This window comes from Loxodonta africana, chromosome 3 (genome assembly GCF_030014295.1).
Source record: "Loxodonta africana isolate mLoxAfr1 chromosome 3, mLoxAfr1.hap2, whole genome shotgun sequence".
NCBI lineage: Eukaryota > Metazoa > Chordata > Mammalia > Proboscidea > Elephantidae > Loxodonta > Loxodonta africana.
This window is the reverse complement of record NC_087344.1, coordinates 54,367,864-54,656,221: the sequence shown is the minus strand read 5'-3', so window position 1 is coordinate 54,656,221 and position 288,358 is coordinate 54,367,864. Positions and strand designations below refer to the sequence as shown.

The 288,358-nt window shown below is 45.0% G+C and overlaps 4 protein-coding genes across 26 annotated transcripts; 2 read left to right on the top strand and 2 right to left on the bottom strand.

The window, feature by feature from the left end:
* Positions 1 to 91,008: 91,008 nt before the first annotated feature.
* Positions 91,009 to 92,467, top strand: RNF186 (ring finger protein 186). The gene has a single exon (XM_023551912.2). It carries the CDS (start codon positions 91,772 to 91,774, stop codon positions 92,465 to 92,467), a length of 696 nt encoding a protein of 231 aa, XP_023407680.1. The 5' UTR covers positions 91,009 to 91,771.
* Positions 92,468 to 114,512: 22,045 nt separating this feature from the next.
* Positions 114,513 to 245,200, top strand: TMCO4 (transmembrane and coiled-coil domains 4). Of its 23 annotated transcripts, none has more exons than XM_064281392.1 (18): positions 114,516 to 114,536; positions 121,188 to 121,286; positions 123,942 to 124,042; positions 127,683 to 127,872; positions 138,119 to 138,293; positions 139,176 to 139,203; positions 160,677 to 160,809; positions 171,515 to 171,612; positions 172,574 to 172,717; positions 173,552 to 173,671; positions 181,128 to 181,292; positions 182,203 to 182,339; positions 184,844 to 184,891; positions 185,893 to 185,977; positions 207,104 to 207,190; positions 224,634 to 224,751; positions 232,511 to 232,628; positions 242,321 to 245,200. In XM_064281392.1, exons 4-18 carry the CDS (start codon positions 127,691 to 127,693, stop codon positions 242,729 to 242,731), a joined length of 2,049 nt encoding a protein of 682 aa, XP_064137462.1. In that variant the 5' UTR covers positions 114,516 to 114,536; positions 121,188 to 121,286; positions 123,942 to 124,042; positions 127,683 to 127,690; the 3' UTR covers positions 242,732 to 245,200. The 23 variants fall into 23 exon arrangements, 19 of the variants coding, with proteins under 19 accessions (XP_023407757.2, XP_064137462.1, XP_064137461.1 ...); XR_010321313.1 differs by lacking the exons at positions 114,516 to 114,536; positions 123,942 to 124,042 and adding an exon at positions 114,605 to 114,689 and having other exon boundaries at positions 242,321 to 243,434; positions 244,430 to 245,200; XM_064281391.1 differs by lacking the exon at positions 114,516 to 114,536 and adding an exon at positions 114,605 to 114,689.
* Positions 245,201 to 245,513: 313 nt separating this feature from the next.
* On the bottom strand, positions 245,514 to 262,890 carry HTR6 (5-hydroxytryptamine receptor 6). The gene is made up of 3 exons (XM_003413432.4): positions 262,177 to 262,890; positions 246,429 to 246,587; positions 245,514 to 246,226 (listed from the first exon to the last, which is right to left on the bottom strand). Exons 1-3 carry the CDS (start codon positions 262,888 to 262,890, stop codon positions 245,789 to 245,791), a joined length of 1,311 nt encoding a protein of 436 aa, XP_003413480.2. The 3' UTR covers positions 245,514 to 245,788.
* An 8,942-nt stretch (positions 262,891 to 271,832) lies between these two features.
* NBL1 (NBL1, DAN family BMP antagonist) lies at positions 271,833 to 285,627 on the bottom strand. The gene is made up of 4 exons (XM_010593049.3): positions 285,473 to 285,627; positions 275,755 to 275,949; positions 275,545 to 275,656; positions 271,833 to 273,443 (listed from the first exon to the last, which is right to left on the bottom strand). Exons 2-4 carry the CDS (start codon positions 275,919 to 275,921, stop codon positions 273,180 to 273,182), a joined length of 543 nt encoding a protein of 180 aa, XP_010591351.1. The 5' UTR covers positions 275,922 to 275,949; positions 285,473 to 285,627; the 3' UTR covers positions 271,833 to 273,179.
* Positions 285,628 to 288,358: the final 2,731 nt, after the last annotated feature.

Here is a 288,358-nt window from a genome sequence, read left to right as displayed (position 1 = left end):
TCAATCCTAGAACTCTATGCATCACATGAAGGTATAAAGAACTCAACCAAGCACTCAATGGACAAAAAAAGAGAGAACAAGGACAGCTACTGAATGGAGGTCCCCTACCAGCTAACGAAGCACAAGCTTGCCATCTTGGACCTCAGCCACCAAGAATGGCAGACAGGGAGTACAGGAAGGCAACTTCATAGAGCTACCAACAGGAGACAGAGTACCTGGTAACCAGAGATACATGATTTCCCACCACCCCCCCCCCGCCCCACCCTTCTACGCAGCCTCCACCGCTTTCCAACCGTCCATGGTCACTCAACCAGAGAGACACCAGTTCCTTGCTGCCTGGATTTGCCCCATTCCCACCAGATGGCTCCTTCAGTGCCATTTTTTTGTTGTTATTGTTATTTTGGCTTTTTTGTTTGTTTGTTTCTTCTCTATCTCTCACTTTCTTTCTTTCTTTTCTTCTGCCCAGCTTGCACTGTGTGCTGTCTCCAGCCCTTGTTAATAGGCTGTGCCACAACACTCGGCTAGAGAGCCATGGGCACACAGCTTCCCCAGTCCTTGCCACCACACCAGCAGGTTCCCTCAGCACTATTTTTTTTTTCTCAGTTTCTTGTCTGTCTCTCCTATCCTTCCTTTCCTTTCCCCTGTCCGCCTACCTACGTGTGCTGTCTCTGCACCTTCTTGATGGGTTGTGCCACACCACCCTGCTAGAAAGCCACCGGTACCTGGCTTCCCTGGATTCATGCCACCCCACCAGCAGGCTCCCTCAGTGCCATTTTTTTTTTTTTCAGTTTCTTATCTTTCTCACCCTTCCATCCTCTGCTTTCTCTCAGCCACCAAGCCACATATGCCATCTTCACCCCTTCTTGACAGGATGTGCCACATCGCTCAGCTAGAGAGCCACTGACACACAACTTCCCCAGGTTCACGCCACTCCACTGGCAGGCTCCCTCAGGGCCTTTTTTGTTTCTTTGTTGCTTTTCTCACCCTTCCTTCCTCTCCTTTCTCCCACCCACCTAGCCACATGTGCTATCCTTGCCCTTTCTTGTCGGGCTGTGCCACACTGCTCAACTGCATCACACCCGAGTCCATGCCACCCCTACTGGTAGGTTCTTTCAACACATTTTTTTTCCTATCTTTTTGTTTTTCTTTTTTGCTTTTGTTGTTGTTTGTCCTCTCTCTCTCTCTTCCTCCCTTTCCTCCTTTCCTTTCTCCCACCCACCTAGCCCCATATGTCACCTCCCCATTCTCAATGGGCTGTGCTCTATGGCCTGGCTAGAAAACCTCTGGCACACGGCTTCCCCAGGTCTGCACCACCCACAGAGGCTGGCTCCCTCGACACGATATTTTTTACTTTTCTTATCTTTCCCCTTCTCCCTTTTCCTTCTCCCTCCCATCTAGGCCTTGTGCTGCCTCCGGCTCTTCTTGACAAGCCATGCCATACTGCTCGGTGACAGAGGCTTCAGCTCACCATCACCTGGATTCCACCCCACCTCCAACAGCCAGCTCCCCCAGCACCATATTATTTGTTTCTTTTGTTGTTGTTTTTCATTTGTTTGTTTGTTTTGTTTTTTCTCTCTTCCCTCTCTTTCTCTTCTTGTCTTTCCTTTCTCCAGCCTATCTAGCCATGAGCCACTCATGCCCCTTTTCAATAGGCCGAGACACACCACTTTGCTAGAGTGCCAGTGGCACACATCCTTTCCAGGTGTGCATTGCCCCACCCACCTAATCCTAACAAGCCACCATTTTATTCACTTTTTCTTTTTCTTTTTTACTTCTGTTTCTCTCTCTTCTTTCTTTCACCAATTCAGCTCCACACATCACGTCTTCTCCCTTCATTCCTGCCTATCAGCAACACTCACCAAGCACCACACCCCCGAGCAGCACACACACATACCATAGAACCCTGCCTTGCACTGCCACCCTGTCAGCCCAGTACATACTGCGAATACACCATCCCACACAATTAGAAATCATACAAAAACAGCAAATGAGAAATCCAAAAGGTAAACAACAAGATTTCAGAAATAGACAGTGCAATAGAAGGTTTTAGGAGCATTTGAAACAATGGAAGACAAATACTTGGATACCACTTTCTTTGAGGAAAAAATCAGAGAAAAGAATGAAGAAAAATGAAGAATGATGTTGGATAAAATCAAAACCAAAAATTTGCATGTGATTGGAGTTCCAGAACAGGGGGAGAAAATGGAAAACACGGAGAGAATTATTGAAGATTTGCTGACAGAAAACTTCCTTAATATCATGAAAGATGAAAAGCTGACCATTCAAAAACCTCAACAAACTCCAGAAAGGATAGATCTCAAAACAAAATCACCAAGAAATATACTCACATTAGTTAAAAACAAAGACAAAGAAAGAATCCTGAGAGTAACTCACGAAAAATGAAAAGTCACATACAAAGAGGAAACAATAAGACTAAGTTCTGATTGCCTCAACAGAAACCATGTAGGCAAGAAGGCAATGGGATGATATATATAAATATATATGTATATATAAATATATATATATATAAAACCTTGAAAGAAAAAAATTGCCAACCAAGAATAATATATCATTAGAACATTGAAGAGGAAACCACCAAATCAATACCATTTACAGTAGCCCCCAAGAATATAAAATACTTAGGAATAAACCTTACCAGAGAGGTAAAAGACTTACACAATGAAAATTACAATACATTTCTGCAAGAAACAAAAAGAGACTACATAAGTGGAAAAACATACCTTGCTCATGGACAGGAAGACTTAACACTATAAAAATGTCTATTATATCAAAAGTGATCTATACATTTAATGCAATTCCGATCCAAATGCCAATAACATTTTTTAATGAGATGGAGAAACAAATCACCAACTTCATATGGAAGGGAAAGAGACCCCGGATAAATAAAGCATTACTGAAAAGGAAGAACAAAGTCGGAAGTTTCACTCTACCTGATGTTAGAACCCATTACACCACCACAGTAGTCAAAACAACCTAGTACTGGTACAACAACAGATACATAGACCAATGGACTAGAATTGAGAATCCAGACACAAATCCAATCACATATGAGCAGTTGATATTTGGCAAAGGCCCCAAAACAGTTAAATGGGGAAAAGACAGTCTTTCTAACAAATGGTGTTGGCATAACTGGATATCCATCTGCAAAAAAAATGAAACAAGACCCATACCTCACACTATGCACAAAAATGAGCTCAAAATGGATCAAAGACCTAAACATAAAATCTAAAACGATAAAGATCATGGAAGAAAAAATAGGGACAATGTTAGGAGCCCTAATACATGGCATAAACAGTGCAAAACATTAATAACAATGCAGAAGAAAAAGTAGATAACTGGGAGTTCCTAAAAACCAAACACCTATGCTCATCCAAAGACTTCACCAAAAGAGTAAAAAGATTACCCACAGATTGGAAAAAGTTTTTAGCTATGACATTTCCAATTAGTGCCTGATCTCTAATATCTACATGGTACTGCAAAAACTCAACTACAAAAAGACAAATAGCCCAATTAAAAAAAATGCGCAAAAGATGAACAGACACTTCACTAAAGAAGACATTCAGGTAGCTAACAGATATATGAGGAAATGCTCACGGTCATCAGCCATTAGAGAAATGCAAATCAAAACAACAATGAGATTCCTTCTCACCCCAACAAAGCTGGCATTAATCCAAAAAACACAAAATAATAAATGCTGGAGAGGCTGTGGAGAGATTGGAACACTTATACACTGCTGGTGGGGATGTAAAATGGTACAGCTACTTTGGGAATCGATTTGGTGCTTCTTTAAAAAGCTAGAAATAGAACTACCACACAATCTAGCAATCCCACTCCTTGGAATATATCCTAGAGAAATAAGAGACTTTACACAAACAGATATATGCACACCCATGTTCACTGCAGCACTGTTTACAATAGCAAAAAGATGGAAGCAACCGAGGTGTCCATCAATGGATGCATGGATAAATAAATTATGGTATATGCACACAATGGAATACTACGCATTGATAAAGAACAATGATGAATCTGTGAAACATTTTATAACATGGAGGAATCTGGAAGGCATTATGCTGAGTGAAATCAGTCACTTGCAAAAGAACAAATATTGTATAAGACCACTATCATAAGAAGAAATAGTTTAAACAGAGAAGAAAATATTCTTTGATGGTTATGAGAGGGGGGAGAGAAGGAGGATGGGAGAGGGGTATTCACTACTTAGATAGTAGATAAGAACTACTTTAGGTGATGGAAAAGACAACACACAATACAGAGGAGGTCAGCACAACTGGATTAAGCCAAAAGCAAAGAAATTTCCTGAATAAACCAAATGCTTCGAAGGCCAGTGTAGCAGGGGCAGGGGTTTGAGGACCATGGTTTCAGGGGACATCTAAGTCAATTGGCATAATAAAATCTATTAAAAAAACATTCTGCATCCCACTTTGAAGAGAGGTGTCTGGGGTCTTAAAGGTTAGCAAGTAGCCATCAAAGATGCATCAGTTGGTCTCAACTCACCTGGTCAAAGAAGAATGAAGAATATCAAGGACACAAGGTAATTATGAGCCCAAGAGACAGAAAGGGCCACATAAACCAGAGATTACATCATCCTGAGACCAGAAGAACTCCATGGTGCCTGGCTACAACCGATGACTGCCCTGACAGGAAACACAACAAAGAACCCCTGAGGGAGCAGGAGAGCAGTGGGATGCAGACCCCAAATTCTCATAAAAAGACCAGACTTAATGGTCTGATTGAGACTACAAGGACCCCAGTGGTCATGGCCCCCAGACCTACTGTTGGCCCAGGACAGGAACCATTCCCAAAGCCAACTCTTCAGACAGGAATTGGACTGGACAATGGGTTAGAGAGGGATGCTGGTGAGGAGTGAGCTTCTTGAATCAGGTGAACACTTGAGACTATGTTGGCATCTCCTGCCTGGAGGGGAGATGAGAGAGTAGAGGTGGTTAGCAGCTAGCGAAATGGACACAAAAAGAGAAAGCTGAGGGAGGGAGTGGGCTGCCTCATTAGGGGGAGAGCAATTGGGAATATGTAGCAAGGGGTATGTAAGTTTTTGTGTGAGCGACTGACTTGATTTGTGAACTTTTACTTAAAGCACAATAAAAATTAAAAAAAAAGAATAATATATAGTGCAAAACTCTCACTCACATATGATGGTGAAATTAGAACATTTCCAGATAAACAGAAATTAAGGGAATACGTGAAAATCAAACCAAACTTGAAAGAATTATTAAAGGGTGTTCTGCAGTTAGAGAACCAACAGCATCAGACAACAACCCGAATCTAGGACGCAAACAGCATCAGCCAGATACCAACCTAGGTAATGAAATCTCAAGGATAAAACAAAACTAAAAGATTTACAACATGCAACCAGAGAGGTCACTCTGTAAATGACAACAACATCAGAACAATAAAAGAGGGAATAAATTGTGCAGTTACAGAACTTTCAGATAGAGAAGTCAAGGCAATATCAAGTAATAAAAGACTGGTTTAAACTTGGGAGGTTAGGGGTAAATTTCAAGGTAACAACCAAGATAATAGAAAAAAAAATCCACAAACAAAAGGAAGTCGGCACAGAAGAGTAAGAGGAAAAAAGAAAATGTCAACACCACAAGAAAAAGCACTACAAAATGACAGCAATAAACTCATATCTGTCAATAATTACACTGAATGTAAATGGCTTAAAGGCAGCCATAAAGAGAAAGAATGACAGAATGCATTTAAAAAAATCAGTATGCTGTCTACAAGAGACACACCTTAGAAACAAAGACATAAATATATTAAAAATCAAAGGATGGAAAAAATATAACAAGCAAACAGCAACAAAAAAAGAGCAAGAGTGGCAATACTAATCTCAGATAAAACAGACTTTAAAACAAAATCTACCATAAAAGACAAGGAAGGACATTATATAATGATTAAAGGGACGATCCACCATGAGGACTCAACTGTAATAAATACCTATGCACCTAATGACAGGGTTATAAAATACATAAAACGAACTCTAACAGCACTGAAAAGAGAAACTGACAGTTCCACAATAATAGTAGGTGACTTCAACACACCATGTTAGGTGAAAGACAGAACATCTAGAAGGAAGCTCAGCAAAGATTCAGAAGACCTGAAGAGCAAAATCAGCCAACATGACATCATAGACATGTAAAGAATATTCTACCCATCACCTGCAAAGTACACATTCTTTTCCAACGCACATGGAACATTCTCCAGAATAAAGTACATCTTAGGCCACTAAGCAACCCTCAACGAAATCCAAAACATTGAGATAATACAAAGCATCCTTTCTGATCACAATGCCATAAAAGTAGAAATTAATAACAGGAAGAGCATGGGAAAAAATCAAATACATGAAAGTGAATAACACCCTGCTTGAAAACCACTGAGTAGTAGAAGAAATCAAAGATGGAATTAAAAAATTTCTAGAATCAAACAAAAATGAAAACACATCAAACCCATACCTTTAGGACACAAAAAGGCAGTACTCAGAGGTCAATTTATAGCAATAGATGTACACATCAAAAAGAAGAAAGGGACAAAATCAAAACACTAGCTACACAACTCGAACAAATAGAACGAGAACAGTGAAAGAAGCCCACAGCCACCAGAAGAAAGGAAATAATAAAGATAAGAGCAGAAATAAGTGAAATAGAGAGTAGAAAAACAATAGAAAGAATCGACAAAACCAAAATTTCATTCTTTGACAGGATCAACAAAAATAACAAACCACTGGCCAAACTGACAAAAGAAAAACAGGAGAGGAGGCAAATAACCCAAATAAGAAATGAAACGGGGGACATTACAACAGAACCAACTGAGATAAAAAGTGTCATAACAGATTACCATGAAAAACTATACTCCAACAAATTTGAAAACCTAGAGGAAATGGACAAATTTCTGAAATACTCTACCTTCCTACCTAAACTAAAACAAGTCGAAAATCTGAAGTGACTTATAACAAGAGCTTGAAAAGGTAATAAAAAAACAACTTCTAACAAAAAAAATTTCTGACCCAGGTGGCTTCACTGGAGAATTCTACCAAACATTCAGAGAAGAGCTTGCACCAGTACTACTCAAACTAGTTCAAACATAGAAAAGGAAAGGATACTTCCAAATTCCTTCTAAAAAGCTAGCATAACACTGATACCAAAACCAGGCAAAGACACCACAAAAAGAAAATTACAGACCAATATCTTTCATGAATATATATACAAAAATTCTCAACAAAATTCTGGCCAATAGAATTCAGCATCATATCAAAAAAATAATACGCCATGACCAAATGGGATTCATACCAAGTATGCAAGGATGGTTCAACATTAGAGAATCAACCAACATAATCCACCACATAAAACAAAAGAATCACATGATCGTCTCAATTGATGCAGGAAAGGCATTTAACAAAGTCCAACACCCATTCCTGATAAAAACTCTCAACTCTGAATAAAATAGGTATAGAAAGAAAATTCCTCAACATAAGAAAGGGCATCTATACAAAACCAACAGCCAACATTATTCTTAATGGAGAGAGGCTGAAAACATTCCACTTGAGAATAGGAACAAGACAGGATACCCTTTATCACTACTCCTATTTAACATTGTGCTGGAAGTCCTAGCTAGAGCAATAAGGCAAGAAAAAGAAATAAAGAACATCTAAATTGGTAAGAAAGAAGTAAAACTATCCCTATTTGTGGATGATATGATGCTATACATAAAGAACCCAAAAGACTTCACAAGAAAACTACTGGAATTAATAGAAACGTTCAGCAGAATAGCAAGATACAAGATAAATATACAAAAATCAGGATACAGGATAAATATACAAAAATCAGTTGGATTTCTATATACCAATAAAGAGAACTATGAAAAGGAAATCAGGAAAGTAATACCAATTATAATAGCCCCTAAAAAATGAAATACTTAGGAATAAATCCTATCAGGGATGTAAAAGACCTATACAAAGAAAATTACAAAACACTACTGCAGGAAACCAAAAAAGACCTACATAAATGGAAAAACATACCATGCTCATGGATTGGTGAAAATGTCAATTCCACCCAAAACCAAAAAACCAGACCATTGCCACTGAGTCAATTCCGACTCATAGTGACTGTATAGGACAAAGTAGAACTGCCCCATAGTGTTTCTGAGGAGCAGCTGGTGGATTCAAGCAGCTGACCTTTTGGTTAGTAGCCAAGCTCTTAAGCACCACAAGGGCTCCAGCTACCCAAAGCAATCTACAAATACAATGTCATCCTGATCCAAGTACCAACAGCATCTTTTAACAAGAAATACTAATTATTAACTTTACATGGAAAGGGAAGTGACCCAAGATAAGTAAAGGACTACTGAAGAAGAAGAAGAAGAAAGTAGGAGGACCTGTACTACCTGACCTCAGAACCTACTATACAGCTACGGTAGTCAAAACAGCTTGGTACCGGTAGGATGACAGGCACATTGACCAATGGAACAAAGTTGAGAGTCCAAACGTAAATCTATCCACCTAAGGTCACTTGATCTTCGACAAATGCCCAAAGTCCATTGAATGGGGAAAAGACAGTCTTTTTAACAAATGGTGCTGGTAAAACTGGATGTCCATCTGCAAAAAAATGAAACAAAACCCATACCTCACACAATGCACAAAAACTAATTCAAAATGGATCAAAGACCTAAACATGAAACCAAAAACTACAAAGATCATAGAAGAAAAATAAGGTCAACACTAGAGTCCCTAATACACAGCATGAACAGGATATAAATCATAACTAAAAATACACAAACACCAGAAGATAAGCTAGATAACTGGAATCTTCTAAAAATTAAGCATGTATGCTCATTGAAAGACTTCACCAAAAGAGTAAAAAAGAGAACCTGCAGACTGGGAAAAAATTTTTGTCTATGACAAATCCAACAAATGTCTATAAAATCTACAGGAAAATCCAACACCTCTGCAAAAAAAAGACAAACAATTCAATTAAAAAAAAAAAGGCAAAGGATATGAACAGATGCATCGCCAGAGAAGACATTCAGGTGGTTAACAGACACATGAGGAAATGCTCATGATCACTAGCCATTAGAGAAATGCAAATCAAAACCATAATGAGATAACATCTCTCCGTGGTATTACGGGCACACACACACACACACACACACACAAACAGAAAATTACAAATGTTGGAGAGGCTGCAGAGAGATTGGAACTCATGCACTGCCAGTGGGAATGTAAAATGGTACGACCACTATGGAAAATGATATGGCACCCCCTTAAAGAACTGGAAATAGAAATACCATATGATCCAGCAATCCCACTGCTAGGAATATATCCTAGAGAAATAAGAGCCGTCACATGAATAGACAAATGCACACCCATATTCATTGCAGCATTATTCACAATAGCAAAAAGATGGAAACAACCTAAGTGCCTATCAACAGATGAAAGAGTAAACAAACTATGGTACATACACACAATGGAATACTATGCAACAATAGAGAGCAATGATGAATCTGCAAAACATTTCACAACATGGATGAATCTGGAGGGCTTTATGCCAAGTGAAATAAGTTAATCACAAAAGGACAGATATTATATGAGACCATTAATATAAAAACTCATGAAAAAATTTACACACAGGAAGAAACAATCTTTGATGGTTAAGAGGGAGGGGTGGTGAGAGAAAGATACTAAATGGACAATAGATAAGCGATAACTTTGGTGAAGGGTAAGACTGTACACAATACTGGAGAAGACAGCACAACGTGACCAAGACAAAGTCATGGAAGCTTCATAGACACATCTACACTCCCTGACAGACCTAATTACCGGGCTGAGGGCTGGGGACCATGGTCTCGGGGGACATCTAGCTCAGCTGGCATGACATAGATTATAAAGAAAATGTTCTACATCCTACCTTGGTGAGTAGCTTCCAGGGTGTTAAAAGCTTGTGAGCGACCATCTAAAATACTCTGCTGATCTCGCCTTGTCTGTAACAAGGGAGAATGAAAAACACCAAAGACACAAGGGAAAGATTAGTCCAAAGCACACCAGCCCAGGGCGAACGACGTGAAGGCAAGAGGGGACAGGAAAGCTGATAATGGGGAACCCAAGGTAAAGAAGGGGAGAATATTGATACGTCATGGGGTTGGCAACCAATGTCACAAAACAATATGCGTATTGTTTAATGAGAAAGTAGTTCTGTAAACTTTCAACTAAAACGGAATAAAAAAGAAAAGAAATCATATGACCCATTACATTGGGCAAATCTGCTGCAAAAGACCTCTTTTAAGTGTTGAGAAACAAAGACATCGCCTTGAGGATTAAGGTACACCTGACCCAAGCCATGATATTTTCAATCACCTCATACGCATGCTATAGCTGGACACTGAATAAAGAACACCAGGGAGAACTGATGCCTTCAAATTATGGTGTTGGTGAAGCATTGAATATTCCATGGACTACCAGAAGAACAAACAAATGTCTTGGAAGATGTACAGCCAGAATGCTCCCTAGAAGCAAGGATGGTGAGGCTTTGTCTCCTGTACTTTGGACATGTTATCAGGAGGGACCAGTCCCTGGAGAAAGGCATCATGCTTGGTAGAGAGTCAGTGAAAAAGAGGAAGGCCGTCTACGAGATGCAGTGACACAGTGGCTGCAACAATGGGCTCAAGCATAACAATTATGAGGATGGTGCGGGGGACATAAAAATGGGAGAGTTGTAACAAGTAAATGAAAATGTAAAGCCCCTGGCTTGCAGTAATTGCACATTTAATGAATCGTTCTTCTGATTCAAAGTTTGAGGGCTCATTATAGGGCAAACCCCGGCATCCCTAACTTTAGAAACTAGGGAACAAGCTTTGTCACCACAAAACATGTGGAAATACAGAACACAGACAGATTGGCAGGAATACAAACACTTGCCCTTCTTGTGAAAACCTTTTTTTTTTTTTTTTTTGCATAAGCCCTGTACCTTCAGACTCATGCATGCATAGAATTTTAAATGACCTCATTTCTTTTTTCTCACCGGAGGCCTTTGTTAGTCAATGTCTGTGTTTTCGTCATCTAGTGCTGCTATAACAGAAATAGCACAACTGGATGGCTTTAATAAAGAGAGATTTATTTCCTCACAGTAAAGTAGGCTACAAGTTCAAATTCGGCTGCAGGGGAAGGCTTCCTCTCTCTGTTGCCTCTGGAGGAAGGTCTTTGTCTTCAATCTTCCCCTGGCTGAAGAGCTTCTGAGGGGCAGGGACATCATGTCCAAAGGACATGTTCTGCTTTCTCGATGGTATGAGGTCCCCATGTTTCTCTGCTTCCTTCTATCTTTTATATCTCTAGAGATTGCCTCAAGTCACAATCCAATCCCACAGACTGAGATCTACCTCACTAGCACAATTAACATCAGTCTGTCTTCGAGTTCAAATCACCATCACCTATACACTATATCTGAAGGTCAAACAGAAGGAGTACTTGGGAATCAGTCCTCTGCCAGCTTCACCAGAGTAAATGAAAAGAATCATCAAGCCTCATCGGTGCCATTTAGTACAAATTAGTAAAAAATGTGAATTCTAAACTTGTAGTGAAGAAATGCAGCTTTAGGGCTTTCGAGAAATAAGAACTCTCACATCTTGAGAGAGAAACTATTCTAGCCACTCTGAAGGACAATTTGTGTAGGGTCTGGTAACACTTTAAATGCCCGATGGCCTAGAAATGCCTCACCTCATTATCTATTCTAAAGGAAATCTTGTACATGTACACTACGGGTAAGTCCAACAATGTTTAAGACATCAAGGTTTGTTAAAGCAAAGAATTAGAAACAGCTTAGTATTTGTCAATAGGGCAACGACTTCTTAAATTATGGAAGAGCAGTGTATTGAACAGTATACAACAGTTTTGGCCCTGAGTGGTGCATATGGTGAGTGCAATCAGCTGCTAACCATAAAGTTGGAGGTTCAAATCCACCTAAAGGCACCTCTGGAGAAAGGCCTGGTGATCTACTTCTAAAAAATCAGCCACTGAAAATTCTATGGAGCACAGTTCTAGTGTGATATACATGGCGTCACCATGAATAGGAATTGACTCAATGGCATAGGAGAAAAAGGTACAACAGTTTAAAAGAATGAAATAAGAGGGGAATTAGGTAAGTGAGGACGAACTCACATGGATAGTTCTTCTAGACATGTAGGAGCAAATGAAAAAGCATGTGGCAGAATGAGCCATTCAAGGGATGCCTTTATGTAAACAACAACAACATAAAACAAAACAGAAGAACTGTATATGTTTTCGCTGGTCCTTGAAAAAGGACATCATGCTTGGTAAAGTAGAGGGTCAGTATAAAAGAGAAAGACCCTCAGTGAGATGGGTTGACACAGTGGCTACAACAATGAACTCAAACATAGCAACAATTGTGAGAATGGCACAGGACCAGGCAGCGTCTTGTTCTCTTGCACATAGGGTCACTATGACTTGAAACTGACTCTACAATTAAACAGAAAACAGTATGGAAAGATAAATACCAAATTGATAAGAATGAGGAGGGAGGAGAGAGTCAAAGTGAACTTACCTTTATTTTATATGTATTTTTTTTAGATTGCTGTTGTTGTTAGGAGCTGTCAGGTCGGTTCTGACTCATAGTGACCCTATGTATGTACAACAGAACAAAACACTGCACAGTCCTGCAACATCCTTACCATCATTGCTCTGCTTGAGTCCATTGTTGCAGCCACAGTGTCATTCCATCTCATTGAGGGCCTTCCCCTTTCTCACTGACCTATTTTATCAAGCATGATGCCCTTCTCCAGGGAGACTGATCCCACCTGATAACATGTCCAAGGTATGTGAGACAAAGTCTTGCCATCTTTACTTCTAATGAGCTTTCTGGCTGTACTTCGTCCAAAACAGATTCGTTTGTTCTAGTAGTCCATGGTATGTTCAATATTCTTCACCAATGCCATAATTCAAAGGCATCAGTTCTTCTTTGGTCTTCTTTATTCGTTGTCCAGCTTTCACAGGCATATGAGGCGAATGAAAACACCATGGCTTAGTCCTTAAAGTGACATCTTTGCTTTTTAACGCTTTACAGAGATTTTTTTTGCAGCAGATTTTCCCAATGCAATGCGTCTTTTGATTTCTTGACTGCTGCTTCCATGAGTGCTGGTTGTGGATCTGAGTAAAATGAAATCCTTGACAACTTCAACCTTTTCTCCATTTATCATGGTGTTGCTCATTGGTCCATTTGTGAGGATTTTTGTTTTCTTTATGTTGAGGTATAATCCACATTGAAGGTTGTGGTCTTTGATCTTCATCAGTAAGTGCTTCAAGTCCTTTTCACTTTCAGCAAGCAAGATTGTGTCATCTGCACACTGCAGGTTGTTAATGAGTCTACCTCCAATCCTGGTGCTGCATTTTCTTCATACAGTCCAGCTTCTAGGATTATTTGCTCAGCATAGAAATAGAAGAGGTATGGTGAAAGGATACAACCCTTACCCACACCTTTCTTGACTTTAAACCACGCGGCGTCTCCTTGTTCTGTTCAAACTGCTGCCCCTTGGTCCATGTACAAGTTCCATGTGAGCACAATAAAGTGTCCCGGAACTCCCATTCTTTAAAATGTTATCCATAATTTGTTATGATCCACACAGTTTAATGCTTTTGCATCGTCAATAAAAAAACAGCTAAAATCTTTCTGGTATTCTCTGCTTTCAGCCAAGATCCATCTGACATCAGCAGTGATAATCCTCTTTCTGCTTCCTCTCCTGAACCTGGCTTGGATTTCTGGCAGTTCCCTGTCGATGTACTGCTGCAACTGCTTTTGTATGATCTTCAGCAAAATTTTACTTGTGTGCGATATTAATGATATTGTTTGATAATTTCTGCATTCTGGTGGATCACCTTTCTTTGGAATTGGTTCAGATATGGATCTCTTCCAGTCAGTTGGCCAGGTAGCTCTCTTCCAAATTTCTTGACATAGACAGGTGAGCACTTGCAGTGCTCCATCCCTTTCCTTTTTCTTTTCTTTTTCCCATCCATTTCTTGAAACATCTCAATTGGGATTCCATCAATTCCTAGAGCCTTGTTTTTTGCCAATGCCTTCAGTGCACTTGGACCTCTTTCTTCAAAACCATCGGTTCTTGATCATATGCTACTTCCTGAAATGGTTGAATGTCAACCAATTCTTTTTGGTGCAGTAACTTTGTGGATTCCTTCCATCTTCTTTTGAGGCTTCCTGCATCATTTAATATTGTCTCTGTAGAATCCTTCAATATTGCAACTCAAGTCTTGAATTTTTTTTTTCAGTTCTTTCAGCTAAAGAAATGCCAAGCGTGTTCTTCACTTTTGGCTTTCTATCTCCAGGTCTTTGCACATTTTATTATAATACTTTACTTCTCAAGCCACACTTAAAATCTTCTATATAGCTCTTTGACTTCATCATTTCTTCCTTTTGCTTTAGCTACTCTTCTTTCAGTAGGAAGTTTCACAGTCTCTTCTGACATCCATTGTGGTCTTTTCTTTCTTTCCTGTCTTTTTAATGGCCTTTCGCTTTCTTCAAGTATGACATCCTTGATGCCATTGCACAACTAGTCTGGTCTTTGGTCATTAGTATTCAAGGCATCAAATCTATTCTTGAGATGGTCTCTAAATTCAGGTGGGACATGCTCAAGGTTGTACTTTGGCTCTCGTGGACTTGCTCTAATTTTCTTCAACTTCAACTTGAACTTGCATATGAGCGACTGATGGTCTGTTCCTTAGTGGGTCCCTGGCCTTGTTCTGACGGATGATATTGACCTTTTCCAGATGTAGTGGGTTTGATTCCTGTGTATTCCATCTGGCGAGTTCCACGCGTATAGTTGCTGTTTATATTGGTGAACAAAGGTATTTGCAATGAAGTCATTGGCCTTGCAAAATTTTATCATGTGATCTCTGGCATCATTTCCATCACCAACGCCATATTTTTCAACTGCTAGTCCTTCTTCTTTGTTTCCAACTGTCACATTCCAATCACCATATTAATTATCAATGCATCTTGATTGTATCTTTGATCAATTTCAGACTGCAGAAGTTAGTAAAAATCTTCAATTTCTTCATCTTTGGCCTTGGTGGTTAGTGCATAAATTTGAATAATAGTCATATTAACTGGTCTTACCTGCAGGCGTATGGATATTATCCTATCACTAAAAGCGTTGTACTTCAGGATAGATCTTGAAATGTTCTTTTGACGAGGAACATGAGGCCATTCCTCTTCAATTTGTCATTCCCAGCATAGCAGACCATGTGATTGTCTGATTCAAAATGGCCAATACCAGTCCATTTCAGTTCACTAATGTTTACATATTCCATTTCAAATTTGATGACTTCCAATTTTCCTAGATTCATACTTTTTTAGATTAGGGCCATGTATTAGTGTATTATGTGTATAATTAAAATTAATTAAAAATTTTTCCAAGGCTAAACAAAATCTGTTCTCCTCTTCAAATTGAAGCCCTGTAGAGTTCCTTTGGGAACTAAATGTGTAATAAATACATGACTTTTTCCCTAGAAATGAGTATTTATAAAGTCTTTAAGGGCTCTTCACATCTTGCTTTCTTGCCTCTCTGACCATGTCACCCTCTGATCAACCTTGGCTTTATTGTTAATTTGCTTTTCCTTGTGACCTTGTGAGGGCACGGTTTTTGAAAGCAAAACTAAACATCAACTCAGTCATGTTCAAACTGTGCCAGATTATGTATTGCTAGAATTTTAATTACTGATATTTCACTCCATTTCATGGCCATAAATGACATTTGTAGGCATCAGTTAAATGGTTAGGACAAAGAGCATCACCTCACCCCTTCCCCCTGCCCACCCAGATCCACTCATGTGAACTTGACAGAGTGGGTGCTCTGTGCAGGTGGTTGACTGGAAGGATCTGCAAGAAGGACAGGTTCAGAACATGGAGTCTCTGGTTCTCTGGTACCGTGGCCAGGTCTTTAATTTCATCTCCTTTGTACCTAATGTTGCAAAAAGGCAACACGGTCTACCTTCTGTAGCAGTCTCCTATTAGGTCACAAGGAAGCATGTTTTTCAACAAAAGTCTTTTTCTCTCTCTCAGTTACTCTGTGTTTCTGCACCTGTTTTGCTGTTGTTGTTTGGTGTGTGTATGTGCATGTGTGTGGATTTGTGTGTGCACGCACATGCACGTAGCTTTGTAACTTGTTTGTCTCTCTGTTGTGGCTCCTGCTCTTTGTGGTGGTTGGTCTTATTTTGCGTGCCTCGGTCTTTCCCACTTTCCTTCTCTGACTTTGTCCTCTTTCTCTGAACTTTGGCATCCCTTTCGTCTTACCCCTTAGCATATGGTAGACCAAAAAGAAAACTGCTTTGAAGTGATCTGATTGAATTAAGTCCAAATTCCATTTCTGCTGCTTACAAGCTGTGTACCCAGCAGTGTTTTCTGTAATCTTTCTGAGCCCCAATTTCCTCATCTGGAGAATGAGAACAGTCATAGCTTCCTCCTGGATTTGTTCTGAGGTATTGATATAATGACCCTAGCAAATTTGCAAGTGCCTAGGTAGCACAAACAATTTACACTTGACTGTAAACCTAAAGATTGGTGGTTCAAACTCTCCCAGCCATACCACAGAAGATAGGCCTGGTGATTTGTTTCCATAAAGATTATAGCCAGGAAAAGGAACAGTTCTACTCTGTAATACATGGAATCGCCATGAGTCTGAATTGACCCAATGGCAACTAATAACAGCAAAAAAAAAAAAAACCCATTGCCATCAAGTCAGTTCCGACTCACGGCAACCTTGTCGGACAGAGTAGACCTGCCCCATAGGGTTTCCAAGGAGTGGCTGGTGGATTCAAACTGCCAACTTTTTGGTTAGCAGCCTGAGCTCTTAACCACTATACCACCAGGGCTCTACGACAGCAAAGTAGCCAGTATATAGTAGACACACAATGAATGTTGGTTTCCTTTCTCCTTTACTTTCTTTTTTCCTACCTCACCATTGCCCATTCTCTCCACTTTCCCTTAAATGGCTATAAAACTGAAATATATTACATATAATAAATTATTTATATGTGTAAAATGAATAGCTTAATATCCTCCATTGTTACTTTTTCCAGCAACTGAGTAGAGCATTTTATATTGCTCTCGGGGAATAAAAAACATCAAGTGATTTTCCTCCTTTCATTAGTGGCCTTTGATGGAGAAAGGAGCCCTGACAGCACAGCAGTTAAGTGCTCATCTGCTCACCAAAAGGTTGGGGGTTTCAACCCACCAGTTGCTCCCCAGGAGAAAAATGTGGCAGTCTGCTTCCGTAAAGTTTTCAGCTTTGGAAACCCTATAGGGGCAGTTCTACCCTGTTCTATAGGGTCACTGTGAGTCACAATCAACTGTACAGCAACGGGTGGTAGTGGAATAAAGCTATGTGGCACGAATCCGTGCACTAGATGCTCATACTCATTCGATGACCTTGCTAATCTTTGAGCTGCAGGGCTTATCTTTACTACTCCATGGCAATTTCTTTGTTTGGTATCTCTGTGACAAAGATCTTAATTGCCCACAGTGTCAGTTGTTATAGTCATACTATGTAAATTAGTTACCTCTGACTGCACTATCAGCACCTATGCCCAGGCCCCTGCCCTGCAGAACAGATGAACTAATCTGGCAGGTGAAAGAAAGTAGTGGCCTGTTCCATGAAGTACACAAGGAGGCCACAGAAAGACGTATTTTGTGCTTTGGAGATAAACTCCTGTCTACTCAACTTTCTAGCAAGTTCAAAGGAATCAGAGGTTTGTCAAGCAGGAAAGAATGTTGGAAATGATCTTAGTCCAGGTCTGCTATTTTATAGACAGGGAACATGAGGTACAGAGAAGTTAAGTTAGAGACTCAGGTCACACTGGAGTCCCTGAGTGGTGCAAATGGTTAACATGCTTGACGGCTAACCAAAAGGTTGGAGGCTCGAGTGTACCCACAGACACCTCAGGAGAAAGGCCTGGTGATCTACTTCTGAAAAATCAGCCAGTGAAAACCCTCTGGAGCACAGTTCTGCTGATGTACTTGGGGTCACCATGAGTCAATTTGATGGCAACTGGTTATGGATCACAGTAGTTGGTCAGTAGCAGAGCGGCAACTAGAACACAGGTCCCTTATATCCCATATCAGGGATCTTCCCTCTACTACCCAGCAGTCCAGCTTTCATCCCCAAGGTGAGCAAAACAACTTCTTCTCTTTCTTCTCACACTGAGATTTTTCTGATATGAGAAATATAATGTATTCAGGGTTGTTGTTATTGTTAGGTGCCACTGAGTCGGTTCCAACTCATAGAGACCCTCCCTATGTGCACAACAGAAAGAAACACTTCCCAGTCCTGCATCATCCTCACAATCATTGTTATGCTTGAGCCCATTGTTGTAGCCACTGTGTCAATCCATCGCATTGAGGGTTTTCCTCTTTTTCACTACTTTACCACGCATGATGTCCTTCTCCAGGGACTGACCCCTCCTGAGAACGTGTCCAAAGTATGTGAGACGTAGTCTCACCATTTTTGCTTCTAAGGAGGATTCTGGTTGTACTTCTTCCAAGACAGATTTGTTTGTTCTTTTGGCATTTCATGGTATATTCAATATTCTTCACCAACACCACAATTCAAAGGCATCAATTCTTCTTCAGTCTTTCTTATTCATAATACAGCTTTCCCACGCATAGGAGGCAATTGAAAACACCATGTCTTGGGTCAGGTGCACCTTGGTCTTCAAGGTGACATCTTTGCTTTTCAATAATTTAAAGAGGTCTTTTGCAGCAGATTTGCCCAAGGCAATGTGTCTTTTGATTTCTTGACTGCTGCTTCCATGAGTGTTGATTGTGGATCCAAGTAAAATGAAATCCTTGACAACCTCAATCTTTTCTCCGTTTATCATGATGTTGCTTAAACTTCAGTTGTGAGGATTTTTGTTTTATGTTGAAATGAAATCCATACTGAAGGCTATATAGTCTTTAATCTTCATCAGTAAGTGCTTCAAGTCCTCTTCACTTTCAGCAAGCAAAGTTGTGTCCTCTGCCTGTCAGAGGTAGTTAATAAGTCTTCCTCCAATACTGATGCCACATTCTTCTTCATATAGTCCAGCTTCTTGGATTATTTGTTCGGCATACAGATTGAATAAGTATGGTAAAAGGATACAACCCTGACACACACCTTTCCTGACTTTAAACTACACAGTATCCACTTGTTCTGTTCAAACGACTGCCTCTTGGTCTATGTACAAGTTTCTCATGAGCACAAACAAGTGTTCTGGAATTCCCATTCTTCGCAATGTTATCCATGATTTGTTATGGTCCACACATTGAATGCCTTTGCAGAGTCAATAAAACACAGGTAAACATCCTTCTGGGATTCTCTGCTTTCAGCCAGGATCCATCTGACATCAGCAATGATATCCCTAGATCCATGTGCTCTTCTGAATCTGGCTTGAATTTCTGGCAGTTCCCTGTCGATATACTGCTGCAGTCACTAAGAATAAAAAAGAAAACAAAATCACTCATAATCCCACTCTTAGCAACAAAGGTTGTTGCCATTGTGGTGTATTAAGTTAAACCATATAAGATTGCTGATATTCGGCCATTTTTAATCTGCACAAATTACAATTTCATGTGATTTAACCTAATATTTCTTCCCACCTTTTCTGTACAACAAATACAATTTTAGACACAATCCTAAAATGGTACTATATGTATAAGGAGCCCTGCTTGTACAGTGGTTAAAGTACTCACCTGTGAACTAAAAGCTAGCAGTTCAAGCCCATCTAGTGACTCCACAGGAGAAAAGACCTGCCAATCCGCTCTCATAAAGATCACAGCCTAGGAATCCTATTGGGAAGTTCTACTCTGTCATATAGGGTCGCTATGAGTTGGAATTGACTCAATGGCACTGGGTTATGAATTGGAATTGACTCAACAACACACAACAACAACTGTGTGTGTGTGTGTATCATGTCTTCAAAACAATTGCCATTGAGTCACTTCCAACTCATGGTGACCTCATGTGTGTCAGAGTAGAACTGTGCTCCATAGGTTTTCCCCCTCCTCCCCATAAGGTTTTCAAGAGCTGGCTTTTCTTAAGTAGATTACCAGACCTTTCTTCCAAGGCACCTCTGGGTGGATTCGAACAGTCTGGTTAGCAGCCCAGGGACTCCATTTACATATTTAAATTTAAAATCAAATATTAGTAATTACAAATATATAGAGAGAATAATGCGGTGTACACTAGTATGCCTAACATTCTCTCTCTTGAGAAATAAAATGTAGCATATACAAATGAAGCCCCATATATACTTATCCCCAATAGTAACCCCCTCCCTACCACCTTGAGGTAACCACTCTCATAAATTTTGTGTTTATCATACATAGGTTTGATCACTAGACAATATGCAATGCTGTTTAGCATTTTAAGGAGCCCTGGTGGTGCAGTGATTAAGCACTCAGCTGCTAACTGAAAGGTAGGCTGTTCAAACCCACCAGCTGCTCCGTGGGATAAAGATATGGCAGTCTGCTTCTGTAAAGATTTACAGCCTTGAGACCCTATGGGCAGATGTACCCTGTCCTATAGGGTTGCTGTCAAGATCAAGTCGAGAACAGTAGGTGGTGTGGAGTGGTGGATTTAGCATTTTTAACTTTATAAAAATAATATCTAAGCAGATATATCGTTATGACTTTCATTGTTTATTCAACATTATATTTATGAAATGTGTCCAAGTTGATACAGGTAGCTTTTGTTCACTCATTTTTTATTTTTGCTAGTAAATGTTCAGTTTTGATCTCTGCCTCTCTCCACTAGACTGACCTCTGCTGTGGTAGAGGCTCTGTCTTGGTTATCTCTGGTACAAAACAGCCTCAATTATCAGGTGTTGAGCAGGCGGGAAAATGCAGGAGATGAAAGAGTGAGAATCACTGTGCAAGAGACTCCTCAGTTGGTAGGGAGCACTAATGATAAGAAGGCTCTCAAGTCTGGGAGAGGCAGATATCAAAGCTGAGCATTTCAATATGATGTCACCTCTCTAGCACCAAACTTAGGATGCTAAGGCATTCAATCCAGAGCTGTAGGGGAGGATTGAGAGGCATCAGGGAAAGTTTCCCAGAGGGGCCTGAGCCCACTCTTGAAATGTGAGTAGGTCCCTGTCTTAGGCTGGGTTCTCAAGAGAAGCAAAACCAGTAACCAAAAAACCAAAACCCAGTGCCGTCAAAGTCAATTACGACTTATAGCGACCCTATAAAACCAGTAAAGCATGTAAATATATACAGAGAGAGATTTATATCAAGGAAATGGCTCACGTGGTTGTAGAGGCTGGAAAGTCCCAAGTCTGTGGGTCAAGCTGGAGACTTCTCCTGATTCACATAGCTGCAGTGGCTGGCAAACCCAAAATCAGCAGGGCTATGGCTCACATGCTACAAAGACAGGCAAATCCCAAAATTGGCAAGCAAGACAGCAGGTAAGCTGCCAGCTCAAATCCCAAGAGCTTGAGGTCAGATCAACAGGAGCCACCTGCCCTATCCAGAGGAAGCAAAAGCCTGCAAGCCTTGCCAGAAAGTCCACCTGTGTTGGATGCAAGCCACACCCCCAAGGAAACTCCCTTTCAACTGAGTGGCTGCTCACAGCAGATTCCATCATGGAGGTGATTACATCATTGTATGACTGCCTAACTACATCATAACTGCCAAACCACTGAGAGTCATGGCCCAGCCAAGTTGACACACAACTGTAATGATCACCATCCTACTCACAATAACAACCAAAAGCCCACATTTTCAGATAAAAACATTTACATGGTCTCAGGACTCTTTGGTTACGTTTATCTCCAAGTTTTGGAGATGTATATGACAACTGAAATATATGGTTGAGAGGGAGTCATGGCTTGGGGGGCACTGAGCTTCTGTTAAGGATGATGGTAAAATTTGGAAATGGATAGTGGTGATGGCTGCCCAACATGATAAGTGTAATTAATGTCACTGAATTGTACATGTAAAAAATGTTGAAGTGGAGAATTTTTGTTATAAAAATAACCAAAACCCATTGCCATCGAGTCGTTTCTGGCTCTTAGCAACCCTACAGGACAGAGTAGAACTGACCCACAGGGTTTCCAAGGAGCAGCTGATGGATTCAAACTGCTGACATTTTGGTAAGCAGTTGAGCACTTAACCACTGTGCCACTAGGATTATGTATATATATATACATTATGTATATGTATATCTATATGTATATCTATATATGGAAACCCTGGTGGCATAGTGGTTAAGTGCTATGGCTGCTAACCAAGAGGTCAGCAGTTCGAGTCCATCAGGCACTCCTTGGAAACTCTGTGGGGCAGTTCTACTCTGCCCTATAGGGTCGCTATGAGTCGTAACTGACTTGACGGCAGTGGCTTTACACACACATATATATATATATATATATATATATATATATATATATTCACTGCAAGAAAAATAAAATTTTTTTTTTTTTTTAATTTTTATTAAGCTTCAAGTGAACATTTACCATTCCAATCAGTCTGTCACATGTAGGTTTACATACATCTTACTCCCTTCTCCCACTTGCTCTCCCCCTATTGAGTCAGCCCTTACAGTCTCTCGTTTCGTGCCAATTTTACCTTCTTCCCTCTCTCTCTATCTTCCCATCCCCCCTCCAGTCAAGAGTTGCCAACACACTCTCCTGTGTCCACCTGATTTAATTAGCTCACTCTTCATCAGTATCTCTCTCCCCCCCACTGACCAGTCCTTTTCATGCCTGATGATTTGTCTTCGGGGATGGTTCCTGTCCTGTGCCATCAGAAGTTCTGGGGAGCATTGTCTCTGGGATTCCTCTAGTCGCAATCATACCATTAGGTGTGGTCTTTTAATGAGAATTTGGGGTCTGCATCCCATTGGTCTCCTGCTCCCTCAGGAGTTGTCTGTTGTGTTCCCTGACAGGGCAGACATCGATTGTGGCCGGGCACCAACTAGTTCTTCTGGTCTCAGGATATTGTAGGTCTCTGGTTCAAGTGGCCCTTTCTGTTTCTTGGGTTCTTAGTTGTCGTGTGACCTTGGTGTTCTTCCTTTGCCTTTGCTCCCGGTGGGTTGAGACCAATTAATGTATTTTAGATGGCTGCTTGTTGGCATTTAGGACCCCAGGTGCCACAATTCAAAGTGGGATGCAGAGTGTTTTCATAATAGAATTGTTTTGCCCATTGATTTAGAAGTCCTCTCAAACCAAGTTCCCCAGACCCCAGCCCCTACTTAGCTATCCTTTGAAGCTTTCATTTTATCTCGGAAACCTCTTTACTTTTAATCCTGTCCAATTAGGCTGACCTTCCATGTTTTGAGTGTTGTCTTTCCCTTCACCCAAAGCAGTTCCCATCTACAGATTGATCAATAAAAAGCCCTCTCCCTCCCTCCCTCCCTCCCCCCTTTGTAACCACAAAAGTATGTGTTCTTTTCCGTTTTTTCTATTTCTCAAGATCTTATAATAGTGGTCTTATACAATATTTGTCCTTTTGCAACTGACTCATTTCGCTCAGCATAATGCCTTCCAGATTCCTCCATGTTATGAAGTGTTTCAGAGATTCGTCACTGTTCTTTATCGATGCGTAGTATTCCATTGTGTGAATATACCACAATTTATTTACCCATTCGTCCGTTGATGGACATCTTGTTTGCTTCCAGCTTTTTGCTATTGTAAACAGAGCTGCAATAAACATGGGTGTGCATATATCTGTTTGTGTGAAGGGTCTTGTATTTTTAGGGTATATTCTGAGGAGTGGGATTTCTGGGTTGTTCTATTTCTAACTGTTTAAGATAACGCCAGATGGATTTCCAAAGTGGTTGTACCATTTTACAACCCCACCAGCAGTGTATGAGAGTTCCAGTCTCTCCGCAGCCTCTCCAACATTTATTATTTTGTGTTTTTTGAATTAATGCCAGTCTAGTTGGTGTCAGATGGAATCTCATCGTAGTTTTAATTTGCATTTCTCTAATGACTAATGATCGAGAGCATTTTCTCATGTATCTGTTGGCTGCCTGAATATCTTCCTTAGTGAAATGTGTGTTCATATCCTTTGCCCACTTCTTGATTGGGTTGTTTGTCTTTTTGTGGTTGAGTTTTGACAGAATCATGTAGATTTTAGAGATCAGGCACTGGTCGGAGATGTCATAGCTGAAAATTCTTTCCCAATCTGTAGGTGGTCTTTTTACTCTTTTGGTGAAGTCTTTAGATGAGCATAGGTGTTTGATTTTTAGGAGCTCCCAGTTATCTGGTTTCTCTTCATCATTTTTGGCAATGTTTTGTATTCTGTTTATGCCCTGTATTAGGGCTCCTAGGGTAGATCCTATTTTTTCTTCCATGATTTTTATCGTTTTAGTCTTTATGTTTAGGTCTTTGATCCACTTGGAGTTAGTTTTTGTGCATGGTGTGAGGTATGGGTCCTGTTTCATTCTTTTGCAAATGGATATCCAGGTATGCCAGCACCATTTGTTAAAAAGACTATTATTTCCCCAATTGACTGACACTGGTCCTTTGTCAAATATCAGCTGCTCATAAATGGATGGATTTATATCTGGATTCTCAATTCTGTTCCATTGGTCTATGTGCCTGTTGTTGTACCAGTACCAGGCTGTTTTGACTACTGTAGCTATATAATAGGTTCTGAAATCAGGTAGGGTGAGGCCTCCCACTTTCTTCTTCTTTTTCAGTAATGTTTTGCTTATCCGGGGGTTCTTTCCTTTCCATATGAAATTAGTGATTTGTTTCTCTATTCCCTTAAAGTATGACATTGGTATTTGGATTGGAAGTGCGTTGTATGTATAAATGGCTTTTGGTAGAATAGACATTTTTACTATGTTAAGTCTTCCTATCCATGAGCAGGGTATGTTTTTCCATTTAAGTGTGTCCTTTTGAATTTCTTGTAGCAGAATTTTATAGTTTTCTTTGTATAGGTCTTTTACATCCTTGGTAAGATTTATTCCTAAGTATTTTATCTTCTTGGGGGCTACTGTGAATGGTATTGATTTGGTTATTTCCTCTTCGGTGTTCTTTTTGTTGATGTAGAGGAATCCAAGTGATTTTTGTATGTTTATTTTATATCCTGAGACTCTTCCAAACTCTTCTATTAGTTTCAGTAGTTTTCTGGAGGATTTCTTAGGGTTTTCCATGTATACGATCATGTCATCTGCAAATAGTGATAGCTTTACTTCCTCCTTACCAATCTGGATACCCTTTATTTCTTTGTCTAGCCTAATTGCTCTGGCTAGGACTTCAAGTACGATGTTGAATAAGAGTGGTGATAAAGGGCATCCTTGTCTGGTTCCCGTTCTCAAGGGAAATGCTTTCAGGTTCTCTCCATTTAGAGTGATATTGGCCGTCGGCTTTGCATATATGCCCTTTATTATGTTGAGGAATTTTCCTTCAATTCCTATTTTGGTGAGAGTTTTTATCATAAATGGGTGTTGGACTTTGTCAAATGCCTTTTCTGCATCAATTGATAAGATCATGTGGTTTTTGTCTTTTGTTTTATTTATGTGATGGATTACATTAATGGTTTTTCTGATATTAAACCAGCCTTGCATACCTGGTATAAATCCCACTTGATCAGAGTGAATTATTTTTTTGATGTGTTGTTGGATTCTATTGGCTAGAATTTTATTAAGGATTTTTGCATCTATGTTCATGAGGGATATAGGTCTAAAATTTTCTTTTTTTGTAATGTCTTTACCTGGTTTTGGTATCAGGGAGATGGTAGCTTCATAGAATGAGGTGGGTAGTATTCCGTCTTTTTCTATACTTTGAAATACCTTCAATAGTAATGGTGTTAAGTCTTCCCTGAAGGTTTGGTAGAGCCAGGACTTTTTTTTGTTGGGAGTTTTTTGATTACCGTTTCAATCTCTTTTTTTGTTATGGGTCTATTTAGTTGTTCTACTTCTGAATGTGTTAGTTTAGGTAAGTAGTATTGTTCCAAGAATTTATCCATTTCTTCTAGGTTTTCAAATTTGTTAGAGTACAATTTTATGTAGTAATCTGATATGATTCTTTTGATTTCATTTGGTTCTGTTGTGATGTGGTCCTTCTCGTTTCTTATTCGGGTTATTTGTTTCCTTTCCTGTTTTTCTTTAGTCAGTCTAGCCAATGGTTTATCAATTTTGTTAATTTTTTCAAAGAACCAGCTTTTGGCTTTGTTAATTCTTTCAATTGTTTTTCTGTTCTCTAATTCATTTAGTTCAGCTCTAATTTTTATTATTTGTTTTCTTCGGGTGCCTGATGGATTCTTTTGTTGCTCACTTTCTATTTGCTCAAGTTGTCGGGACAGTTCTCTGATTTTGTCTCTTTCTTCTTTTTGTATGTGTGCATTTATCGATATAAATTGGCCTCTGAGCACTGCTTTTGCTGTGTCCCAGAGGTTTTGATAGGAAGTATTTTCATTCTCGTTGCTTTCTAAGAATTTCCTTATTCCCTCCTTGATGTCTTCTATAACCCAGTCTTTTTTCAGGAGGGTATTGTTCATTTTCCAAGTATTTGATTTCTTTTCCCTAGTTTTTCTGTTATTGATTTCTAGCTTCATTGCCTTGTGGTCTGAGAAGATGCTTTGTAATATTTCGATGTTTTGGATTCTGGAAAGATTTGTTTTATGCCCTAATATGTGGTCTATTCTAGAGAATGTTCCATGTGCGCTAGAAAAAAAAGTATATTTTGCAGCAGTTGGGTGGAGAGTTCTGTATAAGTCAATGAGGTCAAGTTGGTTGATTGTTGTAAGTAGGTCTTCCGTGTCTCTATTGAGCTTCTTGCTGGATGTCCTGTCCTTCTCCGAAAGTGGTGTGTTGAAGTCTCCTATTATATATGTGGAGGTGTCTATCTCACTTTTCAATTCTGTTAAAATTTGATTTATGTATCTTGCAGCCCTGTCATTAGGTGCGTAAATATTTAATATGGTTATGTCTTCCTGATCAATTGTCCCTTTTATCATTATATAGTGTCCTTCTTTATCCTTTGTGGCGGATTTAAGTCTAAAGTCTATTTTGTTAGAAATTAATATTGCTACTCCTCTTCTTTTTTGCTTATTGTTTGCTTGATATATTTTTTTCCATCCTTTGAGTTTTAGTTTGTTTGTGTCTCTAAGTCTAAGGTGTGTCTCTTGTAGGCAGCATATAGATGGATCCTGTTTTTTTATCCAGTCCGTGACTCTCTGTCTCTTTATTGGTGCATTTAGTCCATTTACATTCAGCGTAATTATAGATAAGTAAGTTTTTAGTGCTGTCATTTTGATGCCTTTTCATGTGTGTTGTTGGCCATTTCATTTTTCCACATGCTTTTTTGTGCTGAGACGTTTTTCTTAGTAGCTTGTGAGATCCTCATTTTCATAACGTTTAACTTTGTGTTTATGGAGTCGTTACGTTTTTCTTGGCTTTTTTCTTGAGTTATGGGATTGATATTCCTTTTTGTGGTTACCTTTTTATTTACCCCTATTTTTCTAAGTAAAAACCTAACTTGTATCCTTCTATTTCGCCTTGTATCACTCTCTATCTGGCAGTTCAATGCCTCCTATATTTAGTCCCTCTTTTTGATTATTTTGATCGTTTATCTATTGATTTCCATGATTTCCTGTTGTGTGTATTATTTTGTTTATTTATTTATTTTTTAGAATTAGTCTTAATTTGTTTGTTTTTGTGCTTTCCCTGAAGAAAAATAAAATTTATGTTTAGGAGGAAACGGTATTGCCAGAGCTTTAAAACACAAACAAAAATAAGAATTTCATTAGTAGTCAAAAATAAGATCTACCTAACCCTGAGGAATTTAAAGTTTACCACTGTGCTGTATTGTAGAATGGAACCAAACCAGTTGCCAAGGAGTCAATTCTGACTCCTGTTGGCCCTATGTATGTCAGAGTAGAACTGTGCTCCATAGAGTTTTCAATGACTGATTTTTTTTTTAATAGATTGCCAGGGCTTTCTTCAGAGGCATCTCTGCATGGACTCGAACCTTCAACCTTTCAGTTAGCAGCTGAGTGTGTTAAGCATCTGCACCACCCATTGACGTAAAACGCAAGGATAACGATAAGCTGCGGTAGCAATGAAACATGGTGGCAAGACAGAGCCAAGTTAGAATCCTGACTCTTCCACTTCATAAACTTATGACCCTGAGCTAGTTACTCAATCTCAGTCAGCTGCTGTTTCATCATCTGAAAAAAGAAAGATACTAACATTTACTTTGCAAGCTGATGGGTGTAAACTGCCTGGTATGCCATGTGTATCCTATAAATGAGGGCAATTTTTATCAGCAGGCTGGGGTGGCAGGGATTGCCTTTGACTATTGGAGGTGGACATGGTTGAGAGAGAACAAATTCCTTCTCATAGTTATGGGGAAAAAAATACTGCAATCCACTTGCCATGTATCATAGCTGACACTCATTGTTCTCAGTCTCCCCAAGAACGTCTGTCCTGTACAGAAGATACATCAGGATACAGCCCAGAAAGTTGCCTTTGGTTCTGTGTCCATTTCTCTACTTGGAAGAAATGAAAGGAATAAAAGAATTTGTACTTGTAAACTCCCGGAGAAACCCAGACCTAGAGGCAGAATCTCTCAAATAAAGTGGAATATTCTCAAGCCCCATTCTAAAAGTACCCTGTGAAATTTCCAGACACAAAGGCATGAACTTGCAACCACCCCAAAAGAAGGTGAAATTTGGCGGTTTCACCACACCTACCACTTTCCAGGAAAACAATGCTATCTCTTCAGTTAAAAGAAAAAGGAATTAGAGTCACATGACCCCCTTGGAGTAGATCTACTGAAGGAAATGAGCATTTTAATTTTTGTATCCATAACTACTATATCTACATCTGTGTATCGACTGTGTGGATCATAACAAATTATGGATAACATTGGGAAGAATGGGAATTCCAGAATACTTAATTGTGCCCACGGGGAGCCTTTACATAGTTCAAGAGGCAGTTGTTTGGACAGAACAAGGGCATACTGATTGGTTTAAAGTCAGGAAAGGTGTGCGCCAGGGTTGTATTCTTTCACCATACCTATTCAATCTGTATGCTGAATAATAATACAAGAAGTTGGACTGTAGGAAAAAGAACGGGGCATCAGGATTGGAGGAAGACTCATTAACAACCTGCGTTATGCAGATGACACAACCTTGCTTGCTGAAAGTGAAGAGGACTTGAAGCACTAATGAAGATCAAAGACCACAACCTTCAGTATGGATTTCACCTCAACATAAAACAAAAATCCTCACAACTGGACCAATAATCAACATCGTGATAAATGGACAAAAGATTGAAGTTGTCAAGGATTTCATTTTACTTGGATCCACAATCAACAGCCATGGAAGCAACAGTCAAGAAATCAAAAGACACATTGCATTGGGTAAATCTGCTGCAAAGGACCTCTTAAAAGTGTTGAAGAGCAAAGATGTAATCTTGAAGACTAAGGTGCACCTGACCCAAGCCATTGTATTTTCAATCTCATCATATGCATGTGAAAGCTGGACAATGAATGAGGAAGATCGAAGAAGAAATGACGCCTTTGAATTGTGGTGTTGGCGAAGAATATGGAATATACCACGGACTGCCAAAAGAACGAACAAATCTGTCTTAGAAGAAGTACAACCAGAATGCTCCTTAGAAGTAAGGATGGCAAGACTGTGTCTTACACACTTTGGACATGTTGTCAGGAGGCATCAGTCCCTGGAGAAGGACATCAGGGTCACCGGAAAAGTGGAAGACCCTCGATGAGGTGGAGTAACACAGTGGCTGCAACAATTAGCTCAAGCATAACAATGATTGTGAGGATGGCTCAGGACCAGACAGTGTTTCATTCTGTTGTGCATAGGGTCGCTATGAGTTGGAACCAACTCGACAGCACCTAACAACAACAACAACATAACTAATCATAAATTTACACGCACACGTTTATTTAAATTAGCCTTTATTTTAATTGGCACAGCTGGAACCCGTAGGATTTTTCCATTTTGCTGATGAAAGCAAGTTACAGTTTAAAAATGTGCACACCATTTGACCCAGTGCCTAACCTCAAGAAAAATCATTGCAGCCTTGATTATAATAGGAAAAGTGGTAAACAACCTAAATGTCCATCGATAGAGGATCTTTTAAATAAACTAGGTTGCCACCATACCTGTGATGGTTAAAATTGTGTGTCAACTTGGCTGGGCCATGATTCTCAGTGTTTTGGCAGTCGTATAATGTTGCAATCACTTTCCTGTTGAAATTTGATATGTGATCACCCCCATGATGGAATCTTCTGAGTGGTACCAGTAGGGGTGGCGCCTGTGGCGGCTCACTGCCCCCTCAGCCTTCATCTCTCAGCCTTCCACCATCTACTTCCTTTTCCTGCTCACCTTGCAAGGGTTGTTGGCTTGGTCTAGATCCAGCAGCTATCTCTTGTCTGACCTCTGGTTCTTGGTACTTGAGCTAGCAGCTTACCTGTCCATCTTGGGATTCACCGATCTTTACGGCCTGCGTGCGCAAGAGACCTGCTCCCCAACCTGCCTATCTTGGGTTCCCCAGCCCCTGCAGCTGACTCAGGAGAAACCTTGCCATCTCACCTGCCGACCTTGGGGATCTCTTGACCGTCACAACCTGTGAGCGGGATCCCTGCTCTCCAACCTGCTCATCTTGGGTTCACCATCTTCCGCGGCTCCATGAATTGGGAAAGGGCTCTATCTTGAACCAAGAACTTGGGACGTTCCAACCACTACAATCTCGTGAGCTGTTTCCTTGATATAAATCTCCCTGTATATATTTATAGACATTACTGGTTTTGCTTCTCTAGAGAACCCAGCCTAAGACAATACAATAGAAAAATCAGTAACCATTCTCAATAGTCTTGTAGAAGATGATCGATGGGATGAAATGGAATGATGTATACAATGTGTTATTAAGTGAAAACCAGGTCACTCTTTTCAAAGAGGTAAGGGCCCCACTTCTGTAAAAAGAGAGAGAGAAACAATGAATGAAAAAATACACACAAAAATGTGGATTATCTCTGGACTCTTGGAAATGGAGGTGATTTTTATTTTCTTTTGTTGGCATGTTTGTATTTTTCTGAATTTCAGACATTTGAATATTTATTATAATAGTAAGAAGAAAAAGGTTCCTTTTTTGCCCAAAGAAGATGTGAACTGGTTCTTTGCTCTTAGCCTGTTCCCTAAAGCCCTCCTCAGCACTAGAATTCGCAATGCTGGAGTAGGCTCTTACGGGGAAAGGTCAACTAATTCATTCCCCAGCAGTTGATCCTAACTTTGATCCTTACCAAATATGTTACTGGGGATATTTACTAAGCATATTCATTGATTCCAGGAATGGAGTGGCTGCCATATTCATTGGCGTGGCTGGTCCAAAGAGAAAATTAGAGGGTAGGAACTCAGGTTTTAAAGAAAAATATTGAGTACTGCTCCTTGGTGATACTCATGCTCACAGCTATGACATTGGCATTGCTGTGACATCAGGAATCTGAGATGGGCCAATCATCACATGAGTGGCTGGGTCAATTTAATTGTAGGCTTAGGAAAGCTACCAGCCATCTGCTACCGACCTAGAACCTACTCTTGCATCTCTGAGTGAGACAGAAAGGACAAACCTGCCTTGTCCCACTGGGAGTCCATTCTCTATGGTTTATATTGTTTATACTGTTCAGGAACTTTGCAACCATAAAATGGTAGCCAGGCTGGTCTCCTTGCTGAGCAAAGGTAGTTTACAAAGCTGGTGAGAGCAATGCATTTAGTAATAGGTCAAGTGAAGATGTAAAAGGGTACAAGGAAGTAATACAGCATCCCCTTCCCCAACTCAGAATTAAACACTCCCTCTAGCTTGGATATCACCACCTGCTTGGATATCGTCCAAGGTTTCAGAAACTCCCCCAGATTATCCCTCCATTGTATTAATTTAATAGCTAGTACTAGCTTCCATTTTTGCACTTGTAGTTTATCTGTTTTACATTTCTGCCTCCCCTCCCAGAATCTGAGCTCACTTAGACCAGGCACCATCATCTCTCTATCTGCAGATCCAAAAAACCAAGCCCAGTGCCGTCGAGTCGACTCCCACTCATAGCGACCCTATAGGGCAGAGTAGAACCGCCCCATAGAGTTTCCAAGGAGCACCTGGCGGATTCGAACTGCCGACCCTTTGGTTGGCAGCCGTAGCACTTAACCACTACGCCACCAGGGTTTCCATCTGCAGATCAGGGACTGGTATTTGAGAGTCTATGAATGAATGGATGAATGAATGAATAATACAAGAGTGAATGAGTGTGAGAAATAGTAAATGAATACATCAGCTCAAACAGCACTTTGTCAGTGCACCTACTCATTCATTTCACAAAAATTTATTGAGGACCTACTATGTGCCAGGCTCAGTGATGAACACCAAAGTGAGCAAGACAGACAAGGTCCCTGTTTTCAGGGAGCTTGTATTCTAGCCAGGGAGATAGTCAATACACAAAGAAACTAACACATGCAGGATTTCAGATAGCGACATGGCTATGAAAAAAACACAGGGTAATGTGAAAGAGAGTGCTTGGGCCTGCAAGGTGGGTAGAAAATAAAGTGAACAGGGGAAGCCTCTCTGAACAGGTGGCATTTGAGCTCTAACATTGAATGACTGTGAGAGCACTTGTCGTGGGCGTGTCTGTCATCACCTGTTTCTTGAGGGTGGGGTCTACATCTTATTCATCACTGTTAACTAGTAGGAGACAGTGGCAAGCATATGGAGTTTACAACTAGACTGCTTGGGTTCAAATCCTGCTTCTACCACTTACTAGCTTCAGGCTTTGGAGAAGTAACTGAAGCACTGGAATCTCAGCTTCTCCATCCAAAAATGGACATAATAATAATGATGATGCCTTTGTGAAAGAGATGGCTAACTGTCCACCAAAAATCTATGCTTTTTTCCTTCCATAGTGTTAAGTTCTCACTGAAAGGCAGCTGCAGAACTGTAGGCTCATTTTCCAGCCCCTCTTGCATCCGGATGCGGCCATGGGACTAATTCTTGTCCCTGGAATGTGAATACTGTGTGTCACTTCAAGACCTGGGTCCCTGAGTCACTGCAAGGAGGAAAACTCCCACTGATCAGGAACACCCACATTATTTAAATGAAACAAAAACAAACATTTAGTGAAATTTTAGGGCTTATTTGTTATGGCATCTACTATTATTACACTAACAAAAACAAAATGAAAGTATTGTGAAAATTGAATGAGTGTCCCGCGAAGTTCCTGCTCAAAGTGGGCACCAGCAGATTCTAGCTGAACAGAACTGACTACAGGGCTTTGAATTCTTTCAAATTAGCCTCATGGGGTTTTGATTCCCTGCCCCTTTTCAACTTTCCAGAGGGGATGATTTTTACAGTTGTTGATGTTGTTATTAATGCCATCGAGTCCGGTTCTGACTCATAGTGACCCTGTATACAATGGAACGAAACACTGCCCAGTCCTGAGCCATCCTCACAATTCTTGTTAAACTTGAGCCCATTCTTCCAGCCACTGTGTCAATCCATCTCTTTGAGGGTCTTCCTCTTTTTTGCTGACCCTGTACTTTATCAAGCATGATGTCCTTCTCCAGGGACTGGTCCCTCCTGACAATATGTCCAAAGTATGTGAAATATAGTCTTCTTTTTTTACCTTCCTTCTAAGGAGCGGTCTGGTTGTACTTCTTCCAGGACAGGTTTGTTCATTCTTTTGGCAGTCCGTGGTATATTCAATATTCTTTGTCAACACAATTCAAAGGCATCAATTCTTCTTCAGTCTTCCTTAATCATAAGCCAGCTTTCCCATGCATATGAGGCCACTGAAAACACCACGGCTTGGGTCAGGCACACCTTAGTCTTCAAGGTGATATCTTTGCTTTTCAGCATTTGAAAGAGGTCTTTTGCAGCAGATTTGCCCAATGCAGTGTATCTTTTGATTTCTTGACTGCTGCTTCTATGGGTGTTGATGGTGGAGTAAAATGAAATCCTTGACAACTTCAATCTTTTCTCAATTTATCACGATGTTGTTTATTGGTCCAGTTGAGAGGATTTCTGTTTTCTTTATGTTGAGGTGTAATCCATACTGAAGGCTGTAGTCTTTGATCTTCATCAGTAAGTGCTTCTAGTCCTCTTCACTTTCAGAAAGCAAGGTTGTGTCATCTGCATATCGGAGGTAGTTAATGAGTCTTCCTCCAATCCTGATGCCCTGTTCTTCTTTGTGTAGTCCAGCTTCTCGTATTATTTGCCCAGCATACAGATTGAATAGGTATGGTGAAAGGATACAACCCTAACGCACACCTTTCCTGACTTTAAACAAATCAGTATCCCTTTGTTCTGTTCAAATGACTGCCTCTTGGTCTGTGTACAGGTTCCTCATGAGCATAATTAAGTGGTCTAGGATTCCCATTATTCACAATGTTATCCATAATTTGTTAAGATCCACACAGTTGAATGCCTTTGCAGAGTCAATAAAACACAGGTAAACATCTTTCTGGTATTTTCTGCTTTCATCCAAGATCCATCTGACATCCATGTTCTCTCAGGAATCTGGCTTGAATTTCTGGCTGCAGATGCTTTTGAAAGATCTTCAGCAAAATTTTGCTTGCATGTGATATTAATGATATGGTCTGATAATTTCAGCATTCGATTGGATCACCTTTTTTGGAAATAGGCATAAATATGGATCTCTTCTTCCAGTCAGTTGGCCAGGTAGCTGTAGATGTAGGCCTGCTCTTGGTTTAGTTAGTTCACATGATCCCCTCCCATGATTTCCACCAATAATAATACTAATAGAAATAACAATAATAACCCACAGCTACCATTTATTGAGGTCCCTGGATGGCGCAGTTTGTGTTTCTGACTACTAACCTAAAGTATAGCAGTTCAAACGTTTGCAGAGATCTCATAGAAGAAGGCTCTGGTAATCTGCTAAGAAAACCCTATGGAGCAGTTCTACTCTGTAACATATGGGGTCACTATGAGTCAGACTTGACTCAGTGACAGGGGATTTCGTTTTGGTTGGCCATTTAAGGTGCATCTACTACTATATGCCAGGCCTGTTGCCAGGTGTTTTTACACATTGTGATTTAGCTTATTTGTTCCAACTCTCTACTTCTTTCTGTTAGAATTATTCATTCACACACTTTGCCAGCTGACTTTACAGTCCTTCCACTACAAGTGGAGTACATTTCTCTGCCCCTTAACTTTGAATTAGGCCATGTAACTTGCTTTGGCTAATGGGGGTATTAGTTTATGTTTCAGAAGCAGTGGCTTGAAACACACTTGGGTGGTTTGGCTTGCGTTCTTATGGTTCTGCCATCCACCATGAGAAAAACATGCTCTAAATAGCCGCTGATTCCAGAAGAATGAGGAAACACATCGTAGAGATAGAGATCCAACCTGAAGCTGGTAGCCAAGCCAAGACTAAAGTGGAGTCTCCCCAACCAACCTGCACACCCATGAGCAAAAGAGAAAAATGCTCACGGTAAGCCATTGAGTTTGGGGTCTTTTGTTATGCAGCATTATTGTGTGATAGATGTCTGATTCATAAGCTTAATTTAATTTAATTTTCACAAGCATATACAGAATGCATAAGATTGGTATTATTGTTCCTGTTTTGCAGATTAAAAAAAAAAATGAAGGCTCAAAGAATTAAAGTGAGTTTCATTCCTTCAACAAACATTTTTGAAGGTCTTCTACGTGCTAGGTTCCGTCCTGGGCTGCTGGAGATCAACAATGAGCAATACAGACAATTTCCTTGCTCTCAGAGCTCATAGTCTGGTGTGAGAGAGAGCCAGAAAAGGCAATCTCAACACAGTGTGACAAGTTAAAAAATCTTGAGTAAGCCCAGAATGCTCTGAGAATAGAGGAGGGGCCACAAAATTTAGATTTGAGGACAGGAAGAGGGATATGAAGATTTTAATCAACATCAGATATAAACTGAGATGTAACTTGTGGGTAGGATTTAACTAGGATTAGCATTGTGGAAGAGTGTCCCAGGGATAGGAAATCACTGGGACAGTTCCCCCATCATGTGTCCAGGTGTAGATTTCTTTCTATTTATTCTGTCTGAGACTTGTTGGGCTTCCTGTCTCTGTGGAGAGATGTGCCACCAGTTCTGGAAATTTTTCAGGCATTATCTTCAGATATAACTTCTGCTGCATTTTCTTTCTCCTTCTGAGTCTCTAATTAATCTTAAATTAGACTTTCTTATGTCAGTTACCTCTTTTCTGTTTTTCCCACTTTTTGACTCTCTATATTTTATTCTGGAGATTTTTTTTTTCGACTTCTCTTTCAGTTCACTACTGTCAGTTCTCTCTTTAAGTAATCTAATATGCTATTGAAAGCATCCATTGCATTAATTTTGGTACTTATATTTTTCAGTTCTAGAATTTCTATTAGTTATTTACCATCTTCTGCTGGTATTTTGGAGCCCTGGTGGCTCAGTGGTTAAGAGCTTGGCTGCTAATCAAAAGGTCAGCAGTTTGAATCCACCAGCTACTCCTTGGAAAACCTATGAGGGCAGTTATTCCCTGTCCCATAGGGTTGCTATGAGTCAGGATCAACTTGGCAGCAATGGGTTTGAGTTTTTTTGGGGTGGAGGGGTTATGTCACTTTTATCACCTTCTGTTCCCTGCCAAAATTTTCCGTTTTCATTTTTAGCTCCTTGAACGTGATAAGTATGGTTATTTAACAGTTAGTTTCTGAGAATTCTAGTAAAAGCAGTAGGTTCTTTCTTCTACACTACACCGCCAGACTCAGACAATAATGATACAGACAGACAGACGGATAGGTGGCAGACAGAAAGGGAAATGGAGGATAACATTTAGCAAGCCTCTGCTATGTCAGGTACTCTGTTCTAAAAACTTTAGGTTTTTTAGTTTATTTAATCTACAACAACCCTATGAGTTAGGTACCATCATTATCCTCATTTTACAGATGAGAAAACTGAGACACAGAGAGATTTAGCAAACTAGTCAAGGTCGCACAGTGAGCAAAGATTGAGCTGGGATTCAAACCTAAGAGTCCAACTCCAGATCTGTGCTCCTGAGCAAAGTTGTGAACAAAACCTCCATGTTGCCAAGGACCTGGGAATCATTTATCCTACCCCATGGATTCAGGCATAAATATCAGAGCTGTTGGTTCTCCAAGATTGAGCTTCACACTATTCTAGCCTACACTTGCCTGAGTCCAGACATAATGAAGCCTTAACTTCCAGATTTCAGGAAGGGTTTCTTTGGGAAGCAAATCTTTGATTCTGTAAGCTATAATCATCCTTACTGCCTCTGTCAGATGTTATTCTCCAGGGGAGAACAGAAGAGTTTACAGGCTAATTAGTGTTCCTGCCAGCCTCATAAATTGGGAGATGAGAGTGGAGCAAAGGGGGAAATGTTTTATTGTCTGTATTTTGCAAAGGCAGGTTCCAAGCCAAAGCAGGTGAGTCATCCACAGAGATCAGAATCCAATACCCTTTCATTCCCTCCCACTGTGGGGGACTTTACCCTATAAAGAAAGCTATTTCTCTTCTAAGAAATATACAAAGCAGACTATGGACCTCCAGAGATAGGAATATGGGAGGCAGGTACATGCTGGGTCCCTGAGTCTCCCTTAGGATTGCCTGATCCCATATCTTGAATTTTCAGGAGGTTAATAACGATCCAAAATACAATGAATTGCGCGTTCATCACTATGCTAAAGCACTTTAATGCATTATTTTATTTGATCCCTATACAACACTCTGTTGTAGATTCTGTTCTTATCCCCATTTTCAGATTAAGAAACTGAGGCTCAGGGAGCTTAAGACACTTGCCATGGCCACCTAGTTAGGAAGCAGCAGGACTTTTACATTGCCTTTCCTTCCCCACCTACAGATGTGCTTCTAAATATTAAGAGAAAGGGTAGGTGGCAGAGGGCTTCACTGAGGCCCAGGGTCACTTAGGGTCATAACCAAGAAAGCTGAACACCAGAGCAAAGAACACCAGGAAGAGGAGAGGGTTTCTCGAAAAGAGCAGGGTGCAAGCAGACTGACGTGCTTGCTGACATGGCAATCTAGACACACCTGGAAACACCTGTTCCAATACCTAGATGGCCATAGAACAAATGGGACAAGTGGCACAATTATTATCCTCTTTTCTACAGAGCCTTACAAAGGTCAAGTCCAATCCAAGGGGATCCCAAGAGTCCTTATCCCCATATTATTTCAGGGGGAAACTTGAAGAACTTTTTGGCACTGAGAGCTACCCATTAACAAAACCCTCTGCCAGGACAAGTAAAGTTCTACTACATCACATGACATGAGTGGCTTTGAGAGGTACCAGTACCAACCAGAAAATTCTACCACATCACGAACTCACCAAGTACGTGCACCACTAGAAGAAAAGGAGAAAAATGGAAGTGGAGTGGCAGGAGAAGAAATGAAGTGGACTCTGGGGGAAATGGAAAAGGTGGGGGAAGAGGAGAAAAACTGCAAGTTCTTCATCTATGACGTTGATGAATTGTTCTAAATGATTTTTAATGCCCCTTTCTAGTACTCCATGAGAGGAGAGCAGTAAAGGGAAAAGAAAGAGGGCATGTGATGATAAGGCATGATCCATAAGCCTAAAGGAAGTTGTTGACCCTGTGGGGGCTATGATGCTTACCTCATAGCTTGTACCTAGTGTACAGATTGCACAACACAATGAAAGAGCAGGAGGAAGAACAAGCAACAGTAAAGACACTATCTTATCGTCTCAGCCTGGATTTCCCACTATGGCCTCATCTGCTCAGGATCTATGCCAAGCAACCAACATAGTGCCCGGGACATATTGTTGCTGTGTGTCATGAAGTCAGTTCTAACCCATAGTGACCCTATAGAAACACAGTAGAACTACCCCATAGGGTCTCCTAGGCTATAATCTTCATGAGAGCAGATCACCAGGTCTTTTCTCCCACAGAGCCACTGGTGGATTTGAACTGCCAACTTCCGGTTTGCAGCTGAACAGTTTACCATTGAGCTGCTAGGGCTCCTTGGGACATGGTTGGAGCCCACAAATGTTTGTTAGTTCAAAAATACTTATGCTTTCGCTTTAGAAAATGTGGGAAAATATCAGAAAGTATAAAAAAAAAATAATCATCACTTATGATCCTACCACCAAGAGGTGGTAATAGAAAGTGATAACTAACGTTTACTGAGTGATTATCATATGATAAGCACTTTACATGATCTAGTTCACTTAATTATTTATATAACCACTGTCAATATTTTGTATTTCCTTCCAGGTCTTTTTCTGTACATAGTACATAGATTTTTTTTTCAATAGTTGTGCTAAGCCCCTTGCATACGTTCTTTTATTATTCCTTTTCTTGCTATTATTTCATATTATTATCTTCACAAACACACAAAAATTTGTGAGGTAGCTGTTTTTCTCATTTACTTTACAGACAGAAACACTGAGGCTCAGATGGTGTATTGTCTAAGGTCCCAAAGCTAATAAATTGCAGAGTTGGAATTTGAACCAAGATTGAATGGGCGGTAACACTCACGATCTTATCCATTACCTGCTCTCTCCCTGCTTTCCAGGTGTTCCTTAAAATATGCGATGAGTGAGGAGTGATGGGCTAAACATTCCCGAAGGTCGTAAAGGCAAGCCTGTACCACAGTGCAAGTATTAAACACATATAAGGTATGGTTATTACTATAAATGATCAAGGAGACCCTTGATTCATACTGCCCTTCTGCCAAGAAGATATCCTGGTGATATCCAGTAACTCAACTGGAAAGATGTGGGCGGTGACAGGCTTCATCCAGGGCAGCCACAGTGGGAAGCAGGGACTGAGCTACCAAGAACTATAATCTGATGAGTGTCACTTTTATGATCACCTCACCTGTTCAGCAAGGCAAAGGGGAGAACTTACTAACATCACAAGTCTAGGGTTTCCAGATAAAATATAGACGCCCAGTTAAATGTGAATTTTGTCATTTCTTGAACCATCATTGATATTTTAGACATAATTATGTAAAAAAAAAATTTTTTTTTTACATATCTAAGCATGGGGACACGATTATACTAATAATTATTCATTGTTTATCTGAAATTCACAATTAACTGGGTGTCATGTATTTTCATTTGCTAAATATGGCAATTCCAGTGAAAGGCCCCTCTTCTGTTTTATTTTATTATTCTTCACACTTCCTTTCATCCTCTATTTCTATTTCCATTCTTCTCCCTCACCATAAGCATCCAAATTGATTTTATTTAATACAAGTCCGTCTAACTTACCTTCTATGTGTTTATTTTTGTATATATTTCGAGATAATGTACAAATTTGAAAAATACTACTGATTCGTGTGGGGTTTTTTAAATTCACGCAAATGAAATCGTACTATAAATCTCATTCTGTTCCTATTTTTTCTCGACGCTTTCTTCTTAAGATCTCACCAAGTTGCTACATATAAATTTAGATCATTAGTTCTGGATATTATATTTCGTGGAGTGCATAGACCAAGTTTTACCTAACAGTCCCCTGGGTCGTAGACACCTGAGTAGCTTCCACCTCCTGGTCCCACAAACAATTCTGCGTAAAGTTTTCTTAAAGATGCTTGTGCAGATGTATGTGTGTGTGTGTGTGTGTGTGTGTGTGTCTCTGGGGCACATTCTTAGGGGCAGAATAGCTATTGCATAGGGCATGCACATGTGTGATGCTCAAAATATTTAACAACCATAAAGATGTAGGCACTGACCACTCAGAATAGATACTGCCCATAAGCCATACTGGTAAATGGCAGCTGAATATTTGCCTTCGATACGCACAAACGTAATTTCATCAATGTAGACAGAATTAGTCATGAACGGCCCTACCAGCCCACATTCCAGGAAGAGGCTCTTTTTCCACAACCTCGCCAGCCTTTGGAACTATCTAACTTTTCATTTTTGCTAATCTGATGAGTGTAAAGTCCATCTCATTCTTGTATTTATTTGCATTTCTCTGCTTACCAGTGAGGTCGAATATTTCTTCACGTACTCATTAGCCATTTGGATTTCCCCTTCTGTGACTTTCCTGTTTAGACCTCTTGCCCATTTTTCTTACTGGATTTACAGTGTTTTTCTTGCAGATTTATAGGAATGTATTGTATAGTCCAGAACAGCACTGTTCAATAGAAATAAAGTACAAGCCATATATGTTATTAAACATTTTCTAGTAGCCACATTTAAAAGGTAAAAAGAAACTAGTGAAATTAAGTTTAAAATATATTTCATTTAATCTAATATATCTAAAAATTATCGTTTCAGCATATTACATTTCTTTGTGCATGCTAAATCTTTGAAATCTGGTATGTATTTTACACTGAAAGCACATCTCAGTTTGGACTAGCTACATACCAAGTACTGAATAGGCACATGTAGCTAGTGGCAACCCTACTAAACAGTACAGGCCCAGAGTCTAAACTCTAGATATTAATTCCTTGTTACATGATCTATCTCATTTAATCATTTACTTAGCCACTGTCAATATTTTAGATTTCCTTCCAGGTCTTTTTCTACACGTGATACACAGATTTTTTCAGTAGTTATACTAAGCCCTTTGCATATGTTTTCTTGTTATTACTTCTTCTTATCTTCGCAAACACAAAAATTTGTGAGGTAGCTGCTTTTCTCATTTATTTTACAGACAGGAACACTGAGGTTCAGGTGGTAAATTGCCTAAGGCCACACAGCTAATAAATGGTAAACCCATTGCCGATGAGTAGATTCCAACTCATAGCCACCGTATAGGACAGAGTAGAACTGCCCCAATAGGGTTTCCAAGGAGCAGCTGGTGAGTTTGAATTGCTGACCTTTTGGTTAGCAGCCTGAGCTCTTAACCACTGTACCACAAGGGCTCTTAATAAATGGTAGATGTTGAAATATTTTCGATGTTGAAAATATCTTCTTCTAGTCCACCCATCTATTAATTTGGTTTTCATTATGATGTCCTTTGTTGAAAAGGTGTGTTAATTTTCATGTAGCTAAGTTCATCATTTTTTCTTTTAAAATTTGTGTTTAGGACTCTTGTTTATGAAATCCATGCCCATGCCAATGTCTCCAAGATACAATCTTAGATTTTTATTCTATTACCTTTACAGCTTCTATCTTTCTTAGGTAGATCTTTAATCCATTTGAGAATTATTTTTCATGTTGTAGCAAGTAGGGTATAAGTATTATTTATTTGTTGTTTATCTGAAATTGAAATTTAACTGAGTGACCTGTATTTAATTAATGCTACCTTTTACAGATACTAGTGCCATGAAATGAAGAGTATAAAAACTCTAGGCTTGTGTTTTATAAGTTAAACAAGATAAGCTACGTAAATTTCCTGTCACTCAATGAGGTTTAACCCCTGGGCATGAGGAAGTCTGGGGTTTTAGTCCTGGCTGGATGATCTAGTCATGATTCCTCTGGCTCAGCTTCCCTTTCTGTAAGACGAGGGGATTGTTCCAACCATCTCTCAGGATCCTGCAGGTACAGGGTCCCATGGTGATCAGCCAACTCCATCATCTTTGCATATGATAAAAGTGCCTTTTCCCACTAGGAAATGCACATCAGCTCAGTTTTCCCTTTGGCCATTTTCAGAGACCAAGAGTACTTGGTGGTTGCTGGGGATCACGTGGTAAAAAGCTGAGATGTCTCCAGGTACAAGGAAAGCACAGCTGAATTTGTGAAACCATGGTCTGCTGAATTTTAGTCCTGGGAGATGCTCTGCTCAAAAAGGAGAGAGGAGGCTCCATGATCAAATGTTTGGGAAACAGTATATCTCCACCCCATAAGGTCGCTATGAGTGGAAATCGACTCGATGACAACAGGTTTGGTTTTTTGGGGTTTTTTTTTTGTTGTTGTTGTTTCCATATATCCATTGGCAATTCAAATGCACACGTTTGTGTGAGAAAAAATACAGGACTGAATCCTGTTTAACTTTTTTTAATAATCCTATTTTCCAAGATTTTTTGCCAATAGAATTCCTTATTTGCAAAATATTCCATGAAGTAGTTGTTCCATGGCACTCACTTTGGGACGTGAGCTGCCAAGTCTAGTGCAGCTGTCATAATGGTATATCTAATAGTCAACAGCGAGGTCCTACTCCTGAAGTAACTTTAAATCAGGGCAGGTAGCAACATTCAACTTCGGATTCAGGGAAATGAAACACAGCTTTTCTTTTAAATGTATCTTACTTCCTATTTGGAACTGGGTAGGGGAACCAGGGAATTTTCTAAGGCATCCAAGTGTGATTACAAACAGAGGGAGACTTTGACTCAGAGGAGAAAGATGTTAATCCTTGTTCTACCACTTCCTGGCTGGTTTACATTGGCATATTTCTTAACTTTTATGATCTTTAGATTCCATATCTAAAACTAGACACAGTCACACCTCCCACATAGAGATTAAATGAGGCACTGTATATGAGATTGTCTTCACAGTGACTGACACATAGGAGGTGCTCATTACACACCTGTTATGTCTAAAGCAGTTGTTGAAGAAATGAAACTGATGTGTCCCCATGTTGGGAAGATTAGAATTGATGGGTTTAATACAACCAGTTGTGGGGGTGATGGGGGGGCAGACACAATGTGAGGGGGAAGTCACTATATGAATAGGTTAAGGCAGACCAAAGGAAAGAGAAAGTCAAAGTTAGAGAAGCAATATTTTGGCAGATTTTGGAAGACTGAAAAATTGACACATTGAATTATGGTGTTGGCAAAAAATATTGAATATACCACACAATGCCAGAAGAATGAACAAATCTGTCTTGGAAGAAGTACAGTCAGAATGCTCCTTCGAAGCAAAAATGGCAAGATTTCATCTTGCTTACTTTGGACGTGTTATTAGGAGGGACCAATCCCTGGAGAAGGACACCATGTTAGGTAAAGTAGAGGGTCAGTGAAAAAGAGGAAGACCCTCAAGGAGACGGACTGACACAGCGGCTACAACAATGGCCTCAAACATACCTACTACTGCAAGGCTGGCACAGGACCGAATGATGTTTCATTTTATTATAGAGTCGCTATGAGTAGGAACTGACTCGAAGACACCTAATGATAACAACAACAGAAGCTGTAAGACTGGAAGTGCTGGTAGCCAGTCTTAAGGTTGAGTGGGACAGCATGGAGCTCAACCTAGGCCCTCTCAGGACGCAATAAAGATCCATGAAAGACCCATTCATGAAGCAAGACTTCTTTCTGAGCTTCAGCAAATTACCTGGCTTATTTGTCATGAAAATGCCATGTGAAGATAAAATAAGATTTTGTATGTTATATGATGGCTATGAGTCAGAATCGACTCGATGACAACGGGCTTGGGTTTTTTTTTTTTTTTTAGGGCTTTATTGGGATCTTTAAAGTTAAATATAATACACTCATATAAGATAAAATTTGAGAGTAAAAGAAGTATAAAGATTGTTATGTGGATCAAAGTAGAAGTTTATGTAATGGGTGTGAATTGAACTCCCTAACAATCAGATTTAAGAGAGTGCTCATTTCTTTAAATCAGCCCCACCTGCCTAGCCACTGGAAAATTCTATCTTAGTCCTATTTTGTGAGGCATTCCTCTTTCTAGGGTGATGCAAAAGTCCTCAGGAACTTGTGTAGTCCAAACATTCAGGAAGAGACCCTCTGATTATCAGCCCACACCGGTCCATCATCCCAGCCTACCATGAAGGTAGCATTTCTCCTCCTTTGGGGCCAAATTGAGCAAAGGGGACTTTGCCCAGGCCAGGAGTCTCCGTGCCTGGGATCAAAACTCTCTTGACTTAGCCTACAATTATTCCCATCACAGGTCCTGCTGTCTCTGCATTTCTGGTTTCCAACAATACCTGTCCTACTCTTCCTATTCTCTGGGGAAGGTCCCCCAAGTCCCCTATCACCATGACCAAGGGCTGCCTTTTGCTCACTTTCCAACTTTCCCAACCCTTGGAACCCAACCCCTCTCAGATAATCCCATCTGGACACCAGTGGAAACTCAAGTCCTAGGGGAGAGGTCTGGACTCAGGGGCCTAGAAACTTCTGCTTCTGGCTACATTTTGGGGGATGAAAAAAGGGAAATATCTACCACTAGGAGAAAAACAAAAATTAGTATCTCCGCAAATTATCGCATATATATGTACAGATAGTATGTTCTTCACATTCCTTCAACAAAGCATGGTTTAGATTAAGTTCTATTTTATTTTTAATAAGAGATCCATTTGTTTTTCAACCAAATCATGCCTGTGGCAGAAAACCTACTGTGCCAACCTTGTGTTCTGACCTAGGTCCCCACACCAGTAGGATGAAGGTCTCCCTAGTTGCTGGCTCAGATCTTTTAGGGAACAAAACAATTTCTGAAGATGAACAGGTAATGCTGACTTGGTAGGGTGAAGGCACTCCCCACAGAAGGTTAACAAAGAAAGGAAAATATTCTAAACCCAATCCCCCTCCTTTGTGCCCTCATTTTCACATTTTTTTTTTTTTTTTTTACATTTGGAAAATATTCTGTCTCTCTTTCCTCCTCTTTTTGGTCATGGCTGTTTATTTCAGAACATGAGGTCACTGTCAAAGAACAAACGAACAACCCTGATTGTTCCTGATTTTTCCTGTGACGCAGGGACAAGGCTGGGGCCAAGGCTACAAACCAGGACTTTACTCTGAGATGAAAACAAATCTTGAGGCCCCTGTGCGGGGAGAGTGGCTTAATAGCCAGCGAGATGACTTTATGCCTTTTTATGAAAGAGAGAAGGAAAATCAAGGTCGACAGTCCAAGAGTGAAAGAGGGGGAGAGGACGGGTGGAGCTCACACCCAGGGGAAAAACTAGCACTTTGGGATTGTCAAAGCTGGCCACAAACTTGCCATGCGGTGTGGTTCAGCGGACAGCACAAATGCCTAGAAAAAGGGCTGGAAGGAGAACAGTGAATCCAAGAGAGAGGCTCCCCCTATGAGACTGAGCCTGGGAGGTGGAATCAGGCCTTACATTATAGCTAATAATAATAATTCTACATTCATGCAGCATTTGTGTAATTAAAATTGATGTTTAAAATTTTAATTTTGAAAAGGAACTACATGGGATTTGGAGTCACAGTTTTTGGGTTTGGGACTGACTTTTCTACCTGGAGATGTTCAGAATCATTCATTGAACAACTATTATATGCCAAAAAAGGACCCCTGGTGGCACAATGGTTAAGTGCCAAGCTGCTAAGCAAAAAGTCTGTGATTTGAGCCTGCCAGCTGCTCCATGAGAGAAAGATGTGGCAGTCTGCTTCCATAAAGATTTACATCCTCGGAAACCCTACAGGGCAGTTCTACCCTGTCCTATAGGGCAAGAAGAGTCAAAATCGACTTGCTGGCAATAGGGTTGGTTTTTGTTGTTGTTGTTGTTTTATCGTATGCCAAGGTATCTTTTAGGCACCAAGGGTACATTTTAAATAAAAAGAGCTATTGTTCTAAAATTTAAGATCATTACTTAGCTGAGTCTCAATTTACCTGTTTCTACAACTTGTCTCTACAATTTACTTATCTCTACAATGATAATTTCTAATTCATAGGGCTGTCAAGAATATTAATTAAAAGTATAGAAATAAGTTTTTGTGGTGATGATTGTACAGCGTGATTGATGTAACTGGCGTTGCTGAATTGTACATGTGAAAAATGTTGAACTGGCAAACGTGTATTATACATACTTTTACAAAAACAGAAAAGAAATAAGCTTTTGTTAACTATAAAATACTACATGATGTTCTTTATATATTTATCGAAAACCTTGTTCTAAAAAGTGTTTGATACAATAACCAGATATTAACCTCTTTCTCTCTTTTTTTTTTTTTTTTTATTAAGCTTCAAGTGAACATTTACCATTCCAATCAGTCTGTCACATGTAGGTTTACATACATCTTACTCCCTTCTCCCACTTGCTCTCCCCCTATTGAGTCAGCCCTTACAGTCTCTCGTTTCGTGCCAATTTTACCTTCTTCCATCTCTCTCTATCTTCCCATCCCCCCTCCAGTCAAGAGTTGCCAACACACTCTCCCGTGTCCACCTGATTTAATTAGCTCGCTCTTCATCAGTATCTCTCTCCCCCCCACTGACCAGTCCTTTTCATGCCTGATGATTTGTCTTCGGGGTTGGTTCCTGTCCTGTGCCATCAGAAGTTCTGGTCTTTTTTTTAATTTAATATATTTTTTGAGAAAATCACATGCATTAAAAAACGTCGGGAGAATCGAACAAAGAATGGTGTGCTGGTAAATGTTTAACAATTGGCTCTCCAGAGAAGAAGGTTCTGAATTGTAACATTTGCCAATTTTCATGGTGTGAATACTACCGCTCTGACTGATTTCAAGCTACCAACCTGAGGTCACTGAACAAAGAGCTGCGGAGATGCACCCATAATGGGCTCCAGCACACCACTGACACAAAGAACCTTTTTCCCTGAACCATTTGAGAATAAGTCGTCAATCTGATCCATCGTTCCCAAATACTATAGTATGTGTTTCCAACAATCACAGACATTCTCCCACACAACCACAATTAGTGTTGTTGTTAGTTATCATTGAGTTGGCACCAACTCTTGACGACTTTGTGTGTAACAGAGCAAAACATTACCCAGTCCTGTGCCATCTTCATGATCGTTGGTATGCTTGAGTCTATTGTTGTGGCCACTGTGTCAATCCATCTCATTGAGGGTTTCTTTCATTTTTGTTGGTCCTCTACTTTACCAAACATGATGTCCTTTTCTAGCAATTGGTCTTTCCTGATGACATATCCAAAGTAAGCAAGTCAAAATCCTGCCATCCACACTTTTTTAAGGGACATTCTGGTTGTATTTCCTAGGACTGATTTGTTTATTCTTTTGGCAGTCCATGATATATTTAATACTCTTCACCAATGCCACAATTTTAATGCATCAATAAAACTATGAATACCAGAAAGTTTACATTGACAGCATCTAGTCCAGAGTCCCCATACAAGTTTCACCAATTGTGCCACCAACGTCCTTTACAGCAAAAGGATTCAGTTTAGAACCACACGGTATTTAGTTGTCAAGTCTCTTTAGAATCCTTCAACCTGAAACCGTTCCTCAATTTTTCTTTGACTTTCATGATTTGACATTTTTTAAAGGTTACAGACCAGTATAGAATGTCTCTGCAATGGTTAATATTGTGTGTCAACTTGGTTGGGCCATGATTCTAAGTGTTTTTGCAGTCATATAATGTTCTGATCACTTCCCTGTTGAGTTCTGATACGTGATCACCACCATGATGGGACCTCTGAGTGGTACCAGTGGGGCGGGGACTGTGGCGCCTCCTCAGCCTCCATCTCTCCACCCTCCGCCACCTACTCCTTCCTGCTCTCTTTGCCGGGGCTTTTGTTTGTTCCTAATCCTGCAGCTGGCTCCTGTTCACCTGACCTCCAATTCTTGGGACTTGGGCTAGCAGCTTACCAGCAGTCTTGCAACAGCACTGCTCTCCGGCCTGCCAATATCGGTTCGCCAGCCCCTGCAGCTAAACAAATCCAGGAAAGCCTCTTTCCTGCCCCACAGACTTGGGAAGTTACACCCTCTAAAAACCACATGAGCCACTTCGTTGATATAAATCTCTCTCTGTCTATATATATATATATATATATATATATATATATATATATATATATACATACACTCTACTGGTTTTGCTTCTCTAGAGAACCCGGCCTAAGACAGTCCCTAAATTTGGATTTGACTGATGTTTCCTCATGATTCTGTTTAGGTTTTGTATCATTGGCAGGAGTACCACAGAAGAGGTGCTTAGTTCTTCTCATTGCATCCTATCAAGTGGAGCATTATTTAGATCTGTCCTATTATTGTATAGTAATTGAGTAAACTCAATTTTTAAAATGGGCAAAGGATTTGAGTAGACATTTCTCCAAAGAAGATATACAAATGGACAATAAGTACATGAAAGATACTCAATATCATTAATCATTAGAGAAATGCAAATCAAAACCACAATGAAATGCTACTTCATATTCTCTAGGACAACTATGACTAATAAGGCAGACATTAACAAGTGTTGGGGAGCATAATGTTTTATGGTGTTTATTTTCATCACTTGATTAAGGTGGCGTCAGTCAAGCTTCTCCACTATAAAGATATTCCTTTTGTAATTAATAACTATTATGTGGGAAGGTACTCTGAAACCATGTAAATATTCCATTTCTCATGAAACTTATTTTGATAACAAATTGTCCCTGATTGGACAATGGGAGCCCCTTCCAGTTAAATTCTGTGTCTTATTGACATATTCTCATAGTTCTTTGAGCATTTCCTTACTTTCTGGTACAACATGAAGTCTCGGGCTTACCTTATATCTTCTCCATCCTAGCCAGGAATCAATCATTTCTCCAAGGAGTCCTCATTCCTTTGACTTCTTAATAGAGTCTTAGTAAAGAATGGTATTTAGAAATCAAGATTTGGGCGCTATGTGTATTCATTCTTACGGGGCTGCCACTGCTCCGTGGCCCTTTGATTGGACAGAGCTAAGGAATGCACACACACACACACACACATATCTATTCATCTATATGTATTGAAAACCATGAGTTCACACCCAGACCTCTAATTCCAATCCAAAAGCACAGTTTATTATAGATTTCTCCCTTTCCATACTTGTAGCTCCCTTTTCCAACAGTGAGAAATAAGTGCCCATTTTTTAAATTGAGGGTATAATTCACATACCATAAGAGTTACCCTTTAAAGTGTACAACTCATGGTTTTTAATATATTCCCAAGGTTTTACAATCATTTAAAACCCAAACCCTTTGCCATTGAGTTGATTCCAACTTACAGGGATCCTGTAGGATACAGTGGAATTACCCCATTGGGGTTTCCAAGGAGTGGCTGGTGAATTTGAACTGCTGACCTTTTGGTTAACAGCTGAGCTATTAACCACTATGCCACCAGGGCTCCTTACCACTATCTAATCCCAGAACATTTTCATCACCCCCAAAAGAAATCCCATATTGGTAATCACTCCCCATTCGCAATCCCCTCAGCTCCTGGGAATGACTAATCTACTTTCTGCTTTTATGCATTTGCCTATTCTGGATGTTTCATGTAAGTGAACTCATGCACTATGGGGACTTTTGTGTCTGCCTTCATTCACTTTACATGTCTTTAAGATCCATCCATATTATAGTATATATCAGTATTTCATTCATTTTTATGGCTGAGTAATACTCCATTATGTGGATGAGCAATGCAGGAAGCATCAAAAGAAGATGGAAGGAATACACAGAGTCATTATACCAAAAAGAATTAGTCGACATTCAACCATTTCAAGAAGTAGCATAGGATCAGGTCTGAGGGTACTGAAGGAAGAAGTCCAAGCTGCACTGAAGGCATTGGAGAAAAACAAGGCTCCAGGAATTGATGGATTATCAATTGAGATGTTTCGGGAAACAGATGCAGTGCTGGAAGTGCTCACCTGTCTATGCCAAGAAATTTGGGAGACAGCTACATGGCCAACCGACCAGAAGAGATCCATATTTATGCCTATTCCCAAGAAAGGTGATCCAGCCGAATGCAGAAATTATTAGGCAAATCATTAATAACACATGCAAGCAAAATTTTGCTGAAGATCATTCAAAAGCAGCTGTGGCCACATATCAACAGGGAACTGCCAGGAATTCAGGCCAGATTCAGAAAAGGAAGTGGAACCAGGGATATCATTGCTGTTGTCAGATGGATCCTGGCTGAAAGCAGAGAATACAAGAAAAAGTTTACCTGTATTTTAGTGACTATGCAAAAGCATTCGACTGTGTGGGTCATAACAAATTATGGATAACATTGCAAAGAATGGGAACTCCAGAACACTTAATTGTGCTCATGAGGAACCTGTACATAGATCAAGAGGCAGTTTTTTGGACAGAACAAGGGGATACTGATTGGTTTAAAGTCTGGAAAGGTGTGCGTCAGGGTTGTATCCTTTGACTATACCTATTCAATCTGTATGCTGAGCAAATAATCTTAGAAGCTGGACTATATTACAAAGCAGAACAGGGCATCAGGATTGGAGGAAGACTGATTAACAATCTGCATCATGCAGATAATACAACCTTGCTTACTGAAAGTGAAGAGGACTTGAAGCACTCACTGATGAAGATCAAAAACTATACAGCCTTTGGTATGGATTACTCATCAACATAAAGAAAACAAAAATCCTCACAACTGGACCAATAAGAAACATCACGATAAATGGAGACAAGATTGAAGGTGTCAAAGATTTCATTTTACTTGGATGCACAGTCAACACCCATGGAAGCAGCAATCAAGAAATCAAAAGACTCATTGCACTGGGCAAATCTTCTGCAAAGGACCTCTCTAAAGTGTTGAAAAGCAAAGACATCACCTTGAAGACTAAGGTGCGCCTGACCCAAGCCATGGTATTTTCAGTAGCATCGCAGGCATGTGAAAGCTGGACAATAAATAAGGAAGACTGTAGAAAAATTGATGCCTTTGAATTGTGGTGTTGGCAAATATTGAATATACTATGGACTGCCAAATCTGTCTTGGAAAAAGTACAACCAGAATGCTCCTTAGAAGCAAGGATGGAGAGACTGCATCTTACATACTTTGGGCAAGTTGTCAGGAGGAATCAGTTCGTGGAGAAGGTCATCGTGCTTGGTAAGGTACAGAGTCATCGGAAAAGAGGAAGACTCTCAAAGAGATGGATTGACACAGTGGCTGCAACAATGGGCTCAAGCATAACAACAATTATAAGGATGGCACAGGACTGGGCAGTGTTTCGTTCTGTGCTACACAGGGTTGCTATGTGTCAAAACTGACTCGACAGCACCTAACAACAACAACATATGGATAAACCATATTTTGTTTATCCATTCATCGTTTGGTGGACATGTGGGTTCTTTCCACTTTTTAGCTATTATGAACAATGCTACTATGAACATTCATGGGCAAGTTTTTGGGTGGACATGTGTTTTCAATTTCCTCAGGTATGTACCTAGGAGTAAAATTGCTAGGTTATAAGGTAACTATATATTCAACTTTTTCAGGAACTTCCAAAATGTTTTCCAAAGTGACTGCGCCATTTTACAGTCCCACCAGAAATGTATGAGGGATCTAATTTCCCCACATCCTCCCCTACACGTGTTTTTGTCTGTCTTTTTAAGTATAGTTACCCAGATAAGGGGAGACCAGGAGTTCAATTTTCAATATGCTGAGTTTGAGACGTCAATCAGCCCTTCAATGGGAAGTGGAATAGACAGTAAACAATAAACATAATAAACACACAATTATATAGTATGTTAAAAGGTACTATAAAAAAAAAAAAAAGGAACCTAGAGTAGGGTAAGTGGAATGGGGAGAAGGGACAGTTTGTTGTTATATGGGATAGACAGGGTAGAAGATGATGTTTAAACAAAGACCTGAAGAATGTGGGAGTTAGGCAAGTAGGTATCTGAGGGAGCAGCATTCCAGGCAGAGGCAATAGCTAGAGCAAAGGCCCTACCCTTGGATTAGGAGGTCAGTGTGCTAAAGTGCAGTGAGAAGGAAGAGAGTAATAGGAGATAAGGTCAGATAGATAACAGAGGCCAGCTTGTATGGGGTCTTGTATGTCATTGTTAAGACTTCGGCTTTTATTTAGATGGAGCCGGGGAATCGCTGTAAGGTTTTGAGTAGATGAGTGACATAAGATGACTCCATTTTTAAAGGATTACTGTGGCTGGTGTGTTGAGACTATGTAGCAGAATATGGGTGGAAACAGGACACCTATCAGGAGGCCATTGATCCAGGGGAGAGACAATGGTGGCTCAGAGAAGAGTGGAAACAAAAGTGAGAAGTGGTTAGATTTGGGACATATTTCTTAAGAGGAGCCAATTAACTTTCTGACCGGCTGGGTAAGGAATGTAGAAGAGTCAAGAACAACTTCAAGGTTTTTTATTTGAGCAGCTTGAAGGATGGAGTTGCCATCAACTGAAAAGGGAAAGGCTACAGGTAGATCAGGTTTTGTTGGAGGCAGGTAGAGGACAGCAGTTCTGTTTTGGACATGCAGAGTTTGAGATGTCAGTCAGATATTCAAGAAGCGATATAGAGAAAGCTCTTGGATATACAAATTCAGAGTTCAGAAACAAACTTGGAGCTGTATACACAAATTTGGGAATTGTTGGCATACGTTGTTCTTGTGGTTGTTAGGTGCCTTCGAGTTGGTTCTGACTCATAACAACCCTGTGTATAACAGAACTAAACATTACCTGGTCCTGCGCCATCCTCATAATCCTTGTTACATTTACACTGGAGCCCATTGTTAAAGCCACCATGTCAATCCAACTTGTTCAGGGTCCTCCTCTTTTTCACTGACCCTCTACTTTACCAAGCACGATGTCCTCCAGGAACTGGTCCTTTCTGATAACATGTGCAAAGTATATGAGATGAAGTCTCACCGCCCTCACTTCCAAGGAGCACTCTGACTGTATTTCTTCCAAGGAAGACCATAGTACTGTTCTTCTGGCAACACCATAATTCCAAGGCATCAATTCTCCTTCAGCCTTCCTTACTCATCATCCAGCTTTCGCATGCATATGAGGTGACTGAAAATATGGCTTGGGTCAGGTAAACCTTAGTCCTCAAAGTGATATCTTTGCTTTTTAACACTGTAAAGAGGTCTTTTGCAGCAGATTTGCCCAATGCAATGCGTCATTTGATTTCCTGACTGCTGCTTCCATGAGCTTGATTGTGGATCCAAGTAAAATGAAATCCTTGACAACATAATCTTTCCTCCTAATATCATAATGTTGCTTATTGGTCCAGGTGTGAGAATTTTTGTTTTCTTTGTGTTGAGGTGTAATCCATACTGAAGGCTGTGGTCTTCGATCTTCATCAGTAAGTGCTTCAAGTCCTCTTCACTTTCAGGAAGGAAGGTTATGTTATTTGCTTATGGCTGGTTGTTAATGAGTCTTCTTCCAACCCTGGTCCCCCGTCCTTCTTCATATAGTCCAGTTTCTCTGATTATTAGCTCATCATATAGATTGAATAAGTATGGTGAGAGGATACAACCCTGGCGCACACCCTTCCTGACTTTAAAACACTCAGTATCCCCTTGTTCTGTTCAAACAACTGCCTCTTGATCTATGTATAGGTTTCTCATGAGCACAATTAAGTGTTCTGGAATTCCCATTCTTCACGGTGTTATTCATAATTTCTCATGATCCACACAGTCAAATGTCTTTGGATAGTCAATAAAAGATGGGTAAACATGTTTATGGTATTCCTTGCTTTCAGCCAGGATCCGTCCGACATCAGCAATGATATCCTATGTTCCATGTCCTCTTATAAAACCAGCTTGAATTTCTGGCAGTTCCTTGTTGATGTACTACTGTAACCACTTTTAAATGGTCTTCAGCAATATTTTTGTTGTGTGTAATATAATTGATATTGTTTGATAATTTCTGCATTCTGTCGAATCACTTTTCTTTGGAATGGGTAAAAATATAGATCTCTTCCAGTCGGTTGTCCAGGCAACTGTCTCCAAGTTTCTTGACATAGACGAGTGAGCGCTTCCTGCACTGCATCCATTTGTTGAAACATCTCAGTTGTTATTATATCAGTTCCTGGAGCCTTCTTTTTTCACCAGTGCCTTCAGTGCAGCTTGGGCCTCTTCCTTCAATGCCATTGGTTCTTGATTGTATGTTACCTCCTGAAATAGTTGAATGGTAACCAGTTCTTTCTGGTACAGTGACTCTGTGTATTCCTTCTATCTTCTTTTGATGCTTCCTGCGTCATCTAATATTTTCCTGTATAATCTTTCAGTATCGTAACTTGAAGCTTGAATTTTCTCTTCAGTGTTTTCAGATAGAGAAATGCCGAGCATGTTCTTCCTTTTTGGTTTTCTATCTCCAGGTCTTTGTACATTTCATTTTAATACTTTGTCTTCTGCAGCTGCCCTTTGGAATCTTCAGCTCTGCTCTTTTGCTTTATCAGTTCTTCCTTTTTCTATAGCTACTCTACATTCAAGAGCAACTTTAAGAGTCTCTTCTGACATCCGTTTTGGTCTTTTTTTATTTCCTGTCTTTTTAATGACCTTTTGTTTTATTCTTGTCATTCCACAACTCACCTGGTCTTAGGCCATTAGTGTTCAATGTGTCAAATCTATTTTTGAGATGGCCCCTAAATTCAGGCTTTTGCCTGAAGAAAATAAGGGGGGGATCAGGGATTCAACAGTTCTTACTTTGGCAGTTCTTAGTTAACAAGGGCTGAGTTCAGAAATGTGATTGTAGGAGAACTGGTTTACTCAAGATGTTCCAGTAAGAAAGTAGCTGAAAATAGGGTTGCTGATGACATATTCACCTCATGACCATGTGATCATCACACACTTCCCTTCCCCATCGTGCTTTGGAGCACTTGGTAAATTCCTCTCTGCCTTGTGTTTCCTCAATTTGTGAATTGCATTACCCTCAATAAATCTCTTTGATTTTACTTTAGCAGGGTGAGTGCTCTTACTCTTGGACATTTCTTGGTGTCAGATCCATGGGATTCAAAGACACAATATGTTTGGCAGCCCCTGGAACATAGTGGACTTCAGGCTTCTGGCACCAGTATAGTCACTTGGTGTCATGGGTTGAATTGTGTCCCCAAAAATATGTGTCAATTTGGTTAGGCCATGATTCCCAGTATTGTGTGGTTGTCCTCCATAGTGTGATTGTAATTTTATGTTAAGTGGATGGGGGTGGGATTGTAACACCACCCTTACTCAGGTCACCTCCCTGATTCAAGATAAAGGAAGTTTCCCTGGAGTGTGACCTGCACCACCTTTTATCTCTCAAGAGATGAAAAGGAAAGGGAAGCCAGCAGAGAGCTGGGGACCTCATACCACCAAGAAAGCAGCACCGGGAGCAGAGCACATCCTTTGGACCTGGAGTCCCTGTGCCTGAGTATCCCCTCGGCCATGGGAAGATTGAGGACAAGGACCTTCCTCCAGAGCTGACAGAGAGAGAAAACCTTCCCCTGGAGCTGATGCCCTGAATTTGGACTTATAATCTACTGAACAGTGAGAAAATAAATTTCTTTTTGTTAAAGCCATCCGCTTGTGATATTTCTGTTATGGCAGCACTAAGACACTAAGACTAAGACACTTGGGCTTGTCATTCCCCTGGATTTCCGGGAGTCACCCCAGGTAAAAAGCCTCTTACATCAAGCTCCACTTCCTTGTGTTGATGCTCTTAGAGATTTAATTTTGGCCTTCTCTTGTACTTTCATCTTCAGTTCATGCTTTGAACATGTTGCAAAATTTAGTTTGGCATGGCTGTTACCACAATTCTTCCAGATCTAATAAGAGACTTCAGGAGAATCTGAATTTCAGCCCATTAAGTTGGAACTCATTTTATTCTTAGGTGCACATTCAGGCTCAGGGCACATTAAGGTTTTCAGTGCACATTCAGGTTGAATAGCACATGCAGCTCACTGTTCTAGTAAGACGGTGGCCTGTTCATACTAAAGACAGTTTAGAAAATGCTATTCACTGTTCTGTTAAGTTGATGGCAGGCTCTTGTTGTGGGGTTCTTGAGCTGGATAAACTAGTATTCCTGTGAAGTGAATTGGAAAATAAAGTTTCCCAGATTTGACAACCACAATGGAATGGCTATGTTTGATTGGTATTTGGAAGTCTTCAAAAGATAAAGAAAAGTATAACTGCCTCTATGCAGGGCAGCATTTCTAAAATGACCAAACAGCTAAAGGAAATGCAATGTCAGGAACCTTTCCCTATTTCTCCTACCTGCATTCCTCTGCCACTTTGACTTTACATCCTAATCCTGATAGGCCCATTTGTGTTCTCTTTTCTTCCCTTTCTGGGGAATTTTTTGGTGCTCAGAGTTGTCAGAGGGTCTGAAATGTCTCCATCTGAAACTCTGGCAACTTAATAAGTTTTACGTAGACCCTGTTTTCTGTTGAATTGGGTCTTACCAAAGAATTACTATATACATTTTAAGAAATGGAGTTGTTTGTTGTGTGGTATTGTATAAGCCTGGTCTTTGAGCTGGCATCACAGACAGGTGAGTTTATGTGCTTTTATGTCTTGTTTTGCTCTGAGACATTGCCTCTGGCCTGGAGGGTAGTATCTGAGTTTCTGTCTTGTATCAGGTAGAAGTTCACAGCTGGTGTTTTCATAGGGCTATCTAAAATCTCAGTTTTTTTTTTTTCTCTTCCAAGAAAAACTGTCTCTTGCACCTGGACTTTCAGTAGCTTCCCTGAGATACTTTGATACAAATTAGTTCATTGATTGAAAAGTGCACTGGAAAAAAAGCCTTTTTTTTTTTTTTTAATTGATACAACAAGGCCTCAAAAAGATAAAAAATTAGAAGGCTAGAGGTGGGGCCAAGATGGTGGACTAGCCAGGCGCTTCTGGAGATTTCCTCTTACAACAAAGACCTGAAAAAACAAGCAAAACTATTTTATTTATGACAATCTAGGAGCCCTGAACATCAAAGCCAAAGTTAGAATACAGACTGAGAGGCAGAGGTGGAAGAGTTAGTTCAAAAGCAGAGAGGAGTTGCCAGACCTGAGTCACCGGATTCCCTCAGGCACCATTCCCGGGAGTGGCTGTGGTGGGCTGGTACTAGCATTTGGCCGCACTTTCCTCAGAGAGAAGCAGCCAGCTGCACAGCCTACTCACGGCTCTGGAACCAGAGAGAACAGCACTCTCAGCAAAAGGTAAGTACTTGCATATATTTTAGTGCACCCCCTCCAAGCAATCTTCAGTGGCTGTTGATTTCTCTGAGCCTGAGATAGGTCCTGTTGAGCACCTGGAGCAATCCTCCCAGCCTTGCAGAAGGAATAAATTTGCAATTGGGGGAAAAGATAATTTGCCAGCTCCACTAACCGGCAGAGCTCAGGACAGAAGCAGCTCCTGTCCAGGCATAAATGGTCTGTGGACTTTGAGTGCCCTTCCCTTCTGCATGGACCTGTGTGGGCCTATTTCAGGAGAATAGACCCTTGTTGGCAGACTACAACTGTTTCAGCTGTGCGGTGGAGAGGTGGGTGTTTGATGTTTCACACCACTTTGCCTATTAAACAGGGTCCTCAACTACCCACATCAGGGGCCTAAGGACTGGTGGCTCCACTCAGGTCACCCAGCTACCCGCAACAGGGGTCCAAGGATAACTGGTACCTCCCAGTCCTTACAATCAAAAACATTGGGTGACATGGTCCATCTGCTGAGCCCACGCACTTGTACAATCTAGGGACAAGGGACACGCTTTCTTCAGAGACACTTGAGGGGTGGTTCTCAGATCCCTGCCTTGTTCAGAGCATGATCCCCTGCTGCAACCAGATACCAGTACCTACACCAATCACCTCTGTCCCTCCAAGACTGTAGGACAGAGCCTGTACCACACACTTGATGATCAGCTACCTAGACACCCAAGCTGAATTCATACAAGAAGCATGAATGGACTCCTAGACTGATATACCGGATAACAGCTCTAGCCATCTGGGGACAGGATATCAGATCTCCAAAGGAGAAAATAATCAAGCTAGCACATTCGAGCAACCCATTTGGGCATATTAAAACAAAACAAAGCAAGAAGCTATGGTACAGTAAGCACACATAAAATAAACTAATACAATAACTTATAGATGGCTCAGCAACAACAGTCAGTACAGAGTCACACAAAGAAACAGATCATGATCGTCTCAACAAGCTCTCAAAACAGAGTCAATGAATCTTCTGAATGAAGTGCCTTCCTGTAATTACTGGATTCAGAATTCAAAAGATCAATATACAGAACTCTTCAAGATAGCAGGAATGAAATTAGGAAGGAGATCAGGCAATACGCAGAACAAGCCAAGAAACACACAGATAGAGTAGTTGAAGAAATTAAAAAGGTTATTCAAGAACATAATGAAAAACTTAATAACCTGCAAGAGTCCACAGAGAGGTAGCAATCAGAAATTCAGAAGATTAACAATAAAATTACAGAATTAGACAACTCAATAGAAACTCAGAGGGACAGAATTGAGCAACTGGAAGGCAGAATTGGTGAACTTGAAGATAAAGCACTTGGAGCCAATATATTTGAAGAAAAATCAGATAAGAGAATTTAAAAAAATGAAGAAACCTTAAGAATCACGTGGGACTCTATCAAGAGAAATAACCTACGAGTGATTGGAGTACCAGAACAGGGAGGTATAACAGAAAATACAGAGAGAATTGTTGAAGATTTGTTGGCAGAAAACTTCCCTGATGTCATGAAAGATGAAAAGATACCTATCTAAGATGCTCATCGAACTCCACATAAGGTTGATTTCAAAAGAAAGTCATCAGGACATATCAAAATCAAACTTGCAAAAACCAAAGATAAAGAGAGAATTTTAAGAGGAGCTAGGGATAAACAAAAAGTCACCTACAAAGGAGAGTCAATAAGAAAAAGCTCAGGCTACTCGGCAGAAACCATGCAGGCAAGAAGGCAATGGGATAACTTACATAAAGTACTGAAGGAAAAAAATTGCCACCCAAGAATCATATATCCAGCAAAACTGTTTCTCAAATACGAAGGTGAAATTAGGACATTTCCATATAAACAGAAGTCAAAGGAATTTGTAAAAACCAAATCAAAACTGCAAGAAATACTAAAGGGAGTTCTTAGGTGAGAAAATCAGTAATATCAAGCATCAATCCAAGGCTAGAACACTGGACACAGCAATCGGATGTCAACCCAGACAAGGAATCACAAAAATAAATCAAGATTAAAAGAAAGCTCAACAATTAGGAGTATGCAGCAAAGTGTGTATAATTTTTGTATGAGAGACTGACTCGATTTGTAAACTTTCACTTAAAGCACAATAAAAATTCAAAAAACTAAAAACAGGAAAACAACATTAAAACAATAAAGAGGGACTAAGAAATGTACTCACAGATCTTTCTTATTGACAGGAAGACAAGGTGATGCAAAGAAATAAAAGTTAGGTTTAAATTTAGAAAAATAGGGGTAGGTATTAAGGTAACCACAAAGGAGACATCAAAATAAAATAGGGACTCAGCAGAAACAAAATCAACAACAATGAATATGAGGAGAAGACAATATATAAACTACTCAGCACAAAAAATTAAGTGAGAAAAATAAACTGTCAACAACATACAAAAAAAAAAGACATCAAAATGACAGCATTAATTTATACCTATCCATAATTACACTGAATGTAAATGGACTAAATGCACCAATAAAGAGGCAGAGAGTGGCAAAATGGATTTAAAAAAATGACCTGTCTATATGCTGCCTGCAAGAGACATACCTTAGACTTAGAGACACAAAAACTCGAAGGACGAAAAAAAATATATCAAGCAAACAACAATCAAAAAAGAGCAGGAGTGGCAACATTAATTTCTGACAAAATAGACTTTAAAGTTAAATCCACCAGAAAGGATAAGGAAAGACACTATATAATGATTAAAGGAACAACATACCAGAAGGATATAACCATATTAAATATTTATGCACCCAATGACAGGCCTGCAAGATACATAAAACAAACTCTAAAAGCATTGAAAAGGGAGATAGACAGCCCCAAAATTATAGAAGGAGACTTCAACACACCACTTTCAGTGGAGGACAGGACATCCCGAATGAAGCTCAATAAAGACATGGAAGACCTAAATGCCACAATTAACCAACTTGACCTCATAGACATATACAGAACACTCCACCCAACAGCAGTCAAGCATACTTTCTTTTCTAGTGCACATGGAACATTCTCTAGGATACACCATATATTAGGTCAGAAAGCAAGCGTTAGCAGAATCCAAAACATTGAAATATTACAAAGCATGTTCTCTGATCATAAAAATAGAAATCAGTAACAGAAAAAGCAGGGAAAAGAAATCAAACACTTGGAAACTGAACAATACCCTGCTCAAAAAACACTGGGCTATAGAAGATATTAAGGATGGAATAAAGAAATTCATAGAATCCAAAGAGAATGAAAACACTTCCTATCAGAACCTTTGGGACACAGTGAAAGCAGTGCTTGGAGGTCAATTCATATCAATAAATGAAGACATACAAGAAGGAGAAATGGCCAAAATCAAAAAATTATCCCTACTACTTGAACAAATAGAAAGAGAGTAACAAAAGAAACTCTCAGGCACCAGGAGACAGCAAACAATAAAAATTAGAGCAGAATTCAATGAAATAGAGAGCAGAAAAACAATTGAAAGAATTAACAAGACCAAAATCTGGTTCTCTGAAAAAATTAACAAAATTGATAAACCATTGGCCAAACTGACAAAAGAAAAACAGGAAAGGAAGCAAATAACCTGAATAAAAAATGAGACGGGTGATATTACAACAGACCCAACTAAAATTAAAAGAATCATATCAGGTTACTATGAAAAATTGTACTCTAACAAATTTGAAAACCTAGAAGAAATTAATGACTTCCTAGAAACACACTGCCTACCTAAACTAACAGAGGTAGAGCAACTAAATAGACCCATAACCAAAGAAGAGATTGAAAAGGTAATCAAAAAACTCCCAACTAAAAAAAGTCTTGGCCCAGATGGCTTCACTGCAAAGCTCTACCAATCTTTCAGAGAGGATTTAACACCACTACTGCTAAAGGTATTTCAGAGCATAAAAAAAAGAAAAGGATAAAATACTACCAAACTCATTCTACGAAGCCACCATATCCCTGATACCAAAACCAGGTAAGACACCACAAAAAAAGAAAATTACAGACCTATATCCCTCATGAACTTAGATGCAAAAATCCTCAACAAAATTCTACCCAATAGAATTCAACAACATATCAAAAAAATAATCCACCGTGACCAAGTGGGATTCATACCAGGTATCCAGGGATGGTTCAACATTAGAAAAACAATTAATGTAATCCATCATATAAATAAAACAAAAGACAATTGCTGTAGAAAAGACATTAGACAAAGTTCAACAGCCATTCATGATAAAAACTCTCAGCAAAATAGGAAGAGAAGGAAAATTCCTCAACATAATAAAGGGCATTTATACAAAGCCAACAGCCAACATCATCCTAAATGGAGAGTCTGAAAGCATTCACCTTAAGATCCGAAACCAGACAAGCATGCCCTTTATCACCACTCTTATTCAACATTGTGCTGGAGGTCCTAGCCAGAGCAATTAGGCTAGATAAAGAAATAAAGCACATCCAAATTGGTAAGGAAGGAGTAAAAGTATCTCTATTTGCAGATGACATGATCTTATACACAGAAAACCCTAAGGAATCCTCAAGGAAACTACTGAATCTAATAGACAAGCTCGGAAGATTATCAGGACACTAGATAAACACACAAAAATCAGTTGGATTCCTCTATACCAACAAGAAGAACATCAAGGAGGAAATCACCAAATCAATACCATTTACAGTAGCCCCCAAGAAGAGAAAATACTTAGGAATAAATCTTACCAGAGATGTAAAACACTTATAAAAAAAAAAAAACTACAAAACACTGCTGCCAGAAACCAAAAGAGACCTACATAAGTGGAAAAACATACCTTGCTCATGGATAGGAAGACTTAACATTGTAAAAATGTCTATTCTACCAAAAGCAATCTATAGACACAATGCAATTCCAATTCAAATTCCAATGACATTTTTAATGAGATGGAGAAACAAATTGCCAACTTCATACAGAAGGGAAAGAGACCTCAGATAAGTAAAACATTACTGAAAAAAAAGAACAAAGTGGGAGGCCTCACACTACCTGATTTTAGAACCTATTATACCACTACAGTAGTCAAAACAGCCTGGTACTGGTACAGGTACAACAACAGATGCGTAGATGAAAGGAACAATATTGAGAATCCAGACATAAATCCATCCATATACGAACAGCTGATATTTGACAAAGGCCCCAAAGTCAGTTAAATGGCGAAAAGACTGTCCCTTTAACAAATGGTGCTGGCATAAATGGCTATCCATCTGCACAAAAAATGAAACAAGACCCATACCTCACACCAAGCACAAAAACTAACTCAAAGGATCAAAGACCAAAATACAAAACCTAAAAAGATAAAGATCATGGAAGAAAAAATAGGGACAACAGTAGGAGCCATAATACATGGTATAAACAGTATGCAAAACATTACTAACAATGCAGAAGAAAAAGTAGATAACTGGGAGCTCCTAAAAATCAAACACCTATGCTCATCCAGACTTCACCAAAAGAGTAAAAAGACTACCTACAGACTGGGAAAAAGGTTTTAGCTATGACGTTTCTGATCAGACCCTGAGCTCTAAAGCCTACATGATACTGCAAAATCTCAACTACAAAAAGACAAATAACCCAATTAAAAAAATGGGCAAAAGATATGAATAGACACTTCACTGAAGAAGACATTCAGGTAGCTAACAGATACATGAGAAAAAGTTCACGATCATTAGCCATTAGAGAAATGCAAATCAAAACTACATTGAGATTCCATCTCACTCCAACAAGGCTCCATTAATCAAAAAAACACAAAATAATAAATGTTGGAGAGGTTGTGGAGAGACCGGAACACTTGTACACTGCTAGTGGGGATGTAAAATGGTAAACCGCTTTGGAAATCGATTTGGCACTTCCTTAAAAAGCTAGAAATAGAATTACCATACTATCCACCAATCCCACACCTTGAAATATATCCTAGAGAAATAAGAACCTTTACAGGAACATATATATGCACACCATGTTCACTGCAGCATTATTTACAGTAGCAAAAAGATAGAAGCAACCAAGGTGCCCATCGACAGATGAATGGATAAGTAAATTATGGTATATTCACACAATAGAATACTATGCATCAATAGAGAACAGTGATGAATCTGTGAAACGTTTCATAACATGGACGAACCCCAAAGGCATTATGCTGAGTGAAATTAGTCATTTGCAAAAGGACAAATATTGTATAAGACCACTGTTATAAGAATTCAAGAAATAGTTTAAGCAGAGAAGAAAATATTCTTTGATGGTTACAAGAGAAGGAGGGAGAGGGATATTCACTAATTAGATAGTAGATAAGAACTATTTTAGGTGAAGGGAAAGACAACACACGATACAGACAAGGTCAGCACAACTGGACTAAACCAAAAGCAAAGAAGTTTCCTGAATAAACTGAATGCTTCGAAGGCCAGCGCAACAGAGGTGGGGGTTTGGGGACCACGGTTTCAGGTGATATCTAAGTCAATTGGCATAATAAAATCTATTAAGGAAACATTCTGCATCCCACTTTGGAGAGTGGCATCTGGGGTCTTAAACACTAGCAAGTGGTCATCTAAGACACATCAATTGTTCTCAACCCACCCGGAGCGAAGGAGAATGAAGAACACCAAAGATACAAGGAGATTATGAGCCCAAGAGACAGAAGGGGCCACATAAACCAGAGACTATATCGGTCTGAGACCAGAGGAACTAGGTGGTGCCCGGCTACAACTGATGACTGCCCTGACAGGGAACACAACAGAGAACCCCTGAGGGAGCAGGAGAGCAGTGAGATGCAGGTCCCAAATTCTCGTAAAAAACCAAACTTAATGGTCTGACTGAGAGTAGAAGGACCCCAATGGTCATTGTCCCCAGACCTTCTGTTTGTCCAAGACAGGAACCATTCCCTAAGCCAACTCTTCACACAGGGATCGGACTGGACAATGGGATAGAAAATGATACTGGTGTATATAAATTTTAGTATGAGAGACTGACTTGATTTGTAAACTTTCACTTAAAGCACAATGAAAAAATTTTTTAAAAATTTAATAAGACAGGTTCATGTATGTTAAGAGTATCTATGTTGTGTTTGAAGTTTGAAAATGTAGATCCTATTCTTTTTTTTTTTTTTAGATTGAGGAAGTTCTTGATGACACTGTATATATTTGACTGTGTTTCCAGACTTAATGGACACCCTGTAGTTTAGCAAGGTTAAAGGCATGTCTACTGGAAGCCAACACAACCTGTACATGGCCAGGTCATGGAAGCTCCCTGAGGGACCAAATTGCTGGGCTGAGGGCTGTGGGAACCATGGTCTCAGGGAACATCCAGCTCAATTGGCATAACAGAGTTTATAAAGAAAATGTTCTACATTCTACTTTAGTGAGTAGTGCCTGGGGTCTTAAAAGCCTGTGAGTGGCCATCTAAGATACTCCACTGGTCTCACCCCCTCAGGAGCTATGAAGAATGAAGAAACTAAAAACGTAAGGGCAAGATTAGTCAGAAGAACTAATGGACCACATCTATCATGGCCTCTACCAGACTGAGTCCAGTACAACTAGATGGTGCTTGGCTACTGCCACTGACTGCTCTGACAGGGATAGCAGTAGAGGGTTCTGGACAAAGCTGGAGAAAAACGTAGAACAAAATTCTATCTCAGAAAAACCGGACTTCCTGGCCTGACAGAGACTGGAGAAACCCTGAGGGTATGGCCCCCAGACACCCTTTCAGCACAGTAATGAGGCCACTTCTAAGGTCAGCCTTCAGCCAAAGATTGAACAGGCCCATGAAACAATACTAAAGGGGTGCACCAGACCTGGGGCAGGGACTGGAAGGCAGGAGGGAACAGGAAAGCTGGAAATAGGGAACCCGGGGTTGAGAAGGGAGAGTGTTGACATGTCGTGGGGTTGATTACCAATGTCATACAACAATGTGTGTACTGTTTGATGAGAAACTAGTTTATTCTGTAAACCCTCATCTAAAGTTCAATTTAAGAAAAATTAATATAAAAAAAAGATTTTAAAAAACTATTCCAAATTTTTCTTCCCTAAAGGATCCTATAAAGCATGCAAGGATAAGGTTATGAAAATGTAATAATTCCCTACCTCCAGATAGTACTACCAACACCCAGACCAGATAGTACTACTAAATTAGAATTGGTTTAATGATAAACAAGTGCTTATATAGATCTAATGGTCTGAGTATTTCCAGGAATTTATGAGGGAGAATTTGTTCTGACAAAGATTTTTATGTTCTATCATGTGCCTGTCTTGGAAGAAGTACAACCAGAATGCTCTTTAGAAGCAAGGATGGTGAGACTACATTTCACATACTTTGGACATGTTATCAGAAGGGTTCAGTCCGTGGAGAAGGATATCATGCTTGGTAGAGGCCCAGTGGAAAAGAGGAAGACCCTCAGTGAGATGGATTGACACAGTGGGCTCAAACATAACAATTGTGAAGATGGCCCAGGACTCAACAGTGTTTCATTCTGCTTTACAGGCATCAGAACTGACTTGACAACACCTAATAACAATAACATCATATGTCAATCTTAAGAGCAAAACCTTTCTAAGTAACTTAAGCTAGATATTATATGAAATGTGTTTTATTTAAGGAAAAGGGGTGATTTCCAAGAATTGATGGGTTCATCTTTGCTAAAGATCTTTGGCATTTACTGGGTATATAAAAGGTTGTGAGAAACAGAAGGCAAAACTGCTTACCAAGAGAATTGTAAAAGGGAAAGAATTTGGTTATCTTCTGTCTTTCAAAATACCTAGGCCAAATTAAACATATGTAAATGAACTGGGATGTCTAATTCTTGTCTCTGAACACAGCCACAAGATAGGGAGGGGCAGGATCAGGCCTCCTCAGCCTCCAGGCTCTGAGGTCATATAACTCCAAGGATGTTTTTGAAGGACCCCTCCCAACTAGGCGAAGACCTTTTAAGACAAAAGTAAATAAGAAAAATGCTATCTTACTAGAGTTATTAGGAGCCCTGGTGGTGCAGTGTTAAAAAGCTTGGCTGCTAGCTGAAAGGTTGGTGGGTCAAATCCACCAGCCACTGCTGGTGGCAGAAAGATGTGACAGTCTGCTTCCTGAAGATTTCAGCCTTAGAAATCCTGTGGGGCAGTTCTACTCTGTCCTGTAGGGTCACTATGAGTCAGAATCAACTCAACAGCAGTGGGTTTGGTTTTGGTTTGGTGCTATAGTTATAAGAAATTGGATGGCTCCCCATCATAGAAGAACTGTAAACAAGTTCTCTGTTGCAGAGGAGTTCTAAGAAGTCAAAAGATAGAAATCACAATGAGACACGCCTGAAATGGCCTGGGTAAATATTTCCACCCCTAGTCAAAAACTTAAGGTTATATCCATATTAATGAATTGGTCTGTTGAGCACAGACTTTGTGATTTCCCAAACCAGTTGGTGAAATATTAAAGGGTTAAAATTAGGTTGGAGAAAATATGGGAAATGGTAAAAGTTTGAATGAAAACTTAGAATATTTAAACAAACTTTATTTCAACAGTAACTATGTTTTATGGTATTTAGGCTTAAAAAGATTCTAAGCTCTTTAGGTAACTTACTAATATTAAATTGAGTATATACTTTTCCTTTTTATGCCACAGAGAAAGGGTATATACAATGATGAAGATCAAAGACTACAGTCTTCAGCATGGATTACACTCAACATAAAGAAAACCAAAATCCTCCCAGTTGGATCAATAAGCAACATTATGATAAGTGCAGAAGAGATTGAAGTTGTCAAGGTTTCATTTTACTTGGCTCCTCAATCAATGCCCATGGAAGCAGCAGTCAGGAAATCAAATGGCATATTACATTGGGCAAATCTACTGCAAAAGACCTCTTTAAAAGTGTTAAAAAGAAAAAATGCAACTTTGAGAACTAAGGTTCGCCTGACCCAAGCCATGATATTTCCAATTGCCTCATATGCATGCGAAAGCTGGACAGACAATAAGAAATATTGAAGAAGTACTGATGCCTTTGAATTATGGCGTTGGCAAAGAATATCAAGTATACCGTGGACTACCAGAAGAATGAACAAATCTGCCTTGGAAGAAATACAGCCTGAGTGCTCCTTGGAAGCAAGGATGGCGAGACTTCGTCTCACAGATTTTGGACATGTTATCAGGAGAAATCAGTCCCTGGAGAAGGACATCATGCTTGGTAAAGTAGAGGGTCAACAAAAAAGAGGAAGACCCTAGATAAGATTGTTTGACACAGTGACTGCAACGATGGGCTCAAGCATAACAATTGTGAAGATGGCACAGGACTGACAGTATTTCATTCTCTTGTCCATAGGGTCGCTATAAGTCAGAACTGGCTGGATGGCACCTGTCATGGATTGAATTGTGTCCCCCCAAAATATCTGCCAACATGGCTAGGTCATGATTCCCTTATGACTGTATGCTTGTCTAACATTTTATCTTTTTATGTGACTGCCCTGTGTTATAAATCCTTTCACTATGATCTAATAAGATGGATTAGTAGCAGATACACTGATGAGGTCTAAAAGATTAGATAGTGTCTTAATTCAGTCTCCTTTGAGATATAAAAGAGAGAAGTGAGCAGAGAGACATGGGGACCTCATGCCACCAAGAAATCAGCACCGGGAGCAGAGAGTGTCCTACGCACACACATATATATATGTCTGCTAAAGAGTGTGTTAATTTTTGCCGTTTAAGGGGTACACTATAAGAGATATGCAATAAATACAATGTTCAAAAGGTTTATTAAATGGAAATTTATCTGATATGATAAAAACTTTATATCCGTTTGCCTAAAGTTTGAGGGGTTAACATATGAGAATTTTAAGAACTTTTGATGCCAAATAGCATATAAAGCAAAGAGTTGGGTTTTCACTGTTGAAATAACAAAATTAATTACTGGGTTGAAGAGTTAATTTATTCTTTGTGTAATCTGCATCAAAGGGAAAAGTTCACCCTCTCATTAGGATAAAAATTCCTGAGTCAAAGACCAAGCCACGCGGCTCCGAAAAAAGCTAAGGTTTTTACCTGTAAGACATTTTGTTAAACGACTTAAGTATTGTTTCTCAGAGACCTGTGATAAACTCCTGACAATTTTGAACTTTGGGGAAAGCCACAAAAGATTTGTTTCTGCTTTTTAAAAGGAAAAATACTAACAAGTTTATTTAATATGTTATGAGTTACATGAAGCACGTTGATAAATCAAGAAAAGCACCTGCTTTACTTTGGGTTAAAAAAATATATGTGTTAGCATTTCCTTTTGTTTTTACCTGGTATTAGACAACAAGTATATACTATTATGTCATAATTTCATTTTCTTTTATTGCTAACTGGGTCACAACTTCATTTCTTTTGAATCTGGCATCATCAAAAGCCAATGGTTTAACTGGGCAAATCACATCATTTACCCATGGAATTTTTTTATTACTATTCAGAGGTTTAAGACTTGATTATCTTGATGATCCAACTGGATGTGGAAATTATCAAACAATATCATTAATATCACATGCAAGTAAAATTTTGCTGAAGATCATTCAAAAGCGGCTTCAGCAGTATATCGACAGGAAACTGCCAGCGATGCAGGCTGGTTTCAGAAGAGGACGTGGAACCAGGGATATCATTGCTGATGTCAGATGGATCCTGGCTGAAAGCAGAGGATACCAAAAAGTTGTTTACATGCATTTTATTGACTATGCAAAGGCATTTGGCTTTGTGGATCATAACAAATTATGGATAACATTGTGAAGAATGGGAATTCCAGAACACTTAATTGTGCTCATGAGGAACCTGTGCATAGATCAAGAGGCGGTTGTTTGGACAGAACAAGGGGATACTGCATGGTTTAAAGTCAGGAAAGGTGTCCGCCAGGGCTGTATCATTTCACCATAACTATTCAATCTGTACGCTGAGCAAATAATCAGAGAAGCTGGACTATATGAAGAAGAAGGGGGCATCAGAATTGGAGGAAGACTCATTAACAACCTGCATTATGCAGATGACACAACTTTGCTTGCTGAAAGTGAAAAGGACTTGAAGCACTTACTGATGAAGATCAAAGACCATAGCTTTCACTATGGATTGTACCTCAACATAAAGAAAACAAAAATCCTCACAACTGGACCAGTAAGCAACATCATAATGAATGGAGAAAAGATTGAAGTTGTGAAGGATTTCATTTTACTTGGATCCACAATCAACACCCATGGAAGTAGCAGTCAGGAAATGAAAAGATGCATTGCATTGGGTATATCTGCTGCAAAAGACCTCTTTAAAGTGTTGAAAAGCAAAGATGTCACCTTGAAGACTATGGTGTGCCTGACCCAAGCCATGGTATTTTCAATTGCCTCATAGGCATGTGAAAGGTGGGTGATGCATAAGGAAGACCTAAGTTTGAATTGTGGTGTTGGCAAAGAATATTGAATATACCATGGACTGCCAAAAGGATGAACAAATCTGTCTTGGAAGAAGTACAACCAGAATGCTCCTTAGAAGTAAGGATGGCAAGACTGTGTGTTACATACTTTGGACATGTTGTCAGGAAGGATCCATCCCTGGAGAAGGACATCATGCTTGGTAAGGTGGAGGGTCAGCGAAAGAGAGGAAGCCCCTCATTGAGGTGGATTGACACAGTGGCTGCAATAATGGGCTCAAGCATAACAACTATTGTGAGCACGGTGCAGGACCAGGCAGTGTTTCATTCTGTGGTACATATGGTCACTATGAGTCAGAACTGACTCAAGGGCACCTAACAGCAACAACAACCAGGGATGGGAGGGAGGAGAAAGGGGAGTGGCTAACGGTGATGGAAATATCACATTAAGGGTAGGGTTGCATAGCTGATTATTGTAATTCTGTCAATAAATCGTACACCTGTAAAAAGTTGAATTGCAAAAGTTGTGTGATAGGTATATATACAACAAGAACAACAAAAACAAAGAGTAGCTGCTGAGGCTGCTTATGTACCACCAAAAGCCTCATGGGATTTGGTTTCTTGGTTTGGAGGTTTAGTGTCATGGTTTCATGGGACATCCAAGTTAATTGAAGTAATAGCATGTTTAGTGCTTCTGTTCTACCTCCTAGTTCATTGCGTAGTTCCTGAGATTTTAAAAGATTACAGGCAGCCATACAAGGCAGAGCAAGTGGTCTTTCTTTGCCTGGAACAACAGAGGAAGAAGGAGAGTCAGAAATAGGAGGAGAATATGGAATATGTGGCTAATTGCCTCCATGAACAACTGCCTCCTTTGCCATGAGACCAGAAGAACTGGTTGGTGCCCAGCTACCATTACTGAACATTTTGATCAAAGCTCCTATAGAATTCTAATCAAAAAAGAGAAAATGTAGAACAGAATTTCACATTTTCTTGGACTCTAGACATCCTAGAGCTGTGAAGGTTGGATGAACTTCTGAAACTATTGCCCTGTGATGATCTTTAAACCTTAAATCAAAAATATCCCTTGAACTCTTCTTAAAATCAAACAGTAGTTTAGCTTAGCTAGTAAAAAAGTGTTCCTTGAGCATTACGTTCTTTTAAGAACTATCTATACAGGATCAAATTGACAACAGCAACTTAGAGGATTAGATAGTAACCTTAAGGGTCAGTGAATTTATGTTGATGGGGGAGGAACAACTCAGAAAAAGAGGGTGAGAATGGTTGCATAGCTCAAGGAATGTAATTGATGTCACTAAATGGTACATGTAAAAACTGTTAAAAAAGAATTGAAATGGAGAGCCAGGAGCCCAGATTACAGAGAAATGAGGGGGAATGAGTTGGGAGTCGAACTAGACAGTGACAATGAGGGGAAGTAGAATATATAATCTGATGGCATGAAGTTCAAAGATGAGGGGTATTAGGATGAGGGGTGGGAAAAAGGTCTGTAAATGGAAATAAGGAGCAAAAAGAACACCTGCCCCACCTCCTGGCCCAGTGGTACAAGGACTGTGAGAGGAACAAGAGCTGTGGCTGAGGGGCAGCAGGGGAGGCAGTGTTCCAAGGCAGAGTCAGGTTTCTGTTAGAACAAGAGGGTGAAGGAAACTTCCAGTGAAAGGGTAAAGAATGGCTTAGGAACTCTGGAGGGCTTATGAACGCAGGAGTTGGGGAGGAGGAGAAAAGGGAGACAGCATAGGACACGATAGAGCCTTTTGGAAATTAACGTGCTGTGATGACCTGGAAGTCAGGGGGATCTAGTGGTTATTGACAAAAATCTGGTAAAAGCCCTAACGAGAGGGTCCTGGTGGGCTTAAGCAGATTATGGAGGCAGTGAGTGTTGGGGGCAGATGAGTAGGTGCTTAGGGCCGCCTTTTTGCCCCTGAGGGTGCATATTCATTTCCTACCTTGTAGAGGCTTTAGAGGCAAGAGGAATCTAACTTTGAGTCTTGTGCTCATTACTGACCCCTGTTGAGGAAACTGCTTCCAGGAGATCAGGTTACACCAAGCATCGTACCATCTTCACCCTAGATGATAGGGATAGAAGACCTAGGGCAGGGATGTATCAGCCCCTCTTCAGGCTTCCTCATGACCCTGAAAAACACAGAAAATTTCTATTACCGGTAAACTCTTACATGCTATCTTAGTTACCTAGTGCTGCTATAACAAAAATACCACAATTGGGTGGCTTTAAAGAACAGGAATTTATTGTTAGATAGCTTTGGAGGCTAGGAGTCCAAATTCAGGGCTTCGGCAGGGCTATGTGCTGTCCATTCTAGGAGAAGACCATTCCTTGTCTCTTTCAGCTTCTTGAATCCCCAGGCATTTCTTGACACTCCTTGGCTTATAAACAGGTCTGCATGTGGAATCTTCCCCCTGAGTGTGTCTCTCCACGCCTGTTCTTTTCTCTTATCAGACACCACTCAGAAGAGATTAGGTTTACAGCCCACCCTACTCCAGTATGACCTCATTAACAAAACAAAAGAAAAGAAAACCTTATTTCCAAACAGGGTCACAGGTTAGGACTTCAATATATCTTTATGGGGGACACAATTCAATCCATAATGCATGCTAAGCACTATGTTAGATATTTTATGACAATCTTTAAGCCTCACGCAATTCTGTATTCAGCATTATTCCCCTTTTATAGCTGAAGAAACTGAGGTCAGGAAAACAGTGGAATAGTGATGCGGAGCAGCCTCATCACATGGCTGGATTACCATCTCAGGAGCTGGAATCACTGGGGTTACATCTGGCTGCCACTTACTAGCCATGGAATTTGACCTTAACCTCTCTGTAGTTTTGTAGTGAGTGGTAAATGACTAATTCATGAAAACAGTCAATTCTCCTGTGATAGACAGGGGATCAAGGCTCACCTAAAGGTAGACTACCTCTGGGTTTCACAAAGACATGAGTCAAGAATTTCCTTTCTTCATGGATTACACCAGCTTGAGTTCAGTTTTCTGTTTTTTGTGATTAAAATATTCCTGAAGTAGACAAGATTTTAATCCCCGTTAGGCAGATGTTATTGTTGTTAGGTGCTGTCAAGTCAGTCGGTTCTGACTCATAGTGACCCTATGTACAATAGAACCAAACACTGCCCTGTCCTGTGCCATCCTCACAATCATTGCTATGTTCGAGCCCACTGTTGCAGCCACTGTATCAACCCATCTCTTTGAGGGTCTTCCTCTTTCTCTCTGACCCTCTACCAAGCATGATGGGAGTGGTCCCTCCTGATAACATGTCCAAAGTACATGAGATAAAGTCTCACCATCCTTGCTTCTAAGGAATATTCTGGCTGTTCTTCTTCCAAGACATATTTGGTTGTTCTTGTGGCAATATTCTTTGCCAGTGCTATAATTCAAAGGCATCAATTCTTTTTGGGTCTTCCTTATTCATTGTCCAGCTTTCACATGCATATGAGGTGATTGAAAATACCAAGGCTTGGGTCAGAAACACCTTAGTCCTTCAGGTAACATCTTTGCTTTTTAACACTTTAAAGAGGTATTTTGCAGCAGATTTGTCCAATACAATACATCGTCTGATTTCTTGACTGCCTCTTCCATGGACGTTGATTATGGATCCAAGTAGACAGAGAAACCGAAAATCAGAGCGATTAAGCTGGTTGCACAAAGACACAGATTAGGAAGCAATGAAACTAATATTTGAACACAGGTCTGTATGACCTCTCAGCCTTCCCAACACCCATACGACACCCAAATATCCAGAACCCTCCATTATTTCTAACCTAGTATCTTCCTTCCAGAGTCCCCGGGTGGTGCAAATGGTTAAGTATTCGACTACAAGCCGAAAGGTTGGCAGTTTGAACCCACTCAGAGGCACCTCGTAAGACAGGACTGGCAATCTGCTTCTGAAAGATCACAGCCTTGAATACTCTATGAAGCAGTTCTTCTGCTCTGCACACATGGGGTCACTGTGAGTGGGAATTGACTTGACGGCAACTAACAACAACAGTTTTCCTCCCAGGGGGTCTTCTGCAAAGGCCAGGACTAGACAGGTTGAGAGAGGAGAGGGGCTGGTTTGGCAGTCTTCTGACTTTGGACTGATCAACTGCAGAGGAGTTTAATGTATCACAGGCCACACCAGTGGGGGAGTGATTTTTTACATGGTCCAGTGGTCCAGATCCAAGGTCCATGTTCCCTGGAATGTGGCCAGCAGAGGACTGGTAGTAAAGTATTCTCAAATTGGCACGTGTCGTCTCCATGCCTCCTACATCCAGGACGGCATGAGTCAGAGGAGGCAGGAGCCAAAGGGTTTTATTTTGAGAAAACCAGGTTACATGCCTATACTTACCCTTGCCTTCTTTCCTAGATTCATCAATTCTTCCCCTATTTTTCTCTTTTCATTCCTTTTTTTCCTTTCTTGTTTTTTTCTACCTTTCTTCTTTCCACAATGCTTTCGAAATGGTTTACAGAAAATATATACATGTGAAATAACCCACAAAAACCCAGTGCCGTCCAGTATTTACATGTGAAATATAAGTACAAAAAACATCCATCAGATATCAGATAGATAGCAGTTATTGAGCCAACTCCAAATCATAGTGATGAGCTGACTCTAAATCATAGTGACCTCCTGTATTACAGAATGAAATGTAACCTGGTCCTGTGTCATGCTCACTGTCATTAGCCTGTTCAAGCCCATCATGTGGTTATTGTGCCAATTCATCTCACTGAGGGTCTCCCTTGCCCTTGTTGTCCATCTACTTCACCAAACATGTCCTTCTTCAGCAATTGATCCCCAGCAAGCAAGCTGGAGGAAGTTCTAATGTGATCCACAGGTTTTCATTGCTTGATATTCAAAAGTAGATCACCAGGCCTTTCTACATAGTCTACCTTAGTCTGGACAGTCTTCTGAAACCTATCCACCATGGGTGACTACTTGTATTTGAAACATTGGTGGCATAGCTTCCAGCATCATAGCAACACAAAAGCCACCACAGTAGGATAAACTAGAATACAAATTTGTATTAGTTCCTGTTATGAATTGAATTGTGTCCCCCAAAATGTGTGTCAGCTTGGCTAGGCCATGATTCCCAGTATTGTGCAGTTGTCCACCATTTTGTGATTTGATATGATTATCCTACGTGTTATAAATCCTAACCTCTATGATGTTAACGAGGCAAGATTAGAGATAGTTATGTTAATGAGGTAGGACTCAGTATACAGAATTAGGTTGTATCTTGAGTCAATATCTTTTGAGACATAAAAGAGAATGAAGCAGAGAGGAGAGGGACCTCATACCACCAAGAAAGAAGAGGCAAGAGCAGAACATGTCCTTTGGACCCTGGGTCCCTGTGCTGAGAAACTCCTAGACCCAGGGAAAATTGATGACAAGGACCTTCCTCCAGAGCCAACAGAGAAAGAAACCCTTCCCCTGAAGTTGGCATGCTGAATTCAGACTTCTAGCCCCTTAGACTGTGAGAGAATAAATTGCTGTTTGTTAAAGCCATCCACCTGTGGTATTTCTGTTATAGCAGCACTGGATAACTAAGACAATTCCGTAGGGCTACTCTAACAAGTTTTCACAAACTTGGAAGCTTAAAACAACAGAAATTTATTCTCTCACAATTCTGAAGCCCAGAACTCTGAAATCGAGGCATCGGGAGGACCGGGCTTTCTCTGAAGTCTCTAAGAAAGAATTCTTCTTTTCTTCTTCCAGTTTCTGGTGGCTCCAGGCATTCCTTGGCTTGTGGCTGCATTACTCCAATCTCTGCTTCTTTCGCAAGGCCTTCTCCCAGTGGTTTTTGTTTTTATTTGTGTAAATATTTTATTGAGTTTTTGGTGAAAGTTTACACAGCAAATTAGGTTTCAATTTAACAATTTCTATGCATATTGTTTAGTGACATTGGTTACATTTTCTACATTGTGTCAACATTCTCCATATTTCCATTCTGGTTGTTCCACTTCCATTAATCTAGCTTCCCTGCCCCCTCTAACTATCTCATTTATGCTTCAGGGTAAATGTTGACCATTTGGACACATAGATGATTTAGGAAAAAAAAAAAAAAAAGGAAGCAGAGTACTCACGGGTGATATTTTTTATTTTATGAGCCAGTCTGCTATTTGGCTGAAAGGTGACCTATGGGAGTAGATTCAGTTCAAAGTTAAAGTATATCTCAGGGCGATAGACTCAGGGGTTCTTCTAGTTTCCACTGTTCAAGTAAGTCTTTTTTTTTTTTTTTTTAAGAATTAGAGTTTTGTTCTATAATTTTCTTCTATTCTATCTGGGACCATCTATTGTGTCCCTGATTAGAATGGTCAATAGTGGTAGCCAGCCACCATCTAGTTCTCCTGGTCTCTGGATAGATGAGGCCATGGTTCGTGTAGGCAATTAGCCCTGTAGACTATATTCTTCTTTGAGTCTTTGGTTTTCTTCTTTCTCTTTTGCTCCAGATGAGTAAAGACCAATAGTCATATCTTAGATAGCTGATTGCAAGGTTTTAAGACCCCAGATGCTAATTAACATACTAGGGTGTAGAACACAAACTTTATAGACTATGTTGAACCAATTGACGGAGTTGTTCCACGAGACTGTGGTCCTGTTACGGGTTGAATTGTGTCCCCAAAAATGTGTATCAACTTGGCTAGGACATGATTCCTAGTATTGTGTAATTGTCTACCATTTTGTGACCTGATGTGATTGCCCTATGTGTTGTAAATCCTAATTTTTGCCTGTGGTTAATGAGGCAAGATTAGGGTATATTAAAGAGGATTGGGTGGGATGCAACATCCTTATTCAGGTCACAGCCCTGATCCAATGTAAGGGGCATTTGCCTGGGGTATGGCCTATATCACCTTTTATCTTACAAGAGATAAAAGGACAGAGAAGCAAGCAGAGAAAGCTGGACCTCTTATTACCAAGAAAGAAGCACCAGGAGCAGCTCCAATCCTTTGGACCCAGAGTCCCAGCACTGAGAAGCTCTTAGACTGGGGGAAGGTTGATGAAGAGGGCTTTCCCTAAAAACTGACAGAGAGAGAAGGATTTCCCCGGAAGCTAGCACCCTGAATTTGGACTTCTAGCCTCCTAGACTGTAACAGCCAGAAGGAATAGGGTCAAGAAAATACAATCACAAAATGCAGGTTTCTAAGGGCTTAGCTTGATAAGTATCCTTTAAGAAAACGGTTCCACAGTCAAATAAGTTGGAGATAAAATCAGGATTCAACAAAATAAGTAGGTTTTTTTACTGTGGGATTTCTAAGAATTTTTAATACTCTAATGCTTTTTTTTAATGCCCACCTTGACTTCCCAGGCTTGGATGAAGGATGTAGTGTTTCCAAACTTATTAATCTATGAGCCCTCCTTGCCACCCACCCCTAGATTTTTAAAGAGCACCTTTTAGAAGCTCACCGAGAGCTACAGACTCATGGGCCACAGTCTGAGAAAGGCACATCTGGAGGAACAGATGAACAAAAATCCTCGAAATAAAATTTCTCTCAGCCAGGCATTGGAAAGGGTTGGCCATCTGACAATTTGAGGAGACAGTGTCTGAAACAGCCTAGACTTCAAGTGTTTTGCCTGATGAAAGTGAAGAGGATTTGAAGCACTTACTGATGAAGATCAAAGACTGCAGTATGGATTACACCTCAACATAAAGCAAAAAAAAAAATCCTAACAACTGGACCAATAAGCAACATCTTGATGAAAAGAGAACATGTTAAAGTTGTCAAGGATTTCATTTTACTTGGATCCACAAATGATGTCTGTGGAAACAGCAGTCAAGAAATCAAACAGTGTGGAGGCAGAGCCAAGATGGTGGAATAGGCAGAGGTTTCCGGCGAGCCCTCTTTACAACAAAGACCCGAAAAAACAAGTGAATCAAGTATATTTGTGACAAGCTGGGAGCCTTGAGCTTCAAAGGCAAGCTTAGAAAATGAACAGAGGGGCAGGGGGAGGAAGAGACCATTCAGAAGCGGAGAGGAGTTACCGGACCTGAATTGCAGGGAGCCCTCAGACACCATTCTCAGAGCTGCAGTGGCGGGCTGGTACTAGCCTTCTGCCACAGTTTCCTCAGGGAGAAGCACCCCAGCCACACAGCCTGCTCACACCTCTGGAATCTGAGAAGAATGGCGCTCTTGGCAAAAGCTAAGTACTTGCGTATGTTTTACTGCACCCCCCCCCAACCCCAAGCCAGCTTCAGAAGCTGAATTTCCTGGGCCTGAAATAGGCACTATTGAACACCTAGAGCCATCCACCCAGCCTTGGGGAAGGAAAAAATTTGCATTTGGGGGAAAAGATAATTTGCTAGCTCCACTAGCCGGGGGAGCTCAGGACAGAAGCGGCTCTGATACAGGCATAAACCGTCCATGGACTTTGAGCACCTTGCCCTTCTGCAGGGACCTGTGTGGCCCTATTTTAGGAGAATAGGCTCTCGTTAGCAGACTCCAACCATTTCAGCTGTGTGGTGGAGAGGTGGGTGTTTGATATTTGACACTGCTTTGCCTATTAACCAAGGTCCTCACCTACCCACATCAGGGACCTAAGGACTGGTAGCTCCACTCAGGTCACCAAGCCACCCACAACAGGGGTCCAAAGATAACTGGTACCTCCCAGTCCTTACAGCCAAAAACTTTCATTGCCCACGGTCCATCTGCAGAACCCGCCCACCTGCACACTCTGGGAAACAGGGATGCACTTTCCTCAGAGACACTCGGGGGTCAGTTCTCAGCCCCCTGCCTTGTTCAGAGTGTAACCCCCTGCTACAACCAGATACTGGTACCTACACCAATCACCGCTGCCCCTCTAAGACTGTAGGACAGAGCCTGTACCACACACTTGATGATCAGCTACCTGGACACCTGAGCTGAATTCATACAAGAAAACTGAATGGACTCCTAGACTGATATACCTGATAACAGCTCTAGCCATCTGGGGACAGGATGTCAGAGCTCCAAAGGTGAAAATAATCAAGCTAGCTCACTCAAGCAACCCATAGGGGTATACCAAAACAAAACAAAGCAACCAGCTACGACACAGTATGCAAGCATAAACTAATACAATAACTTACAGATGGCTCAGAGACAACAGTCAATATCAAGTCACATAAAGAAACAGACCATGATCACCTCAACAGGCTCCCAAAGCAAAGAATCCAGGGATCTTTTAGATGAAAGTGCATTCCTAGAATTACCAGAGCCAGAATACAAAAGTTTAATATACAGAACCCTTCAAGACATCAGGAAGGAAATGAGGCAATATGCAGAACAAGCCAAGGAACACACAGATAAAGCAACTGAAGAAATTAGAAAGATTATTCAGGAACATAATGAAAATTTTAATAAGCTGGAAAAATCCATAGACAGACAGCAATCAGAAATTCAAGAGATTAACAATAAAATTACAGAATTAGATAACTCAATAGAAAGTCAGAGGAGCAGAACTGAGCAAGTAGAAGCTAGAATTTCTGAACTTGAAGATAAATCACTTGGCACTAATATAATATTTGAAGAAAAACCAGATAAGATAATTTTGAAAAATGAAGAAACCTTAAGAACCATGTGGGACTCTATCAAGAGAAATAACCTGCGAGTGATTGGAATGCCAGAACAGGAAGGGATAACAGAAAATGCAGAGAGAATTGTTGAAAATTTGTTGGCAGAAAACTTCCCTGATATCGTGAAAGATGAGAAGATATCTATCCAAGATACTCATTGAACTCCACATAAAGTAGATCTTAGAAGAAAGTCACCAAGACATATTATAATCAAACTTGCCAAAACCAAAGATAAAGAGAGAATTAGAAGAGCAGCAAGGGATAAACGAAAAGACACCTACAAAGGAGAGACAATAAGAATAAGCTTGGACTACTCGCAGAAACTGTGCAGGCAAGAAGGCAGTGGGATGACATATTTAAAAAATTGAAGGAAAAAAATTACCTACCAAGAATCATATATCCAGCAAAACCGTCTCTTAAATATGAAGGTGAAATTAAGATATTTCCAGATAAACAAAAGTTTAGAGAATTCATAAAAACCAAACCAAACCTACAAGAAATACTAAAGATAGTTCTTTGGTTAGAAAATCAATAATATCAGGTATCAACCCAAGACTGTAGAACACTGGGCACAGCAACCAGAAGTCAACCAAGACAAGAAAACCCAAAAAAACAAAGGAAGAATATTAAAAAAAAAAAGTTCAAAATAGGGTAACAGCCATGTTATTATACAAAAGAAGACAACATTAAAATAATAAAGAGGGACTAAGAAATGTAATCATACACCTTCCATGTGGAGAGGAAGATACAGCGATACAAAGAAATAAAAGTTAGGTCTAAATTTAGAAAAATAGGGGTAAATAATAAGGTAACCACAAAGGAGACAAACTATCCTACTCATCAAAATAAAATACAAGAAAAAAATAAAGAGATTCAGCAGAAACAAAATCAACAAGAACAAAAAGGAGGAAAGGACAATATATAAAGATAATCTACTCAGCACATACAATTAAGTGGGAAAAAGAAACCGTCAACAACACACAAAAAAAGGCATCAAAATGATAGCACTAAATTCATACCTATCCATAATTATGCTGAATGTGAATGGACTAAATGCACCAATAAAGAGACAGAGAGTCGCAGAATGGATTAAAAAACAAGATCCGACTATATGCTGCCTAGAAGAGACAAACCTTAGACTTAGAGATACAAACAAACTAAAACTCCAAGGTTGGAAAAAATACATCAAGCGAACAAAAATAAAAATAAAAAAAAACAGGAGTAGCAATATTAATTTCTGATGAAATAGACTTTAAAGTTAATTCCATCATAAAGGATAGGGAAGGACACTACATAATGATTAGAGGGACAATACACCAAGAAGATATAACCATATTAAATATTTATGCACCCAATGACAGACCCGCAAGATACGTAAAACAAACTCTAACAGCATTGGAAAGTGAGATAGACAGCGCCACAATAATAATAGGAGACTTCAACACACCACTTTCAGTGAAGAACAGGACATCCAGAAAGAAACTCAATAAAGACACGGAAGATCGAAATGCCACAATCAACCAACTTGATCTCGTAGACATATACAGAACACTCCATCCAACAGCAACCAACTGTACTTTCTTTTCTAGTGCACATGAAACATTCTCTAGAATAGACCACATATTAGGTCATAAAGCAAGCCTTAGCAGAACCCAAAACATTATTAAGATTGCAGGAGAAAAACTAGATAACTGGGAGCTCCTAAAAATCAAACACCTATGCTCATCCAAAGACTTCACCAAAAGAGTAAAAAGGCTACCTACAGACCGGGAAAAAAGCTTTTAGCTATGACATTTCCGATCAGCACCTGATCTCTAAAATCTACATGATACTGAAAAACTCAACTACAAAAAGACAACCCAATTAAAAAATGGGAAAAAGATATGAATAGACATCTCACTAAAGAAGACATTCAGGTAGCTAACATATATGAGGAAAAGTCCACAATCATTAGCCATTAGAGAAATGCAGATCAAAACTACAATGAGAATTCAGCTAACTCCAATAAGGCTGGCATTAACCCAAAAAACACAAAATAATAAATGTTGGAGAGGCTGCGGAGAGATTGGAATACTTCTACACTGCTGGTGGGAATGTAAAATGGTACAACCACTTTGGAAATCAATTCGGTGCTTCTTTAAAAAGCTGGAAATAGAACTACCATTCAATCCAGCAATCCCACTCCTCGGAATATATCCTAGAGAAAGAAGAGCCTTTACATGAACAGATATATGCACACCCATGTTCATTGGAGCACTGTTTACAATAGCAAAAAGATGGAAGCAATCAAGGTGCCCATCAATGGATGAATAGATAAATAAGTTATGGTATATTCACACAAAGGAATACCACACATTGATAAAGAACAGTGAGGAATCTGTGAAACATTTCATAACATGGAGGAACCTAGAACGCATTATGCTGAGTGAAATTAGTCAGTTGCAAAAGGACAAATATTGTATAAGACCACTGTTATAAGAACTTGAGAAATAGTTTAAACTGAGAGGAAAACATTCTTTTGTGGTTCGAGAAGGGGGAGGGAGGGGGGTGGGAGAAGGGTATTCACTAATTAGACAGTAGATAAGAACTACTTTAGGTGAAGGGAAAGACAGCACACAATACAGGCGAGGTCAGCACAACTGCACTAAACCAAAAGCAAAGAAGTTTCCTGAATAAACTGAATGCTTCGAAGGCCAGCGTAGCAGGGGCAGGGGTTTGGGGACCATGGTTTCAGGGGACATCTAAGTCAATTGGCATAATAAAATCTATTAAGAAAACATTCTGCATCCCACTTTGAAGAGTGGCGTCTGGGGTCTTAAAGGTCAACCCACCTGGATCAAAGGAGAATGAAGAACACCAAGGACACAAGATAATTACGAGCCCAAGAGACAGAAAGGTCCGCATGAACCAGAGACTACATCAGCCTGAGACCAGAAGAACTAGATGACTGCCTTGACAGGGAACACAATAGAGAACCCCTGAGGCAGCAGAAGAGCAGTGGGATGCAGACCCCAAATTCTCATAAAAAGACCAGACTTAACGGTCTGACTGAGACTAAAAGGACCCTGGTGGTCATGGCCCCCAGACCTTCTGTTGGCCCAGGACAGGAACCATTCCTGAAGCCAACTCTTCAGACATGGATTGGACTGGACAATGGGTTGGAGAGGGACGCTGTTGAGGAGTGAGCTTCTTGGATCTGGTGGACACCTGAGGCTATGTTGGCATCTCCTGCCTAGAGGGGAGAGAGGGGGTTAGAAGCTGGCAAAATGGACACGAAAAGAGAGAGTGGAGGGAGAGAGCAGGCTGTCTTATTAGGGGGAGAGTAATTGGGAGTATGTAGCAAGGTGTATATAAGTTTTTGTGTGAGAGACTAACTTGATTTGTAAACTTTCACTTAAAGCACAATAAAAATTATTAATAAAAGAAATCAAACGGTGTACTTCACTGGGCAAAATCTGCTGCAAAAGATCTCTTTAAGTGTTAAAGACCAAAGATGTTTACTTTAGGACTAAGGTGCGCCTGACCCAAGCCATAGTATTTTCAACCGCCTCAAATGCCTGTGAAAACTGGACAGTGAATAAGGAAGACCGAAGAATTGATGCCTTTGAATTGTGGTGTTTGCGAAGAATATTGAATATATCATGGACTGCTAAAAAACGAACAAATCTGTCTTGGAAGAAGTTCAGCCAGAATGCTCCTTAGAAGCAAGGATGGCAAGATTTTGTCTCAAGTACTTTGGACAAGTTATCAGGAGGGACCAGTCCCTGGAGAAGGACATAACGCTTGGTAAAGCAGAGAGTCAGTGAAAAAGAAGAAGAACTTCAACAAAATGGATTGACACAGTGGCTGAAACAATGGGCTCAAACATAGCAGCCATTATGAGGATGGTGCAGGACCAGGCAGTGTTTGGTTCTGTCATACATGGGGTTGCTATGAGTCGGAACCAGCTCGATGGCACCTAGCAACAACAACAAAAACAATGTATGATAATAGATTATAAAGAAAATGTTCTACATCCTACTTTGGTGAGTAGCGTCTGGGGGCTTAAAAGCCTGTGAGCAGCCATCAAATATACTCCACTGGTCTCACCCTGTCTGGAGCAAGGGAGAATGAAGAAAACCAAAGAATTAAGGGAAAGATTAGTCCAAATGACTAACGGATCACAAGTACTACCTCCTTCACCAGACTGAGTCCAGCACAGCTAGACGGTGCCTGGTGATTCTAACTGACACACACACACACACACAAAAAAACAAATTTACTTGTCTGACAGAGACTGGAGAAACCCCGAGAGTATGACCCCAGACGCACTTTTAGCTCAGTAATGAAGCCGCTTCTGAGGTTCACCCTTCAGTCAAAGATTAGATAGACCCATAAAACAAAATGAGACTAAATGAGCACACCAGCTCAGGCACAAGAACGAGAAGGCAGGAGGGGACAGGAAAGCTGGTAATTGGAAACTCAAGGTCGAGAAGGAGAAGAGTGTTGACATGTCATGGGATTGGCAATCAATGTCACAAAACAACATAGGTACTAATTGTTCAATAAGAAACTAGAAACCCTGGTGTCATAGTGGTTAAGAGCTATGGCTGCTCACCAAAAGGTTGGCATTTTGAATTCACCAGGTGCTCCTTGGAAACAGTATTGGGAGTTCTACTCTGTCCTATAGGGTCACTATGAGTCGGAACTGACTGGATGAAAATGGGTTTTGTTTTTTGTTTTGGTAGTTTGTGCTGTAAACCTTCATCTAAAGTACAATAAAAATTAAATAGGATTGAAAAAAGTATGATAAATTATTAAGTAAAAATACAAATTGTCAAAATAAAGATAAAAATGAGAATTTTGATATGAAAAAAAAAACTTATTTGTTCAAGTATGCAGACAAAGAACTTGAAAAGGAGATACCCAAAATTAAAAGTGTGGTTTGTGAGGTTAATGATTACTGATGTCTTTTCTTTTCATTCATCAGTAATTTTAAAAAAACAATAAACATAGATATTTGTTGTTGTTAGCTGCCCTCACGTCAGCCCCCGACTCATGGCGACCCGGTGTGTTATACAGTAGAATTGCTCCATTGGATTTTCTTGGCTGTAATCTTTACAGACGGTGATCCCTAGGCGTTTTCTTCCATGGAGCCACTAAAAGAAAAACCAGGTGGGTTTAAACCACCAACCTTTTGGTTAGTAGCTTATTGCAAACCACTTATGCTACCCAGGTTTCTTCTGGATATTTAAGTAATTATAGTAGCAAAAAAAGAAAGAAAATAAATTCCAGTTTCCGACTTCCTGCAGTTTGTGCCTGAGGCACTCTCTATCTCTCTTGCATCATCTCTTTCCCGTCCATGCACTGATCTTCATTATTTCATTACCGTCATTTTGGCTCCTAATCCCCTTCCTCTAAGCGCCCCCCACATTCACTTTGTACCACACATGCTGGGTCATGAGGGTGGAGCTGGCCGGGTTCAAAGGAGCACAGAGGCAGGAAATCTGGGGTAAGGGTGTGAACTAAAGGCATAGCCAACACCAGCCAGACCAGGGCAAAGAGTAGTGGAGAACGATGGGGCATTGCTTGAACACAGCGCTCCTCAGCTACTGGAGTGTGGAGTGGAAGGGCTGAGGTGGCCATGATCAGAGGCCAGGGATAGATCAGACAGTTTAACCTCATGGCATTACTTCTCCCTGACTCCTTTATCAATGAACTTGATACAGGGCCAAATGCTCAGATAAGGAGCACTGGTGGCACAATGGTTAAGTGCTGGGCTGCTAACTGAAAGGTTAGTGGTTCAAATTCACCAGACACTCCACGGAAGAAAAGAGCTAGTGATCTGTTCCCATAAAGACCCATGGGGCTGTTCTACTCTGTCCTATAGGATCGCTAGGAGTTGGAATCGATTGGACAGTACACAACAACAATGCCCAGATCAGAATCAGTGTGACTTCTAGTGGAGCTGTTCCTCTCAGCAGAACTAGCCTCTGTCACCCCAGGTCCCTTCCCTACTTGCTGCTCGGTGTGAGGCTGTGCTTCTCACACTCTTGAGTCTCGTGACCCCAGGAGTGTGTAAAGCCATAGGATAAAATAAAATTGCATTTTAAGAGGGAAAAAAAGTTTTTCTGAGAATTAAGTATTCGTATTTGTACAGCAATTAAAACAAATACATTTTATTTGAAGATTTGGAAAGACTCACTTAGGTTTTAGAGTTCCAATATTATAGCAAACACAAATATATCATGGAGTAGAATGCAAAACCTAAATGAACTTCACATTTTAAGGCCCTAAAGACATGTTGTACTTCCCCTGGGATAGATGTGCTTCAGGCTATGCCCCTGGACCCTGCCCACCTCCACCTCTGCTAAGAAGCACTGGCTGAACAGATCACCAAAGTTTCTTATCTCCATGTCCCAGGAAGGTTTCAGTTACTTCTAGGTCAGTTACATACCAGGTGCATAAATTACTGAGCCTTCCCTGAGCATGGTTTGATAGGGGTGGGGGACATAAGCCATCCTCCATAATTTTCTAAGATATTTTTGTCTTCGTTTTACCAAATTAACCAGCTGAAGCTCAATGAAGTTGAAATTACTTGTCCAAACAAACAAGTGGATGGTCAGAATTGCAACTATAAATTAACCAGTGCAGATCATAGTTAAGCCAAGTCACCTTTAAGAAATGAAGTTGTTCCCAATCCAAAATGGTGGGATGGAGGTAAAATGAAGAAACACGCTGTTGTTGTTGTTGTTGTTGTTAGTTGCCTTCAAAACGTTGCCCACTCCTGTGGCATCCTCACAATTGTTGCTATGTTTGAGCCCATTGTTGCAGCCACTGTGTCAATCCATCTCATTGGGGGTCTTCCTCTTTTTCATTGACCCTCTACTTGACCACACATGATGTCCTTCTCCAGGGATTGGCCCCTCCTGATAACATGTCCAAAGCAAGCCAGATGAAACCTTGCCATCATTGCTTCTAAGGAGCATTCTGGTTATCCTGCCTCCAAGTCCGATTTGTTGACTGGCCATTTCCATGGGTGGTATTAGAAGGAACTTTCACATTCTACTTAATATGCACTTCTATAATGCTTGGGTTTTTATAACCAATATGTTTTCTTAACAGTGGTGGCCAACAACGTCAATAGAGTATTCTTTAGACACTAACCCTAAATAACTTCTTTTGCTATGATTTCCTCCACCCAGCTACCTTCTGATAATTTGTCTTCCCACTGAGGTGGCTAGCAAAGAGAGAAACCATTGGCTCAATTATCACTGTGTTGCTCACTGATTGCCTACTTCTCATTATGCATAAATGCAGCTTGACAAATTTTATTCTCCTCCCACCCCTCAACCCATCCTAGGGTCTAGCAAACAGAAAGGGATATTATACAATGCAAGTAAAGTAGACAAAAGACAGAGCCTTAGCCATAAAGAAAATATGAGCCCAAGAGACGGAAACGGCCACATAAACCAGAGACTACATCATCCTGAGACCAGGAGAACTAGATGGTGCCCAGCTGCTACCAATGACAGCCCTGACAGGCAATACAACAGAGAGTCCCTGATGGAGCAGGAGAAAAGTGCGGTGCAGCACTCAAATTCTAGTAAAAAGACCAGACTTAATGGTCTGAATGAGACTAGAGGGACCCCAGAAGACATGGCCCCTGGACCTCTGTTAGTCCAGAACTAAAACCATTCCAAAGCCAGCTTTTCAGACAAAGATTAGACTCGACTGTTGTTGTTGTTAGGTGCCCTCAAGTCGGCTCTGACTCACAGCAACCCTATGCATAACAGAACGAAACACCGCCACGTCCTGCGCCATCCTTACAATCATTGTTATGCTTGAGTTAATTGTGCAGCCACTGTGTTACTCCACCTCATCGAGGGTCTTCCTCTTTTCTGCTGACCCTGTACTCTGCCAAGCATGATGTCCTTCTCCAGGGACTGATCCCTCCTGACAACACGTCCAAAGTATGTAAGACGCAGTCTTGCCATCCTTGCTTCTAAGGAGCATTCTGGTTGTACTTCTTCCAAGACAGATTTGTTCATTCTTTTGGCAGTCCATGGTATAGTCAATATTCTTCGCCAACACCACTATTCAAAGGTGTCAATTCTTCTTCCACTTTCCTTATTCATTATCCAGCTTTCACATGCATATGATGCTATTGAAAATATCATGGCTTGGGTCAGGTGCACCTTAGTCTTCAAGGTGACATCTTTGCTTTTCAACACTTTGAAGAGGTCCTTTACGGCAGATTTACCCAGTACAATGCGTCATTTGATTTCTTGACTGCTGCTTCCATGGCTGTCGATTGTGGATCCAAGTAAAACGAAATCCTTAACAACTTCAATCTTTTCTCTTTTTATCATGATATTGCTCATTGGTTCAGTTGTGAGGATTTTTGTTTTCTTTATGTTGAGGCGCAATCCATACTGAAGGCTGTGGTCTTTGATCTTCATTAGTAAATGCTTCAAGTCCTCTTCACTTTCAGCAAGCAAAGTTGTGTCATCTGCATAACGCAGGTTGTTAATGAGTCTTCATCCAATCCTGATGCCCCGTTCTTCTTCATATAGTCCAGCTTCTCAGATTATTTGCTCAGCATACAGACTGAATAGGTATGGTGAAAGGATACAACCCTGACATACACCCTTCCTGACTTTAAACCAATCAGTATCCCCTTGTTATGTCCAAACAACTGCCTCTTGATCTATGTACAGGTTCCTCATGAGCACAATTAAGTGTTCTGGGCTTCCCATTCTTTGCAATGTTATCCATAATTTGTTATGATCCACACAGTCGAATGCCTTTGCATAGTGGATAAAACACAGGTAAACATCCTTCTGGTATTCTCTGCTTTCAGCCAGGATCCGTCTGACATCAGCAATGATATTCCTGGTTCCACGTCCACTTCTGAAACCAGCCTGAATTTCTGACAGTTCCCTGTCAATATACTGCTGCAGCCATTTTTGAATGATCCTCAGCAAAATTTTGCTTTCATGTGATATTAATGATACTGTTCTATAATTTCCACATTCGGTTAGATCACCTTTCTTGGGAATAGGGATAAATATGGATCTCTTCCAGTCAGTTGGCCAGGAAGCTGTCTTCCATATTTCTTGGCATAGATGAGTGAGCACCTCCAGCACTGCATCCATTTGTTGAAACATCTCAATTGATATTCCATCATTTCCTGGAGCCTTGTTTTTTGCCAATGCCTTCAGAGCAGCTTGGACTTCTTCCTTCAGTACCCTTGGTCCCTGAACATATGCTACCTCTTGAAATGGTTGAACATCAACTAATTCTTTTTGGTATAATGACTCTGTGTATTCCTTCCATCTTCTTTTGATGCTTCCTGAGTCATTTAATATTTTCCCCATAGAATCCTTCACTATTGCAACTCGAAACTTGAATTTTTTCTTCAGCACTTTCAGCTTGAGAAACGCCAAGCGTGTTCTTCCCTTTAGGTTTTCTATCTCCACTATAATACATAAAATGATAGTGGTGAGGAGTGTTATTCCTAGCTCGAGTAGACACATCAGGCTATGTGAGCAGCTCCTGTCAGGAGATGAGATGAGAAGGCAGAGGAGTACAGGAGCTGGTTGAATGGACAAGGGAAATATAGGGTGAAGAGGAGTGTGCTGTCACATTGTAGGGAGAGCAACTAGGGTCACATAACAATGTGTGTATAAGTTTTTGTACGAGAAACTGACTTGAATTGAAAATTTTCACTTAAAGCACACACACACAAAAGGCAGAGTCTAATAACATAGTAACACACAGGAGTTAGGTCACTCTTGGCCATGTAAAAAGTCTGAGTGTCTTGTTGATGATTGATTCTGTGTCAGAAGGGAGGTAAAGTGCTCTTCTCTTCATCCATTGCTGTGTTATTCAGAAGTCTTTTACCTGCAACGGACAGAAATCTAAATCAAACTGGTTTAAGAATAAAAATGGGAGGAGTTGAGTTTTATATATTCATAAAACAGAAAAATCCAAAGACAGTGCTCTTCTGAGGCCAGCTGCAGGCATGGCTGGCTCCAGAGGCTCACCCAATGTCATCAGGTCTTTCTGCAACTCTTTTCTTTGTCTTTCCTGAAAGCTCCAGGTTTCCATCCTCTAGCAGAAAGAGAAACTTCTCAATTGTTCCAACAGAAGCCCCAAAACTGAATCTCATTGTTTCAGCTTAGATCACATGCTGACGCCTAAAGGACTCGCTGTAGACAGAGGGATGGAACACACTGACTGGTCTGGCCTGAATCATATCACCTTCCCCTTGCCCTTCCTCTTCTCTTTCCCCTTCCCCTTCCCCTTACCAGAGAGCTGGGGTGAGAAATCAACCCAACCAGAACCACATAGAATGACACTGGAGAATGGTGGTTGCCCAAAAGGAAAACAGGGCACTGTTACCCAAAGAGTGGGAAACAGATGTTGGGCATGGGAACAAAGCAGATGCTCAGTGCTAGATCTGAAGCTCCCTTCAGCTTGGTTTGGGAGAAAACAGTATGGAAAGAAATAACTGGTTATTGAGCTGAAGGCTCAGGAGAAGAAGAAATGGGATGGGATAGGATGGAATGGGACAGGACGGGACGGGACGGGACCGGATGGGATGGATGGTAGGGGAATTAGATTTCAGAGACAGAGGGTCCCGGGAAAAGGTGAAGCAAGAGTTATTCTACAGGCGAGAGACCTTCTGTCAGGCTAGGCACCCAAAACACAGAGAGTGTGCCTGCAGTGCCTTTCCCCTGGGGTAGTGGGAAGAGCTGAACAAGAACAACAAACTCTGTATGGACCTCAACAGTTGACATCAGCAGCCAAGGACCGTGGAGCACGTCCTTCTGGATTCAGTATCACCTAAGTGCGACTTTTTTGAGGAAGTGGACTGTGCCTTCCCGCCCTTCTGACCTTAAGGGCAAAGTAGTGGGTCACGTTTTCTTAACTGCCATGCAGCTTATATCTATCCATCTTTTATAAGTCCTGTCAGCTTGAGTCAGCTGCCCAGAAGCCACCCGCCTCTGCATGAACTGCTGAGACTGAGTTTCTGGACCCAAGCAAGAGGCTGGGCACCTGACCTTGGACAGGGCTAGATTCCACCAGGTCCTGTTCACATGGGAGGCCCCTTGGCGGTCAGCCAGCAGGCCTGGCACTACCACGCCCTGCCCTCGCATCCAAGCCTGGGCTGTGCCTTCCTTGCAGCGCTGTGCCAGGATTCTGGGAGTTTGAGGATGAAGACCCTGGGCATGGGGATTGGCTCAAGCTGGGCTTCATAAATGGCTGCTATTCTTATTGGATATGAAGCATGCCTTGCATATAACAAATATACCCATTACGGGTACATGAGGTGGGTACCCAGCACATCAAAGATGCTCGAGAAGTGGTAGCTCTTCAAATGATTATTGTGACTTTAAAGGGCCTGAACAAGTAGCAGTTACTGAATACCCGTGGGCTGTTGTGGTTTTTCTGTGTTCGGCTGTGCTTTCTCCTCCCTTGACTCAGAATACTTTCCCCATCACTTCTCCATTCTTCAAGAAGCCACCTGCTTCCAAAACTGCTCAAAGCAAAACCAAATTTTTTTCCACTGGTCTTGACACCCAAAAGGTTTTTGTTCAGGACCAACCTGTAGTGGGGTTTCTCAAGGTGGGGTCCCACAGGCTACCTGCATTAGAATCACCCAGTTGCCAGCTATGCAGATCCTCGGATCCCATCCAGATCTGCTGAATTTCAGTCTCTGGGTCTGGGGCCTAGAAATCTGCATTTTAAAAGGCTCCCTTGGTAGGGGGGAGGGGGCCCGATACATACCAACGTCCACAAGCCACAGTTCTGTGAACACTCACCAACAGGAAAGTCCTGATTCACCCAGGCCCTGCCCCCTTGTCCCGTCTATCAGGCAATTCAAAGTCTCTGGGCCGCAAGTTACTGATTAACCCTAGGTTTCGTGAAAAGAAATAATAATAACTGAAGGGATAATGTAAAACAAGAAACAAGCCGAGCAGTTCTGGAAGAGAGTGGTGGTGGTAGATGGCTGTTGGTGGCTCGAAACTTCCATCCAGACTCCAAACCAGTCACAGCAGCAACAACTGAGACTCCCTGTTGATATCAGCCCAGGCTCTGAGCAGCATCGTCCCTGCGGGCACCTGTGCCCAGAATGGCCTGTACCAAAGTCCCGGAGCAGCCAGCCCCCCAGCAATCCCATCCCATTTCCACAGGATCCTTCACCTCCAAGGCCAAGGACCCTGCTAGGTGTCACCGAGGCTCCGCAGGGGTTGACCTGGAATGCCTGGTATGCCGGGAACCCTACAGCTGCACTCGGCTACCCAAGGTGCTGGGCTGCCAGCATGGCTTCTGTGCCGTCTGCCTGAAGCTCCTGCTGTGTGTGCAGGACAACACCTGGTCCATCACCTGTCCACTGTGCCGCAAGGTCACTGCCATTCCCGGAGGCCTTATATGCAGCCTGCGAGACCAGGAGGCAACGAGGGGGCAGTTGGCACACCCTGTCCCTGAGGTGTCTCTCTGTCCTCAGGGGCTGGCAGATCCTGCCTCTTCGGCAGCAGAGCACCCCAACTTGGTGGGAGAGGATGAGCAGGATGCAATGAGTGCCAACCGCGTGGCAGCCCGGAGCCTGGCCGCGCACCTGCTCCTACTGATTCTGCTCATCGTTTTCATCCTCCCCTTCATCTACCCTGTTGTCATCAGGTGGGTGCTGGTCTTCGTCATTGGACTGGCCCTGTTGTTGTCCACCCTCTGCTGTTGTTACTCCAGTGGCCGGGGCAGCTGCTGGCCCTCCTCCAGGACTCTTTTCTGCAGAGAGAGGAAACAAACCCAGGTCTCTTCGATTGCCTGAGTGCACTCCAGCCGGGCAGCCCTAGCAGCTCCTTCAGCCTCTTAGGCTCCTGTTACTGTCACAATGACCAGGGTAAGGGGCTATGAACTAAGACTGGCTCCCTCGGGAGGCTAAATGCCAACTGGACTTGCAAACCAAAGCCAGAGGGTGGTCTTGGGTCAAGAACTTTGTGCTTGGAAGACAGGTCTTACGCTTGTCTTTGGCATACCATCTCTAAACTGGGGGCAGGGAGGAGGCACAAATGACTCGACCGCTACAAGGGAGCATCCTGTTTTCTTATTCCAGTGCTCATGGTTTTTCTTTATATAACTTGATAAAAGTATTGCAATGTTGATCCTGTTGCAGAACAAACAGAACCAGGACACACTCCTCCTTCTTTTTTTTTTTTTTTTTTTTTTGCAATTCATTTGGCTGGTTTCATTTTCTTGGTTTGGTTTGGTTTGGGGTTATTGTGTTTGGGGCAGTTTGTTCATATTTTTAGCTGTTACCCACTTTTCCTCCCAGGAAATGGGAGCCCATATCCTTCTCCTGTTTTCCCCAATGCTAGCCACTTTGTGCCCATCCCAAGCCCACCAAAGGTCCCAGTTGCTTAGTTCTCCCATGAGTCGACCCAGGGTTTGAAGAAGAAAACTTGTGTAGAGGAATGGAACTCCTGATGTTGTGTGGGACTCACACATTTAGTTTTCAGAGTTGGGGAGAGGTGGACAGGAAGCAGATGAGTGTGGAAATGTTCCCAGCATCCCCACCAGATCTCCCAGCTCTATGCCATGAAGCCTAAACTTAGCAGAGGATCTCAGGGTCACAAAGACTAGCCCCACCATAGCGGGTCCAGCCGTCCATCAGATGTACAGTCTCATGCTACATAGCCAGATCTTTATGGGTGTTGCTTTCCTTTATTATTGCATCCCAATTTCCATTTGCAATTTTGTCATAAAGATAAGAAGCCCCATAAATGCAACGGTTCTTACCAATAGCTGCACATTTCCTGCTACACCCTGATAGCCACCTGAAAGGTTTTGTGTCTTCTTCTCCAAGCCATTTCTGCTCCTTAACATAGGGGAGTCAGTCCCTCTGCTGGTTGCCAAAGCCTCGGCCAGGGGAATGTGTGGGGGTACAGGGGAGCGGAGGATGGCACATGACACATTATCTCCTTCCAAAGACCCCAAAATTGGGAAACAGACTTGAAGCCTTAGAGGAGCTCATCAGGCATAGTCCATTGCTCTTCCCTGCCTCCCTCCCCATCCCATCCTGGTAGGATGATCATCACAAAAGAGACACTTAGTTCACGGTGACTGTGTCTTTGTCAGTGAGGGATGGGTTAACCCTGGCTCAGTTGTTATTATTGTTGAGCAACGCCTTTTACCTCTCTAAGCCTCAATTTCCCCAAATGAGCTAGCTGGACTGGATTATTCCTAAGACCCCCGAAATCCCAGGAGCTGAGGGCACTGCTAGACCCCAAAACAATGGACAATAGTCGCATCCCCTCTGGATTTAATACAAAGAAATATCAAACTATAAATATGTGTACTGTTCACTGCTCTTAAAATCTGAGTGCGTTCTTTTTTCTTATAAGGTGCTTCCAGGGTAACTCTGTGGCACCCATGCCATTGGCCTTATTAACTCACAGGTGCTGAGAGGTGGTGGGTGTGAGTATGCATGTGGGGGTATGTGGGTACTTGCGCTTTCAAGCCAGGCCAAATGGACCTGAAGAACACCTTGTCTCCCCAGGAGGACTAAAGGAAGGGAGTCATTCCATATTTGCTCAGCTGGCCTCAGGCATGTGCAGTAGAATAGAGAAAGAACATTCTCTCCCCGCTCACTCCCTCATCCTCATTCTATCTAGTTCTTTGGACCCTTAACCAAGAAGAAAACCTCCACCAAGGTTTCAGTTGCTAACATCAATATCATTTCTACCATAATAATGGCGAGCATGTATTTATTGACTGCTTACTATGCGCCAGGAGTCCCTGGGTGGTGAAAGCGGTTGATGTATTCAACTGCTAACTGAAAGGCTGGAGGTTCAGGTCCACCTAGAGGTGCCTCAGAAGAGAGCCTGGCAATTTACTTTCGAAAAATCAGCCATGGAAAACCCTATGGAGCACAACAATTCTACTCTGACACACATGAGGTTTCCACGGGTCGGAATTGACTCAACAGCCACTGATTTACGGTGTGCCCGTCACTGAGTTAACAGTTTTGTGTGCATTATGCCATTGAATCTTCCTAACGTGTTTTATATGTGTTATAGCGTTGACTCTTCATAACAACCTATGAAGTAGAGATCGTTACTATCCCTATCTTACAGATGAGGAGACTGAGGCTCAGAGAAGTGAATTCCCCTGCCTAAGATTGCATAGCCAATCAATGCCAGAGCTCCCTGGGGGGTTAAGCAGAGGTTCTTTCTGCCTCATCATGCCGCCTCCTTTGCAGGAAGCTGGTCACCACTTGCAGGCCTGAGAGGGGTTCCATGGTGAGCAGTAAACTTGCTTTGGGAGCCTTCATATTCCAGTGGTCAGGTGCTCATAGAGGCCAGAGAATTCCAGAACCTGTTGTCTATATGCAAGAGAAAGAAAAGAGAGTGATGAAAATGGTATAACTTTCCTGTAGACTTTTCCCCCTTTTAAAAACTTTTATGTTGTTGAAAATATGCACAGCAAAACACACGAATTTGAGAATTTCTACACAATTCAGTGACATGGATTACGTTTTTAACATTGTGTAACCATTCTTACCCTCTTTTTCTGAATTGTTCCTCTACAATTAACATGAGCTCACTTCCCTCGAAGCTCCCTATTGAATCTTTCGAGTTGCTCTTGTCAATTTGATTCCAATTTCCTATACACTTTATCACCTCCAGCTTCCCCTGCAGGGAGCTGTGCTAGCAGGAACATTGGAGTCCCAGATCTGAGGCCCCATTCTACCCATCTTTGCTCTGTACCCTTAAGCAAGTCACTTTATCTCCCTGGACCTTATATCATGAAAATAAAAGCCAGAATAGGGACTCTCCTGTTATAGCCTCTGGCACATGGGAGGCCTCCAAACAATGTGCCCTCCATCCCTCTGGGCAATAGTGTTCTGAAACTGCTGTCACAATCTCCTTTGGACCCCAGCTGGTCCCAACCACTGCTGACCCCTGGCAGTGTGGGACAGAGAGCTCTGGAGGCCAGTCTCTGCCCAGGCTGCCCTGGAGAGGAGCAGAGGAAATAGGCAGTGGTGGGACAGGACATGCGTGAAAGAAACCAGAGAGGGAGATGTGAGGGTCATGAACAATACAGGATGGAGTCTGCTTGCATAGGACTCTGGGAGAAAACCACAGTACCTAACTGGGTGGTGACCTGGGCCAGTAAAAAACACACCAAACACCTGATTTCATGGTAATATCAATCGAAACCCATTAACTAGTACAAAACTACCCATTAATCATTGTTTAGGCTCCCCTATACATAGGCCCCACATCATGTAGGCCCTACATGCCCTATATGTGGTGTATAAACACCCAGTCCTCACTATTGCTCGCGGACCTCTACATGGCTAACTCTCAGAACTTTGCTGTCCATTGCAAGAATCTTGGCACAACCTGTGTCTGTAACTTTCCTAATAAAGCCAGATCTGATCAACCTGGCTTTTACCACCTCCTGTTTTGGAATCCAACCTGGGCCCCTCAGAGCCATTCTTGCCACTCCAGTGGGGTGCAACGGAAGACCGGCTTCAATGCCAAGCCCTGACCCAGTGTGGGACCCAGGCAAGTTACAGAGATTTTCTGAGCCTTAGTTTGAGTTCTCCCACCTGTAAAGTGGTGGAGGGTGCCACATACCTTGTGGGGGCTCTGGGAGGATCCAATGTGCTACCACGTGAGAATACTGTGTCCTCACTTATGAACATTTTGCTTCCCTCTCTGCCTTGATCATCGATAATTGACCTGCTTGGGCGAAGGGTTCGTTGGGCCTGTCCGGTGTGATAGGGAGTAGGGTACCAGCCTTGATGCTGGGGTGGAGATGTCAGTCCAGAGCTGGGAGCTTTTTCTGGGACAGACCAATCTGGTGGAAGACTTTGTGTTTAGGTTAAGCTGGAGATCTGGGAAGGGAGGTCCTAAGGATGAAGAAAACTTTTAGGAGGAGGCCAAATTTCACCCTTATCAGATTCATCTCCCTATGTAGGAGCCCTGGAGTCAGACATACCTGGCTCAAATCCAGCTTCACCACTTAAAAGTCACCTTACCTTTAATGAGTCTCAAGTTTCTTACCCGTGAAATGGAGGCAATAATGCACATCTCATAAGGTTGCTGGAGAAATCAGATAATGCATGATTGAGCTCTTACGATCATGAGAATGTAAAGAAGGGAGGGAAAGACAAGGAGATGGAGATGGGGTTGAGTCCTAGAAAGCCCTAATGGGAATGATGAAAACAGACTTCTTTATTACAACCTGAGCATTAGAATTAGCCTCCTCCACTATCAGCCTCAGCCTCAGCAATATCCTCAACAACAACATAACACTAACAATAATTGCTAATAATATTTGTGCAAAATGTGTTACATATATTATCACATATGCTGATTTTTTTTTATCAATAGGGACTATTATTATCATCAAATTACCAATTATCCTAGGCACCAAAAACCAAAAACCCAAACCCAGTGCCATCGAGTCAATTCCTACTCATAGCGACCCTATAGGACAGAGAACTGCCCCACAGAGTTTCCAAGGAGCACCTGGCAGATTCGAACTGCCAACCCTTTGGGTAGCAGCCATAGCACTTAACCACTACACCACCAGGGTTTCCAATACCTCAGGCACAGAGAGGTTACATAACTTACTCCAGATCACACAGCAAGGTGGAGGTAAGGCCAAGAGTAGACTGCAGACCGCCTAACTCCAGAGTCTGGAATTTCAGGGTTTGCTATAAAAATGGAACATTCCTGGCTCATTGTAGGTGCTCAAGGTATGTGGGCCCTTTTCCCCTAAAGGTGAAGAATTAAGAAGAGATGGCATTCACCCAGGGGCAGTTCATCCAATAAGCAAGGTAAGCACAGACTTACTCGTGCTTATTTACTAATCTGTAGTGAACAATTTCACATAAGCACAAGTAAGCAAGTGTTTACGTTGCTTATTGGATAATCTGCCCTGATTCCTTCATTTGGTTACAGCTTCCTGATTTAGTGAACAATTTCACATAAGCACAAGTAAGCAAGTGCTTACGTTGCTTATTGGATAATCTGCCTGATTCCCTCATTTGGTTACAGCTTCCTGATTTAGTGGGTGCCTGAGGCAGAGAGTTACAGTATCTCACCTGTCCCATCCCCAACAACCACTTCCTCACCTTACCTTACAGCCCCAATTCATCGCTGGGAGTCACCTGTTCATTGCTGGAACCTTTTCAAATGACTGGAGGAAGTTGTTTAGCCTTTTTTAGAACAATTCATTCTTTGTGGCGAAACGGAAGGTTTCTCGAAATAAAGGACTTTCCTGCAACTTTTCAGGCTATGAGAACAACATAGAGCCCATTAAAAGAAATCCAGTCCAAGTTCTTGAATCTAGCTGGAGCTGCTCTGTGAACTTTAGGTTATCGTCTGGGTATTTTGAAACCACTTTTTTTTAATGAGGGGGGATATTTCTGGGGTCAGTAGAGATCTCCTTGAAGAATTCAAAACACCATGGAAAATAGGAATCACCACCCATCTATTTATTCAACGAATATTTATTGAGGATCTGCCTTGTGCCAGGATATTCAATCTCATGTGACCTCGTAGAAGTTTGAGGAGGAAAAACCACTAAAATACACTGAGTACCTACTATGTGCCAGTCCTCAGGCTATACCCTTTAGCTGGGTTACTTCATGTTCACTTAAAGAACTTTCCCGGAGCCTTGCAGCAGATAAGTGGCAAAGTCAGGCTCAAAACCAAGTCTGACTGACTCCTAAGACTAGGTACTATTTTCTTCATCCATTTTGTGGATGGGAAATCAAGGCTCGAAAAAGCCTGTGATTTCCAAAAAAAAAAAAAATTTTTCCCAATGTATTGAAGATAAAGTTGGAACCAGAATCTACAATTTCTGAATTTTCCCCAGTCTTTGTAATAAATCCCATGAGAATTATCGAATTATTATTCCCATTTCCCACCACCCATCTGTCAAGTTGTGGTGCTGTGGTGGCTGGTGTGTTGCTGTGATGCTGGAAGCTATGCCACCAGTATTTCAAATACCTGTAGGGTCACCCATGTTGGACAGGTTTCTGTGAAGCTTTTAGACTAAGACAGAGTAGGAAGAAAGGCTGGTGATCTACTTCCGAAAACCAGCCAACGAAAACCCTATGGGATCCCAACAGAATATTGTCCAATATAGTGCTGGAAGATGAGCCTCTAGGTTGGAAGGCACTATACAATGGCTGCAAAAAATCCACCCAAACATGCCAACGATCCTGAAGATAACACAGGACCAGGCAACATTTCATTACATTGTACCTAGGGTCACCATGAGTCAGAGCTCACTCAACAGCAGCTAACAACAACATCCCCATCTCACCAATTAAAGAGTTAAAACCTGTCTTGGTCATCTAGTGCTGCTATAACAGAAATACCACAAGTGGGTGGCTTCAGCAAAGAGAAGTCTATTCTCTCGCAATCTAGTAGGCTATAAATCCAAACTCAGGGCATCAGTTCCAGGGAAAGGCTTTCTCTTCCGGGCTCTGGAGGAAGGTCCTCGTCATCACTCTTTCCCTGGTCAAAACTGCTTCTCACCGCAGGGACCCTGGGTCCAAAGGACGTGCACTCCTGCTCTTCATTCTTGGTGGTATGAGGTTCCCATGTCTCTTTGCTCGCTTCTCTCTTCTATATCTCAAAAGAAATTGGCTTAAGACACTATATAATCAGTATAACTGCCACTAATCCATCTCATTACAACATAGTGATAGGATTTACAACACGTAGGGAAATCACATTAGATGACAAAATGGTAGACGATCATACAAGACTGAGAATCATGACCTAGCCAAGTTGAGAGATGTTTTGGGGGGACATATTTCAATATATGACAAAACCCAAGGGGTTAAGGCACTTGCCCAACGTCACAAGCTAGTAAGCGAGGATACCAGAATGTAAACCCAGTCTGTTTGACTCCAAAGCTTATGTCTGCACTTTCCACTGTACCGCACTGCCTCTCACAAACTTGTCTGCATCGTGAAGCAGACAAGCTTGCATGTCTCACAAGACACTCAAGGTACTCACCATAAGAGTCTTTTTGCTCAAAGAGGACTATAATGACCATTGACCTTTTTTATTCTCCCCTTCAGCTGTCTACTCAGGTTCCTCTTCCCTCCTATTGGCCTCCCCTCTCTCTTTTTGATGAAACCGCCCTTGTTTCTAATCTCGTCAAAGGAAAAATTCCACCAGCAACCACTACACCAACTGGGGACCTGGTCCTTCCTCTACCCACCATCCTGTTTCACCAGAGGCAGTCACATCATCTAGGTCACAAGATACAAATCATTCCAGTTGCTCTTTTCCAGAATTTTGGATCTGGACTAGTAAGGAGGGGTGAATGTTTGAAAGCGGGAGCAGCAGCAACAGATCACATGGTCCCCCCACGCTGTCCTTTAGGCCTGCTTGATTCAGTGAAACCCCAGTTTCCTTTCCTATGTGAATTTTTTCTTCTTCTTTAGATTGTCAGAATCAGTTTCTGCTGTTTGCAACCAGTATCCTGATTTAATACAAGAACTGCCCAGGATGTAGCCTGCTGAAAAAAATCCCACCCTGAGCTTCAGCCCCTCCAAAGCCCAGGCAAGCTGCAATGTCACAGGCCAGGGAGCCAGGAGCTCCTCTTGCCCTCCACGATGCCAACAGCCAGCCTGACCTCGTGGTGAGGCTGTACTGATGTCAGGCCCAGGAGGGAGGTGCCCAGGTCAGTTCTGTTCAGATGTGGGATCAGACAGGAAGCATAGCATTAGATCTCAGAACAGCCTCCATCAAAGGAGAATGGTCCCCATGCTATGGGCCTTGTGACCCCCAGGGGAAACAAGCTCTGATTCTCCAAAGAAACCCAGCTGCAGCACCTAAATGGAGTCAATTTGCAGAATAAAATAGCAGCAAAGTAGCTGTGGATACAGCAGTTCCAAAACAACTGCAGCTCAAGACATGCCTGTGAACATGAGGGAAAGGGTAGTAGCAATAATAGTGGCTAATGTTTATTGAAGGAGCCCTGGTGGTACAATGGTTAAATGCTCAGCTGCTAACCAAAAGGTCAGCAATTTGAACCCGCCAGCTACTCCACAGGAGAAAGATGTGGCAGTCTGCTTCTGTAAAGATTACAGCCTTGGAAACCCTATAAAGCAGTTCTATTCTGTCCCAAAGGGTCACTATGAGTCAGAATTGACTCAATGCCAAAGAGTAATGTTTATGGAATGTTTACCACATGCAAGGGAGTCCCTGTGTGGTCAATAAGCAACTCAGGAATTTTGCTAGAGCTATCTAGAGGAAATGTTTTCTCCACCAGAGCTGCTAGTTGATAGATCGTTCATCTAGATTTTCTAGTGACCATCTTGCCATCCCATGGGGAGGATTTTCCTATGAGTGGAGCTAACTCAGAGAAAACCAGAGCCCAGTCATAGATTCCTAACCAAATTATTTGGGCACCTAGATCTGACCATGCCTGAAACCTGCTACCCTCTCTACTTTTCAGGAGTAAAATGAGTCAATAAATTCATTTTCATTGCTTAAAGCTTTTTGAGGTGGGTGGTTTCACTTGCAAGGAAAGGAGCCCTTGAATTACGAGGTCATGCAGAGTCGAAGCTAAGGGGGTTAATATGAAGCTACGTGCATATCGAGGCTAAGAAACTGGATTTGAGAGAGAAAGACAGACTAATAAAGCAGATACTCACAGAGAGGTAGACAGGAAGCAGGCCGCATACCTCTGAGAGGCAAAGAAAGAAGCCTCAGGCCCCAACTTTGCAAGACACCAGTCTTGGTGATACTGTTCCTGTTCTGCCCTCCTTGAGAATAATTGAGTTGATTCTCGCTCATAGCTACCCTAAAGGACAGAGTAGAACTGCCCCATAGGGTTTCCAAGGAGCACCTGGTGGATTCAAACTGTCGACCTCTTGGTTAGCAGCCATAGCTCTTAACCACTACACCGCCAGGGTTTCCACTAATTGTTATATCCTCTAATATTCCTCTCTTGGTGCTTCGTTTTTTTGTTTTTTTTTTTTTTGGAAGATAAAATCTTTTAATGGATTTTAACCTAAACCAAAAAGCTGCATTTTATATTTTCCTATCCTCCCCCTGCCCTTTTTTTGTGTATGTAGCAAAACGCTGACATTTCAACAGTCTTCGGAATCGACTCAAAGGCACTGGGTTTGGTTTGGTTTGGGTTCACATATCAGTGATATTAATTATGTTTATCATGTTGTTCAACTATTGCCCTTATCTGTTCCTGAATTATGCTATCACCCTTAACAGAAGCTCAGTGCCCCCTAAGCATTGGGTTTTCCTTCCCCCCTCCCTCCTGCCCACGCTTGGTAACCACCAATAGACCTCAGTCTCTATACACTCGCCTATTCTACATATTTCATTTAGGTGTGATCATGCAATATTTGTCTTTTAGTGGTAGACTTATTTCACTCATCATAATATCAGAACTTCATTTCTCTTTGCTAAAAAAAAAAAAAAAAAAAACAAACCCATTGCCGTCGAGTCAATTCTGACTCATAGTGACCCTATACTCTAATTATGAATCAGGATTTCTCTTTATGGCTGAGTAATATTCCATTGCACATATATACCACATTTTGTTTATCCACTCATCTGTTGATGGACATTTAGGCTGTTTCCACTTTTAGGCTATTGTGACTAATGCTGCAATGAACATTGGCGTACAAGTGTCTATTTACATTCCTGTTTTCAATTCTTTTGGATATACGTCTAGGCATATCAAAAGAATATTTCAAGATGTAGCCCAAAGTACACTTTCAGTGATTGGATGATATCTACACTTACAAGTAAAACTAGTTTATACGACTATTATTCAAATTTACGCACCAACCACTAAGGCCAAAGACAAAGAAATTGAAGATTTTTACCAACTTCTGCAGTCTGAAATTGATCAAACATGCAATCAAGATGCATTGATAATTACTGGTGATGGGAATGTGAAAGTTGAAAACAAAGAAGAAGGATCAGTAGTTGGAAAATATTGCCTTGGTGATAGAAATGACACCAGAGATTGCATGATAGAATTTTGCAGGACCAATGACTTCTTTATTGCAAATACCTTTTATCAACAACATAAATGGCAACTATACACATGGGCCTTGTCAGATAGACTACACAAGAATCATATCTACTACGTCTGTGGAAAGAGACAATAGAGAAGCTCAATATCATCAGTTAGAACAAGGCCAGGGGCCAACTGCGGAACAGACCATCCATTGCTCATATGCAAGTTCAAGTTGAAGCTGAAGAAAATTAGAACAAGTCCATGAGAGCCAAAATACAGCCTTGAGTACATCCCATCTGAATTTAGAGATCCTCTCAAGAATACGAGAAGGATGTTTACCTGTGTTTTATTGACTATGCAGAGGCATTCAACTGTGTGGATCATAACAAACTATGGATAACACTGCAAAGAATGGGAATTCCGGAACACTTAATTTTGCTCATGAGGAACGTTTACATAGATCAAGAGGCAGTTGTTCGGACAGAACAAGGGGATACTGATGGGTTTAAAGTTAGGAAAGGTGTGTGTCAGGGTTGTATTCTTTCACCAAACCTATTTAATCTGTATGCTGAACAAATAATCCGAGAAGCTGGACTATATGAAGAAGAACGGGGCACGAGGATTGGAGGAAGACTCAATAACAATCCGCCTTATGCAGATGACACAACCTTGCTTGCTGAAAGTGAAGAGGACTTGAAGCACTTACTAATGAAGATCAAAGACCACAGCCTTCAGTATGGATTACACCTCAACATAAAGAAAACAAAAATCCTCCCAACTGGACCGATGAGCAACATCATGATAAATGGAGAAAAGATTGAAGTTGTCAAGGATTTCATTTTACTTGGATCCACAATCAACCGCCATGAAAGGAGCAGTCAAGAAATCAAAAGACGCATTGCTTTGGGTAAATCCGCTGCAAAGGACCTCTTCAAAGTGTTGAAGAGCAAAGATGTCACCCTGAAGACTAAGGTGCGCCTGACCCAAGCCATGGCATTTTCAATCACATCATATGAATGCAAAAGCTGGACAATGAATAACGAAGATCGAAGAAGAGTTGATGCCTTTGAATTGTGGTGTTGCTGAAGAATATTGAATATACCATGGACTGCCAAAAGAACGAACAAATCTGTCTTGGAAGAAGTGCGGCCAGAATGCTCCTTAGAGGCAAGGATAGTGAGACTGCATCTTACATACTTTGGACGTGTTGTCAGGAGGGATCAGTCCCTGGAGAAGGACATCATGCTTGGCAGAGTACAGGGCCAGCGGAAAAGAGGAAGACCCTCAACGAGGTGGATTGACACAGTGGCTGCAACAATGAGCTCAAGCATAACAACGATTGTAAGGATGGTGCAGGACCGGGAAGCATTTTGTTCTGTTATGCATAGGGTCACCGTGAGTCAGAACCGACTCGACGGCACCTAACAACAACAACGGCTCAAGAATAGATTTGATGCATTGAGCACTATTGATCAAAGACCAGACAAGCTGTGGAACGACATTAAGGATACTATCCATGAAGAAAGCGAAAGGTCATTAAAAAGACAAGAAAGAAAGAAAAGACCAAAATGGATGTCAGAAGAGACTCTGAAACTTGTTCTTGAACTTAGAGTACCTAAAGCAGAAGGAAGAAATGATGAAGTAAAAGAGCTGAACAAAAGATTTCAAACGGCGGCTCGAGAAGATAAAGTATTACAATGAAATTGGGCAAAGATCTTCAGTTAGAATACCAAAAGGGGAGAATATGCTTGGCATTTCTTAAGCTAAACGAACTGAAGAAAAAAATTCAAGCATAGAATTGCATTGCTGAAGGATTCTGTGTGAAAAATATTGAATTATGCAAGCAGCATCAAAAGAAGATGGAAGGAATACACAGAATTACTGTACCAAAAAGAACTGGTCGGTGTTTAACCATTTCAGGAGGTAGCATATGATCAAGAACCAATGGTACTGAAGGAAGAAGTCCAAGCTACACTGAAGGTGTTGGTGAAAAACAGGACTCCAGGAATTGACTGAATTCCAATTGAGATATTTCAACAAATGGATGTGGCGCTGGAGATGCTCACTCCTCTATGTCAAGAAATTTGGAAGACAGGTACCTGGCCAATCAACTGGAAGAGATTTATATTTGTGCCCATTCAAAAGAAAGGCAATTCGACAGAATGTGAAAATTTTCAAACATTATCATTAATATCACACACAAGTAAAATTTTGCTGAAGATTCATTGACAAGCGGCTACAGCCATGATATCATTGCTGACGTCAGATCAATCTTGGCTGAAAGCAGAGAATACCAGAAAGATGTTTACATATTTTATCGACTATGGAAAGGCATTTGACTGTGTGGATCATAACAAATTATGGATAACATTGTGAGGAATGGGAATTCCAGAACACTTAATCGTGTTCATGAGGAATGTGTACATAGATCAGGCGGCAGTCATTCAAACAGAGCAAAGGGATACTGTGTGGTTTAAAGTCAGGACAGGTGTGTGTCCGGGTTGTATCCTTTCACCATACCTATTCAATCTGACCACTGAGCAAATAATCCGAGAAGCTGGACTATATGAAGAACAGGGCATCAGGACTGGAGAAAGACTAACAACCTGTGTTATGCAGATGACATAACCTTGCTTGCTGAAAGTGAAGAGGACTTGAAGCACTTACTGATGAAAATCAAAGACCACAGCCTTCAGTGTGGATTACACCTCAACAGAAAGAAAACAGAAATCTTCACCAATAAGCAGCATCATGATAAACAAGGAAAAGATTGAAGTTGTCAAGCATTTCATTTTACTCGGATGCACAATCAACACCCATGGAAACAGCAGTCAAGAAATCAAACAAAACATTGCATTGGGCAAATCTGCTGTAAAAGACCTCTTTAACGTGTTAAAAAGCAAAGATGTCACCTTGAAAACTAAGCTGCACCTGACACAAACCATAGTATTTTCAATTGCCTCACATTCATGCAAAAGCTGGACAATGAAAGGGAAGACTGAAGAAGAATTGGTGCCTATGAATTTTGATGTTAGTAAAGAATATCGAATATACCATGGACTGCCAGAAGAACAAACAAATCTGTCTTGGAGGAAGTAAAGCCACAGCGATCCCTAGAAGAAAGGATGGCAAGGCTTCGTCTCACGTACTTAGGACATGTTATCAGGAGGAGCCAGTCCCTGGAGAAGGACATCACGCTTGGTAAAGTAGAGGGCCAGTGAAAAAGAGGAAGACCCTCAAGGAGAGGGATTGACACAGTGACTGCAACAATGGGCTCAAACATAACAATGACCGTGAGGATGGAGCAGGGCTGGGCAGTGTTTCATTCTGTCGCATGTAGGGTAGCTATGAGTTGGAACCAACTCAATGGCACCTAACAACTACAACCTAGGAGTGGAATTGCTGAATCATACGGCAATTCTATGCTTAACTTTTTGAGGAACCCCAAAACTTTCCCACAGTGATCGTATCAGTTTACAATCCCACCAGCAATGGGCGAAGATTCCAATTTCTCCACGATATCCCTCTCTTTAAAGAACTACCTAGCTGAAGAATTCCAATAGACACCTCCCCATCCCTTCCCCAGCACAGAACCTGGTGCACAGTGGGGACCACGAACCTCTGTTGAATGTTAAATGGAAGATTTGCAAGGCAGGACCTGGCTCATCTAAGTTCCTTGGGAAGACATGAAGAAGGTGGTTTGGGTAGCAGGGCAGGTCTCGTGAAGGATATGGAAACTGCGTGGGCCTGGAAGGATGAATAGCCAGGCAGAATGGAGTGAAGGAGGGCACTGCACGCAGCATAAATAGTGTGAGAAAAGCATGGAGACTGAAAAGTAGATGACTTTTTTGCAGCAGAGAGTTGACCTGTCTGACTAAGGATTTGTCGGGGGAGCAAGGGAAGCAGGCTGGGGCTGATCCAGGAGGGTCCTGTGTGTTAGGCTGCGGAAGTCCATGATCACATGTGGGAAGGCTTGATGTGCATGTGCTCAGAGTTCCCAGGAGCCCTAATACTCTGAAATTGCAACAGCAGACCAGTGTTGGCATACCCTTGTGGGTCTGAGCGGGAAGTCTGTGGCTATGTACATGAAAAAAGATGCATCTCAGGGGTGAGCATGAGGGGGAGTGGAGAAACAGGGAGAAACTATCAGAGTTGCTATTTGCTCTGCCATGGATCTCAAACAAACGCACCTCTGTATTTCCCTCCCAGGCTCTGGCCTCCAATCCCTGTGTGATGGGGACATCAGACAATTTCAGACTGTATTAATAATGATATTCATTCATTCATTCACTAATTCATTCAAGAAATATTTATTGAGTGCTTACCACATACTGGGGATTGGGTTAGGTCCTAGGGAGACAAGGTCAGGAAGACATGCGATTCTTAGATGCATAGAGCTTATACTGGGGCAGATGCTGGGGACTACCTGCTCAACAGTTATTCCATCTTCTGCCTTAAGAGAAACCTGATTTTGTCTGTGCAGCAATGTGCCTAACTAATACTGACAAGAGGAGTCTCATCTCTTGGCTATATCCTTCAGGGGGCCCCAGTCTGACCCTTCTCCAGCTGCACCATCCCAATGGAAAAGGGGGTCTGCAAGACCAAGAGGATGTGCCCACCTAAGTCCAGAACTCTTGACACTTCCTCCCTGTTCTTCCACTCCCTGCCCAAACAGCCCCAAGCCCACTTCCAGCCAGCAGGAGCGAGCTCCCGCTCTGATGCGTTCTCCTGAGATTGCAGCCAATATGCACATTCCTGGGTTCGATGAGTGACCAAGAGGCAGGTGTTTGTGGGGCAGTGGATAGAGCTTGGATATGCAGGGCTGGAGGTCCACGTGCCTGTGTGTGAGGCCCTACATGGTATGAGATGGAGCTAGGGATACGCAGTGGGCCAGGGGCTACATTCTGAAGTGAAACTCTGAGGAGTCCAAGGATTCTAAATTCACACGTAGTTTTCCAGATTGTTTTGAAGACAGATATGTCAGGGTAGAAGGTTAGGATGCGTTTTATTTAGAATTTTGTACTCTTTCCCTGAACTCCACAAATGTGACGATAGGCATGTTCCCACCCATGGGGATCTGAGCTAGTCACCATTGCCAGATACTCACTTTCCCAGACTCCCTTCAGCCAGAGGAGGCCATGTGATCTACACATGTGATCCCAACTGAGGCTTCTGGGAAATATTTTCCACCCTGACCACGGGAGAGAAACTTGTGAAGTGAGCCCCCTTTTCTCTCTTCTTCCCTGCTTTTGAACACAACTGCTGAAAGATATGTTAGGGTCGACAGGCCATCTTTGGACCATAGGATGACACAGTGAAGGACTACAACCAACACGCTGAGGGTAGTGAAAGATGGAAAGAGCATACATCCTTGCTGACATTACTGAGGTACTGGAACCACCTATCTCTGGATTTTATATTCCATAAATCATAAGCATCCTTATAATTTAGGCCACTACATGGGTCAGCATTTGATGCTTGCAGCGGCAGCCATCCAAATGGAAGCATACATTCTAGTGACTAGTGAGAGAAACCAGTCTGGCTGGAAGATCACTGTCTCCATTTTTTGCCATATCTGCATACCACTTTTACTATTTTTTTTCAAGTCATCTCATTTTTCTTTGCTAAATGTTTTAAAAGGAAATATATCACTGCCATAAGTAACAGACCGATATCATTTGCCATTATAGAAAGTAATAAAAATATACAAAATGAAATCAATATTGAAAATACATTTTAAAAAACTAAACAACACTAAGTGCAATGTGGTATCATGGATTGGATTCTGGAACAATAAAAGGCCATTAGTGGAAAAAATGGTGAGTAAAGTCTGTACTTTAGCTACTAAAAAAGTAATTACTATTTACTACCAATGTCATTTTCTTAGTTCTGATAAACGTATCATGATTATGTAAGATGTTAACAGTAAGGAAACAGAATAAAAAGTATATGGGAACTCTCTATACTGTCTTTGAAACTTGTGTTAATCTAAAATTCTTTCAGAGTAAAAAATTTATTAAATAAATAAATTTTGAGTAGCTGAAGGCTCTGGGCTGAGCCCTATTCTCTCTTCATTAAAAAAGAGGATCAGCAAATATTAGAGGAGCTTTAAAATACAATAGCATCAAACTGTGTTCTTGGCAGAAGGGCTGAACAGAACTGAAAGGGAATAACTTTCTCCTTGTGTAATTCAAGGTGGTTTAATGCAAGTTCATTTACCAACTAAATATATGTTGTATACCACCAGTGATACAAATACCACATGTTGGTAAATAATGGACCAGGCACAAGTGTAAAGCATTCTTAGACCAGGAGCAGATACAGGTCATCATCTGAGCCTCTGTGTAAGAGATAAAGCAGGGAACTACACAATTATTACCTAAACCATGAGACCATCGGGGAAGAAATATTAACCCAAGTGGCTTTGATCCCAAAACTCTGCTGCTTCGCTCAGCCAATTCCAGTTGATGGTACAAGTAACAAAAAGATGTTCAGTTCTTTGGGTCAAAGATGCCTTGGAAACACAAACAAGAAATTGCTGAGCAATATAACATCATCTTTGTTAACCGCAAGCCATCTACAGCACCCTGTGCCCTAGACTTCCTCCAAGGACACGTTTGGTCCCTCCCTGTAGGAGCCCTGTTTATTTCTGAGTGTCGCTAGGGAAGAAGAAATGACCATAAACAACTTCCTAGGTCACTGAGTCTCAAGTTCAACACAATGGCTTTATAAGGTTACCCTATGGGAAGGGATATGAGGCTATCTTCAGGAACATCAGCCCAAGAATCTAGCTCCATTAATAAATACCCACGCCAGGCCAGGCCCTACCTAGGTCCTGGAATGATAGACACGACTGGGACATAGCAAAGGAGACTTCTCCCACTGGGGATCCATTATCTGCAACTCATCTAAATATTTTTAAACTTGTAGTCTAGGCTTCGGGAAGGGCAGGACAGCTGAACCAGCCAGGCCTGGCTTAAAATCCTGACTCTGCCACCTCGCGGTTCAGTGATCTGAGCCACGTGACTTAGATGTCGACCTACTCCATAGTTTGCAGATGTCGGGGTCACCAAGTGTCATGGATTGAACTGTGTCCCCCAAAGATGTGTGTCAACTTGGCTAGGTCACGATTCCCAGTATTGCATGATTGTCCACCATTTTGTCATCTGATGTGATTTTCCTGTGTTGTAAATCCTGCCTCTATGATGTTAATGAGGCAGGATTAGATGCAGTTATGTTAATGAAGCAGAACTCAATCAACAAGATTAGGTTGTGTCTTAAATCAATCTCTTTTGAGATATAAAAGACAGAAGCCAACAAAGAGACTTGGGGACCTCATACCACCATGAACGCAACCCTGGGAGCAGAGAGCATCCTTTGGACCCAAGGTTCCTGCACTGGGAAGCTCCTAGACCAGGAGAAGATTGATAACAAGGTCGTTCCCCTAGAACTGACAGAGAGAAAAAGCCTGCCCCTGGAGCTGGCACCCTGAATTTGGACTTCCAGCCTCCTAGACTGTGAGAGAATGAATTTCTCTTTGTTAAAGTCATCCACTTGTGGTATTTCTGTTATGGCGTGCACTAGATGACTAAGGCACCAAGAAAGAAACAACTTACAAAGGCACTGGATGGAACAACACTTTACTCACACAGATAAGAGACCAAGCAAAAGCAGCTTTAATAGTGGGCATTGGTCCCTCCCAGGCCAGCAATTCTCACTCTGCAACCACAGGGAGGTGGTCTGCACACATCTCTCTTGTGTTGCAGGCAAAGAACACTATTCCCTCCCTGCCAGGAGCAGATATAGCAGCAGGGTTTCCCAGGTGCTGGATAATGCACACATTTAGATAAGCAGTTCCTGGGAGTGTTGACATGTACTCAGGGCAAAAGGCGGGGGGCGGCGGGGGAATGTGCTAACAGACCACTATCTACTACAGGATGTGTTCTGTGTCAAGATGCCCCAGAAAAGGAGTCAGCCCACACTCTCATCTCATCCAAGAAGCTGGGCCAACACATCTGGTCCTAAGCACAAGGTTCCTTCCTGAGTCACAGGGAAAGGTGGCAGGCTGCACTCAGGCTGCCCCCTCCCACAAGTATTCACTGCGATTTCTATAACTTCTGTGAGAATTGAATCCAATAATTTAGTTGTTTTAAACCTGTTTAATCATCAGAATTACCAGGGGAGTTTGTTAAAAATACAAATTCCTGGGCTCCCAACCCCCCTGAGAAGTTCTAAATGTGGTAGCCTATGTCTCCCAATAACCCATGCCTCCATTATGTAATTTTATTGGGCCTACCCTATAAAACCAGAGCCAAACCAGTTGCTGTCAAGTCAATCCCGACTCATGGTGGCCCCATGTGTTGCAGAGCAGAATTGTGCTGCATGTGTTTTCATGGCGGTAAACTTTTGGAAGTAGATCCACAGGTCTTTCCTCTGAGCCGTCTATGGTGGGGTTCGAACCACCAACTTTTCGTTAGTGTGCTTAACCATTTGCACCCCCCAGGGACTCCATGCCTATCCTACAGTAGGCACGAAGCAAGTACAGGCCCCATCCCTGACCTGGACTTTTGCTACAGTCTGTCTACTGATGTCATTCTGTAATCTGTTCTCCACACAGCAGCCAGTGGGATCCTCTTAAAATGTGAAGTCATTTTCACCTCATTTTCCCAGATCTTCCTACAACTCTTCATCTCATGCAGAATAAAATCCCAAATGCTTACCGAAGCTGACAAAGCCCTACATCCGTGGTTCCTGACCCTGGACACACATTAGAAACACCCGAGGAGCTATGACCACTCCCAATGCTTAGCCTTCCCTCAGACCACCAGAAACAATCTCTGGGGGAAGGACCCAAGCAGAGTTGCCAGACAAAATATACGCCGCTCAGTTAAATTTGAATTTCAGATAAATAATGTATAATCTTTTAGTATGTGTATATCCCAAATATTGCATGACGTGTCTGTCACCACGTGTCTTTCAGCTTATCATACTGTGGTAGCTTGTATGTTGGTAAAACACTGGAAGCTTTGCCACTGGTATTTCAAATACAGCAGGGTCACCCATGGTGGAAAAGTTTCAGTGGAGCTTCCGGACTAAGGCAGGCTAGGAAGAATGACCTGGCAGTCTGCTGAAAAAAACTGGCCAGTGAAAACTTTATGAATAGCAGCAGAACATGAAACATACTTACATAGAAAAGTAAAAAATAAAAAAAGTGATTGTTTATCTGAAATTCAAACCTAACTGAGCGTCCTGTATTTTTATTTGCTAAATCTGGCAACTCTAGGTCCAAGCATTCAAAACAAAAACAAAAACAAACCAAACCCCTTGCCATCAAGTCGATTCCAACTCACAGTGAACCTATAGGACAGAGTAGAATTGCTCCATAGGGTTTCCAAGGAGCGTCTGGTGGATTTGAACTTCTGACCTTTTGGTTAGCAGCAGAACTCTTAACCACTACGCACGCCACCAGGGTTCCCAGTCCAAGCATTAGCATTTTTATAAAGCTCACAGTAATATGGCCCCAAGTACCTCTCTGATCTATCGCATCTACTACTCTCCTCCAGTTCTCTCTCCTGCTTTCAATCTCTTTCTTGAATGTGCCCACCACACTCCCACCTCAACACCTTTGCAGCTGCTGGATGTCTGCCGGAGATGCTCTGCCCCTCAGAGGTCACGGGCAGGCTTATCCTGACCACTTCATCTACCGTAACACTCCTCCCTGCGTTCCTGTCACCCCACTTGACTCTTTTCTCACTATAACACTGTCACTACCTAGTGGATTAATATCTATTTGCTTATTTATTACCTGTCTGCACCACTGCCCACCCCAACTAGAATGTGAGTTCCATGACTTTGCTGGAAACACGTTGGTTCTTTTCCCTGTTGTGTCCACAATGCCTAGAACGCCACCAGCCACTCAACACATATTTGTTGAGTTAGTCAACGGTTATGAAAATGTTTCCCCTTCCAACACAACTGCCCTAAGCATCCCCTTGGGGGAGGAGTGGATAGAAATCATTCTATTAGAAGTGATAAGAAGACATCTTATTTGAAGTGATAAGGGGCTTTTTCTTGTCTTTTACTGAGAATAACTTTAGTTAACATTTATTGTGTCCTGTGTACCAGACACTGTTCAAAGCACTTTATTTGTATATACTCACTTAATCCTCGTGACAAGCCTTGAATGTGTGGGCCATGACTATCCTCACTTTATTGATGAGGAAAGTGACTAAATTCTTCAGTGTCCAATACCAAACCTCAAACATCTCAGAGGCACACACCAAAAGGGTAAACATATATTATCCACCTTTCCTACCTGTAGTCTTGATTATGAAATCAGGTCCTATGTGCAGTGGGGTGACTAGGATGAGAGGCAGGTGGTATGCTCGGCTGTAACTGGGTCCAATGTCTGGAGGCAAGTGTGTTCAACACAGAGTCTCTAAGTGAATTAGGGACAGACAGTTGTGAAGAGTGTTGCCTGGTCCTTCAAAGACTGGTTGGAAGAGGCCGATATTGAACAAAGGAGGGCTGGTTGGACATTTTCTGTTCCAATTCTGTATTAGTGTTGAGCTTCCGTATGGTTATTAATATTCCATCTTGATAAGGCCCACATGCTCAAAGGACTAATCCATCTGACCCTCACAACAATCCTATAGACAAGTGGAGCTGCTCTTCTTGGTCCTGACTGGCCAGTGGGGAGATAAGGAGGTGGAGGCCAAGAGAATTCCACAAAGGGCATGAGTCACAGTCCCTGGACCGGAACGCAGGTCTCCGACCCTTGTTCAGTGCCTTCTCCACTCACGGTACTGGGCTGTCTCCACTGGGAGAAAGAGCAACAGCTTTTCTGGCCACTGATGACTCATGTTCCAGCTCTGGCATCCATTCCCTCTGTGACTACTGCACCGCCTAGACCCTAGATTGGGCATGATGAAGATTCACAGGGTGGCTGGGGGAATAAGATTCATTCATTCATTCATCAATCAAATGATTCTGGGCACCCACTGGGTGTCAAGCACAGTTCTGAGGGTAGACACACAGTAGAGAGCAAAGCAGCTGAGATGCCCTCTCTTCAAGGTTTTCAATTCTAGTGGGGGTAGGGGGTTGGGCAGACAATAAACTAGTAAATGAACAAATTAATTTTGTTCAGGAAAAGAAACAAGATAATTTTATAGAATAATAAATGCTACATTAAAATCAAACAAGAGAGGTAGCCAGGTGTGTGATTTCCCAGCACATAGAACAGCACCTGGCACATAATAGGTGATCGATCCATATTTGTTCAATGACTGTGATGACTGGTTATGGGAGGTTCACACACGAAGCCACCATGAGTGGAGACCAGAATGAAAAGCGGGAAACAGACAAAGGAATAGGAAGGTCTGGGGGCAGAGAATTCCCAGGCATGGGAAGCTCAAGGTTCTGACGCTGGACAAAACTTGGCCTTAGAGAAATAAAAGGAAGAATCAGGGAGAACACGGATATCTCAACACTCTTCAGAGTGCTTTAAAAAAAAAAAAAAAAAAATTTTTTTTTTTTTTTTAAGGTTGTTTCTGTGACTGGTTCTTTGATATTACATTACAGAGTTTTGAAGATTTCCACCCAAGTGGCTTTTCATCCCTCCACTCTCGGACCCGAGCAGTTTCTATGGAGTGGAACCTTAAGGGTCCCCTTCTCTCACGCCCTGTCTTGCTGCTTTCTGGAGGGCATATGTACCCACGAACATAGTTTGGCGCCACGGTTGGCCTGTCCCTTCCTGAGGCCGGCAGCCCTGTCGCGGTGGTTGGCGCTGGGTGGCGATGGTGGCGTTGGGACGGGCCCCCGCTCCCCGTGAAGCTCCGCCGGGCCGGCCCGGAACAGGCGCGCTCGGGGTAAGGCTTTGCAGGCCGCGGGCTGGCCGAGGCAGGCTGGGACCCGCGCGGGGCGGCTGGGCGGGAGGGGAGAGGAAAAGAGAGGGGAAGGGAGCGGAGAGGAGGGAGGAGCCCGGAGGGAGGAGCCCGGACCGCCGCTGCCGCCGCTTTAAGGTAAGGAGGTCCCGGAACTGTCGCCGGGCCGGGGAGCCGCCGGGGCGCTGGGCAGTGGCCACCCCTCTGGGGACACTGTCCGCCGCCGGCCCCGCGGGGGGAGCCCCGCAGCCAGGCTCGCCCGCGGGCCCCTCGCCACCCACCCTGCTCCCCGCAGCTCGTGGGCACCAGACCCACCAGGAAGTGGCCATGCGCTCCCCCAGCGCCGACATGCCCTGGCGTCAAGACTGCCGCCTGGTTAGTTTTGTTTTTGTTTTTGTTTTTTTCAGAGCCGGAAGTGTCCTAGAAATCATGTAGGGTGGCTGACCGGGTAACTGAGGCCAGGAGGAGCACCCAGATGTCTCCTGCCTCCCAGTCCAAGGCTTTGAACCTTAGAGATCACCCAACCACTCCCTTGACGAGTGAGGACGCTGCCCTGGGCCTGGGAGGGGCAGGGACTTGCCCAAGGTCACATGGAGTCATGGGACTTCCCCGTGTGCGACAAGGTCCTTCCACGGCACGCTTGGGGAAGGCCACCGGGCACCCCTGACCCCCCCTTTCCTTGCCCCTACAGACCTCTGTGCCCCACAACCGAGTCTCAAACTGAGAATTTCAGAAGGGCTTGGGAATCTTCTAGAGAAAAGCCAGTCCCCCCATTTTACACCAGCCATTTCTCCCTCCCTTGCCCACTGTTGTTTTAGGAGGAAAAAGGAATTATTACTAACTTTTGAGTGGATTTTTACAGCTAGGTTATATGAAGCTCTGAGAGGTGAAATGATTTGCCCAAAACCACACCACTAGGAAGGAGAACAGGATTAGAACCTGGATTACCTGACTTCAGAGCCTGGCCCAGTGCTTGGCAGAGTAGGTCTTCAGTGTCCCTTCCCTGGGGTCACAAAGGGAGTTAGGAGCAGAGTCGAGGCTAGAATCCAGGTCTTGGTCTAGAAACTAGTTACCTAACACAAAGTAGGATTAACCCTTTAGTTCTCTTTTCCCTAACTCAGTGTTTATTTCACTGCAGAAAATAAACTGTCTAAGCTTTGGGGGCATCCATTCATTCATCACATATTTAATGAACACCTACTGTGTGCCAGTGTGTGCACTCTTTAGACACTGTGAATACAGCAGTGAACCAGTCAGAGAATACCCTGCAGAAGGTGGAATAAAAACACTGGGCCCTTTAGTTGCAGGAGGCGGGGAGGGCTGGGCACAGAGAAGAGACCATTTGGGATCTTCGACACTGTGAAGTATGTGTCGAGGGCAGAGAGAGACAAGGACACCAAACCTCAGGATGTGGTATTAGAACAGCCTCAAGCCCTCAAAGTTTTGGTCTCTCATAGGACCTGAGTGAGATGTTTCTTTTAGCCAGAGCCTTCCCTCTACATTCCCTAGGGATTTGGGGTGAGGTGAAGGGTAGGTGGGATGAGAGTAGTCCAAAGAAGCCGAGAGACCTGGGCTAGAAACCTGGCACTGCCATTTCTTAGCTGTGTGACCTTGGGTAGGTCCCTCCACCTCTCTGGTCTGTTTCTTTATACAACAGGAATTATAATACCTCAGAGCGTTGATGATACTATGTCAAAATGCTGTGTAAATAAATGATGAAGCATGGTCCAAAGCGTGGCTATATCAGGACCTTGCCAAATCAGGCATAAGCAAGAGTGTGTTTATTTAAGGTTTATTTACTTAGAGGCTGTAGTGACCCTGATAACCTATTACTGCTCCCTGTGAAGAAATCTAAGAGGCAGAGGTGGGGGTGGCCGAGTTCCAGTCGAGGAGGCTGAGGCTCCCTGCTGCACTTGTGAAATGAATCGCTCACATCACAGTAAGCATTTCAGTTTATACAACCCTTACAGCATGGTGTGTAGCATCAGGCAGATGTAGACGTAGAGCCTAGCTTTTCCACTTCCTAACTTGGTGGTCTTGGGCAAGTTTCATGACTTCTCTGTGCCTCGGTTTCCTCATTTGTCGAACACCTGTCTTCTAGGTTTGTCCTAAGGATTCTAGCATTCTAGGAGTGGAAGCTTGTAGAGGGCTAGGTGCAGTATCTGGCACTCTAGGAGGCTTTTTACTTTTTAGACCTGAGGACCAAGGAGTGGTTGGGTTGGGCACAGTTAACGATTAGGTTGCCGTAGCTCAGGGTGTGGCTCCCATGAAGGTTGGTGCCTGGAGAATTTCCCATAAGCCTAAAACCATCTCTTCACTGGCACCATCCAGAGCTACAAAGGCTGGGCCAGCTACCTGGGCTGGCAGATGTGGAGCCTGAGAAATGTCGTTACATGGTTTATTGTGGTGTCCTTTTCCGGCCTTTGTGTTATGTAAACACTGCTGTACATTATAAATGGGGCTGCGGATGGAGAGATGGGGGCCCTATATTCTTGAATGTGTTGCAGTAAGACAAAGGCGCCTTGAGGGGGAATCCAACCTATTTTCTACTTAGCTGCACTTTACTTGGCAACCAGGGTGATTCAGTTGTACCACCCTCTGTTTGAAACCCTGGTGTGGCTTCACATTTTCCTAGGATAAAGAACAAAACCTTTAACAAGAACCATAAGGCTTTACAGGAGCCCTAGTGGCTCAGTGGCTAAGCAAACTGAAAGGTCAGCTTTTTGGAACCCACCAGCTGCTATCCGGGAGAAAGATGTGGCAGCCTGCTTCCACAAAGATTACAGCCTTGGAAACCCTGTGGGGCAGTTCTACACTGTCCTGTAGGGTCAAGTCAGAATTGATTCGAAGTCAGTGGTTGTTTGTTTGTTTTTTGAGGTCAGGGTGGTATAAGGCCTTGCATAGCCTGGGCCGCTCGTGGTGTCAGCCCCTCCTGTACCTCCAGCTGCATCTCAGACCACACTTTCAATAGGCCATGCTCTCAGTGGGCCTCCATGCCAGGCACACTGCTCCCTCCTTCCTTGGGGCCTTTGCAGATCCTCTTCTGGACACTCCTCCCTTTCCCCTGGTTAACCCCTCCTTGTCCTGCAGATCTTAGCCCACCCTTGGCTCACATTCCCGATGCCCTGGGCCATGTGAGGTCCCTGGTATGTCAGTGGTTAAGCTCAGGGTGGAATTGTACACCTCAACTAACCCCATGACATTATGGACTGAGTCTGCAGGAGCTCAGTAATGAAATCTACCCATAAGGAGTATCACTTGAGCAGAAATGGGGACCTCATTTTATATAAAACTCTCTTGGCCTTCATCCAGAAAATAATGATGAAGGCATTTCTCCGTCCTGTTGGTGGATATTCATTCATTCATTGAGTACCCACTCTGCCAGGTGCAATTCTAGGATACAACACAAAATCTATTGCCCTCAGAGAGCTTTCTCCAGGGAAGGAGACAGACCATAAACAAACACACCTGTAATACATTTTAGGGTGGTGATGAACGTGCAGCATCCAGTGAAGGGTAGGGAAGGTGGTGGGCCTGCTGTTTTAGACCTGGGTGAATAGCCAAGGCAGCTACGCCAGTGGGGGAGGAGGGGAGAACTAATGCTCTGAGCATTTCCCACTCCCACCCTAACCTACCTGGTTGGGGAGACAGGCCCATAAGCAACTAACCATTAGAATCAATAGGAAGTAGTGGGACAGCCCGGTGGAAGGCTGTGGGCTTCAGAGGCAGGAGGCCCCACTTTAGCTGGACAAATCCAGGAAGGCTTCATTGGAGCCCCTAAATGGGACTTCAGTAAAATGGAGAAGAGCTCACACTTTGGAGTCAGCCTTGGGGGACACATCCTTGGGGGATACAGCCAGCAGCGTGACCTTCACCTCTCTGAGCCTCAGTTTTCTCATCTGTAAAATAGGGACAGTGATAATCTCTACCTCTAGCTCTGAAATGAGATCATGAAAGTAAGTCCACAGGAGATCTTAGCTGATTTTATTATTAAACTGCTTTTGGCACCATTTGGACATGGAAGAGAAAATCATCCCAGACTAAGAGATCAGTATTAGCTAAGGCCTGAAGTGGGAAATCCCGGCATGGAGTGGAAGCATGGGACAGGCTGGAAGAAGGTTAGTGGAGGGAAATAAAGTTGGAAACACAGATTAGACCCATCCCAGAGGTGCTTGGGGCTGCTGAAGGTGAGATGTTAGCCAGTGAACAGATGGGAGCTAATGAGATAGATCTAATTTGGTGGTTTTCAAATTGCGTTTGAAATCTTACTGCCAAATCAGGGTATAAAGTAGACCAAAGAGAAGCAGTGTGACATAATAGTTAAGATGGCTGCCTTTGGGCTAAGACCCAGGCCCAAGTTTAAATCCCACATGACTTGGCCTTGACCTTTATTTCTCAGGGTCTCTCTGCCTCTGTCTATAAAATGGGAGATAATAGCACCTACCTCGTAGGATTGGTGAGAGGAAATGAGGTGAAGCATGGAAAAGGGGCGGCATGTGGTCGACATTTGCCAAGCATTTACTGTTATAGTTTGAAGGTGGGTGTTGAGGACTCCCCACAGGTATCTCCTCCTGTACACCATGGCTGGAGATGTTCCTGGGACCCTCTGGAGCAGTTTGAAAACCCATGGGTCAAATTAACCATTACAGACTTTTTCAATTTTACCTCCCTTCCTTCCCAGGCAAAATGGCCTTTTGAATTATCTTTAATTGTCCCAAATGGAAACCACCGTTCATACAACAAATCTTTATAAGTACCTTCTGTGCTTACTTTAAGGAGCCCTGGTGGCACAACAGTTAAGCACTTGGCTACTAACCGAGAGGTCGGCAGTTCGAACTCACCCAATAGCTCCGCGGGAGAAAAGACGTAGCCATCTGCTCCCATAAAGATCGGAGAAAACCTTCTGGGGAAGTTTGGCTCTGTCACGTGGGGTTGCTGAGTCGAAATCACTTGACGGCATCTAACAACAACAATGCTTACATACAGGCAGAGGGAGATAGCCAATAAGCAATAAACATAAACAAGTAAATGATTGGTGTGTTAGTGATGTGTGCCACGGACAAAGCAGAGGAGCAGGGTACAGGGGATTGGGATGGAAGACTGGGGGCAGGGTGGCTTCACTGAGGTGTGAGATGTGAACAAAGACCTAAAAGGTGAGGGAGTTGCCCATGTGGTTATCTGGGGGAACAGCCAATGCAAAGGCCTTGAGGTAGGAGCGTGCCTGGTGAGATCAAGGAGCAGCAAGGAGGCCAGCATGGCTGGAGCAGAGTAAGTGAAAGGGAGAGGAGTAGGAAGTGAGGGTGGAGAGGGCCCAGGGCCAGACTGCATGTGGCCCAGTCGCCACTGTAAGGATTTTGTCTTTGGATGAGAAGGAGCCATGGGAAGGTTTGGAGCAGAGGCAGGGCTTGATCCAGCTTTAGTTCTAAATGGAGCTATCTGGATGTTGTTTGTTGGATAGGCTAGGGGTGTGGCAGAAAGAAGGTGAGAGATCAGTGAGTAGGCTACTGCCATGATCCATGAGAGAGATGATGGTGGCTAGTACCAGGGTGCTGGCGGAGGAGAGGAGCAACGGTCAATGACAAAACCTCATAGAGCCGGAGTATCTTGTCATACCACCTGCCTCACCCTCCAGCCCCGTCCGCCAGGCTGCTGCAGTGAGCTTAGAATGGGAACGTTTCCTCTGTGCCAACGTTCCTTTTTTAATTCTGCTCCATGATATTATTGCCCAAAATCCTCGGTTGGACTGTGGTAGAGTTGTTGCCATGGAGACACCCCTGTGATGCCATTTTTAACTCTGACTTCCAATTTGATTTCCACATAGAGGCATAGAAGCCACACATTTCTCTCCTAAAATGCTGGCGGTAAACTGGGCCTGCTTTGGGTCCTCCTTTCTAAGACCATCTCAATATTATCTTCTTTTGGTTGTGTGTGTGTGTGTGTGTTTTCATTTCCGACGACGATCTTCAGAGTTTCTGGCTGCACTAACCAAGAGGCACAGTGGGCAAGCTCCACCTTCATTGCTAAGTGGGTGGTGAGGATCAGCATGAATCCAAACCCCAAAATATGGAAATGGAGCCAGTCCTGACCTTTCTACTTCTTCATGCTCGTCACCAGACGCTCACGCTCACGTAGCACACTCTCTCACCGGCCCTAGCCACCCAGAGCTGATCAGACCTCACACATTGGAAGGACACCTTCTTTCTGACTGCTAGAGAGGCAGACACCAGCCCTTGCTGGCTCTCACTGCCTCTGTGAATTTGTTAATTCAGTGCAAGTACTCACAGAATCTTATGGCTACAACTTAATTACAGCCAAAAAGGATACAAAGGAAGAGACAGATAAGCTGAGGTTTGGGGAGGGGGAGAGGGTCATGGTGCAGAGCTTCCGTGTCCGAAGTGATAATGTGCTACCTCTCCTGTGCATGGTCGCTGACCAGGGTCATACCTGGCACATCGTGAGCGCTCAGCAAGTGGTGGCTGCACTGCTCTCTGCTGAGAAGGGCATCCCAGGAAGAGGAACCAACGGGGGCCAAGAAGTGCAGAACGAGGCTCATCCTGAGCTTCTCTCCTGTGGGCCTCCTTCAGATTCCACACCCTGTGGATCCACAGCCTGGCTTTTTCTGGTTTGCTCCCCCAGGACAAGTCTCATGTTTCTCTGAAGAACCTTCAAGAAGCTAGACAGCCTGTCTTGAAACTTAGAGAGAAGGGAGGCCCACAGTTGTTTCTTGAAATCTGAGTAAGTATTATTTAAGGTTTATTTTTCTTCAGAGCCCTCATAATTATTTAAAATTGTTTTACTTATGAGTTTACATGTTTATTGTCTGTCTCCCTCACTAGAATATAACTTCCGTGAAGGGGAGTCGTCTGTCTTAGTCAACACTGTATCCCCAGCATGTGGCACAGTGCCTGGTACATACCCAGTGCCGTCAGTTCCGACTCATAGCAACCCTATAGGACAGAGTAGAACTACCCCATGGGGTTTCCAAGGAACGCCTGGTGGATTTGAACTGCCAGCCTTTCTGGTTGGCCGCCGTAGCTCTTAACCACAGTGCCATCAGGGTTTCTGCCTGGTACATAGTAGGTGCTAAAATGTATTTATTACATTAATTAACTGGTTAACTTGGGGTGGGGGTGGATATCTATTTATAATGTCCTTAGACTTTAAGAAAGGGTTTTTAAAACTCTGTAGACTTCCCGTTGCTTTTTTTTTTTTTAAGCTTTTTATTTTGAAAAAATGATAGACTTACACCAAGTTGCACTGATAGTACCAAGAGGTCCCTTGTCCCTCATTCAGCTCCCCACAACAGCCTTTGCTTTAACAATTAAGTCTAAACTCCTTAGCTGAACAGTGAGGGAAGACCTCTCAGAAGAGGTGACATTTGAATTGAAAATTCAGGGAAGAGTGTTCCAAGCAGGCGAAACGGCAGGTGCAAAGGCCCAGAGGTGGGAACCAGGTTGTGTGTTTGAAGACAATCAGTGTGGCTGAGTGTAGTGAACAATTTGGGCAGAGGGTGGAGTGGGATCTGAGATGGAGCTTAGAGGTAAGCAGGGGCCAGATCGCATAGGACTTTGTAGGCCATGGTAAGGAGATTGACATTTATCCTGGAACAATGGGAAGCTTTCAGAATCTTTTAAGCAGGCAAGTGACATGATTGGTATATATGACAAAAATATCACTTGGTCTACTATGTAGAGAATAGATTGTATGAGATCAAGAATGTATTTTGTTAAATGAATGAGTGAATGAGCTTGGCCTGAGCCCAGCTTTTTGTGCACAGAGTACATCCCCCTCCTCTGTGCTTCTTTGATTAGAAGGCTGTTTAGTCTTGAACTAAGAACTCATGTGGGGCTCCTCAGATACCAGCCCAATAAAATACTATCTTGGGCTCCTCTGGGTGATAGGTGCAATTACTGCAGCCTCCAAATGGTTTTTTTTTTTTTAAGTTGATTAAATGAAGTGAAAATTGCTGAGCCTGCAGACATCATAGCTGGGTGCTGCCCTTGGTACCAGCTTTAGTTCATGGTTTGAGCTGTCCTCTTTGGTCTTCCACCATGGAGGCTGGGGAACGGGAGGGTCTGTGGTCTGGGCTGATCCTCTGAGCCACAGAAAACTACCAATCTCAAACTTGGGTTGTTGGAGCAACAATTGGATGCCAGTCCTGCTGGGTGACCTTGCCAAGACCTTAAACCTCCTCTCTGAGCCTCAGCTCCTCCATCTAAAACAAGAGGAGGAAGATCCCTGGGGTGGTATAGAGGAAAGAGTGTGGGATTTGGAGCCAGAAGTCTGGTTTAGATCTCATCACTTACTGACTTTGCAACTTTGGAAAAATTGCTTGGCCTCTCTGAGCGTTTTTCCTCATGGCAGTTGTCTTAGTCATGTAGTACTGCTATAACAGAAATACCACACATGAATGGCTTTAACAAAGAGAAATTTACTCTCTCACAGTCCAGTAGGCTAGAAGTCCGAATTCAGGGTGCTGGCTCCAGGGGAAGGCTTCTTCTCTCTGTCGGTTCTGGAGGAAGGTCCTTGTCTTCAGTCTTCCCTTGGTCTGGGAGCATTTCAGTGCAGGAACCTCAGATCAAAGGATGCGCTCTGCTCCCGGCGCTGCTTTCTTGGTGGTGTGAGGCTCCCATGTCTCTCTGCTCGCTTCTCTCTTTTGTATCTCAAAAGAGATTGGCTTAAGACACTATCTAATCTTGTAGATCTCATCAATATAACTGCCACTAATCCATCTCATTACATCATAGTGATAGGATTTACAACACATAGGGAAATCACATCAGATGACAAAATGGTAGACAGGCATACACTACTGGGAATCATGACCTAGCCAAGTTGACAGAGTTCGGGGGTGGGAGGTGGGGACACAATTCAATCTAAGACAGCAGTTGTGAGAATTAAGTGGGTTGGAAAGTGCTTTGTAAACTGTCACATGCTGTACAAATGTTGGTGTGTTGCTATTCACTACCTCAGGGTTGTTTCAAGAAGCTAATAAATTATTAGTCATGGACAGATTTTTAAATAACTCCTCTACAGAAATCATATTTTGAGAACACGAGTTTTTATTGCTCAGCTGGATAGGAATGAAGCTATGGACCAAAAACAGTGCAGAGTCTGGTTATTAGACTAGAAATCTCTTGGCAATATGACAAGTATTTAAAACAGGTGGTGCTCAAGAGCTCTGGCTTCGGGCTCTATCAGTCTGTCGTTTATGGGTTGTACTCCTCTGAGCCTGTTTCCCCATTTGTAAACCGAACATTATGGTAAACCAGTTGCCGTCGGGTCAGTTCTGACTCGTGGCGACCTCACATGTATTAGAATAGAACTGTGCTCCACAGGGTTTTCAATGGCTGATCTTTTGAAAATGGATCACCGGGGCTTTTTTCCCAGGTGCCTCTCCGTGGACTCAAACCTCTAACCTTTGGTTACCAGCTGAGCATATTAATTGTTTGCACAACCCAAGGACTCCGGACATTAGAGCCTGGCACCTGGTAAGGGCTCGATAACGTTTGCTCTTGGTATTGTTTACTCCCCCTTTGTTATGTGCCAAGCGCTGTGCTGAGCATTTCATTTGTTTATTGATAATTTTGTTCATTTGTTTAACAAACATTTATGTAGCACTTAAAGGAGCCCAGGTGACGAAGTGGCTAAGCATTCAGCTGCTAGCTAGAAGATTAGCAGTTCAAACTCACTGGCCACTCGCAGGAGAAAGATGGGGCAGTCTGGTTCTGTAAAGATTATAGCCTTGGAAACCCTGTGGGGCAGTTCTACTTTGCCCTATAGTGTTGCTATGAGTCAGAATCAAGTAGAGCAATGGGTTTTGGTTTAACCCTGTGCCAGCTCTGTTCCAAGTGTTTACAAATATTTACCCACATGGGCTATATCATTTAGTCCTAACACAGCTCTTCCAGGTAGATACTGTTACCATCCCATTTTGTGGGTGAGGAAACCTGAGAGCAGAGTTGAGCTGCCCAAGGTCCCATATCTATCAGGGGGAGGTGCTTGGATTCACACCCAGGTCTGTCTGGTGGCTGAGCCTGCATTCCTATCCTGGGTGCCCTGTAGTCAAGGTTAGCACCCCTCTCTGACGGCCTGGCACTGCCAGGGACGTGGATCCCCACTCCCAGCGCCCTTCCTACCCCTTGAATGCCTGGTTTGGCTTGTCTTTCCCTGTCTCTCTTCTCCTACTCTCTCCTCTTTTCCCTCCCCTTCTTTCTTCTTCTCTCTCCTCCCTTCTCTCCCTTTGTTTCATTGAGGCCTATCCATACATATAGTACACTATACTATACTATTAAAAAAAAAACTATTGCCATTCCTATAGAACCACCCGGTAGGGTTTCCTAGGCCATAATCTCTGTGGAAGCAGACTGCCACATCTTTTTCCCACAGAGCCGCTACTGGTTCAAACCACTGACCTTTCATTTAGCAGCTGAGCACTTAACCTTACACCACCAGGGCCCCAGATACAATATACACATACAATAAAGAGCATAAATTTTAAGTGTCCCTCTCAGTGAACTTTTACACATATTTACACCCATGTCCCTGAGTGATGAAAACGGTTAAGCACTTGGCTGCTAACCAAAAGTTTGGCAGAATATACCCAGAGGCATCTGAGAAGAAAGGCCTGGCAATCTACTTCCAAAAGGTCACAGCCATTGAAAACCCTATGGAGTGGCTCTACTCTGAAACACGTGGGATCACCATGAGTCAGAATCGACTAGACAGCAACTGGTTTTTTTTTTTTTTTTTTTCCTAATCATCACCAAGGTCAAAATATAGACCCAGAAGACTCCCTTTTGCCCTTCTGAGCAGATACCCCCTCGCAGAGGTAACCATTCTTCTGACTTTTATCACCATAGATTGGTTTTACCTATTCTTCAACTTCATACAGGTGGAATCTTACAGTATTAGTCTTTTGTGAGTAGATTTTTTTGCTTATCATTTTGTCTGTGAGATCATCCATGTTGCGGTTAGCTGCAGCTTGTTCATTTTCATTGCTGTGTAATGTTCCATTGTGTATATGTACTGGAATGTACCCATTCTACCGTGGATGGGCATATGGGTTGTTTCCAGTTGGGGACTCTTGTGAATGAAGTTGCTATGCGCCTTCATGTACATGTCTTTTGGTGGACAGGAGCTCTCATATCTCTAGAAGTTGATTACTGGGGAATAGGAAAGGCATAAGTTTAGCTACAGTGGATACTGCCAACAAGTTTTCGAAAGTGCTTGTACCAGTTAGGACTCCCACCAGCAGCAGGTAAAATTTCTTTTTCCTCCTGTCCTCGCCAGCACCAACACTTGGTCAGTCTTTTTAATTTTAGCCATTTTGATGGGTAATAGTAGTATCTCACTGGGTTTTAATTTCCATTTCTCTGATGGATGATAATGTTAAGTACCTTTTCATATACTTATTGGCCATTTGGATATCTGTTATGCAGTAACCGTTAAAGTCTTTTGCCCATTTTTTAAAACTGGATCGTTTGTCTTTTTCCTCATGATTAATTCCCATTGCCATTGAGTCAATTCTGACTCGTAGTAACCCTATTCGGCTGAATTGAACTGCCTCATGGGGTTTCCAAGGCTGTCAATCTTCCTAGAATCAAATTGCCACATCTTTCTCCTGCAGAGTGGCTGGTGGGTTCAAACTGCCAACTTTTTGGTTAACAGCCAAGCACTTAACCACTGAGCCACCAGGGCTCCTTAATGATTAATAGGAGTTGTTTATATAGTATAGATACAAGTCCTTTGTTGATATGCGTTTTGAAAATATCCTTCCTTAGTCTGTAGATCACGTTTTCATCCTCCTAAAAGTGTCTTTGATGAATTAAAAAAAAAAACAAAAAAAACAAACCTGTTGCCGTCAAGTTGATTTGGACTCACAGTGATCCCATGTGTTTCAGAGTACAACTGTGCTCCACAGGGTTTTCAGTGACTATAATCTTAGCAAGTAGATGGCCAGGCCTTTTTTTTTTTTTTTTTAATTGTGATTTAGGTGAAAGTTTACAGAGCAAATTAGTTTCTCATCAAAAAAATTTATATACAAATTGTTTCATTGCATTGGCTGCAATCCCATATTATGTCAGCACTCTCCTCCTTTCCCATTCCACCCTGGTTCACCGTGTCCCTTTGTCCAGTTTTCTTGTCCCCTCCCGCCTTCTCATCTTTGTTCCTGAGCAGGTGTTGCACATTTGATCTCATATACTTGATTGATCGAAGCAGCAATTCCTCACATGCGTTGTCGTTTGTCTTGTAGGCCTTCCTAGTCTTTGGATGAGAGGTGAACTTCAGCAGTGACTTCAAGTCTGAGTTAGAAGGGTGTCCGGGAGCCATAGCCTCAGGAGTTCCGCTAGTCTCTGTTAGACCAGTAATCTGGCCTTTTTTGTGAATTTGATCAGTTGTTCTACGTTTTTCTCCTGCTGTATCTGGGACCCTGTTTTATAATATCAGTCAGAGTGGTTGATACTAATAGCCAGGCACCACCTAGCTCTTCTGGTCTTGGGGTTGTATAGGCTGTGGTTCTTGTGGTCCATTAGTCCTTTGGACTAGTTGTTCCCTTGGATCTTTAGCATTTTTCCCTTTCCTTTGCTCCGGACTAGAAGAGACAGATAGTTTTATCTTAGATGGCCAATCACAAGCTTTTAAGACCCCAGACGCTACTCACCAAAGTGGGGTGTAGAACATTGTCTTTAAGACTCATGTTGTGGCAATTGACATAGATGTCCCCCGAGTCTATGGTCCTTTGCCTCCGAGCCTGGGACCTTCATCCCATGAAGTATTCAGTTACGTCTAAGAGGTTTTCCCAACTGTGCCACTTGTGTGCTCTATTGTCCATATGAGTGTATGAGCAGCATCTACAGTCGTGTATTTAGAAATTTCTGCCTCCAAATGCCAGGCCTTTTTTCTGTGGTGCTGCTGGTAGATTCGAACTGCCAGCCTTTTGGTTAGTAGTCAAGCACAAATCATTTGTGCCACCTGGGATTCTTTTGATAAATAAAAGTTCATTTTAATGAAGCCTACTTCATCAATCTTTTCTTTTATGGTTGGTCATTTTTGTGTCCTGTTTAAGTAATCTTTGCCTACCCCATGGAAACATTTCTTACTGGGTTTTTTTTTTTTTTTTTCCTGCAGGGCTGGCAATGGCCACGTGGGAAAGACCTAGCCAGAGGCTGCCTCAGCAGCAGCCTCAGGTAGCCGAGGCAGCCACAGAGGGGGACCCGAGTCTGCCCACAGGCCGGGAGCTGGCCGAGGCCAACCGCTTCGCCTATGCCGCGCTCTGTAGCATCTCCTTGTCCCAGCTGTTTCCAGAGCCTGAGCACAGGTGAGTGTTTTTGTCTCACAGTGGGAAGGTCATACTGCCCAGATTTTCTTCAGGGAGGTAACCGTTGACAGCCTGGCAACCTGCCAGGTACTGCCAGCACTGCGGTGGTGGGGCTTACACAAAGAGGACCAGGCTGTTGCCCTTGCCTTTAAAGAACTCACAGTCAGGTGGGGTTAAGACATCCCCTCATGCAGTATTCACTTATTTATACCTCTACCAAGCATTTTTTGAGCACCTACTGTGTACCAGGCACTATTTGAAGTACCTGGAGGATCCAAAACCCCAACCTGTTGCAGTTGAGTCAATTTTAACTCATAGCAACCCAATAGGACAAAGTAGAACTGCCCCCATAGGGTTTCCAAGGCTATAATCTTTATGGAAGCAGATTGCCACATCTTTCTCCCACAGAGCAGCTGGTGGGTTCGAACTGCTGACCTTTCAGTTAGTAGCCAAGCACTTAACCACTTGCCACCAAGGCTCTTTCAAGACTGTGACCTTTCAGAAGCAGATCACTAGGCCTGTCTTCCAAGGTGCCTGTGGATGAGTTTGAACCACCAACCTTTCAGCTAATACTCAAGTGCTTAACCCTGCACCATCCAGGGATCCCAGGGATATGTAGTTTTTTAGTAAGACAGGCACTGCCCCTGCCCTGAAGTAGGACACGGTCTATAGGAGGATAGGCTATTTATTTATTCATTCAGCATGCATTTGTTGAGCACCTACTGCTTACTGAGTGTAGTGGAAGGCGCTGTAGAGGAAACAAAGAAGAGCAAGGCATGGCTTCTGCCTTTGGGGTACTTACTGTCTAGGGGAGGTGACTACATCAGTGACTGTGGTAGTGGAGCATGGGGTAAGCTCCATGATGGGTTTAAACAGGTTCTTGTGGGAGCAAGAGAATGACAGGTTTAACGACAGTGTTACATTTTATTGTCTGCTGTTTACCAATATCTGCCATGTATGCATTTGTGTGTGTGTGTTTACATCATATATTTGGAGTCAGAAGAGCAGAGTTGTTAAAAAGCATGGGCTTTGGAATCAGTGAGACCTAGAATTAAATCTAGGATCTGCCACTCACTGGTTTTGTCACCTTGAGCACAGCATTTGCCTCCTTGAGCCTCAGTTTCCTCATCTGTAAAATGGGCGATGGTAATACCTACTTCATCAGGGTTGTCATGAAGATTAAACAGTGAGATGAGGCATGTAAAGCATCCCCATGTTCAATCCAGTGCCCAGCCCACAGTAAACTCCCAATAAATGTGAGCTCTTTTCATTATTAAAACTTGGGGCATCAGGGAAGGCTTCATAGGGGAGGTGACATCCAGGCCGGGCTTTGAAGGTCAGGTGAATTTTCACCATCATAGGTGGGGGAAAGGTGGGGACCAAAATGGAACTGAAGCACCTGGACTGGCCAAGGGGAGGGCTGCCTTTGCAAATGGGGAGTTAGCTGGGTGAGTGGAGTCCCAGGCTCCAGGAACTCTGCATGACAGGACTAGACACACAGCCAGAGAGGAAACTGCGAAGCAGATTCATGGAGGGTCTTGAATGCCAGGCGGAGGAACTTGGCCTTTGTAGATAGTGAAGAGAGGCTGGAAGGTTGGAGCAGGCCAATGACTTAACTGGATTTCTGTGTCTAAAATCTTTAATCCCCAAACGTGTCTGGAGCTGTTAGTACCAGGGTCCAGCAAGAAGCATGGAGGGCAGGGTCTGCCTTCAAGGATTCAAGAAGGATGAGTTTAGAGGCAGGAGGAGGCCAGTTAGGAGGCTGGTGTAGTTAGTTGCAAGGAACAAGGACAGTGGCCAAGGTTGGGGGGACAGATGAGACAGACTTTTCTCAGGGAGAACAGAGTCAACTTGGGGCAGGTGGATGTTGTGGACGGAGGCAGAGAGAGGAACTAACTATGGCTCCAAAGGTTCAGGCAGGCTGGGGAGCATAGAAGGACAGAGATGTCATTACTGAGACCAGGAACAACCGGTTGGGGCAGGAGATGACAAGAAGTTCTTTCATCTGTCGTGTTTTCAAGACCCCTACTCAATGCACCCCCGCTAAGTAAACCTCCGTCATCCCTTGGGTCTTGGCTATTTTTTTCGTGTGTTTTTTAATACCTTTGTCTCTCCCACTGGACTGAGCACTCGGATTTATTCATTTATACCTCCAGGAAGCTTTCCTTAGCCTTTTCCCCCCACCCCCTGGCCAGGTGTTTCTCCACCTGTGTGCCCAGAGACCTGTCACTGCAGCCACCACATGCACTGTCATCCTTCCCGTGTCCACCACCCCTCCAGTTTGGGCTCTTGGAGGACAGGAGCTGCCTTGTCCATCTCTGAGCCCCTAGTGCCTTGCACACAGCCTGGCATAGCATAGATACTTGGTAAAGGTTTGTGAAAAGGAGTGAATAAATCCTGGCTTTATTAGCACAGGGGCTGTTCCGTGGGCTTTGACTCAGATCTGGGTTCACATGCTAACTCTGCCACTTCCCAGTTGCATGTGACCTTGGGCAGGTTATTTAACTTCTCCAAGCATCAGTCTAGTCATCCGTAGAATGGGCTAATAATAACCACCTTGCAGCATGGTTGTAGGATTTAAATGGGACAATGTAGGTAAAGCACACAGTACAGTGCTTAGTGAATGGTGGGGCTTGCTTTCTAACTGTGACTTACTCTCTTTGCCTTAGTTTCCTCATCTATAAAATGGTAATAATACTGGAACCTACCCCTATCAGTCAGAGTATTTTGGGCTGCAAGTAACAGGACACTGATCTAAAAGAGATTTGAACAATAGATTTGTTTCTCCCACTTAACAAGAAATCCAGAAGTAGATAGCTCCAGGATTAATTTACTGCCTCAAAAATACTTTGAATTGGCTTCACTGCAGTTCTCTTGGCCTTCCCTTCCTGATCACAAAATGGCTGCTGCAACTCCAAGCATCACACCCTCAAAGGACAAGGCCCAAGGCAAGAAGGAGGACAGACAGATTCTCCTCAATGTCTCATCAGGGAGGAATATTTCTTGGAATATCCTGAGAAGCCTCCCCCTTTTGTGTCATTAGCTAGATTTGGTCACATGCCTGAGCCTCAGCTGCAAGGGAGGCTGGGAAAAAATAAAGGCATTTGCCATTTTCAACCCCCATCATGAGAGAGGGCTAGGGAGTTACTACTGCAGAGAAACTGCCAACAGTGTCTGCCATCATCAGACAGGTGGTTGTGAGAAGGGAATGGTTTGATGGCCCCCGCAGAGCCTAGCACAGAGCTACCGCCAAGGAAATGTTGAGTGTTCTCATTATTAACAATGAAACCAACCGCATCCTCTATCGGGAGGTTAGAAAACATTTCACTGGGATATCCTGTTCCCGAGCAGGGGGTGTCCCATCTCCCACAGGAGTCTGATTTGCTCCCTGCTCTGGCCCACATTGTTGTTGCTGTCGCGTTGGCCCCTGACTCATGGCGACCCCGTGCACAATGGAGTGAAGTGCTGCCTGATCCTGCACGTCTCCATAGCCAGTTGCCCATCAGACCGCCGTGATCCACAGGGCTTTCATGGGCTGATTTTTGGAAGTGGATCGCCAGGCCTTTCTTCCTAATCCAACTTAGACTAGAAGCTCTGCTGAAACCCGTTCAGCACATCGTAAAAAATCAGTAACAAAAAAAGCCAAACCGGTTGCCGTTGAGTCGATTCCAACTGATAGCGACCCTATAGGATGGGGCAGAACTGCCCTGTAGGGTTTCCAACGAGCAGCTGGTGGATTGGAGCTGCCAGCCTTTTGGTTAGCAGCCGAGCTCTTAACCACTACAGTACAAGGGCTCCAAGCAGCATCATAAAAACATATAAACCTCCAGTGACACTAGTGGCTACACATAGAATCAAACCGGATGTCCTGCCAGAAAGGCAAGAATTCTACCACCGGACCACCACTGTCCCCACTCTGGTCCATACCTGTGCTGTATCTGGGAAGCCTCCATCCTTCCAGAAATCTCCTCTGACCTGATAAACCCCATAGACGGGGGAGAACTTTGTGTACTTTGTTCACATAAGCAAATACTTATTAACCCAGAAGTTAATACCGGGGCACTTGCAGAAGTGAGTTATTGTTCTGTACCCCCAGCAGCCCCCTCCGCCCCAGTGCTGTTGCTTGCAGCTACACAGAGCCATAAGCTTTTGCTGGGGGTGTTTCCTCCTTGAAAGTTTCCGAGTCAGTGTGCCAGCTGTTTCCGCGGGGTTCCTCTCAGTTTTCTGAGACACAAAACCCATCTAAATAACCTCCTCAATCTCTTTAAAACCTCGATAAGCTGCTGGTTTCAGTCATCTTTAGAAAATACTCTGTGGCAGTTTTGTCCACGTGGGGCATAAAAGCAAGCCTCTAAAATATTTATCAATGATGCGGGCTGTAAACATCACAGACGCTGTTGTTCCCCACAATTAAGTCTATTTATTAACCATGGCATAGACCAGGACCCAGCAAATATTTTCTGTAAAGGGTCACACAGTAAATATTTTAGGCATGTGGGCCATACAGTCTCTGTGTCAATACTCTGTGGTTGTAACCTGAAAGCAGCCGTAAGTAAATAATATGCAAATGAATAGGCATGGCTGTGTTCCAGTAAAACTATTTACAAAAATAGGCTGCAGGCCTGGATCTGACCCCCAGACCAACTAGGAGTCAGGAACCCTGGAGCCTAGGTTAGGTTTTTCCCCTGCCCTGCTTTGAGTCCCTAGATAAGCCATGTCCTCTCTGCAGCTGAGGGACTCCCTCTGTAAGGTAATAGTACCACTGCACAGAAATGGAGTAAGAGTGAAAGGGCGTGCTGGATGCATGGGCTTAGCCAGTGCCTGGCATGTGAGGTTGCTGTTGTTGTTGGGTGCCATGGAGCTGATTTTCAACTCACAGGGACCCCATGTGACAGAGTAGAACTGCCCCATAGGGTTTTCTAGATTGTAATCTTTATGGAGGCAGATCACCAAGTCTTTGTTCTGCAGAGCCACTGGGTAGGTTAGAACTGTCAGCCTTCCACTTAACTATTTGCACCAACAGGGCTCCTTGTGATGTGGGGAGTGCTGGGTAATTAATCCCTGGGAAAGGATGACCGTCTGTGCTATGGTTAAGCGTGGCCTGTCGGGTTGGAAACCCTGGTGGCGTAGTGGTTAAGTGCTACGGCTGCTAACCAAGAGGCTGGCAGTTCGAATCCGCCAGGCGCTCCTTGGAAACTCTATGGGGCAGTTCTGCTCTGTCCTATAGGGATGCTATGATTCGGAATTGACTCGATGGCAGTGGGTTTGGTTTGGGTTTGGTGGGGTCTGAGAGATGTAGGTTTGACCCTTAGAGCTGTCCCTTATCTTCTCTGGATTTGGGTTTCCTTGTCTCTAAAATGGAAACCCTGGTGGCATAGTTAAGAGCTACGGCTGCTAACCAAAAGTTGGCAGTTCGAATCCACCAGCTGCTCCTTGGAAACCTTGTGGGGCAGCAACGGGTTTGGTGGTTTTGTTTTGTTTTGTTTTTTTTGTCTCTAGGATAGGGGTAAAACTGTTCTTCCCACCCTCGGGGGGTTGTGGTGAGAGTGAGGTGAGCCAGTGTATGCGAAGCACTGAGCACAGGGACCAGCAGGGGTTTGCTCTGTTATGGTTATTTGTTGGTGTCAGTGTTGTTGATTTTCATATATTTCGATGAGGCCACCAACCAATATAAGCAATTACCAAGGCCCTGCCAATCCAAAATGCTACTCATTATTTGATAAATGGCACTTTACTTGTATGTTTGTTAACGCATTCATTTGTCTGTTTAAGAAAAGCAGTATAGAATACTTGATAGCTGCCTGGTATTTTTCTAAGCACGTGACAAATGTTAACACAGTTAATCCTCAGGACAACCCTATAAAATAAGTATTATCATCATCTTCACTGTTTTATAGATAAAGAAGCTGAAGCACAGAGAGGTTAAGTAACTTGTCAAATTTCACACAGCTAGTGGCAGAGCTGGAATTTGAACACAAGTCCTTGCTCTTTGGCCCTCCACTGCTGTTATGAAATGCTTCTCTACATCCAAGACTTTCTTCATGAACATAGGGCCAGGTAATGCTGCCGCCCTCGGCCCTGAGCCCTTTCTGCCTATAAATACACCCTTAAGTAATGTTCTGAAACCCTGGTGCTGTAGTGGCTGAGAGCTTTTGGTCAGCAGAGGCTCCTTGGAAACCCTATGGGGCAGTTTATTTTTATAGAGTTGCTGTGAGTTGAAATCGACTCAATGGCAACAGGTTTTTTTTTTTTTTTTTTTAAGTAATGTTCAGTTCACTTAGTCATCCATTTCCCCATACATACCACATCCTCATACCAACCTGGGGTAGTCCCGTAAATTACAATGGGTTAAATTATAATTATTGTAAGAACGGTAAAAAAAAAAAAAAAGGTAGTAAACATTTATTGACGGTTTACCAGGTATCAGGTGCTGTTACCCTGTCATTTAATCTTCCCCCATGAACCTATGAGCCAGGTCCTATTGTCATCCACATTTTATAGCAGAGGAAAGTGAAGGTAAGAAAGGCGAAGTAAAGACACACAGCCAGTCACTGAAGAAGCTGGGTGTTAGGGATTGAATTGTGTACCTGTAAAAAGTGTGTTAACTTGGCTAGTCCATGATTTCCAGTATTGTGTGACTATCCACCATTTTATCTGATGTGATATTCCCATGTGTTATAAATCCTACCTCTATGATGTTAATGAGGTAGAATTAGCGGTGGTTATGTTAGGTTATGTTAATGTTAGGTTTTTTTATGTTAGGTTATGTTAATGAGGCAGGACTTAATCTATAAGATTAGGTTGTGTCTTAAGTCAGTCTCTTTTGAGATATAAAATAGAGAAGCAAGCAGACAGACATGGGGAACCTCATGCCTCCAAGAAAGCGGTGCTGGGAGTGGAACACATCCTTTGGAACCGGGGTTCCTGGGCAGAGAAACTCCTAGAACAGGGGAGGATTGATGACAAGGACCTTCCTCCAGAGCCGACAGAGAGAGAAAGCCTTCCCTTCGAGCTGGCGCCCTGAATTCAGACTTCTAGCCTACTAGACTGTGAGAGAATAAACTTCTGTTCGTTAAAGCCATCTACTTGTGGTATTTCTATTATAGCAGCAATAGATAACTAAGACATGGGGACTCCTCCCAGGTGGTCGAACTTCAGAGCCTAGCTAAACCATTCTCTGCTGTCTCCCTTTGCCGCCTTATAAATAAAAATAATGATGCTAACATTTATTGAGCATCTCCTACATGCCAAGTCCTGGTCTGAGTGCTTTATATGTTTCATTGAATTTAATCTTCAAAGAACCTTATGAAGTTGGTCTCTTAAACCCATTTGGCAGATAAGGCAACTGTCTTAGTTATCTAGTGCCACTCTAACAGAAATGCTAGAAGTTCATGGCTTTAACAAACAGGAATTTATTTTCTCACAATTTAGGAAGCTAGAAGTTCAGATTCAGGGGTGTTGGCTGTAGGAGAAGGCTCTCTCTGTGTTGGCTCAGGGAAAGGTCCTTGTCTCTTTTCAGCTTTTGTTTGCTGGTTCCTTGTAGATCTCATGTGGCATGGCATCCATCTTCCGCCATCTCTACTTGCTTGCTTGCTCAAATCTACTTTTTTATATCTCAAAAGAGATAGACTTAAAACACACCCTGCGCTAATACTGTCTCATTAACGCAACAAAGAAAACTCATTGCCAAATGGGATTGTTGTTGTCATTAGGTGCCATTGAATCAGTTCCGACTCGTAGCGACCCTATGTACAACAGAACGAAATTCTGCCTGGTCTTGCGCCATCCTCACAATCCTTGCTATGCTTGAGCCCATTGTTGCAGCTACTATGTCAGTCCTTCTCATTAAGGGTCTTCCTCTTTTTCCACTGACCCTCTAGTTTACCAAGCATGATATCCTTCTCCAGGGACTGATCCCTCCTGATAACATGTCCAAAGTATGTGAGGCAGTCTTGCCATTCTAGCTTCTAAGGAGCATTCTGGTTGTACTTTTTCCAAGACAGATTCATTTGTTCAAGTGGGGTTATAACCACAGATAAAGGGTTAGGATTTACAACACTTATTTTGGGGGGACACAATTCAGTCCATAATAGCAACTGAGGCACAGAGAGGTCAATTGACTTTCCCAAGGAGCCGTGTCACTCGTATCCCCCTTCAGGAATGAAGGACTTACATGCCAGCTGCTGAAGTGATGCCAGCACAGCCCTGCGCTCTCAGCCCCCTCTGGGCCCTGCCTCAGCTGGACAGCTACCTTGCCCAAGGTCTGCCCTTCCCTGGTGCGGCCCACATCCAGTGACTGGTTGATGTGGGAAAATAAAGGCCTGGTCCTCTTACCCCACTTGGAACAGATCTGAAGTTTCATCCCATCTTGAGAACTCCCTGTGGTCGGACTGAGGCTTCCACTGACACTGCGCTACAGCTCAGCTGTTCCCTCCGCCCAGTGGGCTTCCTTTCCTCCGTCCCTCCCTCCCACATGTGCTGACCCCAAGGGCATGCCCTAACGCCTTCCTGCCCATCTACATATATATTTTAAAGTTACCAAGTTAATATGTTTAACAAGTGTTGGAGTCCATATATTTTTACAACAATTAAAAAAAAAAATCCTTCTGCCTCGTAATTGTCATCTCAGAGCTGCTTCCCGGGGAATCCAGATTTGAACCTGAGCCCTTCAGCCCTCCTGTCAGGGGCCAGCCTGCAGAGGTCTTTCCTCTCAGCGTTCAGCAGCAGCAGGCTCTAAGAAATGGCACGTGTGGGCTGACCAAGGTCTGTGGAGCCAGGGCTGAGTGGGCCAGGGGCTAACCTCCTGAGGTTGCCCCCACGACCAGGGAGCTCTGTCTGTTTCTGGGTAAGTCTCATTCCACCTTGACCTGGTCACAGTCCCTAAAGGGTGCAGAACCTGGCACCGAGAGTCCCAGGGCAGTGTGGTTTGAGGCAGGGTGGGCCACTGGATTTGGAGTTAGACCTGGCTTCTAGGTCCCAACGTTTCTCCCTGGGTTAGTATAATTGCCTCCTACCTGGCTCCCCTGCTTTGCATCCCCAACTGCCCCCACCTTCAACTCACCCCTCTCGCTGCCACAGAGTAGTGGCTCTAAGTCAGAAATCTGTGGGGACTGCCCCAGCCCCCAAATGCCACTCACTCCCCTGCATCTGTGTCTCAGCTCACACGCTTCCTTCTCCCTTGGGGTGACACCATCCCGTCCTCCGTCTAGGGACTCCTGGGCCTTCTGTAGGACTCAACTCAAATATCTGCTGTGGGCAGAGACCCCACAGTGTATGAGGTGGTTCCGGGAGGTGAACATAGTTGGGAGAGCAGGCCTTTCCTCTTTGCTTTACCCACTTCTGCAGTGGCTGACTTTTTCTAGCAAGCATGTATTTAGTGAGTTAAAACAGCAGTGAGTCACTTCAGGGAAGCCTTTTCTGGTCGCTTCCCCTCACCTCTGCAGGTGGATTTGGGGGCTTCCTTTTTGGTTTGGTTAGGACTTAATTCCTGCTCTGGCTAGCATATCACAAGGCACTGACTGGGCTCATTTATTACATGTGCGTCTGTACCCAGCTGTGAGCATCTTCGTCAGAGACCTGTCTTGTTGGTCTGTGATTCCTCAGCCCCCGAACAGGCCAGGCCCAGGGCAAATGTCAGTAACTGCTCATTGCCCTCAGTCTTGTGCTTTTTCAGCCTCTTTGGTAAAGTTTTCGGGGGAGAAGAAACTAAAATCCATCCCCTAAAATTAGGGGATGCATTTCACGGATGACAGTCATCAAGTTTTCAGCTTCTATTTATTGATTTTTTACCTACTGCGTACAGACTGCTTACGTACATGTTGTCGTTAGCGACTGTAGAGTAGGCCCCCCACTCGTAGTCACCCCCCACACAATGGAACAAGACGCTGCCCAGCTCTGTGCCGTCCCCATGATTGGTTGCGGATTGGGTCATTGTGGCCCATAGGGTTTTCATTGGTTAATTTTAGAAGTAGCATGCTAGGCCTTTCTTTCTAGTCTGGAAGACTCCACGGAAGCCTCTTCAGGATCCTAGTATCATAGCAACGTGTCCACTGACAGGTGGTGCCTGCGCATGAGACACGTTGGCAGGAATCGAACCCAGGTCGCCCACGTGGGAGGTTAGGATTCTACGCCTGAACCACTACTGCCCCTATTCACACACATGAAGATGTCTGATGTAAACTTCCCACAGCTGTGTGAGGAGGGCGTTCCAAAAAGCCTCGGGATCTAAGCTGTGGTTGTCTTTCAGCTCCTTCTGCACAGAGTTTATGATGGGCCTGGTGAAGTGGTTAGAGCTTTCCGAAGCTGTCTTGCCAACCATGACTGCTTTTGCCAGCGGCCTGGGAGGCGAAGGAGCAGACGTGTTTGTTCAGATTCTATTGAAGGACCCCATCTTAAAGAATGACCCATTGGTGATCACTCAGGTACGTACAACACCTGGGTCGGGTGGCAGCTACAGAATGGGAGCTGGGGGAGTGGGGAGTTGAGGATGGGTGTGGGCGAGTAAAACAAACTATTTCCTTTCAAAAGTCAATCTGAACATTGCTTCCAGTGGGGTGGGGTGGCCTGAAAGTTAATACTTCATCATATTATGGTTTTATGATGTTGATAATAGCTAATCTTAAATTGTTATTGAATATTAACTGTTTATTTAATATTTATATAGTTTTTATGTCCTAGTGCTTTTCCAAATATTAACTCACTTAATTCTCAGAACAGCTTTATGAGGTGTAGGCAATATGATCATCCCTTTTTATAGATGGGAAAACCGAGACACAGAGAGGTTAAGTAACTTGCCCAAGGTCACACAGCTAATAAGTGGCTCAGCCAAGTTTTGAACCCAGGTGGTCTGACTCCAGAGCCCATGCTTCTAACCACTAAACTGTAGTGCCTCTTTGGGAAGCAGCAGTTTTACTGTATGCCCTCGGGCAAGTCACTCACCTGCCCTGTGTGTGGTTAAAGCAGGTAGAAACTTGTGACATTGGCTGCCGGGGGGCAAATGTATATAGATTTAAAACAGCCCCTTCCCCTCAGTTACCTTCTGCCTTCTTTCCTACCTTTATTTAACTACCTGAAACTCTCACATTTTTATTTATTTGCTCACTTGTTTATTATCTGTCCCACCGCTAGAATATAGGGCAGAGATTGTTGTCTGGCTTGTTCTCCCACTAAGTAAAAAAAAAAAGGAAAAAAAACCCAGTGCCGTTGAGTCGATTCTGACTCATAGGAGTCGGTAAATATATGTTGAGTGAGCAGGCTGGTAGCATACCAACTTACTGCTGATTCCTGTTACCTTTTCCCCCCAGGACCTTCTGACCTTCTCACTCAAGGATGGTAAGTTGATTTTCTAAGCTTTGTAAGTTATGGGCCCCCTTCTTCATCCCCAGCCAGTAAAGCAGGGATAGGTGCCGCCACCCATGGCCCCGTCCTCCGTGGTCTTTTTGGTGCAAAGAAGGAAAGGGAACCCAATATCGTTGGTGAGCTGGTGAGCACTTCATTCATGCCAAACAGTGTATGGTGCTCCTTGGCGTGTGTCTCACTTATTCCTCACATGGCCTTGTGGTTTTACCTCCTAAGTAGCTCTTGAACCTGGCCTCTTCTCCATCTGCACCCAGCACCCCGATCCGAGCCACCATCAATCACCCCAGTCCTGAACAACAGCAGGAGCCTCCCTGCTGTCTTTCTGCTGCCACTCTGGCCAGCAGTGCTGTCTACCCTGCAACCCCAACGGTCTCTTCAAATGCACGTCTGACCTCGTCGCCTCTCTGTTTAGTGCCCGCCAGTGGCTCCTGCTGCACTTGAGAGGACCAGAACCTCCAACGTGGCTGGAGGGGCTGTGTGTGGCCTGCCCCTGCCGCTCCAGGCTCATCTCTCCACGCGCTCCCCCCCCCTACCCCCACGGTTGTACCCAGACTGACCTCTGTGTAGTTTCTCCAACATCCTGAGTTTTCTCACCTTGGCGTCTTTGCGCATGCCCCTCCGCCTGGCTGGAAAACCCTTCTTGCTCCTCTTTGTCCAGCTACTTTCTCCTTGTCCATCTCTCTGCTCAGTCATCACTTCCCTAGGCAAGCCCTCCTGGCCTCCTGACTCAAATGCTCCACCGGCATCATGTCTACCACAGTTACAGTTTTACATCTGGTTATGTGATTCTTTCAGGAGCCCTGGTGGCACAGTAGTTAAGCACTTGACTTCTAACTGCAACGTCAATGGTTCGAACCCACCAGCTGCTCCATGTGAGAAACATGTGGCAGTCTGCGTCCATAAAGATTACAGCCTTGGAAACACTGTGGGGCAGTTCTACTCTGTCCTATTGGATTACTGAGTCGGAGTTGACACGATGGCAAAGAGCTTTGGTTTTATGTGATTCTTTGATCGTCTTCTGGCGTCCCTGCCTGACCGTCTGCTCCACACAGGCAGGATCCATGTCTGGTTTTGTTCACCACCTAGTTCTGTTGCTGTACACAGCACCTGGTGCATGGCACACACTCAGTAAATACTTGTCAAATGAATTACTGAGACAGATTGGTTGCACTATTCTATAGATAAGGAAATTGATGTAGAGAGGTGAAGCAACTTACCCAAGGTTGTCCAGTAATGGTAGTGTGGGATTCCACCTGTATTAGTCTCCTAGGCCTACCATAACAAATTACCACAAATTTGGTGACTTAACATGACAGAAATTTTATTCTCTCATAGTTCTAGAGGCCAGAAGTCCAAACTCAAGGTGTTGGAATGGCCATGCTCCCCGCAAGGACTGTAGAAAAGAACCCTTCCTCGCCTCTTCCTAGCTCCTGGTGTCTCCAGGTGTTCTTGGCTTGTGGCTGCTTAACTACAGTCTCTGCCTTCATCTTCATATGACTGCCTCCTTTTCCCTTGCCTCTGCTCTGCGTGTTCTTATAAGGACACTTGTCATTGGATTTAGGGCACAGCCAGATAATCCAGAATGACCTCCTCTCAAGATCCTTAACTTAAGTACGTTTGCCAAGACCCTTTTTGGAGGCTACCATCCCACCCACTGTACCACCCTGGGGTGTTTTCCATTCAACCACTACACAGTCTGCCTCCTGAGCACCTTCCCGCCCAGGGCTCACCCTCCTGCCCAGGGCTCACCTTCCAGCTTCTTCCACCTCCACTGCCTGGGCTTCCCTGTTATTGTGCATGAGACTTCTTATTGTCCCTAGTCTGATGAGAGGTTTGGGTACAGAGCCCTCTGATGTTAATCTGATGGGACACAGGAAGAGAGAACACAAAATTGGAAATGGAATCCCCGACAACCTCCAAACCATGTAATAGGAGAAATTTCACCCAACTCCCCACTGGCACCCTGGCTAGTAGAGGGGTGGAGGGGGAGAGGAGGAAGAATAGAACTTTAAGAGAGAGAACAGTATGTGCAGAAGCGGAAGGTGGGGAAGAGCACACAGAAGGAAGGTTGGTAGGGCAGGTGTGCAGCAGGCAGGGCATTGGGCCAGGGAGGTGGCGGTCAGCTGAGCTGGGCAGGTGAGCAAGATGGGGCTCACCTGGGCAGGCTTTAGGAGGCATCACTGTCAACTTGTTGGTAGGTGCTGTCGAGTTGATTTTTGACTCATAGCAACCCCATGTGACAGAGTAGAACTGCTCCATTAGGTTTTCTAGGCCGTAATCTTTACAGAAGCAGATCACCAGGTTTTTCTCCCGCAGAGCCACCGGGTATGTTCCAGTCGCCAACCTTTGGGTTAGCAGCCAAACGCTTAACCATTGTACTACCAGGGCTCCTTTGCTGTCAGCTACCAAAAAAAAACCATTGCTATTGAGTCGATTGCGACTCATAGCAACCCCATAGGACAGAGTAGAACTGCCTCATAGGGTTTCCAAGTAGCAGCTGATGGATTCAAACTGCCAACCTTTTGGTTAGCAGCTGAGCTCTTAAGCACTGCACCACCAGGGCTCCTCACCGTCAGCTAGAAGTGAGAGAACACAGGCCTCCATGAAGGCAGCAGAGAGACCGGGGGTAAGGGGCTGATACGAGAGTCATTCTGAGGGAAGAGACAGAAGAGTTTCTGAGAGCAGATCTAGGGAAGAAGAGTGAATATACTGAAAAATCAGTAGTGACGTCTGAACTCTGGAACCCTGGTTGCCCAGTGCTACCTGCAAGAGTGTAGGTTCTCAGGAATCTTGGCATTTGCAGTCAGTGACTCTTTCATGAGAGGTGGTGGTCAGAAACCCTAAAGGAATAGGGAGCTGGGACTTCGTCAACAGGTCACAAGAACTGCTTTCTCACACTTGCTTGCCAGTTAATGTTCAGTTCAGTGCCTTCAAGGGTAGCAGAGCACGTGGGTCAGTTGGTAACCAACCCTTTCCCCCTCATAGGGTTTTCTTGGCTGTAGTCTTTATGGGAGCTTCTTGTTACAAGAATAATACATTTTCTTTATTATTTAAAAAAATACGACCTCTAAACACTTGCTAAGGAGCCCTGATGGAACAGTGGTTAAGCACTCAGCTGCAAACTAAAAGGTTGGCGGTTCGAACGCACGTGAGAAAGACCTGGCAATCTGCTCCCATAAGATTACAGCCTAGAAAACCCTATGGGGCAGTTCTACTCTGTCACATGGGGTTTCTTTGAGTCGCAAATCGACTCAACGGCACCCAACAACAATAAGAACAGAAAGCCTTTGCTACTCAAAGTGTGGTCCAGAACCAGCAGCGTCAGCATCCCCTGGGAGCTTGTTAGAAATGCAATATCTGATGCGGACTTGCTGACTCAGGAGCTGCCTGTTAACCAGATCCCAGGTGACTTGCATGCACATTACAGTTGGAGAAGCAGGCAGGACATCGGACCTTCTCTAAGGTGCACCCCCAAAGCATGTCTTTGGACCTACTCTAGCCAAACAAAACATCTTAACTCTTCATGTCTTAGAGCTAAATGGAGCCTCAAGGGGTGCTTTGGTTTAGCCCCCGTGCAGGCAGGCAAGGCATTCAGTAATGCACCTGTTTAACAGCTGAGGCTGAGTGGCTTGCCCTCAGGTAGGTGGTAGAGCGGGTCTGGGAACACTGTTTGGTCTTCAGACTCCCAGTCATGGCATTTTCTGTCTCTTGGCACCACAGCTCACATATTCAGGGGCTGTGAATCTAAGGATTTGTCACATATCTTACTACAGAGCGACTGAATCACTTTTTTAGACCAAAAGTAAGGGAAAAATAATATCTGATCCTTCTGGACTCTGTTGGAGGGAGTGGTTGGGTTTGCACGGTGGCCTGAGGTTCAAGTGGCTGGAGAGTAGGGCAGCATCTCAAAGCAAAAGCCATTGCTGTCAAGTCAATTCCAACTCATAGCAACAGAGTAGAAGTACCCCATAGGGTTTCCAAGGCTGTAATGTTTACGGAACCAGACTGCCACATCTTTCTCCCACGGAGCAGCTGGTGGGCCCGAACGGCTGACCTTTTGGTTAGTAGCAGAGTGCTTAACCGCTGCACCACCAGGGCTCCTTAGGGCAGCACCTCAGCAGATATAATCAAATATCATGAAGCATTATAATGATAAAAAAAAGCCACTATTTATTGAGTGTTTACTATGTGCTAGGCATGATGCTAAGGGCTTGAATAGGCATTTAGCCCTCTCAGCCCCCTAGGAGGGAGGTATAGGGCTTGTTCCCATTTTGCAGACTTGGGACTTTCACAGTCAAGGGTGGTTTTTCTGTGTTGGAGGGCTCAACCGTCTTCCTCTTACAGAGATTGATCGGTTGGTGGCATACAATAGAGGCGGAAGCTGTCTGTGCTGCCGGGTTTCTCCCTGAATTCAAGGTGGGGCAGTTAGTCATGGAATCAGCCCAGGAAATCAACATGAAAAGCTGCATTTCTCAAAACTTCCTAGAAGGTTGACCTTTACTGGGAGTTTTTAGAGTCTTAGTCACCAGCATTGCCACATGGGCAATTGGATAGAATTATTCTGTGTGCTCATCATTTTCTTTTCCTTATCCAGTAACAACCCACAAAGCTGTTTGCCCACACAACTGAAAAAATAAGTCTTTGATATGTTGAAGGTTAAACTGAAGCTGAGCCGAGAGCTCAAGGCCAAGGTTTCTTACCTTGGCACTTTTGATATTTGCAGCCGGATAATTCTCTGTTGTGGGGAAGTATGCTGTGTTATTGTGGGGTGTTTAGCAGCATCTCTGGCCTCTACCCACTAGATGCCAGTAACACTCCCTGAGTTGTGACAACCAAAAATGTCCCCATACATTGCCTAATATCCCTTGGGGGACAAAATTATGCCCATTTGAGAACCACTGCTCTATGACCCAAATTTCAGCCATGTCAGATGGGCCAGTTTATCTATTTGCTCCTTTACACCTTTATGTAGATTGTAAATTATTAAACTAGTTGCCGTCAAGTCAACTTTGACTCATGGGGACCCCATGTTTGTCAGAGTAGAACTTGTTCCATAGAGTTTTTGATGCCTGATTTTTTAGAAGTAGGCCTTTCTCCTGAGGGGCCTCTGGGTGGACTCGAACCTTCAGTCTTTGGGTTACCAGTGAGCACGTTAACTATTTGACCATGGTGTATAATCTTCAGGTCAGTTGTTTGAGGTAGGCACTATTGTCCCAACCTCCAGGGTAGGAAATTAAGGGTCAGGAGGCTAAGTAGGTAACCCAGGATTACATTTAAGATATTTAAATTCCATTTAAGGCAAAGCAAATCTCTGCATGAACTCTGCCTTAGTGCCTGGGAACCTTAAACTGAATCATGACTTTGCCCTCTGTACTCTGAACTGGAAGAGAGACTTGACTCTAGGCCATGGAACCCAAAAAGGCACACATCAAATGAGACATAGCAGTCCTTACTGTACACTCCCTCTACTTTCTGACCTGGTCTTTATTACCAAATTACAAACCATCTACCTCCCTGATGAATCTGAAACGCTGAGGTCTGAGCTGCTGGTCTTTGGTCATGGTGAAATTCAAACCTTGTCACCTGGTCATTTCATCAGCCTCCTTGAGATTCATCCAATTTGTCTTCAGTGTTGAAACTGGCTGGTTCTTCCATTTTTTAAGTATTTGTTGGATGACCAGATAAGGACTGAGCCTGTGTGTGCCAGGCTGTGTACTGGACACTGGGAATAATTCTGATCAGAGCTGATGCCTATTGATTGCCTACTGTGTGCCTGGCTAAGTGCTTTACAGGTACCGTTTCCTTTAAACCCTGCAGTGACCCTAGGAGGTCGATGCGGTTATTGTCCCCATTTTACAAAGGAGAAAATGGGCACAGACAGGTGAAAGGGCCTGCCCAGGGTCACACAGCTGGCAAGTGATGGAGCCAGGATTCGAACCCAGGCCATGTCCACTCTCCACATGTTCAGGGTCTACTCTCTTAACTACAGTTCTGCTTCCCACAGAGGGCTAAATTGAGACTTAGTCCCTGTCTTCCTGGTGCTCACGGCCAGGCACACAGCTCACTTTTAAGAGGGTTTAGTGAGGCCAGAAAGAAGGCTGGGTACAGTTTATGGTGGGAGCCAGAAGAGGGGTGATCCTGCTGGCTTCTAAGGAGTAGAGTCTGAGGAGGGTTTCGGGAGAAGCAGCCCCTCCTCTGTGCCCTCTGCTATGGAGACCACTGGTCCTGAAGTAAGCTTATCACTATTTCGATTCCCTTAATGGTGTTCTTCAAATAAGCTATGAGGAGAGAAAGCAGGAATCAGACAATCTCCAAAACAACCTGAGGAAAGCTACTGCCTCACAAGGGAGTCCATCGTGAAAGGCCTGTCCCTCCCACCTGCTCTCCTTCACAGACAAGCTTAAACGCCAGGCGTGGTAGCACAGCACTGGAAGTCAGGTGTGGTTTCTTCTTCATTTTTACGGGAAAAAATTCACTAAGGGTAACAATAGGGATAAAAATAAATATTCTGGAAGAAAATGTGTAGTTAAAAAAGTTGGTAAGTTGAGGGGCGATAGTGCAGTGGGCAGGGTAGGCAGTGTCTGAGTTGGTGTGAGAGGTGTGTCCCCAGTCCCCACAGACAGGAGGGAGGAAGAGCCTCTTGCCCTGACATGCTCGGGGCCACTCACAGCCCTGCCTGGCTGCCCTGGCTCTGAGCACAGCTTCTCAGCATTGCTTACCAGAGAGGCTTCAAGGAAATGGGACTATTCACTGTAAGGTTATTATTATTGATCACCTACTGCATCTCAGGTGCTGGCTAGGCTTATCACATGCTCGTCTTGTTTCATCCCAACAAGAGTCAGTTCCGACTTACAGCGATCCCACAGGGTTTCCAAGGCTGTAAACCTCTGTGGAAGCAGACTGCCACATCTTTCTCCAGCGGAGCCATTGGTGATTTCAAACTGCTGACCTGTCGGTTAGCAGTCGATAGCTTTAACCAGCAGGGCTCCTTAAAAAAGGCATTACAGTCCCCATTTTACACATGAAGAAACAGACCCAGAGAGGTTAAGAAAATTCAGACCCAGATCTGTGGGACAACAAAGGCTGAAGGTTCTGCTCTGGGCTCCCTTTCTTTGGTCTGGAGGGCAGTCCCCAAAGGGAAAGGGGAGACCATGATCTCTTTCACAAAGTCTGGGACCCATGGCAATCCCAGTGGGGACAAGGTCAACTCCAGGCCTCTGTGTCTGCCCCATACTCAAGAGATGGGGCCATTACTGAGAACAGAGGTTGGTTCAATGCCTCACAACTAGAGGCTATAATGCCCACCCTCTATGGGGAAGGGCATTTGGAAATGTGGGGTTGTTACCACAATGCTTGGGATGCTGCTGGCATTTAGTGCCAAGTTCCAGGGCTGCTGTGTGTCCTTCTCTGCACAGGACAGTGCCGTACAATAAAATAAGTGCAAAATGCATGCTTCCCTAGTCTTGCTGGTTTGGGAAGATGCCCGGAGGTGTGGGTTCTGGCCCTGGCTCCCCGTTAACCCATACAATGAATCCTAGACATGTCCCCTTGCTCTTCTTAAGCCAGAGGGATCAGTTGGGCTCCAAGGGTTCTACCAGCTCCCACGGTATGTGGTTGAGTGTCTGGGGTGGGCGCCAGGCTTGCCTGACAGCTCTGAGAGTCTGGCGCACACCTGCCCCCTGGTGGCAGAGCCAAGATTCCTGGGTTTCCCCCCAACAACTTTTCAAAGAAGGGGCCACGGGGGTGATGTTACCTTTCTGTGTTCTTGTGACCCATGGCCCAGAGCGGTCCCTGGGATTGTATGTGTACCCCACATACTCATGTACACAGAAGATAGGAGTCACAGCTGACCACATGGGTTTGTCCTGGAGCCCCAGAACTCACTCAAGAGTTATAGACATGCCTTCAAAAGACAGCCCCAGTGGAACGAGCAGATACACTGGCGTCAGAGAATCCTGGATTGTGATCCAAGCTCCACAACTTTCAGCTGTGTGACTTTGATAAAGTGTCTTAACCTCTCTGCACCTGTTCTTCCCTCATGTGCAAAATGGGGCATTTGCACCTATCAGCCTCCCGGGGAGGGAGGGTTAGTAATCACTAATGCAAAACTCCTCACATAATGCCTGGCACTCAGTAGTTAGAATCGACTCCATGGCAATGGGTCTGGTTTTTGGTTTTTGTTTTTTTAGCCTACTAGACTGTGAGAGAATAAACTTCTGTTTGTTGAAGCCATCCACTTGTGGTATTTCTGCCATAGCGGCACTAGATAACTAAGACAGTGGTGGTGGAGAGGCAGCTGTTGGGCTGTTTCAAGTCCATTTGACCTTGGACTTTTGGAAGTCCCTCCCTGTGAGGGGGAATGGGCACCCTGAGGCTGCTTCTCAGATCTCTGAGCTGGAAAGGACCTCAAGAGTCCAGGTCCTCCACCCTTGGTCTTTAGGTGGTTGCCAAAGTGTCGAGATCCTACCACTGTGGCTAGACAGTCCAGGAAACATCAAGGACTGGCCCAGATTCAGAGACAGGCCAAGAGGAAGGAGAGGAGGCTAGAAGTAATGGGTGAGCTCAGGTGAGATGGGCAGTGCTACTCACATCCAGAAGACAAGGTTCTGCTGTCCCATGGCTTTGGTCCCCTTGTCGTGGGTGGGGTCAAGGGCATGACCTCTGCAGCCAGACTACCCACTTCACTACTCATCAGTTGGGTGGCCCTGGACAAGTGACCTAAGCTCTTTGTGCCTCAGTTTCCTCTTTGACGGAATTGAGATACCAGTGGCCCCTGCCTCCTTGGGCAGGTATGAGAATTCAGTAAATCAATACATGTAGAGTGTGTAGCGCCAGATCTTATTTAGAGTCAGCAGGAGAGAACTGAAGCTTTCAGTATCTGAATTATAGGATGTTTCAGCATAATCACCCTTTTCTGCTTTGCAGCTGAGGCATGAGGGGCCCATTAATGATGCATTCATTCATACGAATATTCCATCCATTCATACAAGTGTCTAAAACAAGTGCTTTGTTTTAGACATAGGTCCACGTTCTGAGGATGCACCGTGAATTAGGAGCTTATGTTCTAGAAGCAGAGACAGACAATAAACAAGTAGGCAGATAAAATAATTGGCTTTAAATGGTGATGACAGAATAACTCAGGGTAAGGGAATAGAAGAGTCCCTGGGTGGCTCAAATCGTTAATCACTCAACTACCAAAAGGTTGGCAGTTCGGACCCTCGGAAGAAAAGCCTGATGAACCACTTCTGAGAGGTCACAGCCTTGAAAACCCTGTGGAGCACAGTTCTACTCTGCAACACCTGAGGTTGCCATGCACTGGCATCAACTCTGCAGCAACTAATTTGGTTTTGGTTTAAGGGACTAGAAAGCAATGGAAGTGACCAGAGAAGCCTTCTCAGAGGAAGTGACGTTTGAGGAAGGAGCTGAATGATGAGCAGGTCTAGAAGTGCTCCAGACATTGTCACAACTTTGACATTTAAAAGTAACTCACGTAACAAGGGTAGGAAGGGAGAAAGAGAGGTATTCACTAACTAGATAACCCAGTAGACAAGAATTATCTTAGGTGAAGGGAAGGACAGCATACAATACAGGGGAAGTCAGCACAACTGGACTAAACCAAAAGCTAAGAAGTGTCCTGAATGTAACCAAACACTTCAAGGGACAGAGTAGCAGGGACAGGGGTCGGGGACCATGGTTTCAGGGGACATCTAGGTCAATTGGCATAACAAAGTTAGTGTTAAGAAAATGTTTTGCATCCCACTTTGGTGAGTGGCGCCTGGGGTCTTAAAAGCTAGCAAGTGGCCATCTAAGATGCATCAATTGGTCCCAACCCACCTAGAGCAAAGGAGAATGAAGAACACCAAAGACACAAGGAAAATATGTGCCCAAGACACAGAAAGGGTCACGTAAACCAGAGACTCCGTCAGCCTGAGACCAGAAGAGCTAGATGGTACCCGGCTACCACCAATGACTGCCCTGACAGGGAACACAACAGAGAGTCCCTGACAGAGCAGGAGAAAAATGGGGTGCAGAACTCAAATTCTAGTAAAAAGACCAGATTTAATGGTCTGAGCCTGGAGGGACCCCAGAAGACATGGCCCCCAGACTCTCTGTTAGCCCAGAACTAAAACCATTCCCGAAGCCAACTCTTCAGACAAAGATTAGACTGGACTGTAGGACATAAAATGATACTTGTGAAGAGTGTGCTTCTTCTTAGCTCAAGTAGATACATGAGACTAAACGGGCAGCTCCTGTCTGGAGACGAGATGAGAAGGCAGAAACAGACCGGAAGCTGGTTGAATGGACACAGGAAATCCGAGGTAGAAAGGAGGATTGTGTTGTCACATTATAGGGAGAGCAACTAGGGTCACATAACAAGATGTGTATAAATTTTTGTATGAGAAACTAACTTCAACTGTAAACTTTCACTTAAAGCACAATAAATAAAAGTTACTCAAACATTGTAAGGGATGATCCCACCCGAGGGAGAGAGAGAGAGGCCTTAACCAGTTAACCCATTCTTTTCCCTTGTCCCTTCCAGGAGTAGAACTCAGAGGGTACTGGAAATAGAGAGTAAGCCTTGACTGGAGGTGGAAAGCAGGAGAAGGTCTTTTGTGCTGTTTGGGGAGAGGGACACAGCAGAGAACCCTGGCAGTCAAGGGAGAGCTTTAATCAGTTAGTGAGCCAAGACAGCTTAACAGTACACCTACTGCTTGCCAGGCATTGTCTGAGGAGACAGCAAAGAACAAGGCAAAAATCCCTGCCTTCATGGGACTGACATTCTGTTGGGGAGAGCCAGACAATAAGCTTGTACACAGATATAACAGTGGTAGAGACCAGGATAATGGAGACAGGGCGATTCAGGGGTGGCTGCTCCAATTCAGGGGCCTATAGCTTATCTAAGGAGTTGATATTCAAGTTGAGACCCAACTGAGAAGAAGAGGCCAGCCAGGCAGAGCTCTGGAGAAGGAGCTTTCCAGGTAGCAAGAAGAGCAAGTGCAAAGGCCCTGAGGCAGGAATGAGCTTGACATCTTGGAGGGGCTGATGCTGGTGCATGAAGCAGGGACAGGTAGAAGGTGAAGGGGGAGGGGGTGGCAGGAAGGAGCTAGATAATGTACAGCCCTTTAGGCAGTGGGAAGAAATGTGGGTTTTATTCTAAGTGAGTTGGAGAGCAGTTGGAGAGTTTTAAGTAGGGGAGAGAATACAGTTGGATTTATGACTTTAAAGAATCCCTCTGGCTGCTGTGTTGCCAATAGAGTGTGCGGACAAGAGCAGAAGATGAGAAACTAGTGAGCAAGATGGCTGGTGGCTGAAGAGGGATGGCGGTCGTGGTGGCAGTGGAGATGGAGTGAAGTGGACAGACTCAGGATATATTTTGGAGGTGGAGCTGTCAGCGTTAGCTGGTGGATTGAATGTCAGGATTGGGGGGAATAAGAAGAATCAGGAATGATGCCTGGACTTGTGGCCTGAGGCAAGGGTAGATTGGTGTGCCTTTAATGAGAGAGGGTAGAATAGACAGGCCCTCGAGGAGTGAGTTGGCCACCTGGCAAGTTGGCGGTGAAGCCAAGGTCAGAGAAGCCCAGTCTCCTGGGTAACCCAGATCTTTTGCCCCTTCCCCATACCCACAGCCTTCCTTAAATAGAACATTAGCTCCAAGACTGCAAACCAGCCGCCATGGCCCTTGAAATGAACCTTACAGGAAGCTGAGGTCACAGACGCTGGTGCCTGAGAAACCTGGGCACCTGGCAGCCTGCATTCCAGAAGCTGAATCACCGTGGCCTTGACCCATGGAGTGTATATTCGTGGCTGATTGTAGTTGTCACCCATTAATCACTGGCGACCAAGGCTTGCTTGATTTCCACAGCTCGATTATCACCTGGGCTCAATAGTAGTCTGTGATCCTAGGAAGGAGCAAGGAGCTCCTTTGTTCGTGGAGCTTGAATTGACCTAGTAACCCAAGACATGGTATGCAGCTGTCTGCTCCCCAGCACGTAGGCAGTTCGTCATCTAGGGAAGAAGCCAAGGGCAGCTGGGCAAATGCTGGCAGGCCCGTGAGACTCAGGCTCACTCAGAGGACGCCAGTTGAAGGAAAAAAGTGACCTACTTTACAGAAACTGAAATCTTCAACTTCAGAGTCCCCTTTTTGAAATGCTAGCCACTACTACTTTAGTATAATATTATTGCCTAAAATTGTAGACCACCAGCAGAGATGCCCAGTTCTTTAACATTCATTAAGGGACCAAGAGTCCTTCCGTGCACTGTTTAATTGAAGCTTCACAACAGCTTTGTGATGTGACTCTTAAACTATTCTGATTTTCTTCCTGAGAACTCTGAGGCTGAGAGAGGACAAGCCATTTGCCCAAGGGTTAGCCGCACACATAGAATTCCTACTCAAGTCTGTCAGGTCATTCATTGAACGCGTATTCCGCAAATTTTTATTAAGCATGTTTTTTGTGTCAAGCACTGTTCTAAACACTAGGGATAAACCCAGTGCCGTCAAGTCGATTCTGACTCATAGCGACCCTATAGAACAGAGTAGAACTGACCCATAGAGTTTCCAAGGAGCACCTGGTGGATTCAAACTGCCAACTCTTTGGTTAGCAGACGTAGCACTTAACCACTACGCCACCAGGGTTTCCAATACTAGGGACAGAACAATGAAAAAGACTACTCCCTAAGTGCTCGGCTGCTAAACAAAAGGCTGGAGAATTGAGACCACCCAGAGGCACCTTGGAAGAAGGTCTGCTTCTGAAAAATCAGTCACTGAAAGCTTTATGGAGCACAGATCTACTCTGACACACGTGGGGTCCACCACGAGTCGGAGTCAATAGCAGCAAGTTAGAACGTTTATACTTCAAGGGGAAGTGATAGGCCAAAAAAAGTAAACAAGTGCAATATCAGAGAGCAGTGCGTTCTGTGAGGGAAAAATACAGAATAAAAGGATAGTGTGACGTGGGAGAGGGGACAGCTGTTTTAGACATGGTGGTCAGGAAAGGCCTCCCTGGGCAGGAGACATTTGAGCAGAGATCAAACGTGAGGAGCCAGCCGATGAAGATCTGAGGAAAGACCATTCCAGTTAGCGGAAACAGCAAGTGCAAAGGCCCTGAATTCAGCAGGAACATTTTAGAAGGTGAGGTCAGGGAGCTGGCTGAAGCCTTGTGGGTTATGATAGGGTTTGGATTTGGTTCTAATTGTGACAGGTTTCAGGTCTCCCTTACCTCCATGAAAAGAAGAACAAATTGGGCACCTTGTCTCTGGAGTCCTATCTCTAGACATGGGAGCCATTTCTGTGGTCTGGGAGGAACCAAGGAGGGAAAGTTAGAGTCTGGGAGGGAAGGAGATTAAAGAGGAGAACTGGGAGGGATAGAAGTCTGCTCCTCCTACTCCCAGCCTTCAGACCAGTGGTGCATATTAAGGTAGACTCCCTGCCCTATTCTGTGTTCGGGACCAAGGGAGGGTGTTGAGGAGGAGTTGGGCGGGAGAGAAGTGATCCCCACATGCCAGGCTAAGAGGCATAGACTGGGCTTTATGGGTAGAGATGTGGTGGGGAGAGGCCCGAGACGGAGAGACCAGTGAAAATATGCTTGGCACAGGCTACTGAAGAGGCTCAGGTAGGAGCTGTGGGGATGGAGAGAAGCAAAATGGACACCTAAGAGATGGTACTGGAGCCCTGGTGGTATAATGGTCAAGAGCTAGGCTGCTAACCAAAAGGTCAGCAGTTCAAATCCACCAGACTGGGGAGAATACAACAGAGTTGGTGATACTGGATGTGAAGGTTGAGGGAAAGGGAGGATCATGAGGTCTCCCGGTCTCTTAGGTGGCTGAATGGTGTCATGGTCTGAGATGGCACACCCAAGAGGAGGCACAGAATGTGCTTCATGCCACACAAAGGCTCATTGTCTGGCTCCCCTGTGCGCTTTTTGGTACAGATGGGAGGGGGTTTAACAGCTCGAGCTGATAATGGAATTGGAATCTTAGAAAAATAGGGACACACTACATAGGATCCTATCTATCATGTGCTGCCTGAAGACAGAAATCCCCTCAACAGGGTTCAGTTTCCCCCTTTCAGGTCCCCCATTCCTTACTAGCCAGATATTAAGCTTTTCTTTTTGTTGTGGTAAAAATATACACCACAAACATACAATTTCTACATGTATAATTCAGTGACATTGATTATATTCTTCAAATCATGCAACCATTCTCACTATTCCTTTCCAAATTATTCCATTATCATTGACATAAACTGAAAGCCCCTAAGCAAAAACTTTCCCCTTTCCCCCTCCATCCCACCCCTAATAACCACTAACAATCTTCAATTTCTATGTATTTGCTTATTTCATATAAGTGAGATCATACAGTATTTGTCCTTTTGCAACTGACTTATTTTGCTCAGCGTGACATTTTCATCCTGCTTTCAGTGGCATGCATCAGAACTTCATTTCTCTTTATGGCTGAGTAATATTTTCCGTTGTGTGGAATTTTTGTTTGCCCGCTTTGTTTATCCATTCATCTGGTGGTGGACATTTCAGTTATTTCCACCTTTTGGCTATTGTGAAAAGTGCTGCAGTGAGCAGTGGTGTACGGGTTTCTGTTTGTGTTCCTGCTTTCACTTCTTCTGTATGTATACCTAGGATTGCGACTGTTGGGTCATATGGTAGCCCCAGTGACGCAGTGGTTAAGATCTCAGCTGCTAACCAAAAGGTCAGCAGTTTGAATCCACCAGCTGCTCATTAGAAACCCTGCAGGACAGCTCTACTCTGTCCTAAAGAGTCACTATGAGTCACAATCAATTTGATGGCAATGGGTTTTGTTTTGTTTTTATGCCAAACTGTTTTCCTAAGCTTTTCTTATGAGCTTCTAGGCTATAAAATTAGAGCTTGGACAGACCACTTTTGGTTAAATTTTGATAGATTAATTTTTCCAACTGTAAAATTAACCCAGAATCATTATGGATAATTTTGAAAAGGCAAAAAAATCATATTTAACATATTTCTTTCACCTTTTTCTCCTATGCAGTAGTTTGTTATTTCTTAGTTGGAATCTTATTGCATATTATCAACTTAATTTTCTATCCCTTTTTAAATGTTTTATTGCATAGGCATTTTTTCCATTATTACAAGCTTTTGGAGGGAATCATTTTTCATGGCTCCTTAGTTTTTCACTACATGGGTGCACCTTAACCCAGTGCCGTCGAGTCGATTCCGACTCATAGTGACCCTATAGGACAGAGTAGAACTGCCCCCGTAGAGTCTGCAAGGAGCACCTGGAGGATTTGAACTGCCGACCCTTTGGTTAGCAGCTGTAGCACTTAACCACTACGCCACCAGGGTTTCCCCTTACGTTACTTAACTAATCCCGTTATTAGACCTCCAATTTCATGTTTGTAAAAATGGCGTGGCAAAGGTGTCTGACCACCTCTAACTTCACAAGGGGGAGGGAAATCATTATCAGCATCAGCAGCCCAAGGCTGATTCTGATGGGGTGAAGGTCAGACACTCCTCCTCTCCAGCATTTCTGACACCAACTGTCCCTCCCAGGGCACTCTGTACTTCTCTGCTGGGTTCAATAATTTGTTGCAGTGGCCACACAGCATTCACAGACCATACCCACAGTTATGGGGTTTATTAGGAAAGTAAAAGGTTACAATTCAGGATCACGGGTGACTCAGGATACAGTTCTTTGATCTGGACAGCCTCTTCTCAGCTGTGCCCACAGGCAGGCCTCTCTCTAGCCGTTGGCCCCTCAGCCCTTGGCCCCTCTTCCCTTTGACCCTCAGACCTCTTGGGCTGGCCTCTACCCTGCTCAGGCAAGTGTTACAAGCTCCTTAGCCCCGCCGGTAAGTGCCCGGAGGCACCCTACTCCACCAGCAAACCTCAGCCTGAAGTTACTGAACTTTTTCACTCCATGGGTCGACACACCCACTGTAACCACCTCGCTCTGTGGGCCAGAAAGCCCACTGTGCTGTCTTGTGCCAGTCTCCTAGTTCTGCTACTGCTGTTTCTCTCCTGCTGCTTCTTGCCATCTTGCACTGTCTCCAGTGTTACAGCTCTCTTTCTGTCTGTCTCCTGGGTCTAAGAGGTTCTCAGCACAGGGACCCTGGGTCCAAAGGATGTGCTCTGCTTCCATCTCTTCTTCTTGGTGATAATGAGGTCCTGGGATAGCAAAACTGACCAATTCCCTTATTAGGGTTCCATACACTTTATTTTCATGGTCCCACCCCCACAAGGGTGCCATGCACCTTATTTGTATTGTTAACAAGTTGTCCAATCCCCTCGGTGGGCCACAAGCGCCTTGTTTGCATAGTCTTACCGAATCATTTGGTGGGAGTTATAAGACTTATGGTGAGAAAGGTCATGTAAACGCGAACCATCACACTGCAGGCCACCCGCTGGCTTTTCTAGCCATGGATCTTTCATACCTGGAGGATAACTTCCCCTTTCCAATCACTTTACCAGTCCAAAACAGTGATTAACAATTAGTCCTTCAGTAGGCAAAGAGTTCTCAGGGTGCAGTCACTCAGGTACCAACCGTTCAGGTCTGCTGCAGGTATCCATCTGATCTGGTCAGGTTCTCCAAAAGTCATTTCATCTCCACCCTTTCTGGCCTCTGATAAAATTTAACTGAGAGAGGATCATTCCCTTGCTCTGAGGCTCTCTCAAGATTCAGTCATTGTACTCCAGTCCAGCAGTGCCTCCCTCTTAGTCCATTCTTTCACACTTACAGCTTCTACAATTACAGTTTTTTATAATCACAATTAACCTTGTTAGCAGTCAGCTCACACCTGAGTCGTATAATCCTATTGGCATCTTCCCCTACCATCTCTTCCCCAACCCATAAGGAAAAGAGGTAACTACTCAGTGGGGATGCTCTCTTGTCTCCCTTATTTTGAATCTAAGCACACCCAGGAAAGCATGTAAGCCAGCCACTTCATGCCTTGGTCTCCCCATTTTAGATAGCCAATGTTTGAATTATTCGTTCCTATCAAACCAGTACTCTGAGGAGAAAAACATGTTCCTTGATCTGAAGAATATCCTCTGTTCCAATTGGAACTTTGAGTAGCTGCATCCATAAGCAAAGTCCAGTCCAGAGCAAGCCATCAAATTGCAGCAATCTACACCAGTTCATGGTGTCAACCATCTTTCTCTTCATTAGGTCAGGTTCTGGTCAGCTCATCCCTAGCCCCTGTGGTCTAGGTCAATGGGCGCTACTCGTAGGCTCCAGAGTCCACACAACTCCCTGTACTTCAGGCCAGCCAGCCTCTTCTCTGTCTCTCATCCCTAGCCCCCATGGGCTAGGTTAGTGGGTGCCAATGGAACATGTCCAAACTCATCCCATCTCTTTATTGCTATGCCTCTCCCACTTCAACTCATCTCATGGCCCCAGGTAGTTTCCTCAAGTGAACATACGAGGCTGTCTACTTACTGGCTCCCTTTGACTTCCAGTCCTGGAAGGGGGTTCTTCTAATGGGCATTGACTTTTCCTACCAGTGGCAAACCACTTGCTCAAAATTCAAAAAGCCTGTCATTTTTTCTCCCTGCAGCTCCTTCCTTCAAATGCAAATTTCCTGCTCTCCCAGCAGTTCTGAATGCGTCTTTTTAAATGCAAATTACCTGACTCTGGGGGTTCTGAGTGGAGCTCGGGTTTTCTACTTAAGCCCCCAGTACTCTATACACAGTGCTACTGCATTCAAACCAACAGCCTGTGTTTCTTTTGGGCAAATCCATGTTCCCTGTTTAGTACATCCAGTCAAGCATTGGCTGAAGGCAGAGTTACAGTCTGTAATCTATAATGCCCAGTAATCATTTCCATCATACATTTAGGTCTGTTTTACACTAGGTAGGAAAAACATTCAATATCCATAGTACATTCAGATACACACATAACCCCCTTTTTAAACATTCGAGGTTCATCTTCTCTTCTCCAAACCTTGTCTATCTTCCCATTCCTACGCACATGACCTTGGGCCTCTGGCTGGGTAGAACCAGAAGACCCTGGCCACCTATCAATCGTCTTGTTTAACTGGCCTGGCTTTTTTCCCAAGGCACTCCAGATGTGGCTTTTCTCCCCTCAGCTGCAGCATAACATCTCGTACTTTCCTTTCAGCCATTACAGGTAACAACCACCAAAGTAACCATCTAAGAATCGCAAGTTTCACTGCCCACACCCCTTCATTCTTTCTCTTTCTAAGTCCCATACCTCCATGAGTTTGCAGCCATGGTAACAAGTCCCACTCCTGACACCAACTGTAAAAATGACATGGCGGAGGCATCTGATCTCATCTAACTTCACAAGAGGGAGTGAAAATCAACATCCCAAGACTGATCTCTATGAGGCAGAAAGGCCATACGAAAGTGATCCATCTCACCACAGTGTTATAAATGCATCAGTAGTGTATTTATAGACTAAATATTTTCCACCTTTTGAATGGTTCTCTTAAGCTTGGAATTCCAGATATGGAATTTCCAACACAAAAAGTATGCACATTTTAGACTTATACAAAGAAAACTACAGTACGCTTCTGCAAGGAACCAAAAGAGACTTATGTAAGTGGAAGAACATACCTTGCTCATGGATAGGAAGACTTAACATTCATAACAACGTCTATTCTACCAAAAGCAATCTATATACATTTAATGCAATTCCGATCCAAATCCCAACGACTTTCTTTAATGAGATGGAGAAACAAATCATCAACTTCATATGGAAGGGAAAGAGGCCCCGGATAAATAAGGCATTACTGAAAAAGAAGAACAACGTGGGAGGCCTTACTTTACCTGATTTTAGAACCTATTATACTGCCACAGTAGTCAAAATAGCCTGGTACTAGTACAACAACAGATACAAAGACCAATGGAACAGAACTGAGAATCTGGACATAAATCCATCCACATATGAGCAGTTGATATTTGACAAAGGCCCCAAAACAGTTCAATGGGGAAAAGACAGTCTTTTTAACAAATGGTGCTGGCATAACTGGATATCCATCTGCAAAAAAATGAAACAAGACCCATACCTCATTCCATGCACAAAAACTAACTCAAAATGGATCAAAGACCTAAATATAAAATCTAAAACAATAAAGATCATGGAAGAAAAAATAGGGACAACGTTAGGAGCCCTAATACATGGCATAAACAGTATAGAAAACATTATAAAGAATGTAGAAGAAAAACTAGATAGCTGGGAGGTCCTAAAAACCAGACACCTATGCTCATCCAAAGACTTCACCAAAAGAATAAAAAGACTACCTACAGACTGGGAAAAAGTTTTTAGCTATGACATTTCTGATCAGCGCCTAATCTCTAAAATCTACATGATACTGCAAAAACTCAACCGCAAAAAGACAAATAACCCAATTAAAAAATGGGCAAAAGATATGAATAGACACCTCACTAAAGAAGACATTCAGGTAGCTAACAGATATATGAGGAAATGTTCACGATCGTTAGCCATTAGAGAAATGCAGATCAAAACTACAATGAGATTTCATCTCACTCTAACAAGGCTGGCATTAATCCAAAAAACACAAAATAATAAATGTTGGAGAGGCTGTGGAGAGATTGGAACACTTATACACTGCTGGTGGGAACTTCAAATGGTATCAAAAAACACAAAATAATAAATGTTGGAGACGCTGTGGAGAGATTGGAACACTTATACACTGCTGGTGGGAACTTCAAATGGTACAACCACTTTGGAAGTCAATTTGGCGCTTCCTTAAAAACCTAGAAATAGAACCACCGTACGACCCAGCAATCCCACTCCTTGGAATATATCCTAGAGAAATAAGAGCCTTTACATGAACAGATATATGCACACCCATGTTTATGGTAATACTGTTTACAATGGCAAAAAGATGGAAGCAACCAAGGTGCCCATCAACGGATGAATGAATAAATAAACTATGGTATATTCACACAGTAGAATACTATGCATCAATAAAGAACAGTGATGAATCTGTGAAACATTTCATAACATGGAGGAACCTGGAAGGCATTATGCTGAGTAAAATTAGTCAGTTGCAAAAGGACAAATATTGTATAAGACCACTATTGTAAGAACTTGAGAAATAGTTTAAACTGAGAAGAAAACATTGTTTCGTGGTTATGAGAGTGGGGAGGGAAGGAGGGTGGGAGAGGGGCATTCACTAATTAGACAGTAGATAAGAACTACTTTGGGTGAAAGGAAAGACAGCACACAATACAGGGGAGGTGAGCACAATTGGACTAAACCAAAAGCAAAGAAGTTTCCTGAATAAACTGAATGCTTCAAAGGCCAGTGTAGCAGGGGCAGGGGTCTGGGGACCATGGTTTCAGGGGACATCTAAGTCAATTGGTATAATAAAATCTATTAAGAAAACATTCTGCATCCCACTTTGAAGAGTGGCATCTGGGGTCTTAAACGCTAGCAAGCAGCCATCTAAGATGCATCAATTGGTCTCAACCCACCTGGATCAAAGGAGAATGAAGAACACCAAGGACACAAGGCAATTACAAGCCCAAGAGACAGGAAGGGCCACATGAACCAGAGACTACATCATCCTGAGACCAGAAGAACTAGATGGTGCCCAGCTACAACCGATGACTGCCCTTACAGGGAACACAACAGAGAACCCCTGAGGGAGCAGGAGAGCAGTGGGATGCAGACCCCAAATTCTCATAAGACCAGATTTAATGGTCTGACTGAGACTAGAAGGACTCTGGTGGTCATGGCCCCCAGACCTTCTGTTGGCCCAGGACAGGAACCATTCCGAAGCCAACTCTTCAGACATGGATTGGACTGGACAGTGGGTTGGAGAGGGATGCTGGTGAGTGAGCTTCTTGGATCAGGTGGACACTTGAGACTATGTTGGCATCTCCTGCCTGGAGGGGAGATGAGAGGGTGGAGGGGGTTAGAAGCTGGCAAAATGGACACGAAACGAGAGAGTGGAGGGAGAGAGCGGGCTGTCTTATTAGGGGGAGAGTAATTGGGAGTGTGTAGCAAAGTGATATGGGTTTTTGTGTGAGAGACTGACTTGATTGGTAAACTTTCACTTAAAGCACAATAAAAATTATAAAAAAAAAAGTATGCACATTTTTTAAGTTTTTGATACATATTGTCAGATTCCCCTCCAGAAACTTTTTACCAATGCATACTCCCCACAGTGATATCTTTGAGCGCCGGTTTTTGTTATTGTTGTTTTCACCTCCTTCACAACTTTGGAGTTAAAAAAACTGATCTTTGCTAATTTGCTGAAAAATATCATCTTGCTTTTGAGTACCATCATTTTAAATATTTGTGTGATATCCCATCCAGGAATCTGTACTATTGTTTAATGGACTGTTTCTCAAGGGGTTGTGCATTTAGGATATTTATGGCTTTTTTGGGCTTTATAAATTACACTGCTGGGAACATCTCTGTGCTTAAAACTTGGACTGATTCTTTGCCTGTGTTGTTTCTCTCTCAAGGGCACTATGATGCCCGGGCCAGAGTCCTCGTTTGCCACATGACCACCCTACTCCAGGTGTCCTTGGAGGAGTTGGATATCCTTGAAAAGACGTTCCTCGAGAGCCTGAAGGAAACCAAAGAGGAAGAATCTGAGTAAGAGAGCCCTGTGGCTTCAGTCATCCCTGTCAGTAATTGAGGACTTCCACTTGAGTACTCTTTTCAGATAACAGCACTCCTTTCCCCCCTTTAAGACAAGGTCCTGTGAGGCAGAAGAAGCATTGAACAGAGTGAGAAGTCCCAGCTGTAGCCAAGACTCACTCTGTTGCCTTAGCAAGTCACTTCCCCCTTCTGGGCCTCAGTTACCTCATTTGGAAGAAGAGAGGGGATTAAACTGATGATTGCTAAGAACCATGAATATTGCAATTTTAACATTTCATGGCCCTGACACACTGGTGTGGATGTCTCTTAACTCTGCCCTGGTCCACCTCAGTCTCTCATGATACCTTGTCCATGGGCCAGATTGAGCCCATGGAGCCAGAGCCAGGTTCAGATCCCACTTCTGACATGCATTCACTGTTGGACCTGGGGCAGGTGGCCCCTTCTCTAAACCACAATATTCTCACCTGTAACGTGGAATAATGATACCATCCTCCCATGGTCATTGTGAAAAACACATGTGATTATATTAGAAAATGCTTGGCCCAGGGGTGGCACGTAGCAAATGCTCAGTAGATATGAGTCCTCCCCCTCCCTCACATGCTCCTGTAGCTAACATTTGTAGGGCAATTTTGCTATCTATATATGGTAAGGAGTGTGTAGAGGGAAATTATACTGGTAACTTGACCACAGAGCAGCTCTATCTAGAACACCTCACACAGGATCTAATCCAAGAGCAATAAATCAATCATAGTCACAGCCTAATTGCGGGCTCCTCGCACCAAGCACGTCTTCCCAGTCTGGGTTTTGCTCAGCTGCGGTGGCTTTCTTTGAACAACCATGTTGCACCAGCTCGGCTCACCTGGGAGTTGAGCTCTGAAGCCACGTTCAGAGCCAGGGTTGCCCTTTTGCCAGAATTTGTTGGGCAAAGGGAGGGGTGTTTTGTGAAGGGAGGAAACTTGTGTGTTGAAATGACCTGAAAACAGACTCGCTTTGGCTCCCAGAGCTGTGTCAGTAAAGAAATACCTGAATCCAGGCCAAGTATCATAACGTAAGGGCTTCCCAAGTTCTTTGGATGTGTTGGAAATTTGTAGTGTCTTATGTGCTTCGAAATCAAGGAACCTCTTAGTTATTGTTTGGAAATCTTGTTGTCAGAAAGAAATGTAACCCCCAGAGGGACTTGTTCTGATTAAATACCCATAATGCCAGACCAGAGAAGATGTAAAACAGAAGTTCTAGCCTTCTTTGGGTCAGACATAGCTCAGCTCTGCCACTTACCAGCCATGCAAGGGTCAAGTTATTTAAATTTTCTGGGCCTTAGTTTGGAAACCCTGGTGGTGTGGTGGTAAAGAGCTACAGCAGCTAACCAAGAGGTTAACAGTTCGAATCCACCAGGTGTTCCTTGGAAACCCTATGGGGCAGTTCTACTCTGTCCTTTAGGGTTGCTGTGAGCCAGAATCGACTTGATGGCAACAGATTTTGGTTGGGCTTCAGTTTGCTCACCAGCAAAATGAGATAACAATAGCACCTGCCTTATAGAGCTCTTGTCGAGCTCAGATAAGTTCACACATGTAAAGTGCTTCAAGCAGGCCTGGCACAAAGTAACTAGTCGATAAATATCATTATTTGCTGTTTTAATATCACTATTGTGATTGTTACTATTATATGTGGATCCTTTCCCCAGAAAAATGCTCCACATGTATAATTTTTTATTCAGTTTTAGGAACTTCCCAGACCTTGCAGATCCCATCTGTGGTTTCCAGAAGGATCTGAGACCAGGGAAAGCACAGTAACTGTTCATTCAGGAGACCTCGTTCTCATTTTGATTCTGGTACTGTGTGTGGCCTTGGGCACATCACTTCCCCTCCCTGGGCACCAGTTCTTCACTTGTACTACTAAAGGATCGAATTAAATGTAGGTTTCTTTCAGCTCTGAGGTTTTCTGTTTCTGTGAGATGAGTTTATCACTTGGCTCTCTGAGGTGATTCTTTCCAGTGTGATGTGCCAACTTTCTGTTCTTGGGTCCCAGCTGAGCCTTAAGGCTATCCTAGCTTCCCCCGCTTGTTTAATGACTTCACCTCTCTGTGCCTCAGGTGGTGGTGCAGTGGTTAAAGTGCTCTGTTGTGAACCGATAGGTGGCCAGTTCGAACCTACCAGCCACTCCACAGGAGAAAGACGTGGCAATCTGCTTCCGTAAGGATTTACAGCCTTGGAGACCCTATGGGGCAGTCCTACCGTGTCCTGTAGGGTCGCTATGAGTCAGAATTGACTTGACAGCAGTGTTTTGTTTGTTTGTTTGTTTTGGTAACATGGGGATAATGGTAGTATCTACATCATAGGGTTGTTGAGAGGATTAAATTAATCAACACATATCACATTCTTGGCACGTAGTAGGCTGCCAGTAGGCTTTAGCTAATGCACTGCTAGAGGTTGATACTGGTCTCCTTATAATAACAATGTCAGCAAGTCACTTTTATTGAGCGTTCACTAGACGTTGGTACCCAACATCATTCCTTTTAATCCTCATAGCAGTGCTGCAGATGACGACGACATCACTCACCCAAGTTTGCACAGCTGCCAGTGGCAGGGCCAGGGTTTGAATCAGGCCTGTCTGAGTCAGTCTGATATCCAGTTTGAATGTCACTCATTTCATCACCGAGGCCATTGTTGACAATCACAGGTGCCGCCCTTAATTCTGAAGAAAGCCATAAAGATAATCCCTTTATGGGGCTTTCCGAGCTTTTACGAGAAAAAATGTCTCTAGACCTCCTAGAGATAAGCTCTCCCTCTCTTTCAAGAGAAGTGATAAAAAAAAAAGAAAGTGGCAGTGAGAATTATAAAGTTAGGGAGCACCCTTTCATAGGAGACAAGATGGCAGTGAGTGAAATTTAGTTATTTGTGGATCTGTGAGATGGGCAGTGTGGGTGTCTAGCTTTTCGTTAGGGATGTTTAGCTTCAGCCTATCACTTGGCCCAAACCTGTGATTTGGCTTCCACCTCAGTCTTTGGCAAGTTGAAGTGACGAAGTCAGTGATAGGAACAAAGCTGTCATTTAGAGTTAGTGTTGTTCTCTGACTTTTCACTCTCAAATACAGGAAGCATTCTAGATGGATCTCAGAGTGAATGTCTCCACCTGTGCTTTAGATTTGGGAATTCAGTCAAACAATTGAAGTAGTTGCAAGAGTAAAATGCTGCCATAGTTAATGATGACTGGGAAAGCTATTCATTTTATGTACGAAACAAAAATATAAAAATAAATATATTCTTTTTGAGTCAGCGAATGTTTATAAATATTTAAATAATAGTACAAAGCAGAATACTGGAGTATGTCATCCATCCAATTTTTTGTTAAATTGATTGCATATACTAGCATTTGTATATTTAAATAACACAGCCATCAAGGATAGTATTTGCTTTTTAGCTATCCCTTTTATGAACAGTGGTAGCCCTCGTGGCGCGGTGATTGAGAGCTTGGCTGCTAACCAAAAAGTCGGCAGTTTGAATCCACCAGCTCCTTAGAAACCCAATGGGGCAGTTCTGCTCTGTTCTGTAGGGTCACTGTGCATCAGATTCAACTCGACAGCAGTGGGTTTCGTGAACAGCAGAACATACAGTGCCCACCTATGTTTTCCGCCTCTCGGGTTTATTGGGAAGCTGCTTTCCCACTGACGGTATATGCTGCCAACAGGTGGGGACCTGTATAAAGCCCATTGCCGCTGAGTCAATTCTGACTCACAGTGACCCTGCAGGACAGAATAAAACTGCCCCCTTAGAGTGTCCAAGGCTGTAAATCTTTACAGAAGTAGACTGCCACACCTTTCTTCTGCAGAGCAACTGGTGGATTCGAATCGCCGACCTTTCAGTTTGCAGCTGAGTGCTTAACCACTGTGCCACCAGGGCTACTGGGGGACCTGTATAACTGTTTGAAATGGAAGAAATGGGCATATGCCACAAATTACTGTTTTTACAGGGTATTATATGAGGTGTTGCATCCTGGAGGTGTGATTGTGTAAAACTTTTGTCTCTTTTGGCTTTTGTACAGCAAGTAAGTCTTGTAAGTATATTTCCGGTTTCCTTTGCATTATTTGGAAGCTGAGTTTCTCATGATGATTCCACGTTCACAGGAGTACCGCATTTTCAGGCGTCATACATTGTATGCGCCTGTCAAGAGGTCTGGAAGGTGATGCAGAGTCCAGAGGGACATATGTGTCCCACATAATATTACTCAAAATTCACATTACCTACCAAAAATCCAGACACACTCAGTGATTCAGCATGTATTCCATTAATGAAAAGACATTATGTAAACAAAAAATTATTTTTAATTTTTTAATTCATTCATGAAAGTGTTATTCCCATTTAGGCCATGAGTCTTCTCTTTGGAACTCAGCTAAAAATGAGAGACTATGTGGCATCATAGCTATACAGACATCACTGCAGGAACAATCTAGAAGCAGATGATGCTGAGAAATGTCAGTGGCACTAACTCAAGGATTTGAGTATGTTCTTAATCATAAATCTGTAGTAATAATTATAGCTTTATACGATTTCAGATTTGTTCTAATATTCTTGAGGTTTCATTCTTGATGGTAATTGGCATATTGGCTTATATTCTGGCAAATGGTTTTACTAAGCCAAAATGTATATTCCATGCCCCTCTGGTTTTCTTAGATGTGGACAGTGTATCAATAAATATATCACCATGGCAAGATGTTCACCTCTGACCGTTGTTGGAATAATTAGGTTTCATTCAGCTTTCTGAATTCCCTCTCAGTTCCAAGGCCAGGGCAGGATGCTATAGTTAGAGAGCTGGCAAAAGCTTGCTCCATGCCCTGAAAGTTTGGTCCAGCAGTTTTCAAACATTAGATACAGCAGGACCCCTGGAGGAGCTTGTTGCAAATATGATTCTCTACCCTCACGCCTAGAGATTCAGGCCTGCAAAGCTGTGGTAACCCCTAGAGATTCTGATACAGTTGATCCAAAGCCCACCCTTTGAAAATCACTGGTCTAAAATTTCAGGATAAACGGTACAGAGGGTTAGAGGGGCACAAAATTGGGGCATTTAGCCAACCTTGGAACTCAAGGCAGGCTTCCTGGAGGAGGTGTCACATCAGCTGACTCTGGTTAACCAGACAAAGGAACGTGAGAAAGTCCTTGGAAGGAACAGAGGTACAGAGACATAGAGCAGTGTGCCTGCAAGCAGGTCAGTGTTTTGGGAGGGTAACGTGTAAGTTAGGAAGTGACAAGAGATGAAGCAGGAGAGATGGATAGGGGCCAGGTCACAGCGGGCCTGACTACCATGCTGGAGAGGTGACACTTTATGCTGAAGGAGTCAGGAAGGCAGGGAGGGAGGACGAGAACAAGGCAGGCAGTTGTGGTTATACTTTCCTATTCACCTTGGCCTCTGTATTGTTGTTCTTAGGTGCCGTTGAGTCAATTCTGACTCATAGCAACACCATGTGACAGAGTAGAACTGCCCTACAGGGTTTTCTAGGCTGTAATCTTCATGGAAGCAGACTGCCACGTCTTTCGCCCACGGAGCGGCTGGTGAGTTCAAATTGCCAACCTTTCAATCAGCAGCTGAGTGCTTAACCGTTGCACCACCAGGACTCTGCTATATTAGCTAAGTCCTGTCCTTATCCTTCCAAAGAGTCATTCTCCATTTATATTTCATATGTGAGGAAACTGAGGCTCAGAAAAATTGGGCATCTTATTCTAGGTCCCCTGGCAAGATAATGGCAGAGGTGAACTCAAATACGTCTTCCCCAAATTTCAAGACCATTCGCTGTGTTTGTTAAATCAGGATACAGCTGGTTCACAGTCAGCTGCTTGTTCAGTTGCAGGTTCCTCTTGTATGTCCTCAGCTTGAGTTTTTTCTCAGGCCTTGAACTCTGCTGAAAGCAACTAATTTCCAGCCTTCCTGTTTGCACTGGAAGGGCCAAAGTATCTCCCCCAGCCTGTGCTTAGAAGGAAATTATGGTGATAAGGAAAGGAATGATAATAGCAACAAATGTTGAGTGGTTACAATATGTCAGCTATGTAGGTTATCTAATTTAATCCTCACAACCCCTGGGAATTAAGTACTTTGGAGCCCTGGTGGTCCAGTGGTTAAGCATTTGGCTGCCAAAAGGTCGGCAGTTTGAATTCACCAGCCGCTCCTTGGAAACCCTATGGGGCAGTTCTACTCTGTCCTATAGGGTCACTATGAGTCGAAATCGACTCAAGGGCAACAAGTTGGTTGGTTTTGGTTTTTATATCCATTTGTTGGATAAGGAAACTCAGAGCTCACAAGTAATTTGTGCATAGTCACAATGTTAGTAAGTGCCTTTATCTATTAGGATAGGCTAGGGTTTTGCTGTAGTAACAAATGAGCCCAAATCTCAATAGCTTACAGAAACACAAATGTATTTCTTGTTCATGCTATTATGCCCATCATAGATCAGCTGTGGCTTTAGTCCACACTGTCTTCACTCTAAGGAGCCCTGGTGGTGCAATGGGTAAGCGCAAGGGTGCTGACTAAAGGGTTGGCAATTTTGAACCCACCAGCCACTCTGCAGAAGAAAGATGTGGCAATCCACTTCTGTAAAGATTACGGCATAGGAAACCCTATGGAGCAGTATTACTCTGTCCTGTAGGGTCACTATGAGTCAGAATTGCCTCGATGGCAACAGGTTTGGTTTTTGGTTTGGTCTTCGCCCTGGGTCCCAGGTTGACCGAGCAGCCTCTATCTAGAATGTTGCTGGTCTCAGGGCAGACTGAAAGAAGACGTGTCAGGCCCTACACTGGTTCTTGAAGATTCTGCCAGAAGTGACACACATCACTCCCACCTGCATTTCATTGGCTGAATCAGGTCATGTGGCCACTCCTCAGTTCCACAGGGCAGAGGTGTATAACCCTTCCATAGGGAGGGCTACTGCAGGGAGGGATAGTTGAATATTTGGTGAACAGCAGAGGTAGGAGTCAAGCCAGTGTATAAAAAAAAACAATTGCCATCGAGTCAACTCCAACACATGGCACCCCACGTATGCCGAGAAGAACTGTGCTCCACAGAGTTTTCTTGGCAGATTTTTCAGAAGCAGATCACCTGGCCTTTCTTCCAGGGGCACCTCTGGGTGGGTCCGAACCACCAACCCTTTGGTTAGTAGCCCAGCACTTAACCATTTGTACCACCTAAGGACTCCTTCAAGCCGAGGCTTACTGGGTGTGAATCCTGACGTCAGAATCTATGCTCTTAATTGCTGCCCTGCCTACTACTCTGCTAGATACTTGGGGTCCAGCCTCATCCAGAGCTTCTGCTGAGATGAATGTCAGTCATGGAAACCAGCACCCATGGGTGCACAGAGATTTTTACTGTTGGTTTCTGCTTTGCTGTAATGAAGCCACTGAGAGGTACTGTCCTTTACACCCAGAAGGGGCTTATGGACAAAGTTTTTGGAGTGAACTGGCAGGGAACAAGGAGGCATAGCTCATGGACAAAATTTTTGGGGTGAACTGGCAGGGAACCAGAAGGCATAGCTGATCCCCAAATCCTCATCTCAAACTCTGTTTCTTTTAAGTGACTGGAGAATGAGCTATTTCTGTATCTAATGCCTGGCTCATGAGGAAGGAGATGGGACCGACAAGTACTAGTTGAGCAGGTGCATTGTTCTGCTCACCAACACACAGCACCGAAAAGTGCCAGCACACAGTACATTCTCAATGAAAGTGTGTTGATTGAATGGATGAAGGCATGCATTAATTTAATCTGTGTAAACCAACAGCCTAATAAGGTAGATGCTATTATCCCTGTTTTACAAATGAGGAAACTGAGGCTCAGGGAAGTGAAGTATCATGATGACAGTAAAAACCATGATAACAATAAAAAACCAGCCAGTTGCTGTCGAGTCAGTTCCAACTCATGGCAACTCCATGTGTGTCAGAGTAGAACTGTGCTCCATGGGGTTTTCAATGGCTGAGTTTTCCGAATTAGATCACCAGGCCTTTCTTCCAAGGCACCACTGGGTAGACTCGAACCTTCAACCTTCTGTTAGCAGCTGAGTCCATTAACTGTTTCATCACACGTGGTTCCATAATAACAATAGCCACCATTTTATTGAACACTTGCAATGTGACAACCATTATGCTAAATACTTTGCAGATACTCTCTTAACTGATCCCCACAGCCCCTCAGGAGGTAGGTACTCTTATCCCTTTACATCTATAATATAGGGACAATAATAACACTGCTTCTCAATGGTGTCACTAGGGTTGTGTTACCCAGTGCAGCAACTCATGGTATCACCTCCTGCCATACCAGACCCTACAGAATACTTAATAATGTTTTTTGTACTAATGTTACTTGTAAATTGTAATTCTCCTATATCACTGGATATAATGGCAGTTGTAGTGACCTAAATAACTAGCAAAATTAAAATTACACTTTTAGAGTGGGAAACTGATTTGCTCTGTAAACTTTCACCTAATGCACGATAAATTAATAAAATAAAATAAAAATTACACCTTTAAATTACAATATCATATGCATAGCCTACACATATTTAGATTCACATAGTTTCACGTGGTTAAAGAGAAAATTCGGTAAGAAAACAATAGAATTTGAAGTAAAAATGTTTAAGAACTACATCAAAATTATGTTCATTTTAACGTTAAACTTTACCGTTACATGAGAGACATTAATAGATTAGGTTTGCATAATCAATAACGGCCCAAACAGTGTAGGAGTTGTAGACAAATACATACAGAAATACATTCGTAAATGAAATCATACTGTAAAAATAAGCAGGCTCAAATACACACGCATTTCAGCACTTAGTGAACATCTTGACTCAGTCAGACCTTCCCTTTCCTGGCCTTCAGAGCTGCAGAGTTGTGAGTGACTTCATCGAAATCCGTGCCTTTTGTCAACTCACTTTTTAATGTGTCACTATTTCTTGAAACCATAATTCAAACTTAAATCCTGGAAATTTCATTAATGTCAGATATATGTTTATACTGTTTTTAAAGAAAATTAAAAAGACTGAAATTTTTTTTTTAATTAATTTCGGATTTAAGTTATATTTCTAAACAAGTATCAGGAAACATAGCATTTCCCCCACTTCATGTTTTAAACTGTCAGTTTCTCTGGGTAGTTATCAAAGAGTTATATAATCAATAATTGTTATACATGTAAGTTGATTATCACTTTTAATCATAGAGTAATATGTGATAAATATAGTTGTAAACTGCTTAAACGTAATATTTCTTAGATTATACAAATACTAACTACAAAATTGTTTTGTAAAATCTTTCTACATTGAAATGCAACATTATTAATTACAATGTTATTGGTAGCTGAGCGGAAGCCTTTTCTGATTTTTCTCCTTTTAATTACTTCTTCGTTCTCAAAAAAGTTATTGATATAGGCTCACAAGTAATAATAAGCACAATATTGTAGCTAAAACACCAGAAAATTTGGCAAAATTAGCGACTATAAAACCAACAGCCACAAGGAAAACCACACCTCGTGCTCCCAGCGCCTGCAATGAGACCACGTGATTCAAAGCATCACTGTGATTGGTTAATAGTGACCGCTCTGATGGGAGCGCTTTAGAAGGCTCTAAAAGTAAATTAGCATAGAGTTTTAGCTTTGTAGGTATATTGATACAGGTAAGCTGGGCTTATGAAAAATGTTTTTGTTGTTATAATTAACTACAGGGATATTTTTACAAGAAATAATACATATCTGCTGAAATACTGCACAAAAACTTTATATTCAGTCATTTCAGTGTCGCCCCCTCTGACAGTGTCACCCGGTGCAGTCCACACCCCTTAGTGACTCTATTGCTGCTTCTTAGGATAAGATTAACTGTGTTAAATGCCAAACACAGTGGCTGGCATATAGGAAGCCCTCGATACATATTAACTATTCTTCTTTTATTATCCTTATTTGCTGTCATTGTACATTGAGTCGTTGTCCAAACTCCAACGTCAGTTCAGAGTCCGTGCTAGTAATGAACTCAGTGCTCCTGCCCTCACCCCCTCGTCTTATTCCCTGTGGCTTCAAAGTGGCTGAGGGCTCAATCGCCGACAGGAGAACAGGGCTTAGTGGTACCTCTGAGCCCTCACACAGCAGCCATCTCAGGATCCAACAGACCCCAATCCATTCTCAATTCTTTCCTGTTGCTGAATTTTATAGCTTTTAAATTTCAAGTCTGAATGATTCTAGACATTGCTCCCAGGCCAAGGTCACCAATGCAGACATTTCTCTAACCCATCTTCAAAATGATTATTCTGAAGGAAATTGGTTTCCACATGTCGGAGAGGGAGGTGGGACGGGGCGGGGGAGGAAGGGAGGGAGGCTAGGCGGGAGGCAGTGGAGTCTGAGACTCTATTTTGTGCTTGTTCTGGGTCCATCTGTTTAAAGATATTTTTTGTGCTTCTTTTGCTGTTGTTATTGTTTTGTTGTCTTTTCATTATTCAAATTGCAGTCGTGTTAGGATGGATCTGTTGGGTAAGTAGCACTTCCCATGCATTGGGATTCCCCAGCTGGGTTTCAGAATGTCATCCATTTTTCTAAAACCATCCACAGGCCCAGGGTGACTTCGGTGCCTTGCTCTGCATGACAGCACACCCAGCATTGACCCTAGTTTGGGGGTTGGTGAGGCTGGGAGGTCTCAAGGGATTCCAGGCACAGCTAGCCCTAAAGACCAACCTCTTCTCCCCCAGAATGGCCGAGGCATCCTGGAAGAAGAAAGAAAACCGGAGGAAATGGAAGCGGTATCTCCTGATAGGCCTGGCGACTGTCGGAGGCGGGACGGTGATTGGTGAGGCCGGCTTAAGATGGTGGCGCATAGACCAGGGTGGTACAGAGTGAGAGGTGACACCAAGCTTGAGCGAGAATGCAGTGTGCAGGGGATCAGCTGGGAGGTGACCCCAAGATGGAAGTGGAAGGACCTCAAAGGTGCCCCCACCAGATAGGCATCCAGTCCATCTTTGGCAACTGTCAGTGATCCGGGAGCTCCTGGTTTTGCAGCCATTCCTGACTGGTTGGTGTGTCTTCTCCTGTTTCCCCTTAAGTCCAGTTTGCCCTCCAGCTCAGATTCTGGCACTAGACTCCTCAGTGCCCCAGTCCTGCTTTCTTATTGTCTCTAGCTCACTTAGCCTTGTTTGTGGCTTAAAACAACACAAATGTATTACCCTACAGTTCTGGAGGTCCAAAGTCCAAAATGTGTCTTCAGTGGGTGTGTGTTCTTTCTGGAGACTCTAGGGGAGAATCTGTTGCCTTCTCCAGCTTCTAGAGGCTGCCTGCATTCCTTGGCTCATGGCCCTATCTTTAGGGAACCATTGTTCTGCCTACCACAGTTTTCCTTATCTAGAAAATGGGCATAATGTTGTGAGGATGCAGTAATATGATGTATATTAGTAAATGCCTGGCACATAGTGGAGTTCCTGGGTGGTGCAAATGGCTAATGTGCTCAGCTGCTAACGGAAAGGTTGGAGGTTTGAATCCACCCCAGGGTACCTCAGAAAAAGACCTGGCGATCTACTTCCAAAAAAACAGCCATTGAAAACCCTATGGAGCACAGTTATACCCTGTCACACATGGGGCCACCGTGAGTCAGAACTGACTTAACAGCAACTGCAAGCTGTGTGGTCAGTAATAAGTATGTTCACTAGTGTTGCTAGAAGCTTCCATGGACTGCAGTAGGCAGCTGATGGGGAAAGAACCCAACAGGCGGCGTCCTCATTCTCACCTTCACCCACCGTGGGCTGCTTTCCTTGCAGGTGTGACCGGGGGTCTAGCTGCCCCTCTTGTTGCTGCAGGAGCCGCGGCAATCATTGGCAGTGCCGGGGCAGCAGCTCTGGGCTCAGTGGCTGGCATAGCTGTCATGACCTCACTGTTCGGTGCAGCTGGTGCCGGCCTGACAGGTAAGGCTCCAGAGCAGTGGTGCAGTTGTAAGGTATTTTCAATGAGGGTGATGCAGCCCCTAAAGGACACCTCATATTCTCCTCGGTAGGGGCTCCTTGGGAAGTGTGAAGGAGGCAGGGCGTGGCTTGGCTTATTCTGGGCCCCAGCCGTGCTGGAAATTGCAGCAGGCATCACAGAGAACTGGGCCAGTAGCTTGGCACGGTCAGGGTTAGGGCTGAGTTTGAGAAACTAGCCTCTCTCCCTGCACCTTGTGTAAACTTCCTGAGAAAGGATTTGATTGGACCTGCTTGCCACCATCCAGCAAGGGGCTCTCCTATTGGACAGTCCCAGGCAGTGCTGTTTGGGCTTCCTCCTATTTAGAGGGTATATAGCTATCCTTCCTTTACCAGCATCACCTGGGGGAGCTCTTCCAAACCATGTATGTTAACACACACACACACATACATAGATTCCCATTCAACTCCTCAAGTAGGGTATCACTCCCCCGCATTGAGAGCCTTGGTTAGTTTCATCCACTTTTACTGAGTGGAGGTGTCATACCCCCAAAGTGTGTGAGAAGGACAAAAGGTACAGAACTAACTTAGTCAGGACAGAGTAGTGGTTTAGAGCCTGGGCTGTGAGTTCAAACCCCAGCTTGCAATTCAGGGGCTGCCCAGCTTTGAGCAGTCTCTTACTTTCATCTATAATTGGCGACAATAACGACATCTGCCTCAAGAACGAAATGCATTTGTCCAGGACAGGACACATAGCCAGTGCTCACCAAGTGGGCCATTCTGGCTACTGTTCCCCAGGGCCGCCAGTCACCTCCATTTTTGTTCTGTCTGGGTCTTCAGGATACAAGATGAAGAAGCGTGTTGGGGCCATTGAAGAGTTCACGTTCCTGCCTCTGACGGAAGGCAGGCAGCTGCACATCACCATCGCCATCACAGGGTGGCTTGCCTCTGGAAGATACCGTGAGAACCAGAGAGCAGGAGGCGGAGAAGGATGGGAAGGGGGTGGGCTTCGACTAAGCTGGGCCTGCTGCTGAGTTCCAGACCCTGGGCTAGGCTCTTGGTTGGGTAAGTCTCTAGGGGGGTCAGTATTAGAAGGACCATTTTACAGGGAGAAAACTTGAGGCTCAGAGAGGTAAGGTGACTTCACCCCCGACCCATCCATCCATGTATTCTTCCATCTATCCACCCACCCATCCTTCCATCCATTCAGCAATACCTGGAGTGTACTGTATTTACCATGTGCCAGACGCTGAGCCAGGCCCTAGGGATTAGAACAACACAGGTGTGACCTCTGCTCCCTTGGAACACATGGTCCAAGGCAGAAGAAAGACTGTTGAGCAAGAAATTACAAGAAAGCTTTATGAATGGAAGGAGCTCTGGTGTCACAGTAGTTAAGCACTCAGCTGCTAACCAAAAGGTCAGTGATTTTAATTCACCAGCCACTCCGGAGAAAGATGTGGCAGTCTGCTTTCATAAAGACTACAGCCTTGGAAACCCTATAGGGCAGTTCTCTTCTGTCCTGTAGGGTCCTATGAATAGGAATCAACTCGATGGCAATGGGATTTTGGGTTTTTATGGATGGTACGATAGGTACAGGGTATTTCTGGGTAATAAGGAAAAGCTTCCTGGAGGAAGTAATATTTAACCTGAGGAACAGATGGTAGTTAGCCAGGTAAAGAAGGAGCAAGTAATGTACACCAAGCAAAGGAGCGGCATGTCCAAAGGCCCAGTGGTATGAGAGAACCAAAAGGAGTACCCAGTGGCTAGAGCAGGGAGGCAGAAGACAGAAGAGTGGGCAGGGGCCAGATCACACAGGAGTGTTTGAGCTGTGATGAGGGGTTTGAGTTTATCTTAAGCACAAGTGGAAGACAGTGAAAGACTTAAAGCACGGAGGTGAGAGATCAGTACATCTTGGCTATTGGACCTCAAGCAAGTTATTTAACCTCTCTATCTCAGCTGCTTCATTTGTAAAGTGGAACAAACTTTTCCTGCCTTTCAGGGTTGCTGAAAGGATTAAATTAAATGAAATAACATGCAGAAGGCATCCAGCACAGCTCCTGGTTCTAGTTGGCATTTCATAAATGTTTGTTCCCTTTGCTGCTCTAAATTGAACTTGTGTTGAATATTGATTCAAGGTCGGAGGTTGCCAAGAAAGACATGACTCACACACAGGCACTGGTTGGAACAACACTTTACTCACATAGAAAGAGACAGAGCAAGCTCAGCTTCAGTAGTGGATGTTGGTCCCCCATGGCCAGTGGGTTATTCCCTGCAGCCTCCACAGGGCTGGTGTTCTATACACACCCCTCTCATGTTACTGTTGAGAGACCTCATCCCCTCCCTGCTGGGAACAGGAATAGTAGTGGCGTTGGTCAGGTGCCATATGATACTCATGAATAAATAGATCAAAGACGTTCTTATTAGGCCCATAACAAAGAAAGAGTTTCCCTGATAAGGAAGAAGTAGGCTCAGTTCCCAGCCTCCATTATCAGGGAATGTTCTGAGCCTAAGACTCTTGATTAGGCAGTCAAATGAGCAGGGGCTGCAGCAGTCTGTCTTCCCAACAGGAGCTTCAAACCAGGGCATCACTGAGGATAAACACTGTGATCCACTGCCTGGCTCAACTTTGCCAGTGCCCTGTGTGAGGCTTAGCAAACAGTTCATCACAGAGCAGGGTGGACCAGGAAATCCTGAACACCCCAACCTGACCACGAGGGGCACATGCTGATAGCCTCCTGGGGTCCCCAGTCTCTGAGACCAGAGGTGAAAGCCACAGATCTTGTAAGGAAGAAAGCAAGTGAGAAAACATCTAGGCTCTGTTCAGAAACATTTCCAGGCACCAGAATCAGGCCCCTCCCCACACAGTAGGTCTCTAAACTTTAACTGAGCCCCTAGTATATTCCTACCCCATGCCTGGCATTTTACCTACATAATGGAAACCTGACATGGGTTACCGCCTGTAATCCTCACATCCACCTTCTGGTGGGTGCTGTTCTTATCCTGATCAGTGGGAAGAGGAAACCCAGAGGGCTTACGTCACAGGTGAGTGGCAGATGGAAAATTCAAACCCAAAATCCCTGTTTCTTTTTGTTTGTTTTCACTGCACCATGTATCTTAGTTGGAAACCCTGGTGGCATAATGGCTAAGTGCTATGGCTGCAAACCAAGAGGTTGACAGTTTAAATCCCCCAGGCGCTCCTTGGAAACTCTATGGGGCAGTTCTACTCTCTCCTACAGGGTCACTATGAGTCGGAATCGACTCGACAGTGGGTTTGGTTTTATGTGTCTTAGTTACCTAGTGCTACTTTAACCGAAATACCACAAGTGGATGGCTTTAACAAAGAGAAGTTTATTTCCTCACAGTAAAATAGGTTAAAAGTCCAAATTCAGGGCATCAGCTCCAGGGGAAGGCTCTTTCTCTGTAGGCCAGACTAGGAGCTTCTTCACGCAGGGACTCTGAGTACAGAGGACGCACTCAGCTCTGGGCACTGCTTTCTTCCAGGTATGAGGTCCTCCTGTCTCTCTGCTCACTTGTCTCATGTCTTAAAAGAGATTGCCTCAAGACACAATTCACAATTCAATCTTGTAGATTGAGTCTTGCCTCACTAACACAACTGCTGCCCATCCCTCTTCATTAACATCATAGAGGCAGGCTTTTCAGCTTATAGGAAAATCACACAAGACCAGGAATCATGGCCCAGCCAAATTGATACACATATTTTTGGGGGGACATAATTCAATCTATGACGCCATGCTACAGGAAGAAGAGGAATGGGAAGGGAGGAACAAGAGCAAGAGTCTAAATAAAGGAATCTGTGGCTCTGACCAGTATGGGAAGCAAATCCCTTATGTTCATTTTACCCCCAGTGGCTCCTCGCTTTGCCTCGGATCAAAGGTCAAGTTCCTTTTAGGGGAAGGAAATCATCTTTAGTGTTCTTCTCCGAAAGTCTAGTGCAGTGGCTACCCAGGTAGAAGGAGTGGCTTGGGTTTTTTTTATTAGTATAAGTAATAAAACCAGGGTAGAGAAAGTTCAGAAAGGAAGACATCACCTATCCCTGCCTCTCCAGCAGCCAGGGAAGCCAGATTTTCATCGCAGTCTTGCTGCACCCATTTCCTATGGCTGCCGTAATGAATTACCACAAACCTGGTATTTTAAAACAACTGAAATTTGTTCTCTTGCAGTTCAGAAGGGTAGTAGTCCTGAATCAGGGTGTCAGAAGGACCATGCTCCTTCTGAAGTTTCTAGAGAAGAATTTTTCCTTGCTTTTTTTTTTCTAGTGGTTGCAGGCAACACTTGGCATTCCTTCACTTGTAGCTGCGTTACTCAAGCCTCTGCCTCCGTTTTCACATCCCCTCTTCCCTGTGCCTCTTGTCTCTCCTCTTCTTACAAAGAAACCAGTCACTGGATTTAAGCCCCCCCTCAACCCAATACGGTCTCACCTTGATCCTTAACAATTACATCAGCAATGACTCTATTTCCAAAAAGGTCAGATTCTGAGTTTCCAGGTGAACGTGAATTTGGGGGGGGCACTATCCAACTCGCTACACTTGCTTTTATGTATTTTTAGACTGACTGGATTTTCTTTGGCCCACCCCTTTATTAAACACGATTGTGTATAATAACGATAATAGCTTTATAGCGAACCATTTGCCAGGAACCAGGCATCAACCCGAGCATTTTGCCTGCATCAGTTCATCACTTGGTTCCTCGCATCAACCCAAGAAGGTGGGCATTATTATCCCCCCCATTTTACAGATGAGGAAACTGAGGCTCGTAGGGCTGCTCAGGACTACTCAGCTTGTCTAGGCACAGGAGCAGGGCTCGACCCATTTTTTGTTTTTTGGACTTGTCCCCATTTTGTGTGGCTCCATAGCCTATATTCTTGGCCATGGAACAATGCAATGCAGTACAGGACTTTACAGTTTATATAATGCTTTTCATACAGCATCTGCTGTGACCCCCACCATATCCAGAGTCAGATATTATTATTCTGTTCTCACAGATGTCGAAACTGAGACTCAGGGCATGGTGCCTTGCAGTGAGTCACACACCCAGGAAGCTGCCGAGCTTCCTAGCCCAGTGTCATGGCAAACCTGTGCCATTCTGTACCCCTGCTTCTCTCAGGCCTGGCTGTCAGCTTCTACAGACTGTGTGTGTGTGTGTGTGTGTGGTAAAATATATATATATAACATAAAATTTGCTGTTTTAACCAGTTTAAGTGTACGATTCAGTGGTATTAATTACATTCACAATGTTGTGCAACCATCATCACCATCTGCTTCCAACACATTTTCATCACCCCAGACAGACACCGAACACCCCTTAAGCAATAACTCCTCATTTCCTTTTTTCCTCAGCCCCTGGTAACCTCTAATCTACTTTCTGGCTCTGTGTATTTGCCTAGTCGAGCTACAGGCAGTCCCCAGGGCACGAATGAGATCTGTTCCTAAGTCTGTCTTTAAGTTGAATTGGTAGGTAAGTTGGAACAGGTACATACAGCTCTTATTTAGCATTGGTTAATTAAATGTTTGTCTCAATATACAGTATATTTTTCACCTTTCTATGCATATAAGACACTTAAGAAACACTTCCAAACTGCACAGTGTTTTCATGAGCATCACAAAGTAGTGCATGCATTCATTATTACAAACCATTGTATTTAACTCAAATTTTTAATATAATAGGCTTTTTGGCAGTCCCTTTCTTAAGTATGAGTTGTCCATAAGTTGGCCATTCATAACCCAGGGGCTGCCTGTATTTCATATAAGTGGAATCATACGATATTTGTCCTTTTGTATCTGGCATCTTTCACTCAGTGCAGTGTTTTCAAAGTTCATCCATGTCACAGAATTTCAAATTCTCAGGGAATCTAGACTTCCTGGAGCCATTGAGGCTGGATGAACGCCCAAAATTATTGCCTTGAGATAATCTTTAAACCTTCAACCAAAAATATCCCCTGAAGTATTCTTTAAACTAAACAATAGTTAATAAAGAATGTCTGCCTTGAGCATTGTGCTCTTTTAAAGCTGTATCTTGTTGCTTTGTGCCGAGTCGATTCCAACTAATAGTAAGCCTGTATGACAGAGCAGAACTGCTCCATAGGGTTTCCTAGGCTGTAATCTTTACAGAAGCAGGTCACCAGGTCTTTTCCCCACAGAGACTCTGGTGGGTTCAAACTGCCAATCTTTCAGTTAGCAGCCAAGCACTTAACCATTACGCCACCAGGGCTCTTTAAAGAACTAACTATATGGGATCAAACTGACGATAGCAACTGGAAAGGTTAGATAGGAAGCTTAAGGGGCAGTGAGTTTGTGTTAATGGGGGAGGAACAGTTTGGAAAAGGAGGGTGAGAATTGCTGCACAACTTGAAGAATATAACCAGTGTCACTGAATTGCACATTAGAGATTGTATGTTCTGCTGTGTATATTTTCAACGACAACAAAAATTTTAAAAAGTAAGAAAACTAAGTCCATCTATGTCATGTTGTTGTTAGGTGCCATCGAGCTGGTTCCGACTCATAGCAACACCTATGTACAATGGAACAAAACACTGCCCAGTCCTGCACCATCCTCACAACCGTAGTTATGCTTAACCCCATTGTTGCAGCCACTGTGTCAATCCATCTCATTGAGGGTGTTCCTCTTTTTCACTGACCCTCTGCTTTACTAGACATGATGTCCTTCTCCAGGGATTGATCCCTCCTGACAGCATGTCCAAAGTATGTGAGATGCAGTCTCGCCATCCTTGCTTCTAGGGAGCATTGTGGTTGTAATTCTTCTAAGACAGATTTGTTCATTCTTTTGGCAGTCCATGGTATATTCAGTATTTTTCTCCAACACCACAATTCAAAGGCATCAATGCATGTCATAGCATGTATAATTCCTTATTCCTTTTTATGGCTGAGTTGTTGACAATCCCTGAGTTGTTGCGTACCTGTGACAGGGTCCCACAGAGGGGAGGGAGCAACCAGAGTTGTCATTGGGCAAACATACCACCCTGGGCGGGGTGGGGAGAGATGGGGAGAGGCCTTTGGCTCCAGCAGGTAGATTGGCATAGAGCTGACTCCCAGAACCTGAAGCTCTAGGACATTGACTCCATCCATTCATTCATCGTGTGTTTATGAGTGCCTGCCATGTGCCGCATCACAGGTTTTGGGAACATAGGCTGTGGGACAGACATACAGTAAACAGGGACACAAACGTAATTGTGATTATAGCCTGTGATGAGAGCTTATGATAAAAAAGCAGAAAGTGTGTGTGATCTGGTCAAAGGGGCCAGGAAGGCTTCCCGTGGAGGAAGTAATTGAACTGGAATCTCATGGACAAGTAAAAGTGACCTAGGAAAACCTAGAGAAGATCCAGAAGCTATTGAAGGTGGGAGGAGATTTGTGTTTTGAAATGGTCATTTGGGCCACAGGCAGAAATGGATGGGGGCAAGGTTAGGGGCCCCTCCTCTGTACTTCCATAGCCCCCTGTCCCTTTTCCTAGGATAGCTGGTAACCAGTTGCCATCAAGTGAACCCTGGCTCATAACAACCCCACATGTGTCAGAGTGTAACTGCACTCCACAGGGTTTTCAGTGGTTCATTTGCAGAAGTAGATCACCAGGCCTTTCTTCCGAGGTGCCTTTGGGGGACTTGAACCACCAGCATTCTACTTAGCAGTGAGCATGTTAACCGTTTGTACCACCCAAGGACTCCTCTCCCACAATAGCGTCACTGTATGATGTTTACAGGCTCTCTCCCTCCCAGGACTGAGAGCTCTTTTCTCTAGACAGCTTAGTTTCCTCAGCTGTAAAATGAGGCTCATTGTAGTACCTATTTCAGAGGCTACAGAAAGGATTAAATGAAAGAGTCCCTGTACAGTCCTCAGCACAGATTTGCCTGGCACTTAGTATATGAGTACATGCTTAGTAAACATTACCTCCAATGATAATTTTCTGTATCCTCAGCGTCTGGCATAGTCTAGGCACCTGGTTAATGTGTTTAGAATGAATGAATGAAGTGACCTCTGAATCCCTATGATGCCAGAATTACTGCAGGGCGAGAGAAAATAATATTTTTATATTGTAGTAGTTCAAGCACTAATTTCTTATAACTACCTACTGAAGAGAGATACACATTTATCTCTCCACTTCACAGATAAGCAAAGTGAGGCTCAAGGTGAGCTAGTGATGTGTCCAAGGTCACCAGCTATAATGAATGCAGGAGTTGGGGTTTGTACAACAGTCTGCTGACTCCCAAGGCAGTACTGTGCTCCATAGGCTCTGCAAACAGCTGCCACTCGTTGGCACGTGGTGGGCCTCTTGTCTTCCCTGCAAGAGTGAGTGTTCCCCTGTTGCTGCCTGCCCAGAAAGGTGAGTTGGAGCATCTTCTGATGCAGACAGGAGAGATCCCATCTCCCTGTGTTCTCCGCAGGCACCTTCAGCGCCCCATGGGCTGCCCTGGCCCGCAGCCATGAGCAGTACTGCCTGGTCTGGGAGGCCAAATACCTGATGGAGCTTGGCAATGCCCTGGAGACCATCCTCAGTGGTCTGGCCAACAAGGTGGCCCAAGAGGCCCTGAAATACACAGTGTTTTCTGGTAAGTCTTCCCCTGTTTCCCACAAGAGCTCTCCTCCTACCTGGTTCCATTCCTTTGCATGCCTGAGGCCCCAGTAAACCAGGCACTGGGATGGGCCCTAGGGACACAAAGAGGTTCAGGCTGCATTCCTATATCGTGAAAAGTTCATGGTTTTTGCAGGCAGAAGACACGTAAACAGCCAACCACATAATCACATAATGTACCGGTTAGCTATGACTGCATAACAAAACCAAAAAACCAAACCTGTTGCCGTCAACTCAACGCACTGCATAACAAGCCACCCCAAAACTCAGTGGCTTAAGATAATAAGCATTTATTATTATAGCGTACAAGTCATGAGACTGAGGTTGGCTGATCTTAGCTGGGCCTGGTCGTGTCTTTGGGCCAGCTGTGTCCACTGATCTCGACTAACCTTGTCTGGGACAACTGAGGAACTCAGCTCTGCTTTCATCCACTCTGGGTCAACAGGCTAGCACATACCAATAGAAGAAGTATAAGAAAGGAAAGCCCCGATGCAGAGTCCATTTCAAGCCTCACATTTACCAACATCTCATAGGCCAAAGCAAGTCACATGGCTGAGCCCAGAGTGGGTGGACAGACAGGTCCGTCCATTATGGCGGGAGGGCACTGCAGAGTTATGAGGCAAATTGGGAGGATATGGGGTGGGGTGATACATTGGAGCCATCTTTGGAGTCTCCCACATGACAAGTGCTTTAGCAGAAGTCTAGTCCATGCATCAGAAATGCAGAAGCTTCAAATCTCTCCTTTTTAGCAACTGGACAACCCTTGGAAAACCTGCAAGTTCCAAGTTAGGCGCTCTGCATACACTCACTCTAAAGGCATCCATTAGCCAGTCATTTCCCTAGAAGGACCTCCCACCCACTTCATCACTGGTTTCCCACCTCCCCAGGCATTGTGGCTGCCCTGACCTGGCCAGCATCACTCCTCGCTGTCGCCAATGTCATCGACAACCCCTGGGGTGTGTGCCTCCACCGATCAGCAGAGGTTGGCAAGCACCTGGCCCACATCCTGCTCTCCCGGCAGCAGGTACCCGGGAATGACAGTGGGCAAGGGGCAAGAGGGAAAGTTGGGGGAGCGGGGATTGACTTGCACACAGACGTCAACCTTAGAGACAAGTCCATGTGGAAATAATCCAGTGGCTTTGGGGGGGTGGTCTTCACTGTCCTTCCAGTTCAAGCCTTGGAAGTGTCTGTCCTAGGATGGACCAGGAAGAATCTTAGGCTGTGCATCTACAGCATTTTAGGTGAGGACTAGGTAACAGAGTCATCTGCAGGTATGGGCAAGGTGGGAGGACTACAGCAGAAGACAAAGTGGCTCCTATGTATTGACTTTTAACTGCAAAGTTTAGCAATAATGGCTGGGCTCCAAAAAAACAAAACAAAACCCATTACCATCAAGTCAATTCTGACTCATAGCGACCCTACAGGACACAGAAGAACTGCCCCTAGGGTTTCCAAGGCTATAATCTTTATGAAAGCAGACTGCCATATCTTTTTCCTGCAGAGTGGCTGGTAGGTTCGAACTGCCGACCTTTTGGTTAGCAGCTGAGTGTGTAACCTCTGCATCATCAGGGCTCCTTTGGCTGGACTTATTAGGGTGAGATTTCAATGGAAACTTCTGACTGGGTTTGCAGTGAAGCCAGTAGAGTGAATGAGAATACATGCCTCTGCTGGCTACAAATGGAACTCCCACATCCTGGTGGCCAGATGTTCCTCCCCAGAAGTACAAAGCTCTCAGCTGAGGAAATCTCCAATGGTATAAATACCTTGTAAATGGTTAGGAAGAGAAATCATAACGTCGTACTTTTAAATTTTGAATCCAGTAATGATGTACTTACCAATGAAATGAAACTGCCTCCCTTCAAAATAAACAAGTTAAATAGAAGGAAAAGTTTGAGAATTAATAGCAGAGTTGGCTGCATTGTTAGGAATGGTTTTGACTGCAAGTGGGAGAGTACTCAAAATAACAGTGGCTTAAATAAAGATAGATGTTTATTTCTCATGTAAAAGCCTAGGAAGGCAGCCCCACACTACAATGGTGCACCAGGTGTCAGAGGCCTGGGTTCCTTCTAGCTGGTTGCTCTGTTGTACATGGTCTCAATCTCATGGTCCAAGATGGCGGAATCTGTACTCAAGGTAATGGGAGATAGAAAAGGATGAAGAAAACAAAGCAAAAAACCTTATAGCACTTTCACTGATATCTTATTGGCCAGGCTCTTACCATGTGACCATATCTAGCTGCCAGAAAACCAAAAACCAAGCCAACTGCTGTCACATTGATTCCAACTCATGGCAACCGCATGTGTGTCAGAGTACAACTATGCTCCATAATATTTTCAGTGGCTGCGATCTTTCGGAAGTAGGTTACCAGGCCTTTCTTTCAAGGTGCCTCTGGATGGATTTGAGCTACCAACCTTTTAGTTAGTAGCCAATTACTTAACCGTTTGCACCAGAAGCTGGGAAATGTAGCCTTTTCTGGATGGCCATGGGCCCAGTTGAAATTCAGTATCTATGGACAAAGGGGAGATACTGAGGGAAAACTAGCAATTTCTGTCACAGTGGGAAAGTTGCTTGAAAAACCGGTAAGCTTTCATCCCGTTCCTATATCTTTGCCAAAAGAAACAGAGAAGTCGTAGCAGGCCTGGCTGTATAACAAAAATCAAAACGACATTGGCTTAAACAAGGTAGAAGTTTATTCTTTCCCATGTAACAGTCTGGGTGTTTGCATCCAGGGCACTATGATGTGTATGAGTTTCCTATTGCTGATGTAACAAATTACCACAAACAGTGGCTTCCAGCAACACAAATTTATTATCTCACAGTTCAGGAGGTCAGAAGTCTGAAATGGGTCACCAGGGCTGTGTTCCTTCTGGAACCTCCAAGAGAGAGCCTGTTTCTCCCCTTGCCCTTTCCAGCCCAAAGGTCATATGCATCTTTGACTCGTGTCCCCTTCCTCCATCTTCAAAGCCAGCAGCATAGGCATCTTCAAATCTCTTTCTCTCTGTCTTTCTGCATCCATCGTCACATGGCCTTCTGTCTAACTCCGACTCCTCCTGTGTCCTTCTTATAAGGACCCTTATGGTGATATTGGGCCCACCTTGGATGATCCAGGATAATTGCCCCATCTCAAGACCCTTAATTTAATCATGTCTGCAAAGTCCCTTTGGAAACCCTGGTGATGTAGTGGTTAAGTGCTATGGCTGCTAACCAGGAGGTCAGCAGCTTGAATCCACTAGGCGCGCCTTGGAAGCTCTGTGGGGCAGTTCTACTCTGTCCTGTAGGATCGCTATAAGTCGGAATCAACTTGACGGCAGTGGGCTTGGGTTTTTTTTTTTTGTTTTTTTTTTTTGCCAAAGTCCCTTTTTTCATGTAAGGTAACATTCACAGGTTCCAGGATTATGACATGGACATCCTTGGGGAGGGGTGGGGGCGCATTATTCAGCCTACCATATGGCAGCTTCACAGTATCGAGGCCCAGACTCCTTCAGTCTTGTCACCTCACATCCTCAACACTTGTCTTCTTTCCTACAGTCTAAGACAGACCTTCCAGCATTACGTCCACGTTGCAGCCAGTGGGAAGTAGGGAAGTGAAAATGAAGTGTTGCCTAGAAGTCACCCCTTCTACTTCCCTCCACATCCCTGACCCGTGACTCAGCCATGGGGCCACACCTAGCTACAAGGGAGTTTGGGAAACTTAGCCTTGGGCTGGGTAGCTGTGTGCCTGGTAAAACCCAGAAGTTCCATTACCAGAGGACAGAGGGGAGGATGCATGTTGAGAGGCAACTAGCAGCCTTTGCCGCAAAGGGCGACAGAATTCGAATATTATTTAATGGGGGATTTTCTGTTGTAGTAAATGAAGTAGAGGAAGGAATACATGTATGAGGTAAAAATAGCAGAAAAGGATATACAGGTAAAACCAGACCCAACCTCCAGAGCTCACCTGCCCCCTCCCCCTCTTTCCATGTAGAACGCATACCCGAGTACCCCAGGTCACTTTATTTTTCTTTACAGCCTTCCCGTAATAGCAAGTTGCCTTTTCAACAAGCTCTTCAGACAGAAAACTTCTCTTTACATCTAATTTCCACCTTTTCCTTATAACGTAAAGGCAATATTTCATGTCCCACTTTCCTGTCTAGAAACAAACAGTGGTCCCTCCCATATCACCCTTTGCCTTTTTCCCATCCCACCTAGGGATGCCTTGCTCCTAATCTTCCAGCTCCAGAAGGGACCCCGCTCACTGGTTGTTTGCCACAAGGTAGCAGAGTCCAAGAGAAGGAGCTCTTGTAATTGACTAGCCCTGTCTCCTGGGGAAGGCAAGAGCAGCAGCTTGATAGTGGTCTAAGATGAAAGAGAATTAACCCAGCCGGAGGCTGCCTGTCGGCCAATTCCAGCGGCAGGTGCCCTGCTGCATAAATGAGGGCCCTGGCCCTCCTGATTAAGACATTGGAACTCGGGGGCCAGGAATAGCACATGCATGATTCATTAAGTACGAGAAGGGCACTGGGAGTGTTCAGGGGCCCTCCCCCCACCCGCCATCAGGGCTCTGTCACCTTCAGACACCTGTGTCTTTTCTCCCCCAGGGCCAGCGACCCGTCACCTTGATTGGCTTCAGCCTGGGAGCCAGAGTCATCTACTTCTGTCTGCAGGAGATGGCTCAGGAGAAAGGTGAGCCTGGCTTGTTGTCACAGACGAAAACCTCTCTCAAGTGTATGCCCTGGGCCAAAGGTCCTAAACCCAGGGGCCATGATCCTTGCAGTATGTCTGCAGTTCTTAGAAATGATAGTGAAAAGTTTGTGTTGGAAAATGATTTCTTTTTTCTGTATGGAATTTAGGGTGGCTAATAATGACATAATCGGCCCTTGAGCTCTGATGCACATTCCGGAATGGGAGAGAAGGGGATGGACACTGTGTGTTTCTTGGTGCAGTGATGTTGGCATTTTGAGCAGGGTGGGGAGGATCACACACATGTGCACCCGCACACACATGCACACACACTACCTGATAAAACATTTAGCACCTCTGGCCTCAGGTATTAAATGCCACCAGTAGCCCCTCCGGTGATTGTGACAACCCAAATTGCCACAAAACATATCCAGGTATCCGTGCGGGTGGGGTAGGGTGGAGGGTTATGGGCTCTGTTTGAGTGTCATGGGGCTAGCGTGACAGCACGTGTGCTCTGGATATGTGCATAATGACTGGGGACACCCTTGGCAGTGCGTTATACCTCCAGTGTCATCCTTTCTGTGCTGAGGCAGCAAAAAGATTGATGGTCACTGTCCCCAGCTTGGGCGGGGCAAGACAGAATGCTGGTTTGGGATAGATCTGCCAGCAGAGGGCTGCCTGTTGGACGGGCCGGGGGGAGTGAGTTGCAGAGCATAGGGCACCTGGGGTGGTCCACAGTCCAGGGGACACAGATGTACCCACCTCCTGGTAGAGTACAGCGTGGCAGGACTCAGAAGGGCGAGAGAAGGAACTGAGAGAGGAACTGCTTCGTCTGAGAGCAGGGAGTGGATGGAGAGAAGAGGCTGCAGCCACAACCAGCATTCTCACTGTAAATCTCCCTGAGCCTCAGTTTCCTCACTTATAAAATAGAGTTAATAATGCCCACCTTGCCTGGGGTGCTTTGAGGAATAATTGAGGTGCCCCATATACTGTACTTTTGCCCATTTGAAAACCCATTGTTGACGGAGTTCAGCTCAAGGATGCCAGCTTGCCACTTCTGCTCCTCAGAGTTCCATCCCGAGACTCTCCCTAAAGACGGCCTCTGCCAAGCTCTCCTCGGTCAGCTTGTGATACAATGATTGCTCCAACTGCTGGCAAGCACAGAGGCAGTGGGGCGGTCAGCCAGCTGCACCTGAGGGGGCTGGGTGAGTCAGGGCCTGACCGCTGGTATTTTCAGTGTTGGCATCACCAGAGGGCATGCAAGAGACCCCAGAACTCAGGGCCATGACTCATTTTTGCTCATTTTCTTTTGCTAAAATCTCTCCCCAACATCACCCTGGAGTAGGACCACGTTACAAAGACAGGGTAGACGAGCTATCCTTGGTGTTCACTATGGAAGGGCCAAGCCCTTGTATGCGCCGCAGTGGCCTAGCTATCCTCTCTACACCATTTTGGAAGACACTCTCCCTCCAACTCTCCCTTGTAGCTTTCATCAGCCTCCCTCTTCACCTCGTTTTGTCCCCATCACTTAAAGCAGCGGGGAGGCACCTTAGTCCTACTTCTGGTAGCTTTGGGTAACATGGAGCCACCAAGCACAAGGGCCTGGGCAGCCAGCTCCGGGTTGTGTCCACCAGGAAAATCTAGGTTGGAGTCAGAGGTCAGGCAAAAACCACTATGGAAGTAAGGGTGAATCTGGAGCCCTGGTCAAGATGAGTTTCTGTATCTACCTTGGAGAACACTGTACCTTCCCTTTCTATCTATATACATTCTTCCCCCTACCAGACATCACCAGAGATAGAGCAAATCAGAAAGACACCCCCTACCTGCCTTTCCTGCTCTACCTGCTACCCATTATCCACCTGGGACGTCAAGGCCTGCTGGGGGGAACTCCCTGGACAACCAGTTTCTCCCCATCCCAAGCATCTCCCCAGCAAATGACCTTATTGAACTGAGGCAACAGCATTGACTCCTACCTAATGCCATGTTCTGTGTTCCTACGACTTGTACAAATATAATTATACTGCCACAATCTCTTGAGGGGAAAATGGGGGGACAGTATTTCTCACAGAGTAGAACAGAGTCTTTGCACAAATATGTGTGGGTTATAGAGAGGCAGGATGGTTGTATCAGTCAGTTATTGATACAGTGATGCTGCATAACAAACCAGCCCACAACTCCATGGATTACAACAAATATTTTCATGGTCAGAGTCTATAGGTTGGCTGTGTTTCAGTTGATCTAGGATGGGCTGTGCTTCTGAATGCAAGCTGGGTGGGCTTGCTCCTGGCCCCAGCCTGGGCTTGGGTCAGCTCCGTGTGTCGGGGCAGCAGCTATCCAGGGCCATGCTCTTCTTGTGGTAGATCACTACCATGCCAGAGCCAAGCCAAACCCACAGGCACACATCTAAGACCTCTGCTCATAGCACATTCACTGACATTCTGTATTAGTTACTTACTGCTGGAAAAAAAAAACCTCTCCAAGCCTCTTGTTGTCAGCTGCCAACTCATGGTGACCTCATGCACAATAGAACAAAACATTGCCCGATCCTGCATCATCTTCACAATCGTTGGTGTGCTCTAGTCCATTGTTAAAGCCACTGTGCATTTTGAATGCCTTCCAACCTAGAGCCTTCTCTAGGGAGCTCATCTTTCAGCACTATGTTGGACAGCATTCAGTTGTGATCCAGAGGGTCATCATTGGCTAATTTTTGGAAGTAGATTACCAGGTCTTTCTTCCTAGTCTGTCTTAGTCAGGAAGCTCTGCTGAAACCTGTCCCCCATGGGTGACCCTGCTGGCATTTGTAATGCCTGTGGCATAGCTTCCAGCATCATAGCAACATGCAAGCCACCCAAATACAATAAACTGACAGACAGTTAATTGTCTCCAAACAGAGTGACTGAAAACAGCAATAACTGATTATTGCTCGCACTTCTGTGGATTGGCTAGGTGGTTGTGTTCTTGCCTGCTCCTTCATGCAATTGTGGCCAAAGGGCAGCTGGGATGGCCAGAAGGTCCAAGGGAACCTCACTCACAAGTCTGGCAGGCAGTGGTGGCAGTTGGCCAGCACACCTCAGTCTTTCTCCAGATGGTCACTCGTCCTCCAGCAGGCTGGACTGAGCTCCGTACATGGGGTCTTAGGGCAGCATCTCTAGAGGGCAAGCCCAAAAGCTGCAAGGCCTCTTAAGGCCTCAGCTCTAGAGGTCTCACAGCATTGCTCCGCTACATTCTGTTGGACAGAACAAGTCACAAACCTGACCAGGTTCAAGGGAGTGGAGGCGGAATATACTTCTCCTCTAGAAGAGGAATGGCAAAGAATCTGTAGCCATTTTTAATCTTCCACATGTTCCACTGGCCAAAGCAAGTCAGTGGCCAAGCCCTTGGTCAGTGGGGCAGTACAGTGCACTCTGCCTACAGTGGAGGGCCAGACAATAATCCAAACTATTTCAGTGGAGTAAGGGCATGAGCACGGACTTTGGAGTCAGCTGAGACCTGGGTTCACATCCTGGCTCTGCCTCTGCATAGCTGTGTACCTCGGTTGGGCAGATACAGCCTCTCTGGATACTCATTTCCCTGTTTACAACAAGAGGTTAATGTCACCTGCCTCTCTGGGTAGTGGTGAAAGCCACAGAGCACAGAGGTCAGGCAGTGGCGCAGTCCCAGGTCTTGGTAAAAACCAGTTGCCGTCGAGCCAACTCTGACATATGGCGACCCCATGTGTGTCACTGTAAAACTGTGCTCCATAGGGTTTTCAGTGGCTGAGTTTTTAGAAGTAGATTGCCAGGCCTTTCTTCCAAGGCACTTCAGGGTGAATTCAAACCTCCAACCTTTTGGTTAGCAGCTGAGCACGTTAACCATCTGCACCATCCAGGGACTCCTGGCTCTTGGTAAACAGTAGATACGTCCTCTCAATCCCAATGCATCCTTCAGCAGTCTTCAGGCTGAGATGCTCCTTGCTGGTCAAGGGGTGGCTGCAGCTTCTCCCAGTTCTCTATACCTGCGTCTCCCTGGGGAAGCTGTTGAAAAATTGCCATCTTCTGTGCTGTCGTCATTTTGCTCTTTTTGTAGTAATCTTTCCCCCAACCCATGCAGCAAACCATCTGCCTGGCCCCTTATTACCTCAAGTTACGTGGTTTTATTAATAGAACGAATTCTTAATTTAGAGGTGAAGATGAGCCTTTGGCTCCAATTAACATAAATTACATGTTAACTTAAGATTGTTAATACAAGCCAAGGCTTCAATTCCCCTGCAGAGCAAATTGAATTAATTACCATTAACCATTTGGCCCTGGCAATCGGAAGTGAGGCCTCTGACCAGCTGCCTCCAGAACGAGAGGCCGGAAGCTGGCAGGAGTGAAGGGGGAAGCAGGGGGCCTCTCCGTGGCGGCCTATTTAGGATGACACTGAGGAGATGGTCCCGCACCACAGCCTTCTAGGGGCTGCTTCCCATAGCAGCTCCCTTCCGGCATCTTTCCTGGTCACTGTTCCCCCCCTGGATCTCCATATGGCCCAATTTAAGAATTTGGGCTTTGCCTGACGGGGAACACAACAGAGAGTCCCTGGCAGAGCAGGAGAAAAGTAGAGTGCAGAACTCAAATTCTAGTAAAAAGATCAGACTTAAGGGTCTGAGACTGGAGGGACTCTAGAAGACATGGCCCCCGGACTCTCTGTTAGCCCCAACTCTTCAGACAAAGATTAGACTGGACTATAAAACATAAAATGATACTTGTGAAGAGAGTGCTTCTTAGCTCAAGTAGGTAAAAAAAAAAAAAAAAAAAAAACTGGTGCCATTCTCAAGTAGGTACGTGAGACTAAATGGGCAGCTCCTGTCCAGAGGCTAGATGAGAAGGCAGAAAAGGACAGGAGCTGGTTGAATGGACACAGGAAATCCGGGGTAGAAAGGAGGAGTGTGCTGTCACGTTATAGAGAGAGTAACTAGGGTCACATAACAATGTGTGTATAAATTTTTGTATGAGAAACTAAACAGTAAACTTTCAATTAAAGCACAATAAAAAAAAAAAAAAAAAGAATTTGGGCTTTGATATTAGGCAGACCTGGGTTTGTCTCCCAGCTCTGCCACTGATTAGCTGTGGGATTTTGCACAAGTCACTTAACCTCTCTAAGCCTCAGCTTCTCCGTCTGAATATGGGGCTTAGTACCTTACCTCGAAGGTACTTCCAAAAATGAGCCAATGAAAACCCTGTGGATCACAACGGTCTGATGCACAACCAATTATGGGGATGGCACAGGACTGGCCAGTGTTTTATTCCATTTTGCGTGGGGTTGTCATTAGCTGGGGGCCAACTCAAAGACAGCCAACAACAGCAACAGCACATAGTATGGGAGTCCCTGGGTGATGCAAACATGCTCAGCTCCTAATAGAAAGATTGGAGGTTCAAGTCCACCCAGAGGCACCTGGGTAGAAAGTCCTGGTGATCTACTTCCAAAAAACTCAGCCATTGAAAACTATGGAGCACAGTTCTCTGACACACATGAGGCTGCCATGAGTAGGAACCAATTTGACCACACCTGGAAAATCACATAGTGTTACAGCCTCCACCCCCAACACGTATAACATGGACCGTGGACCTAGTTGAGGAAAAGCCTGCCTTTACACAGGAGGGTCAGGGCTGCCACTTCCTGTTCCTTCCTGTTGGTATACCCACCTTCTATCCTCTTCCTACAACCCTTCCCAAGTCTTTGCCTTGTGTTACTTATGGGGTGTCTTCCAGTCTCCAGCTGGCTGTGATCTTGAATGAATTATTCACCCTTTGCCCAGAGCTGCTGTTTCACACCTAGTTCATTCCAGCTCTGCTGTCTCATTTCAGACAGCCCTGCTTGTTTAACACACAATCAATCTGCACATTGAGGAGACCCTCTTCTAATTGCAGGAAAGCCTTCATTATCTGAGTTAAGGTGTGTAAACGAAGAATTACTCTCATCCTTTTGAATCCACCAGTTGTTTTCTGAAGCCCCTGGAGACCTAAGACCTAATAATGAAACATAGCAATAAATCCCAGGGAGTCACCCAGAGGACTTAATCCTTCAGCCAGCCTCCTTCTCCTTCCCTGCTAACTGTAACTCATTCTTCCTTCACTCTCCCCCAAGAAAAGCTTCCTGTAGAATCAACCATCTTCACAGCTTCATATACTTTCCTGTTGATGTTGCAAGTCACAGGGATCGCCATTTTGGGGATATGCCACCGTTCACAAGGTGCCTGTCACAGCCTGGCCTGCCTATGCCTCGAGCTTGGTGTGGTCAGCTTCCTTCCAAATGGTGTCTAGACTGGAAGCATCTTGAGGGCAGAGATCATGTCTGAATGACCTCTGCACCTTCTGCACCATCATAAACCCAACAGAGGGTGAGTGCTCTATAAATGAGTTGAAGTCTAACATTGTAAGTACTCACACTGTCAATCAGGATAGGCTAGGTTGTGCTGCAATGACAAACATTCCCCAAAATCTTAGGGGTAGGACACAACAAAGGTTAATTTCCCATTCATGCTACCTATCCACTGTGGGTCAACTGGGGGACTCTGGTCATTGTAGTCACCCAGAGACCCAGGCCAATGGGTCTTACCTCAGTTGGGTAAGAGAATTTGCTGAGTTATCCGCTGGCTCTTAGTGCTTTCTCCTGGAAGTAATACGTGTCACTTTCACCTATGTTTCATTGGCCAATGCAAGGCACATGGACATACCTAACATCAAGGGGTCAGGAAGTATATTCCTACCACGTGCTGAGAAGACAGAAAGGTAGAACTATTTGGTGAACAGCGCCAGTGACTACCACAGACATCTTATCTAGATATCCAGTGTGAGGACATCATGGTTCCATAAAATAACAGTAAGCTGCAGCTTGAGTTCCTGAACACACACTAGAACTTTATACTTAATCATTAATTCTCAGCCCTCAGCCAGATGCTTCTTCTCCCTGAGCCTCAGTCTATTTATCTGTAAAATGGGGACTTTCCCATCTGCCCATCTCTTGCCTCACAGGAGTGGCCCTTATAGCATGGAGGGTAGACATACACCCTGATGGAAAGCCAGAGTGGGGCAGCCCTGAGGATGCCTGGGTGAGAGCCCATGATTGATGGTCCCCAGGAGCCCAGGAGCTCAACCAAGGGGCTTCCACGCAGACAGAGGCAGGATTGATCCCCAGCATGTTACCCGCCAAAGGAAAAGCACCAAGGTCAGTGCAGAACCCTGGGTCTAGGTTGCCAGGGCCCAGGACCCAGGCAGGTCCCAGCCAAAGCTCCAAGCTCTTTTGGCAGCTGTAGCTCCAGATTATGCCCAGTGTCCAGAGAATCAGAGGAGAAGACCTGGTGAAAACACCTTGGAAACAGAGCTGCCCCCAAATGTAATGACTATAAGAGTAATAGTAATAGCAATTGGAATAATGTTGTCATCCGTGTTAGCTGCCTTTGAGTTGGCCCCTGATTCATGGCAACCCCAGGCACAACAGAATGAAACACTGCCCAGTCCTGTGTCATCCCCATGATCAGTTGCGAATCGGACTATTGTGATCCATAGGATTTTCATTGGTGGAAGTTTGGAAATAGATTGCCAGGCCTTTCTTCCTAGTCCATCTTAGTCCAGAAGCTCCACTGAAACCTGTTTAGCATCATAGCAAGACACAAACCTCCACTGACAGGTGGTAGCTGCACATGAGGTGCATTGACTAGGAATCCAACCCAGATCTCCTGTGTGGAAGGCAAGAATCCTACCACTGAACCATTGCCCTCCCGATAGGAACAATGGCTGCCACATTTTAAGGCCCAGCTCTCTGCCAGGATTTTGCTCAGGGTTTTTCTGACATTCTCTTCAACCTTCGCAACACCAGAGGCCAGTAATTCTGCCCCCACTTTTCAGATGACAGTGGGATTTAGGGAAAGGTGGAGTAACTTCACCTAGAACTAGGATATTGACACAGCTTTCTCTGACTCCAGAGCTCCTGCTTTATATTATTTTCTTTTGCTCCCCCCTCTCCGAGTTAGATGTTTTCACTCAAAACAGTATCCCAGATGACCTTTCCAACAAGAAACGATTCAAGATCAAATTCACTCTGTCAGCTGGTCTTTATGAAGCATCTGCTGTATGCCAGGCGCTATGGTAGACTTTAAGGAGCCCTGGTGGCCCAATGATTAAGCACTCAGCTGCAAACCAAAAGGTTAGTGGTTTGAACCATCCCCAAGGTACCACGGGAGAAAGACCTGGTAGTCTGCTCCCATAAAGATTTACAGCCTAGGAAACCCTATCGGCAGTTGTACTCTGTCCTGTACAGTCACTATGAGTCGGAATTAGCACAACGGCACACAACGACAACATGCTAGGCTTTGGGGAGGTGGCCGTGAACAAGCCCATGCAGCACCTGTCCTTGTAGAGCTCCTAGCCTGTTGACATAGACTGCCCTGCTGAGACATGAGTTGGGTCTCACAGAGTGGTTGTGGGTATTGCAATGATGTGTGTCCATCATCCGGCAGAGTGCCTAGCACATAGTAGGTGCTCAGTGAAGCTTACTGTTCTTCAGTACCAAGTTCTAGGACAGCCTCCTGGTTGAGGCTCACATTGCCTACACCCACCCAAGTGTACACATCCAGCAGGTGGAGACCATTATCTCTACGGTTTCAAACCCATGAGTACTTGGCTCAGGAAATTAAAAAAGCCACGTGAAAGCCACCTCTGCAACTCAGGGTCTGATGCTCAACAAGGCCTCCAGGCCTTCTCTGCTCCTCCCACAGCTCCAGGCAGTTGGAGTTTGCAGAGACACAGTGGGGGCTGGGCTGTGCTCTACCCTTGTGCCATCTTAGAGATCTGTGAGGTGCCAGCTGAGTTTCTCCCTCTGTTACTCAGATTCACAGAGCCGCCTTGCCACAAGCTCAGATGTGTCCGGGCTGAGCAGGAAGGCCTGCATCCCACTGGGAATTCCTGGCCTTTTGGATGACCATTTGGGATGCTTTCTGTGGCTGAAAACAGGGTGGATTAGCCAGTAAATGAGGTGTGCACGGGCTTACTTGTGCTTCCTTACTAATCTGTAGTACAGTTTTGCCTGTCTCTTACCACATCAGAGAGGTAGTGAAACCCGTGTGAAATGGTGCACTACAGATTACTAAGATTAGTAAGTACCTCGCTTACTGGATAATCCATCCCTGTAAGGGGTTATGAATTTGAAAAGAGGCTTTGATTCTGTAGGAAAGTGCTGTGGGGTTGGGGAGAGACAGATGCCAGCCATAGATAAAAGCAGAGTCTTTGATGTGGTGAAAAAATGTGAAATTGTTCACTACACATTTGTAAGTAAGCACAGGTAGCCTGCTTATCGGGCAATCAACCCACTTGTGTGGCTGAGAGGAGAAATATACGGGACCTGATTCAGGTGGGGTTTACTACAAGCCCTACCAGCTGCCTAGTGTGATTTATCCTTTCTGATCACCATCATCATCATCTTGACAGCTAACAATTATCGGGCACTTACTATGTGCCCCCCAGAAAACTAAACCTGTTGCCATTGAGTCAATTCCAACTCATGACAACCCCATGTGTTACAAAGTAGAACTGCTCCATAGAGTTTTCTTGGTTGTAATCTTTATGGAAGCAGGTTGCCAGACCTTTCTTCCACAGTGCTGCTGGGTGGGTCCAAACCACCAATCTTACAATTAGTAGCCAAGAGCAAACAGGACCTTACTGTGTGCCAGGCATAGCTAAATAGTTTGCATGTCTTATTTTATTTAATCCTCACAATAATCCTATAAGGTCTTAATTATCCCCTATTTTACAGATGAGGAAACTAAGGCTTATAGAGGTGAAGTAATTAGCGCAAGGTCACAGGACTAGTAATGATGAAGCCAAAATTTGGGTCCAGGGTGGCTGATCCATGCTCTTACCACGACTTGATACTTCTCTAATCCTTACAGCCACCCTGTAAGGTCAGGATAATTAGCTCCATTTTACAGCTACAAAAGTGGAAGCTATAGTGTGAGGCAAAGAGATTTGCCCAGATGGGCCCATTAGAGTTCTTTGGTTGCAAGTTCCTGAGATTTCCATCAACTGCCCTTCCTTCAGCCATACCCAGAGCTTCTCTCTGCCCAAGAAAGAAAACTAGGAGTTCAGGGCAACTCCTGTCTCCTTTGGTCCAGGGCTCCCATGTCTTTACACCTGTTCTCGCTGTCCAGAATGTTCTCTTCCCCCACAGCCACCCAGTACGCATGGAGCCAGTTCAGACACATCCTTCAAGACGTGGCTTTAAAATCCCTTCCTTCGTACTCCTTGTGCAAGGAAGACTCAGATTTTCAGATTAGTTTGGAAAAGAAAAGTTTTTCTTGCAAAGAGGTGTAAACTAGTCAGACTTCAGAAGGCCCAGCTTGCCAAATTACACACAAACACATAACAGGCACTTAAAGGGAAACACACACACATGATTACCAAAGTTACTGAGTTTTCATCAGTCTGTTCTTGGTAGAGTAACAGCCATTTTCTCACAAGATTGTACTGTAGCCACACTGAACATGCAATATCTTCGACATCAGCTTTCCGAAAGCTGGGGCTAAAGTTGTTCTCATTAAGGAGTCAGTAGCTTATGGGAAATGCTCACTTGTTTTGGGAACTAGAACCAGACAGGGTGACCGTGTTATGTTTGCTTTATATCAGAGGTCAAAGTGTGGATTTACTTTTGTCTTTGGTGTTCCTCGCTATGGGATATGCTTATGCATGATGGTGACGGTTTTATTAACCCTGGTCCTCACAACATTCTCACTTGGTAGGTATTATTCATCCCATTTCACAGATTTGCAAACAAGGACTAAGACTCAGAGAGCTGGAGTGACTTGTCCAAGGTCGGAGCTGGGACATGGCAGAGCTGTGATTCACACCAGTGCCGGACCCCAAAGCCTGGGTCATTCCACTGCATCAGGCCACCCTCCCTGCTCCTTCTCTTGGCTTTTTACCCATCTGTCTGTTTCTACATTCACTGTTTTGTGTTATAAAGTATCTGCTCAAAGGTCTCCCTCCTCAGTTACAGTATTTTCAGCTTTGGGGCAGATACTGTGTCTGTCTTGGTATCACCAGCGCCTGGCACAGGACATGGCCCATAGGAGGTGCCCAGTGGTTGTTAATAGATGATTCATTAATGGAGGGATATGAAGGCAGCCATGAAGTTTGCTGTGAGTGTTACCTGCAGAAGTCGTCTGCCCAAGGCCTGGCAGAGTGACGCCACAGCCCAGGAGACCCGGGCCGGCCTACTGGCCTGTTGCCAACCTGTGCCCAGGTGTCCTAGTAACCTGGCAGCTCTTAGGCTATTCCCACTCCCAGACTGCTGCAGGCATGACCAGCCAGCACATATACACCTGAATGCACTGATCCTGCCTGCTGGAAACCAAGACAAACGTGCACCTGCCAACCATTTATGCGTTTGGGCAGGAAATACATGTAGCCAGAATTCCCAGGGATGAACAGGCCATTTCCAATGACGGGCCACTGGCAAAGGGTATTTCTGGCCCCTGCAGGGGTGAGAGCCGGGGTGGCCAGGAAGAGCCACCATCTGTGCACTCACGGGGAGCTTCTAGGCCCCAGATCGTGGTGGGCGTTTCATCTTTTCTAGTATTTCCTTTTAAAAGGTTTTAAAAATTGAGAAGTTGGGAAGCAAACTCAATTCAAACTGACTCATGGTGACTGGCTGAGCCAGGATATGGCCCCATGAGCCAAGAAATCAATTACGGCTTCCGTTAATTGATGCGTTTATTCTCCCAGTCATTCCAAAAGGATTTGAAGGGAATTAATTAAAGGCATCACACATTGTGGCTGCGCTGTGGCCCTGTCCATGCAGTCAGCAAGACATCATGCAATAAGCCAGGCTGGCCTGTTGGCGATTCGTTCAGTAAACATGAGCCTACAAGGCCTGCTGCACTCTGGCACCGGGGTTGGTTAATTGAGTCAATCCTGGCTCCTGCATTCCACTCCATCTGTAAAATGACTCGATTTGATCACTTTTCCTTGTGTCCATGATGCGAGGCAGAGAGGCAGCCAGCTCAGAAGCTAGCATCCTTTATGACATGAAACAGGGAGCACAGGACTTAGAGTTTAAAGGCCTGAATTCAAATTCGGACTCTACTAGTTACTGTCTGTGTGCCATAAGGCAAGTCACTTCACCTCTCTGAGATCCAGGCTAATTAGTAAAATTAGGTTGCTGATGCCTCCTGGGGTTGTTCTGGGGATTTAATAATTACCATTTATTAAGCACCTTATGCCAGGCATTATGCTAAGAACTTTGCATATTTCTCATTTACTGTACAAACTACCATAAGATATAAAGAAAAAAAAGGTAGGTATTAATATTCCCATTTTGCCTATTAGGAGACTGAGGCCAGGGGCTGTGTCCGTTTTGTTCACCTTTGTGTCATGAGCACCCAGCAGAGGACTTGGCCCAGAGGAGAGTCACAGCAGCTTACATATGATGGGCCGGGTACTCCACTCCAGCCTGTTGTCGTTGTTGGGTGCCGTGGAGTCGATTCTGACTTGTAGCAACCCCATGAGGCAGAGTAGAACTGCCCTGTGGGGTTTTTTGGGTTGTAATCTTTATGGAAACAGATCGACAGGTCTGTCTCCCGAGGGGCCACTGGGTGGGTTCAAACTGCCAACCTTTCAGTTAGCAGCCAAGCACTTAACCATTGCACCAACAGGGCTCCCTGCACAAAGCTGGCCTCTCAGTATGGTGGACATGGCAGTGCAGTGCTTGGTATGTAGTAGACCCTCAGTAAATAAGCATTGTTTTCTCCTTCTCTCCTTGAGTTTATCCATATGGATTTTTCCAAGGCTCCAGTACTCATTGCCTCTGAGCTTGATAATAAAACAATAACGTTTTTAGACTAACTGGCAGCTGTCAGGAAGAAATGAGTCAGCAGAACGCATGAGTCACTTCTGCTTTCACTAAAGGCTGACCAGCCCTGGAGTCTTCCCAGGACACTCAGCGCAATCATTTGGCTCCCCCTGGGGATGCAGACACCCTTGCCCTTTGCTGCCACCACCTGCTGAAATGCCTTTGATCACACATTAAATGCTGGTTATTCCAGTTGTCTCGGCTCAGCCAGCTACCGTGAGTCAGTCTAAATTGAGTTTGCTTCCCAACTTCTCAGTTTTTTAAATCTTTTTAAGGCAAATACTGGTTGTGGGAAGAAGGCAAGAATTCGGGGACTGGCTATGGTCTCAACTCTGGGGCCCAGCGTCTTGCTCCAGCATCAACCCACAGGGTACAGTCTCCACTTGACCGGCTTCCTCCTCCTCCCACAGACTGGCCACCAGCCCCCAGGACCCACTAGATAAGTCCACTTGGCTTCTGGGGCCACAGGTTAGAACTGGAAGAACCTCCAGAAACACCTCCTCCAACACCTTCATCTTACAGGCAAGGTAGAGACAGTGTTTGCTCCAAAAGGTGGTGGCCATTGGTGTTTGCTGTTATGCCTGAGGGAACCCAGGAGTACCCAAATCCCACCCTAGAAAGTACCTGCTTCTCCCCGCAGGCTTCCCAATAGAGATGAACATGCACACCCTGGCTAAACGATGATCAGGGCACCACCGTCATCCAGGCTGGCACCCAGTGACCCCAGGGAAAAACTAAGCTGCAGGTATGCTGGATCACCCAGCAGGGTCAGCCACCTGGAAGCTCCGGACCTGACCTGGGCCCTCCTGCATCCTGGCTGGTGGCGTGGAGGAAGGAAGGGAGTCAAAGGAGAGAGGGAGATGAAGAGGGGACCATCTCCACTGCCTGGAATGAAGCTAGGGCCAAGAAGAGAGAACAAGGTGGCCCTGCCTACCCCAAGGGACCTGGCTAGCTTGTGAGCCCCATTGCAGGAGAGGGAACCCAGCCTGTGGTCCTGCTTCCTGATGTACAGAGTCCTGCCCACGAGTGCATGTGGCCCATCGGTGTCCTTGCATTTGACCAGTCAGAGCAGCACCCCCTCTTCCCTTGGCCAGTACTGGGAGGCCTGGGCAGACAGTGGGTAGAGGGATATGCTGGTGTGAAAGGAGAGGCTGAGAATTCCTTCCGCCACTCCTGCAGCTGAGGCCGGACAGACCCAGGTAGCCATACTCCAGCACCAGCACTTGCCCCAGCCACCCTGCCACCTCAGGACAGTCAGCACTCCCCTGGGGCCTGAAAATCTGTTGTGCAGAAGTTCCCCAGAATGTTCTTTGTTCCAGGATATATCTCCCTGGCCTGTCTCTCCTGCCTCCTGGTCTAGCCATTTCTAGACACACTTCCTACCCCTAACTGTAATATATATAGGGAGCGAGGGATTGGTTAAGGGAAAAGCCTGCTAATAATTATGCAGGGGCTTCAGTTCTCCATACTGCAGGGTTAAGAGCATGGGCTTGGGGTCAGAAAACCCTCAGATCAAATCCCAGCTCTCCTACTTACTTGTGCTGTGATCCTGTTTAGTTGCTCTTCAAGTCTTCTTCATTAATAAGACATATCTAATGCTTCATGGACGTATTGGAAGGTTAAATAAGATAACATAGGTGAAGCACTTAGCACACAGCCTGGCACATAGTAAATGCTCAATAATTGGCTCAGATCATTATATGGTAGGTGGTTTGCAGATTTCAGAGATTGTTGTTGTTAGCTGCCGTTGAGTTGGCCCCTGATTCATGGTGACCCCATGCACAATGGAATGAAACGCTGCCAGGTCCTGACCACCTCCATGATAGTTGTGGATCAGATAGTTGTGATCCGTAGAGTTTTCACTGGCTGATTTTCAGAAGTGAATCACCAGCCCTTTCTTCCTAATCCTAGTCTGGAAGTTCCACTGAACCCTGTTCAGCATCATAGCAACACTCACACCTTCGCTGACACATGGGTGGTGGCTATGCACGAGGTGTATTGGCTGGGAATTGAATCCGGGTCTCTCGTATGGAAGGCAAGAATTCAGTTTAATCACACTGAACACTCAGTATGAACCGAACACAGAGTTTAATCATAATTTGAGGATCTAGAAGGCCAATTGCCTGCCAAATGCAGAGCAGAAGATAAAAATATTTCTAGAAAAAAGAAGAAGAAAGAAATCTGAATAAATAGGGAAAACATTAAAGAAGGAAGGAAGGATTCAGGAACACCATCTTGGGGTCAGTGCCATGGGCCTCAGTCCATTCTTTGATGCTATGAACATTTGAAATTGTGGACTCCTAAACCCAGGGTTCCAAGGGATGCTGGAATCATCTGGTTCAGGCATCCACACAGTACAGGGATCCCCTTGATATCACCCATGAAAGATGTCCCCTCGCCTCTGCTTAATTGCTTCTAGCGACAGGAAGCTTACTACTACACAGATGGGCACTTACAAAAGGAACTGATTATTTTAACATGAGAGTCAATCGCTTGTAGGCTGTTAAGGCTGTTTGTGTTTGAACACGTATTGAAATAAGATATGTTGTCCAGTGAGGCCGCTAGTGACCCAGACTGGGCCCCAAAGACTGCAGTACCTGGATGGCCAGCATGTCCCCAGGTTTCATCCTGGGCTTTTTGGAAACATGATTTTACCCATTTTGTACCCATAGCTGATCAGAGCCCCATTAACCAAGCTCACAAGAGACAGTATTGGAAACTGAACACTGATTCATTTAGGTCGATCAGTAATTCGTACTCCCCAGCAGATGGAGTGGACTCCATGCTCAATGCCCAGCTCCTGGGGAAACAGGTTACCCGCCCAAGGTTCCAGGCGAGCAGGGGTATGGACGGGACGGTCTCTGCTGGCCACAGGGAGCCCTGATGGCATCCTCCTGTCATGGAGAGACCCCCTAGCAGGTGACCTCAGTTGCCTTCCCTCCCAGGCCTCCCCTGACACTCAAATTGTTGCATATATGGGTCAATAGTAAGTGAAGAATCCAGGCCCTCTGCAGTGAAGCAGCATTCCTATGGGGGAGGGGGGAAGTTCCTAAAATTCCCATGATCATCAAGTTTGCTCAGCCAGTATTGTCAAAACTGTTATCTTTTAGAAAATAGCTAGGCCAGTTGCCTTCCAAATGCAGAGCAGAAGATAAAAATGTTCCTAGAAAAAAAAAAAAAGAACCCTGAATAAACAGAGAAAACATTAAAGAAGGAAAGTAGGGCTTCTGCTTGTGGGTCAGTGCACACCCCACGCTTTGTGTTTGAATGACAGGGTCTGGGTTTTGGGGTTAAGAGCCCACGGCCTTGCTGCCCCTACCCCCACCACCACAGCACAGAATGTCCCTGTGCGAACTCTGACCTTTCAGATCTCTAGCATCTTCTTCATTACTCTTCCTTTCTCCCATCTTTTGTTTGCTTGTTTACTCAGTCCTCTGTTTATTTATGCAAAGCCCCATCTCCTTGCTCAAAGGATTTGTAAGACCGTACCAGAAGTAAAAGGAGCCCCAATGGCACAGTGGTTAAAGCACTCCACTGCTAACCAAAAGGTTGGTGGTTCGAACCCACCAGCTGCTCCATGGGAGAAGGATGTGGCAGTCTGCTTCTGTAAAGACTTACGGCCTTGGAAACCCTAGGAGGCAGTTCTGCTCTGTCCTACAGGGTTACTGTGAGTCAGAATTGACTCGACAGTACTGGGTTTTGGTTTCAGGAAGTACAGCCACTAAAGCAATCGCTTATGGGTAAATATAAAACATCAGGACCAGGAAGAACATAAATGTGAACAGGAAATGTAATCCAGTTGGGAAGATCAAGGGCAGGAGAGCAGAGCTGAAGCAGAAGAAGCACCAACCCAGCAGCCAGGCCTGGATCTGAATTCCAGCTCTGCCATTTACCAGCTGAGCAAATAGATGCCATGTATTAGTCTCTATGCCTCAGTCTCCTCACCTGTGAAATGGGTCTAGTCATGCTTTCTTCCTAGGATGATTAAAAGAATTAAGTGGGATAATAGATGTAAAGCACTTAGCAGAATGGCTGGCAAGTAATAGGCATTCAATAACTATTTTTATTATTGTTAGTTATTATTATGGTATCTTTACCTGTTACTACCCAGGTGCTGTAATTGCACTGTGAATTTAGCTATTAGCTTCCTAACAATCAAAGCAAAAACAGAAAGAGCTGACTGCCTATTGCTCTGTCTGTGAGGGGTCATGGAGATGCCAGCTCCATGGGGAGCAAGACCTTCCCCTTCAACTTGACCGACTCTGGCTAAGCGTTGCACCCTCTCCTTTTTAGGAGTTGAGAGCACAGGTTCAAGCTTTATTAGCCATCGAAGCGTCACTCTTTCTGCCTTTGGCTAGCTAGAAAGGTCGGGCTGGAGGTTACAAGTCACGAGGGGAATGTCATGCTTGTGAGTCACCCTGATAAAGTGCCTGCTTAATTGTGCAGAGATGTGCTAGCAGTAGGGACAACTTTGGAAACTCAGATTGGAGATAATTATCTCTTCAACTCTGGTGAGCACCTGGATCCTTGGAAGCCAGGTAATTAGGCGACAGTTCTCAAGTTGGATTTTCCTGTGGATGGTTTTGCATTTTGTAATTTCACAGCTGCTGGAGAAGGAGGCTTTGTCGGACCATTGTTGTACCTGTATGGCAGGCTCAGAGAGTGACCAAAAGCGTGATTTCTAGTTAATCCTGTCATGGCCCTCTGGGGAACGCTGAAGGAGAAAAGTTGATCGTCTCCATAATAAGAAACCAGTGTTCCAAGGAGGGGATGGGAGCTGATGTTTATTGAGCACCTACTGTGTGCCAGGTAGGAACAGAGACTCCATCCTGATCTTCCTGCCATCACCTGGGAGCATTATTACACCCAAAAGCAGGTATTGCAGTTTCCATTTTCACACACGGGGAACCCAAAGCCCAGGGATGTTAGGTGACTTGTCCAAGGACACACAGCTGGTAAGTAGCAAACCTGGGATTCTAGTCCAGCTGCGTCTGATTCTAAACCATTTTAGTGGACAGTTCTTTTATGCTGCTTCTTATGACAGGCTTTAAGAGCCCTGGTGGCCCAGAGGTTAAACGGTTGGCTGCTAAGGTTACCAACTCAGACCTTCCCAGCAGCTCCATGGCAGAAAGACCTGGTGATCTGCTTCCATAAAAATGCAATCAAGGTAATAGGGAACCTGAGGTCAAGAAGGGAGAGTATTGGCACGTCGTGGGATTGTAACCAATGTCATAAAACGATATGTGTACTAATTGTTTAATGAGAAGCTAGCTTGTTCTGTAAAGCTTCATCTAAAGTACAATTAAAACAAAAATTACAGCCAAGAAAACCCTATGGAGCAATCCTACTCTGTCACATGAGGTCACCATGAGTCCAAATAAACTCAACAGCACCCAACAACAACATAACAAGCTCGCTGCCCTCAAAGAGCCTATAGCCTAGTTAAGACAATAAGACGCCAGCCTTAAAACAGGTAAATAGCAGTTCCAAACACTATATCCAAGTGCCTAGACATTATGGGTTGCCGCAGTTCAGAGGAGGGAGTGGTTCCTTCTAGATGGCAGGGAAGGCTTCAAGGAGGAAGTGATAGTCTTTGACAAATGGGTAAGAACAATAAAGCTTGATAGACTGCAAGGGAGGCAGGAGGTCTTGGGGCCCAGGAACTGGCAAAAGCAAAGATCCAGAGGTAGGAAGGCAAATGGTCTGGGAGACCCGAGCCAAGGTTTCCGTTAGGAAGCTGGGAGAATTAAGGTTGGCGAGATGAGTGGGGTCTAGAACGCAGGGTGTCGGCCTGTCTGACAGCAAACAGAGGCCTGGACGCAGGCTCCGACTTGGGATGTTAGGACCAATTCTTTCACTTGTTGTTGTTAGGTGCCATCAAGTCGATTTCGACCCAAAGCAATCCCAAGTGACAGAGTAGAATGGCCCCATAGGATTTTCTAGGCTGTACTCTTTTTTTATTTTTTTTAATTTATTTATTGTGCTTTAGGTGAAAGTTTACAAATCAAGTCAGTCTATCATACAAAAAGCCATATGCCCCCCACCATGCACTCCCAGCTGCTCTCCCCTTAGTGAGACAGCACATGCCTCCGCTCTGCCCTGTACTCCCTGTGTCCATTCAGCCAGCTCCTGTCCCCCTCTTCTCATCTCTAGGATGTACTCTACGGAAGCAGATCGCCAGGTCTTCCTCCCGTGGAGCCACAGAGCAGGTTAGAATCACCAACCTTTCGGTTAGCAGCTGAGTGCACACTCATTGTGCCACCAGGGCTCCTTAGTGACTAAAAAAAAAAAAAAAAAAAATTTTTTTTTTTTTTTGACTAGATGAGTTTAATTACCCACTAAGTCAGCAAACTTCCTCCAAGCACCTAAAAGTGCCTAGAACTGTACAGGGCATAGAAGGGATCAGATCAGCCAAACTCCACTCCTGCCTGAACACAGACCCTGCCCCCGTCCTTCATCCTTGCCTCCCCTGTGGCTGGCCAAACCCACCCCATCCTCCAGCCCTGGTTTCCTCTTTCTCTTACACTCTGCTTCCTCCTGGCTAGGCTCTCCAGGCCCCAGTTTGGACAAGCCTTAATCAGTCCCCAACAAATGTTTGTTGAACTGCTCCAAATGGAGCCAGTTGATAGAGTGGCTGTCTCATGTCAGGCCTTCCACATATAGTAACTCATTTACCCTCACAGCTACCCGGGAGGCAGGTACACTGGTACCATCCCTGGTTTTCAAGAGAAGAGGCTCAGAGAGCTTGTGGGATTCATTCACTTCACACAGCTTGTCGGCGAGAGTCAAAGGTAGACCTGCCTATTTCAGACTCCCAACCCAGGGCCCTTTCCACTGTCGTATAGAGACTCTTGATATGTCCCTTCAACTTTACAGCTGACGGTTCACAAACTCACCCAGGCTGGCACAGCTAGTTAATGGCAGGGCTAGGTCAGGCCCCAGTCTCTTCATTCCACCTCAGGGACCCTAGGGATGGGCAGATGCTCTGGGGTGTGGCCAGCCCACCCCTTGAGGGCACATCCTCCCTGGAAACTCCTAGGGTACAGCCGAAGGAGACCTGGTGGTAAAATGGTTATACGCTCGGCTGCTAACCAAAAGGTAGGTAGTTCAAACCCACCCAGCAGCTCTACAAGAAAAAGATGTGGCCATCTGCTCCTGTAACCCTATGAGACTGTTCTCCTCTGTAACATGGGGTCGCTATGAGTCAGAATTGACTTCAAGGCACCTTACACCACCACCACCACCAGAGCCCTGCCTTGGAGCGTTTGTGGTGATCACAGCACCACCTTGTGGCAGCTTTCAGAGGTCACTTCATAGAGGAAAGGGCTCTTGGCCAGTTCCCAAGTTCCCCTGGGCTCCTCCACAATAAGTACAGGGCAGGCTTTCTGGGGAGGGTCTACTGACAGCCTTTTATTCAGGGCTTGTGCAGAACTGAGCAGCTGCTTCTACTGCCTGAGAAAGTTCCATGTCACCCAGTTATCTCCTTGTTTTCATTTTAGTCAGTAAACATTTATTAGGCACCAAAGATACAAATAAGGAGCCCTGGTGGTTCAGTGGTTAAGTGGTCAGCTGCTAACTGAAAGGTTCATTGTTCAAATCCATCTAGCTGCTCCACGGAAGAAAGGTCTGATGATCTGCCCCCATAAAGATTGTTGTCGCTAGGTGCGTCCAGTCAGTTTTAACTCATAACAACCCTATGTGACACAGTGGAACTGCTCCACAGGGTATTCTAGACCCATGAAGATTACAGCCTAGAAAACCCTGTGGAGCAGTTCTACTCTGTCACATGGGGTCACAATGAAATTGACTCAATGGCTCTTAACAACAACAAAGATAGGAAGAGGGGAAGAGAGTGCCCACTATGCCAGGTGTTTCCAGACATCATCTCATGTAGTTCCCCTGACAGCCCAGCAAGTTAGGGACCCTTGAGCCATTTTCCAGATGAGGAAATGGAGACTCAAAGAGGGGTGCTATGGCAGCTCGCACAGCCGGCTTCCAGGGCTGGGATTAGACCCCTCGCCTGTTCTCAAAGCTGAAGATTTGTCCATCTAAGCAAGACTGGACTTTCTGGCAGCAGCTGCCCAAAATGTACCATTGTTTCAATGTCCTTTTTTTGTCCAGATATAAATCAGGAGAAATTGTCTGACAAAGGATTCCTTATAAGAAAAGACAAATAAAAATTAGATCCCATTAGTGACAATTCACCTTTATTAAAATGACAAAAACTATACAAAACCAGGGTCAAATAGCCCTTTTTTTTTTTCATAGATGGAAGGGAACTCAGATGGGTTTGTTCTGAGAATTCCACAGCATTTCAGAAGTCACTGGAAGACCTCTGCCTTGTGGCAGACCCAGGTAGGGAAACTCATTGGGAGAGAGAAAGAAGAATAACAGTTAAGTCCTTGATGTGATTCTGTATTCCCTGGGCTTAAAGGGAGTCACCAGTTATTCTACCAGGGGGCCAGGGGCCTAGGCTGTGGAGGTCCATGGACACCCAGTCATGCTTACCCAAAACCAAAACCAAACCCATTGCCATCAAGTCAATTCCGACTCATAGCAACCCTATAGGACAGAGTAGAACCGCCCCATAGGATTTCCAAGGAATAGCTAGTGGATTCAAACTGCTGACCTTTCGGTTAGTAGCTGTAGCTCTTAACCACTGTTCCACCAGGGCTCCAGTCTTGCTCACAGGTGCTCACAGGGACACTCAAAGATGCAAGCCCCTGATGGATCTTGGCCACACCACAGTCCGGGGCTCCACAATGCGGTAGGGCTGTTCATGTGAAGAACTGGCAGAGTTTGTCATAAAGACTTCTTACAACCAGCAGTTTTCTTAGTGCTTTCTGCCCTGACTGCTCCTTACCAGCAATCAGTGTGTCATTTGTTATAGAAATGGAAAAAAGACTGAATTGTAAAGCTTGGGAATAGGGAAACAGGGAGCAACCACAGAGAAATCTTCTGTTTCGAGAGTATTTTCTTATCAAACTAAGCAAATTACCATTTGAAATACATTCACCTTTTAAAATAGCTGTGCTGTCAGAAAGTGAACCTGATATTCTAGTCCAGAGAACATCAAAAGTTAAGTAGACTCAGGCTTGCTGTCCCATAGCCAATGCTGTGGACATGAGAAGGTTGACTGGTGGCAGGGTAATAACCACTGTGGATTTAGCATGGTTTCGAACCATAGTCATTCTCGTACTGCTTTACGATTTGTGTCATTTCTGTTTATCATCGATGTTCCCATTTAATATCTTTTATGACAACTCATAATCTTAAATTGTTTTTAAAGGAAATTTTGCCTTCAAGTGAAAAATCAGTATTATTTGTCATAAATAGAAGGAATAGTAGAAAATAAATGCATCAAAAATAAAATAATAGTATTAAAATACAGCTTGTCACTGACATCTGCCAAAGGCTCTGAGCCTGAGGCCTGTTCCCTTTCTTAAAAAAAGAGAAATTAACAAGAAATAGAGATATAATAACAACTTCTGGAGTGGCAATAACATGGACTAGTTAACCTGAAAATTCACTACAAATACCCTAGAAATACTAGATAAAATGACAAATATCCCTTTAAATACTGCTGAGCTCCCAAGAAGTAAAGAAAATCACCAGAGATCAGAAACAAGGAGAGAACAGAAAATCAGGGCAATAAGTATGTGCCTTGACTGCAGGAAAAAAGAATGTCTCCTCTAGGGTTTAGGACCGTGTCTCACTTGGGTTTAGGACTCAGATTTATACTGCATGCATGGTCCAAGAATTCCCCAAATGAAAAAAAAAAGATTGACACTAAACTACTCTGGAGAAATACATGCTCAACCCAGGCCAAACATATGCACAGCTTTAAAGGTGAGCTTATAATCCAGACTTATAAAACACATGAGAAAACAAATCTCCATGAGGGAAAGTCAAGAGAAACAACAAACATCAGGATTAGACCCTCAGTCTTCAATAGGACACTCTGATGGAGCCGTCCTCCCCAAAATAAGTATGTTTGTTGTTATTAAAGACATGAGTTAGAACATTGAAAATAAATGGGAAGAACAAGACATTGAAGAAGGGGATAGGGAGATTTGAAAATAAATAAAACTTCTAGAAATGAAAAACAGAGTAACTAAAATTAAAACCTAGTGGAGAAGTTAAACAGCAGATTAGACAAAGCTGAAGAGAGAAATAATTAACTGAAAGATTGATTTGAAGAAATTATCCACAATGCATTATGAAGAAATAGAAAATTGGAAAAGAGAAGTTAAGGTTCAATGTTTGTCTAATATGCATTCAAAAAGAAGGGAATAGTAGAGAGATACAATTTATTGTCAGAGAATTCTCCAGAATTGATTCCTGAGATTCAAGGAGCATGAGTCTTGAGCAGGATAAATATTTTATACCTAAACACGTCATTATGAAATTGTAGAACACCAGAAATAGAGATCTTAAAAGGAAAAGGGGAAAGGAGAATTACTTTCAAAGGAAGCTCAACTAGACCAAGAAGAGACTTCTCAAAGCAACAATAGAAGCCAGAAGAAAGAGAAAAAGTAACTGTCAATCTAGAGTTCTATACCCAGCTAAACTCTCAGTCAAGATTGAGGGAAAAAATTAATTTTCAGACAAAGTCTGAGCAGGTTTACCTCTAACAGACCCTTGCTGAAATAACTACTCAAGGATATACTTCAAGAAGCAGTGAATCCTGAAGTTCGCCTTTCAGCCAAAGATTAGATAAGCCTGTAAAACAAACAATAACACATGCTTCTTGGATTAATCAAGTATATAAGACCAAATGTGCAACATCCGCCGAAAAGCAAAGATGAGAAGGCAGGAAGGGACAAGAAAACTGGACGAATGGAAATGGACAATCTGAGGTGGAAAGGGGAAGAGTGCTGACACATTGCAGGGGTTACAACCAATGTCATGAAAAAATTTGTATATAAATTTTTGAGTGAAAAACTAATTTGCTCTGTAAACTTTCACCTAAAGCACAATAAAATAAAATTAAAAAATCAGCAAAGATTAACTGCAATGATATAGAGTATCTAGCACAGTGCTTGATAACCAGAACCACGCTGGGTAAAACAGTAGCTGCCCACATCATAACTGGATAAAAGCCTCCAAACTCTGCAGCTGTGATCTCTATCCAGCCTTTGTTCCTCTGCATCTGATGTTGGTGCTTGGTCTTCCCAGTGCTTGAACACTTCACCTCACCTTGGTCTTACTTAAAGAATTCTGCCTTGGCTCACTCATCCAGTTCTCTAGGTAGATCCTGTCTCAGCTCAGGGCTCCCAAAACCACATCCTTGAAAACCAGCCACTTGCCAACAGTCTGGCCGGGCCAACCCAGCATCCTGGCATAATTCCTATTCATTCATTCTCTCCACCCTTCTCCCTGGATGAGAATTCAAAGAGACATTAATCCAGCAGTGGTAGTATCAGGAATTTTTAACCTCTTACTCATAAGCTGTCATTGCTTTGCAGTGTTTCACATACATCGCATACATCTGTGATAGACTGGTTGCAAAAAATGACCCCAATTCTCCCTGCCCCCATCCACACCCTTTACAATGGGACCTTGAAGCTCCTCCCATGAAGAGGTGAAGTCTGTTTCCCCACCCCTTGAATCTGGGCTGGCCTTGTGACTTGCATTGGCCAATAGAAGATGGAGGAAATGACATCATGCTAGTTTCAAGCCTAGGCCTCAGGAGGCCTTGAATGTGGATTCCACTCTCTCAGAACCTTGTTGTTGCCTTAAGAACAAGTCCAGGCTAGCCTTCTGGAGGATGAGAAACTATGTGGAGCACAGCTGAGTCTTCCTAGCCCTCCGCCGGCCGTAGACACATGAGTGAGCAAAGCTGGGATTAGCCCTGCCTGGCTAATCTTAGCAGAACTGCCCAGCCAATTTGTAGACTCATGAGAAATAATAATTGGTTGTTATTTTAAGCCACTGAGTTGTGGGATGGTTTGCTACACACCAATAGCTAACTGATAGAACATTTATGATATTTTATTTATTGACACATTTGAATTATGGTGTTGGAAAAGAATAATCAATATCCCAGTGACTGCCAGAAGAATGAACAAATCTGTCTTAGAGGAAGTACAGCCAGAATGCTCCTTAGAAGCAAGGATGGCAAGACTTTACCTCACTTACTTTGGACACATTATCAGGACGGCCCAATCCCCAGAGAAGGACACCATGCTTGGTAAAGTAGAGCGTCAGCAAAAAAAGAGGAAGACCCTCAGTGAGATGGATTGACACAGGAGCTACAATAACAGGCTCAAATAGACCTACTATTGTGAGGATGGCCCAGGACTCGGCAACATTTTGTTCTGTTGTACAGAGGGTCACTATGAGTCGGAGCAGACTCCAAGGAACCTAACAACAGCAACATTTATCTACACGCATGTATATAAATGCAAGTGCTTGTTCTATACTGGTTCACAGGCTGCAGCTTGCCAGTAGCTGTATTTCTAAGTGTTGTTGGCTTACTCAGCTAAATCTAACCTTTCTGATGGGAACATTGAGTTCACATGTCAGGGCGTGTGCTGTAATTTTCCATCAAAAAATAGAAAGCGTGTCATGTTTCCCACAGGCCCATTTTCTTTTTCTCAGCGATATCCGTTTATCCACATCTGGTTTAGCATATGTGCCAAGGATTACCAAAGCAAAAGGCTGCATACCCTTGACCTGGTCCCACTTTAACATATTAATCTTATAGCAAATTTTAGCCTGCCAGTGTGTCTCGTGAATCAGCCAAATTGGAGATGTTAATCTTTGCAAGTGTGTGTATGGTTTATAAGACAGAGTTTTGGAATATGTCGTAGTTGTCAAGAACATGAATTTTAGTTCAAGATTGTATTTGATCACAAAAGGAGGTGGGCCAGGAGGGTAAGAGAGAAAATGAAGAAATAAACAAGTTCCAATAGTTTCTGTGGGATGAGCCTTCCCCATCATAAAATGGAAGTAGTCATGGTTACTGGAGGATTCTTGTGAGGAATAAATGAAATAATATACGTATAAAGCACTTAGTCCAGTTGTTAGCTGCCATCATATCAGCCCCAACTCATGGCAACGCCATACACAACAGAACAAAACGCAGCCTAGTCTTGCTTCACTCCGTGATCAGTTGCCCATTGGATTGTTGTGATCCATAGGATTTTCACTGGCCAATTTTTGGAATTAGATTGTCAGGCCTTTCTTCCTCGTCCGTCTTGGCCTGGAAGCTCCACTGAAACCTGTTCAGCATCATAGCAACACACAAACCACCACTGCCAGACAGGTGCCAGCTGCGTGTGCGGTACCTTGGCTAGGAATCAAACCCGGGTCTCCTGCATTGAAGTCAAGAATTCTACCACTAAGCTACTTGTGCTCTCACACTTAGTCCAGAGCCTGTCCCATAATAAACAGTGATGATGATAATGGTGCTAAAGAAGAGGAGGAAGAGAAGGATTAAGAAGTAGAATTCCAGAACCTTGTTTAAAAAAAAAAAAAAGTAAAAAAAAAAATTTATCAAGACATTTGCAGCAAGATACCTGTCTTCAGTTTCATTCCCAGCCTCTAAGAAGTTAAGCCTGTGATGTTTGCAAGATAAAACCAAGACAAAGGAGTTTCTCAATCTGCTCACGCAGATAAGTCTGAGCGTCCTGACCCTTTGGTCCCTAAATGCCCACTTGGCTGCAGATGACTTCTGGGCTGTCGCTAGATACCAGCAAAAATGCAGAACAGACTTTCGGTCAGCTGGTTCTTTCCTCCCCACGATAGCAGACATCACATTGGAAGTGATTTCTTTCCCTTCCACGGAATTGCATCCACCAGTTGCTTTGTCCTCAGGCAGACCCAGCTTGCACCTCTCCAGCCCCGCCTCCCTGGGTGGGAGCGAGGAGCAGTCAGGCAAAGCAGATAAATTTTCCCCAGATGCTGGCAGCAGCCGTATCACTTTGCACGGCCAAATAAAAGAGAATCAAAGGCGAGAGGTTCTCTTAGGGGAGAGACAGTTAAGAGGAGACTCATTTTGAAGGCCTGGTCATTCCCTAAAGAATTCATCCCAATCCTAATAATATGTCCAGGTGGCTTCTTTTAAGTGATTCTTCCTGGTGTGAACCTCAACCCAATTTATGGGCACAGTCAAAACCCCTTTTTTTTCTCTGTCTCTCTCCCTCCCTCCCTTTGGCTGCTTCTCTCTGTGTGTTTGTCACATGCGTGTGCATCTTTGGAATGGATTTTGTGTCTAGACGCAGCTCATATGGTTTCCTTTGAGGGCTGTGTTATAGGCCCGCAGTCATGGGATACATTTCTCCTTTATTTACCACCTTATCACTCACTACACACACAACCCCCTGCCAGGAGGGAGAAGGTCCTTCCTTTTTGCTTCTCAAACTTGAGCTCCTTTGGTCTTTGCAGCCCAGGAGAATCTCATTATTGACAGTGTGATAGGCATGTGGAAGTGTGTGGTGTTGCCCTTCCATCTGTTGGATGAGATTTCTGTGTAACTCCCAGGGAAGGCCATTTAGAAATACCTTGAAAGCTCTGCAGAGGGTTACCTCACTTTAAGAAAGCTCACTGTATGAAAAGAGCAAGATGACAAGGGCAAAGCTAAAGGCAGTGTCTTAGTCTGGGTTCTCTAGAGGAACAAAGCCAATGAAGCATACACAGATATAGAGAGAGAGAAATTTACTTCAAGGAAATGGCTCACGTACTTGTGGGGGCTGGTAAGTCCCAAATCCATGGGTCAGACGACAGGCTGAAGACCTCTGCTGGCTCACATGATTTCAGGAGCTGGCAAACCCAAGGTCAGGTGGTAGGCTGGAGGCATCTGTAGGCTTATATTCCAATAACTGGAGGTCAGGCATCAATGCAGTCAAGAAAAGAGAGCAAGCTTTGCCAGAACATCCATTTATATATTGGATGCAGGCCACACTCCCTTTCCAACTAATTGGCTGCTCACATCAGATCACAGAGTGGAAGGTGATTACATGTCTGCCAAATCACTGAGAATCATAGCCTAGTCAAGTTGACACATAGTATTAGCCATCACAGGTGGTTCGTCTCCCATTGGCAAGGGGCCCCTCACTGTCCTAAAGGATTCTCCATGAACTTCTTTTAAAGAGCTGGTATTTCGTACATTTTTAAAATGTTTCATTTTACAAAAACTCAGTTTGTGCACAATTTTCAAGACCAAGACTATAGTGGAAAATGAAGTTTGTTATTATGAAGAAGCTGTCCATTGTCAGCTCTTGATATTTTTATAAAGCTAAGACAATCTTGACTTCCAGCAGTGTCAAGTGATAAAAGTACCATTGCAGGAGACCAGTGTGAACCACTGAAAGCATGATAAGATATAAACTGATTTATCTAAACCCTGGTTGATAAAAGCAAATGAAGAAGTGTTTAACTACACTTGACAGCTCTTCAACTGCTCCTCATCAGAGGATCTGTTCTGAAGGGAACCAATGCTACTATTTTCTGCTACAGTCTGCCAGTCATCACCACTTCCCGCCACTGCTGAACTCCTAAAACAGTGCTTGTGATTAGTGGCTGAATAGCAGCAGATACATTAACTGCAAATGCCCAGGCCATCTCCAAAGATGATGTAGCAGACACACCACTCCTGCATAGTTGCCATGTTGATGGTCTGTGTGGCATCAACAGCGGAGCAGATGCCACTGACTGAGCCCATGTGCCAGACACTGCCCTGTACACCTAACCTTACTCCAGCCTTGGGAAGTCAGTATTATTATATGATCTCTAGTCTATAGATGATGAAGCTGAAGCTTGGAATTATTAAATCGCTGACCTTAGTTCACACAGAGGCAAAACTAGATTCAGACACAGGTTTCTCTCATGCCAAAGGTCACACCACTTCCATCGGACTGATGGGTCCCATTCTTTTGAGTACATGGACACTTTCTAATGGCAAACATTTTTGTAGGCCCACACATAAGTCGCACTGTCAATGTCAACTGATTAAGAAAATACATAATGACCAAGAGCTACTCTGAATCCACAAATTTTTTATATGGATCTGTATTCTGTGAGTCACAACACCATCTGCGTACGATCTTAAAATCGTGACACTGACATATGGGAGACATATGAGGCATTTCATTGGCCAGCTGAACTCAAACATACCAGTGATCATGCAGATGGCACAGGACCAGGCAACATTTCATTCTGTTACACAGAAGGTCGCCATGAGTCGGAGCTGACTCAGTGGCAACTAACAACAATGACAACAGTTGGCCAGCAGTGGTTGGTATACGTGCGGCTTCCTAGATCCCTCCCAGTCACCCTGGCTCTGTGCTCCAGAGACTGGGCATCCCAAACTGCGCCATGAATCAGCTAAAAGGGTGGGGACTCTGAGCTTCTCATTATATAAACTTGGCCCAAGAGATTCTGTAAACACAGTTGATGGTATGTACTTGTTGAGAAGGTTACCGTGAACCTTTGGATCACATTATCTGCACCTGGAGATGGAAAACGAGGCAGCGTTAGCTCTGGAAAGGACCATTCGTTATTCTTGCCCATTGCAGACTGCAGTCATTCATAGTAGCATCAGTCCCCCAGAACCGAACTCCTGAAAACAAGTAATCAAAGAGCTGGGAACAATGTTAAAATACTCTTTCATTTACTTTCATTTACTCTTCCTTTGCTTTTATCTGGCTTTCAGAGATCTCAATAAGAAGAAGAAAAAAACTTCCACTTATTCTCAGCCTGAAACATTCACACTGCTGAGTCCCAGTGCTTTCATTCATTCCACAAATATTCATTGAGCACCTCCTCTGTGCCAGGCACTGTTCTAGGGCCTGAGGATTCAATAGTGATCAAAAAGGACAACAGTCCCAGCCTTTTTGAAGCTTACATTCTAGCTGGAGACTACACTATAGACTTTTAGAAAGTAAAATATGTAGTAAGTCAGATAGTGATAAATGCTTTGGAGAAAAATAAACCAGGGAAGGGGGATAGGGTACCTGGTAGGCGTGGGATGACTGCCTTTCCGATGGGGTAGGTACTTAGAGGGTGACAATTAAGCAAAGAGGCAAAGGAGGTAGGGGAGTGAGGCATGTGGGGATTCGGGGGAACAGTATTCAGGAAGAGGGAACAGCAAGGGGAAAGCCTGGAATGTTCTGGAAGAGCAAGGCCAGTGTGGCTGGAGCACAGCGAGTGAGGGAGAAGTACAGGGAAGGTCACAGGGCTTCACCAGCCATTACCATGACTTTGGCTTTTACCCTAAGAGAGAAGGGCCCCATGGAAGGGTTCTGAGCACAGAAGTAATATGATCTGACTTTACTGAAGTGTGATTTACATACCATAAAGTTCCCTCCCCACTGTGAGTCTACAATGAGTTTTAGTAAATTTACAGAGTTGTTCAGTCATCACCACAACCCAATTTTAGAACATTTCCATCATTCCCAGAAGATCTCTCGTGCGTATACCTTACACATTAAAGGGATGGCTTCAGCTCCCACGTTAAGAATAAAAATAAGACGTAGAAGGAAAGAAAGGGTTGAGAAAAAAATTTTTTTCACTGCACAAGTGAATGACAAGAAGAACTAAGAGCAGAAGAGTGAAACTATGACAGGTAAAGCTTTTATTTAATCTGCAAGACGTTTGGAACCCCCTTGGTGCTAAAGTTGTAACAGGATGAAGGGCCTCCAGCTTTCACGGTAAAAATAGGATATTAATAACATACAGAGAACTGTCAGGAAATGTGGAATTCATGTGTAAAAGCTGCATGTGTCTGTGGCTCTTGAACTTGAATATGACTGAATGCATGTTGGGTCCTTGCCCTCTTTTACATAAAAAGTCTAAATATTTATAAAACAATCTTAGTACCAGTACCAGTTGCTGTCAAGTTGATGCCAACGCATAGTGACCCCATGTATTGCAGAGTAGAGAACTGTGCTCCATAGGGTTTTCAGGGCTGTGATCTTTTGGAAGCAGATCACCAGGCCTTTCTTCTGAGGCACGTCTGGGTGGGTTCGAACCAACGACCTTTCGTTTAATAGTCAAGCACTTAACCGTTTGCGCCACCCAGGGACTAAGACGATCTTTGTACCTTAAAAACCCACAGGAAGAAAAGTAACAGTAGGGGTAGGAATAAATCCAAAGCTATTGCAGCAAACATTTATTATGCCTCCACAGCAAAAAAAAAAAAAAGCGGTTAGATCTTCTCATATTAATTATTATTAAAATGTTAAATTTCAGTTTCTTTTTTTGGCCTTGAAAAGGCCAGGAAAAAGTGGGGCCATTCTGCCCTGAATCCACATCACAAAATAAGGGAGTCATCTGTGCCCAGGAAAGGGGCCTGCATGACACTTAAAAACAGTGCCTGAGTGAGAATTTTCCACACTTTACCTGGAAGACTGAAATCTCCTGTATTGTAATATTTTGGACTGAACAGTGAACTTTGACTTTTTCCCCCCTTTCCAGCAGCTACTACAGCAGTCAGTGTCTTCTTTTTCCTAACAAATGTTTCCTGTCCTGGACCATCCACTTTCTGGGAATGGTCAGCTGGTGTAAGTCTCTGACTTCCCGCACTGGACCCTACATTGGACTAGTGTTTCATTCTGTTGTACACAGAGTTGCTATGAGTCAGAACCGACTCCACGGCACCTAACAACAACAACAACAACAGGGTGATTCCAGTCTTGGAGGAAGTACAGTCAGAATGCTCCTTAGGAGCAAGGATGGCGAGATTTTGTCTCAACTTACTTTGGACACGTCATCAGGCAGGACCAATCCCTGGAGAAGTTCACTGTGCTTGCTAAAGTAGAGGGTCAGCAAAAAAAAGGGGAATCTTCAATGAGCTGAATTAACACAATGGCTACAACAATGGGCTCAGACTTACCTACCATTGTGAGGATGGCACAGGACTGGACAATGTTTCTTTCTATCACATGTAACATCTATGAGTCAGGGCCGACTCAACAGCACCTAACAACAACAGGGTGATTCTTGGAGTCCCTGGGTGGTGAAAATGGTTAATGTGCTTGGCTGCTAAGCAAAAGACTGGAGGTTCGAGTCCACCCAGAGTCATCACAGAAGAAAGACATGGGGATCCACATCTGAAAAATCAGCAACTGAAAACCCTACAGAGCACAGCTCTACTCTGACACGAGTCAGAATCAACATGACAGTAACAGGTCTTTTGGTTTGGAGTGTGTCTTAGGCTGGGTTCCCTAGAGAAGCAAAACCAGTAAGGCATATAAATATATATAGAGATTTCTCTCAAGGAAATGGCTCACGCAGTTGTAGAGGCTGGAACGTGAGTCACGCTGGAGGATTCTCCTGATTCAAAATCCGCAAGTCAGACAGTAGGGCTCTTGCTCATAGGCTTTGAAGACCAATGAATCCCAGGATAGGCAGGCAAGATGGCAGATAAGCTGCTAGCTCAAATCCCAGGAACCGGAGGTCAGACAAACAGCAGCCAGCTGCAGGATCCAGAGTGAGCAAAAGCCCATGAGCCTTGCCAGAAAGTCCACTTATATTTGATGCAAGCGACACCTCCAAGGAAACTCCCATTCAACTGATTGGCAACTCACAGCAGATCCCATCATGGAGGTGATCACATTATGTCGAATCTCATTATGGAAGTGATAACATCATCATGTGACTGCCAAACTACATCATAACTGCCAAACCACAGAGAATCATGTGATTCTTGTTGACTTGCCTCAGCTAACAGCTGTGTTTACTGAGAGCCTGCCACGTAGCTTATTTCCACGTTTGCAACCACACAGAGAGCAAATCCTCTTTAAGATACACCCCATCTGGCTGCAGCAACAGTTAAGGATGAAAGCAGAAGAGGCCTACCCAAATTGGGTAATGTGTTTTCAACTCACTGTCAACCCTGACTTGATTTTGCTGCTCTCTGGACTCTTTTATGAGGTTCAACTACTAGTCTCTGTTCAAGGTCACAGGCAACTACCTTTTATGTTTTTTGTAATAGCACAAATGGTTTACACTCCACGGCTAACCTAAAGGTTGGTGATTTGAACCCACCCAGCGGCTCAGTGGAGGAAAGACCTGGCAATCTGCTTCCATAAAGATTCCAGCCAATGTTACAACTGACCCGATAGAAATAAACAGTTACAGCAGAATATTATAAACAACTGTACAGCAACAAACTGGATAACCTAGACGAAATGGACAAATTCTTAGAAGCACACAACCTACCCAAACTGACTCAAGAGGAAATAGAAAGTCTCAACAAATCCTTAACAAGTGACGCGATCCAATCAGTGATCAAAAACCTCCCAACAAAAAAAGAGTCCTGGACCAGATCTCTTCACTGGAGAATTCTACCAAACATTTAGGGAAGAATTGGCACCAGTATTATTTAAAATCTTCCAACGGATAGAGAAGGAAGGCCTACTCCCTAGTTCATTCTATGAAGCAAACAACTACAATACCAAAACCAAACAAGGGCACCACAAGAAAACTACAGGCCAATATCTTTTATGAATATAGATGCAAAAATTCTCAACAAACTACTAGTGAACAGAATCCAACAGCATATTAGAAGAGTCATACATAATGACCAAGTGGGATTTATTCTAGGAATGCAGGGTGTTTCAACATCGGAAAATCAATCAATGTGTAATATACCACATCAATAGAACAAAGGAAAAAAACACATAATCGTCACTATGGATGCAGAAAAAGCATTTGATAAAAACCCAACACCCTTTAATGATGAAAACCCTAAAGAAGATTGGAATAGAAGGGAAATTTCTCAGTATGATTCAGGGTACATATGAAAAGCCAACAGCCAACAATATACTTAATGAAGAAAGACTGAGAGCTTTCCCCTTGAAATCAGGAACAAGATAAGGGTGCCCACACTCACCTCTTCTATTCGATATTGTATTAGGAATCCTAGCCAGAGCAGTAAGACAAGAAAAATAAATAAAAAGGTATCCAGATTGGAAAAGAAATGAAATTATCTCTATTTGCGGATCCTACATATAGAAAATCCCAAAAAGTCTGCAAAACATCTTCTAAAGCTAATAGAGGAATTTAGCAAAACCAAAGGCTACAAGGTCAACAAACAAAAATCATCTACATTTCTATACACCAGAAATGAGAAATCTGAAAGGGAAATTGGGGAAATAATTCCATTTACAATTGCATCTAAGAGAATAAAATAACCAAGGAATAAACCTAACCACGAACATGAAGGACTTATACAATGAAAATTATAAAACATTGTTGAAAAAGATTAAAGAAGACAAGTGGAAAGATGTCCATGTCCTTGGGTTAGAAGAGCTAATATTGTTAAGATGTCAGTACTCCCCAAAGCAATCTATAGATTCAACACTATCCCGATCGAAATTCCAACAGCCTTCTTTACAGAAATGAAAAAATCAATCCTCAACTTTTTGTGGAATGACAAGAGGCCCCAAATAGCTAAAACCATGTTGAAACAGAAGAACAAACTAAGAGGACTCACATTTCCTGATTTGAAAACATATTATAAGCTACAGTAATCAAAACAGCCTGGTACTGGTATAACAATAGACACATAAATCAATGGAATAGAATTGAGAGTCCACAAATAAACCCACACATTTATGGTCAATCGACTATTGACAAGGGTACTAAGTTCATTCAATGGGGAAAGAAGAATCTCATTAATAAATAGTGCTGGCAAAAATGAAGTTCCATATGCAGAAAAATGAAACAGGATCCATGCCCAACACCATACACAAAAGCAAATTCAAAATGGATTAAGTATCTAAATATGCAAACTAAAATCATAAAACTCTTAGAAGAAAATGTAGGGGCAACGCCATCGGGCCTAGCTTTTAACAATGGATTATCTAGCGTAATAACAAAAGCACAAACAGTAAAAGACAAAATAAATAAATGGGACCTCATAAAAATGAAAACTTTTGCTTATCGAAAGACTTGACCGAAAAAGTGAAAAGACAAGCTACTGACTGGGAGAATGTCTTTGGAAACCATATATCCAAAAAGAACCTGATAACCAAAATACTTATAAAACTTGGACACCTTAACAACAGAAAGACAAATAACCATCATAAAATGGGCAAAGGAACTGAATAGACATTTCATCAAAGAGGACATTCAAATGACCACCAACCACATTAAAAGATGTTTGACATCATTAGCCATCAGAGAGATGCAAATCAAAACCACAATGAGATACCGTTTCACGCCTATGAGGATGATTAAGATTAAAAAAAAGAAAATAACAAATGTTGGCAAGGAAGTGAAGAAATTAGAAGTCTTATCCACTACAGGCTGGAATACAAAATGGTATAGCCATTGTGGGAAGCAGTGAGACAGTTCCTCAAAAAACTAAAAATAGAACTACCATATGACCCAGCAATTCCACTCCCAAAAGACTTGAAAGCAGAGACTCAGATAGAGGCTTGTACACCAATGTTCATTGCAACACTATTCGCAATAGCCAAAAGTGGAAGCAACCTAAATGCCCATCAACAGATGAATGGATAAACAAAACGTGGTACATACATACAATGGAATACTACTCAGCCAGTAGAAGAAATGAAGCCTTGATTCTTGCTACAAAAAGAGTAGCTGCTGAGATAGCTTATGTACAACCAAAAATCTCATGGGATTTGGTTTCATGGGACATCCCAGTTAATTGGCCTAATAACCAGTTTAGTGCTTCTGCTCTACCTCCTAGTTTGTTGTGTAGTACCTGGGGCCTTAAAAGCTTACAAGTGGCCGTCCAAGGCGTGACAATTGGTCTCTATTTGCCTGGAGCAACAGAGGAAGAAGAGTCAGGAATAGGAGGAGAATATGAAATGTGTGGCTAATTGCCTCCATGAACAACTGCCTCCTTTGCCATAAGACCAGAAGAACTGGATGGCACCCAGCTACCATTATTAAACATTTCAAACAAAGATTCTATAGAAGAATCCTGATAAAAAGGGGGAAAATATAAAACAGAATTTCAAATTCCCATGGACTCCAGACTTTCTGGAGCCATGGGGCCGGATGAACCCCTGAAACTATGGCCCTGAGATAATTTTTAAAACTTAAACCAAAAATATCCCCAAAGTCTTCTTAAAACCAAACAACAGTCTGGCTTATCTAGTAAAAAATGTCTGCCTTGAGCATTATGCTGTTTAAGAACTATCTATATGGGAGCAAAGTGACAACAGCAACTCGCAAGATTAGATAGGGGACCCTAGGGGGCAGTGGGCTTATGTTAATGGTAGAGGAACAACTCAGAAAAAGAGGTTGAGAATAGTTGCACAACTTGAAGAATGTAATCAATGTCGCTGAATTTATAAACAGTTGAATTGGTGTTTTGCTGTGTATGTTCCTAACAGCAACACAATAATAATTAAAAAAAAAAAAAAAAGATTACAGCCAAGAAAACCCTATGGAGCAGTTCTACTCTATAACACGTCGGGTCACCAAGAGTCAGAATCGACTCAAGAGCAAGGAGTTTGGTTTTTTTGGCTTGTCCTTCCTGTGGCCACTTCTAGGATCCTAATAAGTTACGCAGGGCAGCCCTATCAGGAATTGTGTTATCACCACTGCTGGCCACAAGGGGCTGCCCTTCAGGCATCAGTGCTGTTGCTGAAAAGCAGATCCCAGCTCTTATGCTATGGGGAAATTCTGTTAGAGAAGGCACTCTAAATGGCAAGCTCTCCAGATCTCAGAGAACTGTTCAGCTTGGGGGTTAGCCTTGCATCTACAACCATTTGGCCCCCTGGAAGCGAGGATGACAGGATTTCCCTTGGGAGAATCTCCCAACCCTGTCCCTGTGTGCGCACTGCTCTTCCTGTTCTTACCGTGAGCAGCAGAGATGACTCCAGGCAGCAGGTCTCACATAGTCTGGGTGCTGGTCCCAGCTTTGATTCCCATGGGCTCTGTGACCTTGGGCAAACTCTATATCCTCCAAACCTCAGTTTCCTCATCTGCCAAGGGAAGGGGTTGGAATATAATCTAATTGATCTCCTAAGGGCCCTTTCAGCAGCAGCCTTGTTACCAACATAAGCACCTGAAATATCCCTTACATGGGGTGGAGTCTGAGTCCATCCTTGGTATTCAGCATAAACTACCAGTTTACTGAAATTTTCAATCCTATAGCCAGATTATTATCTCCCTGGAAACCAAAGGAGTGAAGTCGAAATTCTGTGCCACAGAATCTTTTAACGTCAGCATGAGATGGGAGCTCAGAGAGTATGGTACAGGGGTTCTTCAAACTCTTGTTAGCCTGGAACCTTTAGTCAGACAAATTCTGACTTGCAAACCCAAATGAAAACGTTAGAAGTGGAGCTGCTATGTTTAGAAACCAAAGCCCAGAGAGAGGAAGTCACCTGTCCCGCATTACTCAGCAACTGAGTGGCAGAGCTGGGTGGAGCTGACCTCCCTGGGCACATTCCCCAGAGCGGCACTGAGCACGTGGCTTCCAGAGACATGAGGGACTCAGAATTGTGCAAAAGAGCTGGTATGGGGAGGAAGGGGCACAGGGCAGGGAGGGGACACGCTAACTTTTACTCTGTATTCACTATGCTGTGTCTTTCCCTACACCATGACTTAGTCTTCCTACCCCAGAGGCCAGTAACACTGTTTCTTTGGGGCTCAGAGTCATTAAGTGATTAAGGGTAAAGTCGCACAGCTCCTAACTGACTAAGTTGAGATTCGAACTCAGGGCTTTGCGATTCCAAAGCCCGTACACCAACTTTCCTGGGGGATAGTGATTTATTCACTTATTCAGTCAAATATCAAGCATGAAATATGTGCCAGGCGCTGTTCTAAGTCCTGGCCCTACAGCTGTGATGATCCAGCTGAAGCGCTGCCCTCACTGGTTTTAGAGGAGGAGACAGATGATAAACAAATGACACAAGAAGAAGAAAATTAAAGCAGAGTAAGGGGATGGAGGATGAGGGGCTGAGTGTGCACCTCACTGACACACCCATCCATGAGCTGTCGCCAGGCTGCAAGGAGATAAAATAAGTGCTTCCTCTCCCTTTCTGTACTTTCAGGACAAACAGTCTGGGGACAGTGCTGGTCTGGGGATCACACTTTGAATAGCCCCAACCTAAAATATTTCCAAATCAGTAGGTCACTGCAACTAGAAGGATCACGGCTGGCCACTCCCTGCCCTGGGACTCACTCCCCTCCCCGCCAGGCTGCACAGACCCCAGGGCACCTGCTGCCAAGGAAGGCTGTGGTGTCTCCTGCCTGGTGTGTACAATGATCCAGGGGCTGTAAGTCTCCTAAAGGGAGACGTCCCATCCGAGTCTATGGCTGGTTGTGAGCCTTGTGGATCGTGGAGAGAGACTTGGGTTCAAACTCGGGCTATGGCACGTTACTAGCCATGTGATCTTGAAAATGTCTTTGTTTTTCCTTAACTCTAACATGGGGATAGCGATGTTTTGCAGGAATAGATCAGGCACATTGGGGCTTGACCCAGAGCCTGGAACTCAGGAAGTAGAAGCCCCCATCACTGCATGTCTGTGTGCCTGTGTGTGCACATGTATTTGTGTGCATGCATGTGGGTGTATATCGTGTGCACGGGTGCGTGCTTGCATGTATGTATTGCATGAGCTTCTGTGCATGCTTGTGTGTGTGCATGTATGCCTATGTGCACCTGTGTGTGCATGCGTGCCTTCTGTTCCTGCATACATGTGTGTAGGTGTGTATGTGTGTGTGCATTCTGTTCATGCATACGTGTGTGTACGTGTCTGTGTACATTTGTGTGTGGGACATTTATCTCCTCCACCGCTGTTAGAGAGTTCCTCCCAGGACCCACTGTGGCCAGGGACGCTGATACCCATTTCCTGGGGTCTCTCACCAGACTGCCAAGGGATCATCGAGGACGTCGTCCTGCTGGGTGCACCAGTGGAAGGCGAAGCCAAGCACTGGGAGACATTCCGGAAAGTGGTGTCCGGGAGGATCATCAATGGCTACTGCAGGTCAGGCCAGTAAAGAGGTGACAACACTTACTGAGCACCTAGTGTACCTGGGCCCTGTGCTGAGGACACAGATTTGAGGCCAGGACCCTGTGCTGGAGGATCCCAGGGACTGGTGGGACACTGGCCCCGTTAGGAACAGAGTCCAGGCATGTTCTGACCTGGGAGGCGTTCATTCCCATAAGGTCGTTGACAACAGGTGGAAGACCCTGCAAAGGACCTCCCTGTGTCAGGCCTGGGACCAGCTTCCAGGGTGACAGAAGCTGCCAGGGGTGGCTCAGCATATTGAAGCTGGGTAGGGGGAGGTGGGGGAGTGGGATCTGGTCTGAAGAACAGAGCTGGGGCCCCAATTGGAGCTCTTTGAATGCTGACTAGGAAGCTTACATCTTAGTTATTTGGTGGTGGAGGAAGGGGAACAGGCAGGGGCCCGGGATGAGCTGTCAGAGCAGGGGCAGGAGAACAGCCCAGGTAGCCAGCAGAGGTGGGGAGCCGGTACCCAACAGGGTGGCAGACCCAGGGGCCTGCAAAGGCTGGAGGCCATGGGGCTGGAAGTTTGCAATCCTTGCTTGGGCTTTGAAAGCAAGGATTGAGGGGTTTCAGCTGAGGCGGTGACCCAGGCTTTGGGGAAGGAGAAACGATGAAGCCACCACCAAGCCTCAGGACAGTCCGCCTAAGAAGATGCCTGTCCCTTCACCCTGAAGTCAAAGGCAGGCTGGCAGTGTTCAAGAGCACACGATGTGGAATCACACAGACCTGGGTCCTATTGCTGGCCTCAGGGTCTTCGTCAATGAAAGGGGTATAATCACAGTAACACCCCGCCCCCAGTGTTGTGATGACGATTACGCAGTGTACAGAATTGGTACGTGCTCAGTGAATGTCAGATGCTGTTACTATTATTATTGTTGTTATTATCACTTGCTTGGGGTGTTCATTCAGCAAACTTTTTGTGAGTGCCAGCCTTGTGCCAGGCTGGGGCCACAGCAGGGAACAAGACCCAGGCCCAGCCCTCAGGGAACCCAGAATCCAGCGGGAAAACAAGCAATCCCAGCCAGGTACACAAAAGCGTGTCTGCGATACCAAAATCCAGGAAGTTCTGAAAACCAAAGGCTTTTTCCTAAGTGTGGCACAAACTCACTTATTGGCAAAACATGTCCTGAACTAACAAGAAAGAAAAGAAAAAGAAAGGACAGAAATTTTGGTGTCAGATTATCCTGGCTCTGCCATTTACCTAAGGTGCCTAGGTGGCACAAATGGTTTGTGCTTGACTGCTAACCTAAAGGTTGGTGGTTTGAACCCACCCTGCAGTACTTTGGAAGAAAGGCCTGGCAGTCTGCTTCCATAAAAATTACAGCCTAGAAAACTCTGTGGGGCAGTTCTACTCTGTAACACATAAAACCAAACCCGTTGCTGTCGAGTGGATTCCGACTCATAGAGACCCTGTAGGACAGAGTAGAACAGCCCCACAGGGTTTCCAAGGAGTGGCTGGTAGATGGGAACTGCTGACCTTTTGGTTAGCAGCCAGCTCTTAACCACTGCACCACAGGCTCCCTGGAACACATGGGGTCACCATAAGGCAGAATTGACTCGAAAGCAATGGATTTTTCTGTTTTGTTTTGCCATTTACCTATTGTATGGCTTTGGGAAAAAAAAAACTTCCCTGAATTACAGTGTCCCCATCTATAAAATGAGAATAACAGCCCCTCCTGCACAGGTGTGCTGGACAGGTTCCATGAAATTACATCGGAAGAGGGCTGGCACTTAGTAGGTGCCCAATAAATAGTAAAAAAAGAATAAATAAATAGTAGCAGTGTAAAATTGTCATTACGGGGCATATTTTTCACATTTTTCCTGTTGCCATGGAGTGGGTTCCAACACAGCGACCCTACAAGGACAGGGTAGAACTGCCCCATAGGGTTGCCAAGGAGCAGCTGGTGGATTCAAGCTGCTGACCTTTTGGTTAGCAGCTGAGCTCTTAACCGCTGTGCCGCCAGGACTCCATATTCACATAGCACATGTTTTTGGGTTTTTTGTTTTTTTTGGTACTTAACAGCAAAGGGAACGAATTAAAATTGCATGTATGCAGTATGAAAACAGCAAAATCTTATTAAAACCATCAGTTCTGCTGAGAACCCGAAGCTGGCTAATAAGCCTGATTTTCAATTATTTTGTGAGATCCAGGGCCGACTATCTAGAGAGGAGAAAGGAGAAGGAAGATGAGGAGGAGGAAAGAAAAGGAGTGCACAAACAAAAACATCACCGTAGTTCCTCGGTTCAATTTTGCTCCAACTGGGAGGGTTTTTTTGGGAATTCATACTCTTGGCCCCCAATGGCCTTTTGGTTACCCATGAACCTACTTAAACATGATGGGGCAGGCAGGGGTATTCAGGCCAATACCACCAAACTAAATACATTTATAAATTTATAATTACATTAATAAAGCTCTTTGTAAATTTGTTTGCTGATCTGAGCTTTGCATGAACCCTGGAAGCCAGTATTCATGTTCCCTATTGTCCCAGTGAGGAAAAAGCTCAGAGGGGCAAGTGACTTGCACAGGGTCACATACCAGAGCCAGGACGTGAACTCAGGCCTGTCTCACTCCATGGTTTGAGGGTTTCATTCTGAGCTCCCTGGAGGACTCCATGTAGCCCAGGGACAAGAGGCCACCACATGCAAGTCTCTGTTCCAGGTCTTGTTAGGGGGGTGGGAAGGGCGATGTAGGATGGGAAGCTGGGAGGGCCCCTGCCCACAGGTGTCTCCAGACCTGGCGAGGGAACCAAGAGGCCCTCTACAAGTGCAGTGGTGGAGAGTCCAGGGTTTGGCTATGTGAATCATGCATCACTGTCACCTGGTAGTAGACAGATAGGTGCCATCACTAGTCAACCCTGGCTCATGGCAACTGTCTCAGTCATCTAGTGCTGCTATAACAGAAATACCACAAGTGGATTGCTTTAACAAAGAGAAATTTAGTCTCTCATAGTCTGGGAGACTAGAAGTCTGAATAGGCTTCGCCTAGATTCACCTTCTTCCCCTGGTCTAGGAGCTCCTCAGTGCAGGAACTTCCGGTCCAAAGGACATGCTCTGCTCCAGGCATTGCTTTCTTGGTGGTATGAGGTCCCCGTGTCTCTCTGTTCGCCTCTCTCTTTTATATCTCAAAAGAGATTGACTCAAACACAGTCCAATCTTGTAGATTGAGTCCTGCCTCGTAACTGCTGCTAATCCCAGTTCATCAACATCGTGGAGACAGGATTTACAACACATAGGAAAGTCACATCAGATGACAAAACGGTGAACAATCACACAATACTGGGAATCATGGCCTAGCCAAATTGATATACGTATTTTTGGGGGATACAGTTCAATCCATGACAGTGACCTTATGTACAACAGAGCTAAACATTGCCCAGTCCCGCATCTGTGTCGTGATTGCTGGCATCTTCGAGTCCATCATTATGGCTACTGTGCCGATCCATCTCACTTAGGGTCTCCCTCACCTTCACTGACCCTCTAATTCACCAAACATGATGTCCTCCGCTAGCAGTTTATCCCTCCTGATGGTTTGTCCAAAGCAAGTGAGTTGAACGATGTTCCATTGTGACACATAGGTTTTCACTGGCTAATTTTTGGAAATAGATCTCCAGGCCTTTCTTCCTAGTCTGTCTTATTCTGAAAGCTCAGCTGAAACCTGTCCACCATGGGTAACCCTGCTGGTATTTGAAATACCATTGCTATAGCTGCCAGCATCATAGCAACATGTAGGCCATCACAATCAGACAGGTTCAGTTAAACAGGGACTGCTGGGCCCCACCGGTTTCAATTCAGGAGGTCTGGGCTAGCTCCCAGAATTTGCATTTCTAACAGGTTCCCAGGTGATGCTGATGCTGGTGGTCTAGGGACCCCACTCTGAGAACTACTGATTAAAGAGAACTAAGGAACTGAGGAACAACCTAGGCCTCTAATACTGAGCTGGGCTCTCCTGGCTGGGCAGCCATTACCCCTCTGTAAACTAGGCCCTCTGTCCACTTTTCCGTACTGGATACTCACAGGTGAGGAAACTGAGGCACAGCAGTGTACCCAGAGCTAGTCAATGGCAGAACTGGGATTTAATCCCAGGTCTCTGACTGCAAGTCTGCCCCTCTCCTGTGTATAATTTGCTTCCCAGCCTACAAAAGGTGATGGGGAAAGCAGCTATAGCCAGGGCTGATTCTAGTCCATGACGGGGTAACCAGAGATGGAGTGAGCCCAGTGATAAGACCTTAGGGCACACTGAATGGGCGGGGTTGACTGGGGCAGACCCGTATACGGCCAAGCAGTTATTAGCCTTCCATCAGTGTCGATACTTAGTTTCATCACCTTGTTTTTGTTGGTTGCTATCAAATCAGCTGTGACTCGTGGCAGCCTTACGTGTAACAGAACAAAATGTCGCCCGGTCCCGCACCATCTCCATGATCACTGGTAGGTTTGAGTCCATTGTCGTGGCTGTTGTGTCAATCCATCTCATGAGGGTTTGCCTCGTTTCCGCCGACCCTCCACTTAACCAAACATGATGTCTCTCTCTAGCAACTGGTCTTTGCTGATGGCATATCCAAAGGAAGCAAGACTAAGTCTCACCAGCCTCGCTTCCAAGGAGCATTTCAGTTTTATTTATTCTAAGACTGATTTGTTTTATCATCTGCGTGTCTTCTATTTTTTTAATTTTCAAACCCACAAAAAAGTGGAGAGAACAGTCCAATGAACTGCATAGCTGTCTTAGACACCTAGTCCTGTTATAACAGAAGTACCACAAGTGGGTGGCTTTAACAAACAGAAATTTATTTTCTCACAGTCTGGTAGGCTAGAAGTCCAAATTCAGGGCGTCGGCTCCAGGGGAAGGCTTTCTCTCTCTGCCAGCTCTGAAAGAAGGTCCCTGTCATCACCCTTCCCCTGGACTAGGAGCTTCTCCACACAGGAACCCTGAGTCCGTAGGACACACTCTGCTCCCGGCACTGCTTTCTTGGTGGTATGAGGTCCCCCTGTCTCTCTGCTGGCTTCTCTCTTTTATGTCTCAAAAGAGATTGGCTTAAGAAACTATGTAATCTTGTTTTTTTTAATCTTGTAGATCTCATCAACATAACTGCCACTAATCCATCTCATTAACATCATAGTGATAGGATTTACAACACATGGGGAAATCACATCAGATTGACAGAATGGTAAACAATCATACAATACTGAGAATCATGACCTAGCCAAGTTAACAGATACGTTTGGGGGACACAATTCAATCCATGACAATAGGCTTCACGTAGATTCACCAAATTAAGTTAACATCTTGCACACCCACTCCATCACTACACACACAAACACACACACAGTTCCTTTTTGTCCAGCCATCTCCAAGGAGGCTGCAGATAGCATGACCTCCACTCCTAAAGATTTCAACACTCATCTCCCACAACCACCACACCATTACCACATAGAAGAAAATCAACATTAATTCAGTTAACATCAGCCAACATATGGTCACATTCCCGTTTTGCTATTTACCCAAAGGGTCCTTTATAGGTGGGTTTCCCCCACCTCAGGGTCCCCTCCAGGTTCACAAGCTATGACACCGGTATTTCAAATACCAGCAGGGTCACCCATGGTAGACAGGTTTCAGAGGAGGCATGTGGCAGTTATACCTCTCTAGTGCCCCTATCCACTCAACAGTCCCCTCTCCTCCCTTGTTCTTGGTAACAGGAGGCCTGGACATCTCAATTCTGGATTCACCTGTTTCCTCCTGATTGGATTTAGGTCAGACATATCTGGCAAGAACACCGGTGACGATGTGTCTCCCCCTGAGTGGCACTGAGGATATAACGTCACCTCCACGGCTCTGTGGAAGGTCTTGGCCTGTCAGCGCTCTCCATTGTAAAAGCACATTTTTTTTCTTTCATGATTAAAAAGTAATCCATGGGTGATGCGAACCAAGTGACTCTTCTGCTCCCCAACACCTTTCCCCCAATGGGTTTAGCATCCATTGATGACGTTCAGTTGACTGTCATCCGTGAATGTGCTTGTGCCTTTTAATAGTTTCTCAGCTTGAGCAAGCTGATCATACAAGAAGGAAGGGAGAGTTTGGGTCCACTACTCAAGAAGCAGCATGGCCCAGTGGGACAAGCGTGGCCCTGAAGTCCCGCAGACATGTCTGCCCATCCTGGTTCTGCTACATAACATCTGTGAGGCTTTGAGCAGGCTTTCACCTCTGCAGTCCAGGCTTCCTCATCTGTGAATGGAGCTAATCTGGGGGCACTGTTTATCCCAGTTTGTCTGGACTTTCCTACATCCTGAGAAACCCCTCAGTCCCAAGCACACCCAGAAGGTTGTTCTCCCAAACGATCACTCCTACCTTGCAGGGCTTGTGAAGATTCAATGAATCAATGCAGGTGAAGCAGCTCAGAAATAGCAAAGAGGGGGGCAGGCCCAGAGAGCTCGGACCAGAGCCAGGGGCCGGGAATGGGAGGAAGGTGATGTCTGGGCCAGGGGAAGGCAGCCTCCTCTGATGTCCTCCTTGATCCCTAGTGGAAATGCCCTAGGTCAAGGGTCAGCAAACACTATGAAGGGCCAGACAGTAAACATTTTAGGCTTTGCACACATGCAATCACTTTTGCATATTCTTTTTGTTGTTTGTTTCTTTACAACTCTTTAAAAATGTAAAAACCATTCTTAGCCCCTTACAAAACAGGCTGGATTTGGCCCACAGACCTAGTTAGCCGATCCCTGCCCAAGGCCAGTGTTTCCCAAACTTTGATGCGCATTGGGCTCACCTGGTTGTTGTTAGGTGCCAGTGAGTGGATTCCGACTCATGGCCACCCCATGTGACAGAGTAGAACTGCCCCATAGACACCTAGATGTTGGAGCTCAATCCTGGACGCAGGAGAACAAATGAGCACATCCATGCACTTGCTGAGCAGCAAGGCCCACACACAGCTCTTGGGCGTCCCGGCTCAACCAGCATAAAATCCTGAGGTTTGAGAGGGTGGTTGTCTTGTGGCCCCTCCAGACATGTCTCCCGTGAGCATTGCTTGTTGCACCTGAAGAAACAGACAGCAGAGGGCCCAGGCTTGCTTTCTCTAGAGAATGTGGAGCGTGTTTGGCTAGGAGGGGGTGTGTGTGGGTGGAGTGGGGTTCACAGCACCTGTGCAGGTGGAGGAGTGTTTTCAGGGCTGTGGCCCACCTGGACAGCCATCCACGCCTTCTAAGGTGTGGCTGGGGACAGGGAGGACCTGTAGGCTGGGCCAGGTCTGTCCTCAGAAAGCAGAGCTGGTCCCCCCAGCTCATAGATAGAGAGCTCAGAGTTCCCCCCACAGAGCATGAGGGGGACAGCTCCTCACAGTCCTTCCCTTCCCCCCAGCTCCTCCTCCCAGGAGGGCCCCCTGCTTCTACCCCAGGGAACTGGAACCTCACCCCCAGTTAAGAGCAGCTCTCCTGAGCAACAGGCTGACTTGTCAAGAACTTTACCCCCATTTCCTCATTCATTCACTCGACAGTCACCTAGTGAGGGCCAGGCACTGTTCTCGGCTCTCACAGCGTTAACATGGCATTTGCCTAATAATGTGGTCCCTCTAAGCCTGTATTGCAGTACCTGGCTCTCAGGAAGCACTGCAAGGGTGTCTCATTACTTCCGACAGGCGGGCAGGCACAATTGGGGCCCTGGTTTCCTGCAGAAGCACCATCCCACCAGACTTCCCTGGGTTCATCCTTGCCCTCTGGAGGCTGATGCTCTCTCTCCACCTGCCCACAGGGGAGACTGGCTGCTGAGCTTCGTGTACCGCACATCCTCGGTGCAGCTGCGTGTGGCTGGCCTGCAGCCTGTACAGCTGGAAGACAGGAGGGTGGAGAACGTGGACCTGTCCTCGGTGGTGAGTATCGGCCTGGCCCCTCTCAGGGCTCAGTGTTTGCCAGGGGCAGGGAGCTTAGTTACCCCAGTCCGGCAACACCCTGCCCCAGGGGCACTGGCCCCTGGCCCATTTTCCACCAAAAAGAATTCGCTTGTGAAAGGAATAGTTCCCATGTACCAGCACCTTCTTTTGTCTCCAGGCCTCATCTACCTGCCACCTGTCTACCAGAGGGAGTTAATAGCTTCATGTATGGACACTCACTGAGTGGCCACCTCAACCCCAGGCCTTTTACAGGCATTAGTATTCCCATTGTACAGATGAGGACACTGAGGCTTAGAGAGGCTAAGGAACTTGCCCAGGAACATACAGCTGGAAAGAGGCAGAGCCAGACTCAAGCCCAGGCCTAAAGCCCATGGACATAGCCCTGCTCGGGTGGCTATAAGAAACAGTGGGAGAAGGGCCCACGTTCCAGAGGAGGGTGAGGTGAGCGTAGTGAGCAGCAGCTGCAACCACAGGCAGACTTCAGGCAGTGCAAATCCTTGTGATGCGAGGGCCCATGACAATAAGAACTTTGGTTTCTGAGTATCACATTGTTGGCCACCATTTATCAAGTGCCAAGAGCTGCCCAAGCGTAGCCCAGTTTCCCCAGGATCTGCAGAAGGGTTGTCTGAGCCACCATCCTGCCTGACTGCAGGAAGGCCAGGCCCCTCTCTGGGCATTTGCAAAGTCCTCCAGGGCAGGGGACTCTGTGGAATATGCTGGCTTCTCCCTTCTCCAGTATCAACTGCTGGTGCACCAACCATCCCCACCTGCTGACACCACCGCCCCCCTCCCCAGCATGGCTAATACTCAGCCATCACATGGAGGCTTGACTGAGGATTTGAAGATAACATAGGGAAATTCTCGTACTAAAAAAAAAACAAAACCACCAGGCACTGCTGCCTCTGAAGTCCATTCGCCATGGCCTTTCTCAAAGGATCCCTGGGCCTCTTACTCCAGCCTTCCACCATGTTGCTGGAGCCAATTCATCTTCGCTTGCATCTTTGCTCCCCTAAACTCCCAGGGCCCTAACACGTAAGTCCTAACCTACCTGAGGAACACAAAGGAAGCAGCCCCATGCTTTCCTAACCAGGAGCTTCCCAGGGGCTGGTGTTGGCCCAAGAATAAGAGGAGTTTCTAGACTCATCCACTCATGAAACCCATCTCTCCTTCCCCAGGACAGATAAGAGCTTCTACTCCTAGAGCTACAGGATTCTTAGATTGTCTGTATCCCTGACACACTTGCCCCATCTGATGTAAACCTCACAGTAACCCCATACGGAAGGTATTTATTGCTGTTTGCTGCCATCAAGTTGGCACTGACTCATTTTGACCCCCACACACAACAGAATGAAATGTTACGTGATCCTGTGCCGTCTTCATGATCACTGGTGTGTGTGAGCCCATCGTTGTGGCTACTGTATCAATCCATCTCATGGAGTGTTTCCCTCGTTTTCACTGACCATCTACCTTACTAAACAGGATGTTCTTTTCCAGTGTTTGGTCTTTCTTGATGACATGTCCAAAGTAACCAAGCCAAATTTTGCCATCTTTGCTTCCAAGGAACATTCTGGGAGTTTTTCGTACTGTGGTGGCTTATGTATTGCTGTGCTTCCTGGTAACTATGCCACCAGTATTTCCCACACCAGCAGGGTCACCCATGGTGAACAGATGTCAGCAGACCTTCCAGAAGAATCAAACATAAGGAGGAAGAGCTAAAAGTTCCTTTGAAATGAAATGCCACAAAGCCCTCACAAGGTCCAGCTTCTGCTAGGGGGAGGCCCCTGATGGGATACAGTGAAACAAACACAGCCTTTGGTACCAGAGAGACCCAGCTTAGAATCCTGGCTCAGTCACAGGTTTGCCAGCTATGTGACCTAGGCCAACTACTTAACCTCTCTGTGCCTCAGTTTCCTCATCCATGAAATGTGAGACATCACCTACCTTCCAGATGCATGGCATGTAGTAGGCCCTCATTTAGTGCTAGTTCCCCCTCTCCTGCCCCTGCCACCACTGTCAGGTCCTTCCAACTTTTGTATCTTCTTTCCCTCTTCACACTGTCAGGGTGGCAGCTTCCCAGCTCCTGCCGAATAATACCTCTTTATCACATTACGAGCTCATCACAAAAAGCAGTGCTTTCCTCTTCTGGACAATTAGAGATAATTACCATTGCCTCTGTGATGCCCTCCTGTTTTCCTTGAAAAATCTCACTGGAGGAGAGGTGGCTGGCAGAGCAGCTCCCAGGACTGCTGTTGGGGAAACACTAGCTGCCCTTGGCTCAGAGCAGAGACACTCACTGCAGGATGGGCACCAGCAGGGCCCTCTGTGAACCATCTCAGACACCTGCCCTCCCCACCCCAACCCCAGATTGGCCGAGGTAGCTCCTGATCTCAGGACAAGCCCACTCAGGCTGGCCCCGTCTCAGACAGGCAGACATCTCCTGAGAGAATGAAGCCCACCACAGCCAGGCCTTCCTGCCTTTCCCCTCTCCTGCGTGGGGACAGGGTTGTGACAGGCAGGGGATTCTGCCATCCCAGAGCAGACACCAACTTGTGAGGCTTCTGGGAGGCAGAGCCTAGTTCAGGACAAGACACTTCAAGTTTCAAAGGAAATGCCAGCTGGCTTCTAGGACATAGCACAGGGCTTGGCAAAAAGTAGACAATAATAGTAACAATCCCAGCCAACCTTTATGTGCCAGGTATTGCTCTTCGTGGGTGCTTTACAGGTATTATCTCATTTGATCCTCATAGCGGTCCCATGAAGTAAGCATAATGACCCCAGTTTACAGATGTGGAAACTGAGGCTGCAGAAGGTGGCACAACAAATGAGTGGTAGAGCCGATGAACCCAGGGAACCTATTGGCACTTAACCACTGCGTTTGTTCTGCCTATATTCATGCGTCTGTTTAGCTTCCAGACAGTTACCTCTAACTCTGTGCCAATAAGCCTGCTACATGTCTGATCTCATTGAATCCTCACAGTTCAGCTCATGTGATGTAAGTAGCTGTATTAGCCCCATTTTACAGATGAGGAAACTGAGGCCCAAGAAATGAAGGAAGCCAAGGGGGCCTGATAGGCTTGGAAGGAGTTGCTGGGGCAGGCAGAGGTGGTAGTAGTAGCCTCGGTATAAGCAAGCTGAGGTGTGTTGTAAGGCAGGAAACAGAAAGTGCCAAGGCCCATTCATGTCTGTGTGTATCTGGTGACCCCTGAGCACCCACAATGTGTGGGGCTAGCTTCCAGGGAGCAGAGGTGAGTTAATGGAGTTTAATGAGTGCCATTACTGGGAGCCCCTGGAGAGACCCTAACCAGCATGGCAAGGTCAGGGAAGGATTCTCAATACAAGTGACATCCAGTGTGTATCTGGGCAGGGGGCAAATCTTAATCAAGACAGCCAGGAGCTGGTCACGGGCTGAAGTCTCTAGCCAGCATCAGCTAAGCCAGAACTTCCCATGCTAAGAAGAGATTCTTTCCCACCCTCCTCACCCCTGCTCTCTCATCCCTCTGGCTAAGCGCAAAACTGAAACTTTGTGCCAGCGACTTCTCCCTCTGCATCTTTGCAGAATGACAGCTCTGGGACTAGGGTTGGTTAGACCCCAACCAGCCTGTAGCCAAGGAGGCTGAGGTGTATGTTCTAGGATAGCTGCAAGGTGAGATTTCCATCTGGAATCAGCTACAGCCAGTGGCCACAGTCTCCACACAGCCCTGGCTCCAGCCCTTCACCAATATTAAAAAGGTTTAGGGAGGCAGTTCTTGTCTGTTCCTGTGGGTGTGAGGTTTCAACGAATTCAGCCTCCAAATGGATCAGCCCAGCTAACTTCCTAGTCTCCATCCCCCTTCAGAGGAAACTCATACTGATGCAGCACCTTCTGTGTGTCAGCCCAGTTGCAGTTAACTCCGACTCATGGTGACCTCACGTGTGGCAGAGTAGAACTGTGCTCCACAGGGCTTTTAGTGGCCGATTTTTCAAAGTAGATCACCAGGCCTTTCTTCTGAGGCACCCCTGGATGGACTCAAACCTCCAACCTTTCAAAGGCCCTGGTATTGCAGATGGCTAACGCACTCTGCTGCTAACTGGAAGGTTGGAGAGTGAAGCGCTTAACCCTTTTGTGCCCAGTTGTACATATAGTGACCATGGAATTTTTCAGCCTCTGGGGTTTATTGGGAAGCTGCTGCACCACTGACAGTGTGTGCTACCACAAGGCAGGGCCTTTACGGCTGTTTGAAACCAAAGAAACGGGAGCATACTGCAAAGTACTGTTTTTATAGGGTATTGTATGAGGTGTCTGAATTTGTGGTAGGAAAAATAGAAATGTTGAAAATTTTTATTTGTTACACATACGTACCAACAGACCCCAGTGGGGACTCTGGGGTATAATTAGTGGTACTTAGGGTAGGCTTGGGGAGGGGGCAAGAAAAAAAAAATCCATACTACCTACCAAAATTCAGGCACACTCAATGATTCAGCGTGCTTCCATTAATGAAAACACATGGTATCAACAAAAAATTCAAAGCAGAAAATAATTGGGTCACCAAAGGATTAAAACTGTTTATGCCACCCAGACTCCTGCCCAGAACCCAAGGCCTGAAAAAGCCACTTACTTGTGTGTGTATTTTCACTGAAAACTGTTTAAATGTGTTTGTAAGGAAAGGAACAAAATGTAGGCAGGTTCTGGGTAGTGAGACAATAACAAAACTGTGTAGGGAATTGCCTTTTTCATGTTCTTGAAAAATCATTTGAATAACTCAACGTGATTTGTGATTCAAATAGAAAAGCAGAGTCTTTGTGTTATTTCCTGAGGTTCCCCAGTGTTTTCCTGTCCTCTTTTTAAATAAAAACCTTCCCCTCAGCCTCAGAGGAATGTTCTGCCTCGTGCTTGCCTGTGGCACTCGTGTAGGCCCCCTAGACAGCTGCGGGGAGAGGGAGGCTCGATTTCAGAGAGATCTGAGCTAAGCAGCCTCCACACATGGCCTCTCAAGCACAGCACACGGCTTTGCTGGTCACGTGCTGTGTGTCATTAGGTAAACCACTGCCCCTCTCTGGGCTTCACTGTCCTCATCTGTAAAATGGAAATAATTTTTAAGCGCCTCCGCCCCATTGCTTTCTATGAAAGAGCACAGGCTTTAGAGACAGACCGATCTGGACTGAAATCCCAGCTCTGCCATGTTCTAGCTGTATAATCTTGGGCAAGTCACTTGACCTCTCTATGGCTCAGTTTCTTCATCTATAAAGTGGCAGTTAGCAGCTGATACTACCACCACCATTTGCTATTGAGTCAATGCCAATTCACGTTGACCTCATGTGTGTCAAAGTAGAAGTGTACTCCACAGGGTTTTCAGTGGCTGATTTTTTAGAAGCAGATCTCCATGCTTTTTTTCCAAGGCACCTCTGGGTAGACTTGAACCGCTAACCTTCTGGTTAGCAGCTGAGCACGTTAACCATTTGCACCACCCAGGGATTCCAATTAGCAGCTGACACTTGTCAAAGGAATATTTCCAATACACTTATTTGCTACAATGCATTAGGTACCTACTATGTTTTTTTATGTTGCAATGGTTAAGCACTCGGCTACTAACCGAAGGGTTGGTGGTTTGAATCCACCAGCTGCTCGTCGGGAGAAAAGACCTGGTGACCTGCTTCCGTAAAGATTACAGCCTAGCCCAACAAAAAAATCCCCAGCCCAGATGACTTCACCAGAGAATTCCACCAGACATTCAGAGAAGAGCTCACACCAGTACTACTCAAACTATTTCAGAGAATAGAAAAGGAAGAAACACTCCTGAATTCATTATATGAAGCCAGCATAACCCTGATACCAACTCCAGGCAAAGACATCACTAAAAAAGAAAACTACAGACTGATATATATAGATGCAAAAATTCTCAACAAAACTCTAGCCAATAGAATTCAACCACATATCAAAAAAATAATACATCACTACCAAGTGGAAACCCTGGTGATATAGTGGTTAAGTGCTATGGCTGCTAACCAAAAGGTTGGCAGTTGAGACACACCAGGCACTCCTTGGAAACTCTATGGGGCAGTTCTACTCTGTTCTATAGGGTCGCTGTGAGTCGGAATCTACTTGACAGCAGTGGGTTTTGTTTTGGTTTGTTCTTTTACTGAGTGGAATTCATCCAGACATGCAAGGATGGTTCATCATTAGAAAGTCAATCACAGTAATCCACCACATAAATGAAACAAAGGAAAAGACTCACATGATCATCTCAATGATGCAAAAAAGGCATTTGATAAAATCCAACACCGAATCCTGATAAAATCGCTTGGCAAGATAAGAATAGAAGGGAAATTCTTCAACATAATAAAGGGCATTTATACAAAGCCAACAGACAACAGTATCCTCAATGGAGAGAGACTGAAAACATTCTCCTTGAGAATGGGAACCAAACAAGGATGTCCTTTATCAATACTGTCTTTCAACTTTGTATTGGACGTCCTAGCTAGAGCAATAAGGCAAGAAAAGGAAATAAAGGGCATCGAAATTGGTAAGGAAGAAGTAAAACTATCCCTATTCCAGATGATGTGATCTTATATATAGAAAATTCCAAAGATTTCAACAAGAAATCTACTGAAACTAACAGAAGGATTCAGCAAAGTGGCAGGATACAAGATCAACATACAAAAATCAGCTGGATTCCTCTACAGCAACAAGGAGAACTTGGAAAACGAAATCAGGAAAACAATAGATTTTACGGTAGGCCTCAAAAAGATTAAATACTTAGGAATAAATCTAACCAGGGACATAAAAGACATATACAAAAGAAAACTACAAAACACTCCTGCAAGAAACCAAAGAGACCTAGATAAATGGAAAAACATACCATGCTCTTGGACAGGAAGACTTAATATTGTGAAAATGTCAGCACTACCCATATAATGCAATCCTGATCCCAATCCCAACAACATTCTTCAATGAAATGAAAAAACTAATCACTAACTTTATATGGAAGGGGAAAAAAACCAAACCCAATGCCGTTGAGTCAATTCCAACTCATAGCGACCCTACAGAATAGAGTAGAACTGCCCCATAGGGTTTCCAAGGACTGCCTGGTGGATTCGAACTGCCGACCTTTTGGTTAGCAGCTGAACTCTTAACCACTACACCGCTAGGGTTTCCATGGGACGGAAAGAGGCCCCAAATAATTAAAGCATTATTAAAGAAGAAGAACGAAGTAGGAGGCCTCACACTACCTGATTTCAGAACCTACTGTACAGTCATGGTAGTCAACCTGGTACTGGTACACCAGACACACAGACCAATGGAACAGAATGAGAACCTAGACGTAAATCCATCCACCTATGGACAGCTGATCTTCGACAAAGGACCAAAGTCCATTAAATGGGGAAGAGACAGTCTCTTATCAAATGGTGCTGGCAAAATTGGATATCTATCTGTAGAAAAATGAGACAGAACCCATACCTCACAGCATACACAAAAATTAACTCAAAATGGGTCAAAGGCCTAAATATAAAACTTAAAACTGTAAAGATCATGGAGGGAAAAATAGGGACAACATTAAGGGCCCTAATATATGGCATAAATAAAATACCAAACATAACTAGAAATGCACACAGAGCAGATGAACTAGATAAATGGGACCTCCTAAAAATTAAACACTTATGCTCAACAAGACTTCTCCATAAGAGTAAAAAGAGAACCTACAGATTGGGAAAAAAATTGTTGGCTGTGACATATCCAACAAGGGTCTAATCGCTAAAATGTATAGAAAACTTCAACACCTCAACAATGAAGACACAAACAATCCAATTAAAAAATGGGCAAAGGATATGAACAGACACATCACCAAAGAAGACATCTGGGTAGCTAACAGACACATAAGGAAATGCTCCCGGCCATTAGCCATTAGAGAGATGCACCTTATAGGGCAGTGAGTTTATGTTAATGGGGGAGGAACAACTCAGAAAAGGTGGGTGAGAACAGTTACACAACACGATGGTGTCACTGAACTAACACGTTGTTGTTGTTAGGTGCCGTCCATCGGTTCCAACTCATAGTGACCCTATGTACGATAGGATGAAACATGCCTGGTCCGTGCCAGCCTCACAATCATTGTTATGCTTGAGCCCATTGTTGCAGCCACTGTGTCAATCCACCTGGTTGAGGGTCTTCTTCTTTTTCGCTGACCCTCTACTTTACCAAGCATGATGTCCTTCTCCAGGGACTGATCCGTCCTAACAACATGTCCAAAGTATGTAAGACGTAGTCTGGCCATCCTTGCGTCTAAGGAGTATTCTGGTTCTACTTCTTCCAAGATAAAACTAACATGTACAAACTATTGAATCAGTGTATGTTTTGCTGTGCATATTCTCAACAACAACAACAAAATAAATAAAATTTATAGAGAAAAAAAAAGATTGCAGCCTTGGAAACCCTATGGGGCAGTTTTACTCTGTCCTGTAGGGTTACTATGAGTCGGAATCGACTCAACGACACATAGCAACATGTCCATTATTGGAGTCCTTGAGTGGTATAAACAGCTAACACACTTGACTGCTAACTGGAAGGTCAGAGTCACCTCAGAAGAAAGGCCTGGCATCTACTTTCAGAATATCAGCCGTTGAAAACTTTGTGGAGCACAGTTCTACTGTGACACACATGGGGTCACCATGAATCAGAATTGACTCTACAGCAGCTGTTTTGTGTGTGTGTGTGTGTCCATTATTATATTTAGGCATGAGGTAGTCCAATCACACCCCCTACTTTTCACTCACTGACACATCTCAATACAAAAATGCGGGTGTCTCTATTCTCCGAAGAAGGGGGTGGGCACTTCTGAGTTCTTAGCCTTTGTCTTAGTCAAGATTCAGGCCCAACTAAAGTGGCTTAAACACACAAGGGTTTATAATGTCTTGTAAAAGAAATCCAGAAGCAGTTCAGGCACGAAATAGCTGCTGAAGCCCCAGCCATTACATCTGAATTCCAGCTAGCAAGGAGGAGGAAATGGGAGAAGAGCACCCCCCCCAACCCTTAAAAGAGATTTCCAAGGAGCACCACATAACACCCCTGCTTTATCTCATTGACCAAAACGTCACAAGTCCATACCTAACTGCAAGAGAGGCTGGGGGATGTATAAATTGGGGTTCTTATGACTAAGAAGGAGGACAGTGAATCATAGAAGGTACCTTACCTTGCAATCTGTGTCATTGCTTTATTTTCAGTTTGGGGGCTTTTCTTGGGAGAATAACTGTGTGAAGCACTTTCTTGGCATTATCTCGTTTAACTCAGAGCAACCCTCTGATGTAGTTACTGTCCCCATTTGACCACTGAGACAAATGAGGATCAGAGGGATATGGGACTTGCCCAAGGTCCCACCGCTGTGTGAGCAGCAGAGCCCTTCCACTGTAGCCTCAAGCTGCAGCCAGGGAGTGAGAACTTCCATCCCAGCTTTCTGTCCACCAGGAGGTTCCTTCCTGTGCCAAGAGGACCTAGATTTTTTAGAGAAACTTTCTTCATCTTTATTTAATAAATTCTAGAACAGCCTTGAACTTGAACATCCCCACCCCACTCCAGATCTGGGCAGCACTGAGGGTTAGAGTCGTGGGATTGGCAATTCATTGGCTGAGCTGCACTTGGGCCCCCGGGAGGGCCAGCCTCTACCCACCCACCATGGCCCTCACTCATTGTCCTTCTGCAGGTCAGCGGCCACTTGGATTATGCCAAGAAGATGGATGTCATTCTGAAGTCTGTAGGCATTCGCACCAAGCCAGGCTGGGATGAGAAGGGCCTCTTGCTGGCCCCAGGCAGCCGACCCCAAGAGGAGCCTCACCAGGCGGCAGCCCCCTCGTCGTCATTAGGCGAGACCACCCACCAGGATGAGCAAGCCCGGGGTCTCACCCCCGAGGACACCCCTAAAGTTCCCACATGCACCAATCCCAGCCAAACCAAGGTGCCAACAGGCCTGGACCAACCTGAAGAAGCCTCCCCTCCTGCTGCCATCAACCCCATCGAGAACCCCCGTATCTGCAGCCACAGCGTGGACCCCAACCCACTGGGCTGCCCCGACTGTGCCAGCCAGACCCAGGGGCCCTGCCCAGGGCTGGACTGACCCCCATGCGACAACTGAGCCGTCCTCCCACAACTGAGCCGTCCTCCCAGAGTTCTCTATGCAGCCCTCCCACCCCTCCATCAGCTCCCCACATGAGATCTGAAGGTGTGAAATTTCCAGAAGTACCTTTCCTGAGGTGAAAGAATTGGAAGAAGGAGGAGGGAGAAGGCTTGTGCTCCCTGGGGAAGCAAGGCCAGAGAACTGAAGTCAACCAGCCACAGTTCAGAGCCCAGGACTGGAAACCAGCCACAGGCTTAGTACTGCAGGCCACAGCTGTGGGGTCTGCGTCTGGCTGTCTGTCAGGAGGTCCAGGGGGCTCTCTGCAGCCCAAGGCTGCCACACCAACACTCCCCAGGCGTCAGTAAAGCCAGGTATCCACCGTGCGGACTGAGCACTGTGCAGCCACAGGGGCATCAGTCACACAGACTGTGACGTGAACAGTGCCCCACAAAGTTGTATAACACGGTGGCCCTGGTTACAGTTGTAAGAGCGTGGTGAGTGAATGCTGAATCAGCCTTCAGTGTGGGTGGGAGGTGGGCCTGGTGACAAGAAGGAATTCTACAGGGGAAGGATTTCCTGTAGCAGGAACAGGGGTGATAACAACAATTGATTATAAATAATAATAATAACTACCACTCATTGAATATTTACCTCATACCAAATGCATGAATTGTCTCAGCTGACCCTCACACAACCCTACAAGGTGAGTACTACTGTTATCTCCATTTTATACTTGGGAAAACTGAGGCCCAGAGAGGTTAGGTAACCCACTGAAGGTCACACAGATGGTCAGCGATGGAGCCAAGTCTCAAACCCCAGTCAATCGGACACCTATGCCCAAGCTCTTAACCGCTGTGTCTGCATCCATTGGAACCTTCCCTTTTGTTCCTCCCACTGCCCCTGAGTGTCAGGGCCAGAGAGAATTCTCCCCAGTATGCAGATTGGGGAGCCAAGGCCCCAGCAGAGAAGTAGGAGGAGGCAGAGGCACAGGAGAATGAGAGCCGTAGAGTATCAGAGCTGCGGTGTTTGTATTTGTTCATTCCACAGATATTTACAGAACTGCTCCTGATAGTCGCACCTGCTGTCACGCATGGAAAACTGAGGCCCTGAGAGGGGAAATGACTTTCCTGAGGTCCCAAACCCAGGACACTAGCACCAATCTCTTCCCATGACACCAGCTGCTTCTCACATCCCAAATGACCCCTCAGGTGAATCCAGTCCACACCCAAGTCACTGCCTTCAGCTAGTGTTTATTGAGAGTCTGCTTGGCCAGGCCTGGGGGCCAAGGAGAAGCCCCTGCAAGCACCATGGCCCCTCTGCGGCCCACAGCCAGGGCCAGAGTTGAGTCTGATCAGCACCAAGGAGAGTGGCAGGGCAGCCTTGGAGGATCCCCAGGAGTTTGGGTTGATGGAACTTTGGGGAGGGGGGAGAAGGAGGGGGACTGAAAAACAAACCTCGGGCTGGAAAGGAACCTATGGCAGGTAAACGGGGAACGAGAGCTCCCCCTCCGCAAAAAGGCCTCTGTGTCAGGGTCCAGCTTCCTGCCTGGGGCCCAGCCCACACCAGGGACAGCTCCTCCTCACCTCTGCTGTGCTGACCAGGTGACCACCATTCCCCTGTCCTCACTGACCCCAGGGAAGGCCAGAAGGGGGCGGGGCAAGGCCCTGGTTCTGTCTCCATCAGCTCGTTCTTTTCTAGGTCCAAGGAAACCCAAGATGGAGGAAAATCCATCCTGACGTTGAGCAAGAAACCCCCAGCTGTCTCTCCACCCCCCAGGAGAGACAATGTAGCAACTTGAGAGCTGCGAGGGTCCCTGAGGGGTGAGGCCCCACCCAGCACCCAGAACAAGGAGCTGGAGAACCAGAATTGGGATTGTGGGAATCTGGGCTGGGGCTGAGGAGGAGGAAAGTAGAGAAAGAACAGTGGGTACCAAGAGCCATCCATTGCCGACAGCCAGAGGCCAGGGAGCTGGATGGCCAGGAGTGAAAACAAAAGCATGTACAACTTATGGACCACTTACTGGGTGCTCATGACAACCATACAAGATAGGCATCATTACCCATTTTGCACACAGAATTGCTGTGGCTCAGAGAGGTTAGTGACCTGGGCAAAGCCCCTGAGCTAGTAAGCAGTGGAGCAGAGATTTCAGGCCTGGGCAGACCCCCAAGCTCAACACTTTTATGTGCTGCTATGTGGGAGATACAGCCATCCTGAGGGGGCTGGCAGGTCCTAAAACTTTGTCTAGCAAGTCATACTCCAGGTTAAAAATCATCTAAGCCAACCCAGGAGTCCCTGGCTGGTGTAAACGGTTAACACACTGGGCTGCTAACTGAAAGGTTGACAGCTCAAGTCTACCACCAGAGGTGCCTAGGAAGAAAAGTCTGGTGATTCCGTTTCCAAAAATCAGCCATGAAAACCCTATGAAGCACAGTTCTACCCTGACACACATGTGATTGCCAAGAGTCAGAATCAACTGGACATCAACTGGTAAACTGGTACTGGTAAGCCAGCACATCTCAAATTGTCATGTACATACAGATCACCTGGGAATCCTTGTAAGCATGCAGATTCTGACTCAGCAGGTCTGGGGTGGGGCAGGGATGTGCAATTTTTGCAAAATCTCGGGTAATGATGATGCTGCTGGTCTGTGGACCACACTTCAGGTAGCAAGGGATTCAGCTAAGCACTAATCTATCTCTGCAGACAGAAGCATTACTTTCCATCAAGCCTGATAGAATGTGCAAAGGATGTGATTGCTTTCTTCCTAATCTGAACCAACTAGTTCTTCTCCCCAACTCTCTGCATCCTCCAGCCATCCTCTACACACATCTGCAAGGGACACTCAACGATGGAGCATCCTGGGGAACACAGTATCTGAGCCAGCTACTCTCCCACCAGATGGGGGCCTGGAATGGGCAGTGGGGGTTGGCCAGTGTGCCCCAGTGGAACTCAGAGGGCTCCAAGGAGACCTGCAGCCTCCTGGCCTTGACTAAGAGCTGACCTGACCCCTCAGAGATTGGGTCCCATGCAATCCATCTCCCCAGCTCCAGGCCTGGGTCAGTTCGTGGGGGTGCCAAGTGGATGCAGCCTCAGCTCGGGTTCCACCGGATCGTCGTTGAAGAAGGTGACAACAGCAGTGGCCCGGACAGGTGCGGGGGGGCCCCGGGTGGCCTCTCCAGGAAGCAGCGGCTGGGTTGTGAGCTGCAGGCCTGAGGAGCCACCCGAGTCTAAGTCTGCGCTGGGCGGCAGGGGCAGGGGCAGCACGTGCTGCAGGCTCAGGCCTGGATGGGGGCCGCTGTGAGAGGTGCGCACAGACGGCGAGGCCAGGCGGGCCTGGTGCTCCCGGGGGCAGCGGGGACACGGCAGAAATTTCCCCAGGGCCCGCTTGAAGTCCCGCATGAAGAGTGGGTAGATGATGGGGTTCATGGTGCTGTTACAGTAACCCAGCCACGTGAGGACATCGAAGAGGTCTGGGGAGACGCAGTCACACACGGCCTGGGGGGGATGGGGACATGTCACACCTGGTCCCGGGGCAGGGACACAGATCACCCTACCCAGCATGGATGATGGAACAGCCACACACAACACACCCACCATGAGGGGCAGCCCCCCTCCTCCCTCCCTGTGTCTGGGGTGGGGTGGGGCTCAGGGCCTCCCCAGCAAGACCTGGACTCACCTGCCCCTGCTGTGATATTACCTGGGCTATGTTGGCCACAAAGAAGGGCAGCCAAGTCACAAAGAACATGCCCAGAAGGATGCCCAGTGTTAGGCTAGCCTTCAGGGCCTTCCTGCTGTGCTTGGGGGCCAAACGCCTGCTCTCAGCCGACTCCACCACTGGACGCGAGGTCCGAGGCACCTGTGGAAGGCAAAGCCACGTGAGTCAGCTAAGAGCCCCAATCTGACCCTGATCCCAGCCACAAGCTGAGCGTCAATCCCAATTCTAGACTGAATCCTAACACCAGCGATAAACTGAGCCCTGATCCTTGACTAAGCCCCAACTGTAGTCCTGGTCTGAGGCCTGACCCTGACTCCAGAGTGAACCTTGATCCTGGCTCCAGACCAAGCCATGACTTCAGCAATGAACTAGGCCCTGACCATGATCCCAGACAGAACCCTGACACCTACCAGAGATTGAGCCCTGCATAATGGTAGTCGCAAACAGCCTTAACCGTGAACCTTGACTGAAGCCCCAACCTTAGCCCCAGACTGAGCCCTGATCCTCAGCCCATACTGAGCCCTAACCCTGATCCCACTTCTCACAGGAGAAAATGCAACCAGACACTAGTGGTGCCCCAGATACAAATTGGAATGATTCCGAAAAACAACCACCCCTGCAAAGGACAACCCACAGTGCAGGTCAATGCACATTGCAGAGAGCCCCAGCACCTTCCAGAGCCTTTGGCACTAAAGAATTAGTTGTGATTGAATAGTACTTGAAAAAAGAAAACCTACTAGCTATCCAGGGCTTGGTAATCTCTTCATATATGAATTCTCTTCATATTTTGAAGTAATGGCTTTGCCATTACTCTCATGCTCCACAAAATAGAAGTTTGTTTTTTTTTTTTTAATATGTGCACAAAGCAATGTCTGCAATTAGACCAATTATAAATTGCTAGGGGTGCTAGTAACTTTGGAATTTTACAACTCAAATTACACCTTGGATTGTCAGGCATCTCCATTCTCAAATGTGGCCTTTAAGAAGCAGGGAGGGAGAGAAAGGGGAGAGAGAGGTGCCCCACAGCAGCCACTGAAAGGAAGCCAGGGGCACAGGGAGGTTAGAATTTAACTTTACAAACTGAGGACCAGCAGTCCCAAAACCTTAAAAGGCTCTCTGAACTGGAAGATCTTTTAGTCCAGCAGTTCTCTTAACTTTTTGAAATTCATGAGCCCTTTGAGAACCTAATGAAATCTACAGAATCTCTCTTCAAAAATAAACAGCATACAAATTTTATACATGCACACACACACAAATTCCCACACTTCCAGAGGGTTCAGAGACCAACCTGAAGTCCATCCATGAAACCCTTAGGGGTCCATGAAAGCTGAGACCTGAACCCCTCCTCTAAACCATGTGTTGTAATCAATTTGGATTTTCATATATCAGATTTACACAAAGTGAGACCCACCTATATGCACAATTTAAGTAAACACTGGTGTGCAAAGGTGTTCACAATTCAGCATAAACCATGCGGAGAGTGTGTGCTGCCCCAGGAACACACCTGGACTTTGAAAGCCAGGGATACCCTCAGCACTCTCTAAACAGCAGGAAAGCCCAGCTTAGTTCTTGAGGCAACCAGATGTGGGTTGGGCATGACAAGATGAAAGGGTCAAAAGGAAGCAGGAAGGGAACCAGATTGCCAGGCAACCTTTCACAGATGGAAAGGGGGAGGAGAAGGCAAAGCCAAGATGTGTCATCCCCGGGGAAGACCAAAGCCAACATCCCCCGTCCCACCCTCAGGTGCTTGAGTTCTTCCAGCCCCTGCTCCTCCCTCCCCACCTAATCCCGCGAGCCGGAGTCTGTGTCCTGTCCATGGTGCTGAAACCCCAGCTAGTACTATCTATGGGAGCAACAGTAGTGCAAAAAATGTGCTCAACTGCTAACCGAAAGATTGGAGGTTCAAGTCCACCCAGGGGCACCTCAGAAGAAAGGCCTGGCTATCTACTGCCAAAAAAACAGCCATTGAAAATGTTATGGAGCACACATAAGGTCACCATAAGTCAGAGTTGACTCAATGGCATGTTTTTTTTTTTTTTTTTATGGGAGCAGGGAGGCTAGTGCAGGTCTAATTCTGGAATGGTGGGGGATGAGAGGAGGGAGGCAAAGCACACTATAACCCCCAATCCCCGAAGTGTTCATCCGGGTGAAATCTGGCTATACTGAACCTCAAGGACAAATTCACAGAAAAGCACCCTAAAAGAACCCTTGATTTCTCCTCTCTTGGTGGGACAGTATCATGCAGACAAGAGCTAGGCTTTTATGACAGGTAATCTGGCTTCAAGTCATGTCTCTACCACTTACTCTGTGCTTTTGAGAGAGCCTCTGTCTCCACATCTGTAAAATGGGAAAACAATGCTCAGCTTATGGAGTCACTGTGGATAATAACTGCATGCACATAGATTAATAAGTGCTAATTATATGATTGTAGTTGGACAATGAATAAGGAAGACCAAAGAAGAATTGACATTTTTGAATTATGGTGTTGGAAAAGAATATTGAATATATCATGGACTGCCAAAAGAATGAACAAATCTGCCTTGGAAGAAGTACAGCCAGAATGCTCCTTAGAAGCAAGGATGGTGAGACTTTGCATCATATACTTTGCACATGTTGTCAGGAGGGATCAGTCCCCGAAGAAGGATATCATGCTTGGTAGAGGAGAGGATCAGCAAAAAAGAGGAAGACCCTCAACAAGATGGATTGACACAGTGGCTGCAACAATGGGCTCAAGCGTAACAAGGATTGTGAAGATAGTGCAGGACCAGGCATTGTTTCACTCTGTTGTACATAGGGTCGCTCTGAGTCAGAACCAACTCATCGGCAGCTAACAACAACTACATGATAGCCACGATGTGGTTTGGTGGTATGTATATGATTTTGGAGTGACTATAGCACCCTCAGGGGCCCTGTCCTTCTGTCTTCAGCTCTGGTTTCCCCAAAGCAGCACAGATGTCAGGACAAACGACCTGACTTACCAGGCTCCAGAGCATGACTGGCATCTTTACAACTAGGGGATGCTCTCCTCCATCTCCGCCCTACCACACACAAGCCTGCTTTCTAGGTCTGGCCCCAAGTCAGCAAGAGAGGAAAAGAGGGTCTGTTTTCTTTCTCCACTTCTGGCTTAGCCTTCTCCAGGGTGGCATCTATACAGCCTCTGTGGGCCTGCTGTTGTCAGCCCAGAGGAAGAAGCTCCTCCTTCCCCAAAAGATCACCTAAGACCTACCATGTCTTCATATCACTGCCATGAATGGGGAAGAGGAGACACTGCCTCCAGGAGGTCCCACTCATACAGGTACCTCTGACCCCTGGTGACCTGTGGAGGGGGGCAAGAGGCAGCCCTGATTTTGCCCGAGATCTGGAGCACTGGGGACCTGAGGCCTCTGGGGATATATTTCAGGGGAAATCAAAAGTGATGAGGGGCTTAAAAAGGGGTGAAAAGGAGCTGATATTTACTGTCTAGCCTTTCTGAAAAAAAAAAAAACCAGGTTCTTCCTTCTCTTCTCCCCCAAAGAATTGACCTCGAACACAAGCAAGAGGGAAGAAAGAAGGAAATAGGCTCATAGAAGATAGGGGACCTTCCCAAGGTCACACTGCACCAGTACAAGGCCTCAAACCAAGGCCCCGGTGACTCCAAATCAGCATTATCCCCATTTATTGAGCACCAGCTATGCATGAAGTCCCTGGGTGGCACGAATGGACAGGCACACAGGTACGAACCAAAAGACTGGCAATTCAAATATACTGAGAGGTACCTTGCAAGAAAGGCCTGGTAATCTCCTTCTAGAAAGTCACAGCCCTTGAAAACCTGTGGAGCACAGTTCTACTCCAAAACACATGGAGTCACCATGAGTTGGAATTGACTCAATAGCAACTAGTTTTGTTTCAGCACTTAATATCCATTATTTCATTCAGTCTTTATAGGAAATAGGTATTATTATCCCCCTTTTGTAGATGAGGCCACTGAGGCTCAGAGAGACAAAATAGCTTGCCAAGAGTGACACAGCAAGTAAGTGTTGAGTCAGGGTTTCAAAGTCATTTCTGGCTCCAGAAACTGCACTTTTTCTACTTCACCACACTGCTTCCCTGTTCAGAGATTGCATCCACCGGCCAGTCAGGACGTGGTTTCAGAAACACCACCTGTCACCAAGAGATCTTCAAAAATCAGAAGCCAATGGCAGCCACCAGCCCACACTCTGGGGTCTGACTCATGTCAGCCTCCCCCATCTGCCTTCTCTCTTCCCTGTAACCACCTCACGGTCCTCTTATGGCCACAGTCTGTTGTTTGCATGTCCCTTATGCATGTCTGTGTATGTGTCACCATGAGAGTGTAGCTGCCCAGAGACAATTTGGCAGTACCCTTCCAGCTGGCACTTCCACCTGTAGGTTCCTATGTTCAAGAAAACACCTGTACCCAGAAATGAAAGCAGGAACACAAACAGAAACCTGTACACCAACGTTCACTGCAGCACTTTTCACAACAGCCAAAAGATGGAAACAACTAAAATGTCCATCAACATATGAAGGGATAAACAAAATGGACATACATACAATGGAATATTATGCAGCCATAAAGAGAAGTGAAGTCCTGATGCATGTCACAACATGGATGAATCTTGAAAACGTCATGCTGAGCGCAGTCAGTCACAAAAGGACAAGTACTGTATGATCTCGCTTAGTGTGAAATAAGCAAATATATAAACTAAATATTATTAATGGTTACCAAGGTGCTAGGGAGAGGGAAAGGGGGACTTTTTGAGCTTATGTTAATGGTGGTAGAATATTTTGGAAAAGGGTAGCGATAATGGTGGCACAACATGAAAAATATAATCAATGTCATTGAATTGTAAATGTAGAAGTTGTATTGGTGGATGCTTTTGGTGTGTGTATTTTCACCAAAACCAAAAGCAAACCAATTGCCGCCAAGTCAATTCCAACTCATAGCAACCCAATAGGACAGAGTAGAGCTGCCCCATAGGGTTTCCAAGGAGCACCTGGTGGATTCAATCTGCCAAACTTTTGGTTAGCAGGAAAGTTCTTAACCACGGCGCCACCAGGGCTTCGCATTTTCACCACAACAAAAAAAAAGAAACACCTGTACATGTGTCTGTACACTTGGCATATGAAAGAATGTGTACACAGCAGTATTTGCACAGGGGAAAAAAACCCAAACAGCCTAAGTGCTCATCAAAAGGAGGGTGGCTAAATAAACCATGGTACATTCCCACTATGGAATACTACGCAGATGCTTAGAAGAACAAATCAATCAAATGGAAAGATCTCCAAGACGTGTTATCAAGTGACAATGGCAAGTTGCAAAACAAGAGACACAGTGTGGTTCCATTTATTTTTTTTAAAAATACACAAGACAAAAACACCAAGTTTCTTTAGGTACATACACAACTATGTAAACACATAGAAAAAGGACTGGAAGGACATATACTAAATTGGTAATAGTGCCCCTGAGAGTGGAGGGAGGTCTTTTCCTTTCTCTCTAGTGTCAAATTTCAGTCTAAAAATGTTTTTACAGATGCATGCCCAAAAGAATTGAAAGCAGGACGCAAACAGAAACCTGTACACCAATGTTGGTTGCCGCACTTTTCACAATAGCCAAAAGGTGGAAACAACCCAAATATCCATGAACAGATGAATGGATAAACAAGATGTGGTATATGCATACAATGGGATATTACTCAGCCAGAAAGAGAAACAAAGCCCTGATACATGCTACAATATGGATGAACCCTGAAAACATGCTGAGCAAAATAAGTCACAAAAAGACAAATACTGTATGATCTCACTTACATGAAATAGGCAAGTGCATCGAGACCAAAGCTTATTAGTGGTTAGTTACCAGGGGTAGGAGGGAGAGGGAAAGGGGAAATCATTGTTTAGGGGGCACTGAGCTCCTATTAATAATTTGGAATATTTTGGAAAGGATAGTAGTTGTACTATATGATGAATGTAATCAATGACACTGAATCACCCATGTATAAATTGTCAAACTTGCAAATGTTTTGTTATATAAATTTTTACCACAGTAAAAGAAACAATTTAATGTTTTTACATATTCCCTTGTGTAATTTAAAATTTTTATGGCCATCCAATCATAGCGTGAGGGTTACGAACATAGATTCTGGAGCCAATCTGCCTGGGTACAAATCCTGGCTCTGTTACTGGCTAACCGAGTGACCGTAGACAAGTTACTTCACCTCTCTGTGCCTCAGCTTTCTCATTTGTAAAATGGAAATTATGTCATCTACCTCATAGGAACTGTAGCAAGGATTAAATAAATATACGGAAAGTTACTAGAATAGTGCCTGGGATATAGTAAGCACCATGTAAGTGTTAGCTATCATTACTGTTGTTGTTATTGCTATTTGTGTCTGGCTCAGCTCTTGGATAGTGGCGATGATGTTGGTGGCAGTGATGTTGTTGTTGTTGTTAGGTGCCATCGAGTTGGTTCCAACTCATAGAGACCCTATACACAGCAGAACAAAACACAGCCTGGTCCTGTGCCATCCTCACAATAGTTGCTGTGCTTGAGCCCATTGTTGCAGCCACTGTGTCAACCCATCTCATTGAGGGTCTTCCTCCTTTTTGCTGATCCTCTGCTTTACCAAGCGTGACGTCCTTCTCCAGGGACTGATGCCTCCTGATAGCTTGTCCAAAGTATGTGAGATGTAGTCTTGACATCCTTGCTTCTAAGGAGCATTTGGTTGTACTTATCCCAAGCCAAACTTGTTTGCTGTTTCGGCAGTCCATGGCATATTCAATATTCTTTGCCAGCACCACAATTCAAAAGCATCAAGTCTTCGGTCTTCCTTATTCATTGTCCAGCTTTCCCACGCATAGGAGGCAACTGAAAACACCATGGCTTGGGTCAGGTGCACCTTAGTCCTCAGGGTGATACCTTTGCTTTTCAACACTTAAAGAGGTCTTCTGCAGCCAACTTGCCCAATGCAATCCATCTTTTGATTTCCTGACTGCTGCTGATTGTGGATGCTGATTGTGGATCCAGGTAAAATGAAATCCTTGAGAACCTCAATCTTCCATTTATCATGATGTTGCTTATTGGTCCAGTTGTGAGGGTTTTTGTTTTCTTTCTGTTGAAGTGTAATCCATACTGAAGGCTGTGGTCTTTGATCTTAATCAGTAAGTGCTTCAAGTTTTCTTCACTTTCAGCAACCAAGGTGTGTCATCTGCATAAGGCAGGTCGATGAGTCTTCCATCAATCCTGATGCCCCGTTCTTCTTCATATAGTCCAGTTCTTGGACTATTTGCTGAACGTACAGATTGAATAGGTATGGTTAAAGGATACAACCCTAACTCACACCTTTCCTGACTTCAAACCATGCAGTATCCACTTGTTCTGTTTGAATGACTGCCTCATGATACATGTACAGATTCCTGATACATGTACAGATTCCTCATGAGCACAAGTAAGTGTTCTGGAATTCCCATGCTCCGAAATGTTATCCATAATATGTTATGATCCACACAGTCGAATGTTTTAGCATAGTCAATAAAACACAGGTAAACATCTTTCTGATATTCTCTGCTTTCAGCCAAGATCCGTCTGATATCAGCAATGATATCCCTGGTTCCACATCCTCTTCTAAACCTGTCTTGAATTTCTGGCAGTTCCCTGTTGATATACTGCTGCAGCCAGTTTTGAATGATCTTCAGCAAAATTTTGTTTGCATGTGATCTTAATGATACTGTTTGACAATTTCCACATTCAGTTGGATGCAGAAATATGGATCTCTTCTAGTTGGTTGACCAGGTAATTGTCTTCCAGATTTCTTGGCATAGATGAATGAGCACTTCCAGTGCTACATCCGTTTGTTGAAACATCTCAGTTGGTGTTCTGTCAGTTCCTGGAGCCTCATTTTTCACCAATGCCCTCAGTGCATCTTGGATTTCTCCCTTGAGAACCACTGATTCCTGATCATACGCTACCTCATGAAATGGTTGAACGTTGACCAATTCTTTTTGGTATAGTGATTCTGTGTATTCCTTCTATCTTCTTTTGATGTTTCCTGCATCATTTAATATTTTCCCCATGGAATCCTTCACTGTTGCAACTAAAGGCTTGAATTTTTTCTTCAGTTCTTACAGCTTGAGAAATGCCGAGCATATTCTCCCTTTTGGTTGTCTATCTCCAGGTCTTTGCACATGTCATCATAATATTTTACTTTGTCTTCTGGAGACACCCTTTGAAATTTTCTGTTTAGCTTTAGCTCTTTCACTGCATCATTTTTTCCTTTTGCTTTAGCTACTCGCCATGCAAGAGCAAGTTTCAGAGTCTTTTCTGACATTCATTTAGGTCTTTTCTTTCTCTCCTGTCTTGTTAATGACCTCTTGATTTCTTCATGTATGATGTCCTTGATGTCATTCCACAACTCATCTGGTCTTCGGTCATTAGTGTTCAACATGTCAAATCTATTCTTGAGATGACCTCTAAATTCAGGTGCGATATACTCAAGGTTGTACTTTGGCTCTCATGGAATTGTTCTAATTTTCTTCAGTTTCAACTTGAACTTGCATGTGAGCAATTGATGGTCTGATCTGCAGTTGGCCCCTGGCTTTGTTCTGACTGATGATATTGAGCTTTTCCATCGTCTCTTTCCACAGATGTAGTCAATTTGATTCCTGTATATTGCATCTGGTGAAGTCCATATGTATAGTTGCCATTTATGTTGGTGAAAAAAGGTATTTGATGGTGATTTTTTTTCCCCTTGCAAGGCTCAAAGGGATGAGCTCCCCAGAACTATATATTTCACCACCAAAAAGGAAAGGAGAGGAACCAACATTTGCTGATTTGTTGAGTATCTACTATGTGACAGATACATATATATATACACACACACATATAAAAAAAATTTTTTTAAACACATATACATATATATAATTTCATTGGCTCCTCAAACCGCTGTATGTGATAGATAGATACCATTACCCCATAGCAGGTAAGGGTTGAGTAAGAGATTTAAAGTCATTTCTGGCTCCAGAAACGGCACTTTTTCCTCTTTACCACACCGCTTCCACATTCAGAAATTGCCCATGGCAATCAGAATCCTCCTTAGAAACAAGGATGGGAAGACTGGCTTACTTACTTTGGACACTTCATCAGGAAAGACCAATCACTAGGAAACTACACCATGGTCGGTAAAGCAGTTGTTGTCAAGTGCTGTCAAGTTGATTCTGACTCATAGTGACCCCATGTGACAAAGCAGAAATGCCCCTTAGGGTTTTCTTGACTGTGATCTTTACAGGAGCAGACTGAAAGGTCTATCTCCTGTGGAGCTGCTGGGTAGGTTCAAACTGCCAACTTTTTGGTTAGCAGCTGAGTGCTTAACCATTGTGCCACCAGGGCTCCTTGGTAAAGTAGAAGGTCATTGTAAACAAAGAAAACCCTCAAGGAGATGGATTAATACGATATCCACAACAATGGGCTCAAACATAGCAACAATCATTAAGATGGCAGAGTATCAGGCAACATTTCATTCTATTATACATAAGGTCCCTAAGAGTGGGAGACAGCTGGACAGCAACTAACAACAACCATTACCCTGGGGTACAGGGAGGTAAAATGACTTGTCCAAGATCATCTAGCAGTGATCCAAAAGAGGCAGAATTCGAACCACTACCAGCCTGATACCCCAGCTCCTGCTCCCAGCTCTGGGGCTGCACCAAGCCGCCTTGCTCCGAGCAGCAGCCAAGCTTGCCATCCTCGGTGCTGGCACTCCGTGAACCTCTCCCGGCTCAGCCTCCTCCTTCCCTTCCGAGATATTTCTGTGATTGCAGCCTCCCCTGAGGAGGAGGAAGGACAGAGATGGAAGGGAAGCTAGATCACTAAGATAATGATGCATAGTGGGCTGAGGGAGGGTAAGAAAAGATGGGGAAGGAGGAAAAGGAGGAGAAATTAATAGGTGAGGAGAGAGGGAGAGGACGATGGAGAAATGCAGAAGGAAGGAAGAGAAGGGGGAGAGACGGGAACTTGAGGAGAGAGATAGAGGAGGGGAAAAGTGAGGTAACAAGGAGAAAGAAGATGGAGAGAGGGGTATGGACCACCAAAACCTGTTGCCATAGAATCAATTCTAACTCAGAGTGACCCTGTAGGACAGAGTAGAACCGTAGGGTTTTCAAGGCCATAATCTTTATGGAAGCAGACTGCCACATTTTCTCCTGGAGAGCGGCTGGTGGGTTTGAACTGCTGACCTTTCAGTTAGCAGCCAAGCACTTAACCACTGTGCCACCAGGACTCCTTTTACAGACCACAGAGACATAGAAATCACAGCAGAGAGAGCAAGAGGCTGAGAAGGCTGCGAGTCATGGCCAGCTGGGCCTCCTTCGCTCCTCTCCTTTAGCTGTGAGCTCCCAAGCTACCTACCACTGACAACCCGTCCCTCTGGAATTATCTGGAGGCTGAGCACCACCCCCACCCGGCACCCACCTTTCACACACACACACACACACACACACACACACACTCACTCCCCTGCCCAGCTTGCTCTGATTCCACTCCCCCCCACACACACACCCCTCCCTCCATCCTAAGCCACAGCCCCACCTCAGCTCTAAGCATGATCCCTTCCTCACAGGCCCTGGGGCCAGACAGTGGTGGCTGAAACCAATAAGCCAACCCATGGCCTTTTGAAACCCCATAAATAGGCATATGGAGGAGGAGGGAGCATAAAAATCCTCATGGTCTCAGCCTCAGAGGAGCTGGGACTTGGGGACACACTCCCAGCTGCCTTCCTCTGTTGGGCAGCTAGAGGCTGGATTGCAGAGGGGAGCCAAGGGCTCGAGGGCTGAGGAGACCCGGCGGGAAGGGGTCTGGTGCACTCTGACTTCTGTTCCTTCCCCCATCAGTATTTTTGGGTCCAGGCATTGAGAGAGCCTCTGCCTGCAGACCATGGGTTGCTCATCCCTGGGACAGGACAGCTGGCCTGGAAGGGGAGGGTCGTGACCCAGGAGGCTGGAGTAGAGGCAGCATTCCAGAAACAGTTCCCCAAATGTGGGCAGTTCTCCAGGCAACGGGGAAAAGAGCACGTAGGAGGCCTGCCTAGGAGCCGAGGGCCTCAGAAGCCAGCACAGTGACAGGGTCTGATACTTCCACATTCAAAACATTTCAGAACACCCAAAAACCCACTGCAGTCGAGTCAATTTTGACTCATAGAGATCCCATAGGACAGAGTAGAACTGCTCCATAGAGTTTCCAAGGAGCGCCTGAAGGACTTGAACTGCTGACCTCTTGGTTAGCAGCTATAGCACTTAACCACTACACCACCAGGGTTTCCACATTCCTGAAAGGGACAAGAATTAGAATATACACATTTCTAGTTTAAGAGGCCCATGGGTCATTGTGCCTCAGAGACAGGGTGCTGGCCTAAATGACCCATGAAGACTCCTCTCAGCCTTTGGTTTTAGGGCTCGTTGTAACTTCTTTGCTTCACTTTCAAGCATATACACAGTAAATAATAAATTCTGAGTGTTCACTGGGTGAGGCACCCCTCTTGTAAGCCCTGTAACACTCATCATGATGGTGTTCGATGATCTGTGTCTATCTCCTGACTAGAACATCAACTCCCAGAGGGCAGGACGTGCCTGTCCTACTCACCTCAGCATCCATTGCCTAGAACAGCCCCTGAGCAAAGTGAGTGTTCGGTAAATGTGACTGGGCAAATGGATCAAGGTAAAAAGCTTAGGCTCCATCAGATACAAGAACCGATTCTGAAGGAGTGGGAGAAAAGGCAGCACTGTGAACAGGGGTGAGAGCCCAGGCTGTGCGAAACACTGTGTTCATTTTGCTCCTTCCATAAATATCTATTGAGCACCTACTATATGCCAGGTACTGTTTTAGGTGCTGCGAATACAGCAGTAAGCAAAAAGAAAAAGTCTCAAAGCGCTTACTTTCTTGTAGGGAGAAATCAACAATAGACAAATAAATAGGTGAGTGTATAATATGTCAGGTGGTGGTATGTGCTGATGAGAAAAATAACTCAGGAAGTTAGGGTTGGAGAGTACCTAGGGAGGGGTGGCAGCTGCACTTGGTAGAGTGTGATTCGTAAGGGCAGTTGAACAGAGGCCTGGAGGACGTGATGGGAGTTAGGGATGAGCCATGTGGCAATGTGGAGGGGAGGGCATTCCAAGAAGAGGGAATAGCAAGTGCAAAGGCCCTAAGGCAGGGGTGTGCTGAATGTGTGCAAGGAACAGCAAGAATTTTGATGTGGCTGGAATAGAAATAATGAGGGGGATGGTGGAAAGAAGGAAGCCAGAGAAGGAGAAGAGGGCCAGATTACATGAGAAGCAAGACCACCAGAGCAGACACATGATAGGACTGGACTTGCATTTTAAAGGACTCCCTCTGGCTCCTGTGTTAGAATAGATTGAAAGGGAGTAAGCATGGAAGGCAAGTCAGAGATTGCAGCCATAATCCAGACTTCAAATGAAGGGGCTCAGCCCAGGTGGTAGCAGTGGAGAGATGAGAAGTGGTCAGAACCCAGATATGTTTTGAAGGTAGAAATAAGAGAACTGGATGTGGCATGTGAGAAACAGAGGAGTCCAGGCTGCCTCCAAGGCTTCTGGCCTGAGCCACAGGAAGAATGGAGTTGCTTTCACTGATATGAGGAAGATTTGAGGAGGGTGAGATCTGGGGCTGAACAATCTGGAGTTCAGTTTGGAGTACATTACATAAGAGGCCCATGCTGGAGAGAGTGCTTTGGAAGTTATCAGGTGTAGGTGGCATTTTCAAGCATGAAACAAGATGAGATCACTAAGGAGTGAATGTGGGAAGAATGGAGAGGTCAGAGGACCTCAGAGGACTGAGGCCAGGGATGCCACAGTTAGGGGCAGACCGGGAGGAACTAACAAAGGAGACAACAGCCAGTGAGGTAGGAGGGACAGTGTGGTCTCCCTGAGAACAGAGTTTCTGGACAATGTCACTGCCCACACCGGCTCAGGCAGATCTAAACTTGAACCTCACTTACTGGCTGTGTGACCTTGGGCAGGTCACCTTCCCTTTCTCTGAACCTCAGTTTCCCCATCTACAAAGCAGAGATAATGGTAGTACTTGCCCCATTCATTTGTTTTGGGGGTTAATAAGCTTAGCTTGGTGCCTGGCTCATAGTGAGCGCTCAAAGACCATGATCTGCAGCTATTAGCACCTGGGAGACTCCTGTCCAGGTGCTGAACCTCAGTCTCAGGTTCAATCCTGGTGCCAGCCAATTAGTTTTATGGAAACGAAATCTGTGTGTCAGGCACTAATGGAACCAGGAATCCTGACCCCTCCCACCCCAACATCATCAGGACCAGCTAACTTCTCCCATCCTTAGTCACTAGAACAGCATTTCCCAAAGTATGGGAATGCAAGATGATTTTAGGTGGTAAATGGACACCTCGTAAAACAATATTGAATCACAGAATAAAAACATTACCCCTTTAACAGTTCTCTTCCAGCTTTTCTGGCTACGTCAAGAAGAAAAGTCTCATGTTGATGGTACTGTGTCTTTAACACCCCTCTAACACTTAGCAAAGAGAAAGCAGGCCTTGGGCTTAGTTAGAGACATCAACCATACCTAGCTAAACTTCAGTGATACTCTGGGGCTTCTTCACAGAAGTTGTATTTGTGATCACCTTTTATTTATGGCAAGGGATACTGATTTTCCACTTCCGGAAGAGGTCATGAAGGATTCTTTCTAAACAAATTCACAGATGTAAAAAGATAAGTGAGATGATTTAAAGAATATGCTAAGTAAATATGAGGTCAAGTGGCTTGAGGTGCATCGAGAGGAGTGAGGCAGATATCCCAAGCCGGTTCCTGAATGCCTGAAGTTTGGGAAAACTCCTTTAAAAGAACCCAGAGAGAGAGTGCCAATGGTCCAGGGCAGCCACACCGCTGCTGAAAAACCAAATCAGGATCACAGTCACCTTCCAAGGCTCAAGAACATTTTCCAGTGAGCACAGATAGGGAGAGATAGGGCTGCAGCCAGGACCTCCTGCACCCAGGGCCTGGCCTGCTAGTTGATCCCCCAGCTGCAGCTCTGGGCCTCACTGCTGGGGTGCAACAGATGGCTGCTCTGGGGGACCACCAAGAAGGGTATTAGCCTTTCAACCATTAAGAGGTCTCCACTCACCCAATGACCCCCAAGGCACCCCACCCTCCAGGAATCTCCTCCAGCTGAGGCTGTACCAAGATGAGCTAGCAGGGCCAGTTGGGGCTGTCCTTGGGGCCTATGACCTAATTCCCTGAGGTTCTGGCCCAGTCAGTCTAAACACTCATCCCTCGGAGTAGCAATAGGACTTGGGTTCTCTATGGCCCGGGGTGGCAGGAAGAGCCACTCCACTTCCAGATGCAGAACCTTGAGCTAAGAACACCTACCCCATTCACAAGTAATTACCAGTCACCTACTATGACCAGCCATCACCCCATGTGTCATTTTGTCATACTGTGGTGGCTTGCCTGTTGCTGTGATGCTGGAAGCTATGCCACTGGTATTTCAAATACCAGCAGGGTCACACATGGTGGACAGGTTTCAGTGAAGCTTCCAGACTATGATAGACCAGGAAGAAAGGCCTGGCAATCAACTTCCAAAAATCAGCCAATGAAAACCCTATGGATCATAAAAGAATATTGTCTGATATAGTGCTGGAAGATGAGCCGCCTAAGTTGGAAGGCACTCAGAATACAAGGTAGCCGTGACAATGGACTCAAGCATACAAATAATCGTGAAGATGGTGCATGACTGGCTGACGTTGCATTCTATGTACATGGGATCGCCACGAGTTGGAGCTGACTCGACAGCGACTAACAACAACGATGACGAGCAATGAGGATTAAACCAACCTCAATATGCCCTACCCTCATGGACATGCATTCAAGTAGGGGAAATAGACAATAAACAAGTCAACAAGTAAGCTGGGGGTCGTGAAGGAGAACAACAGAGTGGGATAGAGTGGATCACGCTATGGTGGTCAGGGGTTGCTTCTGGTAAGAGGTGACCTGAAAGCTGAAAAAGAGTCAGGCAAGAACAGAATTGGGGGAGAGGAGCATTCCAAGGAAAGGGAAGAGCAAGTGCAAAGACCCTGAGGCCAAAGCAGGCCTGGTATCTTGTAGGAATTGCCAGAAGGGGCATGTGGCTGGTGCAGAGTAAAGGCAGGGAAAGGAGGTGAAACGATGGGCTTCCTCTTTTTTCTGAGAGCAGTGGGGAGCCACTGAAGGGACTGAAGAACATTTATTTTTTATTGCTTTGGCTCCCATGCAGAAAATGGGCAGTAGGGGGGCTGGAGTGAAATCAGGGGGGGCCAGTAGAAGTCTATCCAGGTAAGGAAGTGATGGTGACTTGGCTAGAGGAGGTGGCAGTGCAGATGGAGAGAAGTGGAGAATTCAGTTCTGCATATTTTTAGGAGGCAGCACCAAAAGGGCTTGCTAATGGGTAAGGTGGGCGTTCCGGCAAGGAATTATTCCTAAATTTGTGGCGTGTGATGTCTTGATGGTGCCATTTGCCTGTTGGGGAAGACCGGGGGAGGAGCAGATAGGGAGAGATGAGACACCCCCAATTCCCTGTTGCACCTTACCTTCTGGAACACTACCCTGTGGACAGTCAGGCATTGAGTTTGGCCTTCAGACAAAAGATGGGAGCTGGAAATGGCCAGATGCCCAGTGGGCGCTTGATGTTTGCTCACTCCCTCTCTATCCCGCCATCCTTCCTGCGCACCCGGTTACCTGCAGCATATCCAAAGCCTGGCCGGCCATGCCGGTGGTGAGGGAGGCTACCTGCACCGCCTGCTTGCGGGCGGCCAGCAAAATCCTGCCGTAGGTGAAGCAGATGGCTCCCGAGGGCAGGAAGAAGGTGAGGCCGGACGCCACGAGGACGAAGGGCAGGCTGGCCAGCAGGCGGCACTGGCCTGGGACTGGCGCCCGCGCGCGGCCCAGCTCGTGCCAGCCCAGGAGCAGGGGCAGGAAGGAGGCAAGCGCCGCAAGGCTCCAGGCGCCCAGGACAAGAGCCATGGCGCGCGGGGGCGTCATGCGCAGCTTGTAGCGCAGCGGCGAAAGGATGAGCAGGTAGCGGTCGAAGCTGATGAGGCAGAGATTAAGGATGGAGGCGCTGCAGCACATCACGTCGAAGGCGGCCCAGAGCAGGCAGAGGCCGCGAGCCAGCACCCAGCGCCCGTACAGCGCGTTCAGCATGGCCGGCGGCATCACCACCAGCCCCACCATCAGGTCCGACGTGAACAGAGACACCAGGAAGAAGTTGGACGTGTTGCGCAGCGCCGGCTGCGTACAGATGAGCGCGATGAGCAGCGAGTTGGCCGCCGCAGTCAGCACGATGACCACGCACAGCGCGGCAGCCACCCAGCCACTGCCCCCAGCGCCCGACGGCGGCCCTGACTCCCAGTCCGGGGTGCTGTGGTTGGGAGGGCTCTGCTCTGGGATCATGGGGGCGGGGGGTGGGAGGCGAGGAAGTGAGGCGTCGTAGGGTGGGCAGGAAGACAGGGTGAGGGGCGGCTGGTGAGGGGCAGAGACTCTTGGAGGAACAGAAACTGGATGGGCGTCCTCAGGTGAGAATGGGTCCGCCTGGGGGACAGGGGCAAGCAGGAAGACAGAAGTGGAGGCGCTAGGGTTATATGGGCGCCCACGGTGGGGGGGGGGGCTGAGACACTTGCCTCGAACGAGTAGAAATTTTGGGGAGGGGGACACCCGATGAGGAGCTGAGTCCCCTAGAGAGAGTGGGCACAAAGTTAGGGGCAGGGCGACGCCAGATGACCTTTGGAGGTTGGTTGGGCGCCCTCGGGTGAGAGCAGAGTCCCCTAGAGGCAGCCGGCGGTAAGATAGGGATGGGGACGCCTGGCCAGGGCAGAGACCAAGGAGGTGGGCGCAGGCAGTGCTGGGCGCTACCCCGCCTAGGGCAAGCTCCCTGATAGGGGCAGGCGTATGGGAGGCTAGCCTGGAGCTGTGGTGCTGGGGTCATAGGATGGGGCCCCTGGAAGACACCCGGGGCTGGGGCGGGAGGGAGGACGCAGGCCGGCTCTGAGGAGAGTGGAAGAGCAGCGGCCGCGCCTCCGCTCCCTCTGCCCGCAGCCGGGTCGCTGGCCCGGCTCCGCAGCGCGCGGTACCTGGGGGGCTCTGCGCTGCTCCGCTGCCGGCCACTGCGGCAGGCCCCGCAGGGCCGCGAGAGGGAGAAGCGGCCGCAGCCGGGAGGCGGCGGGCCGGCACTCCCAAGCCCGGGAGGCGCAGCTAGGGGCTGGCGAGCGCGGAGGAGCGGGTGGGTGCTTCAGCAGTGCGCTGTCCCAGCGCCTTGGAGCCTGCGCCCCGCCCCGCGGTGGGCGGGGAGAGCCCGAGCCTCAGCCTAGGGTACGGGAGGGTCTCGGCTCCCCCCGCCCAGGAAGGAAAGATCCGAGCGCCCCCGTCGCGTGGGGTCGCTTCCCCGGCTGTCACATCAGCCTTCCCACTCCGGCATGCCCTCCCCATTCCACACGTGGCGGCGGCGCAGTTGGAACTCAGAGGAGGGGGCTGTGGCCCGCCTTTATCCGTGGACTGCTCCCAAATGGGGGATCTGTCCGCCAGCAGCAGCATGGAGTTACCGCGCTATGGGGGTCGGGGGGGAGGCAGGAGTTGGGAGCTGTTGGGCAGATCGCCTCAGCTGCTGTATGTTTGCGCTTCCGTTGCTATATGTATAAAATGGGTTAATAATTTCTGCATACTTCACCTTTGGTTTGAGCAGGAAGGCTTGGAGCAGTAGGTTACTCCTGCCCCATGGCCTTGAAAGCAGAAACCATGCGGTTTCCCAGCAGCGCCAGGCACTAAGGATGAAGCCCCTGATCTGTCTGCGCTCTCAAGCTAACAGACTGTGAACAGATTTGGGAATACTCGGGCCAGGTAGAGTACGGTTGCTGCAGGGAAAAGGGAGGTGTGTGGCTCCCTGGGCGCAAAACCAGTGTATCTCTCCTCGGCTGAGCATAGTCTCTTCCCAACACTGCCCAGATGAATATTGTGGGTTCCATTCATGCAGTCATTCAGCAAATATTTATTGAGCACCTAGGAGGTGTCCAGCACTGTTCTGGCCAATCAAGACACTACAGTGAACAAAACAAAGACCCCTGACTTCCTGGAACTTACATTCTAGTGGAAAGAGATAAACAATTAACCATAATAAACAGTAGAGTGCATAAGGTGATAATTGTTTATGGAAAAGAGAGAATGTAGAACAATATAGGGTGGCAGAAGGCACCTTGGTGGTGCAATGGTAAAGCACTTGGCTGCTAACCAAAAGGTTGGCAGTCCAGCACACCCAGCAGCTCCACAGGAGAAGACCTCTCAATCTACTTCCATAAAGATTACATCCTGTGGGGCAACTCTACTCTGTCACATGGGGTCACCATGAGTCAAAATCAACCTGATGGTACCTAACAACAACATGGGGGGGGTATTGAGTGATGGCAACAGGGGTCTTTTTCCCTCCACAGAAACAGAAAAATAATACCTCCCACATATAACGCTCCTACACTGTGCCAGAGCCTTTGTTATATTATTCCTACCTCGGTGGTGCAAACAGTTCATGTGCTTGGCTACTAACCAAGAGGTTGGAGGTTTGAGTCCACCCAGCGGTGCCTGAGAAGAAAGGCCTGGTGACCTACTTCCAAAAAAATCAGCCACTTGAAAACTTTCGGAGCACAGTTCTACTGTAACACACATAGGATCACCACGTATTGGGGTTGACTTTACAGGAACTTTTTTTTTTTTATGTCCCAGGGACTTTATTATATTATTTGTACCCCTACAATCCACCACCCGTCTGTCAGTTTGTCGTACGGTGGTGGCTCGGATGTTTCTATGATGCTGAAAGCTATGCCAGATGTCAGCAAGGCCACCCATGGCGGATGAGCTTCAGTGGAGCTTTCAGACTAAGACAGACTAGGAAGAAAGACTTGGCGATCTACTTCCAAAAATTAGCCAGTGAAAACCATAAGGATCACAGACTATTGTCTGAGACTTCAACTTATTTGTTTTGGACCCATCATCAGGAGGGACCGATCACCAGAGAAGGAAATCACGTTTGGTAAAGTGGAAGGAAATGCTCCATGAGGTGGCTTGACATAAGGGCGGCAACAATGGACTAAAACATACCAACAATCATGAGGATCATTAAACCAAAAACCAAACCCAGTGCCATCGAGTCGATTCCGACTCATAGCGACCCTATAGGACAGGGTAGAACTGCTTCATAGAGTTTCCAAGGAGCGCCTGGTGGATTCAAACTGCCAACCCTTTGGTTAGCAGGCATAGCATTTAACTAATTTAACCACTACACCACCAGGGTTTCCGTGAGGATCATTAAGTTCTGTTATATACAAGGTTGCCATGAGTTGCAGCTACCTGGACAGCAACTAATAACATAACTAACAACCCCTACAATAATACTCAGACGTAGGTGTTGAACTGAGGCTTAGAGAGGCCAAGGGCCTTGCCCAAGGTTAAAAGCAACAAGTGGTCAAGCACCCTTTGCAGGTGGTCAAGCTACCTCCTAATAGAAACCTCAAGACCCTACAGCCCTCCACCTGCCCCTGAGCCACTGTTTGGAGCTCAGAGCCCCAGTCTTGCCCATAGATGGATCTGTGCAGCAAATGGAGAGGGCTTGTCCTCCTTCCCCAGCACCACCCTGTACCACTGTGATGGTTTCTGCCATGCCCCAAGGAACACGGTGTAGTAAGTACACCAAGTACTAGGCTGAGAGTCAGGAAAACCCAGCTTAGAATCCCAGCTCTGCCACTTACCAGCTGTGGGACTTGCAGTCAGCAGCTTCACCTTAAGGGTTCTGTTTTCTCTTCTGCAGTAGTTAACAGGGAATGCAGAACCCTCCTCCCGGGGTTGTTGAAAGAATGAAATGACACTGGTGTAATCTGTAAAGTTAAGGGTGCAGCGTATGTCAGTGCCAGCTGCTTGCCTCAGTGTTTTGCATCTGTGTGATGATAACAGGGATAGGATGATTCCTACAGGCACTTTCAGCTCTATGGTGACTCCTTCAGTCCAGAGGTTTCTGTTGTGAGCAACAGCAGACCAGAAAGATGATTTGTTGAGTGACCAGGGTTCAAATCCCAATTCTGCTGCTTGCTATGTGAGCTTGGGAAAGCCTCTTGGATTTTCTGCAGGTAAGAAATTGGGGTAGTGGAGATGTGAATGGAATGAGTATTTAAACCAATTGGCAGAGAAGAGGTGTCTGACAAATTTTAGCTTTGTAAAAAATAGCACCGTCGTGCGTTCAGGTAGTGTCTAACCCTATATAAGTCCGTGGCCCCATAAGGTTATAACAGAGTTCAGAAATCCCAGTCAGAGAACAGGAGAACAGGACACAGCGGATGTAAACAAAAGTAGCGAACAAAACAGCCTTCTGCATGCAACACATGTATCTCATGTTTCTTGTATACGAAGCAATTGCACTGCCAGGCGTATAACGTCCGGCACACTACAGTATCCCATGTAGCTCTGCTGAGCACAGGCAGTCCCTGGAATGTAAACAAGTTCCTCCCAAGTGTGCCTTTACGTTGAATTTGTACATAAGTTGGAACAGTTAGGTACAGCTCGTATCTAACGCCAGTTAGTCAAATGTTTGTCTTGGTATATAGTATATGGTGTACCTTTCTATGCATAAAAAACATTAAAGAAACACTTCCAGATACATGAAAACATATTTAACAGAATAACACAGTAATAATGATGATAACCATGTTTTGATGCACGTCACAAAGTAGCACCTGTTTGTTGTTACAAACCATTGTATGTGCCTCGGATGTTTAATCTGATAGGCTTTACGGGATTGGTTGGTAACTACAAGCTGCACAGAAGTCAGACTTTCGGAATCCAGGAACTAACTGCCTGTGGTCAATAATATGGTGTTCACACAATGTCCAAATCACATAACACCCTATTTCACAGAAAGCATTTGGGTGTTCAGTGACACACGACTATATATAGTGGAATAGAATACTAGGCCCTTTGCTTCAGTTTTTTTTTTTTTTTTTGGTAATGTTTGATGTCTGGTATTTCTAAAATGACCTAAAGAAAGCATAGCCAAAATGTTAACATTTATTCCTTCCTGGTGATAGATTGATGGATGTTTGTTGTATAAGATGTATATTTTAAAAAATTGAAAAAATAACACCCTGAGAGGGACCACAACACAGAGGCCTGGATAGAGCAGGAGAAAAATGTAGAACAGAATTCAAATTCATGTAAAAAGACCCAACTTGCTGGTCTGACAGAGACTGGAGGAACCCCCAAAACTATGGCCCCCAGACACTCTGCTAACCCAGAGCTAAAACTATTTCTGAAGTCCAGTTTTCAGATAAAGATTAGACAGGACAATAAAACAAAAAGTAACACACGTGAGGAACGAGCTTCTTAGTTCAATCAAATAGACGAAGCCAAAGGGGCAGCTCTTGTCCAAAAGCAGGACAAGGAGGCAGGAAGGGACAGGAACTAGACTAATGGATACAGGGAACCCGGAGTGGCTTAAAGGGGGAGCATGTCACATCATGGGGACTGCAACAAATGTAACAAAACAATATGTGTATACATTTTTTAATGAGAAATTAACTTGAGCTGTAAACTTTTGCCTAAGCACAATTGAAAAAAAAAAAAAAAAGACCTTGGGGAGGAAAAAGGTAGTAATTTTTAAGATATGGGCCACGGTGATGGTGCCACCTTGCGACCACACTGTTATCTTGAATTGAGGCCTTTTCTCAGAAGATCCCCGTGTGTGCACCTAAGTTTGTCATTTCAGTCATGGAAAACTAAAGTTCTAGACTTGCTAACAACTCAGAGTAGGAAGGGACTTTCAAGATTGCTCAGCCTTTGCCTGGAGGAGATAGCCACAATGGGTTGCTAAATCTTAGGAAGTCCTCTGCCCCAGATGTCCACGCCTGTTAGCACAAAATGGATTGGGGGAGCTCATCATTATAGAGCTGGAGAGACCAAGGTCTGGACAGGTCGTGAGGCCTGCCCATAAGTGGTCTCACAGACAGCATTGACCAAATTGGGCAAACTTTGTGAGGGCAAGGACTTTTGTCTCTTTTGTTTACTGCTGTGCCCCCAGGAGTGGCACAGGAGCCCTGATGGCACAGTGGTTAAGAAAAACTAGCTGCTAACCAAAAGGTTAGCAGTTCGAATCTACCAGGTGCTCCTTGGAAACCCTACGGGGCAGTTCTAGTGTGTCGTATAGGGTCGCTATGAGTCAGAGTTGACTCAACAGCAACGGGTTTGATTTTGGAAACCCCGGCAATGTAGTGGTTAGGTGCTATGGCTGTTAACCAAAGGGTTGGCAGTTCAAATCCACCAGGCACTCCTTGGAAACTCTATGAGGCAGCTCTACTCTGTCCTATAGGGTCGCTATGAGTCAGAATTGACTCAACGGCACTTGGTTTGGTTTTTTGGTTTTTTTGGTGTCCCCGTTGGCTGGATCAGTACCAGCACAATAAGTAAAAGTATATATATATATATAACAATAATAATAATAAATATCTGCTCAATGAATGAATGAATAAACAAAACTATCAGCCCAACCACCAGCAGTTACAGGTCAAGCATTCATTCTCAATAGTAATAATGATAGCTGACACTTAGCAAGAACTTACTACATGCCAGGCACTCCTCTGAGCACCCTACCTGCACTCACTCATGTAATGCTCACCAAGACCCTGGGAGTGAGGTAGGTTTAAACATTATTGCCCATTTACCAATGAAGAAGCTGAGCTTCAGACTTCTTCAGTGGCTTGCTCAAAAGGACACAGCTAGGAAGTGGCCAAGTCAGGATTTGAACTCAGGCTGACTGGGTTTGCCTAGAGGTTTAGAGCAGGGGAAGGTAACTAGTTGGGAGTTGGCTCCATATAGTCAAACAATATGGAGAAACCAGTACTAATTGCCTGGCTATCCGGAGAGGGGTCTGCTTTCACAGCGCTGCGTCTCAGTATTAATCCTTTGTAAACGTTGTAAGTCCGTCCACTCCTGTTTGGTGGTCCCCATTTCCCCCGCCCACCTCCCAGGGCCTCTCTTGGTGGTTCAGTTTGAGCTTTGTGGAGAGAAAAATCAGAAGTCACTGCCCCCACTTTCCACCCCATTCCGAAGTTTGTACATCTAGGTGTACTTTTTTTGTTTATTTTAATTGCCTCTGGTCTCTCAAATCTAGCTCCTCCATTTCCCTGGGCTCCTACATCCAATCAGCAGAGCCCCTCCTTGTGGCTCCGCCTCTTCCTGTGGCTCCACCTCTCCAGCCCACTGCCTCCACTTAACCCTGACCCCCTGTATAACCTGCCTGGACCGTTCCAGTCACTCATGCTGGTGATTAGCCTCCCTCTCCTTCCATCTTGGAAAACTGGGCTGCAGAGAAGTATACCTCCTGCATGCAGAGACAACAAAAAAAGAAAAAAAAGAACCTAAACCCATTGCCATTGAGTCATAGCAACCCTATAGGATAGGATAGAGTAGAACCACCCCACAGGGTTTCCAAGGCTGTAAATCTTTACCGAAGCAGACTGCTACATCTTTCTACCGCAGAGCAGATGTTGGTTTGCCTACCTTCTGGTTAGCAGCGAGCACCTAACCACTGTGCCACCAGGACTCCTTTCCTATGTCCTGGCCTGGGCAAATGACTTCCAGGGCATAAAGGCACTGTTTCCTCATTTGCAAACTGCAAGTTTTCCGTGGATTAGAAATTTGCCTTTACAAGGTAGAGACAGTAAATGTGTGAGGAAGAATAGGGTCATAGCCTTCACCAACACCAGCCCTGTGAGGTGCAGAATTTGGGGGACCCAGGTCAGCTGCATCAGGATGCCTGAAACCACGGATAGTACCGAACCCCCACTATGTTTGACCCATGCATCTGTCAGTTTGTGGTACTGTGGGGGTTGTGTCTTGCTGTGATGCTGGAAGGTATGTCACCGGTATTCAAATACCAGCAGGGTCACCCATGGCAGACAGGTTTCAGCTGAGCTTCTAGACTAAGACAGACTAGGAAGAAGGACCCAGCAGTCTACTTCTGAAAAGAATTAGCCAGTGAAAGCCTTCTGAATAGCAGCGGAACACTGTCTGATATAGTGCTGGAAGATGAGCCCCCCAGGTTGGAAGGCAACAATGGGCTCAAGCGTAGCAACAACTGTGAGGGTGGTGCAGGACCGGGCAGTGTTTTGTTCTGTTGTGCATAGAGTCACTATGAGTTGCAACCGAATCAAAGGCACCTGTTTTGACCTATACACACATGTATCTATGATGAAGCTGAATTTATAAATTAGGCATAGTAAGAGATTAACAACAATAAGTAATAATAAAATAGAACAATTAGAAGAATATACTGCAATAAAAGTTATGTGAGTGTGGTCCCCAGGCAGGACAGAGCGGAAAGGCATGAGATTTTGTCACACTACTCATTTGACATTTTCGGACCTTGGTTGACTAAGGGTCAGTGAAACCGTGGAAAGGGAAAAATCTCAGAGGGGAGTCACCATCAGTAGGGAACAGCTCTGCCACAACTGGTTTGTTTTTCACTAAGGTTATATAGGGTCACTATGAGTTGGAATCGACTCGATGGCAGTGGGGTTTTTTATACTGAGAGCAGTAATTAATGGTTTAGGCTCCAGGCCTGGGTTCGAGTTCTGACACCAACATTTCTTAACTGTATGACCCTGGACAAATTACTTACTCCCTCTGTACTTCACAAGGAGCCCTGGTGGCACAGCGGTTACGAGTTATGGCTGCTAACCAAAAGGTCGGCAGTTCAAATCCACCAGCCGCTCCTTGGAAACCCTATGAGGCAGTTCTACTCTGTCCTATAGAGTTGCTATGAGTCAGAATTGATTTGATGGCAACGGGTTTTTGTACTTCAGATGTGCCATCTATAAGGTGAAGGCAGTATCTCCATCAGAGGGTGGTGGTGAGGATTAAGCAGGTTAATTTATGTAAAGGACTTGGCTTAGTCCCCCACAGCAAGGACCTCATGTTCATTTGAACCAATGGTTTTGCCAATTCCCCTTCTCCTGGGGCCCTGGCTGGGTCACTGTGAAGGTGAAGAGAGATGGTACGAGGCAAGCCCAAGGGACCAAGGGTCAAAATCAGGAAAGCCCAGTTCTGGAGGCCCAGCCAAGTAGTGTGTGCTAGGCCAAAAAACGAGCACCCAAATATAGAGGTGGGGAGGTGGGAGACAGTGCAGCACAAGCCAGGGTGCACCATATAGCAGGGAAGTGAGGGAGTCCATGGAATGCAGGGAGTGCTGTGGGAGCTGAGCCTGGTGGGTACATTTGGGACTCTGCACCCCAAAGCCTCCCCCTACAGGCCCCGCCAAGGAAACCTCAGAGAACCCCAGGTCAGCAGAGATGGCCAATGAGGAAGAGAACACAGGTGCTGAATGAATTTATTCATGAGAAGATTCAGGGTCAGTCCAAGAGACAATCTACTGGTTACAAGCTCCAGAAGCTCTTGTCGTAAAAGCCATGAGGCCCAGAGCACCCCTGGGTAGGGGACTTGGGGGGTCTGGTGGCCACCTTGGAACAGAAGAGCAGGCACAGGCAGTTCTGGGTACTGGGTACTGAGGGACTGTCTTCCAGGCCAGCCTGCCCTTCCCCCAGGTCCCCGCACCCCCTCTAGGTTTAAAGTGCAGCTGGGGGGAGGGGCAGGTAGAAGTGGGGCACCAAAGAGAGCCCCATTTGGACACTGGCCACCCTCAAAAGCCCTCCTTCCTCCTTTTCCCTGGGGGTTTTTTGAGTTTCAGCCAGAGTCTGCCCACCCAGGATGGCAAGCAAAGCCCCTCCCTGGAACCTCTGAGTAAAGGGACCACCCTCCTCCCCCATCAGGTATTTAGAAATAGCTCCCCCAAGAGTGGGGCTGGCTCCATCAGCTTTCTGAGGGCCTAGAACTTGGGGGCCAGAGGGAGGAGCTAAGATTTCTAAGAGGAAGAGGAGGGAAGGATGTTCTTCGGTGATGGTTTGGGGCTCATCCCCCCCTCCCCAGCCCAGAAAGGCTTCTTCTTCCCCCCACCTCCCATCATCCCAACCACAGGCAAGTCAAAGAAGCCCCGGAGAGGCCCAGGGAGCCTGGTTCCCAGCTCTAGCCCCAAGAGTCAACAGGGTCCTGCCCAGGCCTGACTCCCAAACCACTCCATTTCAGTGTCACAGGAAAGAAGCTTCCCCCGGATGGGGGCATGGAGAGGAGGGCCCTTTGGAAAACCTGTGGTGCTGGAGCTTCCTGCTTCTGCCAATGGTCTTCCTAGCCCAGATCCAGGCTCCCCTTAAGGCTGCTGCTGGCAGTGTGCCCACCCTCCACTCTGGGACCCAGCTCCACCATCTGCACCCCCAGGGACCCTGCCCCACCCAGGGGCAGTGGGGTCTTGGCCTGGTGCCTCCCCCCGTTTTGGATGGCCTCACCTTCACCTCAGCAGCTTTGCCAACTTCCACCCCCTCCCAGGGGCACATCTCTAGGAGGCAGAAAGGAAGAGGAACCCCCTCCAAAAAAGAACTCTGAAGACCTCTTCCTCTCCCCACTCCTGAATATATTAAAATGTGCAGCTTGGCTCCAATCTCTCCCCTTCAAATCTCCATGGCAACCGGGTAGCATTCCAAGTCCAAATCTGAATCCAAGTCCATCTGGTGCCAGAGGGGGGCTTCAGCCTCCCCCGCCCCACTCTTCCCCAGAGGGTGAGATCCAACATTCCACAGGGGGATGAGTGGGGGGAAGAGTTGGGGGCCTTAGTCCTCAGCCCCCTCTTCCTCAGTATGGGGGACCCCCGGGGGATCCTCGGGCTCAGGGGTCTGCCCACCAGGATGGGGGTGAGGGTGGTGATGGGGGTGGACGCCGGGCTGGGTGCCTGGCCCGTCCTCGCCCTGCATGTAGACGCTCAGGCCCTCGTGGCTGGGCTCCTTGCCGCACGCCTGGCAGCTGCACTGAACGATCTTCTCCACCAGCTTGTCCACCCGGGGCACCTCCTCATGGCCAGGGCACTCCAAGGTCACCTGGGAGCGTGAGAGAGAGAGGGAAGGGTGTTTCCAAAGGCCTGGTGAGGGCAGAAAGACCCTAAGGGTAAGAATACCTCATGCGACCAAGAATCCCAGAGACCCCCAGACTCCCAGAGCCCACCTGGGATGCCCCAGTTAGCTCTGTGGGTCCATTCAAGGGGTGGGAAAGACAGGAGACTGAGCCCCTGCAGAAGCCACCTGATTTGTCTCCTCAGGTCCAGTCCTGCCACCTTGCTATCCACCCGCCACAGCAGCCAGAGGGTACCCCAGGGAAAATAAATCCAATTGCAGCCTAACCCAGTGAAACCCAGCGCCGTTAAGTCAATTCTGACTCATAGCGACCCTATAGGACAGAGTAGAACTGCTCCATAGGGTTTCCAAGGAGCACCTGACAGATTCAAACTGCCAACCTTTTGGTTAGCAGCCGTAGCACTTAACCACTACACCACATTGCAGCCTACCTCTGCTTAAAAGTCCCCTCAGTGCTTCCAACTGCATTTAAGAGAAAAATCCTGATTCCTTCCCAAGGCCACTCAGGACCTTCAGGCTGCTCCTGGCTGATCTCTCTACCCTTGACCTTGCACCACTCCCTCCAATTCTGGGCTTGAGACTTTGCACAAGCTGTTTACTCTGCCTGGAAGGTTCTTGCCCAAACCATCCCTCTGCCACCTGCCCGAAAGTTTGCCTTGTTAACCTTTACTCCACCTTCAGGTCTGATCTTCAAAAGAGCCCCATCGCAGACCCAGCCCAGCTGAAGTTCGCCTTGTATGAGCTCCTTAGCATCTTTCTCTTACCCTGTTTGTCACACTTCTAATTGCCCTTCTCTCCTTCCTCCCTCCCTCCCTTCCTTCCTCCCACATGCATTCATAGAGCACCTAGGATGTGCCAGCTCTGGGGACACAAGGACAAGCATGGCTCCTCAGGGTACTCAGAGACTAGTGGGGGGAACAGACACTTGTCAAAATCACACAAGTGCAGGTGTGGGAGAAATGCTCAAAGCAGAGCCACGCAGTGCTGTGAGAGCCCACGGGAAGGGGGTTTGATCCCTTCAGGGGGATCTGGAAAGGGACCCCAAGACAATGACACTTGAGCCAAGAGCTGAGGAATGAATAGAAGTTAACTAGGTGAGGAGGAGATGAAAACTATTCCAAGCAGAGACAAGAACCTGTGTGAAGGTCCTGTGGTAGGAACCAGCAGAGTAGGGGACTGAATGGAGGTAAGCTGGTGTCAAGACTAAGCCAGTGAGAAGGGTGGGAGGCAAGATGAAGCTGCGAAGATGGTGAACAGACCATGCAGGGCCTGCGGGGGTGGGAGGATTTTGGTCTCATGCTATAACAACCGGAGCCACTAAGAGAAAGGATTTCAGCAGGAGACTGGCATTGGAACAGAGCTGCTGGAAGATCCCTTGTCCTGACATGTGGGGGGTCAGACTTGTGAGCCATTGTGCAGCAAGGACCACATCTGTATCCCCAGCACGAGCCCAGGAGTCTGCACAGAGTAGAGCCTTACTGTCATGGATTGAATTATGTCCCCCCCAAAATGTGTGTATCAATTTGGCCGGGCCATGATTTCCAGTATTGTGTGATTTTCCTGTATGTCATAAATCCTGCCTCTATAATGTTGAGGGAGGATGGGCAGCAGTTATGTTAGTGAGGCAGGACTCAATCTATAAGATTGGACTTTGTCTTGAGGCAACCTCTTGAGATATAAAAGAAAAAAGCAAGCAGAGAGACAAGGGGACCTCATACCATTAAGAAAGCAGTGCCAGGAGCAGAGCATGTCCTTTGGACCCGGGGTCCCTGCTCAGAGAAGCTCCTGGGCCAGGGGAAGATCCATGAGAAGGCCAACAGAGAGAGAAAGCCTTCCCCTGGAGGTGACACTTTGAATTTGGACTTTTAGCCTACTTTACTGTGAGAAAATAAGCTTCTCTTTGTTAAAGCCATCCACTTGTGGTATTTCTGTTACAGCAGCACTAGATAACCAAGGCACTTATTAAGTGCCGAAGCCATCTGCTGCAATATAGGACGCTAGGAAGAAAGGCCAAGGTCAGCGCAGCCTCTGGGTGGAGGTGCGGTGGGGCGGGGCAGGCGGTACTCACAATCTCCCACATGGACTGGGCCGGCATACAGGAGTCACAGTGCACCAGGGACTCTGTGGACTGCGGGAAGGTGTTGGGGACGCTGTAGCTGAAGCACTGTCCTAGGCACGCCCTGTGGGAGGAGAGGTCACCATGCCTGTAGCACTGTGAGGGAGGCAGGGAAGGACAGCTCAAGTCTTCGCTCCCCCTACCCCCACCCCCAAACCCCACCTGTTCTGGATAGACTTGGCCTCACAGCCGCTGTGGCCCACGATTTGGGTGATGTTCTTGGCCTCGCACCAGGCGCTCTTGTCCGGGAACAGTGCCAACTTGTTGATAGGTGGTGGGGCGGCCAGCAGCATGGTGGGGAGGACAGCCCCCACCAGGACCCGAAGCATCGTGCCTGTGGCCTCCAGAGCCCTAGAACTGAGCACAGGTGGCAAGTGAAGCCCAACAAGACCCAGGAGGCTGGGCAGTGTAGCAGAAGGGGTTATAAGCATGGGCTCTGGTACCTGATTGCCTGGGTTCAAATCCTAGCTCTGCCACTTGGTAGCCAAGTATAACCTTGGACAAGTTATTTGTCTTCTCTGTACCTTGAAAATGGGGCTGTTAGTACACGAATCTGATGGGCATCATGAGGATTAAATGAGGCATTACATGAAAGCACCCAATAGAGGGCCTACCACACCCTCCCTCTGTGTTAGCTACTTGTTACTTTCACGACTAAGGCATACTTGACCCAAGCCGTGGTCTTTTCGATTGCCTCATATGCATGCGGAAGCTGGACAGTGAAAAAGAAGAATTGATGTATTTGAACTGTGGTGCTGGTGAAAAATACCGAATATACCACGGACTGCCAGAAGAGCGAAAAAATCAGTCTTAGAAGAAATATAACCAGATGCTCCTTAGACACGAAGACGGCGAGACTTTGGCTTGCTTCCTTTGAATATGTCATCACAAAAGACCAATCTAGAAAAATGACTTCATGGCGGGCAAAGCCGAGGGTCAGCAAAAACAAGGAAAACCCTCAATGAGATGGACTGACACAACAGACTCAAACATAGCAACAAATCATGAAGATGGCACAGGACCAGGCAACATCTCACTCCGTTATCCATAAGGTCATATGAGTCAGAGCTGACTCAACAGCAACGAACAACAACAAAATATAACTTTGAGCAAGTTACTTTTTATCTCTGCCCCTTGGTTTCTTCATCTAGAAAAGATCAATGGTGACATTGCATGTGGCAAAGGACTGCTGAGACTATTAAATAAGACACTACGTTTTCACACACAAGAACATGGTGAGTGTTGAACAACAAGGTCCTTCTCACTTCAGTGTCGTGGGTCCCCCAGGGAAACAGAAAAAACTTGCCCATGAAATATCTACCCTCGAGGGCTGACTCCAGCATGTCTGGGCTGAGGCACTGCCAGTTGTCAGCATCCTGACATAGGGGAAGCTAACTTCCGTCTTCATGTTGCCGCAAATACTTTCGCCTCCTTGGCTGGCTGGACCTCGAGAAAAAAAAAACTAACCCAGACCAGATGATATTTTTTCTAGGATGCCCCACCAGAGCCTTGAGACCACTTGGGCTCTACACATTTACATCATTATCCCCCATCAGTCTCATCCTAGCTGGAGCCAAGCAGGAGCCAATCAGAGCGAAGCACTGACGGTCTGTGAATTCCCGGCTATACAGAACGATGGAGCAAGACACTAAGACAACATCAGAATGGGCCAGAAGATGGCGCTGCAGGGCAGAGTCTATGTCTAAAAGATTCCTCTCCACGGTGACTGACTCTCTCCCAATGTTCCCCAACTTTGTCCTCTGTAGGTTTCTCCCATTCCCCTTCCTCAAAAACTTTGAGGTGGTAGGATTTCAGAGACTCAGAAATGGGGGCAATGCCAGCAAGCAGTCTCACTCCTCAACGGATAGGGCACTGGGGAAGTACTGGACTGGGAGTCAGGAGTCTGCCAACTTCTGACTCCTGCCGCTGGCATGCTGTGACCCTGGCCACTCGGGCCTCAGTTGCCCTGCCTATGAAATGAGTGGACTTCACTAGACCATTAGTTTCCAAACTAGCTTCAGAATCATCACAATTCCCTGAAGACTTACGGAGTGAGGGTTCTAGGATGGGGTGGGATTCTGCATTTTTAACAAGCTTCCCAGGTGGTCCTATTGCTCAGCCAGGCTAGGGACCCACTGGGTGAGAGGATCCCAAGGGACCATTCCAGCTCAGACAGACCGGGATTCTGTGTCTTCAGGGAGTCTCCAGAAGGGCCTAGGTGAAGCTGAATCTGAAAGAAGGAGCTGAGGGTCCCACTGGTCCCACAGACGCCGAGCACTAGGATAGGGATGATAAAGACAGGTACTTGGTAAAGGGTCAGGGAGGGATAGAGAGGGGTCCTGCCTGCTCTTGCAGGGAAAACCTTGGCAGAGCTGGCTAGGCTCAGCTCCCAGGGAGGGTGCAGGTCAGCCTGTAGGGCTGTGAATTCCGTGAGTTCTCGCCATCCAGCAAGTCCCCTTCAGTTCCTGCCTCTTTTCCCTGTAGGAGGTCTCTAGAAGCCTAGATGTCCCATCTCACCGGATCTCAAGGCTTAGATGACTCCTGCTCCCAGCCCAGTGAGGAGGGGTAGAAACAGAAGAGCAGTCAGAGATAGTAAGACAGTTCACCCCATTCCAAACAAGCTTAAAGCACGGTCCAGGCTCACCCACACATTTCTGGTCTTGCTCACAAGATCAACAGCAAACACCATGTTTTCCGTGGAACCACCTTCTAACAAAGTAGAACGGGTTTATTCTTTGTTTTTTAGTTTTTGTTGTTGTTGTAATTATACATATAACACAGCATTTGCCAATTGAACGTTTTTCACATGTACAGTTTAGTGACATCAATTACGTTAACCATGTTATATGACCATCACCGACATCCATTGCCAAATTTTCTAGAATAGGTTTGTCCTTAACTGGCAACCTAACCAATTTCCAACAAACTTAGCACCCAAGAGGTTTTCCCAGTCTAACAGTTTCTCTTCAGGGTTTGGCCACTGCACATCAGAAAAGGGCCCAGTGACTGAATTAAGGCCAGAGTGTACCAGGCTCAGGAAGTTCTGGGGACTTTGGTCCTATACCTGAGCCTACCACCCTTCCTTGGGAAGAAGAGGGGCAATTAGGGTGGGGAGTGATATTAAAGTTTACTTAGAATTAGGGATGGAGATTGGGTGGTAATGAGAATAAACAAAATGAGCCTTCGGGTCTGACATGGAGTTAGAATTAGGGTTAGAGGAGAGGTCAGAATTGAGGCTATGGGCTGTTGTTGTTAGGTGCTGTCGAGTTGGTTCCGACTCACAGGCTATGGGTCAGGACTAAGTTAAAGCTAAATTGAGACTGGTGTTGAGGTTGATAGCAAGGCTTACCAGGAAATGGGATAACAGATTTCTTCAGGGGAGTTACTGGCCCAGGGGTTGGTAACTGGTTATGAGGGGCAGCCAGAATTGAGGAGAAATTAGGTAAACTGAGGCAGAAGACCACCTCCTTTGTCTTCCTCCCTCTCTAGCAAACATACAGTTAAAGTTAAGTGTTAAGGGCCATCAGTGCGGGGCGGGGGGGCGGGGAGCGGTAATTGTAACCCAACCTGCCAGGCAAGGCCTCTCCCCAAACCCAGGGTACTGGCCAGGGCCTCAGAGGAGGGGGCTGGGACTGCCACTTGGCTCCCCTCAGCCAGCAATTCTGAGTTCCAGCACACAGCCAGGCTCCCACCAGAAGATCCTAGAGTCCCTAGGTTTGAATCCCAGCCCTTCCAGCTAGGAGCCATGTGACTTCCAGAAAGTAAGTTCACCTCTAGGGACCTATCTTCCTCAACTCTAAAATGGGGGCACAGCACCTTCCTTGGATGACAACTAGAAGGATTAAAGCACCCAGCACCTAGTAGGCACCCAACTAAGGCCAGTTCTCTTCCCCGTGGGAGCCTTGAGGACTAACCTCCCCCCACCCCAGCCTGGGGAGCTAGAGGTCCTGGGACAGGCTGGGCGCTGGGGCAGGTAGCAGAAAGGGTGCCAGGCACAGTCTCTCCTACACACATTTATGTTCAGGACATGCCCACCACCCTCCACCCCCAACCCCAAAGAACCCACACTGCTCCCTCGCACATCAGCATGGCCTCTTTGCTAGCAGGTTTTATTTTTTGTTGGTTAATGCTTCTTTCTTTTTTAAAGCAGCAACTCAACTACTTTTAAGAAGCAGCTGGACCTTCCTTCCTGACTTGCGAGCCTCACCCTCAGATTCTCATCCCTTCCTCCCTGCCCTGAAGGTCACACAGCAAGTCATGGGACTCCCCAGATGCCAGGGCAGGAGGGGGAATCCAGGATCGCTGGGCCAAACCCTTTCTTGGCAGAGAAATGTCCCATAGCCTCACAGCAAGTCCAGGCAAAGCAATGCTCTTCCCCTAGGCCATGCAGTTCCCTGCAGTTTGGCCCACGTTTCCTGAGCACCTTCTCAGAGGGCAGGGAGAGAGGGGAGGGTGAGTATGGAGGACCTGGGGTCCCAGCCCCTACATTCCCCTTAGGAGTTCAGAGCCTAGAGGTGAAGCCATCTGTTTTGGGCAGTTGCTTTCAGTAGGGGCAGTCAGAGATGGCAGTGAGGGAAGGGTGGGGGTATGAGAAAGGGAGCAGAGATTCTTAATTCTGAATTTAATTAAAAAAAAAAAAATTCCCATCCAGCCAAGTCTAGCTCATGGCGACCCCATGTGTTACAGGGTAGAACTGCGCTCCATAGCGTTTTCTTGGCTGTAATCTCCATGGAAGTGGATGGCCAGGCCTTCTACAGCGTCACTGACTGGGTTCTAACCACCAACCGTTAGCAGGTAAGCACAAACTGTTTGCTCTACCCAGGTCCCTATCACAATCCAGGATAAACTGGACCAATAGTGTCAACAATGCAACCAGTCAGCGTAGATTTCAGGGTATACAATTAGTTAACAACCGGTGGTAGGGAACCAAGGGAAGGAGCTCCTGGCTGAGCAAAAGAAAACCCAAAACCCACTGCCATCAAGTCGGTTCTGACTCACAGTGACCCTACAGGACAGAGCAGAACTGCCTTTTAGGGTTTCCAAGGCTGTGATCTTTAAGGAAGCAGGCTGCCACATTTTTCTGCCCCAGAGCCTTTCAGTTAGCAGCTGAGTGCTTAACCACTGTGCCACCAGGGCTCCTTGAACAAAGGAAGGGAGGGGAAGTTATGGCTATCAGCCCATTCTCCTCCGTCCTCACAGAAATGAGCTAACTATGACCTAGGCACAGTTCCAAACGCTTTACATGCGTTAACTTAATCCTTACAATGACCCCATGAGATAGAGACTACTATTTCCCCCACTTTATAGAGGAAGAAACTGAGGCACACAGATGGAAAGAGATTTGCTTGAGGTTAGACGATGAGTCAGTAGGAGAACCAAGAACTGAACCCAGACAGGAGCGGCTTTAACCACCGCGCTACCTTTACAGATGAAAAGGGGTGAGAAGGTATCCAGGGAATCCGGGAAACAGAACCAGCCCAGGCCCCTCCTCCTCGGGAAGGAGGCTAGAGTGGGGATGAGGGGCCTGGGACCATTTCCCTGCCCCTGCTCCAGTGGACTGTGCCTCTTATTCCTATTTGCGCTCTGGGGTTCAGCCACTGCCTGGGTTAGAAGCCTAGGAACCCAACGGACCAGAGTTCAAATCCCCACTCCGAACTCCCCAGCAGACAAGAATGTGGTCATGGGCAGACAGACGCCTGGGTTCTCGTTGCCTTGGTAAAAACATAATATCCTTCTTCACAGGGTTGTTCTGAGGCTTCAATGAGGGCATCCAGAGTACAGGACTTTCTTACCACCCCCCACAGTTTACTCCCAAATCCGAGCCCTCCAGTCCCTCAGCTGCCTGGCACATTCTGAGGCTGGCGCCCACACCGAAGGGAAACTGTGGCACAGGTCGAGGAAGTGGCCACCCCGTATCTCCCACATGGCGGGGGAGAGAGCAGTGAACAAACACAGGACTGCCTTGGCAGCTTCTCCGGAAGCCTTTGCTCAGAAGGTCCCTCAGGAAGGACAGGGAGGTGGGGTAGCGAGAATGCAGGCTTCAGGGTCAGGCCTTTTGGGCCATCCCTGCCGGAGCCTAGCATCTTCCCTGAAATGCCTGCTAAGAACTCAGATGCCCAGGTCCCAGTCCTGGATATGCTGGGTGAGGCCCGGGCATCTGTAGGTGGTCCCTACTTGATTCTGAGGCCCAGTCGAGTCAGGAGCATTGTCCGCCTCAAACGGTATCCCCCCACCCCACCCCAAAGGGTCTCCCATAACAACACTGCTGACTGAGCCACCCAGCCCCTCCATCTGGATTCTAGTGGCTGGAATCTGGTACTAAATTCATGGAAGGGGCCAAGATTTCAAGGAACACCTTCTCACAGACCCCAGACAAACCAAACTAGTTGCTGTCAGTTAGGATTCGTGGAGACCCCACCCACCATGAAACCCTGCAGTAGGGCAAAGAGTTGATTTTGTATAACAAGTGAACAATCACTCCCCACTTCCTTTTTTGGGTAAATCTGAATACTCAAGGTCAGTTAAGGCCTAGAACGCAGGATTTTCAAGGTAGACACACACATATGCAAACAGGCCTACCCCAAACCTACTTACCTGTGCCCCTACAAGCACATAATAATATATTCTACACACATGTATACAACCATATGCATATACAAACACGCCTATACATACACACAGAAAACATGCCTATACACATGCTCAACACACACACAAATGCCCCAGGCCTCTGCAGTTACTGCTCCCAGCTACCAGCCCAGTGGGACAGCAGATGGAGAGAGCAGGGTCAGCAACTCCTTGGCAGTAAAACAGGCCCCTCCCCAGCTTCAGACCCCAACAGACTCCAGTGTTTCTACCTGTGCGCTTAGCATCCAGGTAACATTGTGATACCAGCAGGAAGCATGTGGGGTTCGTGGTCTGTTGTTTTTCAAACTTATCAGACTAGATACTTCCCATTCTCTATCCCCCTTTCCTCCACGTCTCCCCACCCCCCCCACCCCCGCTCCCCTCCCGACACATGCACTAAGGACGGGGTCTGGGTCTGGGTCTCCTTCTCCATTAGCCAAAGATGACTGTGACCCAGGTTCGAATTCTAGCTCAGCCACCTTAACCTTTCTGTGCTTCAATGTCCTCCTGTGCGAAGTGGAGCCAGTGATAATAATACCTACCTCACAGGGCAGTTCTGAGAATTGACCTGCAGAATGCAAGGGAACTTCTGCAGAGGGTGCCGGTCAAGGGCAAGTCCTTGGTAAATGTTACCATTATCAGGAGCTTGGAGTCACCCTAGCCTCTTATCCTCACTGGCGGAGGCTAGGGTGACTCCACTCCCTTCCTCCTCCCACAATCTCCTCCTAGCCCTCCTTTCCTTCCCTTCCTCCCACCGGATCCGGGTGGGTTCTGAGGACATCTAAATCTGGGGGTGTATCTGCCCATGAAACTGGATTTAGGGGAAACCTCAAGGTGAAAGTCAAGAAAATGGGATGACGGATGGGAAAGGTTTTATAAACTGTCACATGGTGCCCAACACTAGGTGCATGCCAGGGTGGGAGCTGAGAGGAAGATCACACTCAGACCCTAACCCCTCGGTCACTATGGGGACAGGGCTTGGAAAGATCAGCCCGCTCTAAACCCAACTTGGGGAAAACAGGCTCTGCCCGCCACCAGGCTGTCCCACTGCCATGTGGCAGGGTGCAGAGGGTGTGGTATTTGGGGCCGCAGCCCTAGGCTCAGGGATCAGGGAGGGTAGGGCAATGGCTGCAGGTCTTGGAGCAGGTACAGGGACTTCCTTGAATGGCGCAATTGAAAATGTCTCCCTGGGAGAGGGGCAAGGCAGGGTCAGGCCTGGGGATCCTTTCTCACACAGATTAGCTCAGCAGGGTTTCCTGGGCTCACACTAGGGGTCATCCACTGACCCACTGTGTGCCCAGAGGCCAGACAGTCTAATGGCAACATACCAAATGACTGGCCATTTGCTTAACCTCCCTAAGCCTCATGTTTGCCCCCTGTAAAATAGGGAGCTGAGCCTGGGAATGTCCATTTTAGCCGATTGCCTTGGAAGGAGTCTCGCTCCCACATGTTGCTAAGGCCACTGTGATTCCAGGACCTCAGTCTCACCGCAGGGCAGCTTCCTTCCTTCCTTCCTTCCTCCATGGGCACAGCCTGAACCAACTGTCCAGGGGGTGGAGTTGGGGCCACACAGGGCCAAGCCCATGCCACTTACCTGCCTCTGCCAAGCAGCTCTACCTTCCAGCCCTGGCTACCTCTGTGCCCCGCCCCAAACCAGGACCATGGTCCTCCTACCTGCAGACCCTCCTGCCCAAAGACCAAAAACAGCCTCCAGAACAAATCCACGCTAATGAGCCACAGGGCGGGTGAACATCTGCTCAGCAGAAGTCCTGCTGCGGCCTCACCAGCATCTCTTCCGGCTCCCACAGCCTTCCACCCTCTGGTGGTGGGGGTGAGGGGAAGGAGTTAAACTCAGTCTGAAGTCCCACTTCTAACTAAGATCGCCCTATCTCTGGCTAATGCAGAGCACCCAGGCACTGCAGAGAAAGGTCCAGGTTGCAGGGGTGGCTGTGGAGGGGTGGGGGTCACCAAGGAAACACTCCAGCCTCTGCTTTTTCTTTGGCCTCGACTAAAGACAAACTATGCCCAAGCAACCCCAAGCATCTGGGGGAGTCCCACGAGGCTGGAGGCTTAGACAGTAACAAAGCAGAGGGGCTTTTTATTGACTAAATGCCGCCCCACCCGTGCCCAGTCTTTGGCCTCCAGCTCGGGAAGGGCCTCAGCAAGCCCGCAAATGTACCCTTCTCCCCAATGCCCGCCAACCCCTTGGCCCCGCCGCCAAGGCAAGCAGTTGCCCCTTTGCTGCGGCTTGTAAAAGACCTGAATCGCCCCGCCCAGGGAGGGGGACGGGCAGGTGGCCGGCAGCAGGGCCCAGTTATCCAGAGGGCCTCGCGGGGGTGGAATTCTCAAGAAAACTGAGCCCCCGGAAAGGGTGGCTCCCCCTGCCCCAGGCTGAGCTCCAGGAATGACCCAGGCACGGCCGGGGGTCAGGCGGAAGGTAGGAGGAGCAGTCTTGCTTCTCTTACCGGATCTAGGACACTAATTATGGGCCCACCTGGGAGCCCCAACACTGGGGGATTGTCTGAATTGGAGGGCTGGAGGCCAGGGAGACGCACAGACACAGAGCGAAGCTCCCACAGAAGGGCCGAGCAGAGGGACAGAGAGAAAGGGAGAGAAAACAAAAAGGCAGAGACAAACTCAGGGAAACAGAAAACGGAGGCAGAAGAGGAGAAACAGAAAGAGACAGACCCAGGGAAAGAGAGGGACGGATATAGAGAGATGAAGTGACATAGAGAGACAGAAAGAACGGGAGACAAAAACGGACAACAGAAAAAGGAGGGGGAACGTACAGAGAGGCTCGGGGGCAGCGCGGGCACCCGGGCAGAGTCAGGGGGACGCGCGAGACCCGCGACTGCCTCTCCCCCGGGCGCTGCCTGGAGTCCGCGCGGCCGGACCCGCCCTCGACCCGCCCGGCTTTCGCCCTGTAATGCATTTCCCTCCCTCGTTCTCTGTGGGCCACGGAAACTCCTACCAAGAAATGGAAACCCAAGGCGGTCTGGTGACCAGCTCCGGGCGCAACGGTGGCCCCCTGGCCACCTCGAGCCGCGCCCGCGTCCCTCAGCTCAGGCGTCCTGAGGCGCCCGGGCACCCGCCGGGCCTCCTGGGCTCTCCGGCTCCGCGGCGGCGCCTCTGCACCGCGCCCTCGGCCGCTGGACCGGCCGGAGGGCTAACCTCGCTGGCGAAAGCACGGCGCTGCCCTGCGGCCAAAGCCTCTGGAACCCCGGCGCCCGCATGCTGGCCCGTACGGACTTACCGCTCGCGCGTGGCAGCAGGGAGCGCTGCGCGTCCGCCGGGTCCTGCGGTGCTGTCTGCGGGCCGCGGGGGTGGCAGGCGCAGGCGCCCCCGGGAGGCTCGGGGAGGCGGCCGGCAGGGTTGGCGGCGCCCCGCGAGGCGAGGCGAGGCTGCACTGCGCGCCGTCTGCGGCCCCGGGCGGGCGCGCGGTGCGGGGGAGCGGCGAGCTGAGCAGCTCAGACGTCAGGGGTGTCTCCGCTCCAAATAGGGATTGAGGGCGGGGGCAGCAGAGGGGAGGGACGCGAAACAGAAAGAGCGGGCGGGCGCGCACGCCGCTCCCTCCGGGCGTGCAGGAGGGGGCGCCACGGTCGCCCGGGGCCCGACCCAGCGTGTCCTCCCGCGGGAAGCACCCGCCCCGCGCCCCGGCGCAAGGGCCCCAAGCCTTTCTCCCCGCCCCACCGCGAGTCCCGCGCCGGGCTTCTGAGTGGTCAGACGGCTCAGCGGAGCTGCGAGGGGCACCCTGGCTAGCGCCCAACGGGGAAGGCCCGAGCAGGGAGCCCCCGCGTCTTCTCAAGCGCTTTCCGCTGGGTTTCTCTGCGCTTGGACTTCTCTCCGCCGGACTTTTCCTGAGACCCGACTGTCAAGTCGTGCCAGGCCTTGAGGTGATAAAGATGGAGGTGTTCATTTTTGTGGGAACCGCACATCGCAATCTTGCTCCGAGAGCGTGGCGCTCGCTCCAAACCATGGAGTCCCGGCACCAGGAGTCCGCCCTCACTCCGCAGTATTGTGGTGCTCGCATCCTCTCAGCTCCGGGGTATACGAATGCGAGCCGGTTCAGGTCCGTGCTCTTTGCACCGGTGTCACTCGACCTCCGCCCAGCCGCCCCTCCACTCCAGTCATGTAGTTTAAGCATCCGGAGGAGGGCCCCAGGAAGGACTGTTTGGAACGAGAGCGCCAGAAGACAGACTCGTTTCCCTAGCTCCTTGGAAGAGCTAGCCCCGCGTCCAACCTCATCTCAGGAGTACCACTTGGCACTTGGGAGGGTTGTGGTGGTGCGCTCTCGGTTCAGTTTGCCCAATGAAGTGAGAAGATAGCTTTGCTCCTGGAAAGTGGTAGCCAATGGATACCACGTGGGACACGGTTGTGGGACTTAGGGATTTTGTCTTATTTTGTATCATAGTTAATCCGTGTGTGTGTCTTTTTCTTGGCTGGAAGCTCCGAGGTGGATGCAGCCCTGCTGGTCTGGATGTCACGTGGCTGCTGAGCACCCTGTGGGTGGCTCCTAGCGGCCTACTCCTAACTCCGTGGTGCACTCCAGCCTATCTGTCCTTTCCAAACCCAGCATGCCTCTCCGTGTCTCCTAGCTCCGAGCTCTGTTCCCTCTGCCTGGGCTTCCCGTCCCCTCCTCATCTCCTGGCAAACGCATTCTTCAAGGACCAGACTGGAGAGCTTTCCCAAGACCCTTAGATAGCAATAAACTTCTTCCTCCAGACCAGATCTCGGGCCACACACATGGTACATACCTCTGTTAATCCTAATTTCCTTCTAGAATAAACCAATTAATTGTCTTCAAGTCGATTCAGACTCATGGCGACCCCATGTTTTGCAGAGTAGAAATGTGCTCCATAGGATTTTCGTGGCTGTGACCATTTAGAAGCAGGTTGCCAGGCCTTTCTTAAGAAGTACCGCTGGTGGGTTCAAACTACCAGCCTTTCAGTTAGTAGCCTAGTGCTTAACCAAATAGTCATGTATACCTCCTTCCTCCATTAGATGGTGAGCTTCTTGAGGGCAGGGGTTCATGTATTTATTTCAATTTCCTCAGGACCTAACTTGGAGGCAGGCAAGGTATACAATCCATGTGGTATTGTTCCCCACAGATGTAGCCCAGATAAGCCTTTCAATAATGATCATTATAATGACAATAGCTTATGCTATTGTGTAGCTTACTATGTACTTGGTCCTGTTCTAAGCACTTTGATTCCTCACAACTCTATGAGGCAAATAACATTGTTATCCCCATTTTATAAGTGAAGAAACTGAAGCCTAGAGAGAGGTTAAGTAACTCTAAAGTCACACAGTAAGTGATGATGCCAGCAAAAGGCTGTCAAAGGGCCATGTTCATGTCCCACAGAGCACACAGCCTCACTGCACTGTATACAGCAGGCACTCAGGAAATATTTACTGTTTTGTACCCAAAGCTTGGCACCATTCACCATGTGGACCCTGGGCAGGTTGGGGAATGGGTTTCTACATTTTCTAAGAACCTACTCCTGCACTGCAGGAAGCTAATTGTGCAGCCTAATGAGCTTGCTAGGTCACACACAGAGCCAGGAGTAGAAGCCAGTGCCCTTGGTAGTGCAGTCCACCACACTCTCAAACAGAGAGGTTCTGGAACAATCCCAACTGCCTAATCAAGGCCATGGGCTTGGGGTTGAGTCGCACCTGTCTGTTGAAGACTGGTAACTACAGGAGGGCTTCAATATTGGCAGGGGACCTGGAAGGCGACTTGTTAATAGTATCAACAGCTACCGTTATGTGCCAGGCATATGCTAAGCACTAGCCCTGGTGGCACATCGGTTAAGTGCTTGACTGCTAACCAAGAGGCTGGTGGCTCGAAGCCACCCAGTGGTTCCACAGGAGAAAAGACCTGGCAACCTACTCCAGTAAAGACCTAGTGAATCCATGGGGCAGCTCTGTTCCATCACATGGGGACACTATGAGTTGGGATTGACTCTTTGGCACCCAACAACAACATGCCTGCTCTATCTTATCGAGTCCTCACAGCAATCCTATCATTATTCCCATTTTCAGATTCAAAAAGTTTAGTAATCTTTGGGAGATCACACTGATAGTAACTGATGAAGTCAGGATTTGAACCGGACCTGTCAACTCCAAAGCCTGTGCTCCT

What these genes read in the sequence shown, in the direction of transcription:
- RNF186 (XM_023551912.2), top strand. Translation starts at nt 91,772, where the DNA reads ATGGCCTGTACCAAAGTCCCGGAGCAGCCAGCCCCCCAGCAATCCCAT.
- TMCO4 (XM_023551989.2), top strand. Translation starts at nt 127,691, where the DNA reads ATGGCCACGTGGGAAAGACCTAGCCAGAGGCTGCCTCAGCAGCAGCCT. An exon ending in TTTCCAGAGCCTGAGCACAG is followed by an intron (nt 127,873 to 138,118) that starts GTGAGTGTTTTT and finishes GTTGTCTTTCAG; the next exon opens with CTCCTTCTGCACAGAGTTTA. An exon ending in GCTTGCCTCTGGAAGATACC is followed by an intron (nt 173,672 to 181,127) that starts GTGAGAACCAGA and finishes TGTTCTCCGCAG; the next exon opens with GCACCTTCAGCGCCCCATGG.
- HTR6 (XM_003413432.4), bottom strand. Translation starts at nt 262,890, where the DNA reads ATGATCCCAGAGCAGAGCCCTCCCAACCACAGCACCCCGGACTGGGAG. An exon ending in AGGCTTTGGATATGCTGCAG is followed by an intron (nt 246,588 to 262,176) that starts GTAACCGGGTGC and finishes TGCCTTCCACAG; the next exon opens with GTGCCTCGGACCTCGCGTCC. An exon ending in TTGTGGCCAACATAGCCCAG is followed by an intron (nt 246,227 to 246,428) that starts GTAATATCACAG and finishes CATCCCCCCCAG; the next exon opens with GCCGTGTGTGACTGCGTCTC.
- NBL1 (XM_010593049.3), bottom strand. Translation starts at nt 275,921, where the DNA reads ATGCTTCGGGTCCTGGTGGGGGCTGTCCTCCCCACCATGCTGCTGGCC. An exon ending in GCCAAGTCTATCCAGAACAG is followed by an intron (nt 275,657 to 275,754) that starts GTGGGGTTTGGG and finishes CTCCTCCCACAG; the next exon opens with GGCGTGCCTAGGACAGTGCT. An exon ending in CCCAGTCCATGTGGGAGATT is followed by an intron (nt 273,444 to 275,544) that starts GTGAGTACCGCC and finishes TCACGCTCCCAG; the next exon opens with GTGACCTTGGAGTGCCCTGG.